The sequence below is a fragment of the Brachionichthys hirsutus genome, chromosome 11 (genome assembly GCF_040956055.1).
Source record: "Brachionichthys hirsutus isolate HB-005 chromosome 11, CSIRO-AGI_Bhir_v1, whole genome shotgun sequence".
Lineage (NCBI taxonomy): Eukaryota > Metazoa > Chordata > Actinopteri > Lophiiformes > Brachionichthyidae > Brachionichthys > Brachionichthys hirsutus.
This window is the reverse complement of record NC_090907.1, coordinates 11,805,333-12,057,889: the sequence shown is the minus strand read 5'-3', so window position 1 is coordinate 12,057,889 and position 252,557 is coordinate 11,805,333. Positions and strand designations below refer to the sequence as shown.

At 45.8% G+C, this 252,557-nt stretch overlaps 15 protein-coding genes across 15 annotated transcripts; 7 read left to right on the top strand and 8 right to left on the bottom strand.

Moving 5' to 3' along the window:
• The first annotated feature begins 13,878 nt into the window (after positions 1-13,878).
• Positions 13,879-19,080, top strand: LOC137901239 (protein NipSnap homolog 2-like). The gene is made up of 10 exons (XM_068745251.1): positions 13,879-14,017; positions 14,686-14,825; positions 14,902-14,947; positions 15,192-15,286; positions 15,965-16,035; positions 16,120-16,260; positions 17,093-17,124; positions 17,836-17,930; positions 18,120-18,203; positions 18,309-19,080. The coding sequence occupies exons 1-10, from the start codon at positions 13,926-13,928 to the stop codon at positions 18,371-18,373; spliced, it is 861 nt and encodes a 286-aa protein (XP_068601352.1). The 5' UTR covers positions 13,879-13,925; the 3' UTR covers positions 18,374-19,080.
• A 42-nt stretch (positions 19,081-19,122) lies between these two features.
• Positions 19,123-22,330, bottom strand: psph (phosphoserine phosphatase). The gene is made up of 5 exons (XM_068745152.1): positions 22,137-22,330; positions 20,217-20,351; positions 19,804-19,949; positions 19,564-19,712; positions 19,123-19,480 (listed from the first exon to the last, which is right to left on the bottom strand). The coding sequence occupies exons 1-5, from the start codon at positions 22,274-22,276 to the stop codon at positions 19,370-19,372; spliced, it is 681 nt and encodes a 226-aa protein (XP_068601253.1). The 5' UTR covers positions 22,277-22,330; the 3' UTR covers positions 19,123-19,369.
• Positions 22,331-26,065: 3,735 nt separating this feature from the next.
• LOC137901364 (TLC domain-containing protein 3A-like) lies at positions 26,066-29,478 on the top strand. Its single transcript, XM_068745387.1, has 5 exons — positions 26,066-26,236; positions 26,652-26,735; positions 26,886-27,105; positions 28,413-28,508; positions 28,717-29,478. The coding sequence occupies exons 1-5, from the start codon at positions 26,112-26,114 to the stop codon at positions 28,984-28,986; spliced, it is 795 nt and encodes a 264-aa protein (XP_068601488.1). The 5' UTR covers positions 26,066-26,111; the 3' UTR covers positions 28,987-29,478.
• A 486-nt stretch (positions 29,479-29,964) lies between these two features.
• gemin4 (gem (nuclear organelle) associated protein 4) lies at positions 29,965-36,895 on the bottom strand. The gene is made up of 6 exons (XM_068745386.1): positions 36,782-36,895; positions 33,925-35,970; positions 32,964-33,120; positions 32,589-32,850; positions 31,393-32,121; positions 29,965-31,063 (listed from the first exon to the last, which is right to left on the bottom strand). The coding sequence occupies exons 1-6, from the start codon at positions 36,801-36,803 to the stop codon at positions 30,842-30,844; spliced, it is 3,438 nt and encodes a 1,145-aa protein (XP_068601487.1). The 5' UTR covers positions 36,804-36,895; the 3' UTR covers positions 29,965-30,841.
• Positions 36,896-37,339: 444 nt separating this feature from the next.
• dhrs13b.2 (dehydrogenase/reductase (SDR family) member 13b.2) lies at positions 37,340-42,335 on the top strand. The gene is made up of 8 exons (XM_068745540.1): positions 37,340-37,385; positions 38,460-38,636; positions 38,714-38,989; positions 39,078-39,407; positions 39,923-40,270; positions 40,351-40,443; positions 41,079-41,098; positions 41,230-42,335. Exons 1-8 carry the CDS (start codon positions 37,340-37,342, stop codon positions 41,242-41,244), a joined length of 1,305 nt encoding a protein of 434 aa, XP_068601641.1. The 3' UTR covers positions 41,245-42,335.
• A 7,697-nt stretch (positions 42,336-50,032) lies between these two features.
• Positions 50,033-53,025, bottom strand: mrps23 (mitochondrial ribosomal protein S23). Its single transcript, XM_068745511.1, has 5 exons — positions 52,901-53,025; positions 52,284-52,463; positions 51,883-51,960; positions 51,628-51,751; positions 50,033-50,908 (listed from the first exon to the last, which is right to left on the bottom strand). The coding sequence occupies exons 1-5, from the start codon at positions 52,942-52,944 to the stop codon at positions 50,780-50,782; spliced, it is 555 nt and encodes a 184-aa protein (XP_068601612.1). The 5' UTR covers positions 52,945-53,025; the 3' UTR covers positions 50,033-50,779.
• Positions 53,026-53,954: 929 nt separating this feature from the next.
• On the bottom strand, positions 53,955-62,123 carry LOC137901402 (CUE domain-containing protein 1-like). Its single transcript, XM_068745428.1, has 10 exons — positions 61,830-62,123; positions 61,587-61,714; positions 60,456-60,582; positions 59,430-59,670; positions 57,603-57,668; positions 57,386-57,466; positions 57,204-57,294; positions 56,845-56,903; positions 55,773-55,842; positions 53,955-55,637 (listed from the first exon to the last, which is right to left on the bottom strand). Exons 1-9 carry the CDS (start codon positions 62,121-62,123, stop codon positions 55,784-55,786), a joined length of 1,146 nt encoding a protein of 381 aa, XP_068601529.1. The 3' UTR covers positions 53,955-55,637; positions 55,773-55,783.
• A 4,433-nt stretch (positions 62,124-66,556) lies between these two features.
• On the bottom strand, positions 66,557-74,741 carry akap1b (A kinase (PRKA) anchor protein 1b). Its single transcript, XM_068745537.1, has 10 exons — positions 73,220-74,741; positions 72,355-72,479; positions 71,110-71,236; positions 70,856-70,983; positions 70,153-70,330; positions 68,532-68,682; positions 67,983-68,050; positions 67,768-67,841; positions 67,617-67,682; positions 66,557-66,898 (listed from the first exon to the last, which is right to left on the bottom strand). Exons 1-10 carry the CDS (start codon positions 74,739-74,741, stop codon positions 66,836-66,838), a joined length of 2,502 nt encoding a protein of 833 aa, XP_068601638.1. The 3' UTR covers positions 66,557-66,835.
• A 7,030-nt stretch (positions 74,742-81,771) lies between these two features.
• On the bottom strand, positions 81,772-130,072 carry nf1a (neurofibromin 1a). Its single transcript, XM_068745307.1, has 57 exons — positions 129,872-130,072; positions 125,810-125,953; positions 125,599-125,682; positions 125,086-125,276; positions 124,829-124,935; positions 123,102-123,169; positions 122,910-122,985; positions 121,981-122,138; positions 121,725-121,898; positions 120,430-120,558; positions 120,264-120,338; positions 120,045-120,176; positions 119,396-119,533; positions 119,163-119,276; positions 118,654-118,733; positions 117,318-117,441; positions 116,875-117,121; positions 116,174-116,247; positions 115,987-116,070; positions 115,116-115,502; positions 114,549-114,688; positions 114,146-114,268; positions 113,294-113,377; positions 113,073-113,189; positions 112,494-112,675; positions 112,185-112,396; positions 111,944-112,105; positions 111,771-111,868; positions 110,677-110,812; positions 109,024-109,086; positions 104,374-104,532; positions 103,156-103,253; positions 102,373-102,519; positions 102,146-102,292; positions 101,947-102,057; positions 95,022-95,454; positions 94,156-94,496; positions 93,831-94,033; positions 92,684-92,877; positions 92,465-92,605; positions 90,826-91,105; positions 89,478-89,692; positions 89,339-89,400; positions 89,119-89,260; positions 88,193-88,294; positions 87,748-87,888; positions 86,726-86,852; positions 86,409-86,540; positions 85,796-85,931; positions 85,553-85,713; positions 85,354-85,476; positions 85,150-85,268; positions 84,976-85,076; positions 84,332-84,474; positions 84,128-84,174; positions 83,092-83,308; positions 81,772-81,986 (listed from the first exon to the last, which is right to left on the bottom strand). Exons 1-57 carry the CDS (start codon positions 129,929-129,931, stop codon positions 81,844-81,846), a joined length of 8,328 nt encoding a protein of 2,775 aa, XP_068601408.1. The 5' UTR covers positions 129,932-130,072; the 3' UTR covers positions 81,772-81,843.
• Positions 130,073-139,310: 9,238 nt separating this feature from the next.
• si:ch211-235m3.5 (BICD family-like cargo adapter 1) lies at positions 139,311-151,461 on the top strand. Its single transcript, XM_068745604.1, is given in 9 exon segments — positions 139,311-139,598; positions 140,644-140,859; positions 145,526-145,645; positions 146,024-146,170; positions 146,636-146,818; positions 147,611-147,775; positions 148,901-149,013; positions 149,318-149,438; positions 150,682-151,461. Coding segments are annotated over 9 exon segments (1,596 nt in total). The 3' UTR covers positions 150,925-151,461.
• A 1,231-nt stretch (positions 151,462-152,692) lies between these two features.
• Positions 152,693-166,602, top strand: ube4a (ubiquitination factor E4A (UFD2 homolog, yeast)). Its single transcript, XM_068745277.1, has 20 exons — positions 152,693-152,727; positions 153,279-153,449; positions 153,948-154,124; positions 155,632-155,744; positions 156,351-156,503; positions 156,720-156,879; positions 157,027-157,229; positions 160,299-160,490; positions 160,603-160,936; positions 161,114-161,240; positions 161,348-161,655; positions 161,759-161,891; positions 161,995-162,185; positions 162,948-163,048; positions 163,167-163,280; positions 163,540-163,714; positions 163,807-163,987; positions 164,133-164,280; positions 164,350-164,507; positions 164,610-166,602. The coding sequence occupies exons 2-20, from the start codon at positions 153,320-153,322 to the stop codon at positions 164,743-164,745; spliced, it is 3,234 nt and encodes a 1,077-aa protein (XP_068601378.1). The 5' UTR covers positions 152,693-152,727; positions 153,279-153,319; the 3' UTR covers positions 164,746-166,602.
• A 520-nt stretch (positions 166,603-167,122) lies between these two features.
• Positions 167,123-202,321, top strand: kmt2a (lysine (K)-specific methyltransferase 2A). Its single transcript, XM_068745150.1, has 34 exons — positions 167,123-167,387; positions 176,615-176,687; positions 176,781-180,076; positions 180,522-180,699; positions 181,953-182,181; positions 182,300-182,979; positions 183,081-183,154; positions 183,254-183,478; positions 183,595-183,741; positions 184,894-184,992; positions 185,204-185,324; positions 185,712-185,825; positions 186,653-186,837; positions 189,403-189,579; positions 189,717-189,827; positions 190,020-190,093; positions 192,276-192,490; positions 192,582-192,676; positions 192,760-192,897; positions 192,978-193,136; positions 193,243-193,354; positions 193,446-193,524; positions 193,643-193,803; positions 193,882-194,028; positions 194,410-197,089; positions 197,182-199,716; positions 199,903-199,971; positions 200,056-200,279; positions 200,506-200,580; positions 200,674-200,848; positions 200,964-201,071; positions 201,171-201,251; positions 201,346-201,475; positions 201,562-202,321. The coding sequence occupies exons 1-34, from the start codon at positions 167,142-167,144 to the stop codon at positions 201,835-201,837; spliced, it is 13,488 nt and encodes a 4,495-aa protein (XP_068601251.1). The 5' UTR covers positions 167,123-167,141; the 3' UTR covers positions 201,838-202,321.
• A 5,937-nt stretch (positions 202,322-208,258) lies between these two features.
• LOC137901150 (cytochrome P450 2J6-like) lies at positions 208,259-217,326 on the top strand. The gene is made up of 9 exons (XM_068745151.1): positions 208,259-208,462; positions 210,067-210,229; positions 211,268-211,417; positions 211,496-211,656; positions 211,855-212,031; positions 212,651-212,792; positions 214,899-215,086; positions 215,173-215,314; positions 217,145-217,326. The coding sequence occupies exons 1-9, from the start codon at positions 208,259-208,261 to the stop codon at positions 217,324-217,326; spliced, it is 1,509 nt and encodes a 502-aa protein (XP_068601252.1).
• Positions 217,327-220,670: 3,344 nt separating this feature from the next.
• On the bottom strand, positions 220,671-224,487 carry nherf4a (NHERF family PDZ scaffold protein 4a). Its single transcript, XM_068745807.1, has 9 exons — positions 224,474-224,487; positions 224,155-224,216; positions 223,828-224,039; positions 223,366-223,437; positions 223,017-223,149; positions 222,764-222,900; positions 222,473-222,680; positions 220,960-221,156; positions 220,671-220,874 (listed from the first exon to the last, which is right to left on the bottom strand). The coding sequence occupies exons 1-9, from the start codon at positions 224,485-224,487 to the stop codon at positions 220,671-220,673; spliced, it is 1,239 nt and encodes a 412-aa protein (XP_068601908.1).
• Positions 224,488-227,653: 3,166 nt separating this feature from the next.
• On the bottom strand, positions 227,654-244,690 carry nlrx1 (NLR family member X1). Its single transcript, XM_068745806.1, has 11 exons — positions 244,534-244,690; positions 244,282-244,413; positions 243,083-243,476; positions 239,887-240,118; positions 238,374-239,538; positions 237,425-237,608; positions 236,767-236,862; positions 234,533-234,619; positions 234,000-234,251; positions 233,543-233,753; positions 227,654-229,388 (listed from the first exon to the last, which is right to left on the bottom strand). The coding sequence occupies exons 1-11, from the start codon at positions 244,688-244,690 to the stop codon at positions 229,233-229,235; spliced, it is 3,066 nt and encodes a 1,021-aa protein (XP_068601907.1). The 3' UTR covers positions 227,654-229,232.
• Positions 244,691-252,557: the final 7,867 nt, after the last annotated feature.

Below are 252,557 nucleotides of genomic sequence, written 5' to 3'. Positions count from 1 at the left end.
TGCAACGCTAAACACGTCCAGCTGCAGAGGCGAGACGCGCTCCAAAAATGATTCCACTTCGGCCACAGGTGCCTGAAGTAAGCTGGTTCCAATTAGGGAATTGGTCGGTGAGGGTTCGGGCCTCCGGCTGCATAAAATCTACTTACATTTGGGTTACAGTCGTTTGGGCGTTTGTCACGCTGATCCCTAATTTAAAATCTGAGAACATGATAGAGGCCACAGATAAAATGAAAAGCCAGGTGGTGGTGGTGGTGGTGTGTGTGTGTGTGTGTGTTGCGTGCCATCCTCACATCGCTGTTGTCCCCGATTCCCATTTTTCGGGAAAGAGGGAAAGGCCAAAACGTGATTTTTGAAAAGAGGAAACGGTCTGAATCATAGTTTCATAATGCAGATGGAACATTCCTTCAAGTGGATGATCGACAAACCAAAATCCAAAGACAGAATGAAAACAAGGTGTCAGAGGAAAGCCCTGTCGATGAGCGCGTATAGAAAGTAGAGAATAGTGACTGTAATCAGCTCTGAGAGCGGCTCAACCATGAAAATGAGCTCATGTGGATTAAATACTTGCAAAAGCATAAATAAAACAAATTACCAAAAATATTTAATGTTTATGATGAACTGAGTAGAGCTCAACGTGTTTGCTGTACAAAACCAGACGTGATTGGAAACTAAATACCGATACCACTAATAATACCCCAACACACACACACACACACACACACACATGCCATGTTTATGAGAAAAGGGAAAACATGGCCATGACAAAACTGGGTTCTGATCAAACATGAAAACTAACAAAAAAAGGATTCACATCTGGGTAGCATCAAAATCCAAAGATTGAATCAATCCTTCTTAATTTCAAGGTCATGTTAGCACAAAGTGTACCAGATGATTGGGTGTTTGGCCTCAGATGTGGAAATTAAATTGCAGACATCACAGCCACGCTGGCAGACTTTGGTGTCCAACGACAGCCGAGCTGCATCCAGCATCGCTGAAGAATGTTAGGCGATGACAAAGCTGACTGTAACACTGATTTCAAGGTTGTAGTTGAGGAATAATGTGTAAAAACAATCAATACTAGATAATAGAATATCTGGGTGCTTTTGGGTTTATGCTGGTGGTGCACTGGTTTTAGCTATACTTTAAAATACTTTATATTTTCCACGGCAGATTGTTCGATATGAACACCACCCATTCCTGCTGCCCTGTGAGAACCTGGAAAAAGACCTGCCTATTTTCCAGTCATTAGACATTTAAGCCACTTTAACACCTGCCGTGTTGATACTTAAGGACTTTTCACTTCAGTTTTTGACTTTGGGGCGGTCTCAAATCGGATCGAACTGAACCATACTCCATTTCCAGAGCACAAGCTCAATGGTTCAATTCAATTCTATTTTATTTCAGCAGTGCTAAATCTCAACAGAAAGTTATCTCAAGGCACTTTACAGGTGTAGCAGGGAAAGACAGAACCCAACGTGACCCACAAGAGCAAGCACTTTGGCAACAGAGGTAAGGAAAAGCTTCCCTTGAACGGGCAGAAACCTTGGACAGAACCTAGGCTCATGGTGGACGGCCATCTGTCTGGACCGGCTGGGTTGAGAAGGGGAGAGAGAGAGAGAGAGACGTGCAACCACAATAAGTGCTTCACACTTGAGTGTTTTTGTTTTAATAACATGAGCATCTACAGAGCGGACAGGTATTTCTGTTGGACCACGGAGAATGCACATTGTGTAAAATAACCGTTACAATCACTTCACTAGACTTTTCTAGGTTTGGCTTTGTTCATTTATGATGCAGGCCAAAAGGTGGAGCGATTTCACACGTGCCTAATCAATAGACTGACATGGATTTATTACTTGAAATGAAGAGTATATGTATAAATGAAACTCTGTAGAAATTAGCTCAGTCAGAATATTATATTATTATTAAAAATACAAATAGGGTGAAATCAGCTACAGCAAAGATACCAAAAATACCAAGTCAATACGTGCATTTCATTTTGGAAAGTAAGATTTTTACTGGCTGCTTAAAATCTGACACCATAATTTGACGCGAATGAGAAGAAGAAAACATGCTTTATTTACTTTTTCGTGCTTTTTACTTTCTGGCAACACAAGCGGATAAATCGCCGTCGCATGGAGGCCGTGTTTGCCCCGTTCAGACAGGACATTGCTCCACGATGCTGACAGCGGCATCGCTTTTCTTTTTCTTCTTCTCTTGTCTGCATTTGGACTCAAGAGTGACAACACACATGATGTCAGTCACTGCTAGAGTTCGATGCAATGTATTCTTATAGTGACCGTCACCTGCTCTCTTGGCAGACTAGCCTATTATATTTTATTAGTTTTATTACCTGCTTACCGCCGTAGAAACATACAACATGGACTAACAAAAAGTGACAAATATACAGTGTTCTGAAAAGAAAGTGCAATGGATTTATTTGTGCTCCTTGTTTCTATCCCTCTCATCCAACCATAACCAAGAATTATCCCAGAACCCCGGGCTCTCAACGGTCTCTAGAGGAAAGTCTGGATCACCAAGTTCTCAGGAGATCTGAGGAAGAAGAGGGAGAGCATAGTGAGAGCCACGACACACCGGAAGAGCTGATGGGACTTGCCCCCCCCCCCCGGCTGAGGATCGACTCCGGTCCTGGATGAAAACAATCACGTCCCCTGTGTGTCCTCTCCGGAGTCTGGAAGCAAAGTGCGAAAGGCTGTGTCCTCCGTGCAGACACTGTAAAAAAAATAAAGCCCATCCATAGTGCATGTTGAGGGGAGGGCTCCTGCAGACACTCCAAACCCATCAAAGGGGGTCGTCGACTTATGACAATAATTGCTTCTGAGGGTTTTGGTCGTAAGGGAGTCGTGATTCTGTAAATGAGGAGCAGAAATAGACTAATTTCTCTCGGTATACTGCACATCGTGGGTGAAACCGCAGAAATCGAGCGCGGTCGTAAAGTCGAACGGTCGCGAGTCGCATGGTCGTAAGTCAGCGACCACCTGTGGTGCTCACCGCTGCGCCGCCACACGGCGCAGCTAGGCAACACTCATCCTGAGCACGATGGTGTCTCTGGGTTCTCCGGGTTCGTCCCACCACCAAAAACAAAAGCAATTCGGTGAACTGGTGAATGTGAATGTAAGTGGGCGACTGAGAAGAGGATTTTACATGTCATTGAATATGATTCTGACATTTCGACAGGCCGCTTGGAATAATTTCAGAGTGAGCACAAATCCCTTTGCATTCCTTTGTGATGAGAAATATAGAATCATGTCTGAACAGATACAAGATTAGATTCGGTTGGATTAGGCCAGGAGACGGATTTAGTGATTGATTTAATTACGGGAAACTGTCTCGTGGTCTGTAATACCAGCAAAAGGTTTGATGAGGACAGCGGGAGAGAAAACATTTAGGCCCATCATCAAACCATCAAATCTCGAAAGCGTGTTCTCGCATACATGCCCAGTGTTGAGTCATGGGAAGACAGTCCTCGCTCTGTTTCACTCATTAAAAAAAATAGAATTACTGGAGGAGCCATGGTGATGGTGATTTATGAGCCAGCCACCGGTTTAATCTGCAAACACCTTCCTGTGAGTCTTTAAGATGTGATGCAAATAAGAAATTGCTTCCAGACAAGCGTCGCATTGGCAAAAGAAGGCCTGGCTTGTGAATGCTGGGTTTTTTTTTACGGTCTTGAGTATACGCCATTCTCCTTTCGCACCGGTGACCTCGTGTTTAGTCCTCACCGTGCGGGAGACGAAGTGCAACGCCGGGGCAGCTGAGTCTGAACGGGCGGGCCGAATCTGACATCATGAAATGCCTTAGTGAGAACACAGATTCCCTTATTTCTCAAACCCCATTCCGTTCATTCCCCGCCGCTGATGGAGGGATTGTCTGAGAGAACGCATCGCTCAAACTCAGCCTTTCATAGTGGTGGTGATGAATATGCAGGTATATTTATTTTACACATGAAACGGCAGCACCGTCAACATTACGAGCTTTTCAGGGTCATTTGGCTCAGAATGGCGGCTTTCAGACAAATAAATAATGTGTCTTTCCCTTTGCTGAAGGGCTTTGTAACCAGGAGAATGCATTTCAATGTTTGAGTCTACACTGTAAAATCATCGAGAGTAAATGAGCGTATTCAATTCATTGCTTACGCACACTCAAAGGTTAAAAACACAAGCACATAATTTCCTGTCATGTAAATGAAAGGAGACACACATAACTTTAAATGGAAGTTTTTGTTGTGACATCCCAGCAGCGACAGAGGACGGTCAGAATCAGGAAAGGTCATTGAGGATCTGGAGGAGGAGCCTATAAACCCATGAGGTTTGTCTCCTGAACATTCTGATTGGAAAGGATCGTTCTTGGCAAGAAACGTTTTCCTTATCTATATTGCGATTTGTAATAAAAACATCGGTATTCCAGGGTATTAATCTGCTTTCATCAGATATTATAAATGCGTCGGCACCACCGTTTGGAGCCATTTCTAGCATTCCCTCGCTTGATGATAGTGCTCTGACGATAAGGAGAGAGGACAATAAATTATATGTGCAAGGAATTTTCTGACCGGTCCGACAGCATTTCTTGGAGAACCTCTGAGATGTCTAAAAGAGAAACTGCAAAGAAGGCCGGTCAGATGATCTCGTTTAGTGGTCTTCATCTTCCAAACACCCCACCCGGAACAGATTCTCTATCGAGGCCAGTGGGTTCAAGAGAGTTAAACAAATACCTGTTGTTTTTTTTTACACGACTTAAGCGGCGATAAATGGCAGCCGTGGTATTAATAGCGACGGTGAAGGATTGAAACATTGACTGTTTTTGCAGCTGTTCTTTGTGTCGTCTATTTTTTTTGAAAGAGAAAATCAAAACCATATCTGAGCACATTATTGAGCGTTTTAAGCGCTTCAGGGAAACCATTAGCAGCGTGGCCAAGCACCATAATTTATATCATGAATTCATTTCAAAGATTTCAAGGTCGCCAGTGAGTGCACTTTAAGATGGGATTGATTTGAACTCAACGTCAAGGTCATCTTTTCAGACATCAGAGGCAAGAAGTCCTCAAGAGGCTGATGGAATTCAAAGGGATCCTCAACATGCCAACAGATCCCTTTTTTTTTTTTTAATGAAAGGATGACAACTGTTCTACTTGGGTTCAGACAAACAACCATCCATGATCAACTTTCACACCTGCTTTTCCTTTTTTTGCACTGTGGGAGAAACTCGGAAACGGGAACGCCATCCACGGTCGCTGCCACACACACCATCAGACGAAGAAGAAAAGGCCATCAAACAAGTGGAGCGCCCTGAGGTAAATAAAAAATAAAAAATAAAAACATTTAGCCGATGCTTCCTCCCTAAAATCAACTGCTTTGATAAGTTTTCCAACACAAAGTGCAAACATCCAGCGATGTCAATCACACTTGTATTCCCAGACATAGCCACATTTCTTTTGTTATTTCATGGAGCAAACACTCCCTTATGAGTCATGTCTTTGAGCTTAAAACAAATACCTTCATTTTTCTGAATTCCACTGGTGGCAAGTATCCTTTTTCATAAATCCAAGCAAGCCTAAGCAATATGGTCTCTGTTAGCCTCCGAGTCCCGGTCAAATAATAGATCAATCTCAGCTGGCACGGAATTCCTCCATGGTTGCACGTCATCACCTTGTCTATCCAGGGAAGGATCCACAGAATCACGGTCTGAGACGATGGTCCCCTACAAAGCCCCCTGTCCTATTATTGTTGTTGGTTTTTGTGGCACATCAAAGGCCTATGACTGGAAAATGCCAATTCTGATGTGACACTAATGTGACTGGAACGTACGCTGACACGGCGCCTGTCCAACCCGACGAAGAGCTTCTTGGGGAGTTGCAATTCAGCAGCACATTAGTTTGCTTTCACACTGGAAAGAGTGTTTATTTGCTGCTGTCATGTTCGTTATATTCTAACGACTAACACATTTCAGAACGCATTTCAACAATCTTTCACTGCTCTTCGCTTCACATGAATGACAATTAGTTCTAAGATGACATCTAAATGCATGCTTACTATGTCACAGTAACAAAATGTGCTTTTTGTATGAATGAAACGACATGGGAAATTACATCAATACGGACAAAGATATTTTTTGGGTCACATTTTGCACGCAGCCATCAGTTTACCTCTTGTTTCGGCAGGTGGAGGAACAAGGAGCCTTTTAAATGAACAACATTCAGAATAGTTTTTTTTATAAAGTGTTCTTTAAAATGGGACATCAAATCTGTGGAGTCTGCATGTTCTCGCCGTGTCTGTCGGTTCCCTCCAGGAACTCCAACGACCCGTCACAGTCCAAAATCTTGCAATACTGTATAGGTTTTTTGAAGTGCCTCTCCATTGCCCACAGCTGGCACGTGTAACGTGTGCCTGTGAAGTGACTCCAGAGTGAATTCAATTCAATTCAATTTTATTTCTGTAGCGCCGGATCATAACAGAAAGTCATCTCAAGGCAATTTACAGGTGTTACAGGGAAAGACAGAACCCAACGTGACCCACAAGAGCAAGCAACAGACCCACCTGGCAACGGAGGCAAGGAAAAACTTCCCTTTAACAGGCAGAAACCTTGAAGAGAACCTAAGGCTCAAAGTGGACGGTCATCTGGGCTGAGAATGAGAGAGAGAGACAGGTGTGAAGACAGACAGTCAATGACAGAGAGATAGAGAGAATGACAGGTACGAGGAGAGTCAAAAACAAGGAGATGGATAAAGAAGTGATAGAGAGACAGAAAGAAGGACAAACAGAGGGAGAGAGAGCACAAGACTATGGGGAAGAGAGAGGGATTACTGACATATATTTACAACAGGAATTATCAAACAGAGAGGGAGGAGCTTGGTGTGTCATAGAAAGTTATGCCACCAGTTCTGGCCTATGACAGCATATTGATTATTGTATTGATGAACTATTAGCTTTATTAAAAGGGGAAGTCTTTAGTCTACTCTTGAACATAGAGATGGTGTCTGTCTCACGAACCGAAACGGAGCTGATTCCAGAATAAAGGAGCCTGATAACTGAAGCCCCGCCCCCCCAGTCTGCTTCTGGAAAATAGTTGGAACCCTGCATCTCACCCAATGTCAGCTGCGATAGGCTCCAAGAGGGATGGATCCAGTCCCACATTTTTCCCAGCTGACTTTGTAGATTCCACCATTCCTCAACAAAGATAGTAATGTTTTCTTTCTCTAGATTCTTGTGTTGGGTACAAATGAAGGCGATGAAATTTGCATCAAGAAGACAACGCTGTTGCATCAATTGCCCTTTAGGGGCAATTGATGCAACGACCATTGCCACACTGTTGGGTCTTCTTCTCGTAGTATAGATATGAAGGAAGTCGTTCACGTCTTTCAGTCACAAGGGCCTCTTGATAATAGTCGTGTTTCTGCCCTCACAAAGAGGAAGTCATTCACAAAGCCGGCGAAGCCTGTCTTTAACAGAAGCTGACTCGTGTGACTCATTCGCTGATCTTTCGGCTGTTGAACAGGTTGTATATGGAAATCTTGAATTAACTCTATCAAATGTCCACATTATCCAGCAATTAAAGTTTGTGTTAAATGTTGATTAGAAATGTGTATGTTTTTCTTTGGGGGGGGACTTGCTTCATGAAATGATCACTGAAGTTGCTAAATGATAGAACAGAATAAATATTGGACTATGTCAAAGAATAAAGTTCAGTAATACCTCGACATGCAAGCGTCTCCGAGATACGAGCCAGCATGCGAGCAATATGCTTGCTTTGAGATGTGAGTACCAATTTGAGACACGAGCGCAACAACATGGAGGTAATATATTACAGTGTGTGAGCTGTATTACTGAGCCCGTCTGTGGGGAAACACCTGAGGAACGTTTCACAGCTATCAGCTGCTTGTGCTTTGTTTGGCTAGAATTCATCAAATCTCACATTTCATCGATTCTTCGGACCAGCGAGCCCCGGGGCTTTCCCAAAGAATTCCTGGATGTCTCTCGACCCCAAACAGGACACCTTTAAATGACATCAACACTGAAAGGTTTTGGACCCTGTACCATTCATGTTTTAATACATTTAACACATATTTTGCTAATAGGGATGTCCCGATCAGATCAGATGGGAAATCGGGTCCGATCACGAGCTTGCAGACTCGATCGGAATCGGACGTTACCTACCGATCAAGACTTGGATATACGTGGATCGTTTTATTTCACTCACTCTGTTCCACCGCGAGCACTCTCTACTCCAACAGAAACGGCAGCCCGTGCGGCATGACATCACTTTCTGTGACGCTATTGGTTGAATGCTGACTAAACAGGGAAGCAGCTTGAAGCGAGTTTGTCTGCGGTGTGGAAGTATTCTGAAGTGGATGAGAAAAACCTGGCGACTGAGCTGCTGTCCATTTGTATTTAAATATTTGTAGTCCAAAGTGAAAGAAGTATTTTATTTATTACTTGAATGTTCAAGCTACGCCACAGAAGTGCTCCGTTAAATGTTAAATGTTGGAATAAGGTGATAAAAAAAAAAAAAAAGACATCCGTATCCGTTTTTCACTCTTCTTCAAAAAATATTTTTTGATGTATTATAGAAGTAACGGATCTGGACTCGGTAGCGGTTCAAGATCAAATGACTCGGGGCCAAAAAAACCTGATAGGGACGTCCCTAATTTCAAACATACAAAATTATTCTTTTACATTTCCTAAACTCTTTTGACATTCACAGTCTGCTTGATTAAAACATATTAAATTAAATAAATTATGTGTGTTTTTGCTTAAAGCAGCAGAGCCTTTATATCATTATAGAAGGAGCTGTGCATTATGGCGCCATCATTCTTTAACAGTTGAACGCTTCGGATCTGACATCCTCGCCAGAAGTCCTTACAACACACCTCCTTCACCAACAACATATCAATAGTTTTATTTGTGACTTCAGTTTTTAATCCATCCATCCATTTTCGTGTGGATAAGACGTTCTCAATCGTCTCGTCGACACCCGCTTATCCACCTTGCAGCCTATCCCAGCTGCTTATGGCTGAGAGGCGGGGTACACCCTGGATCAGATGACAGAACACTTACATTTTATTTTTAAAATTATTCCATCAACAATCAATATATCACAACACGAGACATACATGACATAAACGTGTCTGCTTTACATGCAATTGGTGAGACAAAACAACAACAAGAGGAATGTGATGTGACTTCTTGGTGATGGCAATCGCCATCGGGGAGCAGAATCTGACCTGCCTGTTTAGTCGGCGCAGCAACAAGATCCCTGGTCCCATTCCACCGGGGGCCTGTCAGCGAGGGTTCTTGGCTCTCCCACCTCCAAAAACATGCAGCTCTGGTGAATTGGCCACTCAGAATTGTCTTCCTGACACCACATGTTAAGTATCAGACCCGTCCTGCTGAGTCTCAGTGGTGTCCGGTAGCGCAGCGCTTAAGAATGCTGCGACGCCCTTTCAACACGACAATCCGCTTGTTATCTTCAGGTCAGGGTTCTATGATGTGACTGCAAAGGTCACGCTGCCGTGAAAACCCAACCCAACGGCAGGCGGCGGTGTTTGCAGGGCAACGTTTCAGAAAGCGCCGTCCTGCTTGGTGCCTTGTGTGAAATTTCACTTGAAAAGATGAAAGGTCTCTGGAAGGAAAGCAAACATGTTCATGCTTATGGTCCAGTTTACGCAATGTCATGCTCATTATTGATAATGATCTCTGTATTGTTTACAGAAATCTACAGTGGTCTTAGTAATACAGTACCACTACTGCACTTTCTTCTTGTCCCCGTGAGGGGTCGCCACAGCAAATCAATGTTCTCCACTTCACCCTGTCCTTTGCATCGTCCTCCCCAACACCAGCCACTCTCATGTCCTCCCTCACTACGTCCATGTATCTTCTCCTGGGTCGACCTCTAGTCCTGTTCCCTGGCAGCTCCATCCTCAGCATCCTTCTACCGATATAGTCCCTGTCTCTCCTCTGGACATGTCCAAACCATCAAAGTCTGGTCTCTCTGACCTTGTCTCCAAACGTCTAACCTTCACTGTCCCTCTTATTGTCTCATTTCTAATCCTGTCCAACCTGGTCACTCCCAAGGAGAACCTCAGCATCTTCATCTCCTCCACTTCTAGCTCCGCCTCCTGTCTTTTCCTCAGAGCCACTGTCTCTAAGCCGTCCATCATGGCTGTCCTCACCACTGTCTTGTAGACCTTGGTAATACAGTAGAATTGCTAATAATAAACTATATTTTGGATTGTAGCGGCCCCTGCTGTTCAACTTGTGTAGCCTGTGTTGAAGATTGTAGGTTGTGAATTACACCATGCACATTATTATTATTATTATAAATTAGAATCAAATTTCTTTTTTACTGTTCTTCTAGAAAGGCAAATCACAGATTTGTGATGTTGTTGGGGCATTTAGTCCCTTCAATTTAGTGAGAGAGCGCAAATGATGTATCATAGCAACAGCAAAGTGGAAGAAGACAATGTAACAGTCATTATTAAGACGGTCTGACCCTTCCACTTAATTTGGTGTGCAGGATTCCAGATGTGCAATCTCGATTTTTTTATTTTTATTATAATGTGTATTACATTGATCACATTGCTGTGTGGCGGACCCAAGATGCAGGAAGACAGATGAAAAGGTCATCAGGGGGGACTCTGTCCGGATCAACCCCCCCCCCCTTTTTTTTGTCCACCTACGTTGTACATATTATGTGTCTTTTTAATTTATTGTTATTTTGCATCTGTGGAGTAATTTAGTTTTAGTTTTAGTTTTAGTTTTAGTTTTACATGTCGATGATTTATGTACGAAGGACTTTCAACGGAAACAAGACCGCAAGGGCTTTTTAGAAATGCTCCTCTTAGACAGGATGTTTGACTGTACTTGTACTGTAATACATGCTACTGCTCTAACATTCTATCTAATAAATATCTTCATCATATATATATATATATACATTCATCATTTGATGCTGTGGTGGAATTAAATGCATGTCCTATTTAGGGGGCGGAATTGAATTTCACCATTTTTAAGGACTTTTTTTTCTTAACGTGAAAGTCAAATATTGTAAACATGCCTCCACGGAATCCTTTTTCCATGAATCGCACTCCTGAAGACAAACCCCATCAAACATGGTGTGATTTTTCTATTGTTTTGACATTATAAGTGCATTAATTTTAAGCAGCTGCAGTGTCAGATTAAGAATTTTCATGTGATATTCACATGAGATTGATAGAATAGTAGATTAGTTTATTTAGTATATTGGTTTATTAAAATCACTACTACTGCACGTTGATGAGTATTAATAATCCAGTAATGCTGATGCAAAGGTCTAGAACAATATCTGAGGATAGTTTTCTAAATGTTAGTACATAAAACACTTTCAATTATTAAAATGCAAGACTTTTACTTGTCGTGGAATTTGTTGCGTTGTATTCTTTATTTTAATCAATGACTGAAACATTCCTCTACTGATACTGAAGCATAACTGGACCTTGAGAATATGGGAAAGTACATACAATTTTTGCTGGGTTTAATCACTTGGACACTTGTTGTATTTGAAGCATAGACGTTTTCCCACTGAACATTTTCGATTGGGCAGAATCTGGTCATTCTTGGCTAGAATAAGTTTCTTATCTGTAATCTTATCTATTATCTACAATATAAATCTGCTTACATCAGATATTATAAATGTTTCAGCAACACTGTTTGTAGTAGTTTCTAGCATTCCCTCGCTTGACTTTAAATAACATGGCTAAGGAATTTTCTCACGGGTCCGACAGCATTACTTAGAGAAAGGAGAAGTTAAATCGACGGCCACATTTGATGCTGAAGAGCCACCTGGGATGCATCACGTAGGAGAGGATGGGGATTCAAGAATGTTCAACAAAGACCTTAATTTTACCCAGAGTGCAACAGCAGAGGATTCGTGATGAACATTTTCCCAGAGGTATTGTTAATGCATGCTGAATACAGACATTGTTTCACACCTCTCCACGCTCCACATCCAGGTCCATACGGCTGCTTGTGTTCATTCCTTTAGGCTTGTTTGTCAAAAGAGCCTTTTCCCTAGCAGCGGGAATAAAAGCCCTGGAAAGAATAGTGAATCTTGAGTTGAGATTTTAATTCAGATTTGCTTTTATTTTGCTTTACAAAACAAAGACAAGTCAGGATTGACAGTATAAATTTACAGGAGATGCCACTAATAAAAATGTGTTTAAGGAGTGCTTGATTTTGAATGTCAAAAACATTATTATGTGCCAATTGTTGGTGTTATTCTACGACATTCCTAAGGTTGAGCATGCAAAAATATGAAGAAGAAAAATAACTCTGGAAGTCAGCCCTGAGGCGTCTCATGCAGGCTGTTCCCTAATGAGGCAAGGCACATCACACCATTTTGAATAAGGAGTTGGACTTCATCACTACGGCAACCAAAACACAAAATCTAGCCTTTAAAATATTCAAATTGCCTGCCAGGATTACAAATCAGACATATTGCATTTGAAGTCAAATAAAAAGAGATGTAAAATGTACCAAAAGTCACTCCAAATTGCAGTACAACCAGTACACATGCACTGTGCTATACCAGCATGGCGTTAACGGTGTATGTACAGCTGGAGCAGCGAGACGGGAGTTCTCTGCTCAAAGCTGATCTCATTTCTTCCAATAACAAGCAGCGGCACAAAAGTAATGTGAAACCGGAAGTATCAGGAATGAACCAAATACAACAATGGAAAAGTACAATAGTTGTTACATTTACATTGAAGATAGCTGGTGAGGTCTCATATTTTATTATAGAGCCCCACAGTCAACCACTCGGAATTACTTTCAAAATAAAAGAGCAAAAACCCAGCGACATCAATCCCACCCGGATTTCCCATTTCTTGATGCTAAAGTGTTTTAAATTGCTGAGAAGTATCACAAAGACATAATATCACTCACTCTTACACCTCAATGAGATTTTTAAAAGTACCACTAATTTTATGCACAACTTGAGAAAATGTTTTTTTCTATTTTAAAGTTGGTTTCACGTCAACATGTAGAGCATGTTTGGTCATGTTTGACTGATTTTTAAGTCTGTATCTTAAGTCTAAAATATTCTTTGGTAGAGGCATAGCTAAAGGGCTTTAAACCATCTAATCCATCCTGACCACTTCCTTGGTAAATTAAGACACCCCTATAAAAAGGCACACATTTGGGTCAACATGAAGACAAAATCCATCTGAAATGTACTTTTGTTTTGACATTCTGGAGTGAAAAATAACACTGTCTTTTTTCACACAAGACATATTAAAATGTTACAGCAGGCAAAGTATAGATGTAATACAGTATACACAAAAAACAAAACATTGAAAGTACAGGGCATGCTGACTCACAACCACAGTGGCATTGAGTAATAAATAAATGGATACTTGCATGCCTGTAAAAGCAACACCTGTGTTTTTCCTATTTTCCATAATCTTTCTCCCACTTTTCCCCCACAAATAGCTAACACTTTTTTACAATACAACTTCTATTTCTACACGAATCTCATTTATTCCATCTGGATTTAATTTGGTCTATTGTAAATTTATGCTTTTACTTACAATGTGACTATTTACTATTGCCATTGTTGTTATTATCGTAATTACACCAAATATCTTATCATGTGTAATATGTCATATAATTCTGTTATTATACTCATTCTTCCTTTTTTGTTTGTGTTTATTAGTATTAGTATTATTTTTGATCCTCTTAACTTCTTTTTGTTGCCGTTTTACTCCTTGCAAATCCATCTTCTTAAATTATTCACTCGTAATTGTTCAGAAGGCGCTTTATAAATAAAGTTTCATTGATAGACATGTGATGCTGTAAATTCACATGCGAGTGCTGCCCCCTGGTGGTTGGATGTTGTAACAGCGGCTGCCCTGTTGTGCATGAGCGCAGTCGAAGATGGCGACTGGAGTCCTTCGGAGAGTCGGCGGTGGTCTCGGCCGAGCTACAGGCAGGGCTCAGCCCGCCGCGCAGCTCGTCGTGTGGGGCAGGTGGGGCAGTCGTCCGCGTGGGAGGCCTGTCTGCAGGCCATCCACGGAGCCGCCTTGTTTATTTCACTATGTTTGGCGGTTGTGGTCAACATAAGCTGGGGCTGGCTAGCCGGTTAACTGCTAGCCGGACCTCAGTGGCCTGTAATTTGAATTTATGAACTATGTTCCCTTTAAAATGAGTTAATCTCGGGATGTTTAAGATTCCGGCTGCTGTTGTTTCCTCGTTAAGATGAAAGGATACACGTTTTTGTGATTTTGTTTTTGCTCTTGAGCATCTCAAATGTTCAAGGTCACTTTGGTCCTTGGTCAAATTTGGTGTTTCTGCTTATGTCGCACGAAGATAAATGCATTTCTATTAAGTAACATGTAGCTAGGATCTGCTGTATTTTACCGTACCGCTGCATATTATGCGGAACGGTTGCCATGTCCTCCCCCACTTTGACTCAGTATTGTCCAAATGTGGCAACACATGTGAAATCAGCTGGTATTCTGTGACTGAAGCATGTTGGCTCTCAGGAAGAGAATCCTTTTGAGTGAAAGCAAATATCACTGATCAAGCTGGTGAAGTTGGAAGTCAGTCACGAATGTGGTAGTTGTCATGAGATATTAATAATATACATAATATGAACGCAACTTTCTCATAACATCAGAGTCATCTGTGCTTTCAGGGGATTTTCAGCGTCACCTTACAGAAACCGAGATAACAGCTGGTTTAAGTCTCTGTTTGTGAGAAAGGTGGATCCCAGGAAAGACGCGCACTCCAACCTGCTGACCAAAAACGAGGAAAGTAACCTTTACAAAATTCAGTGTGAGTTAACAGTGAGCAAACCGTCGATGCTAAAGTGAAGATGAATTTGCGTCTGAGTTCAGCTTCTCCTTTTCAGTCCACAACGTCAAGCCGGAGTGCCTCGACGCGTACAACAAACTCTGGTGAGTGTTATTTCTCCTCGTTGTCACAGTTGCTCGCTGTTCTCGCTTGGAACTCGGGTAAAACGCGCAACGGCAGCTGTACTTGTACGAGGCTAAGAAAAGACTAGCGCAGTGTGGAGTCTATTCTAGTCGGGTGTTTGATGTCCTGCCGTGACTTCTGCTTTGCTCGCGCTAAAGACGACCTGAAGCCACAAACTGGACGCTCCCTGAACTGCCTCAGTCTCGCGTTTCTCCTTCCTTACAGCGAGGACGTTTTGCCCTCCATCCATGCTGATAAGTACTACCCCTGTGAGCTGGTGGGCACCTGGAACACCTGGTATGGAGAACAAGACCAGGCTGGTAGGATTACTCGACCTTTTGGGAGCCGTCCCCGCGCTGCGTTACCCTGTCCCACACGCCTACACACACTTTTGTATCTTACGACATTGGGACGACGGTGGCACAGGTGGTTTAGCGGGTCACGTTGATGGATAATTTCATGCTACGTAAGTGATGGGACACTGACGCCAGTACGAGTACATCGATGATGTGTACAATCCTCAAGCAGAAGGATGCTATAAAGAGCACAAAGAGCACAACTATTATGTCTAGGTTTATGCATAATGTTTTATGCGTACAAATACACCCCCTCCCTCGCACGGCACGCCGCTGTTAGAGCTGGTCTGTCTCGAAGGTAAAACTGATAATGAAACCAATACTGTGTATCATTGTTTGCGTCTGTGTGTCTCACGTTTCTTCCATTGTTGTTGGCGTTGATTTGAGTGTTTCTTTGGACGCCGAAGACGCGAACAAAATACGGTACCTTACATGTAGCAATACTGTATAAGTATTTTACTACGTTTGGGTTTGATTGTCTTTCTGCGTCTTATTTTTCTTGGGCTGAAAACTGCTTATTTAATCAATAAAATACTGTAAATGTAAAGATCCAGCATATAACGGAGACTGAATGCGTAAGTTCGGCCAGAATATCCGCTGATACGGCGACGGACGACTCTTAACTCGTTCCCCTTTCTGCAGTTCATCTGTGGCGGTACAGAGGTGGATATCCGGCTCTCACCGAGGTGATGAACAAGCTCAGACAAAATGAGGTAAACCCCCATTGGGTGCCCCCCCCCCCCCCCCCAGCCCTGTAATGGCGTAACGCTCATTGGCTGGTGTCCGTCCTTTGCCAGGAGTTCACAGCATACAGGAAGGAGCGGGGGAAGATGCTGATGTCTCGCAGAAACCAGCTTCTGCTGGAGTTCAGCTTCTGGAACGAGCCTGTGCCCCGAGACGGGCCCAACATCTACGAGCTCCGGTCCTACCAGCTCAGGGTGAGGACGGTGGCACAAATGCTTTATGGTCCGGTTTGAAAGCGTCACACCGGGACATGATGCGTGGAATGTAATCCCTCGTTCTTTTTAAACGAATGTTTTAAAGTAAAAGTGTTTAGAGCCTCACAAAACACGTCACTTTGGACCCTGGAGGTGTGCAGGTGGTTAAAGTGCACACGGCGTGGGGTCGGCACCCGCCCAGGTTCCGTGGCGGTCTCCGTTCCCCACAGAAAAACAACATGTTGTTCCCGAGATCTGCTGCTCCCTCTCTCCGTTCTCTCTCTCTCTCGAGCTTGTTCAACCGCCACAACTGACTCTCAGGTTCTTCGAGCCTGAGAGGAGGCGCCGAAAAGCCTTGATTTATTGAGGTCACGATTAAACACGCGTCTTCACAAGCCACCTCAGCACTTGTAGCAGAAAGGGACATTTCCTTATTTCCTGTTACGCTGGTGATCGCATGCTTTGCTTCGGCGACTTTCCGATCGGGATGATGATGGTGCTCGAACAATCGGCGTTTAAGACAAGACTTAAAGGTCACATTGGCAAGCCAGTGGCCTCAGGACCGGCGCCTCGTGATGAGTGCACGCTATTATCCCTCATTACAGGTTGGAAATAATAAGCGTTTGTTAGCTTACGGATGAGTAGCAACGCTCAGGGCGCTAAAGTCGTTCCTACGACACTGATCGAGGAGATCACGGCGGCTGTAAATTCTGTTGGGTCAGAATTATCAATTATGATAAAGAAATTGAGTAGAATGAGTTTGTTTATTCCAAAGAGGAGAAAAATTGTTAATGTTTTATTGTAACGGAACGTTTGATCTTCTTTCTTGCAGCCCGGGACCATGATCGAGTGGGGCAATTACTGGTAAGACGACCCGAATTCATTTGGTTCCCTGAACGAGCGCTTCCTCATGCTGTCATTAGCGAAAGCTGCTCCAGCCCAGCTGTGTTCAAATCCTCAAAATACAGAGTCGTGCAAAGTCGAGTCCCGCCCCAATGCTGAAAGAAAAGAATATGCCACTGATGAAGTGTATGCATAATAAAATAACTAAGTAAATAAATTAATAATTAAATAACCACTCTGAATGTAGTTTAGTGCCGCTCTAAATCTGCATCAGGGCTCTTATGGCCGAACATTTGGCTCGGGGAGCCCAAACCCGTCTCGATGGTGCGCAGTAAATCTGGGATGTTCTCTGGAGTGATGAAAAAATGTTTATCAATGAGGGAGCTGAACAGAAAGAAAGCTTCTGTTTCTGTCCAAACAGAAAGCTTAGTTACAGACGTCCTGGAACATTGTAGAGCATCATGACCCCCCCCCCCCCCCATTTGAAACTAGAGAAGCACTCGGAGTGCTCATTCCCCTCCTAATTGGATTTACACCATCCACATGGCGAATCTGGATCATCACCAAATGGTTCTAGATTGTTCTTGGTATCTTTATTAAACACTGTTAATGTTTATGCTATTATCATTTGATGAGGTTATTTTTACTTTGCTAATTAATCTTAATGGAAACCACACAATATTACGTCTTATTCCAAAGCCGATGTTTGACTTTGACTGTTCTCGTCCGCAGGGCAAGAGCCATCAGATTTCGCCAACACAACAGCGAAGCCGTGGGAGGGTTCTTCTCACAGATCGGCAACCTCTACATGGTTCATCACCTCTGGGGTACGGCCCTGTGATAAAAGCCGCACGCCGGCCGAGTCGCCGTGCAGGAAGTGATGCTGATGCTGGAACGGTCGCGCGTGTCTTACTTGCTTCCTAAAACATTCGCCGATGAAAAGCGGCTACGTCGAATGAAGGGACTCGGATCAACAAAAGGAGGCGCCAGAATGTTTGTTTGCTTTTTAATTGCAGCTTACAAAGACCTCCAGTCCAGAGAAGACACGAGGAACGGCGCCTGGCAGCAGGAGGGCTGGGACGAGGTGGTGTATTACACAGGTGAGCCGGCGGGCCCGTCGCGGCGCTCGGCTAGCGACGCTAGCAACACGGAGCTCTTAGTGCACACACATGAAACTAAATCCCCGCGCTTCACCTTGTCTCCAGTTCCTCTCATTCAGCACATGGATTCCAGGATCATGATCCCGACGAAGGCTTCCCCTCTGAAGTGAGACGAGGCTGGACGTCCGCCCCGAGCATCAGTCGTGTGTCCCTCTATGTTCTCGGCTTCCTTACGTCACCGTGCGGGAAAGACAATGTCCACCGTTGCATTTAGATCTAGAACCGTCCGCAGGCCCAGCTTCCCCTGGTTCTTAAGCCAGGTGAGTAAATCTGGCTGATTCAGCTCTCCCGCTGGCCCGTCGTCTCTCGCGTCTCACGCCACATTGAAGCTGGTTCCGAGGCTCTATTCGGACCCAAGTTACTTGAGATGCAGAACAGCTGTGTGGCGTGAGGACAGACGGGCGGGACGGTAGTCCCGGAGCGACGCAGCAGTGACGCATTTAATGTCCGTTTGAAGCGACGCCGAGTGACAAGAGAATGATAAACTGGAGAACCGCTCCTTCCAGTCAGGTCCTCTGGACGTTCCACGGTCCCCCCGTTGTGTTGATTCGCTGGCCTGTGTTTTGTGGCTTTGCCTTCTGTTTTTATTGTCGAGACTGCTTGTCTGGTTTCAACAGATCCTACCCATCTCTTAAAGGGTATAATCATCATGGATGATAACCTCCGAAAGGTCGCAGAGTGGGCGGGGGCAGTCGCGCTGCTGCTAATTTGAATCATAAGATCGTGGCGTGACGGGAAGCATGTTTATCTTGTTATTTTGTTCCTTTTGTTAATGGAGGAAGGAGGACGAGACACGGAATAAAGCCGTTCAAACATCTTTGAGAGCTTGTTGTATTTGAATCCGTCTTTCTCTGACCGGTTACAAGCCGTTAAACTCATTTAAATACTTCTACTGTTCGTTGCACACATTCAGATATGCTGGAGTTGTTAGCTTAGCCAACGACTTTCAAAAAGTGCAAAAACAAACATCTAAAATCAGCCCAACTTCCACATCGACCGGCGGCGGCGTGATGTCATGAGCAGCGTCCCGGGGGGGGGGGGGGGGGGGCATGAAGAGGCACACCTTGGGCTCAAAGAGAAAACGTTGCCGTCGGTAACGGTCCGCTTTAAATCTTTTCCAGTTCTTTTAGCAGCTCGCCGAAGCTCGTCACGTACCACAGAGAACGCTCCTTAACCTGCTGCCGGATCACGTTCCCTCCAAACCCGATGAACGCGCTCTGTGGGCGAAACGGACACGGGCGCACATTACCCTCCCATCGATCGCACACTCGATGGTGAAAAGCGAGAGGCGAGCGCTTACGGCAGGAGGACACGCCTCCAGATCAGTGGCGCCGTCTCCGATCATCACCACCGTCTTGAAGCCGTGTCGTTCCTTCAGCCTGCAGATCACCTTTCCTTTCCCGCCGCTGTCGGCTGTGGGCTGGCTCTCGTCAAATCCGGCGTACTCCCCTGGGTGGGGGGGGGAAAGCCCGCGCGGTGCCAAAGCGTGTGAAAACCTCACACTCGAGACGAAGGGGGGAATCGGAACGCCGTTTCTCACCGTTGAAGTAGAACTTGAGCCGGTTGGCGTAGACGCGATCCAGAGGGATGCCTAGCTGGCTGGCCACGTGTTCGACGATGCAGCGGAAGCCGCCGGAGATGAGGAACACCTTGATGCTGCGCTGGTGCAGGTGGTCCACCAGCTCCCTGGGTCAGGACGTCAAGGGTTAAATCAGCGGACGGGTGCCGGCTGTCCGTCAACGTTTAACGGAGACAAAGCACGAGACAAACAGGAAGGGGAACTCGCAGTAGCATCAATGCTATGCTATAAGCAGCTGTGTAAATGCAAAGTGGCTCCGTGTACCATGTCGTGTTCTCAGAACGGCTTCGAGGGACGAACGTTTATTTGTTTGCAGTTAAATGTCTGGATTTTTAGTCTCGTTAATGTTTCACCGCGGCGGCTTTCCCCCCCACCGGATGCCTGGAGTCAGCTGGGGCGGGTGGTCCGTTATCAGCTTGTTCACTTGTTCCCTGGAACACCGAATGATGGACAGGCGCTCGCTGAGGGCCGTTTTAAACGTCATGGAGCCCCCCATAGCTCTGCGAGTCCTGAGGAGGAATAGAGAGAGAGAGAGAGAGCAAATAATGACAATAGAAATAATAATAATAAACTTTATTTATATAGCACTTTTTTAGAAATAAAATTTGCAAAGTGCTTTTACAGATAATAAATCATACAAACAAAAAATACATATTAAACAAACATTAATGTAAAATAGGTGTTTAAAAGCAACGGTGGCGTCAGGGCACAAGTGATGAGACTAGGTACCCAGCAATAATCATAAAATAATAAAACAATGTTAAATAAATATACAAATAAATAAATTAAAATTAAAATAAATGAAAAATAATTAAAACAGAGGACTCCATCAATTAAAAGCCAGTCTATATAAATACGTTTTTAGAAGTGTTTTAAACAAAGTTACCGAATCTGCAAGCCATATATTTTCAGGCAGGTCGTTCCAAAGCCGAGGGGCCCTGATGGTGAATGCTCTGTCACCTTTAGATTTTAACCTCAACTTCGGAACGACCAGAAATCCTCGACCCCAGGATCTCAGGCTGCGGGGGGGGGGGGGGGGGGGCTCATATAAAGACAATAAATCATAACTATAACTTGGGCCCAGGCCCATAAGAGCTTTAAAAATGATCAGTAAAATCTTAAAATCAATTCTAAATTGCACTGGCAGCCAGTGCAGCGAAGCAAGGACTGGGGTGATGTGATGGCGTCTGTTAAAACCAGTAAGAAGCCTCGCCGCTGCGTTCTGCACTAGTTGGAGGCGGGACAGTGATTTGTTGTTTGTGCCAGACAGGAGAGAATTGCAGTAATCGAGTCTTGAGAAGATGAGTGTGTGGATTACTTTCTCCAGGTCTGACTGTTGGAGCGTGTGCTTTACTTTTGTGATTAATCGGAGGTGAAAGAAGCATGATCGAACTGTAGAATTGATGTGTGAGGTGAAGTCCAGATTGTAATCAAATATAACTCCCAGGTTTTTTGCAGTGGGTTTGAGGTTGTGTGACAGTGGACCAAGTACTGAAGGACAGAAGGGGTCAGGGGGGTTAAATAGAATGATTTCTGATTTGGAGTAATTTAATTGAAGGTTATGTGCCATCCAACAGTTAACGTTGTCTGGACAGTTAAAAACAGCAGCTAGGCTTGCTGGGTCACCAGGTCTCAGGGGAAGGTATATCTGTGTGTCGTCTGCATAGCAATGAGAGGAGACGTTATGCCACCGGATGATCGGGCCCAGCGGACGCATGTAGATTGAAAATAAAATTGGGCCTAAAATCGGAAAGGAACGCAAACATAACCAGAACAAACCACAAGAACCGGTTTCATACCAAGTCCATTCTAGACATAATTATATGTGTTTGCATATATACATGTGCGTACACAGATATACACATTTATATATTATTTATACTATAGAACCTGTTTGCACTGTTTTTATATCATGTAGACTCTACACCTGTACAACGATGCTGCTCAACTGTATGTCTTATACGTCCCTTGAATGTGTCCAGTGTGTCTTATTTGTCCCTTGAATGTGTCCAGTATGTCTTATATGTCCCTTGAATGTCTCCAGTATGTCTTATATGTCCCTTGAATGTGTCCATTGTGTCTTATATGTCCCTTGAATGTGTCCAGTATGTCCCATATGTCCCTTGAATGTGTCCAGTGTGTCTTATATGTCCCTTGAATGTGTCCTTAGATTAGAATGTATGTATGACTGCTGCAAATCAAATTGCCCTCCGAGGGACAAGTCAATGAAGTGAAGTGAAGTGTTTTGCGCTTCACGGCCACCGTCACACAAGGACAGACGCGCGTCCACGTACATTTCAGTGACCGCGTCCCCAACGCCGCAGAACTTGGCCAGCTCGTCGATGCCTTCCTCCTTGATGACGGTGCTGTCCACGTCGAAGCAGACGGCCTCTGCCCTGCGGAACAGCTCCTTGGTCTGCGAAAGCGTCGCCATCTCGCTGCGAAGAGGAGGAAAGAGAGAAAGAAACAACGGACGCGGGTTGAGACGCAACCGAGCGGCAGCTTCCAGGACGCGTCGCCGGTTCCGGCGCGGCTTTCAGGATGTCTTCGGTCCGGCGGAGCGTTAAACGCGTCCATTCATTCAAATGCCGACGTGCAAAACAAACGCGTCTGCGTCGGCTGGTCACGTGATTCAAATATATGTCAAAATAAAATCGGTCTTAATCCATGTTCCGGTGCCACTATGGACATGCCGTGCCTGCGTTGCGTCACCGCCGGCGACATCGCCGATATTAAGTCGTCAAGTCATCATTTTTCTCGGATTGTTTTTCCTGTCTGCTGCAAATTGCCTCAAATATGCCGGTTCGGGCGACACGGAAAAAGCAACAGCATTAATTTCTGATCGGATGTTTATTACCTTGCCCCGCTTCAATCGAGCTGTGATGAAAAACTACCGGAAGTACGTCCTTAATGTTCTGGACTGAGTCGCGATCTGCCACTTACTGAAGAAGGGCTTCGATGGAAAGGCAACAAAGACAAGAGCTTCAGCATCTGGCAACCCTTCAATGGGCTTCCCCCCCGATGGGGTCCGGAAGCGGTGAATGCTCGACCAATCAGAGGAAGAAGCCAATAAGGCGCCGCCCCCCCCTCCTTTTGGCTCTGCTCCATGACGACATCAAATGTTAGTTAGTTATTTAGTTATTTCGGGCAATGACAAAAAAAGCAAACAAACGACCCAATATATTTATTAGATACAATGTTAGAGTACAAGTACAGTCAAACAGTAGTATGTATCAAAGTACAAATACAGTCAAACATCCTGTCTAAGAGGAGCATTTCAAAAAAGCCCTTGCGGTCTTGTTTCCATTGAAAGTCCTTAGTACATAAATCATCGACAATTAACAATACAAATAAAAATAAAACCAATATTCAGTTACTCAATTGATGCAAAGTAACATTAGAAAAATAAAACGATTTTACACCACCGATGCAAACTAACAATAAATTTAAACTAAATTACACCAAAATGACAATGAATGACAATGAATTACAAAGACACTTAATATGTGCAACGTTGGTGGACAAAAAAGGGGGGGGTTGATCCGGAGAGAGTCGTGATGACTATCTCCGTTTCTGTCCCCCTGAAAGGTGTATTTTTAGGGCCATTTTGAAGGAGGCCAAAGAGGTGCATGTTTTGAGGGCGGGAGTCAAACCGTTCCACCCTTGGGTGGCAGTATTGTAAAAGGAAGATTTACCCATGTTTGCCTTATAGTAGGGGGTAATCAGGTTGTTGTTTGAGCTCCCTCTAGTGTTGTGGCAGTGGGTGTCACTAAAACACCCACTCATAATATATAAACATAATAAGCTCCACTGTTTCAAACTCCAAATCATATCAAACAACAACTATAGACTTTATGATTTTGAAAAATACAACAAAATATCTGATGAAACTGTAGTTAAATTACAAAATAATAATTATTATATTTTTTCTCATTATGGTGTTACCACAGGTAACAGATGACTGTTTAAACAGTCATGCAAACATCAATAATAAACAAATACCAGCAATGGTAAGGAAACAACAAGCAATGAAACAAATAACAGATACAGACCCGCTGTCTGAATATTGTGAGTAAACCAGAGTTACATGCCAGAGGTTTGACAATGTAATGCAAATATCACAATAAATTATTATTAATTCAATTGTTTTTCATAAAGAGACATTTGTACAGAGTGTTGAGTGACTCGTTTAATGACTGAACAAATATTTGAGATTCTTTTTTTTTTCCAGTTATTTTTGCTTTATGAGCATTAATTTCATCCGGTAGACAGATCAGCTGTAGCCTTTATCTTTGTACAGATTAGCAGAGGTGGGGGGCTCGAGTCATGTGACTCGACTTGGACTTTTACAACAATGACTTCACTTGGACTTGAGCCCTTTGACTTGAAGAGACTTGCTTCTTCCACCAAAACACAAAGATTAAAATGTATGTTAATGTGTGTGTGTGTGTGTGTGTGTGTGCGCGAGCTGGCACAGCATCCAATCAAATTAGGTCCACGCTGTTTTGATCCGACAGCATCCAATCAAATGGCAGAACACCAAGAGAAGTAGACGCGCAAACCAAAGCGCCAGTGTGCTAAAATGATACCGAAGATAAGTGTCGTTTGTGCACAAAAATGATGAGGTGGTCAACAAAAAACGAATTGCATTGTGCAAAACATGCAGGTCGAAGATCACAGACGGAGAAACAACAACTTCCGGCTTCGACCGATGGGTCAGTGCGTCCAGCATTAATGCACGGCAGTGGTAGTCATTATTTCTGCTTTATGAAATCAATAAACAGTCATAAATGTCTGAACACAATAACATGAATGTTAACACACTGTTAAGATTGATATATTAATGTGAGTAATGATGAGTAGTTTAAAAAGTAATTGTAAACAACTGTTTCATTTTTACTGTAATTGAGCTCTTGAATATAACAAATTTCTCAAAATAATGTGTTTTCCATATGTATTTATTATTTATCATCTAAAAGATGCATTCCACCAATCATCAGAGGCAGGAGTGCTTCGTATATCCGTGTGGTGGGGCCGGACCCAGGGTCCCAGAGGAATCATTGTTGGTGGGGTCCCGAGTCCGGAGGGCTGGAGGTCTTTCCTCTTCGGCAAGAGAATAAACGGGACCGGAAGCGATTCTTCCTCCTGGATGTCTTTTTCGGGATCTCCTGGGGCAGGGCGTCGTCCTCTTTGATGGAACGGAGCGCCGCCTTTTTCTGCACCTCCCTGCTTCTGTCAAGGAGCGCCTTCTCCATCCACGCCCGCTGCTCAGCAATCTCTCTTTTGAAGGCCTCCTCCCTCTGGAGGAGCATTTCTGTGAAACGCTCCTCCATCTTAGAGGCCTCCTCCTTCTGATATTGCTCGCTGGCCTCCTCCAGCAGCCGGGTTTTCTCGATACCGCTGAGGTGCTGACCTTGGATTGTTACCAGAGCTAACCCTAACCCTAACCCTGTCATGCAGCTCGTCCAATACCTTCCCGTGATTTTCTGCTCGACGGTTGGCTTTGACGAGCTGCTGCTCCTGGTTCTCAAGGAGGTTGTTCAGCTGCATCACCTCCTCCTTGTGCTCCTGCAGGTTCTTTTTCTCCCTTTCCTTCTGGGAGCGCAGGCTCTGGTGAAGTTCTGCAATCTGCTCCTCTCCGATTCAAGCTCTGCCTGCGTCTTCTGCAGATTGTCCATGGTTGAACGGCCTGGACATATTTCCTCCGGAGGCCACGGAGCTCGCCTTCAACAGAGTTCATATTGTGAGCCTCCTCTGACATCTTCTCATGTGCCATATTCAGGTCCTTGGCTGCATGGAGCCCTTTGATGATTGGTCCATGCTTGTCACATGATACCTTTTTTTTCATCTACTTGTGTACATTTATTTTCGAAAATGACATCATACATGGTGTCAGTCAGTGGATTTTTAGTTTAAATGATTTAATTGATTCAAAAAAAAAAAAAAACTTTTGGAATGCCAGATTAACTTGGGCTCGGCGTTCCAATGGGAAGGATGGCCAGGGAGAGAGAGAGAGAGAGAGAGAGAGAGAGAGAGAGAGAGAGAGAGAGAGAGAGAGAGAGGTTGGTAAAAGGTTGACGTTTACAAATATGACGTCAGGACGTTTTCATGTCTTCCGACCAATCCCTTTCGAGTAAAACATATCCAGGAAGCACTGAAGGTGACTGCTAGCCTCTAGCTAGCGGCGTTAGCTTCAGCGTGGCAGCTATCGGTGGTCATTTGACGAGGTTTTGGCCATTACGAGGCAACGACGTGACCCGTGTGCTAACATGGCGCTGAGCACCCTGGCCTGCGGAGCGGCGGTGTTTCCTGGACTCTTCTTCAGCTTCAGGAAGATACTGAAATGCACATTTACACGATGGAGTGAGGCAGACGTGGTTTCCATCAGCGAGAGGTTAGCGTCACTCAACTTTAAGCCGCAGCAATGCTTGCCTCTTCACAGATGTTTTTAGTGTTTAAAGCTGTTGAGGAAATGCACGTTTCAGCAAAGTTTATCAGAAAACATACTCCCGAGGCGCTAACGTGGGCTCGATATTCACACATTCGCACTTCCGGCATCAATAGCTCCTTAGTGAAACGTCATCGCGATATAAACGATGCTTCTTTCGCATCGTTGTAACGCAGACGATGTGCTACAAGTTCACTTTTATCAAAAGTAGAATAACATTAGTGTCAGTGCCAAGGGACCGTCTGCAAATGTATTGCAATTAAATACACAACACACACACAATTACATGCGGAATTTCGTATTATCTACAGATGTCTCTGTAGCCTTTTTCGTGCACCAACCTGTTCTGCTGACTCTCCAGGCTGGTGTCGGCTGTCCATGCCTGCTTGGCTGCAGCTGCTGGAGTCACAGTTGTCAGATCCTGCAGGAATACCATGACTGACAGGTTTGAATTGAGTTTCTAATCACTAAAGAACATTTTTTGCACATTTCTCAACCCTCTGTGGCAAGAAAACACTCAGAAACAACAAGAAATGCAACATTATTCACATCCTGCTTTTTTCACGTGAACAATGTTAATGGGATTTGTGTGCAGTCACTGGCTGGTCAATGGGTTTGTTTGGTTTGCGGCTCCTTACATGGCCTTCGATATCTATGCCATGTATCTGAGTCACTACTTCGTCCAGCGGGTCAGAGGTCAGGCCCTGTCCTACAGCAGCCACTCTCTTCAGACGGTGAAGGGTTTCCTCATCAAGGACTGGATGCTGGTCGTCCATCATTTGGTGCTGCTGCTCATTTTCATGCCCATCACTCTGGTAAGTATGGAGAGAAACTGCTTTCACGTTCTTACACACGCACGCAAAAAATATATAACTGTAAAGACACATTTTGTTAAATTGTGTTCATACAATTTATTTCTCTCTCATTTTAAGCAGTTTGGTTAAAATCTGTCAGCGAGCGCCATGACAAGATCATTGAAACGATTGACGGATTGGCTATGATAAAAAAAGCCACTTTAAAATGTGTACTTGTACCCAGACGCAACACGATCAGAGTTCGGAGTAAAATTATGATCGGATGCACTGTGTTCACGGACCCTAACAATATTGATCCGATTAGGACTTGCGTGTTCATGCATCACACTATCGATCGGGAAAAAATATTTTGGCATGCGCAATTTATACCAAATAGTACAAGAAGCCGTAGCGACTTCCGTTGTAAACAAAACATGGCTCCGCCCCTTTCTGCTTGAAACGTCAGCATTATTTTCCCCGTTTTCTCTCTTAGTTTCCTCCTTTAATGTCATGTTTGTCTCAGATATTGAGCAGTTCTGTATTTCGCTCGCTCTGCTTCAACTAGCTTCCAGGAATAACAGAAGCGCGTTTAGCTGACGTCACAGACGTGCGCAGTAAGGACGGCTTGTACCAAAACATCGGAATAAGTGTTTTCATGCGCCCTGATCGGATCATCAATCGGTATAAACCACCCCTCTCGATCAGAATATAATCTTGATCGGATTGATCTTGATCGGGTCAGACTAATCCGATTTGGGTGTGTACATGAAGCATTTTTATTCCGATCAGGTTTTTAATCTGATTAAATGTGTCCATGTAAACGAGTGAGTCACTTCTGCTTTCCTTTCTTCTTACCAGTGCGAGTGTCTTAACTTTGCTTGAGTGGTGAAATACTCACCTTCAATGGCACCCGGCGGTCTGGACAGGTTTTCTTTTCACAAATGAGTTGTGTTCAACGCTGTCCACGACTCCACGCTGGCCGAATTCAGCGTTGCGAGGCTCAGAAAGTTTTGCAGCAGCATGCCGATCCACCACCCTACATGGACAAGCGTCTGTCCACAATTTCTGGTGGCCGAACCCTTAGTTCTTTCATGTCCCTTATTCTCACAGGACATTTACATCGTTTGGATACTTTTGAATTCAGCAATTTCACACAGCTCACGATCAATAAACTGATCAATTCCATATGAAGGAAAAGCCACACACAAATACCGACTAGATTGCTGAATAAATTTGCACTTAAAATTTGAGAGAAATGTTTGATGTGCTTTGCAGTACTTTACGTCTTCCTGTTTTACTATGTGACTGACACGCCGCCCGTTTTGTAGTTCTTCAGAAGAGGCCTTGGTGATTTCTTTATCGGCTGCCTGTTCACCACAGAGTGCAGCACTCCTTTTATCTCCATGGGAAAGATTCTTATCCAGGTAAACTGTTTGGCCATTACCGTGGACCGGTATTCCAAATGACACAATGTTGGAGTTTGCAAATTAATTCTGACAACATTTCACATAGATGTTAAAGATTGTGTAGATTTGGTTGCTGGATGGTGATTCTCCAGCCTGCATGTGTTGTAAACAAATGTGTGACTTGTTTCTCTTCTGTTTCACGCTGAATGTGCCTCCTGATGACCAGCTGGGTCTGGACGACACCAGGCTCTACAGAATCAACGGCGTCCTCGCCCTTTTGGCTTTCTTCATGTGTCGGATCGTGATCTTTCCGTTCATGTACTGGAAGTACGGCCAGCAGTTCGGGATTCCCCTCCACAGAGTGGCCTTCCATCTTCCCCTGCAGTGCAACCTGGGTAATCTGGTGATCCTGGCTCCACAGATCTACTGGTTTATGCTGCTGCTGAAAAAAGCCACCAGACTGTACTCCAGACAGAGGAGAGACAAGACGGACTGAAGGTTCCCTGTTTCTAAAATGAACCCGTTTCACGCTAAATCTAAAGAGTATTAGAACCACTGTGAGGTAACAAGTTCTAGAATGAGTGATGCCATAAGACTAAATTTTTTAAAGAGAAAATCGTCTTTTTTTAGAGAAAAAGGAGATGATCTGAGCAAGAAATATTTTACATAAAAATGTGATTTTTTTTTTTCCTGTTCCTGTTTTTCCTGAGGATTTTTATGTGCAGTTTGTCAAAATATAAATTGAGTTTGATCCCTGATAAAAACCTTTTATGCTGTTTATGTTTGCATAATGTTAGTATTGAAACCATTTTGATTTATTAAATGTAAGCTTTTATTGTATGCAACTGAAACCTTCAATGCCTGGATACACTATTTTTGCATATCCCAGATGTGGAGTACGAAAATAAGAAATGATCAATGCACATGAATACCAGAATGTTTTGTGATGCTAGAGTTAGGGTTCAAATAAAGTTTATGCAGATTTGTAGCTGTATCGTGTTTTGCGTATTCTGGAAACTAGATACAAGTATTGTAATGAATCTTATTTTGCTCATCTACTCTACCAGCTGAGACTAGAATTAAGCACATACAGTGGTACCTCAGCTTACGAATTTAATCCGTTCCGGGACTAACCTCGTAACGTGAAAACTTCGTAAGTAGAGACGCATTTTGAATGTAAATGCACTAATCCGTTCCAAGCCCCGCAAAAGTATTGTAACGGTTCATGTTTTAGGAGTGTTCATTATTCCTACGCTGCAGAGAGTCCGCAAAGGCATCCAGGGAGGAGGGGCGGTGTGTGTGTGTGGGTGCCGCGGGGAGGAGGAGGAGAACGGGAGAGCTGCGTAGCTCCCGCAGCTCTCCCGTTCTCCTCCTCCCCGCGGCACCCACACACACAGAGAGTTACCCGTCGTGTGCTTATTCCAGCGTCCGACGGACGCTACATTATGATATTTTTTTTAAATATTAATCTACCTGTTAGCTGTTACTTTTTGTCCTCTTTGTTTACTGGTCCTTTGCGGTGTTTTCTGCCTCGCGTTTCTTGAAAAACTGATCCGATGACGTCTGCTTTTGCCGGCTTTTGACAATCCGTCGGAAATGTGCGAGGCAGACGTCATCATAATGAGCAATAGCCCGACTTGTCAACACTTTTTCCGGGTGACACGAGGGGGACACGAATAGCATGCTGAGATACACGCATACGCAACGGGTTGCCAGGCAGATGGCAGAGCAGCTACAAGTTTGTTTACGTTCGGTGAACTCTGGGAGCGGCGAATAGCGCTATTCGCCGCTCCCAGAGTTCACCTCGTATCCTGAAATGCTTCCGTAACAAGAGGCAATATTTTCCCATTCAGAAACTTCGTAACCTGAAAATTTCGGATGTAGGGACACTCGTAAGTCGAGGTACCACTGTAGTGTGAAACCAAACAGGCCTGTGACAGCCCATCAGCTGATTCATGTTACGAGGAAAACTAGCCTGTGAGCCCTCATTGACGATAGCAATAAACAGATTCTGGTTTACAGTGTAACTCCTGTACTCTGATACAAGTGTCAGTTTATTAATGTACAGCCCTACCTGAATTGCAAATGTAATTCACCACTCCTGATGAACGCCTTAACCATTTAATTCGAAAGTAAAGATATTACTGAGAAAGCACAAAAAAGCTGTTTAATGTGAAACACTGGCTATATATTCATTCCAGTTCCTCACTCATCCCTCTGTAAATGATCTCAGCGCAGCATGTGATAATGACAACAGGAGTTATGGCCATATTTAATCACCTTGATGAGAGAAGAGCGATTTTGGGGAGTTTGGGAAGTCAAATTCTGAAATGGAGAAACAAATATCAGTCTTAAGCTGCTGATGACACAAGCTGGGCGATCTTTTGCTGCAGGACAGCCTTCATCTCCTCGTTCTCCAGGTTGTCCGTAATGGTGGAGAAGAAGTGTCGCGTGTTGTCGCTCTCCAGTGGGCTGCTGCTGTCCGGGAAAGCCGCCATGATGGCCTCACATTGGCTGAGGATCTCCAGACTGGATAGGAATAACGGCTCACACCGGCCTCCTGGAATCATCACCTGCGAAGATGAGAAATAGTCCATATTTGAATAAACAAATGCCGTTTATATTAAAAGTTCATTTGAATAAATTGATAACTTCTTTCAGAATTCAGTTCAAATTGCATTTCAGAGATAAGTTTTATAATTCAATGAACTTTATCTATCTGCCGTTAGTGAAGTGGAGAACATTGATTTGCTCTGCTGACCCCTCACGGGACAAGCCGAAGGTCCAGTAGTAGTATATATGATCATTAGTGGCGCATAGCCTAGTTCTCTGATCATTAACCGAGGGTTTGGCATGTTTAAAATCTCAATAGCTATGAGATGATATATTTCACACGACATACCTGGACATGCTGAACGTGACAGAAGAGCTGGCTGAGTACAAAAAGGACTTCCTGGCTGGGGATGGTCTTGACCTCCTCCATCTGTGACTCATTTGATTTCAGAAGACATCTGTCTTCCTGTTTGTCTTTCTGAGAGTCCGTGGATATATTCGGCGATTTGAGACAAGTGCAGGAAGGACTTTGATCTCCAAATGCTTTTGTTGTAGGACATTTACAACACAAGCAGACAGAAGCACTGGTTGAAATGTGAGGCAGTTTGGTTCTCAGGGAGGTCATCATCGCCCTCACAGCATGGGCGTATAACCGGCCAACGTGTTCCCACCCGGCAGCAGTCAGCCAATGAGAGCAGCTTGACCCACAGAGCAGCTGAAGGACGCGAAGCAGAAGGACAGACATACGGAGTTCACAAGAAAAGCCCTTCAGATCAAGGAGGGGCAAATAGTCCACATACTCCAGCGAGAAGGGTACGTGGAGACGGCCCGAGGTGATTAGCTCCCTCAGGACTCCCAAGAGTTTGGTCCACTGGGAGATGGAGCAGGAGGGTAGGGTCTGGGTCAGAGCCACCAGCACGCCCTTGCTGAACATGGTGACATGATCCGGCCGGCCCCGGTCCACAGACAGATGAAGCAACATGGTGGACTGCAGGGAGTCTGATATAGAGCAGCACTCCATCCAGGCGAGAAGACCTGTACCCTGGCCATACTGGGGCAGGTCCAGCCCCGACCACTCCTATTGAAGAAGAGACAGAAGTGAGCAAGTGACACCCATATTGTTCCTGCTTGACCCGGGCCCCAACAAGTCTGTTGACGGCCCTGACCCTGTATATAGGGGGTCTCCGACTTGCGACAGTTTGACTTTACGGCCGCACTGGTCTCTAGTTTTCTCTTTGCCTGTTTACGGCGTTTTTTACTACTTTCTACTCATTTACAGTATCATGACTCGGCATAATATATTTACGGCAATTTAACATGGGCCGACTTGCAACCAAGTCGGCTTAAAACAAAACCCTCGGAACCAATTATGGTCGCAAGGTGACGACCCCCCCCCCCCCCCCCCGTACTCTGTAAAGCCCTTTGAGGCAAATCTATGAAAAAAAACTCAGAAGAAAGAATATTTGAAATACACACTGGACAGGCTGGTGGATCAATGGCTGATGATACATTCATGTCTTTGTACTGTATGCTTGATTGTCTTACCTGCTCAGGTAGATCGCACACAGTCAGCAGAGATGAGGGAACCTCGTTTTTGAAGTGCTCGCCCCAAACAGGCTTCAGGTGGAAACGAACGGTCCAATCCAGCGTTTCCATCTTGTTGTAGAGCCAGAACAGAGCTCTGGACCAGCTGCTGGGGGCCGCAGCCACTTCTTTACCGATCACTTGCCCCAACGTGGTCAGCAGTGACACCAGCAGTTCCTTGGTTTCCATGTGGAGGGTGCTCACTGGCGGCTGCTCCCAACACCTGGAGGAGAAATAAAGGGCCTGTAAATTAAACAGGTGAACAGCAGACAATAGGAGAATCAGGCAGGGCGTGAGGGTCTGGATCCAATTCCACAAAACACTGATCAAACAAACCTAAGACTCTGGTTGTGCAGCTGGGCCAGGACATAGAGGAGAGGAAACGGAGAGCAGTTTAACACCCAGTGAGGAGAGGTGTCCCCGTCCGGGACGTCCACTGACAAAGCAATGTGAAGAAGTTGCAGACTCAGCTCCAAATCTGAGGCGCTTGAAGCTGGAGGGAACATAAAGGAATGAGCTGGAGCAGACTGGTATCAAAATGATCTTTACATAAACACACAAACATTTTAAGAGTCTTTAAATCGGGGTTCGACATTAACGCCTGCCCGACGCATGTCGATGCTCATTTCGGGCAGTGACTAACGTTATGCAGGCTGCCCGACGGGACAATAACTTTTATCTAATTATTTATCAAATTCGTCATGTATTTTGTCGGGATGCACCGATCAATTGGACGATTTCTGGGCGATTGATCGGTTAACGTCGAACCCTGCTAAAGTTAATCATGTTTGTGTTGCTCCTACGGCGGCACGATTTATTTCATCAGGAAAATCACTGCAACTGTCGCTCATAGTTCACTAAAATCAAAGCTAATGTATAAAAGCAATAAAGTGCTCGAGTCCTGGACCCCATCAGTGTGACATCGTGCAAACAGCAGTTTCTGACTTGAAATTAGATTGTCAGCTGAATTTTATTATCTTTACTTATTGGAATTTATTATTATTTTTCCCCTGAAATTCTGCTCTGTGAAACGTTAAACGGTATTGTTTTGATATATTCTTAACTTATAATCAACAAAAACAAATCTACAACAGCTTCACTTTTTAGATGCCATTTCTCTGTGACTTGCACATCACATTACAACAAAAGTATATTAAATGTTGTACAATACATTCTGCTTTACAACTTATATTTATACAAATACAGGGAGAATTCCTAAACTAATAGTGTAGTCTGGAATATTATTATATTATATTTTAGCATCTTACGAGGCTTTAAAGTATCAGTGGACACAAACCTGCAGGTGAGAGGTTGGGCAGGACGAAAGTATTCACGACCTCCTGAGGCTGCAGAAAGCTTTGCTTTCCATCTTCTCCCTCGACCGTCATGACGGGCGCCAGCAACAGACCCACACACTTCAGGAACTGGTCTTTTTCGCTGGTCGACAATGATTTGGTCTCGATTGCTTCCTGTAAACGCCTACAGAGTACACTGCTACCAGTCAGTATATCCTTTCTTTCCTTTACGCTAAACCTCTCCTTCATTTCCTCTTCAACACACTGAGCTTCAGCTATTTGTTCCTCTTGTACTCTCAGTCCAGGCAGCCTCTGCAGGATCTCAACTATAAAAGCGGAGGAACCTTTTTTGAAAATAGCGGAATGACAACAAGACCTCAACGCAGCCTCTGGGTTCTGGAATGCGACTCTGGCGACTAAAGACACGGCCGTGTCCATATTCCCCTGCGATGCTGCGCCCCCTCCTTGGATGATGCAGTTGAAGGCCATGTTGAGCTCCTGTTGAAATCCATCAGCCACAGCAGAGGGGACAGAGCACCCAAAGAAACCCCTGCTGGACAATCTCAACATGGCAGTCAGCGCTCTGTTCTTGTCTTCCAACGAAAGTGCAGAAAAAATATCAGAAGTGATCTTCATCAGCTTCCTGCATTTACTCGGATCCGAGCTCTTGCTGTGGAGTTTACTCATGAGGGTGGAGGTCAGTTTCATTAGCGTGTCGCACTGCTGGAAGGCCGATTGGCTCTTCTCTAGACAGTCCATCCAGTGCTCGTCGCAAGCAGCCCAACTTTTCTCACCGGCAAATAACGCTGCGAAGCTCTGATAGTCATCCAGGCGCTGAGTGATGATGACCGCAGCCACCTTCGTGTGAACCTCAGGCGTGCACTCGATGGAAGGAAGAGCCACGGATTCCAACACACTCCTCAGGATATTCTTCAGAGTCTCTTCCTCGTGTATTCTAGTCATAGTTTGTGACACGTCTGTTTCTTGTAGCGCTGCAAGGACTCTCTTCACACTTTGTTTTAGTCTGAAAGCAGAGTAACTTGGATGAATACCGTCGTGGAACTCGAGTCCATTGCTTTGCCAAAACTGAGCAAGTTCCGTTATAATCTTCAAGGCTTCGCCGAAGGTCAAACTGCTGGGTTGAAAATGTGACGGCTTGTGACAAGCACACAAGTCTCTGTAGGACTCCTCAACTAGTTCAGGACTCAGCTTCTCATTGTTCATTTCTGCTACGCTGACAACTTCAGACAGGAAGTGCACCGTCTCTTTGGGTGGAAGTACCACTGCTTGGTCTATCAGAAAGGTTGTGTAAAGAGCATCAAGAGAAACGGAAAGGGCTTGAAGGCACACGGCCGTTGTCGATACGTGATCATTAATATATTCCAGTGCGTGAAAGAGAATATGCAGGACGCCAGGGTTCGACGACGGTGCTGGCAGCTCCGATGGGCCTAGTTTTATCCTCTTTGCAGCCTGAGGAGACAGACTGGAAGAAGAGGAGAGACGTGCATACTGTTTGGCAAAACATGTCTGAATGTCATTCTCTCCCATCACCTTCTCCTTCGCTCTGCCTTTCCACAATTCCCGCCATACTTGCAGGACAAGCGTGACATCGTCTTCAGTAGTAGGGCTACTCCTCATGTGCCGTACTAATCTTTGAATCTCAGTAGCCATCTCAGACTGGGGAAGATGCAAAAGAAAACTGGCAAATGTCCTGCCAGCTGCCAAGGACTTCATTATTTCCAGTAAAACAACATCGTTGACCTCTGGTAGGCTGTTCTGAAAAACAAAGAAAGGGTTCTCCTTCCAGGCCACATCGAGATCCTCTCCAGTCTCCCTGCGAAGAAGCTTCAGCCACACAACACAAACCACGTTCTTTATCCATTCAGTTGTCGTAGGAACGGCACCAACATCTTGTCCACATATTTCTCCAATTGCTGACAGGATTGGATGTCCCACCCTACTCCAGTCAGCTTTCTGAATTGAGGATAGGGATGAGTGGAGACACAGCTTCTCAGCCAGAGAGAAAGCGCCCTGTAGAATAGCCCAGTCTGGAAGAGGAAGAGAGCAGACATCATGTCTCAGGAGAGCGCAGCCCTGTCTCCCTATATTGTGACTTACACCAAAAATAATGGTTCCGACATTTATTTTTATCTCTATTTTTAGATCCCTGAACCATGAAAACATACATTTAGCAATCGGGTTCACATTCAAATCATTATTAGTTTAGAAGTTATTTACATTTTTTTCAGTAATGGCGGATTCTTATGGATCTAGAGCCGCAGCTTCTGAAGAAACGACCAATCTGTTTGGCGGCAGTGGCTCACTGGGCTGGGAAGCGGAGACGACCACCGGTTCGAGTCCCAGCCCAGACAAAATGGAGAGGGGGCAGTCTGCCTCCAGAGCACTGCCGAGGTGCCCTTGAGCAATGTCAATAATCAACCAAGAAAATGTAATCATCTATTCCTGGGAACATTCCCGGCATTTATTGAAAATGTCATCCTGATCCGTACAGAACGTTTTTTGAGATATCTTGCTAACGGACGCCGGCGAAAACACAACCTGTGCCTCGGAGGTAAATTACCATCATCATGTTCAAGTCTGAGATAACATCCGATACCTGACACAAGTACTTATAGTATATTCTTTAAATAAAAGTATGAATAATCCAGCAAACATGTATAGTGCTTTCTAAAAATATCTCTTTTTTTTTCACAGAAATGCATCGTCAATATTTGATTTTGGTGTAATTGCTATTCTCCCAATTCTTCCAAAAAACAAAAGCCCTGATGCTCGGGCTTTATCTTAAAATAATATGTTTTAAATTCAACGTATGAAGAACAAATAACAAGAACCCGTTACCTTTGTTCATCATCAATGTCATAGCTGCTGTATGCGATGCGAACGTGCTCAGTCCGCTCTTTAATTCCCACTCGCGTCCGTTCCACGAGGTGCGGGTCGACGTTGTCTTTCCCGTGTAACCGTTTCACAGACACGACACAACAAAACTCGAGGTCGCTGCTTCAACTCAACTGTATCCGGTTCGACTGGGTTCAGCTTCCGCTGTTCCGCCTTCTCGTGTCGAACGAGCCGCTCTATCTCTCGGTTGATTTCACAGCGCCACCATCGGACGGCGTAAGTATTGCTTTCGTGTCCCTGCATGACGTAACACGTCAACACGCGGAACTTTGGGATCAGGACTTTTTTATTTGAAACGAAGACACTCATCGTATTTATTAAAATTACGATTTCAAAATATGTGTGTAAAATATTCGGGATGAGAAGTTCATTTATGATATTTACTTGCCAAACGCCATCACACGTGAGTCAGAGAGCGAGTTTTTCCTCTTAAGTGAAAGTGAAAATAAGCTTTTTATAACTGAGTCACTGCGACTGAGACGTTTCTACCAAGTAATAACCATGTACTTGATCTTAAAGATACTTCTTTACGTGAGCCTGAGAGTGGGTAAGTCAGATTATTCCACTTTTTTTGGTAATTTATGTGTGTATTAATGTGTACTGTACATTGAAATACAAGACCTGAATGAAATAACCACCTTTATACGCTGGTTAAATGCTAGTGTTAGTAATGTGCAGATCGATACTTAAATATCGATATCTCTGAAATACCAAACTTTACACTCTAGAATCCATTCAAAAATCAAAATGTCGATACTTTCGATCAGGAACAGGAAACTAGTGATGGTTAATTTGATTCTTTTTACTGAATCGAGTTTAAATGAGTCACTCACAAAAGTGAATCGAGTCATTTGAGTCAGTTACCCAGAAGGTGCATCGAAATATACTTGTGAATACAAGTATCACCTGCTACCGATTGATGCTGCTAAAACGGCTGCTTGAAACAGGGAAATAATACATTTCATTTAGGGAAAAGAGTGAAAGATCACGAGTTCTCAAATGGAAAACGTGTATTTTTTGTTCTCTAACTGCATAAATTAAATATAAGTACAATAGAGAAATATGAGTTCAAACAGTGCAGCATTAGAAGAAAAATAAATAAATACAATATACTGGTGCAAAAGTCATAAATAAAAAAGTTGTATATCTTTATTTTAATTAATTATGTTTCCGCGAATATTCCAAAAATATATTTTCTACTTTAACTTATATAATAAAAAGGCGGAATTAAATAGTTTCTGTTAAGTTTCACCTTTTCATTACAGTAACTGCGGCAGCAAAATAAGCTTTATATAACTGAGTCACTGAGACTGAGACATTTCTACCAAGTAATAACCATGTACTTGATCTTAAAGATACTTATTTACGGGAGCCTGAGAGTGGGTAAGTTAGTTTCTTCAACTTTTTTTGGTAATTTATGTGTGTATTAATGTGTACTGTACATTTAAATACAAGACCTGAATGAAATAACCACCTTTATACGCTGGTTAAATGCTAGTGCTAGTAATGTGCGGATCGATACTTAAATATTACACTATACTCCACTGTGTTATAATATGCTATAACATATTAAACTACATCTTATTGTGTGATTCATACTATTTCTTCTTGTGTCTTGCAGGTGTGGAATGTGTCAGTCAGATGTCATGGCTGCCCTGTCAGTTCATTGACGAACACGTACCTCTGAATAATGACGGTCACACTGAGACTCAGCTCATCCACAGAGAGGCTATGCTGCTGTTTGGTCACAAAGGAGACCGACCGGTCAACCCAAATGCCATAACTTTCCTACACACTGGTAATACCTGTAGCCTAAAGGAGTAATAATAATAACAATACGAATAATAATTTCCATGTTATTCAAACGTGTTCTAGGTTCTAAACTGGACTTGCATCGATACCTAGACGGAGCTTTTTCAGAGCAGTTAGACTGTCAGATACGTAGGTACACAACACAAGGCATCCATGTCCGCTGGCCAGTCCAGGACCGGGAGGCGTACAACAACTGGTTCATCTGTACTATCAAACACACCAGAGACCATTTCGCCATCGTCAGCTTCCTCAGACATCCAGTTGACCAACCCGCCTCAGAAAAACAGGACTATCTCAGTTGGCCAGCCATTGCAGACAGCGAGTTACTCACCACAACAGGTAACACTTATCGTATAGCTGGCAATATTTTGGGATGTTACACTTTCATATCTAACCTGCATCTGTCTTGATCTGTCCGTCTCCATAGCTGCTATGGTAATTAAAACGACAACTCCTTCGGTGAAAGTGCGCCTCGGTGCCCAGCAAAGCCTCCACTGCCAGTTTGCTCTTGACCACAAACTGCCAAACCTCACTGTGGAGTGGCACTGGCAATATCGAGGAGACAGAGTCAGACTGTTCAGCCATGCCAGCCGCTCTGGGCAAACCCACGGGGCAGGTGTCAAGCTAAAGAGCCTTGCGTACGGAGATGCTTCCTACACACTCCCATTCACCTCAATGACTAGTGAAGGGACCTATGCTTGCTCGGTGTCAGTGAATCCCCTTTTTACCAGCCTGGACATGAGTCTGCACATTGAAGGTGAGGCTGAATCAAAGTGACGATAATCGAATACATTTTTAATTACAAAGGCATTCTAGCTCCCCCCCCCCCCCCCCAAGTGAATCTCCTGACCTGAAAAAATGGAATTTGATTTGCTGTCAGGTTAGAGTCATATATATTGGGTCAGAATACTATTTACAGGTAGTCCTATATTTAGGTGAAAAATCAACTCGGTGGCGTTTGCTTGTCCATCCTTTCATTAGCAAGATAACTCAAAACGTTCTGGACGAATCTTGGTGAAATGTTCAGGAAATTTTGGGAATGTTACAGGAACAGATGATTACATTTTGGTGATGATCCAGAAGAGATCGGTAACATCGCTGTCAATGGAGCTTCAAAATGTGTTCCTCAATACTGGTGACTTCCTAGAGACTATTAGATGTCAGTGTTCCCGGTCACGGAACAGACAGATACAATTCTGACAGTTACTACTATCCAACTCATAATGGAAACCTGTTCCAGATTTTAATTTAGTTATTCTTTCAAATCCTCAGAGTCTCCCCGCGTCTCCCTCAATGTCGGACCTACCCTCTCACTGCAGGACGGCCAGGATCAGAGGGTTGCTTGTGAGGCAGAGGGATACTACCCTCTGGATGTGGAGATTGTTTGGTATGAGGAGGAACCAACATCGTCGGGCCAGAGGGTGGGTGGTCCCCTACCCAAGGTGATCCAGAATGTTCTGCTGTCGAGCCACAGACGCAACCAGGACAAGACCTATACATTGTCAGCTTTCTTCTACGTCCAGGCTTCATTGAGGCTCAATGGGAAACAGTTTACATGCAAGGTTTCCCATCAGTCCCTGAGAGTACCCATCAGAAAGCGCTTCACACTAACTGTTGAAGGTAGTACCATGAGATACCACACTGTGGCAGGATAGGAACATCGCTGGCAGTTACTCATGCTTGTCTTTTTCTCGTCTCAGAGTCAGGCAGCTGGGCATTTGCAATCATTGTTGGCCTCATTTGTGTCACATTATTCGTCATCCTCTCTGTCACGCTGCCTTCTTTCCTTCGAGGTGAGTGCGGGACCCTCAGAGAAGCAGGTTGTTAAAGAGATATGGGAACATGATGATTCTGGTGTGAAAGGGTCGGAGAAATGTATTTAATTCTTTGTCACAATGAGAAATAGTTTGATGAGCAGGTGGTGCCTTGCATGGTGGCTTCTGCCACCACAGCATACATTAGTTTGAATGGCTGAATATCAGTCAGTGCTGTGAGGCACTTTGAGTGGTGGTATATAATTATTGAAATATATTGTATATAAAATATTGCTTATTAATTATTTAGTAATGAGAAGTCCAATAGATTTGAAATCTTAGTTGTATAATGAGGGTGGGATTTAATAATTTATCTTCTTCCCACTCCTTTTCAAGCACTATATAATTAATTATTATCTATTTCATGTGTACATGGCGTTTGGTGTTTTGTTTTGGACATATTTATGATTGTTTTTTTGCCAAAATATAGTTTCTTGTACACGAAAAGGTATTATTTTATTTTATTTTTATTCTGCTTGAAACAAACAATAAACTAAACAAAATCTAAACTGTTGTTATCTGGCGCTATATAAATACAATTTTATTTAATCATTAGCGTTCATCACCTTGATATGTGCCTTGAAATGATTGTCAAATATGTATTTTCCCCACAGGAAGAAAACAAGCAATGCAGGTAAGATGGAATCCATATACCATTAATTGTTGAAACATTTAAAACAGAAACAAGCGAACAAACAAGTTGTTGCATTAGCTAAGCATCAGTGCATAGTAATAATTAATTGTATGCTTTTGTGTTCTGAACAGAAAAAACCATACTGAGCAGCCCCTGAAGCTTCAAGAAACCAAATGAAAAGTAGAGAACGGGACTATCCTCCTCTGTGCTCCTCCCACATTTATTCTGATTACCTACGCCTCGCCTCGGCGGAGGTTATGTAATCGCCAATTTTTGTCTGTGTGTCTGTCTGTCCATTTGCCCGTTCGTTAGCAAGATAACTCAAAACCTTCTTCACGGATCTTGATGACATTTTCAGGACATGTTGGGAATCTTACCAAGAACAGATGATTACATTTTGATTATGATCCTGAAGAGATCCTGGATTCTGTATCACTTTGGCATTTTTGTTAACATTGCATTCAAAAACAATTCCTCAATAGCTCATTTCATTATTGACCAATGTTTATTGAATTTGGCACAGTCCTGTAGAGTGGGGGCCTCTATCCCACCACAGAATTTCTTCCAGATCGGATCCAGAATGACATTAGCAAAAATAATTTTACATTTTAACATTGAAAACCCAATTTACAGATTCAAAAATATGTTAAAAATACACATCAAGTCCGATTCACTTTTAATTTTCATGGTTAGTGTATAAAGATACCAAGAACAATTTATAACCTTTTGGTGATGATCCACATCACCATGTGGACGGTGTAAATCTAATTATGAGGGGAATTGTGTTCTCTGAGTGAATAAAAATCACTCAGCATTAGTTAAATATAAGGGCATAAACATACGGATACAATTGAGTGACCCGTCTGATCTGAGGTCGCCGTCCCGCTGAGGGCTCCACCGCGTGGCCGTTCCGGGCAACGTGGAGAGACCACAGGGTCCGCACCGGGTGCCTCAGGGAAGGCGGCGTCTTGCTCTATGGCACTGAATCTAATGCATGCTCAAAAACTGTGGATTTTAGATGCTGTAGTTGTAAATAATTGTACCAGTTGTTTGTTTCGTACTTTGTTTTCTTTATTAACATAAAGTTTTAATTGAAAGAAGACCCCACAGGTTGGATTTTCAATGGACTCTAACTGCAGTGAACCTAAAATGTAACCTTTGATGATAAAAAAATGACTAACAATAAAGGAAATGTATATTCTAACTCAGTTTAGGGGGGCCGAAGCCCCCCTAAAATAGGCCTAACGACGCCATTGGCGCTTACAGCATTCCCGTTCTGTCTCTCTCTGTCGGCAAGGCGACGCAGACGCCACAGAGAAAACAACGACCAAATCTAGAGTTCTGCTGTCGATTTTCATCTGATGCCTGATGCACCTGGCTCCAGACAACACAGTCCTTAGGGCAGTGGTTCTTAACCTTGTTGGAGGTACCGAACCCCACCAGTTTGATATGCGCATTCACCAAACCCTTCTTTAGTGAAAACAAACATATGGGGGTTTTTTTCAAATTCAAGACATAGGTATATGATTGTTTAATGGTGCACAAAATGAATCGTGCATGAACATCACCTTCTTCAAAGAACAAAACCAACACAGTGCATGAACTCACTAGAAACGACAAACCGGCCAATCAGTGTGATTCTGCTGTTGACTTTGGGAGACCAGTTCAGATGCGTGGCTTCACGAGACACGAGAGCGGACAATTTGTCCTCATTGATAAAGTTGTGTATTCACAAGAAATGTAAATAATTTCAACATTTAGGTTGAACCTTTGCTAAATTACCTCTTTAAATATTAGTATTTCTTTTTTCAATTAAACCATTCTAATAAAGTTGGTGACTGGATATAGTTTTGACAACATAATTTTCATTCTTTAATAATGACATTTCAGACATAAATGACTACAGAGGGCTGAATAGCGGCTACATGAGGTTATAAATGACAAATTGAGACAAATAAAATATTTTCTCTTTATTAGAAAAAGTCCGTTCTGTTAAAAGATAACAAACACTACATGTTTGATCACAACATGCGTGAACATTGGCCTGAATCACTTTCCCACGTCGATGCGTGGATCACTGTGGGAACCAGGGATGAACAAAAAAAAAAACACTATTGTCAAAGGAACTCTGCAGCTTTTCTGACCCGACATGAAAAACAGAAAAATCTCAGCCTCCAAATCGACAACTTCGGCTTGAGTTATCGTCTGATAAAAAAAATACTAAATCAAATAAAGCCCTGCCGATCAGTTCAGCGCATTATATCTGCAGTCCGTGCTCGTTCCGTCCCAGGATGCGCCGGAGCATCTTCTTTAACGCACTTGCACCAGTTTGGGGTTTACGCATAATGCCTCTTGTCAAACTCTCCCCGCGATCGTCTTGGTGGGCGCGTATTTGATGGGATACGCGCCTCTCACCCCCCGAGAGAAGGAGCAGCACAGCAGGGTGCCACCGAGCAGCAGCCGCCCCGATCCCCCTCTTCTTGAACGGGGGCACCTGCGGGCTGTAAAAATCCACGATGATGTTGCATCCTGCCGGTGCTCTGCGCCACGCAGGACATCCACAGACCGTCCCAGAGACTGCGCCACCACGAGGTTTCAGTCGATGAAGGCGGTCACCTTCCACATGGGTAGCCCGCACGCCATCATCACCAGCAGGGAACCTGTGACGCACGGCGCCATCCCGAAAAACTCCAAACGCGCAGCGAGCACGGTGCGGGTCCTCTCAGTCTGAGCTCCGGAGCCGTGCGCTCATCGTTTATATGGGACCTCCAGAAGGTCGGCACTTTGGATCAAATCCAAAACTTTGGGCCAATCAGGGGTAAATGCGTCACGGCGTCGGCCAATGAGGGAGTTTCTACAGTATAGCAGCGTTTACGCACGCCAGGAGCGCGCCAGGCCAGATGTGTTGTTGTCTTCCGGTGATTCAGAGGCTTGATGAGGGGAGTCGTTTGGATCCAGGACTGGAGCTAGTAATAATATAAACACATAAATCTTTATAGATTACAGATTTGAAGATGAAAGCAACAGTTATTCAATTCTGGCTCCCTCCTGCGTCTCCTGATCATTAGTCCAGCCAACAAAACGCAACGGCAGCAACGCGCACAAGATGTGGGACAGAAAGGAAGTTGGCCAAAGACGGATGACAAAGTTTCACCTCATAGTAAAACAATTCAACATGAATTAACAAAATAAAACCAAATATAAAAAGAAAAAAAACCCTAATGCTGTTTAACATTCTTCAAAAATGTGAGCATATTTTCACTTTAGCCTCTGAGTGTGGAAACATTTTGTGTGTGTGTGTTTACTGCAGACAAAATGAGGCATGTTGATTAAAAACGGGACCACGCCTTCTGTCATGAGTCCCCATCTTTACGTCTGAGTCACGAAGTTGCTCCATCTCCCTTATAGGGACTGGGGGGGCTGGATCAGACTGGTATTTGAGCAGTGGATGGTGGTTTAGGAATGGGGCCGGGGGGGTGCATCAGTACATAAACACAAACAGGGTGGAGGAAGAGCTTGGCTACCAAGATAAAGCCTTAAACAACATCAACAGTAAATCTGAGCTCAGCTAGAATCATTCCAGTTTAATGTCTGGAAAGAGCAACTGTGTTTCCTGAGTAGGGATCAATAATAATAAGTAGGAAAGCATGCAAAAAACTCCACCAAGGTACAATAAATAAATAACCCGGTCATGTATTTAAACATTCCTGGATGCTCTGGATCGTCACCAAAAGGTTCTAAATTGTTCTCGGCATCTTTATACACCCAACCACGAAATGTAAAAGTGAATCGGGTGTTGATGTGTATTTTTAACTGATTTTTGAATCAATAAATGGACTTGTAATAAATGTAATATTTTTCCTGACCTCATTCTGGATCAGATCCAGAAGACATTTTTCATGATGGCGCATCTCGGACCCCTTTATGACCGGGATTTTTGCTGAGTGAATTTGAATGCATATCCTCCATTATAAGTAAATGAGAAAATCCAGATTTGAACTATTTAAACAACAAAATTTATTTCAAATGGACTTTAAGAAAAAATTATTTACAACATAACAATAAAGAATATATACAGTTGTGTCGTCAGGCAGATGAATTACATCTGCTTAAAGACCGCAGTCACTGCACTCTCTGCATCTTGCTCGTTACTCCCTGCCTCTCTCTCTTCCTTTTCTTGCCCTGCACAGAAACATGAAGTCCAGTGAGATCTCGACTCAGACGACCCGTGTGTGTGTGCTGATGTTGTCGTCGTGGTGACGCTACTCACGTAGTTATTTTTTCCCGTCCATTCTGGGTGCTGCTGCAGGTGCAGTAATTTCTCTCCTTCGGCTTGAGCGTAGAATTTATTTTGCTCCTCCAGTGACAGCGACTTCCACTGTGGACGGATGACAAACACACACAGTCGGTCATAATGCGGAACACACACTAGCACACGCAATGATGATGCAGCGATGATGCAGCGAACACAGGAAAAGATTCATCTCTGCTCAGCGCTATAAACGCATGGATGCAGACGGAGCCTCTGTCCAAACCGTGGCTTTCATTTCTGCAGCGTATTTCGCTGTTAGACGAAACTGATGAAATGTGAGCGTCCCAAACGTCCTAAACTAAACGTCTTACCTGCCGCCCCAGCGCTGCATTCACGGCGCCACTCCCCAGGCGTCTGATGCTGGGGTCCACAAACAGCCGATGCTCCCTCAGGAACAGCATGAAGGCGTTTGGAGGCTTCTTCACATATGGACCGCCGTCGTCCAAATTGCTGGAGGTACGAATCCTGTCACACATTTAGGGCGCCCAAGTCAACAGAGTGATTCTCAACGTGTGTTGGGAGAAGACATTTTAGTCTGAATTGGAGAATGAAGAAGAGTCCATTCAGGATGAAAGTGCCCAGAGAGAGGGAACTCACCGTTTGGTCTTGGATTTGGAGGCTCCATCTGGAGGAGGAGCGCCGTACTGGGAGACCACGGCCTGTGGCAGAACGTGGCACAGCCCCCCCCCCCTTAAAGATTTACATTGAAGTAGAAGAAGAAAGTGAATTGCGGAGCTGGACTTACCGTTGGTGGAGGAGCAGCAAACTGTGGAGCGTTCCAGGACATCTCCGGTGTCTGGAGGTTCTGTCCACCCATCTGACCCGGCATGTGCTGTGGTGGAGCAGCAGGGGGGTAACAGTGGGCTGCAATAGGGACGTTCCCCGGGGGGCACGCCTCTGGTGGGTCACTGCTGGGTGACACTGTGCCCAGATCCTCCTCCATGTCAAGCACCATGTTCAGTACCTCCTCCAGGGAAGTCCTGTCCTCACTCCGGTTCTGTGGGTCCGGACGGTCCGACTGTTCATTCTCATATCTGAGGTCGGGCGCTTTGCTGCTGCAACCGGCAACACACATCAACGTTAGCTCATCCATGGAACAGCGTTAATGTTTGGGCTGAAACGTTGTCCTGAATAAACTGCAGGACAGGAAGTTTTTTTTATCTAAATAAACTCTTATTGATCCACAATTAATAACATCCAAAACAAAGTTGGGTCATTCCTCGCTATTGGTGACTTTTCAGTGCGCTAACCTTTGTGAAAAAAAGAATGCATTTTCTGTGTTTTTAACATTGTATCAGTGAAATGACATATTGAACCTTCAGGTACTTGTATTGGTCGAGCTCAAGCACTTCAATAAAAATTAGCATTGAGAAATGAACTGTGAAAGTTTATAAACCTAACAGGGTGGAATTGTTATAACTAAATTAGCCATAGCTCCATGAAAGAGCAAACTTATCTATCGGTCTCTCCAGACTTAAACAGGACTTTAGTCTCTGGATCAATGAATGTTTTGGAATTTTTTCATATGTGGTTTACTTTCTTCATAATTCAGACTAACAGGGTGGAAATTTAAGAGTAGGACATACAGATTAACAACATAAAACGGACTCAACAAGACTTTCCACGCTTCCATCTCGCCGTGCACGCGAGTACCGACGCACATCCTCGTGACTGACAGAGATCACTCACCACTCATGTTGTGTGTTTGGCTCCATCTCTCTGTTCTTTCTCTCTCCTGCTGTGCGACTTGACTCTCTGCTTCCCTGGACAACAATGAGAGTCTGCAGGTTCGACAGCTTCATATTCCTCCGCCACCAACTGACGCTTTGAGCTGGACGAACCGCTGCTTGTCAACGACAACGTGTAACACTGCTGCACGCCCATGCTAATGATTTCCACAGGTGTTTCAATACCTGCGTTCTGCGTGTTTCTAAATTGAATGTGGGGGGACCCCCACGATGGTTCCGTCCACCCCGCGATACCCTTAAATAAACCAGACATTTTACAATAAAAACAAAACGAAGAACATTGTCTTGATATGTAATGGTGATATGCTATGTGACCAGTAGGGGGCACTGCAGGATCACGGATGAAGCATGAGGAACGTTTATAGAGACGGCGACATTAAAGTTAGAGCGCGAGCTCATATGTTCATTCATAAGTCTCCTGATGACTTAAGATGAACAACACAAACATGATCTGAATTGATGTAACATTTATTTTCAGGGCTCGTGTGACGTGCGTGTGTTTCCTCCGATCAGCTGATTGACGTGGTGTTTGAGCAGGTTCCGGCTCCAGACGGGCGATCCGCCGGTTCTCGCGGGTTCTGCCATTTTGTACGTGCGCCCAAATAATTGAGAAAAAATAAAATATTTTCTCTTTATTAGAAAAAGTCCGTTCTGTTAAAAGATAACAAACACTGGACATGCGTTCAAAACCCGAATCCCCCTGTTTGACCACAACATGCGTGAACATTGGCCTGAATCACTTTCCCACGTCGACGCGTGTGTAACCGGATGGGATGTAATTAGGCAGGCAGGTGTGGGAGGGAGCACCTGTGGCCCATTTGCCACTGATTGGGGGGGGGCGTATATAGGTGCTTCCCTTCCCCCGCTCCCGTCTTTGTGTTTTCCCCGCCAGAGGCAGGTTGGCCGTAGACTGTCACTGCCTTGTCTCCCCTTTTCTTTTGAGAACGATTAGTAGAAATGTACTAATGCTAAAAAGTTAACATCGGATTGTCTCCGTGGATATATAAGAACACACTGTGTGGAACACTTAGCTAGAATCAAACTAGGGTGAGGTTAAATTGAACAAACCTAAAACTGCAATCGAACATGCATTAAGAGAAAAATCACAACTTCTCTCAAGAGTGTCATCTCCTCAAATACCATTTGCTCCTGCTGGGCTGTCGGACTGCTCATCATCGGAGCTGTCATCACCTGCGGCAGCATCTTGGGCCTGACCAGCAGCGCCGCGGGCTCCGATGTTGTCAACGCCCTGATGACCCGGAGTTCGCGGGTTGCCGTGGCCCTCCATGCTGGCCAACACCAGCGCGACACATGGATGCGCTCTCACCAGACCCATCATGGTCTGAAGCCCCCTACGCTCTTCTGCGGTTCGTGGGCCTGTGTTGTCGTCTTGGATGGTGTGTTCTTGATAGTCCTTGATCATCTGTTTCAGGCGGTCCACTCGCCGGGCATCTGCGATCACGCCGCGGAACTTCGTAAGGGACACATTGCCGAAGGCCGTGAGGAGCTCTCGTCCGATCCAGGTGACCTGCCGGAACTGAGTAGCACGGACCATCCCGAGATCGTTACGGAACCCGTAATAGATCCTGCCGTCTACCTGACGTAGAGCCTCCTTCACTGCATCCCACTGATCCGGATACCAGCGAGCCACAATGTGGCAGTCGAAGTCGGGGTGTTCATGGAATGCCTCGGCGGTGATATCAAGTGAAGTCAACCCGGATCCTGCCGCCTGAGCTAGGAGAGCGCGGAGACGCACCGCCTGCACTGGGGCTTGGTGGAGCCGCCTCTGCATGACAGCATTTGCGTTGTTGTCGTTCACAAATCGCCCGAAGTTCTGCTATGTGAGAGGTACGTCCGAGGTAGTCAGCATTCGGGTGAGAGCCGGCATGATGTCACGAAGCTCCTGCGCCACTCTTTGTTGTTTCTCCTGACTTAATTGCCCTCGGGTGGGAAGAGAGATCAACATCAGGAACACCGGATAGAGGCACCGCTCCCGTTCACTGCATCGCGGGTGTTCGACTATCTCCGTCAGGAATTGCAACATCTGAGCAGTCGTGGTGCCATCCACCCAGCCACCACCTCCGGCGGTTTGCCAGACCCCAAGAACCACCCCGTCCACTGGAGGATGGCGGCCGAACATCTCAATGAACCGCCCTGCTGTGGGAACCAGGGATGAACCAAAAAAAAAAAAACTATTGTCGAAGGAACTCTGCAGCTTTTCTGACCCGACATGAAAAACAGAAAAATCTCGGCCTCCAAATCTACAACTTCGGCTTGAGTTATCGTCTTGTGGCGTCGGGCATATGGGGCTAAACGAAATGTTGCCAACAACGCCACTTTAGGACTTTCAACCTAAAGATCTATTTTGTGTTCCGTCGGGTTCCCAGCTCGTTTTAGCGGGTTTCCCCACCCACAGGTCCGCTTACAGTGAAGACCAGCACGGCAGTTACTGATTCAAAATATTTATTTAAGACTCTAAAAACAAAAGAAAATGAGAGACACTGCAGTGACGGCCTACGGCCAACCTGCCTTCGAGACGGGGAAACCACAAATGGGGACCCTGGAACGAGGGAGGGGAAGCACCTATATACGCCCCCCCCAACCAGTGGTAAATGGGCCACAGGTGCTCCCTCCCACACCTGCCTACCCAATTACATCCAATCATCCGGTTACATTCTGATAAAAAAATACAAAATAAAATAAAGCCCTGCCGATCAGTTCAGCGCTTTATATCTGCAGTCCGTGCTCATTCCGTCCCAGGATGCGCCGGAGCAATGCCTCATTTATCCATTTAAATATGTGGAGGAACGTGCCGCTGCATCGTAGCAATAAACTCGATCGCCTCGGTCTGCAGGAGAAACTAGAAACACTTGGCTGTTTAACCCTTTATTGCCAAACATATTGATACACATGGGCCATGGCCTTTCAGGATTTTCAGACTTCTCCTTCGGAAGGCGCCCCTCCCGTTCAAGCCAACACTTGTATCTGCATTTTCCATGGGGGGAAATAAATCTGGATTTTGCCAAATTTACATAAATTAGAGCACTGTATGTTTTTTTTGACAAATTTGTCAGAAGGTTCCATTAAGACCTTATTTTCCACAAATTACAGTTCTCTGAAGATGACTTGATAGGGCGGGCTTTAAAGGGTTAAACTGAAATCTAAAGCATTGACTCTGAGGCCGCTAACACACTGACGTGATTTGACTCTCCTGTTTGTATGTTGTGAAATTGAGACGAGATCATTTTCGATGACAATAAAAATAAGGTACCGAAAACTTATCCCCTTAAAATCTCATCGGATTTAGACGACCCACAGATTTGATCAATTTGAATGAAAGCTGGCAGAAAAGGCAAAACCTCACATTACTGAGAAACGTTTCATTTCTACATATTTTTATTGTTCCACACCCACACACACACACACCTCTGTAAGAAACCCTGACGAGATGTTGGGCTGGACTTCATATTGGAGATATTTCTTATGTTTTGTCCACCTAATTAACAAACAATCCATCCTCCGCAGCGACGTCAATAAGAAGTGTTTCTGAATCCGGCTGAACAGCAGACAGAAACAGGCAGCTATACGCCATGACGGCGGCACGTGGAGAATCGTCGTCTTCTACGTTGCGGGCGAACGGGTGGGTGCGTCGCGGTCCGCCGTGTCCTCGCCATCGGCTGCGACAGACGGCTGCTCTGCCGAAATGCCTTCTAGTATCACCTGCCGCAGCAGATCCGGGGGCTTTGGCTCCTGCAGGACGAAAAACGAGTTCAGCGATTATCAGCTCAGCACATCGATCATCTGGGCCCAGATGTTCGCCTCGGAGCAGAGGTAGCCTCAGAGCTAAGCCTTTGTTCTTAGCGCTACAACGTCACCATGCTGACTCATGCCGCACACCCAACCCGCTTCAGATAATGGACCCACACCTAAAAGCACCAGGAAGTAACCATCAATTAGCAGCAGTTAGCAGCTAGCGAGAAGAAGAAGAAGAGAACGGTCTTCATATTGAGGCGCCTGCAGGTTTTGGGGGCTCGTCACCCACCAAAATATGTCTGAACGCTAATTCCGTCCATCGCAGCCGTCTACAGGCGAGAGGCGGGGTACACCCCGGATGCGTCGCCAGCGCCTCACGTGGCCCACACAGAGAGACAACCGCTCATGCACACGCTACGGACAAGCTGACGTGATCAATTCGCCCAAATTGCATGTTTTTAGCGGTAGGAAGGAACCCACGCGCTACCCACTACGCCACCCCATATTCAACTTGTATATTAAATAACGCAACATATTGGTTGTGTTGCCTTTAAATTTGTAAGAACTTTAGTAGGACTTCCCCCCCCCCCCATGCAACAGAACAATATTTTCCATATGCAGCAGAAGCCAATCATTTCAGTGACTCGTGATCCCCCCCCTATTAATATTTCGGCGGCCGTCCTCGTCACTACTAATAATGGTGCGAGGAATCTTACACGTTTTGCTGCTCTTCTCCTCAGCCGGATGCCGTCTTTAAACAAAGCCTTTTCAGTCTCCTGGAATAGATCAGCGGCCTCCAGGTCGCTGCCGCGCTCCAGGTCGGTGTACTTGTCTACGAACCTGCAGGATGGAAGCGACAGTGTCGAGTTGATTTTCTAGTACAGCTCTGGACCCCCCCCCCCTGTAACCCCTACGTCATGATCGTCAAATTATTTTTTCAGAAGAAACTGCTAAAAGAAAAAAAAAAATACCTCTGACATGTAGAAATGAATTTTGGATTGGACAGATCCAAACTTTCAGATTCCACCGTAAACCGCTCGTAGAACTTCCTGAAAGGCAGTCAGAGGTTACAGCTCGACACACTTTAACGAGGAGCATCCAGGAATTGTGTTTGTGCATCGAATCAAGTATGGGTCCAGGGACACAGATGTCCCCGTCACTTAAAAACAATCTAATGTGTCCATAACAACATCGCTGCCATTCTGCCGACATCGTCAGTTTTAGTCCGCAGCTTCCTCAGACGCAAGACGGAGAAAAAAAAAAAACGATGTTTAGGTTGCAATTCTTATCAACTGAGAAAATAAATTCGACGTGGTGTAAAGCAACAGTAGCAACAGGACACACCATGAAACAGAAGCACGACGTCACTCACGCTCTAACTGCATCCTCTTCGTAGAAGATCTCGGGCACGGCGTCCCGCCGGTCGAGATGGGCTTTGGAATGTGGTTTCACGTAGAGGGGGTCTTTCACAGGCGGGAAAGCCCCGTAAACGTGGTACCAGATGGGGACGTCCGTCGGCTTCCTGACACCGGCGCGGACCAGATCTCGAACCCTGGCGATCACACAAGCAGCGGATTCATCGTAGCAATGCGATCAGCAATGACAGCAAAACCTGATCGGGAAGAAGCGATCAGCCGAAAGTTTAAAAAAAAATGTCACATCGGTGTCCCGGTCCTGATGCTGAGGCAGCCGGTCTGAGGTCCCAACCCCCCAAAAGCCGGCTCAACATTCTGCTGAGTCATCCTTTGACATTGTGACGTGGTAAACTAAAGGGCAGGCCGTTTTGATGACGTAGCAATCAGGAAACACGAGCCACGTTCTCGTGATTCCTTCATAAGTTTATTTTATAATAATTAATTCTACTTTCCTCAAACATCCGCGCGTTTCTGCAGCACCTCCACCTCCGTCAAGCCCCGCCCCCCAAGGTCAGATAAAGGCAGCACATTGTCTGAAGTGAATGAAATCACCGAAGCCCGTGTGAACACGTACCGTGTGAAAACCGTCCCGAACTTCTCCAGCCTGCTGCCCGCCATCTGGCCTCTGGACGAACCGAACAGATACCGAACCGACGGAAGGGTCTGCTTCCTCCTCCTCTTCCTCTTCCCCTCCTGCGTTAGCGCCACCTGCTGAATTGGAGTGTGAATCGACATTGAGCTAACGGTGCCTTCAAGTGCTCTGGGAAAGATGAACCTTTACTTTACCGGAATCAGTGCATCCTGTTCACGCGCTTCTGTTGTCATACAAAAAATACAATAAAAATAAATAAATCATGGCGGACACGGACTTCATTTCGCTCTGTTGCGTGAGGAAAACTGTTTTAGACCTATTAATTAATCTGCTACAACAAGAAGAGGACGCATCAAAAACCAAACGGTAGGTTTTTGTTTTAATTATCCAGACATTAGCATTAATATTGTTCACAACTCTTCGTACGCTCTCCGTCAATTCCCAGTTCTCCATACAAAATACAACATTAGGGGACGTTCATGTGCACTTTTCGACTCGACAAGTATTTCCCATAATTCCGACACCACGTGAGGGCAGCATTCATCAATCGATGCTCCAATCATGACCCCATTCTAGCGCCTGTTTGACTTCCCCGATTGTCTCCTGAAATATTTTTGATCAGATACTCCATATTCTCCACAAAACTTTATCAACAAATACAAACATTGACTTATATTTCCAAAAAAGTCATGTACCATCCATGGCTGAAAAATAGTAGTGGGTTCGCAATGCTCCCTTGAGGTATTCCATTTTCTGCTGAAATATTTGAACTCTAAATAGTCCGACTGATATCAGTTTTAATCCAGCTGTATTTTTCCTGCTACATCGTTATTCCCCTTTCCCCTCTATATATGAATGTTTTACAGCCACTCCATTCTCTTTATGTTCAAAGCATGACGGTGAATCGGTAGCACTTCCTTTTTGTCTGCAGAGGCATATCACATCTGCCACATCTGTCTGAACGACACCCTGTTGATGATGATGCACTTTGGTGTCTTAATCAATGAGGACAGATAACAGAAAATTCAGAAGCATTTATTGAATACTTTTTTGTAGGATTAAAAAACAGGGAAGAAGTGTGATTTCACAGTTTGAAAGTTAATTTCAAAACGGCGTTGCCCTGGAAACGTCGCACCACACACTTTTCTGTCCGCAGCACTCCCTTTTTGCATCCCTCTTCGTATAACCGGGCTGCATCTCACTTTTACAACAATCTGTACTCCATGCTAGTTTCACATCGACACATAACACATGAAAGTAGAAATGATGACATGAAAACCTCGGTTTGGTTTTGTCACGCTTCAGGCGTTGCGATTCAAATGCTACATTGACACAGAAATCAATGAACATGATACCATCATAGACAGTAAATAACACTGAACGGTCTCCTTCACTCAGAAACTGATATGTGAACGCAGCCGGACCGGTATCTGCCATGTCATCACAAATATCTATTTAAATTTAAAGCTTGAGCTCTGGAGGTTTAACAGAATATTATTACAGTTATAAAATCACAGATTTAATTGAAGCCGCTGTCACAGCTGGACGGACACACACATTTCTACTGCAGACACGCCATTTAACTCCGGAGAGGCCCCCCCCCGTGGCCGAACGGGTGGGAGGTAGATGACATATGTCCCTTTGCTGCAGCTAAAAGAGACATACATGTATTCTATTATAACTGTTCTACTTGAATGTGATGAAGGCGTAATGGGGCGTCAGTCTGGCACCTCTGTGACGCAGTAACAGCGGTGAAATGGGAATAAAGTGCCCCGGTGGTGGAACAGGAAAATAAAAACTAGAAAATCACTCAGAGAGCGCAGACCTCCGCCAAGCTGCCCATTCCCATCCTAACTGGATCTACACCGTCCACATGGTGATCTGGATCAGCACCACGAGGTTCTAAATTGTTTTTGGTATCTTTACACACCAACCAGGAAAAGTAAAAGTGAATCAGAGTTGATTTTTTTACCTGATTTTTAAATCCATAAATGGGTTTTAATGTTAAAATGAAATATTGCTTTACTGAGTCCATTCTGGATCCGATCCAGATGAGATTCGGTGGTGAGATAGAGACCCCCACCCTACATGACTGGGTCGAATTCCATAAGCATCAATCAATAATCAACAAAGATATTAAGGAACAGATTTTGAATCTCCATTGACTTCAATGTAACCAAAGATTTCAAACTGATCCAGAATCTCTTCTGGACCATCACCACAATGTAATAATCTGTTCCTGGTAACATTTCCCAACATCTCCTGAAAGGTTCATCAAGATCTGTCTGTAACTTCCTTGAGTTATCTTGCTAACAGACAATGATGATTACACAACCAAAACAAACAAAAAGTCTACATCGTTTACCGTATAAAAAGGAGCGCACACACTTTGGATCTGAAATTACCAGCATGTACAGGAGTAAAAAAAGTTACAGGTTTGTACAGAGAAGCTCGTCTCGACACTGGACTCTCTCAGTGGACTGAAGGAGCCCATTAAGAAATAGTTGTTACAAAACAGAAAATATATTTCCAGACACTTTTCCCAAAGCTGGGAAAAGTGAAATTCCTCCTGGGACAAAGGGAAGGGCGGGGGAGGGGGCCTCCACCCACGGCTGGGTCTTATATTAGCTGGTTTGGATTAGAAAGGGGTTAAACGGGGATGAAAGGGGTTGTGCTGCCCTCGCCATGGTAACCCTGATATGGTGCAGCATGGGAGCATCTGAAACGCAGAGGAGAGTTTGGGAAAATGAGTCGACAATAACGGAACAGAAGGGCCTGGAAGCTCGTCCCATCCCGATGCGGCCGTCACGCTGAACCGACCACGTCACAACGTTGGAGAGCTCACTGCTCTTACCTTGACATCGGCTAATCGACTTGTTCGTTGACTTCCTGAGTGTTCGGTCTTCTCGGGTGGCCGTCCTCCTCTGAGCAGTCACGAAAACAACAAGAGCAGAAAGTAAGGCACGTTTACGTTTACGTTTTTACACTACAGCAGGAAGTCAGGTCAACAGAAAGCGGTCCGGGGTCAGGCTGCACCTTGAGAGGTGATTCTTATTAACCCCCCCCCCCACACACACACACACACACACACACACACGCACACACACACACTTCAGGCTGATGGTTGGAATACTTGTGTTTATATTAATACACAAAAACAGAAGTCGTGGCACCGTTAAGGGAAACTTTCTCCACGCTTCACAGAAATAAACAGTCACAAAACGGATGCGATAGACGCTTCAGGTCCGATCCCACGGACAGCCCCGATGCAGGTGTGATTTTTATCAGGCTGGACCCGTCCAACACGCAGACAGACAGCAGGACACGGACAATAAAGCAGGCATAATCATTTTGGGAGGGCTTCCAAAATATACACACGAATCACAAAGAAATTCTTTATCGCCGTGTTTAATGCCCAACCTGAAAGACGCATCTTTCCATAGATAGGCAGGTATTTTAAAGATAATACCTGCGACAGGTTCCACCATAGCCTGTAGAGTTTGGTTTAGGTGCGCCATCACTTTATCTCTTCAGAGTTTGGGGACTCGGGCGTGATACATTTCCACATCATTTTATTTCTGATTAACATGTTTTCTGACATGAATCCGTAAAACGGTTTGCTGTATCCTTGTTTTTCTGGGTGTGTGTGAGCACACGCCGGAATCTATGAGCCGATCCCAGAAAGGAAAACCATTCATAAAAAAAAAAGGTCACCTGTGGTGTTCTTAAATGCTTGCTGTACTGGTTTTAGTTTTCAACTGAGGGACAGCACCAAGGTGAACCGTCCTCCCACGAGGAGGTTCGTTCTCTTAAATCCACCGACATGCACAATGCATGGATGAAGCTGCACTTCAGAGGCGTTGATGGTCTCGTGTGGGACCGGACCAGTTATCGGCCCCGCTGCCTGGGAGACATGCAGATCTTACCACAGGGGTTTCCCTCGACGTTGTCCAGAAGATTGGCCGTAGAGTTGGCCGTGCCCAATCTGGAAAGGAGCTCCGTTAAGAAAGACAAAACTCCAGCCTTGGAAGACAGAATCCATCCACGACAGACACCTTCAGATGCATGAGAGCCCAAAACGTTGAAAAATAATGGGAATAGAATCTGGACAAACTTTCTGTCGGGATTCCAGATTAACGAGGAAAGGAAAAAAAAAAAAAAAAATAGAGAAAATTCAATTTTTTGATTGATCGCGTTTTATTTCGTCCGCTACGAGTAAAGACGAGATTTCAACTGGAGACACAAACTCGGCTGCAGGATGTGTTAGCGGTGAAGCCAAGGATACGAGAGGTGCTTCAGGAGAAGCCTCCTTTTTGACTTCCTCCTCGTCTTCTCAGAGAACGTTCTGGCAATTTCAAACAGCTTCTTTCTCGTTGCTGAAGGTGAGAAGACCATCAGAGGCCATAAAACGTGCTGAAGCAGCTATTTATACGACACAGCGACGTCGCTAGCAGTCGGGAAGCTTACATTTCCCCATGTGCTTCAGCTTGTCTCTGAACAGGGCGTCGTCCGATACGGCCTCCGTTGAAGCTGCAGAGTCTTGTTCTCCTGCAAGCAGACACAGGAAGCCACACCTCCTTAATCTGAGCTGGGATTAGGGCGAGGCCTGCCGGACCGAGACTTCACACAGTCAGGCGCAGTTTGCAAAGAAACAGTTCCAATAGGCTGGAGGAGGAATATCTACCTGTGGAATTCTCCGTGCCAGACGAATGATTTGACTTTGATTTCTTTGATTCATACTTCAAGCGATCTGCAGAGAGAGCAGATGTTACGAGAGGAAGGAGGATGTGATGGGCTCCGGTGCAACGGTGCAATGTTTAAACTGCATGAAGCTCCACCGGCGTGCAAGGAAGCCGTTTTAAACTCCGCTTCGTTGTTACCAGGAAAGGCAGCTGTTCATCTTCTACATCACGTTTAGCTCCAATCGGCAATGCCTGAATTGCAACAATCATTATTCCACAAACACGATACAGTATGAAGCCGCCCTTTCCCAAAACAATGTGCCTCGTGTATATTCAACCATATTTATTTGACATTCTTTAGTTGGTTATGATGTTAAAAGATGCAAACAAAAGATCCTTGATTTTAAAACTGTGAAAAGTTTCTCTCTCCGTCACCAAGATAACTCAAAACACTACAGACACAGTTAAGGTGGATCAATTCATCATTAACACAGATTAAAACAAATTTGGGAACAGAATTTGAGGGGAATAAACCTTTTTTGTGCTTGGACAAAGTCCAAGATCTTTTCAGCCAAATGCTGCATTTATATTTTTGCCGAGTCCAAGTTTGCTAAAGGAAAGCAAAAGCAAAGTGTGAAAACAAAACAAAGCGACCCATCAGCATTGACAGCGGCCAACGTTACAGTGCTAAAAGGCGAAAGGCAAGACGTTCTTTCATCTTGAAACGCAACCCGTGTTCTTCCTGGACATTTTGCTAGCCTAAAATGGCTCAGGGTAGAAGACAGGGTTAAACAGCTCAAAATGGGATTGGCATTTAAAATAGTCAATGCAGCTCTGCACTCAGTCCCCTCAATCCCTGCATACCTGACGGAACACCTCCACAGATTTAGTGACACCCACAGCCACAACACTAGAGGGAGCTCAAACAACAACCTGATTACCCCCTCCTATAGGACCAACATGGGTAAATCATCTTTTTACAATACAGCCACCCAAGGGTGGAACGGTTTGACTCCCGCCCTCAAAACATGCACCTCTTTGGCCTCCTTCAAAACGGCCCTAAAGATACACCTTTCAGGGGGACATAAACGGAGATAGTCATCACGACTCTCCGGATTAAACCCCCCCCTCCTTTTTTTTGTCCACCTACGTTGCACATATTAATTGCCTTAGTAATTTATTGTAATTTATGTAAGTTATTTATTGTCATTCATTGTCATTTTGCATCAGTGGTGTAATTTATTTTAGATTAATTGTTAGTTTGCACTGGCGGTGTAAAATCATTTTATTTTTATTTTTCTAATGTTACGTTGCATCAATTGAGTAATTTAATATTGGTTTTATTTTTTTTTGTATTGTTAAATTTGTATTGTTAATTGCGGATGATTTATGTATGAAGGACTTTCAACGGAAACAAGACCGCAAGGGCTTTTTTGAAATGCTCCTCTTAGACAGGATGTTTGACTGTACTTGTACTGTAATACATGCTACTGTGTGACTGTACTTGTACTCTAACATTCTATCTAATAAATATATTCATCATCATCAGGCAGGGGGCGCCATTTCTCGCTACATTTTTTTTTAACAGGACCGGAGTCAAAGACGATAAACTCTCAGGGCGTGAACCAAAACTGGGTCAGGAATAAAAACATGATCGTTGCCGTTTGCGCTAATTAAATCGTTCAGATTAGCATCCAATACGTGTGTATTATTTCTTCTTCCCATTTCCAAAGACAGCGATCCTTTACAACCCGACAGCACTAAAAGCAGTGCCGCTGCCGACTCGGGCCTCGTGCCTTCGCTGTGGAGACCGGCCCATATGCTCATACCTCTCTCCAAAGCGAGGAGAAACTCCCGGTTACGTTGCAGCTCTCTCATAAACTCTTCATTTTGCAGGAAGAGGGCGATGCGCTCGTCTTCCAGGTACTGCTTCAGTTTCCTGTCTTGCTCCGACGCTCCCGCTGGCAAACCCGTACGTGCGGCCGTCCCTGCCGCTCCTGATCCGGATCCGGAGAGGCTCGTTGAAGAAACGGAGGAGGACGATGGCAGCGAAGGCTGGCATGCACTGCTCTGTGAACACCACAGAGGTTATTGGTTCTAGTACGAACTGGCGTCATTTGGCTGTGAAGCACTTGAGAATAATAATAATATGTTTTATTTATATAGCACTTTTCTAGAAATAAAACTCATTTACAGACAATAAAAAATAAACAAGAACCATACAAAACATAAAAATACATAATCAATAAGCAAAACAGATTTTTAAATGCAACATTGATGAGACGAGGTACCCAGTTCAAAAGCAAGAACCATAAAATAAAACAATGTTAAAAAATAAAATTAAAATAAAATAAATGAAAAGTAATTAAAATAGAGGAATCAATTAAAAGCCAATCTATATAAATACGTTTTCAGAAGTGTTTTAAAAGAAGTTACAGAATCTGCAAGCCGTATATTTTCAGGCAGAATAGTCAGAAACTACCAACCCCAACCTGCTTAGCAGCTGTGACCCTTCTTACAGTTTTTAACAATCGCATGCCCATAAAGGTCCGGCCAGGATGCGATCGGCAAAATAAAGGAACTCTTTAACTCTTTGAGTGCCATTCAGCCCAGAGAACACAATGCTCGTTATTCCAGGAAGAATTCAGGATGTGGTTCGCAGAGACCGTCTTTCCGAGAGGAGGCATGAGAAAACGCCACCTCGGCTGTTTGAGGGGGCGTAACCCAGCCCGTTGAAATGCGTCCTCAGTGGACATTTTGTCCACTACAGAGAACATGTCAAAGGGCTGGGTCTCAGGAGGTTAAAGTCAGGTTACCCCAACCAACACGTGCATGCTGCTTTTTGTGCCGTTTACCTTTACGCAGTCGAGCTGCTGCGGCAGGATGCGGAGAAAATCCTCCGGGAGCGTTCCAAGCATCGGAGGGTTCCAGTTCCGGTAGCTTTTAACCAGCTGGTGACCTGGAGGTGGCGCCGTTTCAAACCTGCGACAGATCAGCGAGGAAAAACACACAGCTGTGTGAGCGACGTCGTCCAACTTTTGATTCCAGTGAATGATTTAAAGCGAGAAACACGTCGACACAACCGGTTAGCTTTGATGTCAATACCAAGTTTAGCATCAACACGCAAAACGATACATGAAAATGCATCTTTTTTTTTTTTTTTAAGTGTCCAAAGGATTGATGGATAAAGAAACAAAAACCTTTGTTTTTAACCCTTTGTGGTTTCATTCATTCCTTAGCATTGCGTTATTCAGCAACTCGACTATTCAGGATGAGGGAAACCCTCCAGATATCTGAGCTGCTTGAATTAAACCCCAATAATGAACATGCGAGGTTTGACTGTCTCGTCAATCGTTGGATTCAATAACCAGTTAGTGGTTTACAGCAGGGGTCCCCAACCACCGGGCCTCGGCCCGGTACCGGTCCGTGAGGCATCTGTTACCGGGCCGCACAGAAAGAATAACTAATGTATACAATTTCCGTTATATCGATTATTAGCATCTAAAAGGCGTTTTATTTTGAAAAACGACCGGATTTTCCCCAAGTGACATTCGCCTGTGAAGAGGCGCCGACGACCTCCAAGAAAATAAAACTTCATTTAACAGACAAACCAGGAGTCAGACTTAAAACACGGTTTATCTACAGCCGCCTTGCTTCGTTAACGAGGCAATGAAGGGTTCAAAACTGAGAACCCGGATTAAAAGACAAGAATGTGGAATTTATGACAAGAATCTGGACAGAAGCGATTATTGAGTAGATATTGGTGTAATACTTGTTTAATAGTTATTGCAAGTGCATAATATAAAGTTTATTGGTAAGATTAGATTCCTCTTTTTTTAATTAATTAGCCAGAGGAATGGAATGCATTCTCACTTTGTTTTTTTAATCCATTTACAATCCCTCCACTTTATAAAATCAGAAGCGCACACCGATTTGAGAACGGTAGCTCTTATGATGGGTGCATAAGCCTCGACTACCTTCCTTACCTTGGTGGAGGTATTGGTGGGGATTCTGGGTATTTTCTGTCATAAATGTGCATATCATATGCCGGTGGAGAGTAGACAGGAGGTGGCTCCTCGTCGGAACTGTCGGGCTCCAACGTTCTCTCGAGAATCTAGAGGGGAAACACGTGGTGCAGCTTAAGCTCTGTGCCTCACAGTCACTCGTTCGCTACTTTTCAAGATCCCAGCGGAATCATTCGTCTGTTCCCTTCGAGACTTTCCACCGACCTCAGGTGGGATGCTGTCATCCGAGTCCGAGCTGTCATCTGAGCCGTGTCCGTCGACGCTCATCTGGAGAAGCTGGTCGATGGTGGCATCCACAGCGCCGTTGTTGGAGCGCAGCACACACTCGATCACCTCGTAATCCATAGACGGGAACATGGTCTTGAAGTCCTCCATGGCCTGGTTGAACTCCAGGCGTCGGACCTGCCTGCTGGGCCTGCTGTTGTTGAGTTGTCCATTGCTGTCCCCGCTGCTTCTGGAGCCTCCATTGCTGCTGTTGCGCCTGAACAGACTCGTCATCCTCGGGGGCCTGGCTGCCTCTGGTGCGGCCAACCTCCCGGCAGGACGGCTCCCGTAGTCTGCCGTTGTTGGTTTGTAAATTACGACAACAACAGAAACCTCCAGTTTAACTTTATTTTTCCCCTGCTTAGTTTCTCATTCTAAAACAAACATGGTATTCCAAAGTAAGAGTGCTCTTCTCCCAATACTAATTCTCATTCAGGTGAATCCAGAATGGCTGACTATTATAATGCGTGCAAGGACTGGTCTACTCAGGCGGCGACGCATATCAAAAGTACAACATTCTTTCTTCCATGAAGATCTGTTAATTGTTACAAGTTGTTGACGCGTTTCCTTGTCGGTAGTTTTTCTGATTACTCCTAAACCACACAAATATTTATCAGATGTTGGACTCAGTTTCATCCCGTCCCTTAATTTATCATCACGCAGGTTTGAATTACCGCTTTGAAAATGTGCCATAATGTGAAGTTGCAGCGCAGAACTCGGGGTTTTCCCTCGATGCGTGACACTTGAACGCATCGTCGTCAATAGTACTGCACAGTGGAACCTCGTGTCTCGAACGTCTCGGCAGTGGAACAACTCGTTTTTTTGACCAAAAGATGTGTTCGGAAGTCGAACACATCTTCGGAGTTCAAACACACGAGCGGAGCCGAGGCGATCCGAAGACACGCGAACGAAGGCGGAGTCTAGCCGAGTCGGTTCAGTTTGAGTCGAGCCGCCGGAGGAGGAAGACTCTGTGCTAATGTTTCCCTTTGTTCTCTTTCGCTCTTAGTCATGGATCCAAAGAAAGGCTGCAGTTAAACTACTGGAAGAGAAAAGAGGAAAGTGGTGAGAACTACTGTTGAACTAAAGGAAATAACCGTCAAATATGAAAATGGCGTTCGTGTCTCGGATCTCGCTGCAGGGCGGGATGGAGAAATCGACGATTTAGACTTTTCTTAAGAAAACTGAGCTAAAGAGAAGGAAAACCCCCAGAAGGACAGTTACCCAGTCATTTTATGGAGGAGGAATAACCCCCCTGTCCATCCCCCTGTCTCCCAACACCGCAGACAAAACGGTCTGTAAATGAGACAGAATTGTGTTCATTTAACTTTTACTTTTCGTACTATTTACACTTCTATGTCCCTTCTGTTGTTTAGATACACGTAGTTGCATATTAATATAACTGTAGGCATGTAAATGGGTATTGATCTGGTGCGTAGGAACGGATTCATCGAGCTTACATTTCCTGTGGGAAAATATAGTTTCGGTTTTCGAACAGTATTACGGATCGAATTATGTTCGGGACCCGAGGTTCCCGCCGCGCTTCTGGGCCAACGCTACGAGCCAATTCACAACAAACATTCTGTAGGCGTTAGCTTCGTGCTACAACAGCGAATGCTAGCAGCAAGCGTTAGTTTTAAACGATCATCGTCCGACATGCGAACCGAACGAGGCCTCGAGCAGTCCCCTCCGACTCGGACGAGCCGCTTCACAATGTCGGGAGTCCTGCTAACCCACAATGCAACGCGAGCACAGCAGCGAGTGGATAAACGCTTTCCTATCGCCGCCTTGAAGCATCTACGAGCCCTACATTTCCCCCTCTGTTTCCCGGAACAGCTGTGTTGTCAAACATGTCCTTTGGACCGGGGGGGGGGGGAGCATTGCTAGCTAACGGCGCATTACTAGCTACTCACAGAAGCGCAGAACGTCCGGCGGAACAGACACAGCGCCGGCGTCGAGGGGAGCTCCAGCAGAACCGTCAATATCAGCGTCGAAAAAGAAGAAGAATGCTATTTCTCCACACGAAAACCCAGGAACGCTTCTTATCCCTTCTTCTTCTACTTCTTCTCCTTTTTTTCCCCTTCTTCTTCTTCGACTCCGTGGCAGAATAGACGCAGCGAAGGCGCGACACTGCCCCCAACAGGCCAGTTGTAGATCGCCCGGGATTGAAAATCCAGGGCGTTTTCTGTGGCGAGTATAGATTCTGGTTGAGGCATATCAATCATTAGAATCATGACTGAGTCTCTGCCTCACCACGGAACCATTTACCTTCCAGGCCAGGATCTAACCCAGTGACCCAGCCTGATTCTGGTTCTTACATAATTAAAATTAAATATATTAAAACCAGTTACATTAGTGATTAGAATAGTGTCTATAGTCACAAATGCCCCAGAGCCGAGAGGTTCTATATTTGACAGAAACCCACCAAGAGGAAATAAACCCATGCAAAGGGTACAGAACCAAACCCTTAATAAGAGATTGTCTGAGCAACGTCACACTGTTTGAACTTTTAACCGTTACACAAAGACTGGCTTTGTGAGTTGTGTAGCACAGAGACTGAATTTCCTTTGGGATAAATAATCTATCCAGATTACTGCTTGTTGCCCTTGGCTGATTTTGCACCGTTAATTTGACATGTATAAAGTCACGTTATCGTTTAAACGGTTACCCAGAACATCTGTAAGGCGCCTCATAATGAAGAACGGAACAACACAGCACCGCAAACAGTTTGAATTATTTTATTTTTCCCCACTAATAGATCTGTACAATCAACAAATCAAACTCATGAGCCTAGCAAAAGATCTGTACACGTTAAACGCTTCAGGGTGCGAGCGCTCCACACCCGTTTAAATAATCCAAAGATAACTCAGAACACTTCAGTTAGTCCCGCTGCTCGAGCACCGATTCTAAAAGAGACGAGGCAGGCTGAACCAGAACGGACCAAAGAAACCAAAAAACGTTCCCTTTAGATGTTCACCTCCAGCGCTAAAGAAAAGGACAGTCAAGTCGTATTTACAGAGAAATGAACAAGTCATTTGGAGCAGACCTTTCAGGCGGGACGAGTCGAGAGGGACAAGTTCGATCTGAATCTGGGGAAGACCCGAAGGTTCAGAGGGTCCCTGTCCAACAGAGGACGAGGAGGATCGGAGGTTTCCGTCCAACAGAGGACGGGGAGGATCTGACAGTTCCTGTCCAACAGAGGGCGGGGAGGATCGGTGGTTTCCGTCCAACAGAGGACAGGGAGGATCTGACAGTTCCTGTCCAACAGAGGATAAGGAGGATCTGACAGTGCCCGTCCAACAGAGGACAGGGAGGATCAGTCGGTCCCTGCCTGAGATTCTAAGTAAAATGACCGCCCCCCCAGGGATGTTTATTCATGACCCAAGTGACCTTTCCTGAGAGACGTTACACCCATCTTCTATTGACGGACGATCGTTGTCCCCACTGCGATGCTTTCGTCAACACGTTGCCCCCTGATCTCCTCAAACAGCGATTTCATTTCCATCGAAGCGACTCAATTACTGACAATAAATCCTGAAATGCACCTGAAGATCAGCCCGGGAGGGAATCCGTCCCGCCACTGCGTGGACGGGCGCAGGCGAGCAGAGCGGCGTCTCCCTGGAGAGCCGCTCTACAAGTCCACCAATGAAAACGAATCCATCGAGTTCGAACTCGTGGTCCGACTTCAAGACGCTGACGTGGAGCTAAACCGATTTGATTCACGCTCAGACGTCCCGAGGCAGATCGCAAACGCCAGGGACGTTACAAGCATGGCCGAAATCCACGTCCACTCAGGGACAGATGAACGTTCTCTCGTCTGGTTCTCATCCCGCGGGGCGACTCGTTAATATTCCACCGCGTTCTCCTGAGAACCCCCGATAAAGGGCCCCCGTTGGGTTTCGCACGCTCTCCGTAACAATCGAGACTCTTGCGAGGTGAAACTTGAGCCATCGTTTTTTTTTTTGGGACCCTGCAGTCGAGCCGTTGTTTTCTTCGTCAAAGCTTATTTTAAAAGCTTTTTCTACGCCCATCATCAGATGGAAAAGGAACTTTCAATTTAAGAGCCAATCGTGATTCACCAGTCGATAATCAAACTCATCATCCTCTCAGTACCGCATTTAGTTTTGTATTCTGATAAAACTTAAACAATTGATCTACGGCCTCTGCGGTTTTCCTTATCCTTCCGGATCTTTCCGGATGAGAGTGGGTTGGACCTCGGAACGGGAAGACACGAGCTCAGATTCAGAGACCTTCTGTAGCTCTGGCCGAGTTGGCGTTCCTTGTTCTTCAAATGTCCTAGTTTAAGTTGAGTTCTCCCAATCCAGGATTTCTTACAGCCAGCCCCCCCCCCCACGGCAGCGGAATATTCTGTACGCATCCTTTTTTTTGTTCTTCCTATAAACCCAAACCACACGATCGCAGTTGAGGTCTGAAGCCTCGCCCAATTTGGGAGTTCCGTTTTAAGCAGCATCGACTCTGGAGAGCCAGAGAAGTTCGCATCTCTGAAGGGCCGCCCACCGAGGTGACCTTCTTTGCTCCGCCTCTTTGACCTTCCAGCCCTCCCACTTGTGTAACATCCTGGGAATGTCCATGAAAGCATCTACATCCTGACGTAGGCGTCGCTCCTCCAGAAACAAAAGCTATGGCAGGATGGAAATAAAAATATTGGTTGAACCTTTATTAATCACAATATAGATTTTCTTTTAAAATTTACACGCATCTTTTCCTCTCCTGTAAGTTCTTCTTGTGTACAATAATAAGACGGGACAGGTTGTTGGGTTTTTTGCCAGTGTTAAATGTACATTAAGCCTGAACATAATTCTTTTCTCAAAGCACTCCTCTTTGATTCAGTGGTGTGTCTAATGCCTGTGTGGGCTCAAACCCCAGGAAGTCCTGGGTCCCGCCCTGGAGGGGGGGGGGGGGGGGGGGGGGTAAGAAAGGTAAGTTGTTCAAAATCCATCCACCCACAAAGCCACGCCTCTCTCTGCCAGGCTACGGTTCACCGACATGATCTGCAAGATGAGGAGAACCAGTCAGACGCATCTCACCGAAAGGAAACACAAACAGAATTTGTGTGCAGGACACACACACGCACGCACACACACGGCCAAACCCAGAATGAGCACGACAGGAAAACCGCCAACAACGTACAACTAGCAAACCGATGAAACAAGTCCAGATGCTAACATTTAGCGGCCTCACAAACGTGCAACATTTCTGAAGCACTCCCCGTAATGCGCGTGTGTGTGTGTGTAAAGCGTTCTGCTAGCAAAGGAAGCTCCATGTGTAGCAGCAGCTTCAGGGTCTGGAGCGACTCCCGATGAGTCGAGCGCCGCTTTAGAAAGAAAGGGTTAATGCCACCGAAAATGATTTACCTTCTACAACAGAACGATAATCACATCTCATCCTCTGACTGGATGGAACCAAGTGACGTCGCCCCAATTTGAAGGCATTTTCATTTGATTTCCGTCTTCGAGTCGGCAGCTAAATTTTACTGGCTCCCACATCTTCCTACTTTCCACCACAGGTTAGCGTAGATGTGAGAGTCTGTGCGCCCATGACCGCCACTGCCTCCATGGATACGGAACAAACGCCAGGATCCGAATGGAGCTACTGATGTACGGGTGGACGGGAAAACGCAACCGAAAATCCGACCCGGGTCACTTTAGCTTATTGTAAACGTAGGATGGAGCAGCGTTCACAGACCGACGGCTGCCGTATCAACCGTACCTCATCTCCAACCATGTTCCAGAGGTGGATGAGCGGGAGGCCCGTGCCGTTGTCGTAGCTCGACACCTTTAAACGGAGAGAAGCACAAACGTCTGTGACAGGGAACCGGCCGAGAGCCCGGCGAGCGGTTTGGACCGTGTGGCGGACGGACCTGAGCGAGCAGCGCTACCCCTCTGGTCAGCTCCTCCAGCGCAGACGTGGCCTCCGCCGAGAAACGATCTTCTCCTGACAAACGCACAAAAATGTGAGCGAGCCTCACAGCCCCGTCGCTGAACGCGAGACGCACCGAAATCTCCAGTTAGACTTTAAAGCTGCACGGTTCTCGAGATATTACAAAATAAAAGACGCCGACACAGCATGCTGTACCTGGAAGTGGAGCGACGTTATCAAGCAGAACTTCAGCACCTTGAAACGGTAGCGTTACAAAGTCAGACCTGAGAACGACAAGGGAAACCCCGTTAGGCAGTTTAGAAACATTTACATTTAGTAATCTAACAAAATAAAAGCGTGCCATGAACAGAAAACCAGGTCATCTCCAGACACCGCTCCGTTATGCCTCGTGGTTCTACTGCAGACTCCCCGAGCTGCGTTCTTTCGAGTCCAAGGAGGAACATCTGTTGCGTGATTTTCTGTAAGGCCTTGGACTAAGACTAAAACCCAGAACCATTTCAGACGGCGCCATCTTAGAAGAATGAATATAAACCCATCATTCATGTGTAATCATGAATGGAGTCGGTACTAGAGTGTAATATGTAGCAAGTCCAAAATGGAAAATTATTTCCTATAATAATCTTGCTGAAATGTTGAAGCAGATGTTCCGACGCCGTCTCCGTTTCCTCCTCCTCCTCCTCCTCCCCCCTCCTCCTCCTCCCCCCTCCCCCCCTCCTCCCCCCCTCCTCCCCCGTTGGCGCTCACCTTATTTGCCGCAGTGAATCTATCTTGACTCTGTCGTAGCCTCCATAATCAACGTATCTGATTTCAACTTCACTCGTCTCTTTGTAGAAGCTGATGACTTGAGCCCGCCACCAGGCTCCTTCCACGGCCGGAGCGGCACAGATCACGCCAACTGCACACAGACAAGGTCGGAGAAGATCAAAAGAACGTAGGACGACGCTGCAAAAATATTACATTAAAAAGGCAGAATTCCACACGTGGCTTTAGCGTAAAACATTTTGAAGTTGTAAAGACGGAGCAAATCCCTCCTAACGCACCGTGATGAGACGACTCTTATCTAATGTTGTGGAACAAGAGACCAATGCCGCCCGGTTGTGGGAATTGGCCCTCGGTTTCGGTTTCATAGAATAATAACTCAATAAAATATATTACTTCAACACAAACACAGTTCACTGTTTATGCCCGGAAAGGTAAGTTGTTCACTAAAGAATGGGTCATTAACGTGCTCTAATATTGTTCAGTTACCTCAGATTATACGTTTTAAATGCGTAGCTACAGCCAGGCCTCGACATAATGGTCTGATATTGTGTAGTGAAATGTTACACCGAGGGGCGAGCTCAGTATTTGAGTAGTATTTCTGTAATAAATAATAAAATCGCACTTTTAAACATGTTTTGGGGCAGAAATGCGCAAAAGATTTATGGACCCGATAAACATTAATGGCAACAATGGAATATCAAAATGGAACCGCCTTTGGCAACTCCAGATTTAGTTGGTCTCTTCCTCTGCAACATTTTTATAAGGGTATTAATTGGTGATACTACAGGGTATACTGAACACATATACATATATATATATATATATACACAATTACACACTTTACACACAAAAAAAAACATTTCTTGTCAAGAGCTTTTTCGCAGATGCATCGCTTCAATCTTGTGCGCCGATCCGATGTGGCGCGATAGATTTCTTGTGCTGTGGCGTTTTCTTTTGTCCTGAGCACATTTGTCGTTCTTATGGGGTTTTTTGACGTAAACCCATCCTGGGCGACATAGCTTAACGTTCTTACCCGCCATGACCACGTTGTTACGCTTGACAACGAAAACCAAGAATACGGTTATTTGTGCGCATGCTCGGCTGTGACTTTCGGTTTTTACGAGCGGACGGCTCTACCTTTGATTAAAATGTAAAAACACTCCAAAGAAAAAAAAAAAAAAAAGTTATCCAATAAGTAGTGTTCATTGTATAGTTTTGGCAAATTTGGACAATGGAAGTAAAATAAATGCAACTGTTTCGACCAGACACGTAAATGAGCTCAATTGTGGACGGGAAATATGGGACAAATCAAAGGTAGGTGTCAACTGGATGCATTTCACTGGTTGCATCCTGATCGCTTTTATTTTGCTTGACATCCAAAGCAAACGTGGATACATCAAACAAAATTGGACATTGAATAAAGGTAACCTGAGTGAATGCAAAATGCATGTTTCTGAAATGATTGTGAAGGTCCCGCTCGCTGACGGAACGGTTTCTGACATTAATGGCAGCATTAAATTTGGTCGCCGTTTGACAACGACTCCATCTTGGATTTTTGTGGCTGCGTTCGTTTGCAGCTCCGACTTGAAGCCCCGGGGTTTACCTTCGGCAGGCGAGGGCAAGGTGGGGGTGCCCGGCTGGGAGTAGCAGAGGAACATCTGCTGGTCCAGACTCCTCAGGGCATGGTAAGTAGGATGGGTGTGCTGCTGGACAAAGATGTGTCCAGCCGACACAATATTCACCACGATCACTTCGACGGTCACGCCACTGGGGAGCAGGAGCTGAAACAAGGAACGACAGGAAGAAGCTGTTCAGAAACTTTGTGGCTTCAGCTTCCAGCTTCCGTTGACACCGTTTATTTTTTGAACAATTAAACGTGTCATGACCAACATTGTTTTTGCACCCCCTCCCCCCCTCCAAAAAATAAATTTAATCTGGGTTGCAAGAATAACTTTTTACATTTGAACAATTCAAAAGGTCACATTCATCTTTTTTTATTACAGAATTTGTACATGTCTAAACTATCCATGTGGTCTCTGCTTTGATTTAAGTTACTTTGTTCTGCATGCTGGCCTCCGTTAAGATCCAAGTCTACCAGACAACTCTTATTTATTATTACCTGATAAAGGATTAAAAAACCTTCAGGAAATTTGTAACTAACCATCACCAACTAATAACAAAGAGAAAAAAGAAAAACGCAGCTATATTCTTTTAGTAATGGAATCGCGCCCTCGACTTCGGGATCACACGTGGAAAAAGGAGGCGCGGGAAAAGTCCTACGAAATGAGCAGAACACTCATCCTCACCCAGGAGGTCATGGGAAGTGACGGCAAAGTGAGCGGGGGCGGCGGGGGTGCATAAAGGTTCGTCAAGTCCAGATCTGTAAACTTTTTCCCAATCAAGGACAAGGCTTTGTCGACCTGCTGCTGTGTACCTGGAGAGAGAGAGAGGGGGGGGTGGAGAGAGCGAGAACGTTCAAAAGTCGTCATGGAGCTTGGAAAGATGGCACTTTCATCATGGCGTCGGAACCAAAGGACGCGGCCTTCAAAGGACAACTCACCCTCTATGTGGCAGATCTGGATCTCCTGCGTGTAAGGAAGTGTGGAGATGTAGATCTTTGCACCAGAGCTCTGCTTCAGGAAACTCACGTATCTCCCCTGCCTCCCTATTAACCGCCCTACGTGGTACTGGTCAAGTGAGATGGGCAGAGGAGACAACGATGCATCAGACAGTGTCCAAACGGGGCTACTGTACAAGTTAGGCTCAACTTTACGGTCGTTACACGTGTACAAGTACGAGGTGACGAAATTCAGTTTAGCACCTAACCAGAAGTGCGGAAGAATTCTACCGGTAAAATGCTATGCTATGAACATTCTATCAAGCTAGACTGTTCCTATGGAGACAGACGCAATATAGAGATTGTAGACAAAATATACAGTCAGATGAATGTCCGCGAGGAGAGCATCGCTGAAGCAGTCTAAAACACAGGCTAGGTGATGCATGTAATGAAAGCTAAATAAGCTGGTAACACAGGCTAGGGTGAAAGTTAAGGAGTGGAAAACAGCAGCAGCGCGAGTCACACCAGGAGAAGAAGGTCCGTGTCTGGTGGAGCAGCCCATCCGAAACGTCAGGAAGCGGAATGCAGCAACGCCTCGGCATACGAGCGCTCCGATACGAGCCAGCATGCGAACAATATTGTGCTTTGAGACGCGAGCAACTTCCAGATGCTGCCCTGCCCATAAATGGCCGAGCGCTGTGAGCCGCTTCACTCATTCATGATGGGACGCGCCAGTACGAGCGGAGTACATCGATGTGTACAATCCTCAAACAGAAGGATACCAAGAACACAAAGCCTTCCAGAGGCAGAACTATTATGTCTACGTTTATGTACGGTACAGTTAAGGAATAAAGCGTCTATGTAGCGACCAACTCTCTCCCTACCTTCTGCTACCGTCTGTCTTGAAGGTAAAACTCATGATAAAACCACATTTTATATTACAGTAATACTGTATATCAGTTATTATATCATTGTGTGTATCCATTTAATCCCACGTGGGGAGGAGGTGCCAGCAGCAGGTTGTGGCGCAATTATATCCTGGGAAGAGTGCAAGCCAGGTAAGCCTGTGCAGTTCAACAAACAAACGAGGGAGCAGAGGAAGACCTTGGTCCCGGAGGAGCAGGAGCACGACTTCATCAGGGCCACAACGCAACATGATGATGGGAGGTCCTCGGAGGACATCCCACAAACTCCAAAAGAGAACCTCTGCTTCCTGATATCTGGGAGTTTAAAGCCGTCCTCACTCACCTTTGGCACCTCGACCTCCCAGACGATGAGCTCCGAGTTAGAGGAGGCAGTGTGGTTGCTCTGGCTTTCCCCGGCACCCATAGTACAGCCGCTGTCCACAGAGTCCATGCTGTTCACGTCGGAGCCTGGAGAGACCAAGCCCCCCCCGTCGTCACCATTTTCAAGACCAGCAGCAAAAGAAACGGCTCATTTCCATGCAGATAATATTGTACCGTTTGGCCCAGCTGTGGCCAAGAAATCAATATTAGAGACAACACGCCCACCCGTCTCCCTCACATCCAGTTAAAGGTCAAAAAGGGCCGTTAGTGGCGAGATTCTGTGAATTCTGTTGCGATTCAGTCAAAGCACGGAAGAAGTTTCACTGTATTTACGGGGCAGAACTGCGTGTCAGTTATAACTCAGTGAAAGAGTCAGAAATATGTTCAGACACTCAAATGTGCAAGTTTTTTTTTACGTGTTAACTTAAAGCACTTTATATGGACCTGATGTTTTATTTTATTTTCTAATTATTTGGAGATTGACAACAAAACACAGCAATACTCCCCCTGGTGGTGGAAAATAAGCATTGTACTTAGGACGAGTGAGTCGCAGATACAGCAGAATGTAAACGGATAGGACTGCATCTGTTTAAGTCTGTCAAGAACAATAAATGAACTTATAGAGCTACTTTTTGTCATATCGATCTTTGGATCTGCCGCAATAATGTAATGAATTTAAATGAATGAACATCAAGTTGAGGGCTTTCCTGAGCAATTTTTCCATTGAGATTAATTAGATCAATTACAGATCATAATTAATTAATCGCCCAAATTTTTTCAATTGCTTGACAGCAGTATATAGTGCACTAGAAAGATTGTGGTCTCACCTCCAGACTGGTCCGTCTCCCCCTCACACGTCCCGTGAACGCCGTTCCTCAGGCCCGTTCCGTTGAGCCTCTTCAGCTCACACACGGCTCCCTCGGAGTTTTCTTCCACGTCAACCAAAGCTGTGGCCTCTGGAGAGGTCCCAACCAGTGGCTGAGGCTGCGTGGCTGGTCCCTCTGAGCAGCCCGTAACACGCAGCGCATCCGTTGGGTTGCTGAACATGCTGTTCTGAAGGTCCTCACTGCCGAGGCCGTCCTCGGAGTGGCATGTGCTGCAGGCAGAGTCTTCAGCCAGTGCGGCGGCTTCCTCTTTCGTTATCCCAGTCTGCAATGGCGCACCTTGTGCCGCGGGGTGCGGCGGCGTTGGCCAGTGGGCTCTCTGTGCATTGTTTGTCTGATGAACTCCGTGGCTGAGCGTAGAGCATCCATTAGACATCCCTTGCTCGTCATTCTCCGTCGCCTCTCGAGACTCGCAGCCTATCTGAGCGTGGCTTTTCAGTAGATGGTGGCGTTGCTTTTCTGTAATGACCGGCTCTTGTCTTCCACGACTGCAGCCGTTATCTGTGACCTGGCAGCTGGAGACGGTAAAGACCTCCTGGGTGGCTGCAGAGATTACCTCAGTTATGAGTTCAGAGGCCAGACGTTCCAGATCCCGGTCCTCTCCCTGACCGCTTTGTACCCGGATGTGCTCCGGGCTCATTGTCGTGGTGGTGGAGTCTCGGCGTGTGGTCAAGGGTGTGGAAGCCAGGGCGGACATGCCGAGCGTGCTGGTCAGAATGCGTCGATGGAAATCCTGCGCCAAAGGGGGTGACTCCAGAGAGTCAACCTCTGACCCACCCACCCTTTGACCTGAAATGGCGACACAAATGCTCATCTCCTCTGGTATGTTAACACTACCGGAGTGCTTTGCGACTTCCCCCTCCGGCTCAGGCCTCTCTGCATCAGAAAGACGCGTCTCTGTGAAGGGAGAGCAGGTAACTTCGGTGGGCTGGCAGGGCAACAGCATCTCTTCTACCTCGGCTGGAACTTTAATCAGCTGCATCTCTAGATCTTTTCCCAAGTCAGGTGATGAGTTTTTATCTGGTTCTTTATCACCTTTTAATAAAAGTTGCAGGTTGTCATCTTTGCTGGTTAATTGTAGAGATGGGGACGAGGACATTGCGACTTCTTTGCTTATTCTCTCAAGGGCGGCTTCCTCGGAACTTTGTTCCAGAGAAGCTGCCGCTTCATTGTCCTGGATGACGACCTGGGAAATACTCTCAGGTTCTATTCTCTCACAACTGATCTTTGGAGATAATTGGGTGGAGACTTCCGTTTCATTTCTGAGAGATGCGGCGCTTCTCTCAGGCAAACCATTGCTGTCATCGGTAGGCAACGTTCTAAGGCCCACAGTGGTCGGAGATTGCTCTGGGCCATCACGACGTGCGAGCCGCTCTTTCTTCCGCGAGACATACCACCACCAGCCGATAAGTGCCAGGATTCCAGGCAGTGTGTAGGGCACAACAGAGCGAAACCTCAGTGGCATCTCTTTAGGGCACTAGCAGCTACACCTGAAAGATTCAGAAAGACACAAGTGTGCTTGATTTCAAAATATTTCACACATTTTACTGTACATCTCAATCACAAGTTAAGGAAGGAGCTGAAGCGTCATAGGAATGAATACATCAAGTTTCCTGTATGAGATGCCTATGTGCACAACACAACTACGATCCTAATGCTACAAATCACTGGCTAGAGAGTAAATAGGCAGGTTATTTGTTCAGTATTAAAATAAACATAAACAGAAGTATAAAGTTTTTTCCAGTCAACTTTCAGTAATTTACCCTGAAGAAGAAAGGAAAAAATACGAGAACCACAAAAATAGTGCTCCACGCAGCACAAAGACAATTGTTGGACGTACAGTAAACCACAAAAACATTAATTTCTGCGACACAACATCCAATAATGGTACGGGAACACACCCCGATGCTCGCCAGCTGCCAAGTGTCCAGTGCAGGTTGACAAATGGATGGAGAGACCAAATATCATCTGGCTAGCCACTCGCCAAACGATATTTAAAACATGGACGAGTCCAGACACATTTTCTGAATGTGAAAGAAGAACGACGTAGAAGGGACACGACAAAGACGGCAGGAAAGGAGAAGCAACTGATCACTGATAAGTCAGTTCACGAAAACATGGCCTTAAACATCTCATTACTGCGGGCTATCAATACAATATTAATTAAGATTGGAAACAGTCACTTTTAGCCATAGTTCCTTTATGTTTAAGGGAATATACGGTAAAGTACAATGCAATAAGAATTTCTATTGTGAATCCAGATCTGGTCAAAAGCTCTGAAAATAACTATCCATGTATATCCAAGTCCTGATCGAGTCTGCGAGCTCGTGATCGGATCATCCCGAGTTGTAACCTACAGGTTGGTCAATCTTGGACCGTATGCATAAAGACCCACATGCACGGGAATCCTCCCATATCATGTTCAGGAGAAATTATGAGCATGACAATGACTCCTGTCGTAGCTGACAGGAGTCGTATCACCTTGCATGATAAGAAGACTTTGCATAGTGTTACTGAAATGGTAGCACGCACACACACACACACACACGCGCCACATTCACCTTGGACAAGGTTACAACAGCCATTACAAACACACCAACGTGGAACAGTCCTTCCAGCTCAAATAGGAATTCATTTGTGGCTTTTCATGACCTTCAAGTCCAGATTTGGACCCTTGTGTTCACACAGGGCAGCGGGCGGGCTATATTTACCCATTAGAACCTACAACCGACCCCGACTGGACGCACAGCAGCAGGCAGACTCGCCCGCTGCCATTAACCCGGGTGGACTTTATGGAGCGGCGGTGTCAGCGCCGCCACCGAATCCTCTCACTGCGTTCAAAGCCGTATTTCCAAGGAGAGACTCCACGATGGGGCTTCCCGAGGACCGTTGGGAGGGTCACGCCGCCTACGTCACGGGCAGGACTCGACCAATGTTAGCCTCGTGCTAACCCCAGAGCTCAAACACATCTACGGCTACGTTAGCTGAATTAGCTATATTTAGCTCTAAAGTGTGATTTAAACGAGGGAGAGCTGGAATTCTGGTTGTGCATGTATTATATATATATATATATATAGTATAAAAATGAATTATATATATATGTTTTTACTATTTTCTGTAGATACGTATTGACTGTATGTTAGGGATATGGTTCATTGAGTGGTGGAGCAGGGGTAGGTTTAAATAAGCTAATGCTTCATCCGACTCCTTCTCGGCCATGTTTTGACTTTATTTTGCCTACCATCATTGTTTTCGGTTTGTCTTTCTATTCGACTTTCTGAATAGCATGTTCGGAATAAAGCTTTCATTCATTATTTCCCTAAACGCACGGAAGACTCCGTCTTTGCGTGTCTAAATAAAAACAAGTGAAGTTCTGAACTCAGCGGCGGATCCCTGCACTTTGAAAGCGAAACGTTCAGGCGACACCTCCGAACGCGTCTGACGCGCACAACGTGTTGCACGCACGCACACACACACACACACACAGGCAGGAAGTAGGACTGCATGGGGAAAGTGGAAGCCAGGACGCGACCAGGTGGCGTTTAAAGACCCTTATTAAAAAAGGGCAGCGTGGCTAACAAAGTTAGCACGTCCGTGAATTAAAGCACTGCTGCAACAGCCGCGACCGCCATTCCGTGTCCGACCCCGACCTGCAGTTTCACTGCAACCATGTCGTTATGACAACATAAAACCCGATGAATAACACAAGCTAACGAACAAACGAGCGACCAAGAGAGACTGACGCAGGGTTAGAGGACACCGTCCGGGGAGGAGTCCTCCTGCCTGACACGGGCCGCAGCCCGTTCGACGTTAGCTTGCAGGCTAGCTAGCCTGCTGGCGACCGAGTCGGGCCACATGCAGCTCACAGCTGACGGTACGGCGACATCGGTCGGTGTTCCGAGACGCCCGGTCAGTGTCGGGGAAACAAACGCGAGGCGCCCAATTCACACACCCGGAACGAGGCTAGCTGTGTCCCGTTAAGTTACACAGACGCTGCTAGGCTAGCTGTTCAATGACACGGGATTACTGCACGCCGACGGGGACGCAGGCAACTCCCGGCGGTGCGCTGATGCGCTTTAAAACGTCAATGCGTGTTTTACGTGTTTAAAATGTACGTCTTGTGCACCCCTTTGAACTTATTCACACTGTACGAACGCGACCATCGGCGTGCACCTTCCCCCATTTGGCAGCTAAATGCCCTCGTCAGAGTTTCGGCGCTTACTTACAGTATGTCTGGTCCTCGGTACCGCCACGATGAACGCAATACCGGACTATCAGACGGCTCCCGGTAGAATAAGTATCTTTCCTTCCCACGTGTCGACCGACTCGCACCAGTCTTTAAAAAAAAAAAACACACACACACAGAATATACAGACGGACAAGTCTCGCGATATTCAGACGGGCATCTCGTCTGTAGTCTCGCGGTAATATTCAGACTGGAATCTCGTCTGTAGTCTCGCGATATTATGTTCAGACGGGCATCTCGTCTGTAGTCTCGCGGTAATTGAGACAGACGGGAAGTCACTGCGGCAGCCCAGCGTGGAATCAGTTTTACCAATTAAACCAGTACAATCCTAAAATTGTGAATGAAGGCGCAAACATATTCAGAATGTCTGTGTGTGTTGACATTTGTAAATAAAAATGCAATTTCCAAATCTCCAAAAAAGTAAATATTGGCAGGTATTAATTAAACTGTGTAAATGTGTAATCTTAACATCGGGAATGAATATTGACATGAACGATGAGAAGAATTTAGCTTGATTGTCTTAAACCAAAGGATTTTCCTCTGATTTTTTTGTGGACGATGTCGTTCTGTCGGCCTCATGCAATGGGATGAGAATCAGCACCTCCAAATCCGGGGCCGTGGTTCTCCGTCTGCCCTCTCTGGGTCGATGGCGAGTCTTTGACCCCAAGTGGAGGAGAACAAGTATCTCGGGGTCTTGTTCTCGAGTGCGCGAAGAACGGCACATGCAGGGCGGCTGGAGGGTGAGGAGCTCGGAGGACGGGGAAGACCCAGGACACGCTGGAGAGATAAGCAGAAGAGCTGGAGGAGGAATCTGGGGAGAGGGAAGTCTGGGCCTCCATGGCCCAGCCCTGGATAAGCGGTGGAGGATGGACGGATGGATGGAAGGTGCAGATTCTGAATGACAATTACAAGTCAAACTGACTTAAATCGAAACATGATTAATCTTTGAGTGACAATCATTGGATTTACAGAAACCTCTCGGCTTGGAGTAAACCCTACATTGTGACAGAGCTCGTGAGTGTCCCCTTGGATTATGCAGATTATATGCAATCCCCTGAGAGCCGCGTCGAGCAGCTCATTCACTGTTTATGTCATCATCCACTCCACTAGCTGCCCAAATCAGTCTCGTATCCTCTGCCAGCCAGATCAAGCTTCCACTCTGCAATAGTTTGTTAACAGGATTACACGAAAAGTACGAGATGGATTTTCTTTTTTATGAAACTTGTTTGCGAGGTTTGGGATTGGGAATTGATCAGCTGAGAAATGGACATTGAAATTAGGAGTGGCTCAAGAAAGCAGGCAGATTCAGGAATTCTGAATTGGAAGATTTTTCTTTTCATATTTATTAACATTGCAAGAACACAGCAATGGAAACTGGACGCACGCTCAAGCACAGTTATGTTAATGTTTATAAAGAAACGTGCCCTTAAGTATAAGGGTTACTTAAGTATAATATTAGAGCAGCGTTTTATCAACCAGGCTCAGACATTGCGGAGAGAAACATTTTTATTACTAACACTGGAATAGTTCAATTCAAATATCATACAGAAATCAAATGCTTTACAAAACCAAAAATGATACAATATCACATGTATGTACAGTGTAGTAAATATACCATCTCAAATTGTACACAAAGTATTTACAATTGTCACACATACCGAATCAGAACCGAATCTCAGACTACTCTACAGACATTTCTTTGCATAACATCAAATAAAACATGCCACACGCCAAGTTTTCTTTTTTTTTTACCGTTACAAACCCTCGACTGTCTTTAAATTAGTGCAAGTCAACCGCTTGTTTTCAGAGGATTTGGATACTTCGTCCACGACGTTCCCATTTACACGAGTCAATCCAAAGCCCGGAAACAATCGTGATTGGGTTTTGCACGGTGCTCAAATCAATCCCGCCCTCTTCGTAAGGGTCTCTTTTGCTGGGGGGGGCACAAATGCTGACTCCGCGATTCCGGCTTTGTGGATCATCTTAGAAAGGCGATCAGCAGCCGGGGCTTTGAGAACAGTTCGACTGCGAGAGTGGCCAAACACGGGATTGTACTTGTACGACGCTGGTGAGTTTGAGATTGAAAGGGGAATCACGATGGACACTGAGCACCGAGCCACTCCTGGTTAGGCCGTGACAACTCAAGAAGGACGGACGGATGAACACTCAACTCATCTCCACCACCCGGAAAAATCCCACAGGTTGGTCCTGGTTCCGAGTGATTTCCAAACACCGACAACGAAAAAGGGACGACATATTTTTTACTTTTAATTACTTCTAGTTATTTGAGGCTGCCCAACAAAATGCTGTCCCGGACTCACCGGGTCACACGCATGCAAGCTGGACGGGCGCAAGAGAATCCTGTCGGACAAGCAAGGTCACGTGAAGGGCGACTGCGTCAGAGCAGCAGACGTGTGGAAGTGCTGCTGAGGAAGTCAGGACAAGATACTCCCAACTCTTGTGATGCATAGATGGCCAGGCACCCTAAAACCCAGTAAGTACAGAACACCCCCCCCCCCCAAACTGGGAACTGTCCTGTTCCAGATGTGGAACCTGCCGGAATCCCTCGCTGCCTCTAATGAGGAACAAACCTGGATCAGACGTTGACGTAAACATCTGGAGTTAAAGATTCACTCGGATGGGGTGGGGGCGTTTTCTCCAGTTTGCCCATTTTAGGTCAAATGGAGTCGTAGCGTGGACAGAAGGTCCACCAGCCGAGGACAACGCACGTCTTCTGTCCCTCGGTGACACTACCGAACTACTTTTGGTGCGCCCGACTGTGAAAGGGAACAGAGAGACTGCTCACTAACGGCGAACCCTCAACCCCATTACGCACCGAGTACCCGATGACACTTTGGATCCCGAGGCTGCTGACGTGTGACGGGTGGCGTTTAGCATCAGCTGCAAACGGAAGTGTTTGGACTCCAGCTGGATGCGTCACCGGAGCGGGAATTCTGAAATCCCTCCAGCCTTTAGGGAAAGGCTGCCAAACCAAGCGACCTCTAACGACCTCTGGCCGTGACAGTCGGTGCCGAGCGTTGCTGAGGTCAGTGTATTTAAGGTGTCAATTTATTTCTTGGCATGGATTTAGAGAGACTTTAGAGAAAGTATCATAAGTTAACCCATTTTCTTTTTTGTTTGAGGTTTTAGCCACAAATCGCAGTCTTGATTCAGATATTTCTTGAAGCATTGATCCAAATCAAGGCACGCTTCCATCTCGACGAAGCATCCAGTGGTAACAAACACCATTTAGAGCGGGTTTTTAAGGGGTTCTTAAGGGGTTAACGGGTCACTCTGCCGTTAGCATCGTACAGCAACAAGCTAACACACCGGTAACGATCAAAGTGGCGGTTGAGAGTTGGAGATTATTGCCCATTACAGACAAGTTTCCTTGTCACTATGAAAAACAAATTAAAATACACTTCATAGGAAAGAAAAACAATCAAAGCGCGAGGAACAGAGTCGGACACGGCGCAGAGCCATTTACACGTTGCGTCTCCCCCCCCCCCCCCCCCCCTAGTGTTTTAATGTCTGTCTCTGAGAACAACAAGGTATCGCGCTGTACAGGATAAATACTTCCAGGCAACAGGGTATTATGGATGATTGTGTATTTGACGACCTTTGGAGACCGGTGTCGAGGCGACCTCGTGGTGATGTGGACGGCGTGCCTTCGTAATTAGTACCTGTTCCGTTTCCCCCGCTTTACAAATTGTACACATTGAAAAATCCTGACAAAAGGCACACCATGGAGAGAACTTCAACACCAAAGTTAGCACTAAAGACTACATTATCCGTCTATGTAAAGTATGTACAGAACCGGGACAGGGGACAGCCGAGACGTCCGACAGGTTCCGTTCTCCTCGCTGCCCGGCCGCTGTCTTTGGTCCGTCTGGCCGACGCCACAGCTTGAAGGGAGGGCCGAGGGACGCGCGAGTTCCGCGTCGGGACAGGGTTTCCACTTCCTGCCGACTCACCTGTCTCAGTTCAAAGGTCAACCTCGCCCATCCACCCCGTCCTCCCCGTCAAGCCTCGGAGGGATTTCAACAGTTTCAGGTTGCTCCATATGGAAGTAGCTTTAAGAGCGTCAACGTTCCGAGACAAGGATTCCCCAGATGGCGTCCTCTCTCCGACACTGGAGGACCCCTCCTCAAATGAACTCTGATTTGAGGCTTGCTTATGGCTCTCCTCAACACAGGGACGCACGTCCCCTCCTGCCATGGCAACAACCACAGAGGAGGAAGAAGGAAGTAAGAAGTCGAGTGCAGCATGAGGGCCGGAGCGGAGGAGGAGGAGAAGGAGGACGGCGGGCCAGCCGGTCCCGTCAGACGATCTTCTTGATGCTCGGCCGCTTGAAGCTGCCAGCACTGCGCTGCTTCTGTACCTGACTGGCTGAACCATGGCGAGTGCGGCCCCCACTGGACAGAGCGGAGCTGGGGGACAGCTGGACATTCTCCTTATCCACACCTGGACGACAGAGAACACCCTGCGTTGAGGTGGTTTAGGACATCCACTATGGTAGTGTGGCACAGCATGTAAAGCTTACACGCTGTATAACAAGCACCTTACATTAAACACACACACACATTTATCAGGATGCAACATGAGTGTTGCTTTCTCTCGGAGTGATTGTGACGTTTGCATAGAAATTAAAGCAGTAAAAGTCCCTTCGGAGTAAAAGCAACATCTTTTCTTAAATTGATTCAAAATACTCTCCGATGGTTTCGAGACTTTTCCAGGGATCTAACTTTCCCGACTGCATCCACTCGGTCACGAGAGTCACCGATCGATCGACATTCTTGTCTTTGGGGGGTGGAAGGAAGCCACAGAACCAAGAAAGATCGCAAGCAGACACGGCGAGAACAAGTTCTCCAGCCGATTTGAACCCAGAACCTTCTTGCCGTGAGGCAACAGCACCGCCAGAAACTATTTATTGAAATCTTTTTTTTAATGGTCTTATGTGTGGGGAAAAGATACAAAGGGATTAAAAATAACCTTAATTTTATAGAATATATTACACTTTTTCTTGGTTGTTGAAAGTGTGTGGCGAAGGAGGAAGAGGAGGAGAGGAGGAAGGCTACTCCTTCAAATACATTTAGGACTCTTAGCCTCACTACAAGTAACAAATAACTGTGTTGAGAGCCTAAATGAAACAAATAAAGCACAACAAACAAGGGCGCAACGGTGGCGTAGCGGGTAGCGCTGTGTTGCCTCACAGCAATAAGGTTCCGATCCCCATCTGAGATTCTATGTTCTCCCTGTGTCTGGGGGGGCTTTCTCCGGTTTCCTCCCTCCTACCAAAATATATGAAACTGATCAGTCCCAGTTGTCCGTAGTGTGTGAGTGCGTGCGTGCGTGAGTGGTCGTTGGTTCTAACGGCAAACGCTGCGTACGATGACGCCAGGCGCCGGAGTCGGTCCGCGTGGGTGTTCCGACTGTTCGTACACCGAAGCTCGTTCGCCATCCATTCTCACATCGTGCTCGGAAAGCGATTCGTTCGTGAAACGGGGAGTTGGGGAACCGAGCTTCCACGGTGAAGTCCAGAATAAGTAAAGCGCTTCCCGCGTGCTACCTGGCGAATGCTGCGAGGTGGCCAATGAAGTCATGGAGTTGGACAGGTTGAGGTTGGCAGTGATGCTGAGCTGGCTCTGGCTGGCAGGGGGGTAAGGGGAGGTGGGCGTCCTCAGATGCTCCTCCCCTCGCTCCTCGTCGGCTGTCGGCAGGTAGCTATCGATCAACGCCTCCAGGAACTTGACAATCAGCTCGGCGTAGTCTGGGATCTGGGTTTGCTGCGAAAGAGCAGGCGACATGTCAGACGCTTTCCGAATGACGCAACGTGTTCACGTCAACGTCCTGCAATACCCGAACGCGTCATTTAATCAGCTCCTTTATACGATTATAATGGCCCTGGCTTTTTATTTCCAGCCACTGCGCATACAACCCAAACACTCGTGAGGGCAGAAGCATCCCATAATACTGCATGCAAGCCGAGCGTTTCCAATGAGATGGAACGCTCACCGTTTACATGCTCACACCTGAGTGTTCACGCCGCGTGGTTGTGGACAATTAGCAATAAAGATTAGCTTTAAAAAAAAACCTCCAAGGCAGGCAGGAGCTTGTTTTAGCACAGAGAAGTACGAGTTTCTCTGTTAGCGCAGCTTTCCAGCCTGCGTCGTCTCTGGTGAACATTTATTGGCAGCTTTTGTTTGGGCTTGGCCTGAAAACAAATTCAGAATTGGTCCAGTTGGAATTATTTTCTGGTTGTGCGCTTTTTTAACGGCTCTCTGGTAGAACAGGGTTTCATTTTCCAACATTTATCACGTGATAATCAACGACTACAAATTACAGTACTTTGACATTTCACAGAGGTGTTCGTCACGGTTGCCTGTAGTAACCGCCTGCTTTATGCACCCCCGAGGCTAAACAACCAATGAGCCATCATTACGTCCAGCTTTAATGAATCGACGCCGACGTGCACGTTTAAACTGACACACGCTACCATCACAATTCAAAAGCTGCTTGCGGAGCCGTCATATCATACCTCTTTGTAAGCCGAATACTTCCTGTGTAAATAATGACACATAACGGTAGGACAGATTTACTGGTACCTTTGAAAAGGGTCCGGCAAATCTCCAGAGTCCATTAAAGCCGAAGCCTGTGAAATGAGGGGGGGGGTAGAGTCAAAGGTGCAGAACTCGGAATTCCATTACAGCTTTTGGAAGTTCCCATTTCAGGCAGCAGGCTGTGTCTAAACTTTACAGGAGGTGGAGCGAGCATGGGAGGGAGGGAGAGAGAGAGAAAGCAGGCATTACTCTGTAAATAGGAGGGTTGGTACTGGGGGGGCGACTCCTCGTGGTACACCACACTCTGGACGATGCCGTGGACCGGATTCAGGAGGTTGGTGTCCTGGCACATGGACAGCACAGTGTTGATCTTGGAGTCCAGCAGGTTGTGGCTGAGGAGTGCACACACACACACACACACACACACACACACACACACATACACAAATACAAGTATTATAAACACACACGTGTTCTCACATAGTGACATGGAGCTCTACACACTCACAACGTGCCAGAGAACGATCAGTTAACGCAACAAGTAGCGGTGACTTTAACAAAAAGGCAAGCGCCGGACGTCCCCCTGATAACTGAAGATCCAGATGTTCCTCTCTGGTAAAGACGGGGTTGGCTTTGTTGTTGTTGTTGGTCCTCCACCCCAGCAGGGACGCTGATCCACTCAGCTGGTTGCCATCCCAGCAGCGGCGACGGCGAGCTGGCGGACCCCCGTCCTGCTCCCTGCCGTGTGTGTTTTTTAATCATCCTACGAGATCTTGTCCCGTCGGTCAACAGGAACTCGGAACATCGGAATGACGAGCAACTCTGGAATCATCGCCCGTGACCAGGTCTCGCTGCTCGCATCAATGCGCGGCCCGTCGGCGCCAACTACTTACACAACAGGGAAAACCTTTGGGAAGACGACACTCGCTTCGGCCAAGTACTCGTACAGGATCCGCTGGTCGAAGTCATCGGTGGTGTATTTGACCTGGGTGGCCTGGAGGATCAGAGCACGCCGTCAGCAGCGTTCAACGACAGCGTCGGCCGCATCGACACACACTGGGCCTCACCAACACCGTGAGCAGCAGAGCCTGGATCTTTGGGTCGGTCAGAACCTCCTCGTCCAGCAGGACGTTGGATTCGGACACAGAAACCTTGCGAAGGTGAGAGTTTCCAATCCTTTGCGTTTCTGGAGGTACAACATGGAGGACGTTAGTTACCCCCCCCCCCAAAGCTTCAGCGAGGACGCAGAACGCCGGGGATGGTGCCCTCACCTATCTCGTAGTCATTCTCCGCTACGCGTCTCATCTTGGGCGGGGTGGTCATGCCGGACTCCACCTCCGGTCTCTTTGGCGCTTTGGAGTCGGAGATGAGATGATCGAAGCTCTTCCTGGTACCTGCCGGCGGACGGAGTCACATTATTGGACGCTCCCTCCACCGAGAAGCCTCGACGTGCAACGGACCGAGTCGTACCCAGGAGCTTCTTGGTGTTGGCCTGGGAGGGCTGGCCCATGTCCAAACTCATGGACTTGCGTGTGCGCGGGCTAATCTGGCCCACCGTGGCGTAGTGATGGGCCGAGAGGTAGCGCTCCGAAACCTGAGGCGACGTCCACGGCTGAGTCTCTCGCAGAGTTCTGAGAGGACACACGGCACATCTTTAGTGACCAACATAACATGGGTCCCCCCCCCCCCCCCCCTCTCTGCTGGTCGACTCACCGGCAGCTGGGGTCGGCGATGTGACTGGAATAGGTTTCCATGGGCACCGGGTCCACCGACAGGTCAGAGATGAGCAGAGACTTCCTGTGTTTGAGGCTGCAGCGACTTCGGACCTCCTCAGACACCGTGAGAAGCGCTGCAACCAACCAAAGCAGCGTAACCAACAACGGGCAATCACCCCCCCCTCAATCACGCGACACGGCGCTCCAGACCGGAGGACATGGTATAGGTGGAAATGTTTCTGGGTGGGGCTTGTGCCGCATTCCAAAAAGTTCTCCGAAAGTGAAGCTACAAGAAAACACATTACGACTTCACAATGTAATAATCAAGTTATTTTCTGCTCCTGTTCCAAACATGCATCGGATTACAGCGATGCTGACGGGCTCGTAATGCATCTTTCCACCCAGGAGGGGGCGCCATTCAGTCATATTAACTGTAGCGCATGCAGCGAACTGTCCCGACTTGGTGCTTGATCAATCGAAAGATGGAGTTAAACACATGTGATGTGCATAGAGAGAGATGTTTGACATGATGCAATGTGAGGTGTAGCGCACGCACACACACACACACACACACGCACACACACCCACACACACAGGGGAGTGTTTCGTACCAGCCAGGTAAGCCACGCTGTGGGTGTTGACCTCGAACTTGTCACACTTCAGATGCTTGCTGATGAGAGCCAGCAGCGTGTGCAGGATTCTCACCGTCCTCGCCACCGTGGTGGGTGATGGGTGTCGATAGCCTGGCGATAAACAAAGTGGGCGAATCCGATCAAACGCTAGGAGCAAGAAGGCGGAGTCAGGCTGAGCGGCGTCGCGCTGAAACCGTTGCTCATCATTCAGCCGGGTTTTCTCCTCGAGACAGGGACCCCCGATAATCCTGCGTCTACCCGAGGGACGCTGGAAAGGCTTCCGGAGGACGCTTTACCTTTGAGGAGGTGGCCCACCAGGGCAAAGTTGAAGTTGGTGCTGAAGTTGAGCCCCACAAAGTGATCCATCTGCTTACAGTGCCATTCTAGAGGATGCCTAATCTCCATGAACACTTCTTCTGGACTCTGGAAGGTCACAGTGAGACAGGAGTGGCACCGGGTTACATCATTTTATAAACGCTTCACATATATGAATTTAGACGGTTTCATTTCGGTATGAATGCAACACAATTCACACAACTAGAGTACTGCTGGATTGTAAGTATATTTATTTAGTTTTATTGTTCATCCTACATCCCCTTGCCGATATTTTTGGAGGTAACTGTTGTACTTTTTATTTAATAGAAGGTACTTTGCAGCCTGAATTCTGCATCAGAGCCAATTCCCTCTAATTAATAAACGCTGTTAAAGAGCAGACTTAAAATATTTGGATAATTGGAAAAATGCTGAATTTTAAAGTGATAATCAGACCTCCGGCAAGCATCTCAGTCTCCCTGTATTTTGATTTACACCAAAATTAACAGAAAACAGCCGAATCAAAACGTGTGCATCCACAAAGGAGACCCCCCCCCCCCCATCAACATTAAAATAACTACAATCTATTCCTCTCCCCATGCCTTTCTGCAGCTCATCTTTAACTTCATGTATTTCTTCGTTTGCTTATTGGTGATGGCAGAGAGACACCGTGGCTAATGCTTCACGCTAGCAGTCCGTTTATTTGTTCACCATGGATCAACTTAAACATCGCGTGTATTCCTGAACTGTGTTCTTCAGTTTTATTGCCCTTTGTTCTTCCGTTAGATCTACTCCAGTGTACATACCTGGGAGCAATATATAAAAACCAGAGTCAATATATATATATGAACCGTGGTTCAACTGCATCTCACTGATCTAGACGATGGTTCGAGTTCACGCCTGATGTTTCGGTGCAGGTCAAACAGAAAAAAACGTCCCATCACGTCCTCAACGCACTTGGGCCACGGGGGGGTAGACGTTGCACCTTATATTTGAATAGCGTTACCTTGTCATTGAACACTCGCATTGTGTCGAGTGTGTGGAGGTTCTGCTCCAGCAAGGCGGTTCCTGCAGAGTAAAGGTTGACCTCATCCAGCTGCAGCACCGCTACCGCCACCCAGAACAGCGCTTTGTGCATGGGAGACTCCTACAAGCACACACAGGATGGGTGTGGAGACGAGGAACGAGCTTCATCTCATTTAGAATCTTCAGTAACGGTTCTCACGGCGCGTATCCGACTGAGCACGCTACGCTGAGCCCGTTTTGTGTGAACAGCAGGCAAAGGTACAGTTCAAATTCTACATGTTGAAAAATGATCGATAAATCAGAAAAACAGTGAATTGTCCACCGAGCGTGCTTCTAGACGAGCAGCTGCAGGCCTCTGTCGGAGCAGCGGGTTGGTTAGTGCTCGTTACTGGTTACTGGTTAGTACCCAACAGTGGCTAGTTTACCTTGCTGAGCAGAGGCTGCAGCTTCGTCAGGGCAATGACGGTGGCCTCGATTAATACTTGGCTGTTATAATTGTCTGGTCCCTTCAAACAGCTCTCCAGACCCTGCGAATTAAAGAAAGGACACGCATTCATAAGTTGTGTATTTATATTTTAACAGTATACACACTAGCAGTAGAACGTTTGGACAGAACGGTCCTCTATTTTCATGACGATTTACATTGTAGGTTTTTCCACTGGAGGCATCAAAACAATGAATGAACTCATGAGGAATGACGCAGTTATTGACCAAATGGCGCCGACACACCCTGGACGTGTGTTTGGGGGTCATTGTCCCTTTGAAAAACGAAAGGCAAGCAGAGGTGTCCCTTGGTCTTCTTTTGCTGGGTCCGTCCTCATGCGGCCGAGTTCCGTCGTAGCGCATTGACGGTTCTTGCGACCGCACATTCAAAAGCTTTTTGAAATCTTCCGGACTGACTGACCTTCAGTTCTTAAAGTAATGACGGAGTCGTCTGTCTTTTACTGAGCCGATCGGTTCAGGCGGTCCACCGTGTGACCAACCAGACTTCTACGCAACACAACTCCATTAAGAAGGCAAGACAATCCACAAATGAACCTTGAAAAGGCACGAGAGTGAAGTGAAAACCCTTTCAGGTGGCGAGCGGCCTCACGATTGCTACATAAAGCCATATATTTGGTTTTGTAGTTTTGAGGTCTTTGGTTTGTAGCGACATAGAAAGTAATAAGGAAAGAAATCCCTTGAATGAGAAGGTCTGAACTGTTGACTGGTAGTGTGTGTGTGTGTGTGTTTGAGAGAGGCGCTTATATATGCTATTTCATTTTTTGCAGCCAACATTTGCTGACAGAATCATTTAATGTTAACTTTCATACGGATCAGGGAGTCCGACGAGCCGATGCGCGCCCCTCACCCGGTCGATGCTGAGCAGAGGGCTGGCCTTACTGAGGATCCGGATGATCTGCTTGATCTGGCCGTGGCTCACCCTCTTACTGATGCAGCCGAAGACCACCAGCGCTCGAGGCTGGAGAGACGGGTTGTACTGGAACGCAAACCTGGGACACACCAGCAACGCGTTTAGTCTTACTGTGCACATTCACAGTCTCAACACAACGCGGGAGGAAGGTTCATACTTCTGCGCCAGATCGGTCCATTGGTCGAGCCACTTGCATGCTGGAATGTCCCTCATGCAAGCCTGGAGGAAAGACAAAGCAGACGGCATTAGTGGCGTAAATAAATGGAGAAGGTTCGACTGATTTTTCCACCGCCGACCTCCATGATCTCCAGAAGGGCCTCGGTGACGGTCTCCAGGGAGGACAGTGCAAACGTCTCCCTCTCGTAGGAGCCAGGAGAGAACGAGCGGTCTCGGTAGCTGGAGCGAAAGGCGATGACAGCAGCCGACTTGACTTTGCTGATCCCAAAGAGCAAGTAGAACTTGGGCAGCGAGAACTCAGTCAGGCTCAGCCTCAGAACCTGTTTCGTCTCCTCTGAAATCATTCAACAGCAAATATTTAGATTCACAGACACACACTGGATTCATTGTGTGCATGCAGCATTAAAAAGCAAACACGTTTAGCTCTCAAACCTGTCCTCAAAAGTGTCCCCCCTGCGCCAGACTAGGTTAAAAGTGTCCCCCCCTGCGCCAGACTCGATCAAAAGTGCCCCCCCCCACGCCAGACTAGGTTAAAAGTGTCCCCCCCTGCGCCAGACTCGATTAAAAGTGTCCCCCCTGCGCCAGACTAGGTTAAAAGTGTCCCCCCCTGCGCCAGACTCAATCAAAAGTGCACCCCCCTGCGCCAGACTAGGTTAAAAGTGTCTCCCCCTGCGCCAGACTCGATCAAAAGTGTCCCCCCCTGCGCCAGACTCAATCGAAAGTGTCCCCCCTGCACCAGACTAGGTTAAAAGTGTCCCCCTGCGCCAGACTCGATCAAAAGTGTCCCCCCCTGCGCCAGACTCAATCGAAAGTGTCCCCCCTGCACCAGACTAGGTTAAAAGTGTCCCCCTGCGCCAGACTCGATCAAAAGTGTCCCCCCCGCGCCAGACTCGATCAAAAGTGTCCCCCCCTGCGCCAGACTCGATCAAAAGTGTCCCCCTGCGCCAGACTCAATCAAAAGTGCACCTCCCTGCGCCAGACTAGGTTAAAAGTGTCTCCCCCTGCGCCAGACTCAATCAAAAGTGTCCCCCCCTGCACCAGATTCAATCGAAAGTGTCCCCCTACTCCAGACTAGATTCAAAGTGTCCCCCCTGCACCAGACTAGGTTAAAAGTGTCCCCCTGCGCCAGACTTGATCAAAAGTGTCCCCCCGCGCCAGACTCGATCAAAAGTGTCCCCCCCCGCGCCAGACTCGATCAAAAGTGTCCCCCCCTGCGCCAGATTCGATCAAAAGTGTCCCCCCCTGCGCCAGACTCGATTAAAAGTGTCCGCCCCTGCGCCAGACTCGATTAAAAGTGTCCCCCCCCTGCGCCAGACTCGATTAAGAGTGTCCCCCTGCGCCAGACTCAATCGAAAGTGTCCCCCTACTCCAGACTAAATTCAAAGTGTCCCCCTGCACCAGACAAGATTAGACCAAATCGACGCAGCAGGCTGTTCATCAGCATCAACTCGTGAAGTGAGTCCTCACCGCTGAAGTTGAGCTGCGAGCAGGTGCAGAGGGAGTGGATGATGTTGATAACCAAGCCGTGGGTAGAGGCCCTGAGGGACAGTGGCCCGGTGGCTACCAGCAGAGTCACCACGTGGAACAGGTAAGGCAAATGGGCTGCAACGTCCAAGGAGTTGTTGAAGGACAGCATGAGCATGTAGCGGGCCAAGATGGCGATGTCATCCCACATCAAGTGCTGCTCCAGAGTGGGCGTTGGCGACAGGCACGTCTTGTCTATGATCTTACACATACGGCCAATAACCTGCCACAAAGACGACCGATATTAATCCACCACAGACACAGAGCGAACGAGTCACATGCATATCATGAGCACTCAAGGCTCATTCCAATCAGCCACAGAAAAATGGGCTGGCTGCTTTAAATCAAATGAGGATCTACAAGTATTAAAATGTGGAAAGGTCATCAATAATCAGGCATTAGCTGGGAGACACAAATCAAACAATGCATGGCTGCCCTGCTTTCTTTGAATCCTTGAAGTTTGTAACATCTGGATTTGACTTTCATCTCTGCATGGCGAATGTGTCGCTTAACACATCGTACCGTCACCATAACGAGAAAGAAAATAGCATCGTTCAACTGAATCACAGCCAGCAGCAATGTGAACCCAACAAGACGACCGAGTCAAGCTTCACAATGGCCTCCATTCTTCCAGTGTTGATGTCTGCCACCGTCGGAGCCAGGGCCTGGCCCTTCTTTTGTCTGCCCGTGTGTGTGTGTTGCAGTTGTTTGTCTCTCGGCTGAATTTGGATCCGGAGCACACTGATGCTTGACAGCAAGCGGATACTCCAAGGAGCAGCTTTACTTCTACTGCAAGTAAGTAATTCATATTATTGTAGTATTCCATTAACAGAAACTAAAAACCACTAAAAATAATTACGTACAACTGAATATAGTCCAACCCCTCTGAAGAAGGGACTCTGCACAGATGGTGAAGAGGAAGCTCAGCTGATAGGCGAAGCTCTCCATTTACCGGTCGATCTCCATTCCGACCCTCACCTGCGGTAACGAGCTTTGGGTAGTGACCCAAAGAACGAGGTCGCGGGTACAAGCAGCTGAAATGAGCTTCCTCCGTACGGTGGCTGGGCTCTCCCTTAAAGATCGGGTGAGACGCTCCGTCATCCGGGAGGAGCTCTGGGTAGAGCCGCTGCTCCTCCGCATTTATTTAGGATGCCGGACCCCTCCCTGGTACGGTGTTCAGGGCACGGACCACCAGGACACGCTGGAGAGACGATGTCTCTCGGCTGGCCTGGGAACGCCTCAGGAAGAGCTGGAAGAAGTAGCCGGGGAGAGGGAAGTCTGGGCTTCCCTGCTTAGGCTGCTGCCCCCGCGACCCGGCCCCGGATAAAGCGGTTTGAAGATGGATGGATGGACGGACGGACAGACATACTTATGGAGTTCACTCAAACAAAATGAAAACGTACTATTGAAAATAATTGTCGTAAAACAAAGCAGAAACCTACAGATGGAGAGAAAAGTTACGACTGTTGTGGGCGTTTAGGTTGGTCCCTTCCTCATCCTTCCACATCCGACGCATTCGACTAAACGCTGCTCATTTAGCTGCTCAGACACACATCGCCCGGCGCATCAGGTGAAGTCTCACCTTGCTGGAGACCAGTTTCACATTGCCCGAAGCGAGGGCCACTGCTGTATCGGCCATGACTTCTGCTTTAATGGAACCCAGGCCTCCTGTGGCGCTGGTCTTAATGAAGCTATCCAGCACCACGTCCAACAGATCCGTTATCTGAACAAAGCGACCACAAAGTTAGAGCTCAAGTTCAGAATCCAGTTCAATAACAGGCCGTCGGCATGGGGGACGCACCTGACCCAGACTGCCCCAGATCTTGGCCTGGATCGAGGGATACATCTGCTTTTCATTGATCGTCATGGTGATGAGTTTGTCCAGAATGGCAGTGACACGCTGGCGCTTGGCATCGTCGTTGTGCTTACAGAAGCGCACCAAGTTGAGCAGCCAGGGCGTCATGTACTCCAGACAAAGATGCTTCAGCTCAATACCTGCGGCAGAAACATCGCATTCATCAACACACATTCTGGCGCAATAGTTTAACACGGAATTGCACAATTGCAACTGCATTCATTCAGTTGCCACAATGGAACTGCACCGATCAAAAAAGGGCAGCTGTGTCTGGGTTGAGTTTGCTGCACCTGCACTGTTCAACCTTAGGTGGCAGCAGAGAGCCTGAATCCCAACTCTACTCGTAACAGCAGGTGTCTTGTGTTTGTAATTACTTAAAACTCAAATGTCTTTGGAGAAATATAATTTGGGTATATTGATTTAACCCCCCCCCCAAAAAAAGTGAAAGACTAAATGATACTTGTCCACCCTCTTTCCAGAATGACAGCTCAGTATTATGCTTCAAGTAAGAATTTCCACAAATTTCTCCAAGTTACAAATGAAGCTGAACATTGAAGTTGAATGATGCCATGCCTATTAAAGACTTTTTCTGCTGCTCCTTCCAGTAAAATCTGTATTCAACAGATTAATGAATTAAAATACAATATTCTTGACATTTTTTATATTTTAACATTTTAATGAGAATGAGAGTTTTTCCAATCACTTCTGATCTTAGGAAGGAAAACCAATTCAGCAAAGTTGGTTAGATACGACAATCCTGACTCCATACGGAACTCTGATTTTTGGCATTGCGGTTTTGATGAACCCAGGAAACTACACTGATGGCAGAGAGGGGACACCATTGAAGGCTATGGTGTGGTCACATGATTAGAGGGGCAGACTTGAATTCATGTACGTAGAGGTAGCTACTGTAATAATTTGCGTTGTGTAAGTGCTTTGCTTTATTCCTTCCTGTAAGAATCAGTTTTATTTCTCCAGTCATTTTAATTGAAATCCAATGTCTCGGACTTGAAGGGTGAAACGAGAGGATTTATGACGTTTTGATGAGCGTGCGAAACAGAGCACGCGCTCCGACACTTCGCCGCAGACCTACTAGATTTGCTGAAGCCTGAAATGCACTCCTCCAAAAACTCCAGAGTCAGGTGGGGCTCATTGGCAGCCAAAGTCTTGCTGATGGATACGATGAAAAGCGTGTTGTTCGCTGGGATGCAGAGGCCTGACGTCTCAAGCAGCTGGCCCTCAATCTTCAGGTTGAAGGTGCATGTCAGCGCGCACAGCAGATTGTAGGCCGCAGACCTAGATGTGGGATGGACAGCAAGTCTGACGAGTCGTTTTGAAGCTCAACCTACCAAATATAAACTCGGACCATGGTCAAATAATCCCTGTGAGAGGAACGCGTATTACGGGCAGAGACTGACCTGAGGCTCGGGTCCGAACTGCCCAGGTTAAGCAAGGCAATGTTGAGCAGAGTTCCAGGAACGTCTTTGGGTCGGATTTTGGTGTGCTGTGGTATTGAATCCGGCTGAGACAGTTCCCAGCGGGTACGAATGTGGATGATGGACTGGACGATGGTGTCACACTCCTGGTGCATGAAGGTCAGGGGCGTGCCTTGGTTGGCCATGGTGAGCGTGAACTGGCTCTCATCGACCAGGCAGATCTCTTCGATCTCTGAGGCGTAGTAGACGTCGTTGAGGAAGACGGGTTGGCCGAGCACTCGGGTCCTTTCGGCTGAGGTCACCTGGACTGCTGTCGAGCCCACCTGGCCAGAGGAAACGCACATTGGTTTAGGAATTCCACCGTTTCCTCTGTAACTATATTACTGTTATGCTTTCGGATGGAAGTCTTTCATATTAATGGAATGTCCTGGATCAGGGGTGGGCAAACGCTTTTTAAAATACAAAGGAAAACCCTGGAAAAGGGTTTATCAATGTGTTGAGTGGACATGTGTGTTCTCAAAGTGCCCACTAGGTCTGAGTGTAATGTGTTTGTGAGTTCAACAGGTGAAGAAGCGCCTGATTAAATGACTACGGATATAAGAACTGAAGAAGAAAACTCTAAAAGATAGTTTTGAGTTCAACCAGAGAATGACAGGTCTATTGGTGCAGTGAATTTATGGCTATTTTTTTTTGGACTTTTTGAGCTGAAGCGAATAAAAATATAAATAAAATTCTTCCGTCGTGTGTTTTCATTTCAGAAACGTGCCTCTTGTTGCAGCTGGAAGTGAAACAGTTCAGTTTTATCAAGCGCGTTTGTTCTTTGTGGACTCTTGGAGCGGCACCCTCACCTTTATCGAAACCTTGGTATCCTTGTGGGCCAGCTTGAGGGCATTGTGAAAGACCTTCAGGTCTTCCTCCAGGGTCAGCGTGGCTGCCGGAAGCTTCTGCTGCTCCGGTTCGATGTGCTCTGCCATCTTAGCTGGGGAGTCAACGAACTGAAGCCGTTTGCTGCCCTTCAGTCCAGTCAGCAGTCGCTCATGGTATTTGGTGTACTCCCTCACCCAGGTGTTGCAGTTGTACACATAAACCGCTGCTACATTCTCATAGGCAAAGCCAGGGAAGACCACAAACCACTTGGACAGGAAGTCGGTCTTGAAGCGATTGCTGGGTCCTACATGTGTCAAGTCTACGACTATCTCGTAGGGCTTCGCATAGTAGGGCTTGAGGGTGAGCAGGACGTGGTAGATGAGCAAGTCCCCATTTATCTGGCCTGTTTTGAACCTAAAGAAAGGAGACAGAAAAAAAAATAAAGGACATTTTTGTAGTTCATTACTTTTGTGCAATATTCGGGGTTGGAGTCCATTTTTCGCAACAGCAGTTAATAGCGACACTCAGTTTTTTTTGATTGACTGAATTTCTTTGCCTTGTCTCACTTCAGCTTCCCAAACATCAGTGATATGAGACCAATGCGCTGAAATCACCAGACCAGTCAAAAGACACGGAAAGAGGGAGGACTTCAACTGCAGCCGGTATATCACTGCATCCTGTCACCAAGACCACGCCCAGTAAGTATTTTATTGCGTTTTGATAACAGTCAAGCTTTTTTGGTAAGGTCATTGGCGTGGAGTCAGAAAAAATAAAAAAATATTTGCTCCAAAGTAGAAATTCAAGCAAGTTGAGGAAGAAAGCTGAGTGCAAGAGTGTAGATGCATAAATGTGTCATTTCCTGGTTATGCGTCGTGTACAGTCAGTAACGAAGCTTTCTTCTTCAATGCTCGACTGATGTTTTTGGCCATGTCATGACAGCTGAGTCGCAGGTTGGAAGTAAAGCGGTCTCCATTTCTGAACTGATCACACGCTTCCTTTATCTCAGGGCATAATGGAGGACGCAGTAACGTCTCTCTGGCTGCTTCCCCTGCTCAACCAGCTGCTGCTGGGCTCCACAGCTGCAGATCAAAACCTTTTAACCACACAGCTGCATTCAAACCAAACCCAAGGTTTGGATTCCGCCTCAACCCTCGCAGCGGGCATCAGCCCCGCCAACAGCACACCGTTTCCTGAAACCGGCACCAATGGCTCTCACGGTGATTGCCTGATTGACACAGAGATGGGTCTCATTGCAATGGGCTCAGCAGGGGGGCTGATTGTCTGCCTGCTGGCTGCCACAGTGGTCCTAGCCTGTCTTGTGTGCCATATTCAGCGCCAGGTCTATGTTCCCAGAATGTCCCGGTCCAACATGGACCGTGAGAGCGGTGCAGGTTACTGGGCCATCGACCGGCCAGAGGCCAGGGGAGAGGTGGGGCCGTGCGATGCCAGCGTTATGCTTGAGGAGTTGAGAGAAGACAGCCAGATGGAGGAAGACGAGCAGGCTGAATTACGAGCGGCAAGGGAGACGAGTGGGGCGGGTCCTCGCGAAGGGGCCTTGGCGCTTATCCCCGAAGAGAAGACCCGCCTTCTTCCACGCTCCAGCTCCAGGGACTGCTGTCTGGAAGTTCCCAAGGATCTCGAGGACATGCCCCTTGTGGTGTGAGGAAATTAGATCAACAAACACAAAGTCCTACATGTCCAATCACAGCTGTCAGATCAGCTGTGATTGGGGCCAGTTCTTTACAATTTCAGCTCACAGAATTTAAATTAATCAATCAAAATTAGGGCTGCCATGGTATCGTTTGAAAATCGATCCGATACCTGACCTTAGTGTCGATACCAAACAATGGTATCGTATTCCCTCAAAAGAGCCTCTCACATAAGTAGAAGTACACAGTTTTAATATTTATACACCAAAAAAAAACTCAAAATAAAGAAAGAAAAGTAAATTGCATTTACAATTTTGACAATACAGTCAATGTATGGAATGAATATTTGATCCTACAGACAAAGCAGTATTACAGTTCAATATATCTTTCGCATTGAGCATTTAAATCAGGCATGGGCAAACCCAGGCCCGGGGGCCATATGCGGCCCGTTGGTCTTTTTAATCCGGCCCGCCAAGCTTGTCCAAATTATATCATTAAATAAAATTGTATAATAATTAAACCTCATTCATTTGACCTTTTCTCTGTAATGCTGCCTGTAAAAGGCCAAATCATTTAATGCAATAGCTTTCATGTGTCATTTATATTAGCTCACACAAATACTCCATCCATCTGTTCTTGGTCCGGCCCCTCTGTCAAATTTTAGAACCTATTGTGGCCCGCGAGTCAAAAAGTTTGCCCACCTCTGATTTAAATTGATGCATTTGTTTGTTAGAAATGTTTGTACTACAAATTTTATACTATTTAAAGTGTCATTAATCCATGAAGGACTGATTTGTTTCAAGTTTCTTTTCTTCTAAACTTTCTAATACTAATGTTTTTTATTGTCCTTATGCATTTGAATATGTACCTAACATTCATTAGGTTTTACATAAATTTAATTTACATGTCAAAGTTAACTCATTGGGTGCCAGCCATTTCCACGCAAATATATGCAGTGTCAGATTTTCCAAGCCCCACACAATATTCTTTACCATGACTATTCAAACACCGAACCTAGCAAATGAAAGATTAAAGTCTCCTCTTTCACCAGGAAAGACAAAGTGTGTTCCTACAATCTTCCGTTCCGGGGTTATTGGCCGTTGAAGAGAGGCACATTTCAATATCAGTGAATGTTTGGGTTACGAAAAACGTCTAAATCCAATTCACCACAACTGACTGAAACATTTTACTACAGGTTCCACTTGTCGAGTTTAGTTCGATGGTAGACGGACGTAGAAGAGCATTGTGGCAGTAAAGTGGAAAGTCTCAGGGCTTTGTGTTGCAGCGAGGCTAGGCGGACGGAGACGGAAAGACAATGCAAAGCGATTCGTGTCCAAACAATAACTAGAGACTACAAACTAATTATTCAGAATCAGAACCACCTCATCCCTGGTTTGGTTAAAAAGAAATCAATCTGCGAACTCCGTTAAAAAATAAACCAGGTGAATTGCATATGATAAGGAATTTAAACCAAATTGAACGGATGTTAAATTTAGATGCTGGACTTAGAGGTTTTACAGCTTACTGCACAATAAAAAAGAAAAACGCGCTACAGAACAGTTCAGACATTAAAAGGGAAAACAGAGTGTGTAAAAACATGATTTATCTTATATTTATAGTTATGGAAGTGTTTAAAGAAATAAATAAATTAGAAACTAAATAAGCAATTACATTACCTAATGATAATACAATCACAGCGTTACCAGGGAATTCCAAAGGGAAGGGGGGGACCGCCATGATTTACATCAAAGGAAAAATGGGAGAAAGAATTCAATGATGAAATCTAAAATAAGCAATGGAAGAGCGAGATCTTATTCTCTACACTGGTGTGAATTTGGTTGGAAGAACTTTGTCCATTTCTTTGTTACTCCTAAAATGAAACGAACGACAGCAAAGCACACACGCTGGAGAAATTGTCCCTTTGGGATTAATAAAGTATTCTGAATGAAAGCGCAAACCACCGCTTGATTTTTTGGGGGAGTTGTCCAAAGACACAAATATTCTGGGAATACATGAAAAAGATTATGCAGCTATTCTCAGACAGAAAGTCCTGTAGACATTTAAATTGCTTTTGTCGGCCAATCTACCAGAAGGAATGATGGGAAATGATAGAACGCCTTCTGAAAATATTAATCACGACAGCAAAATGGTAAAAAAAAATATTGTTACTGCATTGTGTTAATATCACCCAATCAAGTCAACTCTCCAAACTCGTTGTGCAACGGGAGTGCTACTGTCCACATGGAACATGCAGTGCACTGCTTACCGACTGACAGAACTAACGGATCGAAACACCTGCTGCCCTCCCCAAAGGACACCTTACCACAAAACCTAATTACCGTATTTTCCGGATTATAAGTCGCGGTTTTTTTCATAGTTTGGTCGGGGGTGCGACTTATAAATCGGAGCAACTTATATATGCTTTTTTTTACAAAATCTGTGAGCGCAGAGACAGTAGCCTACACATTCCTATAACAGGTGTTACAGGGAACTCTGTGACCCGTCAGAATCTGTTGCGGTTTCTGGAGGTTCAGAGTTATCTGTCACACCTGTTATCTAAAAACACAAATTAGAAGGGCTGAATGAAAATGTCGCCGAAAAGAAAGTCATATTCCGCGGCTTACAAGCTTCAGATAGTGAAATATGGAGCCGAAAACGGCAATCGAGCAGCAGAAAGAAAGTTTGGAGTGAGCGAAAAACTTGTAAGGGACTGGCGAAAAGCGGAGGTTACGCTTACTGAAATGAAGAAAACAAAGAAAGCTAATCGCGGGCGACAAGCTAGGTGGCCGCAGTCGGAGGAACGAGTTCACGCATGGGTGCTTGAACAACGTGCTGCTGGGAGAGGTTTGTCAACGGTGCAGTTGCGTCTCCGCGCCCAGGTGGTTGCCAAGGAGGTGAATATAAACGGCTTTGCGGGAGGACCTTCTTGGTGTTACCGCTTCATGCAACGCAAACGCCCCTCTATCAGAGCAAGGACGACACTGTCCCAAAAACTGCCAGCGGACTTCCAAGCCAAGGTTGACAGTTTCCGCGCGTTCATTGAAAAGCATGTAAGTGATCACAACGTGACACCGGATCATATTATTAACATGGACGAGGTCCCCCTCACTTTTGACATCCCCATGGGCCGAAGTGTTGCAGAGAAAGGGCAAAAAAGTGTGAATATCGTTACAACTGGTCATGAGAGATCACACTTCACAGTGGTGCTGGCATGTTGTGGAGACGGATCAAAACTGCCACCGATGGTCATTTTCAAACAAAAAACCATGCCAAAAATCCAATCCTCCTCAGTTGAAGTCGCCGTGAACGAGAAAGGGTGGATTGATCAAGAAATGATGAACTTATGGCTTACAAAGTGCTACAATAAGCGACCGGATGGCTTCTTTAGAGCACGCAAAGCTCTGCTTGTGATGGATAGCATGAGAGCGCACATCACACCACAGTTAAAAAATAAATTAAAAGTTTTCAACTCCATAGCTGCCATCATCCCTGGAGGCTTAACCAAAATACTCCAGGCACTTGATATCTCCGTGAATAGGAGCTTTAAGTCAGTTTTGCGTAACCTGTGGGAGCAGTGGATGACGGATGGAGAGCACAGCTTCACGGCAACCGGGAGAATGCGCCATGCAACTTTCCTGGAAGTCATTGAATGGATCGACAAAGCATGGGCTTCAGTGACAACCGTAACCATCCTGTCTCGATTCAGAAAGGCTGGAATAATTGGAACTACAACTGACGACGAGTCTGATGTAAGCGACGTAGAAGAGGAAGCGGCGTCTTGTCTACCTGCCGAGTTGGGGGAGTTGTTCAAAAGTGACACCGAGGATGAAGATTTCCTTGGATTTCGTGATTCGGAGTAAAACCTGATATTTTGGTAAACTTGTTAGCATGTTCTTTGTGCTATATGTTGTTTGGTGTTGGATTTTATCAAATAAATTTTCCCCAAAAATGCGACTTATCCTCCAGTGCGACCTATATATGTTTTTTTCTTCTTAATTATGCATTTTTTGGCTGGTGCGACCTACAATCCGGAGCGACGTATAATCCAAAAAATACGGTAACTTCCTTTCAAAACGCTTTCAGTTGTCCCGATTATACACACATATAAATAAATGTACACGCCGACACACTCAGAGAAAGCAAAATGTGTTGAAGGCTGCTCTAAGACGAGTCAAACTGAATCACCAGTTTGAACGTACATAGAAATCCAAAGTCCGGGTTCAACATGCCGATAAAGTCCGTTTGATCGGAGTGAGACACAGACGGATCTGGATTATGGCAGGTCCGGCACCAAACCCAGTTTCAATATATTAGGATCTCGTGTAGCGAGAAAAAAATATCCGTATTTGTTTTCTGCAACAGGTTTTGTCCATCTCTGCATGAAAATATCACTGTTTCCTTTTTTCCTCCAATAAAGCCTGTATAACAAGGTGGTCCCAAGAGTACTTTGAAGGTGAATGGAACTGTGGTAAAATACAAGATGAAAGTTTGGTTTAGTGCCCTCTGCTGCACCTGGTGCTGGAGAAAACACTGGTTAACTTGTTGAATATCGTTGTGTCTTGTACAAATCATTTAGGGAGCAGTGCCTCATTTTAAGTCTTCGTGGTAATAACAGTCCAAACTGAAACCTATCTGTGGTCAAACGCTTACTCAGAAACACCTGTTAACCTAATAAAGCTCGGTACACTGGCGTTTAATGAGGGCAGAGCTTTATCATGGACCAATAGGAATAAAATGAAGAACAGTACATTTTCTCTGGGCGAAGTCTCAAACATCTCTTAACTATGGAAATTCTTTGGTTATGTCAATTCGGAGGAAAACCTGCGGCGGGAAGGTCACCCGATATGAAGTTCACACATAGACCAGATGGGCCGAGGCAAAGTGGAAAACCGTCCTGTGGTCGGATGAATTGAAGCTTGAAACGTTTTGGAAATCATGCGTGGTGCATCCTCTGGACTAAGGAGGAGAGGAACCATCTGGTCTACACATTTGTGAAGACACCATCAATACTGGATTACATACTGCCGCAAAAGAAGGGAACACTTAATCATCAGTATAGTCAAGTATTTGGTAAATACTTGTTTTCTATTGCTGTACTATAAAATACTATGTTTTCTATATTGACATGGATTCATATTTTTAACACAAAACCACAAACAAATGTCTTTATTAGCATAAATCCTTCTTCATACAGCCCTCGTTCTCCTCTAAAGAGAACTTGGCCCAGAACGGTCTCGAACGGTTTAGAAAGGCCTACCTGCGAGCCACATAGTAGAACACCGGATTGCCAGATTTGGACGTTCCAGCCTGGTAGAAGATGTTGAGAGTCTTTAAGGCTTTAAACTCCTCCTTCTCATGGACCTGGTGCCTACAGAACAAATGTTAAAGTAGTTTAAAAAACATTTGAGCGCTCATGGAGATCATGGTTCAATGTTGGAGGACAGTAGGAATCTTACCTGGTCATGAACTCCTCAAATTTGGAGCTGGTCAGGTTGAGACTGGACCAGTGAGTGTCAGCCACAGGTTTGTGTTCTGGAGGTCCAAGATATGCCAATAGGGTTGCCATCTTGTCAAACGGCCGCCTGCCTACAGCCTTGTGGTCCCTGTAAATTAGGTCAGTTGAGATTAGCAGGTAGAGCAGAACGCAAGAGCGTTGTGCTTTTGTCAGCTAAACCGGTGAGACCTGTTACTAGAGAGGTACTGGCCGATCCTCTCCTGGTTGTTCCACAGCAGGCGATGGAGGGCCAGCACATTGCCATCACTGATAAACGACAAACTGTGGTTGATGGAATCGCTGGGTGGGGAGTCAGACGCTATGTCCAAGAAAAACCTGCCACAGTGACGAGACAAGATGAAATAATTATAAACATTTGAAAAATAATCTGTTTCGCAAATGTTGCAGACTATCTTGGGCACTCGACTACGTTAATTCATTATGTTCTGTAGGAATCGTAAGTTCTGCAGGACAATCCTGTTTAATGCGATGCCTTTCCTCCTCGAGAGATTTAAGTGATTCGTTGGGGACCCCATTCTCAGCTGCGGACTAGTAGTTCTACGTTGGGTGTACGCCAGAGCGTCCCCAAAAGATATAATCCCTTAACCCTCTACATACAGATGGTGAGGGCGCACCCGACTGTCACTACGCTTGTAGCACCAGCGCCACCTCCTGGTCAAAGTCAGTCTCTTCGACCAGAGCACCAGCGCCGGTTCCCGGTAACGGTGGTGCATTATTACTGGGCACAGACAATAGCGCCGCCGCTACGGCCGTAGATAACGGGTAAGTGAGTCCTGGGTATACCCCCAAGTTCTTCTACCAGTTGGAAATGCCCAGAATACATTCCCAGGGAGGAATCCAGGGGGAGTTCCAACCATCTCTGCCGAGTCCTCTCGATTTTTTGACAAGTAGCTGATATATGTAAATAAAACAGGAAATATCTTCTGAAACTGATGCAGGTCAGTGTTTTACCTCCTTGCTGCATCAAAGTTGCTTTTTACAAAGTCATTAAAAGGCCTCATGTGTTCTTCTTTCGTGAACAGGACATGGTTTGCAATGCTTTGCAGAATCTAAAGAAAGAGAACATAAAACATAGATTACAACAATCTGCTCATGTAAGCTGTCACGTTTTAGGCAGCAGGCATTCCTGATATAATTTAATGCACCTTGTTTACTTTTTAGGGCTGAAAGATATATTGAATTATCTTTTCTCCAATTATATATGTGCAACATTTGTTGCTCCATATCTCGGTTGATTATTGACCAATGTTTATGGAATTTGACACAGTCATGTAAAATGGGGACCCCTATCTCTCCACCAAATCTCATCCGGATGGGATCTGGATTGCAGATACTGTTGCAATACAATCAAATCCGGATATTGCCATTTACTTATAATGGACGCTTTTTCAAAACAATATGCATTCAATTCAGTCATTAAAAATCACAGTCATAAAGGGGCCCAAAATTTCTTCTGGATCTGATCCAGAGTGAGGTCAGGAAAAAATATTACATTTTAACATTCAAACCCATTTATGGATTCAAAAATCAACTCTGATTCATGTTTACTTTTCATGGTTGGTGTATAAAGATAGCAAGAACAATTTATAACCTTTTGATCCAGATTCACCATGTGGACGGTGTAAATCCAATCAGGAGGGGAATGAGCTGCTTAGTGGAGGTCTGTGCTCTCTGAGTGCTTTTCTAGTCGTGTACTGTTTTCCAGTAAATAATGTTAAGATCACACCATGAAAATTGTATAATAATAATGCGTTGGTCTTGTATAGCGCTTTTCTGAACACTCAAAGGCGCTTTACATTGTGCATAATTCATTCACCCCATAATTGGTGGTGGTGGTGAAGCTACGATCGTAGCCACAGCTGCCCTGGGGCAGACTGACATATGAACAGTTGATTGTCTTAAAGACACTTCTTGTTATCAGCAGGCGCTGCCATCACTGGCTGCATGTTGAATTTGTGGCCGTCTTTCAAATTCTACAGAGCCCTTTGTAAAAGTTTCATTGCAAGTGCAGTGGTCACTGTAAAATGGACCTCAACACAGGACAGAAACATTATGTCCCACATCCAGTAGGAAAGGTAACCCACATTTAATTTGATGCTTGATTTCTGAAAAGATAGACTCTTTCTAACAGGAAGTGGTTGATACGCCCACTGCATTTATGCATTTTACCTTGGACATGAGTTTGAGACCTCGTTCTATCCTGGGCATTGGTTTCTTGTCCAAGATGCCAGCCTCGTAGGGAGACACTATAGCTGGGTTGACGAAGCGCAGAAACATGGCACTGCCCACTGCCCCAATGCTGTTCTGTGGGAACCGCTGACTCACCACCTGCGTGAGGAAGATATAAGGGGGTGTAGAAACGATAGAACAGAAGAGTTCTCAATTTCAACACAGGAGAAAATATTGAAAATGGATTTCATCATGTTAAAAGGCAAAAGAGGCGATTTAAGGGAATGACTAAACAGAGATGCATCAATATGTGAAACGGAGCAGAGTACAGAGAGCCATTGCCAAAATAGTGACAGATACCAGCATAAGGAGGAACAATGGAGAAAGATGTACGGTAGGTAGAACGGGAGGCACAATCTCAATTGATTTCGGGCTATAAATGAAAAAGAGACATTACAAAGCAAGACAGGAAACCCAAGCAAGTCCTCTCTGTTGGTGAAAACTGAAAAGTAAAATACGACGTCAGGATGACATGAAGAATGATTTGTGGTGCAAAGCAGTTGATTAAAAGTCATATGGCTTCTCGCTTCGACGCAAAGCAGGGCCGTTTATGACTCACTCTGGAATCAAACAGTCAGCGGCGTTCAGGTTCAAGAATGTCCCTTGTTTTGCTTTTTGAAATGTCACATTTCGGGCGTGCAGAAAAACACAACATTTGCATTAGATCTGTCATCGTGATGGAAGACGTGGAGTTGCTGTGTGATGTGCATAAATGGCACAGATGGCTGAGCTGCAACGATCATGTTGCTACTGGAGTGGACTGTGATTCGACGCATGTGAATCACAGTCTGCAGATGGAGTTGGCAGCGTCACGTCAGGCGATCAGTGTACCCAGCCTGCCCTATTCCTTATCTTGCCTAAGAGCAGCTGCTTCAATACACTGTACACAACACTCAACTGTCCGGTTGTAATTGAATCACTTTGAACTAATGCTAGGTCTGAAAAGAAGATACAGTCTGTAAATTATAGGAGTGGTAAAAAAAATATTTTTTAAAGTGCATCAAATTGAACCACATCATACAATAGGAGTACTGACATTAACCAAAGCGCACGACTGCATTTGCAAGCATGACCACACACACCCATACATTTGTTGCTCAACAAGCCAGTCTTACCTACACAGAGTTCACTTATTCATAACGTCACCAGCACATCTCAGCGTCCAAAACAAGACATCCCCACTTCAAGCACAAACACATTTTAGTTCAGCTTTCTAAACCAAAATGTTATGTAGCTTACTGTCAATGGTAGAGCTGCATACAAAGATGAGGCCATGAAGAAAGAAATTAAATACCGACTCTCTTACTGAAGCTCTCCCTGGTCCCGCGTTGTCTTGAATAACAGCTTCAACCGTAAATCAGTCAGTTGTGAAACTTTTCAAAAATGGGTTATCAGTGCCAAACAGCAAAATGCAGCCATTTTTTCCTAAACAACTGACTGTAGTGTGTAAATGCTAAGATGTACGATTATCCTTCATCACCATTGTTTCTACTAAGTACTGATAGCGGATAGTAGAGCAGCAACTGGGAAGACAAACACAACAGCTATACAGCAAGTTTAGAAAAGCTCGGTGGCAATTCGTAGCTCAATAATTTTCATTTTGTTCAAATCTGTATGCATCCTAAAATGTGCCTGATAATGGACTGAATCCCAATCCACAATTCTTTTTGGATCAAAAACACATCTATCTATCCATCTGCAGCAGATTTATGGAAGGCTCTGTCTGTCTCAGTATCAGTCTATACATTTGGGCTACCAGTCACTCCCCTCGCCATGTCAGATGATGACTATCAACACCTCCTGGGTGTGTCTTCTGAAAGGAAAGGAGATAAGAAGACTTGGGGTGGAACAAGTGCAGAAGTGTATACACTTTGGTGTGCACAGCCCTCTACGGCGCAAAGCAGTAATTAAAACTTAATAAAATATAATGGGCTAGTCCGCCACGAGGGCAGGGGACAGTAAACAAGAGTACAGGGAGACGAGACGCAAGGCAAAAGGTAGAGGTGGCAAAGGTCAAACAGAGGACATACAGCAATAGAATAGACAGCCTTTATTGTCATTGTCAAGCAGGTAACACAATGAGATTTGGAGCGCTGCGCCGCCTGGTGCTTAAATACAACACACAGTAAACAGGATTAAAACAACAAGAGTATTAAATAAATATTATTTACAATAAGAATGTATCCATAATTGTGCAGTGACTTTTTACACATTCGGGTGTAGGCGGAAGTATTGCACATGTTATAATACATTTTTATTTATATAGCGCTTTTCTAAAAACTCTAAGTCGCTTGTTGGTTTGTGTTCAAAGCGCTGCTGGCTCTGGTGGAAAAACTGTTCCTGCGTATGTTTGTTCTGGTCTTGTGCAACCTGTAGCGCCGACCTGAGGGCAACAGGTTGAACCAGTCGTGACCAGGTTGTGAAGAGTCTCCAATAATGTTTGCGGCTCTTCTGAGGGAGCGAGAGGCGGTGCTAGGCCTTCCTGACCACTGCCGTGGTGTTCGCCGACCAGGAAATATCGTTGTTGATGTGGACGCCCAGCGTCTGAATGAGTGGACCTTTTCAACGCAGCCCCCCTTGATGATCAGCCGGGTCTGGGCTGCGGTTACGGAAGTCCAGGATGAGTTCCACGCCACCAGTTTATCAATCTCATCTCTGTAGGCCGACTCATCCCCTCCTCAGATGAGCCCGACCACTGCGGTGTCATCAGCAAATTTGATGATGGCGTTGGAGAGATGGGTTGGCGTGCAGTCATGTGTACAGAGAGTACAGGAGCGGACTCAGTACACATCCTTGTGGGGAGCCGGTGTTGAGTGTGATGGTGGGGGAGATGTGGGATCCAAGTCTGACCCTTTGTGCGCGGTCAGACAGGAAGTCCTTAATCCAGGTGCAGATGGAGGTGGAGAGTTTAACAGTTAAAATGTCCGGGATTATCGCATTGAACGCTGAACTGTAATCCCCAAACGCATCCTCGCGCAGTTCCCCCGGTGTTCCAGGCGACTCAGTGCAGTGTGAAGAGCTGTGACAATGGCATCATCAGTAGAGCGGTTTGCTCTGTAGGCGAATTGGAGGGAGTGTGTTTTTAATGTGGTTAGCGATCAGCCTCTCCGAGCACAGGCCTAAATGCAACAGGCCAGTTAGGCTGTTGATGACTGACTTCTCGGGGACCGGGATTATGGTGTCAGACTTCAGGCAGGTGGGGATGAGGGACTGTGACAGGGGGCGGTTGAAAATAGAAGTGAAAACCCCGGTCAGCTGATCGGCACAGGCTTTGAGTACCTTCCCGTCGTCCGGCCCTGCAGCCTTCCTGGGGTTTACACTCCTCAGCATACGTCTCACTTCATGTCCGTGAGTGGTCGCCACAGCAAACCAACGTTCTCCACTTCACCCTGTCCTTTGCATCGTCCTCCCCAACACCAGCCACTCTCATGTCCTCCCTCACTACGTCCATGTCTCTTCTCCTGGGTCGACCTCTAGCCCTGTTCCCTGGCAGTTCCATCCTCAGCATCCTTCTACCGATATAGTCCCCGTCTCCCCTCTGGACATGTCCAAACCATCAAAGTCTGGTCTCTCTGACCTTGTCTACAAAACGTCCGACCTTAACATAAACCTGACATTTCTAACTCTAAACTGCTGACGTGACTCACAGCGGCATTCTTTACAATAACTATGAAAATAACTAATGTTACCATGTTACTCTCAAAGCCTCTTGCAGGTGGGGAAGGTTTCAAGTCACAAAGACGAATCCCATTTAAAATGAGAGCCAAGAATTAAGCATAAGAGAAAGAAAGATATGCACATCCTTAGCTATATTTGCGTGCCAGTGACGTGGTCCTGGAGGAAAACGTCAAGGCGGAAAACCCCAGCCTTAAATCTAAAGTCATTGCTCCTCATGGTGAGAAAAGAAATGATGCTGATTAGGAAACCAACCCATGACAAAGGGAAGCCAGTTTATCAGAATATTTCATCTCAAGAAGATTTCCATCAACCCCTTCATAACATGTATGAAATGTGTTCTGACAAGCATTTTAGGGGGGGATTCTGAATTGTATCAAATGTATCCAAGTTCAAATATTGTAAAAAATGTAAAGATAATATTCATTGAACAAAGTAAATACGACATACCTTTAGGCGTGGAACTGGAATTAGACCAACAATAATTCAGGTTATGTGTTATTATTCTGTTCTCAGATATGTATAGGCATACGGACAGGTGTGTGCGTGCGTGTGTGTGCATGTGTAGATGCATCATATATGATGGAGAGGCATGACTTGGTTGAAGATGAAATGTTCTGAGAAAATGTCTCCAGAAGTGCAAATAAAGAATGCAGACAGAAAAGCAAGAGAGTGTGGCAGTTTCTTGTGAACTGTTAACTGAAAACAGAAATGGCACCAATGTTAGTAGAATAACGTAGAGAGCGGGTTGAACATGGAGAAAAACGACAAAACAATTTCAGAGAAACACCAAATTCAAACCAAATTTTGAATAATGACGAAATAAACAAAAGTAAAAACAAATGCAAAGAAAAATAAACTTTTTGGCTTCAGGGGAACAAAGTGTCTGAGGTGAAGGAGATTTTCCAAACTTACTGCTTTTTTGTTTTCCTTTTTTTCTTTTACTGTTGCTTTATTCAGTAGAGAGTGGCAAGTAGCCTACAGAACAGAGATGAGCACAATCATGGTCACAGCACCAGCTACACACACTCAGAATAGAGATGAACACATGGTCACAGCGCCCCACACGCACACACACACACACACAAAGCAGAGCCCTACGCCCTCGAGGGCCACACAGTCTTTACAGTAGAACAAAAAATGTAAATTGCTATTGGAAAAGAGGTCGTCTGTGTAAAGGAGCACTGGTGTGGCGTATCATCAGCAGACTATATCATAGGCGTGCATGTGTGTGTGTGTGCGTGCGTATACCTGCAAAAGGACATCAAAGGTGAATAATGAGAAATTAAAAGATGTTAGCACATACCGGTAACATAACATGAAATGTGTGGTCACACCCCAGGCAGCCTTTTATGGGCGTGTCTCACAAATTAAGAATGAGGGCATTCATTCAGCTCATCTGCCTTAGTGTGGGTGGGATAGCGGTAGCGATAGCAGCAGCATCTCACCCAGGAGGAAAGCTTTGCATTCAGAGGAGAAGATGATAAGTATTGAACCCAGACCAGATTTCCTCTATTTTTGTCTGGATCTCATAATAAACTTTGTCCAAGCAGCTAAACTTCATTTTGTTTCTGGGGGGAAATACTTCTTTCACACAAGCCACATTTGCACTAGATGCCTTTCTTATGTATTGTGTCTGAACTCTGGTTTGATTTAATCTACCGTAGTTACATTTAGTTTGAACATCAACATAATTATGAGATACACACACAGAAGAAACCGGGGGGGGGGGGGGGTCCAGTATAGTGTCACAGCAACATAATGTGAAAGTGGTCGACTCGACTCTCCCTTCCAGTCGGGGGGCATTTCCTGCGCTTTGATCACAGCTCATCCTGAATTCGCCCCTGAAACGGAAGGTTTAACGGCAAGTATCCTTCGGCCAGTCTTCACCAGCAGGTTTCAAAGCTTCCAAGCTAATCCGGCTGGACTACTTACACGTTGGAGACGGGGAAAAAGAGCAAGCCATTGGCTTGCACGGCAGCGACCGGTCCCTTCTCAACAAGTGTCTCTAAGCAAATGATGGATGCTGCTCTAATGAGTTTAATTCATGCAACACTAAAAACATCTTGGAATTATTCAGAGAATACGGATAACCTTGCTGCAGTTTGTCTGCCACACAGATTGTCTTCCCATAACTACGCAGATGGATTTCTGATACGTAGCCCGTGCTCTCCAATTATTACATGACACAGACTCAGTCGGATGCTTGTGTGTGTGTTTTTGCTGCTACCCTGTCTGCAGAGTATTCCTGGTGCCAGTTCTTATATTTTATAGGGTTATGGAAAGCAACACTTCCAGCACTGTCGTGATGGCAAAAGCTAGGAAGAACTAATAATCCCATTTAGGAATCCGCCTGATGACCCTGACATGGACTGATACGGTGGTGAACAGTGGTGGTCTTGATGTAATTGTCCAGCAGAACGCATAGAATTAAAAGAGAGCTGTGCGCCGGATGCATGTGATGAAGAGCGCGCATATCAGGATCCGGAAGAAGCTCCAAATGTGCGAGAGACACTGCAAACACACAGGAAACACCCCCAGCGGTAGGGTGAGGGGAAAGACGGCTACCTGGTAAAGACAGTGGCAGACGCTCCGGAGCTGTGGGGGGAACTCGCTGGACGAACCAACAATGGCCTGGAAGAAGCGCTCAGTGATCTGAAGCAGGTTCCTCTGGTTCTCCTCCAGGTTCTCGCCTTGCTCCAGCCTGTTGACACAAACAAGGAGCTCCTTTCACTCAAAGGTTTCGCGTCTGTTCAAACGGGAGGCCTGGGCCAGAGAGATGTTAATAATAACTTCAAAAAAAGGTCTCAGAAAACTTTCTAACTCCAATCATATTTGTATGAAGAGGCTCATAGTCATTTTGTTCGGAGTCTCACCGAGGTGGAGTCATCCCTCGCTATGTTGCGGAACATTTGTGTTCATATATCGCGGCATTTTCGCTATATTGAGTGAACAATTTGTACATTTCCACATTTGAATTGATAAAAATATGCATTTTCTAGCCTAAGAAAAATAATACATGCAAAAGACAGTCTCTTCAGCGTGTTCTAGGTCTTCCCCGAGGCCTCCTCCCAACAGCACATGCCCGGAACACTTCCAGAGGGACGTGTCCAGGAGGCATCCAAGCTTTGAAACCACCTCAGTAACTTTATAGAATTCCCCTCTGGGATGAATAACATATTCTGATTCTGGTTCAGCCCGGGTGATGGACGAGTCCACGTCTGAGACCTCAGTCTCTATTTCCTCCATGGAAGACATGGTAACGCGATTGAGGACGTCCTCCATTTATTTATTTTTTGGCACCGTCGCCCACTTTTTTTTATGTGGCACATATCCATTTCAAAACGAGCAGCAAAAAAATAAGTAAATTTCATCATCAGAAGGTGAAACTTGCCATTAAAAATAAAAAAAATTGTAAATTACCACATTCTGAATTTATGTACAGTTTACACAGCATCCCACTTTTTTTTGCTTGTTATCTGCTGTTAGTGAAAATGCATGAAAATACAAGGCAAACACAAATGTGAGATAAAGCTTTAATGACGAACTGAGAATTGTAGAAGAAACTTGTTTGCGTCGACCGTCTTTGGTTTACGACATCCTGATAATGTTGGACGATTGACTTGTGACAACATTGCTGCTGCGCATCATCAAGTCCTCACCTGGTGGGATCCACCTCGAAGCAGATGTGTTCAGGAGTGGTGATGACTCCTCTTAATAAAGGCTCCAGTAGCTTCTGCAGGTACGCCGCCCCATACACCTGACGTCAAACAGAGGATTGAGTCGCGCACCACAAACGTGCAGCGGGCTCACACGTGGGCTCCTCTGCACTAACCTTGAAACAGAAGGTCATTATCTTGCTGGCGAGGCTGTTTCCTCTGAAGAGGGTCTGCATGGAGTCTGCCAGCTCAACCTCTTTAGAGAACATGTTCCACAACAGCTGGTAGAGCAGGTGCCGGGAATCAAACAATGTCACCAGTACTCTGGCCAGCTCGTCCTGCGGACACAACAAGCGTGCGTCAGCCGGACGCACGTCTGAGACCGTTCTGCAAACGCATAAAGAGCAAGGTACACACCCACTGGGACCCGGGAACGACATTAGCCAATGCCATGGCAATGGGCAACTCCCCCTGGTCTCCCATCATCGTCACCAGCTCCACGAGCCTCTCGAAGCGGTCAGCCAGCACCGTCTCCGCCAGGGTGTCGAACTCCGTCCCCTGCTGCAGAATCTTTGTCAGCACTTCCATGAAAGTCGCTCGAGTCTGCAAGTCCTTGTGGTAGCCAAGGCCTGGGGGGGGGGGAATGAGCAGCAGCAGTCAACAAACGAACCCCCTGGGTAGTAAATACGAGAAAGCAACATTTAAACACCGACAGGCCTGACTCACCGATAGAGTGCATCAATCCACTGTCCACGTTCGCATTAAGCAGGTTGGACATGGCCAGGACAGTGCAGTGACGCAGTGAAGCCAGGCGGCGAGACATGCCTCTCTTTCTTCCTCCCACTGCCTGGCCCTCATCCTCGACCTCGCTGCAGTCGTTCAGGAGGTTCATGAACAGGGTGAAGTATCTGCAGGGCACAATAAACCACGGCTGGGTTGTCTTTTTGGAAAAGGCTCGTCTGTCCAAAGCGTCCATTTTACAAACCTCCATAAAATTGGACGTTGTCTTTGACACATTTAAAACCGCCCGACTGTAAATGCCGGTGTTTCGTTTGTTCAAATGTGTTGAGGATTTATGATTTATCATTGAAAAACGGATAAACAATACTTTGCTGCAAAAAAAAAAAAACCATTAATTTGCTTGGTCTAATGAAAAGCCTTTTTGGATGCCTATCCGCGGACGGATCCACGCCACACTCCATGCCTCATGTTCGTCCCATTGTAACATACTTTGTTTTATAGAGGAGACCGTGTCCTTCATCGTTTTAAAATCAAGGATCAGGTCGAGTGTCGTCGTGCTCTTACTTCAGGAAGAGTTGAGATTTAGCCTCCATGAGTTCGACGCCGTCTCCTTCTTCTGGCTGCAGAGGGAGACCAGCTAACAGAGACACCACCGCCTCCATACTGGCCTGGTCCAGATCTCTGAAAAGTCATACCCATCCAACCAACCCCCACACAAACACGAGTTAGGACGGAGCCCCCCCCACACCCTGGTCATGTCTTCATTGCGCTGGGCGGAGCTGCACCTTGTCAGACATTTGATGTCATCATCAGCAGCCTGGTTGGACGTTCCCATCACCCAGTCCGTCAGGTACTCCACCATCTTGTTCCTACCATCAGAAGTAGACAAGCACAGAATGAAACCGGGTAGGAGAGGTTGGTACGCAGGAGGGGTGTTAACGGTTCTGCACGTTCGGTTCGGTCCACTTGCGTACCGTTTCGGGTTTATGCATTTTTTTTCTCATTAAATTAATTAATCGCGCCGTGCGGAACTAAAGTCCTGGGCGAGTTTCCGCACCGACGCCTCTGAGTGTCGGACACTATTAACTGACGGGGAGGCGCGCTAGTAGCTCGCAGGCATGCACACATAGCAAAGCATGAGCTCTGTTGCTAGTGAGCGGGGTTTGCTGGATATGCTGTCACGGCAACCAGATCTGTGCTTTCTGCAGAAAATGTGGATAAGTTAATCTTTCTAGCCAAAACCTTTAATCTTGAATAGTTACTTCTTTCAGGAGGGGAACGAGCCGCTCGACGGAGGCCTGCGCTCCCCGAGTGCTTTTCTAGCTTTATCTATATTTTTAGATTCCTTAACCATGAAAACAAACCTTTATCAATTGGAATTTGTACTAAGGCAACACCATAGTAGGATTGGTTTCGTATTACAATCACATTTCTCACACAGCCGCTCACGGCAAGAACTTTGACCACAAAAGAAACATCTGTGTAGAAAACAAGTAAGAATAAGACAAGTCTTGACATCACAATTGTAGAATTTGCATCAGACAAGCTCCTCATTCTCCTGCTTGTGGAAGCAAATCCATAGACCCCCCCCCCCCCAGGTCGCGTTTTGGAGTCTTTGATCAACTGATGCCACTGACCTGAACTTCATCTCCTGACAGAAGGACAGGTCATCTCGTCTCTCCATCATAACCTCTACCAGCTGGCACAGCTTGGTTTTGATCTGGATTGCGTGGACCACGTTTCCCAGGATGCGCACGTATCTGAGGGAAGGAGCACCGGATTCGCGATGAGACGCTCCGGCTTCAGTTCAGAACGCAATGGAAGTCGCCTTAGCTTTTCACAGCGGCAGTTTGACCAACAAAGTGTTCACATTTTGTATTTGTCTATAAACTGGTGTGCTTAGTAGCATGTGCTGACGGTATTAGACCACATGTTGAGGTTATGGTTAGTCAACGGTTCCATGCTGGTGAGCCACTACCAATAAATGATCTATCCCGTGATAGATGCTCGGCGCTGAGGCAGAGTGGACAGCCGCCTCACCTGACCAGGTTGAGCATCATGGTCTCGATGCTCGCTTGTCCCAGGTGTTCAGAGCTGCCTTCGGTGTGATTATCTAACAGGTTCTTCATGATGGCGATGGTCTGCTCCACAAACTGGGTGTTCGTGTCATTAATAGGAACCTGGAAGAAGGAGAACCACGTCAGGTAAATGACCACAAAACGTTTGTGTAAAAATGGTGCGACATACTCGAGCAGGGGTCGGCGACCCAAGACGCGTGCGTTTTGTTTAGTGGCACTGATTCAAAGATGTTAAAGCAACCGATGTTTGTGTCTTAGATCTAGACTTAATAGTCGCTGTGAAAATAAAACAAGTCAAATTCCGCGAAGCAGCAAATGAAGGACCGACGGACGAAATGCACAAACATGCTGATCGCTGCAGCAAGTTTCAAGTTCCACAACGTAAACGCCTTTGGGGTCATGTTCCATTTAATCGCGTTTCACGCATGGAACCGGTTTCACCTCAGGTCATTATCAACTTCGGTGTGACTTGTATTTTCGCTTCATGCTCACGTACGTGTGTAATGACACCGCCTTCGAGTCCACTCACCGATCCCTGCGTGTCGAAGAACTTGCCGATGCTGTTCCGAAGCTTGTTAAAGAGCATGGGGTAGAGGGCGGGGCTGAGCTCCAGCCCCAGTAGGTCCTTCACGTTGGTGCGGACGTGCAGGCCCACCCTGTCGTGGCCGCAGACCAGCAGGGACAGCAGCCGGTCCAGGAAGCGGCTGACGGGCGTTTCGCTGGAGGCCAGTGAGGAGCAGGAGGCCGAGGCCGCCGGGTTGGACATGTCACAGAGGCCCATGGAGATCATGGAGTGTTTACGCTCAGACATGGGGCCCATAGGCGGGCTGTAGGTGGCTGGGCCAGGGGTGCTGCGCTGATGGAGGCACACACCGCCGAGAGCACAAAGGAAGCCCGTCATATTGATCCACTCCTGCTGTGGGGAGACATACGGGAGGGGGGGGGGGGTCTGTGAATGTGTACGGCAGCTTTTATTCCCAACCTGGGCTCAACAAAGACTAAATTAAAAGATTGTTAACTTGGAACTGTCTTCTGAAAACCTATTAAACAGCGTTAACCAACCAATCACTAGCCAGACAGAAATGTTATTGAACTACGGATCACCCAATCACTGATCTCCATTGTTTACTGAAGAAACGCTTGGCTGCTTTTTCCTCAGTGCTACCCTGAAACATCATCTCCAGAAACATTAGGAGGCTGTTTAAAATGTAGAGCGGAGAAATGTACTCAAAGTTATCGTCCTGCACCGTCCCGTCACGGTGACGCTTCCTGATGCTCGAAACCCCTTTAATGTTTACGGCCTCCGATCGGTCTCCAAGCTTCATCTGAGGCAGCCCAATGACAAACCGCACCTGATCACTCAGGGAGAATGAGGAGGGAAACCGTCAGGGCAGAATTACCTGCCCGTCGTCCGCCTTGTTTTTGGGAAAGTTGGGAATCTGTTTGGTCGCCTGGTCCCATTTAGCGTGCGTGTCCTCCCAAGCCTGAAAGCAAAGCCAAACAAAATCACCCTTCTTGCGGTTTTCAATTGAAAAAGTGCAACTTTGAAACCACGAGAGCGATTCAGGAAAGTGAAGTGAATGTTACCTCAATGTTTCCTGGTGTCGGATGCTCTATTCTCCTCAGCAAGGCCATGACCCTCTTCTGTAAGGTGGACCGGCCTGCGGGAACAAGAACAAGAGTGTTGGCCAAATGTGGAGAACTTGAGACTCCAGAATCTGGAATTCCAGCAGCAGAGTTATTCCATCTTTGGGCATTCGGAACATCTTTACTGTAATCCTGAATTACTGCAGTGCAGCTTTGTTTACTAGTGAGAAGGGATCTTTTTTTTTTTGAAACATCCTGGTGATCCGCATTGCATTTTCTGTCATCATAATCTATTGACAGCTCTCAGGGCCGAGAGCTGGTTCTGGTTCCCGTAGGCTCTGATCTGGAGCCGCCTCAGAAAAGGGCTTTCTGGGATCTTCACTTAAAACCCAATGCTATTAGCAACTTGTTGTCAGTTTTGATTTATTTTGAGAAGTTCCACCGGGTATTTTAGAACAGCGTCTCCAACCTTTTTCCTGCCACGGACCGGTTTCATGCCGGGCAATTTTTTCGTCTAAAAGGTGCTTTATTTTGAAAAAAAAATGCCTAGCGTCTAAAATTTAGACGCTAATAATCGATACAACGGAAATTGAATAAATTAGTTCAAAATGCCTCACGGACCGGTACCGGGCCGCGGCCCGGTGGTTGGGGACCACTGATTTAAAAGACAACAGACACGTAAGGTGACTGATAAGACCGACCTGATCCCATCATGTTGCTGACAGAGGCCAGTTCGCTGAAGGTGGCGTAGTTGGGAAGGATGGTCTGGACCGGCACCTCGTCGGCTGAGCTGCGGATGTCGGCCTCCTCACAGAGGTGGCGGAAACACGACATGGCCACCAGCACCGCCTCGGCGTCGGGGCTCCACAGGAACATGTACAGACACACCTCCAGCTTGGTCTGCGCTTGTCGGCAGATGGGAATCGCTCCCCCCATAGTGGCCGATTCCTGGAAGCAGGAATGGAAGCGATGGGACCGGACTGGCTGTTCAGAAATGAGCCTCGCTTTCTCCGAACATTCACGCCACTGGCGTTCATTACATGCAGTTAAATGAGGCATACAACAACATACCCCCCGTATTTATTGACAGTAAACACCTACAAGCAGCCTGTGACTACTGTACACACAAACAGGGGGGGGGCACCTTATTCTTGAGCAGAAACTTGTTCCTGCAGATGAGGATCTCCCTCAGCCATTTCAGAACCTCGGTCCCGTTCACCATTTGTTGTCCGGTCAGTTTGCAGCAGATGAGGAAGAGTACCTGTGAGCTGATGATGAGACAAGCAGAGCACAGAAGTCACGATGCGATCACCTTCAGGATCGTGAATCCGAAGCGACTCTACTTCCGGTTTAGTGTGAACACAATTGGGCAGTTCCGACTGCTTGGCGGTGAGATTTCCGTTGGAACTGAAGACGACTTCTTGCATGAGAAACAAAATGCCTTCGCACCAAACCAGCTCTAGTTGCTTCAGAGACGAGCTTGAAGGGTAACCACGACCTGGACGAATGAATCTACACCAGGCATGGGCAAACTCGGCCCGGGGGCCATATACGGCCCTTTGGGCTTTTTAATCCGGCCCGCCGAACTTGTCCAAATTATATAATTAAACCTCATTCATTTCACCTTTTCCCTGTAAAAGGCCAAATCCTTTCATGTAATGGCTTTTACATGTCATTTATATGAGCTGACACAAACACTCCATCCATCTGCTCCTGGCCCGGCCCCTCTGGCTAATTTTAGAAGCCATTGTGACCCGCTAGTCGAAAGGTTTTCCCACCCCTGATCTAAACCAATATCAAGGGTCCTAAACCATCCGGGATTACACAGAATTAAGATGGCGAGTCTTTCTAAAACTGGAAGATCCTGCTCAGATCATCTTTCTGAATGATCCAATGTAAACTGGACAGTCGTCATCAGACTGTATTAGCATGCGTCTGCAGCGACCACTCATGCTAGCCTTGACAGAATTGACTAATTGTGACTTTCAGGATGACTTGTCAGTCTTTCAATGTGGCCCGGAACACGTCAGACTTCTGTCGTGAGGATGCGACCGAGTGATCAGATCTCAAACGCACCTGCGGTGGACTCACACCCGTATTTAAAGATGTCCACTTGTGATTGGATCATGAATGTTGACACTCTATAATAGTGTCCAAACAAGGGCAAAGGGGAATGCCGACCAAAAAGTCTCAAAGCATTGAAAAAATACCGACTGACCAGTTCAAACCAAATCTGTCTGCCGATAAAAGCTTATGACGATATGACACTAAGCGTGTTCGCTTTTGAAGACGATGTAATCTGGTGACACTTGATTATTAGCAACACTAATCAGACCTACCTAAACATGATGCCTGTAGAAGCTAACTCACACATCTCTAAAGTTTAATCCATCCCAGAAAGTTTAATTTAGTTAAAGTTACAGCAGAAGCTCCCGTTTCCACTTGTTTGTCTTTAAGGACACGTGGGACGACTCGAGTACCTGATGTCCCAGAAGGTCTCGATGGGGACATTAGGATTCCACAACTCGATGGCCTCTGGCTGGTGCAGAACCAACAGAGCCTGGAAAAAAGAGGAGAGGAGAACCGGAAGAATAAGAACTATTCATATTTGACATCATAAAAATAACTTTAATGAACGATGGAACCCGGTACTCAATCTTCAAGATTAGGCTTGTCCCAAACAGACTAAATAAATAGGACCAAATTTGAACCTCTGATGGGGAAACAGGTAGAAGACACCATCGGATCATTTTGTCATCATTTAAAAATGCCTTTGCCTTCTCTGCTTAAATGAGGATTACACTTTCACAAGTCTTTTTCTCCTTTTCTCGTCTCTCGTACTCAGACTTGTTCACCGTGCAACAACGCCTCCCTCGATAGCATCTTCTTAATGCGTCGAATAGTGATTAAAAAGCCGATGGGTTTAGAGTTCACAGGGAAACAACCCAACTGAAAGCTAAGACCCGCGAGTCGTGCATTGGCCTCTGACCTCCATGGCTTCCTGCGAGAGCTGGGTAGTGTTGGTGAGAGGCACGAGCTGCACCAGGCCGGTGATCAGCTCTGCTGTGCTGCTCTGCATCTCCGGAGCTTGTTTCACCGGGTTCTAAGACAAACGCAATGGAAAAGGTAGAACCAATAACATTCAAAGAGAATGGGGAAAATGTTCCCACGGAGATATTAGTGAGAATTCAGCGAGGCCCTTTTTAAAGATTGTAAACTCACGTGCAACAAGAGCTTTGGGTCAGCATGGATGAGTTTGACCAGAGCGAGGAGGAGGCACTTGTAACTTCGAGTGTCGAGCTCTGTGGCTTTCTCTTTAAACTTAAGGCTGGTGCTCATCTTCCCTTTGAACGTCAGACTCTGTGGACGGATGGCCAGACGACACAAAACGCGTTTAGTTTCGGACAACAGCATCAAACGTTGTGCTGACCTGCAGTAAACAAACGCTCGTAACCCGACTACATTTAATCTTGTTGCTATATATTGACACATTTTCTGTTTTTTTTTTATCTTTCACCCATCACAAACGTACGGTACTAATGCTTTCTGGCAGCTTTCTGGTAGTTTTGATCTTAAAATGTGGCGTGATCAAGTTCAAGCAACTAAACTCTGAGAATATGAGGCAGTACTTTTGTAAACTGCACATTATTCAGACAGTAAAAATGCCCTTTCAAGGACAGTAAAGATATGCACAATGATCAGCTCCGGCATCAGGAACAACTTCATCCACACAACTACTTCCTGCGATCTTGATTTCCACCTGCGTAGATGTTACAATGCACCTCCATTTGTTTCTCTCACATTATGCCTTTCCTGAAGACTATCCCCTCAGCTAGCAGTGAAATGATCCAGCACGTTGCCGTCTACTAACCGGTGTCATGCGGAGCGGGGCGTGGGTTACGGCACCTTGGATCACCCGGTTGAGCGTGTCTGAGAACATAAAGCGAAGCTCTCCGGAGTAGCAGTAAACCGCATCGATCTTAGGCCACCAGTCCAAATGGGACTGACAGGAGACAACATGGAATAACATGTGAAGCAACAGACAAAATGACTCCACAGCAGTGAACGTGCAGAAGCGCTGCAGACTTACATTAGTTATGATCCTGTGCAACGAGTTGACCAGGACAAAGTGAAAGGTGGAGGGGGAGGAGGAGGCCAAACAGACCTTCAGAGGGGAGAGGAAACAAGCTAAACACCTACAGCGTCGCTTTATTCGAGGGAAACATTTAAAAATACATAACTAGATTTCAGTCCACCTTAAAGTGCTGGTTGTTGTGAGGGTTGATGCGAAAACAGGAGACGAAGCAGTCCATCATGAGCTCCACGTCAGCGTTCTGACTGCCCGTCCCCCTCCAGAAGGGTTTGGCCGGATTGAACAGCAGCGCCTAGTGGGACAGGGAGGGGTCGCGTGTGACTTCAGGGCATTCAGCAACACACTGCCAGATGCAGTCCAGACTCCTTACAGTGGACTCAGAGCGAGCAATGACTCGGGGACATTTTGTCCAATCAGCTCGGGAACCGGGAAAAACTATGGCTGGTGCATAGATAGAAATAATTGGAATTTCAGGGACTATAAAAGCAGACCAGCAATATTATATGTAAATTATTAGCTTGCGAAGATAGGAGTGGTCTTTAACCGTCACTTGTAAACTAGAAAAAGCGATTTGGGTTTATATTTAGATGATAATTCCTATCATTGTGAGCCAAATGACACGAAACTCACCGAGGTTCAAATGTGCGCGTGCAACAGAAGAGCAAACTCACGCGCGGCATACCTCTAGGCATACCTCTAGGAACCCTATAACATGTGTGTGAACCTTCACTGACTTCTGTTCATCATCTTTGAAGAGATGTGGTTAGACCCTATCTCCTTTGCATATGGGATGCACAAGGTTAACCCTGCATGCCCCCCCTGCAAGGGCAGCAACGTAAAGTACTCCTAGTTCAAAGAGCAAAATATCATCGCCAATAGAAAATAAGCTAATAATAATAATACAGTAATACCTCAACATACGAGCGCTTTGACCTCGCACTGCACACCGTTGTTAGCGCTATCATCTGTCTCAAAGGTAAAACTCCTTATAAAACCACATTTTATATTACAGTAATACTGTACATCATTTATTATATCATTGTGTGTATCTATGGAGTAATTAAATAAGATTTTCCCATGTCATTAGCATTGATTTAAGTGTTTTTAGATGCCGGAACGGATGAAATTGTTTTCAGTAATTTCTCATGTGGAAGAAATGATTGTGATTTGAGTTCCGAGCTCAGTCCAGTAACGAATTATAACTAGTATGTCAAGGTATTACTGTATATGTAACTACCACAATGACATAAGGGGGGAAGAGTAAGAGAAAGAGGAGCTGCTCCTGCACGTGAACACAGTTTTATTTTAAGCATCAAAGAATTTGCCAAATTTGAAGAATTTTGCAAACCTGAATTCTCAAGGTTTGGGCCGCATCATCTCTTCACGTACCAAAGAAAGGCGAGCATGATCTGTAATTCGAATGAAACCCCCTTCAGTTAAACCGTGCTATGCAAGTACCTTGAGATCCATGACGATGGACTGGACAAGAAGAAAAATCGTCGAGTGATCCTCCCAGTTGATGTAGGTGGAGGCTTTGCACAGCTTGACGCAGGCGATGGCGGCGCTTTCCATCAGCTGCTTGCCGCCACTCTGGCCTGCTAAAGCTTTCCGCAAACTGTCCACAAAGAGTTTCTGCACAGACGGAACGGGACAGGAAAGGGTGAGCGCTGGAGTCGGTCTCGACGGGGCGTGTGCGCGTGCGTTCTCCCCTCACCTTGTTGGCCTTGCTGTCTTCCACCGTGTCTTTGGAGATGGTGTGCGTAATCTCCGGGCAGAGGATGAGGAGGATGATCTGCAGCGGCCACACTGCTGCCTTCCTTTTAGCGCTCTCTGCAAAGCTGTCTACCAGGTCAAACAGCTTCTCTGCAGCTTCTGAAACGTGCTCGACAGGAACATTAATAGAAGCAGAAGAGACAATGAAATCCTGTTTTACATGAAGAAAGAAAGCTTTTTATTTGATCATTGTGCCACTGCAAGCACACAACAAGATTATGTTCACATCCTAGTAGTATTCAACTAAAATTTAAACGGGTCCAGTGAGAACATTTCTTGAAGCAAAGGTCCAGAAGATCATAATGTCTAACTATTTAGTGCGATATTTAAGCTGCCTCGTTGTATCTGCATGTAATCAATACCTGACTGTCAAATTAAAAGACTTCAGTGCAGTACAAAAACCTTTTGACAAGATTTATCGTCACATATGTACGACTGCAGATATGCATAATGTTCTCTCATTAACTACAAAAAAGTAGGGCTGCATTCCAAAATAAGAGAACATTAATAAAATGTGAAAATTGTGCATGTTCAAATAAAGTGCTTAATTTCAGGGGAAAAAAAAGAAAATGTGAAAATCTTTAATTTCCCTTTTACTATTTCGCATCTTGACTCAATAGTCTCAACCAATTTTATGGATGATAAATCCCTAAACACATCCTAACAGTTGAACCCTTCACTTTCTTCCCCTCTTAGGGTGAAGGAGCCGCCATGATTGGTGCCTTGCTCAACGACCCTCTGCAGTACTCTGATTTGTGCTCATTAATTGTAATCAAGTACACTGGAGTCTGCTGGTAGTAATACGCAGAGTAGTACACAGAGTATTCAGATACAGTGGATGCTAGTCTGGATGGTTGAACTCTTGCATACCTGCCATATCTGCCTGCGGTCGCTGGTAGAGCATGGTGAACTCATCTGGGTAATTCTCCACCCAGTTCCAAAAGGCCTAAATCAACAGAGCAGTAGTCACAGCGTTAGAGCACCCCAAAATGTACCGCTGACAAATACTACCACGCATACATCACAAGTACACACGGCCACACCAGAGTCAAAGTCTAATACCTTCTCTAAACTGTTGATGACTGCCAGCTGGGCCGGCTTCTTGAGCGCTCTAAATTTCAGCGCGGTTTCTGGAAGAGAGTGAACAATATTTAAAATACACAGCAATACAATGAATGCAGAAACGGATCACACACTGGTTTGACCTTTAACCTTTCACCTGCGGTAATGTCGTCCACGACCAGAGCTGGCTAAGGGTGCTTGTTGACCGAAGGACAGAGAACGTTCCCGTGAGAATTGAGGAGGAAATTGCAAGGAAATTATGTGCATGATGTTGCTGATGAAAGAGTGTGTGTGTGTGTGTGTGTGTTTTGTAACAGTCAAAAAGAATTGGACATGTCACCACGGAGTGAGGACTCATGCTTGACAGAACAAGGACAGGAATTACTGTCCACTTTTCCCTTTCTCCACTCCACCGAGGTTCTAAAGGGAGAACACGGCAAACAGACATTCGTGTTCATTCCACAGCGCCAACTTCTCCTCTCTTTCACCGATCAAGAGAACTTAAGAGAACTTCTTACGCCTCTCTGGAGTTCCCTCAAGGCTTATTATCACGTGCTTGATCGCCACTTACCGGGCATTAGCCAGACTTAACTTGACATAATATTAAACCCGTCTGATTTTATTTACCATGAGAAAAAGGCTGCTTTAACCCTTTCCTCTCAGGCAGTACTCTGGGGCTGCTGTTAGGGATGTGGTCAAGTCTGAGGGGGCGTGTTTCCCGCTCTGTTAGTTCCTCTCATGGGCAGTAAATAGTATTGCTTTGACATGCTTGTAAGAGTATATGTTATAATTAAGCAATAATAAAATTGAGGTTGCCTTGCAAAAAATGCATTTATTCAATAAAATTTCTCAAAACAATGGTAAAATAAATGTGAACGTTTCACCATTTGTGACTAATATTAGTGAACATTTTCAGTCACATTCGCTCTAAAACACATTTTGAGTTTAATATACTGTTGCAAAGTTGTGTGAAGGTTCTTAGCATCCTAAAGACACAATATTGTCTTTGTGCTCATTAAGAAAGAAACTTAACTTTAAAACTGCATGTCACTGATTGCAGCTTTAGACCATTCATAAGTTAAAATGAGAAAATGTTTATCTGGTCATTTCCAATTAACCTTACAGGGGCCGGTCAGGGTCAGCCAAGGGGCCATATGCGGCCCAGGGGCCGTACAATGCTCGGGGGCAGGCAGCATGTTGTCCACGAGGAAGGAAACCTGCCCGCGTGTCATTTAATCCAAATTTGCCAATCCAAATCCAAAGGCATTGTTGTATCAATAATACTTCACGGTGCAATTTAAACTCTTAATTGCATGCATCTTTAATGGTTTCATGTGTAACACATTTTCAATCAATCTACAGTTTAAAAATACCTTGAAAAGAGAGAACCTATAAAGAGCTGCGTGTGGCTGCTCTTTATAGGTTCCAAGCAGGTTAGAGTAACTTTAACTAGTCGTTTACATTACAAAGAATTACATTATTATACAGAAAGATGATTAATTTACTCACGCTGCAATTAGGTGGAAGCATTATTAATAATAGTAAATAAAAACACAGTGGAACCTCGGAAGTCGAACAGATTTCGTACGACAGAACGAATTATGTTGGAGAACCGAGGTTCCACTGTATATTAACGCTGAAATGGCAAACTGTGCCTTGTTCCCAGATGAAGTGCAAAGTAAAGACGAAGCGAGAGGTGGAGGCTCAGGCGGAGAAGGGAGGCTAACCTTGCAGCAGCCTCTTCAGCTTGGAGCAGTCCACATTAATGTATTGCATCAGCTCGATATCGTGAACGTCCACATTGTCCTCCGAGCACACCGTCAGCTCCTGCAGCCTGAAGGCGGAGACACGCACAAAAACATCCATAAACTATGATGTCATAAAGGCAGTCAAAGACGTCAGGAAGTCAGAAAACGATTTGGCCATAAGCGTGAACTCTTTTCATCCGGTTAATTCAGGCTTCGGGCACCTTCCTCATAAATACCTGGTGGAGATGCGGCTGAAGACGGCATTGAAGTTGTTGCAGCTGAGGGAAAAGAGGACGGCTGACGCGGACGCCCGGAGCTCAGCGGCGTGCTGGTGGCCCTCGCGGTACGTGTGAATGAAATGGCAAATCTCGGGCAACAACTGTTTGACCAGCATGGTTTCATCCAGACGCAGGCAGTCCTTGGATTGCTGAGGAGAGAAAAACAGTCAGGATGTGCTCGACTGAGTGGAACATCCAAGATGAATCTAAGGACAAGCTGTGGATCCGCATTTCAAAAGTCCAGATGTGCTAATAAATGAGTGTTAATGACCCCCCCCCCCCCTCCTCCCCAGGTTTAGGTAGGAGAAATAGCTCTTTAACTTTTCAAATCCTGCAGTGGAGTTCATAACATGTTCATTAATGACGTGATACGCTCCTCGTGTGACTTTTTATTGATCACTTCTAATCAAATGGGTAGTTGCAGTTGTGCTTGATAGCAACCCCCCCCCCCCCCCCCCCCATCAGACTCACCCCAGCCAGGCACTTCTCCAGGGTGTCCAGGATGATGAGCTGTGAGAGGTAAAGGTTCTTCTCAGAAGCGTCGCCAAATATTCGCTGTGGGGACAATGCAAGTATGCAAATAAAGTCAGGTGTGCAGAAAGCAGGCAGACTTTGGGTTGTCTTCCTCTTCCTCCTCCTCCTCGCAGACAGGAGGAGGAAGAGGAGGAGGAACTCCACTCACCATGTTGTTGACATTTTTCAGGATGGTGGTGAGGCCGCTGATGACCAAGGAGAACTTGTATTTGGAGATGTTGATCAAGCATTCCTTGTTGTGCTCGGTGCTGACTTTGGTGTGAGTGTTCTGGTGTCCAACTTTAATAGGAAGCTGAGGAGAAAGGAAACCGGGCGGCAGAGGAATCAGAACGCCGATCTTCTCGTGGGAATAAAGTGAAGTGACTTCGCTCCCCTGGAAGAGTACCGGTACGTGGCAGAACCGTTCAAACCCATTACTTTGTACACTTTAGTCCATCTTCACGGAGAACAGGCCCTTCACTCGTGGGCCGAGATCAGTTCCATTTAGTTAACAGGTTTCCAAATCACCGGGGGACACTATTGACGAGATATTCCCCCCACAAACATCCAAAGTGGCCCCACATTGCGGATTTGCTTTCTTTCGAAGGGATGGAGAGGAATGATCTGAAGCAGTTGAGAAGAAGTCAGGACGATTTTGCATTCACCTGTATTTAAAAACTGGTAATAAATAAATAGAAAATACATCTACTATTCATGGTGTGATAACCAATAAATTGCTTTGACCTTTTTATAATGCAAAAGCACCGGGGGGCATCCAATAGCAGAGTGAAAGACACGGTTAAACCACAAGAAACAAGACGATCAATATTCAAACAACATATTTTGATGACCCAACTGGGCTTTTTGGGAGAATATTCCGATTTAGGATTGACAAATGAAAGGGAACCGTTTGGGTCCCTTTCGACATGGCGCCACGACCGCCAGCAGCGCTGTTAGCCCACGGGCGGGACGCTGCTGGAAGTTGGATTACCGTACTGTGGGTCAAAGACAGAGACAAGGAAGAGGAGGAAGACGGGCGCATCAGCAGCGAGAGAAGAGACTCGTTTATTTGAAATATCACCCAAATGGGTCGCTTTTATTTATTTATACAAATTCCATTGTTTGCATTTCTTCTCAATGAAAGCATTTTCAGTCATTTTTTGCTGCTTTTTTTGTCCACATCAATGAGCCTGACGCCGTTCATGTTTTGTGACCGGGACGACGAGAGACGGAGCGTTCTGATTGGATAGGATTTGGGGAACGCCGCCGCTGATTGGTTTGGCATGCTTATGAATTTGTTTAACAACACGCTCATGGAGTTTTTTTTAACGAGGTCCTGTGGGTGCATCCCCCCCCCCCCCCCCAAACGGAAGGGGAAATATATTCGGTAAAAAAAAAAGTAAACAAACCAGCTAGGTGTGTAAATGGGCTTAAACTCAGGAGATTGCGTGTTTGCTGTTAAAGCAAAGAACACTCATCATTTTTAAAGGAGTTTTTCTACATGAAAAAGCAAAACTGGCTTTATGTAGGTCCCCCAGCTCTACTTTAAACTACCCAGTCACAATCTCTGCTGAAATCAAGGAATATAATCTCACCAATAAGCTTTATATTATGCACTTGCAATAACTATTAAACAAGTACCGGTATTGCACCAATATCTACTCACCATTAGTTGTGGTCTCAATAATTGCATCCATCCTTAATGTTCACGTTTTTTTGTGTCACAAATTCCACATTGTTATTTAATCCGGGGTTCTTGGGGAACCCTTTTTGAACCCTTCATTGCCTCATTAACGACGCCAGGCGGCTGTAGATAAACCGTGTTTTAAGTTTGACTCCTCGTTTGTCTTTTAAGACAAGTTATTTTCTTCCTCCTCTTCTTCCTCCTCAGTTGGACTTTCCCATTAGCAAAGAAGCTCTCCAAAGACATTTGTTTTTAAATTAAATTTTCACTAGTTCACGTCTGTTTTTAGTAACGTATCACATAAAGCAGGGGTCCCCAACCACCGGTCCGCGGCCCGGTACTGGTCCGTGAGGCATTTGTTACCGGGCCGCACAGAAAGAATAACTAATGTATACAATTTCAATTTCCGTTGTATTGATTATTAGCATCTAAAAGGTGTTTTATTTTGAAAAACGACCGGATTTTCATGATTTTATTCCACTTAGCTCCCCGACACTCGCTTCATTGCTTGATTTGCTTTCGTGTGTTATTCTCACGTGTGCAAAGCGGCCTCGTCTCAAACACAGCGAGACCCTCTGCCGTTTCAGGCGACTAAACACAAACGGCGTCTTTGTCAAACTGTTCTCGTTGCAAAAAGAGAATGAAATCAACAACCACGGTGATCTCTGCAAGTTAAAAGAGACACACCTTCATAACACTGAAAAAAAGCCTTTACGCTAACCGTACCGCAATAATCACATTGTGGTGCTTCCTTCGACCCAGGGGTGCGCCACAGTGCGTTTAGTGACAGTCCTGCAATGACACAACAACAACAACTGTGCTGCTGCGGAGTATTCTGCTCGCCCTTAATCTGAGGTCGTCTGGATCATAATTCCACCAAAGAATTCAAATTAGCAACATTTCCCTCGAGACATTCCGTAATAAATAAATTAAACTGTAAAACATGAAAGCGATGACCAGAGGACAGCCGCAATGACGACCGTCTTTCCTACCGTCACCAGGCATCGGGGACGTTCTGCCAACACGAGAAGAATATTCCACAATCTGAACATTGTATGAAGCAAATAAACCAACATCAAGTGGAAATGTAATCTTGTTGCGTACGCCGCGTGCCCGATGGCGTAAATAAAGATTTATTCTGACACACCGGCAGGTTTGAGGCTCTGGGTAACAATAACGGCTAAGCGGCACCACACTTAAGCCCAAGTGTAATAATCCATGCTGAGCCACTAAACGCCGGCTAAACCTCAGGATTTGTGGCTACTAACGCCAGAGTCAAAGACTTGGAGCGTAAACCGACCAACACGACTTCTAAACGGCAGCACGTGTTCCCCCGGCACGGAGAATTGAACACCACCGACTGTTAATTTTGCATTTTGAAAAAATTGACCGTGACGACTGGCAAAGAACACGACCCCCCCCCCCGTTTCACTGTTGGTTTGAAAATCTGGAACCCCCCCCCCCCCCACACGCACACGCTTAAACGAAGTGATCGGCAAGTCTTCGTGGGTACTGCGTTTCCTGACTGCAATGTTGCTCATCGCAGATGCACAAAACCTTCGCTTGTTACAGATTTAGCAGATGGTTCCGATAAATCACAGTTGACCAGAAAACAAGCATGGGGGGGGGGGGGGGGGTACTCGTAACATTCAATTCAATCTCAATTCAATTCAGTTTTATTTATATAGCGCCAGATCACAACAGGAAGTCATCTCATGCCACTTTACAGGATTATCAGGGAAAGACAGAACCCAACTTGTTCCACAAGAGCAAGCACTTTGGCAACGGAGGCCTTTAACAGGCAGAAACCTTGGACAGGACCGAGGCTCACGGTGGATGGCCGGCTGGGTTGAGAGAGACAGACAGACAGACAGAGAGAATGACAGGTAGGAGGAGAGTCAAAAACAAGGAGATGGATAGGGAAGCGATGGAGCAGACAAAAACAGGATGAATAAAACTAGAAATGCTAATGCTGCTATATAAAGCTAATGCCAGCGGAAGTGCAAGTTCATTCAGGAAAAGCTGCAGCTCCACTATCTGTTCCCACCGGTCCTATCTAGAGGAGAACCCCGACAGAGGTTCTAACACGGCGGGGGGGCTCTCCTCACGTTACGGGCTTCGTCTGCTCGTAGAAACGCGGAGCGTTGACCCAGTCACACCTTAGTTGTTTACATTAGGTAGCGGGGCCTGCTAATGTTAGCTAGCTTAGCAGGCACCAAAGGAAACCGCAAGCAGAGGGAATTCAATTAGCAACATAGACGCCGACCAGCAGCAGCAAACGTCCCCCCCCCCCCGTCCCCCCATCCCGGCAGCTTCTTTTACGGGGGAATAGTCCGAGCCCGGGTCCGAGGCGAACACGGGCTCCCTGCTAATTGGTAAGTGCCGACGAACACCCAGCCGGGACACATTGAGCCGAGGACAGGCTCCTACTGCAGGAAGACACAACTCTCCTGCGTGTCAAAGGAGGCCTAAAGGATGAAAGAAGACCGGCAGGAAGCCCCCCCCCAAAGCTCGCGTACACGCCTCCACCGGATCAGCCCATCTTACCTGCTCATCAAATCTAGTAATCACGGCCTGGACCCATTCCACTGGTTTGTGCGCCGCCATGGCCGGGCGGGGGGGACGCCGCAACGCTCCGCTGGTGAATCCAAGGTGTGCGGATCGAACGGACGGCCTTATTTATGCATGAAAACCTGTCCCGAGTCGATGGGAAAGCACGAGCGGGGCGAGTATTGTTCGCTTTCTGTAGAATTCACCATGCCACCGCCATGACACACCACCGGAAGTCTTTTTCAGAGAAATTTATGAGAGGTGTTTGAGACCAGGGTTAAGTTTCCGGAGTGGAGGAGACCACATCCTGGTCTGGACTTCAAAGTAACCGCTGTTGACGAAATAATGAATATAAAATGCGCAACAGAAATAAGGAAAACATTTAATTTTCAAAAAAAGAAAACTCGACATTAAATATTTATGTCAAGGTTTATGTGGTATTTTTGTATCATACCCCGTGTATACGTTCAGGATTAGTTTTTTTTTTTTACATTGCAGCTTCTAAAAATTACAATAAAAGTTCAAATATTCTGATTCACAGTAAAATCCACACGTAGTACTTTATTAGTTCTTCTTCTCAAGCAACTAGGTTTTTAGTTTTGAGGTTTCTTTTATTGTTTTATTTTGAAATAAGATTTCCTTACTTCCGCAACTAAGTAGGGTATTTGTCAATTTTTGAGAAGCGCATGCGTGAACTACGATCAGGCCTATAAAGACTCTCATCAGCAGACAAGTGAACCATTTATTAAAATTGGTGCCTAATTTCCGCAAATGTGATCAAGTATTCTCAATAATTCAATCTAGAAATGTATTGAAATAATGACTGATGATGATGATGAATATATTTCTTAGTTAGAGTACAAGTACAGTCACACAGTAGCATGTATTACAGTACAAGTACAGTCAAACAGTAGAATGTATTACAGTACAAATACAGTCATACATCCTGTCTAAGAGGAGCATTTTCTAAAAAGCCCTTGCGGTCTTGTTTCCGTTGATGATGATGATGATGAATATATTTATTAGATAGAATGTTAGAGTACAAGTACAGTCACACAGTAACATGTATTACAGTACAAATAACGTCAAACATCCGGTCTAAGAGGAGCATTTTCTAAAAAGCCCTTGCGGTCTTGTTTCCGTTGAAAGTCCTTCGTACATAAATCATCGACATTTAACAATACGAATAAAATTAAAAATAAAACCAATATTAAATTACTCAATTCATGCAATTTATGCAACATAACTGGGATACTCAAATTCAGTAAGTATTTCAAAATAATGACTAAAATGTATGGTAAAAGTGCAGCAGCATGGACACAGTTAACAGTGATAATAGTTATAAAAAAAGGAAACTGCAAATAGTATTCACTACAAAAATATATACGTATAAACAGCTGTTGACTTTAACTGAATTAAAAATACTAGAGACAGGAAATATGGTTAATATTTGCCTTTTACCCATATTTGCTTGCATTTTCAATTTGAGTGGCTATTTGCATTTTGTGATAAAATGTATGTAAATGAGAAGGTCCCCGGGGGGACAGTGAGGTTACAAGGAATAGACGTAAAGAAGGTGGAGGACTTCAGGTACCTCGGGTCAACAGTGCAGAGAGATGGAGAGAATGTGGAAAGGAGGTGAAGAATCGTCTGCAGGCAGGCTGGAACGGGGGGAGGAAAGTATCAGGTGTGCTCTGTGATAGGACGAAGGGACAGGTCTACAAGACAGTGGTGAGGACAGCCGTGATGGACGGCTTAGAGACAGTGGTGAGGACAGCCATGATGGACGGCTTAGAGACAGTGGTGAGGACAGCCATGATGGACGGCTTAGAGACAGTGTCTCTGAGGAAAAGACAGGAGGCGGAGCTAGAAGTGGAGGAAATGAAGATGCTGAGGTTCTCCTTGGGAGTGACCAGGTTGGACAGGATTAAAAATGAGACAATAAGAGGGACAGTGAAGGTCAGACGTTTTGGAGACAAGGTCAGAGAGGACATATTTCGATGGTTTTCACCTACTGCTGCTGTGATGTTGGCTTGAGGAGTCTTGAGGGGTCTGCTGATCAACAGGACGTACTCTGGGCGTAGATCTGGCAGCACTTTGGTTACTAATTTGGTTTTTGGTAACATTTGTGTTGCGTTTTATGTTGTGTTATTTGCCTACCCATTTGTTCTGCTGAAAAACGACATTATGAAATAAAAAGGCCATCGTGGAAAAGGGCGTTATGAAATAAAAATTGACTTTGTAAAACAAAAGTTTTTTATGGTATAAAAGCTTGGAAAATAAATAAAAAGTCATTATTTGAAAAAGTTTAACGTCATTAAAATAATCATTATGAAATATTTAATTATAATAACATAATAATTAGATATTAAAGAAGAGTAAATAGATATTTCATAATAATATTACCTTATTTTACATATTATATAGTTGTCTGTTATTTATCAAAATGGTATTTATTTGTTTAATTATGAATCTTTTGGGCTTCCATACCTCAGGGGATTCTTCCTAGCAGGGCTTTGTAAGCCGAGAGCCAATTATAGTTTAAACTTTATTTGCACTACTGACTATTCTTCACAATATCGTGCAATAGAATGTGTTTTTTGTTGTGCTGTTGACATTGTTATATTTATATTTTTGTTACAATGCACGCTTTCTTTGTTATTTCACACTCGTGACTTTATAATGAAACAATTGTGGTCATTGAATAATTGTTTTATTCTTTTTATACGGTTAATTTTGTCTCTCTTGTTGTAGTTGGTTAATAAAAAAAATGTATTGCCTAAAATATTCGTGCTGTTTTACCTGCATGAAGCCTGGAACGGGTGGAGGAAAGTATCAGGTGTGCTCTGTGATAGGAAAGTGTCATCGAGGATGAAGGGAAAGGTCGACAGCCACGATTAATCATAATCAACTAACTCAAAGCAATAAATATTTATTTATTTCGAGCAGATTTGTGGCCAAAGAAAAACAAATAAAATAGATTATAAAGAAGAAGAAAAGCCGTACAGCCCATAATAGACAAACAATTAGGCCTATATGATGCTCAAAATGGAGTGGGGAGAAGTAAAACTTATTGAACCCCACCCCAATCAAAAATCACTAAATTATTCAAGGATCGGGACGATACTAGCCCTGTATTTACTTGGTATCGGATCGATACCAACATTTCTAGTCCCTCCCAACTACAATGGGAGCCTATCAGTTTGTGAAAAACAAGCCCAAATGCAATGACAGCCAATCAATGTCCACTTCCGGATGTCACTATCTATTCCCACCGCCATGGGGCCGCCATCTTGGTCCGGTCACCCGCTCCACTCAGTGTAATCTGATTGGAAGGCGCAGTGAAGTGTCAGCGCATTTAATCGATCGTGACTGGCTGAATACTAAACTGATATTAAAAGTCATTAACTTTGATGCTTCTGACTGCAGCTGTTGCATCTTCAGGGACTCAACAGCAACACTGCTGGAGAAAATGAGAGATTGTTTGATTGTTTGTGTGGTAAAAAAATAAATATTAACAGGATTTAAGATTCTTCTAAATACAGTAACTCCAAACATCGTCACAGGTAAAACCACTAATCTACGCCGAATATAGAATTTATTGTGGAGCAAATAAAAGCAGAATGAGATTCCTTAACGCGACCGAAGCTCAGTGAGTTTAGATCGTACGCCATAACCTGTTTTACGTCGAGTTACGTGTCTGCTGGTAATGTCATGCAAAGAAATACAGATTTAGGTGCATGAAGCAATAACACCACCAGTCCCAAAGATTTTTAAAAATACAAAAATCATTTATTTAACTGACATACAGTCCGCTAATGAACAAAGGCACCGATGAGTGACTCAAAAGGTCAATAACTTAACGGAAACAAGAAAGCTTTCATATTTGTATATACTTAAGATACTTTAGTATTGCTTCCAGGCGCTCTCACAGGACGGGATGAAACCCAATCCTTCCGGTTTTTCCAGAACACTTTCCCATAGATATCGCTGATGCACGTGGGCGTGCGAACTGTCCAGAGAGCGGCGCACGTCTGATTGCATCGACTAAAGATCAATAGAAAAGCACTGAGTAAATATGCATCAATCAACATCTCACGACTTTGACAATCTGCATCCTTTGGTATGCAAGAGACGACATGACTCCGGGTGAGGGAGGATTAAACGGACGGTCGTCGTTCATCTGAAGGCACGTTTGACTTCCCCTTTCCGTAGCTTAACGAAGACGCACGTTGAAGGTGGCGTCCGTTTGAGACCGATGGCGTCGCATGAAAGGGGATCGTCCTTTGGTTTCGCCATTTGTCGGTCAACATGACCATCTACTCGACGGCGTCGGGCCTGGTGGCCACGTAGACGAAGACGATGATGAGCAGCACCACGGCAGCCAGCGTCGGCAGCACGACGGTGGCCACCTGCTGCCGGGCTTCCTGCATGGCGTGCTTACGCTCCTTCTTGTCCTTGGAAGTTTCCTTTTTGGCTTTCCCTTTGAGCTGCCTCATGATGTCTCCACCACTTTCTGCTCTCCGTCTTCACTCTGCTCACTGGAACCTGGCAGAAACACAAACGAGACCAGAATGTCAGGCTGCGTGATCCTGGAGGAATCGCACGTTTAGCTATTCAGCTAATCCAAGAACCCCAATGCCAGCAAATTAAGTTCTATCAAACAAGATTCCCCTCGTACGTTAGGAAGGGACCATGACAACGGTGATAAAAAAAAAAAAAAAGATATGTTAACATTTGTTTTGTAAAAAAAAAAAACACAAACAGTTGTTGATAGAGGCAACAATCAAAACAATACAGGAAAGCAGGAAGAAGAAGAATAGACCTAGAGGACAGGTGAGAATACGATCTGGGTGTCTCGACATCAGGGGTCCCCAAACGTTTTCCTGTGGGGGCCACATAACTCTTCCCTTCTCTGATGGGGGGCCGGGGTCAGTTTGTACAGGAACAGTGTGACGATGGCAGGGGGGCCTAAACATTTATTGTGTTCCAGACAGACACCAAATAACCCTTTCTTCACAGAAAAAAAGAGTCTGGAAATAAATAACACTATTAATAAAATAAATAATAACTAAATAACCCTTTCCGGGTTCGTCACAGAAGAAAAGTCAATGGAACATTAACTTTCTGGTCGTGTGATCATCATTAAAATTGTCCCAAATGAAAGGAAGAATGCTTTTCTTTAGAATATTAATATATTCTTCACTATCAATATTATTTTCAGGAAACAAAAGATTGATTAATGGCCCCTCTTAAATGCACCGAATACCATTATTGATCCCCCACCAATGTTTAGGGCCCCCCTGCCATCGTCACACTGTTCCTGTACAAACTGACCCCGGCCCTCCATCAGAGAAGAGAAGAGAAGCGTTATGTGGCCCCCACAGGAAAACGTTTGGGGGCCCCTGATGTAAACAGTATGTTCAAGGATTACTCAAGCAGCATTGATCTATGCTCAATAACAATTTTAGAACCCCGATCAAACGTAAGTTGACGTGATCAGAGACTTTCGCTTTTCTTTTTTCCTCTCGGGGACAAAAGTGTTTGTGTTCATTCTGGTTTTATGTTTTGTGAGTTTGGAAGCCAAAACAGCCAAAAACAGAAATCTTCTCTCCCTCCTACCCGATTTGCTGTTCCCGAGGAGCGTCGTGGCCCGGCCGCCGTGCAACGTGTGAAGTTAGCCCCGCGGCGTAGCAGCAGCGCAGACCGCTGACGCGGAACTCCGAGCCCGGTCCCGTATCGGGTGGCTCCGAGAACTGCCCCGGCTTAGCTTCAACGGGAGCGGGGAAACGCAGCGAGACGCGACGCCGACTAAAACGCGGAGGTAGCTTCGGGACGGAGCCGCTGAAGCTCGGCGCGGAAGTCGCTCTGCCCCGCCGGGTTCTTCGCTGCTCCACTCTTGACTCTTCCCCCCCCCGTCACAGACGTCAAGTTTATTCCGGAACAAAGTACAGTTAGTTCAGTCCGCTGTTCGGAAGAAGCCTGACGTGGCGGACGGGGGGGGGGGGGGCACGGTGGATAATGTTCACGAGCTTAGCTTGCTGGCTAACTTCCGGACATGCCCTCCAAAATAAAACGCCATCAAAGACGCGCAGCCTTGATGACGTCATTGTCATGTTTGTAGAATAAATCCATGATATCTGGCAAGAAAACGGAATAATTATTAATCACGCGTCACTAGAATATGTACAGGAATGGTGCATAGTAAAAGTATTTCTTCTTTGCCAATGATATCCACTGCTCCACGTGTGTTTCAGGCTCAAAGACGTCCTGTGTGTTATTTTTGTTACTGGATTATTCTTAGTTGGAGAAATACGAGTTGATGCATGGAAAAGGCTTCATATATCAGTTTACTTGTGTCTGTATGCAGGTTAATGATGAGTATATTCCATATATATAGCAGGGGTGTGTGCAATATTAAGAAAAACTACATCTTTATATATTTTCTGTAATCTTTTTGCATGATGGTCATTTGACTGTCTTTCATCCTTCTGAATGTGTCTATAAAACATTTATATTGTATTACTTCACACTCTATTATAGGACCAGTTCTGAACATGCGCTTTCATTTGCTTGGAGTCACACTTAATACTTATTTGGGCACTAAACAATACGCCCTAAATTAATGTAACTTCTACACATAGAAACATGTTCTATGTGTTGAATAGATTAACAGGATTTATGGTGTCTTTCTGCAGTCTGGACAATGTGCGCCGGTGTTTCCTCCTGTACAGGATTCTTAGTTTGTGTGTAAAATCCCCCCCCCCCCACACACACACACACACACAGAGAGTATTCAGTTGAGTTATTTTAAATGCAGCACTTTTAGGGAATCATAATTTAACCTGCAGGGTCTTCAGCTGCTTTTCACGGGAAATATGAGCCCTGGTAGGGTCTCCCTTTTTTGTCCCCTACATTGTACATGTTATGTGTCTTTAATTTATTGTTATTCTGCATCAATTGAGTAATTTATTAAATGAGAACAGTCTCAACCTTTTGAACACCTTTGTCCTTGCCTCTTTGAATGGTCCACGACAAGCACCTCACAAATACTGATTGTGGCGACCCCTCCCGGGACGAGCCGAAAGCTCCTCAGGTGTCTTAGGTTTCCGACCTCGACCCCTGCATCTCGCATCCAGGTTGGCCTCCTAGTCTTAGAGATGGCTGATCGCTGGGTGACGTCCATCCAACCGGCCCTCTAGTGTTGGTCCTTGGGTCCTGCGGGAGGGATAGTGGAGATTTGCTCCTCGCTTCACCGGCCTCTTAGCTTCGGTGCCTGGAACCGAGCGTACGCCCTGGATGGGGCAAGAGATCAGGACATTTATTTTTCTCTTGGCTGTAAGTCTTCATTTTTCTTCTCTCTCCCGAGTGTTACACGTGAGCGCCTTGCTATTGATCATATCTTATCTTTTCTCTCTTTCTATCTTATAAATGCCATCTTTGATCATTTCAACCCGATTTCCTCTAAAAAAAAGATGATTAGTTCCCTATTAGTTTTGCATGCAATGGAAAGATGAACATAAAGGGACTAATTAAGGTTCAATCAACACGAATATGAGCCAATGTTGTGCAGGACCTTTAACACTCGGTCTACCAGAATTCTGCAACTACTATGACCATAGCAGTCATTTTGACTGCTTGGACATTATTTGTATATAATCTGGATTACTGTTATCACGATCTAAGAAAAAATAGGTGGAATAGGTAAAAAACATCAGGACACTGAATGAAAACTATAATGATCGAGCGTTTTATTTATTTAATTCACACAACATAACGTCTCTGCAATGACGCACGCCAACTCCAACTGCATCAATTGAAATAAATACAAATGCATCCTGCTTTCAGAAGAGGTTTGTGTCGTCATTTGACCTTAACATTGATAATTATTAACTATTATGAACATTTACAACAGGTTTGTGTCATCATTTGACCTTTAACAATGCTAATTATTAACTATTATGAACATTCTAAAATGCTGTGAGGGGGCGGGGCCAGCCAGCTGAAGACACTCTGCTGTTGCGATGCCAATTTGCTTTGCCTATGGATCACAAACACTCACAGTGAACACAGGTAACCTGCCCCCCCCCATGTGCAGCTCACACGCACCACCTTGTGACATTTGACACAAGTGTCCCTTTTCCTTACAGTTTCTTCGCTCTTGGCTCTGACTCCTCTTCTCCAGCTTCTGCTGCTCCAGCCGGGGCTCTCGGGGCTTTTTCTGTCATGTGTCCGGAGCGAAGTTCATTTGCGAGTTGCGTTATGAAGTTCCTTCATGACATCATCTCATTGGTGCATTTCTTGAACGGGATCGAAGCATTTGCGGCAGCCAGGTCAAGACTATTATAAAACGCCGCTAATGGCCGTCTTCGTGGTGCTTTCACTGAGTATTTCCTCGCCATTTGATCAAGCTTGGTTCTGCTGTAGTATAACGGTCTCCGGCTGTGTGGACAGTGCTTAGAATGGGGATATTTGCCTTGGTTTGCGTTGATAGACTGTTAGAGTTTCACATTTCATCTCCTCTGTAGTGCAGAAATGTGCACCAAAAAGCTGAAAATTATGCTGTTTTGTTTTTGTAAATTATTTGGAGGCCCCCTGCAATACCTAAATAAAGGCTAAGAAACTCACAATATCACATGAAACTAGCACAGGCTTACATTACACAAATATAGCCTGATAATAATGATGATAATGAGTCCTCATGTAGTCCTCACCCTGAAAATTGTGGAATTCGATGTTTCCATTTGTCTTTTTTTTGCTCGGGGGCATCTCTAAAATGATTCCTGAATCACTCAGAGCTAATTAAAGCTTCTTCCAAACACCAAGAGACATGACTCTCTGAACCTGCTCCTCCATCAGAGTCTTCCTCACCAAGGCTCTGAAGCGAGGCTAAAGCCTCCATAACAAAGAGTGACATTCTGACACGTCCTGTAAAAAGCATGCAGTCAATCTGACTGCTATGGTCGTTCGAGGTAATGATAAAACAATGTTCTAATAATATATACACACATTTAGGAAAAGTCAGGATCTATTGGTACATAGGTTCTTTTGTTTAAACCAAGTTATGACGTTAAATTTTGAAAGCAGTCAAAATGACTGCCTTCTATTTTTTAAATCATTTCTTTAGCTCCTCTGTCTACCCTTGAAGAGAACAAAGGATGAAACCTCTAACTTTATTTTTGATATTTAGTGAGACGAAGATCAAACGGGCCGTTCCGTGTTTTGCGGCCACTCTGATTTCCAGGTGAGGTTATTGGCGGTGGCGTCATGGTAACAGTCGCTCAGGTGACTGAAGGGAACCCCCCCCCCCACCCCCACCCCCCCTGGAGACGATGAGCTGCTGCTGTCGGAGAGCGCTGCGTCTATTAACGGACAGCTCCGTACGCGCACACACACGCGTAATACTTGTTTCGGGTACTTGAATCGGCTCTCGGTTATGGATCGACTGGACGCCTGGAGCTTCAAGTCCGACGACATGGAGCTGGTGGAGGATTTCTACTTCGGCCACGCAGCAGAGGAAACTGCAGCTGGTGATCGGGACCCCCCCGGCGGACTTCTGGCTGCTCTGAAACAAAAGCAGGAAGAGGTTCTTCTGGCAGCCCAGTTGGGAAATGCGCTGCTCCTGGAGAACCGTCAGCTGATAGATCAGAGCGCGGAGCTCCGCGAACATTACGCAGACAAGCTGGAGGTAAGGCAAAAAGCCGGGCTTTGAACGCAACGCAGCGCCCAAAAGATGCGTTCAAAGACGCATTACCTATTTAATTATTATAAATGATTTATAGAAAATGTAATCAGAGACGAGACGCAGTAAGATTAAAAGGAGAGACAAAGTATGTGTCAAGAGTTTCTCATTCATAAATGTGACGATGCGGCGCTGATGTGTGATTATTGGTTATTGATTCTTCACATAATGAATTAAATTCACGTGAACGCGGTGGGAAAGCAACATGAACAACACGCCCGTCCTTCCCTTCGCTGTGAACCCAGCATGGCAACCTGTTGCTGCAGAATCTGTGCAGTTCACTTCTACGCGGACAACATTTATTTAATCCGATCAGAGTTCGGAGTAAAATTATGATCGGATGCTCTAAAAATTCTAAAAATATTGATCCGACTAGGAGTTGCGTGTTCATGCATCACACTTTCGATCGGAGAAAAATGTTTTGACATGCGCAATTTATACCAAATATACCGGAAATAGTAGAAGAAGAAGTCGTAGCGATTTCCGTTGTAAACAAAACATGGCTCCGCCCCTTTCTGCTTGAAACGTCAGCGTTATTTCGTGCGTTTTCCCCGTTTTCTCTGTTACTTTCCTCCTTTAATATATCTGGCAACATGTTTGTCTCAGATATTGACCAGTTCTGTCTTTCGCTCGCTCTTCTTCAGCTAGTTTCCAGGAATAACAGAAGCGCGTTTAGCTGACGTCACAGACATGCGCAGTAAGGACGGTGTTTTCATGCGCCCTGATACATCAATCGGTATAAACCACCCCCTCTCGATCGGGATAGAATCTTGATCGGATTGATCTTGATCGGGTCAGACTAATCCGATTTGTGTGTGTACATGAAGCATTTTTATTCCGATCAGGCTTTTAATCCGATTAAATGTGTCCATGTAAACGCGCCTGGTTATTTAGTGACGATCCTCATCGATAGTCTCAGGCGTGATGCTTGTCCCTCAAACCAATTATTGTGAAGTCATGCTGCCATTTGGGTCTCGTTAATGCCGGGTCGGGGTTGACCCGAGTCTGTTCGCCCCCCCCTGCGCAGGAGCTGGAGCAGGGCAGGCATGAGCTGCGGCTGAAGCTGGAGGGTTGCCAGTCAAAGTGGGAGAGCCAGGCGGGGGACCTGGAGAGGGACGCGAGGGACCTGAGGGCCCGGGTGGAGCGACTCACCCGGGCCCTCGGCGAGGCAGAGAGGGACAAGCGGCGAACCCAGCTGGAGCACAGCGAGTTTACCCAGAGACTCCGGGAGCAGCTCAGCACGGTGAGTCCCAACGCATGGATGGATGAACGGATGAATGGATGAATGTCTGCATCGCATGTCCTACAGCGCTGCGAGTTGTTGTCTCCAGGCAGACAATCAGAGCTGGCGTGGGACAGACTGTGTGGAACGTTAAAGTCGAGGCCTGATTCTAGATTCAGGACAGAAGGAGGGAAATGTTGCGGAATTCTTTTATGAGTTTCTGTCATTTTTAAAAACCCTTTTTATGACATTTCATAGCCATCAATCTGCTACTACTGGACTTTCTTCTTGTCCCATGACGGGTCGCCACAGCCAATCAACTTTCTCCACTTCACCCTGTCCCTTGCGTTGTCCTCCCCAACACCAGCGCCCGTCTTCCTCCTCTTCTTCATCTCTGTCTTTGACCCACGGCCGGTCCCTTATGTCGCTCTTATTTATGGTGATTTACACGCTCAATTTGGCACATTTTTACGCCGGTTGCCATTCCTGAAGCAGCCAAATCTGCATTTATCCAGCCTTGAGACCGGCTCAAGGGAGAAACTGGCAATGCTACGTTAGCTCCTGCTAACCGCACTACCCAATGCGGCTGCATCGTTTCATAGCTGTCAATCAATTATCATTATATTCATTCATTCATTCATTTTCCAACCGCTTATCGGGTCGCGGGCCAAGCTGGAGCCAATCCCAGCAGTCAATGGGCGAGAGGCGGAGTACACCCTGGACAAGTCGCCAGTTCATTGCAGGGCAACACAGAGACAGACAATCAGCCACACACACACACACACTCACACCTACGGGTAATTTAGCGTCACCAATCAGCCTAGGCTGCAGGTGTTGAGAAGCCGGAGAACCCGGAGAGAACCCACGCAGACACGGGGAGAACATGCAGACTCCTCACAGAAAGGCCACAAGTCGGATTCGAACCCGCGACCTCCTTGCTGTGAGGGCCGCCTACTATCATTATATAAAAAAAGAAGTGCTTGCATGGCATAAGAGCATATAAGTGTTAACAGCTGACTCAAACCCGCTATCAGACTGTTCAGGACGGCGTGTCTCGTAGGAAAGTCAAAGCGGTGACATCATTCTACGGCCTCTTATCAGTTCAGCCGGTTTGATCGGAAATGTTTCACTAAGCACGGCGGCGGTGACACGTTTCGCTACTCACGAGTAACGCTACCTCTGTGTTGGCTCAGAATGGATTCGAAGTTATAAGCGAATCCAGACAATGCCCCCCCCCCGAGTCAAGGTCCAACGTAATAAGGAACTCTGTCTGTGGGCCCGGCTGAAGGGATCGCTGACTCTCTAGGAAGGAGTCCAGGAAAAGGTCCATTTAGATTGTTTGGGCTGGTTCAGGAGAAGGAAGCGGGGGGGGGGGCTTTTCGTTTCTCCTGCCGGACATCAGACCGTGGACGATGTGTGGTTGTAAAAGACTCAGAGAGCAAAACGTGATGGCGAAAGAGTGTGAAGAAGCTCCATGTCTGACGTAGAGAGGGGCAGGATCGCCTCTCTGCCAGCCGCGGTGAGTACGCCTGTAGTACTTGTAGTACGCCTGTAGTACTTGTCGTACGCCTGTAGTACTTGTCGTACGCCGTGTGTTTGTACCGGCACTCCCTCCGTTGTGACTGGAACAGGGAATTGTTCCGTGTCCTGACTGGGCTTCAGTGAGACGGGATTTTTGCGGTGTCACCTAAAGATGACGTCTTTAGGCGTCTTGATTTGTCTGAGCCACAGTAGAAAATCATCATATAATACTTGAAGCCGGGCCCGGAGGCATGCCAGTAGTTCTGAAACCAGTAAACGTACACACGTCTGTGTATCGTCCCTGCTGTGGGAAGCAGAAATGACTTCTTGTCCTTTGAGGATTCTGAGACTTCTTCTAATCATGAGGGGGCGAGATATATGTCTTCCATTGCGAGAGTGCAAGCAGAGCATTACAGGAATCCGGGGGGGGGGGCAACCTGATGAAGAGGAAGATTCCATCGTGATCAACAGCGACGGCAGGACACGCCCCCCCAACCTGAGCGGAAAGGCTGACTGTGATTCTCCGTCCTGGTGCTTTGCAGGAAATGGCTGCGTTTAAAAACAATGTTCACGTGGGCCGGATTATCACGCGGCTCGGCGCTGACGGATCAGCCAGTCGCAGGAGAGCAAGTGATGTCACTCGTCACAGGAAGTGGAGAGTGATGTCATCGTTTGGTTTTCTGTTTACGTTTACAAAGGTGATTATTTCAGCAAATGAGGCACAATACAGAACACTTCCAGTCTAATCCTCTCTATCTGCTTAGTATATATACATATATATATATGTATAGATTAAAGTCTCTTCTTTCAACAGGAAGAGAAAGTGTGTTACTGTCATTTTTCGTTTTGGACTTATTGGCCGTTGAAAGGGAGGCGGATTTCAATGTCAGGGTTGGCGGTGAATGTTTGGGTTCAACCGTCTTTAGACGTGGACGGCGCTCAAAGAGTTAAATCTCTGAAGAGCCTGCAGGGTGTGGGCACTGACATGAAGAAAAAAAGACATTAAGACATTTTTTTGCTCGTTTAGTTTGACTCTTGTGTAAGAAAAGTTTCCACATCAGTTTAGAAATCGGCATAAACACATTTAACGGATGATAAATTCCAGACTGAATGGAGGCTGGTTTAGGATCAGTGTCAAGTTTAATTTCATTGAACCTTTTAGCAGTCCTGACTCTCGTTTACGTCGACGCCGCCGTCGGGCAGCGACGTTGAATTTCTTTCCCCTTACCGAGTAAATTTGCATGTGAGTAAATTGAATGCGGATTTGAAGCCTCCATGAAGTAGTAAATGGGAAAATCCCGATTGTTCTTTTGGTTTTGTTTTGTATCCGGAGGGATATCCTGATCGCTCTCAAAATATGACGGAACCCAAGTTCAACCAAGACCCATTTCTCTCTCTCTCTCTCTCTCCTAACGTTTAAATGTAATTTCCTCATCTGAAAGGAGTCCAGACGTTTGATCCGACGTATTATTTACCTGCTTAAAACTATTTGATGAGGATTTTCCCGTTTTCTGTTTCCCTCCATTTCGCAGAGCATTATTTGAATTTCTGTGACAAATCCCTCGCTGTAGATTTCCGTTATAGTAAAGGAGTGGGGGGGGGGGGGGGGGGGGGTCTGAATTGACCTTTGCACCCTCTAACAGCATCACTAACTCCCATACAGAAAGAGAAAGACAATATCGACAGGGGAGAGATATCAATCTTTCATTTGTTGCCCCTCGTACCCAAACATCCCACCATCCCCCCCCCCGGGGGGGGGGGGGGCATCTTTTCTCTGGGTTCCCTGAGGGCTTTGGCTGTGGCTTGGGTAGCCAGCTGTTAGATACCTCAATGTCTGGACTGGTGGTGGCTTGAGGCTGGGGGGGGGGGGGGGGGTCAGCTTTGTGTCGCCTCCAAATGGGGCGTCCAGCTTCCACTCCTGTTTTTGGGGATTCTCAGTGGGACGCTGCCTCCTTTGTGGAGGGGGCCCATGGTGTCGATTATTTGGCGGTAATGATGCCGCTCAGAGGAAAACACGCCGGACCGATTGTTGTGTGTCTGCATGCTCGGCTTTGTTACTGTCCATCAGAGCCTGCTTTACTCTTGTCTCTCACACACACACACACACACACTTCCCACTCCTTTTCGCCCCCCGCGCCTGCCTCACTTCCGCTGCACACTCCTTTGAACACGCACACACAAGCTGCTCTGCTTCCCCAACACAAAGTTTAGGGTTGACCTTCTGCCTCACTGTTGTCTAACGTGGCACGATGATGTCACAGACCAAGATTCCCCCCCCCTCGCCCATCTGCCACAGAGGCCGGGCTTTCATCTCGTATTATGTGCTCGTGATAGGACCTGACAGGGGCCTGCCGAACTGCTGAGATGGGGGGCAGGATTGAGCCTCAGAATGAGCACAGGAGAGCACAAAAGAGCCACGAGTTTTGAGTTCTTATTTTCAAAATCATTATTTGTTTGAGAGTTAAGCTTTAAAAGGGACATATTAAGAAAAACGTACATTTCCCATGTTTCTACACTATTATGGTGATTTTGGGTCCTTATCAAACCCAAAAGATCTAAATAAACCATCCAGTCAATCCTTCGTAGTTTGGGTCGGTCTGTAATCACCTCCTGAAACACGTCTGGGAGAAATCACACCCCTTCTGATGTCAGGAGGGGCAAATGTGCACATGCGTGCGTGTGCATCCCTCCGGTGCGAGACGCTACCTCAGAGCACGGAGTTAGCTCCGCCCCTCTCAGACTGCTGGAAGAGCGGTTTGAAGATGGACGGATGATTCATGTAACCCAACAAAAGATGCTAGTGCATTGGTGTATGGTGGACTGAGCACTTTATTGTCCTGATGCTTGATCAAATACCTTTTTGGTTCATTGTGTGTTTTTCTGAATGCTATCAAGCTTTCTGCAAACAAACAAACAAACAAAAAAAATATCGACCCACGGGTACAAATAAAGTAATCTTGAAATGTATAAATAAATCTCTGCTCTTTATGGCTCCAAGAGGTCAAAAATTCTACTGGGTACTTTTTTTTAAATGAGGGGTTAAGAGAAAAGGCTGATCACAAATTACACCCGAAGAGTATTTCACAACGCCCTTAGAATAAACTGATGATCTCATTCTGAATCTCGCCTGTGTTCTTTCTGATGTGTATTTTCTGTGTGTGTGTAGGCGATGGAGGTGGGGAAAGCCATGTCCACTGAGCTGCAGGCTCTGAAACAGGAGCCCCAGCAAAAAGGAGGACACAATAAGCAGCAGGTTGAGGAGCTGATCAGTGCCACGAGGGAGCAGGTAACAAGCGTGCAAAAAAAATAAATAGCAACAGCGGGTTAACTTCCTCGCCTGTGTTCAGTTCCAATTCATAAAGAATGTGCAACACGGAATGAGATATTATACTGCAACACTGAAAAACGGGTAACAGAAGAAGCGAAATATATTCGGAGGCCATTGCAAATGCAACGCACATTAACAAAAACAAAAAAATGTTTACGTCTTTTTATGATGACAGAATTTATATTTAGCATCGCAGAACTCCTTGGGATAATTATTAGTCCTCTCAGAGTCGTAAGAGGCAGAATGCTAGTTAATTAATAAAAGCTTCCCAACACAAATACCCAAACAAAGCTGATAATGATGTGAGAGAGAAGAATATTGTTGCTTGTCTTTCAGGTGCTGCATCTTAAACGGACGAAACGGCTGCAGGATGAGCAGCTGGAGAATGTGCGTCGAGAAAACGGGGAGCTTAGGAGCAACGTAGCGGCTTTGAACGCACGCCTTGCTCTGCGTGATGGACTCGGCCAGCAGCACAGCCAGCAGGTGTGTCGAAAAAAAAAACATGTCAAATACCTGGCAACACAGAATGGCTTCCGTAACGAGGGTTTTACTGCTGCCGGCCTGGCGACCTGGGTTCCGGTCGCCTTCCCGCTCATCACCGTCACTCGTAGCCATTCTGGATTCCACTCATGCACCTTTTAGTTTCATGGGGGGGGGACCGGCGGCTGGAATGTGGCACGTCAGGATGCCTCTCATTCTGGATGTTTTCAACTCAAGTGTCTCATCAGAGCCTTTTTTTTTTTTTACAGCACATATACCCCCACATGAAATCCTTTCTGATTGATCTTATTGAATACGAATGGCTGTTTGTGATCCTGTGATGAAAAGGCAGTCTGTCTACTCTAGGGTGGACCTGATAGCAGCAGGGATAGCCTCCAGCTGCCCCCCCCCCCCCAACCCCACAAGAGGATTAATAATGCCTAATAATGCGTCTCCCTGTGTCTCCAGCTCGCCGAGGCGAGGATGGAGGTGGAGGCCGCGAGGAGTCGCTCGCGGGACCTGCAGCACCAGGTGGAAGAGCTGCAGGAAGAGTTGTCTCTGCAGGAAACCCGGAGCTGCGGGGGGGCCTCTTTGCTGTCTGAGCTGGAGGATAGCCTGGAGAAGGCCGAGCTGGGGGCCGGTCAAGAAGAGGTACCGAAACAGCACAACCGACGTGGAGTCCGACGACAGCGTTCTAAAAGCAGCAGTATTGTAACCAGAGTCTAATCACGCCCCCCCCCCCCTTCACAGTCGAATGGCATTTTTCAGACACAGATGCGTTTAGGGGTAATTGTTTTCCGGTGACGACTGGCCAGCGAGGCAAAGACATGCACAGTGAGATAACGCAGGATTGGCACCGGAGAACGATCAGCCAGGCGTTGCGTTTAAAGGAAACACGAGCTAACGGTGCCTTTCTGAGAGGGACACGCCGGCCGGACACGTTGTGCATGTTCTCCTCACCGGCGACCCGATGTGAGGACACGCCGTGGAGGAAGATAGCAACGTGCTGATTGTCATGGAGAAGAAACCGTAAAGAGAATCGTCACGCTCCAGGTTTCTATCGTTATTGTTTCGTTCCGACAGGATGCTCCGGCGTGGAGCTGCTCTCGTGAGTCGCTCCTTGCGTTTCCTGTTCGTCAAGGCCGCACCGCAGGGGCAGCGTCTTTGTTTCCCAGCTTTCAGTATATTTGTACGCCTCTGTCATGTATTATGGAATGAGTTACATTTATGGTATTTGAAGATGAACCCTGAAGATATATTCCAGCCGTCGTGACCTCGCCTTGTGTTATATTTGGAACAGGGAAGTGAAGGGAATGAGATAATAGATGATGATGTAATTCAAAATGTGACTCTGAAGCGTGTCCCCCCCCCCGGAGCTAAACCAATCACGCTGTGAGATGAGCCTAAAAACGAATTTGCCTCCTCTCTACCTGTTTTACGTAGATGAAGCGAGAAGTGGGCTGCATCCTCCAGTTGCTGCTCCCCCTGACCCGGGAGCTGAGCAGCTCAGCGAGGACGGGGGTTGCGGACCAACAGGACGGCCTGCAGGCAATGCTGCATCAGCTGAAGGGTGTAGCCCGAACCCTGGCACAGCCATCCGGCCCTCAGGTGAGCGGCCGTCACCGAAATATGCAGAGGAGGCGGGCGGGAATCTGTGCAGCATTGTCTCCGGCGCGGATGTGTCATCGATAGCCGGCGTGCTTGATGATGCGCAGCTATTTGCGTCAAATGAACCCCTACAATTGCCCAGGTGTGTGTCTCGTGTGTGTGTGTGTGTGTGTGTGTCCTATTGGAGTCAGTGGCAGGCATTTATCACTGTAACTAAATACTCCCGCCCATCCCCAGAGCGCCGGGGCAAATGGGCCAAAGGAACTGTGGAAGCCTCTGTGAAATGCAGACACCTGATCCCTTTGTTCCCGTCTCTGTCCCGGGAGCTCGGGTCGAGGTTTTGTTAACGGGATGGGTGATCGGTGTGGGAATCTGAGTGCAGCACGAGGAGCCGAGAGGTCAGGTAGCGTAGCAACGAGCTAGCGCGCCTGCCAGGGGAAGAGCCGCATCTGGAGAGGCCCGTTGCCCGTCTGAAGCCGGCTGATTCAGAGCGGATGTGCTGCTGTCACTCTCAGCCATCATATGTTATATATTTAGATCATTTATACCGTTTATATTTGTTCTATAAATGATTTTAAATTGGTTTTAAAAATCATTGCAAAATGACTTTAATCAAATAAGTTGGAGAATTGCTTTGATTTCCTCTTAGGCTGCTGCCCCCGCGACCCGACCCCAGATAAGCGGTTTGGAGATGGATGCATGATTCAAAGCATTTTTATTCCGTCCTGAGTTTATTTGCGGATCACCGCGCCGTGTGTGTGTGTGTGTGTGTGTGTAGAGGCACTCTTCCCTTGATCACGCTTTGCACTTCCAGCTCTCCCTCTGTCTCTTGCATGAGTCGAAGAAGAGCAGAGTGGATAAAGTTTACTTTTTGTGGTAATGTTTTCCGGTGAAAATTGGCAAAGAGGTTTTATTGTGTGCTAAAAACGTCCCTCACGGTTACCATGGTAGCGTGCATGCGCGCGTGCTCGCTATGAATGTATGTCCAAATGTCCAAATGAATGTCCAAATATCCTCAAATACTCATTTCAAAATTGACATTTTATTACCATGTTCCAATCACAAACTTAAGGTGGGGGGGTCGAATGGTACTAAGATGTAAATATTTATGTCTTCCACCCACAGAAAGTCAAATTGCAGCAGGAAAATGCCGATTTGAGACGCAAGCTGGAGAGCAGCGAGGAGCGGGATGAAGCCCTCCAGCGAGCAATCAGAGACAGAGATGAAGCCTTCGCCAAGTGAGAAGCTCTTTAAAAAAGAAACACACGACACATCAGAGGTTTTTGCATTTGATTCACAAAACCAGCGATTCTTCACATTGATGTAGAACAACTGTGCAGATTTGTGTTCCAAATATCCTCCAAGTGCTGCTAAATGACTGTTGGATCGATCCGAGTGTTCCACGTTCACACCGACAGAGCCGCGATCCCTCGCCGCCTTGCTTTCAGAACGCCACGCCTCGCCTCTCCAGGAATGACCGTTTTAATGCCTGTGATGTAACTGAAAACATTTTTTTATTTTATTTTTGCTGAACAATGGTAGGAAAAACCTGATGGAGGGTGAGTTGGTGCGAAGCAGAAATGAGATGATGTCCCTGAACAACCAGCTATTGGAAGCCATCCAACGTAAACTGGAGCTGTCGCAGGAGCTGGAAGCCTGGCAGGTGAGGCTCCTTTCTGCAGCGTGATGTTTGAGTATGTTCCTCACGGCGATGTCCTAAATGAGGAAGAGGAACGGATGCATCGTTCAGCCACGGCGGTCTGATGAGACGTAAACGAGTCCTTCTGCTGATTGGCCGTGATGCCGAGCTGAGCCGTCTGCCAGCGTCCTCGTGTGGATTGACTTATGTAATAGATCACATGCATCCGATGGACGTAAAAGCTCACCTGTGGTCACGAGACGGAAAGAACAAGGTCGCGGGTACAAGCGGCCGAAATGAGCTTCCTCCGTAGGGAGACAGTCTGAGACAGCCTCAGAGCGCGGAGTAGCTCCGCTCCTCTTAGGCTGCTGCCCCCGAGGCCCGACCCTGGAAAAGCGGCTTGATGATGGATGGATGATTCAAAGCATTTTTATTCCGTCCAGAGATTATTGCCGTCATCACGCCGTGTGTGTGTGTGTGTGTGTGTGTGTGTGTAGAGACACTCTTCCCTTGATCGCGCACCGCACATCGACGCTCTCCCTCTGTCTCCTGCATGAGTCGATGAAGAAGAGCAGAGTGGATAAAGTTTATTTTTCATGGTAATGTTCCGGTGAAAATTGGCAAAATATTTTTATTGTGTGCTAAAAACGTCCCTCACGGTTACCATGGTAGCGTGTATGCGCGTTGCTCGCTCTGAACGTACTTTTGCTTCCGGGTTTAGAGCGTTTCTGGCGGAGCGGTTTGAGACAGAAATGAGGGACGCTGTCCTGCAGCATCTGTTTGATATTTTGATCAAAGACTGGGACAGTGTTTGGGAACTGCATTAACTTGTGGAGAACGGGTTTAATATGGGACCTTTAAAATCTAACCTCTGATTCATTTCCCATAGAAGTATTGATTTTAGTGAATTACATTTGAAATCAAACTATTTTTTTGGGATTGAGTTATAATCATCTATGATGCTGAAATAAATCAAAGCCGTTCCACTGACACGCCCCTTTGGTTTTCTTATACACATTCACATAGAAGCTGGCATCAACGGCAGCGTCTAAAGCAGCTCCTTGTTTTCATATGAAAATAGGAAACAGTTGGATGAAGGTCACGCTGTGTCCGATCAGACAAATTCGTTTTACCTTTAAGTCATGAATCTGGCTTTGAAAGGCGCTATAGACGCAGCGTTCCTGTTGCTGCATGCGAGACGCCAGGCTGACGACTTGCTCTTCATACTTTTTGCTTGTTTTTCGCTTCCTCGCCGCCGTTTACGCAGGATGACATCCAGATCATCATCAACCAGCAGCTCAGGACCCAGCAGCAGTCTGAACTCCCTCCAAAGAAGTCGACGCCCAACAGGATGGCTTTTCTCCGCCGGCAAAGCAGGACGGCCTCCGCCACCTGGACACAACACCCGTCCTCCTCCTCCACCTGGAGTTCAGAGGCGAATCAGGACAGAAGCCCGTCCCTCTGGAGGGACTGGCTAAGACGTGGGAAAGGGGCGCAGTACGGCAAATAACGGACAGGGAGTGCTGAGAAGAGCGTTTACCTGGAGGATGGAGGAGGTGCAGCTCCCTCAACATCATCCGTGCTGAAACGAAGACACGAAACGAAACGATGGCCAGCAGAGCCACTTCGGACAAGGGCTTTTTATCAAATGGAAACTTAGACATTTCAAATAGAAGCTGAGCCATTCTGAAATCTAAACTGTGACAAACAGAATTACACTGAAATGTTTGCTCGAGACTGTAAATATTGTGCTCGATTTTGTAATGTGTCGGCAAGTTGTGAGACATGGAGGTCTGCATTTCCGAGACTTTCTTTGGCGTACGTTACAAATGTAGAACAGCGGAGACTATTTGGTCAGGTTATTTAAAAGTTCAGATCAAAGAAAGTAAAGTATAGTCGGGAATTAAACATTTAAACAGCTTATCTGTGTTTGTACTGTCAACTTTTCTCCAAAACTAAATGTGTACACATTTTAATTTTGTAAAGAACAATTTAAATGTTTTCACATTCACTTGTTCAATTGTTTTTTTTAATTGTGTTTTGGTTAAAAAACAAATACGCTCACTCGAATAAGAACTTTTGATTTTTTTCCCCCCGCAAATGAGTGTTTGTGTGAGGATTCTGTTCGTAAAATAATCCTGTGCAGGCTGGGACGGGTGGAGGAAAGTATCAGGTGTGCTCTGTGATAGGAGAGAGTCAGCGAGGACGAAGGGAAAGGTCTACAAGACAGTGGTGAGGACAGCCATGATGGACGGCTTCGAGACAGTGGTGAGGACAGCCATGATGGACGGCTTAGAGACAGGAGGCGGAGCTAGAAGTGGAGGAGATGAAGATGCTGAGGTTGTCCTTGGGAGTGACCAGGTTGGACAGGATTAGAAATGAGACAATAAGAGGGACAGTGAAGGTTGGACGTTTTGGAGACAAGGTCAGAGAGACCAGACTTTGATGGTTTGGACATGTCCAGAGGAGAGACAGGGACTATATCGGTAGAAGCTGCCAGGGAACAGGGCTAGAGGACGACCCAGGAGAAGATACATGGACGTAGTGAGGGAGGACATGAGAGTGTCTGGTGTTGGGGAGGACGATGCAAAGGACAGGGTGAAGTGGAGAACGTTGATTTGCAGTGGAGACCCCTCATGGGACAAAAAGAAAGTCAGTCGAAATTGCATATTGTAGCGTAACACGAACCGTTACAATATATTCAGTGATGGAAGGAATACGGAGAACCAGGAGGGAACTCATGCAGGAAAACCCAAAAAACTGAACCACACTAGAACCTCTAAATACGCGCACATATCTAGACTGCAGGTGACGCAGGCGTGACCATGTTTCTAACGAGACCGGTCTGCCGCTGCCCTCTGCTGGCTGTCAGTGAAAATGAGATGAGAACCCAATGTGGTCTAAATGCAATTTATGGAAGGTGTTGTTGTTACTATTATTTTGTTTATTTAACTAACTTGCATTCGATTTAAACCTCAAAATGAAAACATGTCACAAATAATTCTGTTCTACTGCACAAAATAATAATTCATGCAAATATTCATTCTAAAGCTAGATAAATTAAGAAATATTACATTGATTGCAATATTTGATCATTTTGTATAAATCTGTCACTCAGAGAAAAAGTGCAAAAAATAAATATTCTCATGTTTCGCGAAGTCAACGATTAACTCGGCTCATTTCTGATGACGTCACGAAGTCGACGATCAACCAGACCCTCCGTCTCATTTTTGATGACGTCATTGACGCCAGTTTATAAAGGGACTGCTGTTTTCGTAGAAATCCGAAACACACGCTTCTTCCTGTCAAACGGGTACGACAGTTTTCCTTGTTGTTTTTGTATACATTATTTATAACGGAAGTACTTCAAACCCAGCTGCCATCTTAAATAGCGCTTTATAGAGTCTCGGCGACCCTTTATAGCTTTGCGCGCTCGTCAACAAGCTAGCTAACTGGCCCTGGTGGAGGATGTGACACTGCTACTAGCTAAAGCCAGTCAACTCCAGCGTAGACTTGCTACCTAACTAGCTAATTATGGCTAGCTAGCGTCCGGCAAATGAAGCTGACAATGTGGGAAAGTAGGGCCACAAACTCGCACAAGTTCTGACTGCTGCGTGTTGATCTGAACTTCTGGACGCTAGTCCGTACTGACGGAAACATAACTAGCTAGCCTCATTACGTGTTGGCTATTTGGGCAAAGTACAGTATTTATCAGATATTTCTCATGAATAAACGATACAAGAGCAGCTTAAATGGCTCAGTGTAAATGATCGTATGTTTCAGTACATGTGTGTGTGTGGGGGGGGATCTAAACCACGTGATCACTAATCAGTGGAGGGCATTGTCTCTGCATTGGACCTGAAGGTGAGGGTCTTGGATGGGAGTGACCGTTGAGCCCCAGTGAGATGACTGACCAGGGCAACAACAACCAGAACATCTCTTGCAACCCCTTTGCTGCCCTCTTCAGCTCGGTGGCTGATGCCAAACAGTTCGCATCGGGCCGGAGCCCACAGCAGCTCTCTGCCGAGCAACCGTGTGAGTACTGCTACGAGAAGTACGGCATTCGGGAGTCGTCCACTTACAACCTGCGCGACTTGTATGTTGTCAAATTGTATGTGGATCATTCACAGTGATGATTAAACAACGATTCATATGCAAAAAGTCAATGATGCAGGTAGTCTCTGACTTACGACCGGGTCCCTCGAAACCAATTGTAAGTTGGCCCATGTTAAATTATCGTAAGTATGCTATGCTGTGTCACGATTCTGTAAATGAGGAGTAGAAACGGACCATTTGATCTTGGTAGACATCGCGGGTGAAACCGTGGAAACTGTCGTCCACTCGATTCGCTCGCTCACTTTCCCGGAATGTCGTAAGTTCGTAACCACTCATGTCGTAAAGGGACCAGCACGGTCGTAAAGTCAAGCTGTCGTAAGTCACTTAGTTCTCGCGTCGACGGCTACCTGCAAATGGTGTCGGAGGCATCTGGGACTCGTCTCGCATGTATACGTCACACATGATCTCGTGTCACAGTGGAGGACTCGGGAGAAAGCCACTCGGAGTCCGAGAACTCCGTGTCCGACAGCGTTGACGAGAATGACGACTCCGTGGCAGAGATCAGCCGCTCCTTCCGGTCCCGTCAGGAGCTGTGTGAACAGCTCAACGTCAATCACATGATTCAGAGAATCTTTCTCATCACTCTGGACAACAGTGAGTAAAGAACTTGTTTTCATCGTCACGATACCCACAGATCGGGAGTGTGAGTGAGGTAGAGGAAGGGGTGACGAGACTGTTTCTCTCTCACCGGCTGCTCTGTGAAGTCTCTTCCGTCAAGCCGGGTGTTTTATAGCATTGAGTCGTAGTTGAGGCTTGTTGTCAGTGGCCCGGGCTTATCAAAATGATCAAAGCCAACGCGGTACATGATCAATTTGCACTCATCGGGTGCAAGTCAAAGCTTAAAAAGTAGCCAGTGGGCCTAAAAAAGGAGCGACGTCGGTGTAGATGATAGAGGGACATAGAACCAGACGGCACCGCTCCTCGTGCTTCTGCTAAACGTCCGATTGTCTGTAGACACAAGGGGAAGGTTGTGGGGATATCGCGGTTCACGCTATAGTTAATGACCCTTTACAAATAAATGGGGAAAATTCCTAAATGTTTAGCCTAAAGTTTAACAGTTGGTCATCACCATAGCATCCATAGCTGATGCATTTGATGTACAATTTTTAAAACCGTTTCATAGTGGCGTCTGTCTGGCCCAATCACATTTCTTCCTTGGCCCTATCTCCACCATTTTGTTTCTCAATGTCTCATAACAGATATTACATGCAAAGTGTCCAAAATGGGGAGAAAAACCAAAACTCAATTGAGGTGCAGCGATGTACTATAAAAGTTTAGAAATCTACTTTTAAGCGGATTTACTACTAAGTGTGCAAGTATAACAGGTATGTCTGCTAAATCCTCACCAGCAGTACCCAATATTGTCCACTCGAGGCAGGAGTTGGGTCATGGAGAGAAGCAGCCATTGGACAGGGAAGAAGCCAAGAGGGGGGGGGGGGGGGGCAGTGTGAATGTGACAGGGCCGGGGTGCAGACAGTGTGAGGAGGAACAGGAGGAGAGAATAGTTGAAGTGAGAAGGAGAAGATTATACCAGATTTAGAGAGAGGAAGAGTCTGTTAGTCGAGACCTTTCATTATCAAGTGCAGAACAATCAATTCGATTCATTTTTATTTCTATAGCGCCAGATCATAACAGAAAATTACCTCAAGGCATTTTACAGGTGTGGCAGGGAAGACCTGCAAGGAAATACAGACATATTTTTATTCATGGAACTCTTTGGCCTTATTCAAAACGGCCCTAAAAATTCACCTTTCAGGGCGGCAGAAATGGAGATAGTCATCACGACTCTCTCCGGATCAATCCCCCCCCCCCCCTTTTTTTTTGTCCACCTATGTTGTACATACTATGTGTGTTTTTAATTCAGTGTTATATTGAATCTGTGGAGTAATTTATCTTTATTTTATTGGTATTGTTAAATGTCGATGATTTATGTACGAAGGACTTTCAACGGAAACAAGACCGCAAGGGCTTTTTAGAAATGCTCCTCTTAGACAGGATGTTTGACTGTATTTGTACTGTAATACATGCTACTGTCTGACTGTACTTGTACCCTAACATTCTATCTAATAAATATATTCATCATCATCATTCACCACTGTAGGTGACCCCAGTCTGAGAGGAGGAAATGGGATCCCCCATCGCTGTGTTTACTTGGAGGAGATGGCTGCAGATCTGGATGGACAGGACTGGTTGGACATGGACAACATAGAGCAGGTCAGATCTGAAAGTGAAGCCCGACTGTAACTACAAATCGGTCTAAAGCTACACCCATAGACCTCTACCATGTAAATACAATGACAATTATAAATAAATTATAAAGCCCACTTTGTTTACAACATAAATTGATACATGGTGACCGCCATGTTTTCACGTGCGCAATGCATTCTGGGTTGATGACGTCAAATGGTTGCAACTCTAGCTGCGAGCACAGCAAACATAACGAATGCTGCTGCCGTTTGACGTCACACCCAGAATGCATTGCGATGTAAACAACAATGGCGACCTACATGCAAAAATATAACAAATGGAATTTATTTTTGGGATTTGTATCTTACCGTTATGTTGCTGACAGCAAAATAAATCATGTTTTGGCCAAATTTGTGACTAAATGGCAACACTTAACCATTGATGAGGACGCTGTTCATCTGTTTCTATACAATTGATATATACGGTCATTATGTAAGAAACGGATAGAAATGGAAATTTAAGGATGTGTGACACATGAAACTATGATTGTTTTCCGTGTTTAGTGAAAAGGCAGATTCCTAAAATGTTTCTGTGACCCGATTTGTGTCTGTAACGTTTCCCTCGGCCCTCCAGGCTCTGTTCAGCCGTCTGCTGCTGCTTGAGCCGGGACGCCACCTCATCTACATGACGTCGTGCAGCGCTGTTAACCTGTCGGCGGACCGTGACTCTGGAGAGAAAAGGGCCATCCCGTACCTTTTCGCTTGTTACCAGAGGGCAAAAGAAGAGGTCTAAGTCTTTCCATCAGGATCAAATCCTAGCACTCAAACACGGCTTTTTCTTGCTCTGTTTTTATTTTGTTGGTGGTAATTTGAACTTAAAAACTGTCCATGATCTTCCATAACTCACTTCAATTCAATTAAAAATAATATTTATCCCCGAGGGGCAGCAGCAGTTGAAGAATCACAATTTGTAATGAAAGAATGACTTGATTATGTGCAACAGGAAACAAAGGTACCGGAGAAGTTGCTATCTTTTGCTGTTCGCTGCAAGAAGCTTGCGGTTTCCAACGCACGGACGGTCCTGCTCACCCCAGAGATTTACGTCAGCCAGAGTATCTACGAACAGCTTCTGGACCTGCTGCTGGAAGCTTTCAGTGGAACTCGTGAGTTCAGGATTTGCCAGTCGAGGCGTGAATGACTGCTTGTCGTTTGCATCTTTGTCTTTTGTCTTGTCATCTTTGTTGTTATCGTGGCAAAGCTTTGCCTTGAGTTTTCTCCTCTCCGTTTCTCACAAGGTCACTGTGTTTCAGAGCTGGAGGAGGTGGTTGAGTTTGTGGAGGAGGCCATTGCTGGCGTACTGGCTAACCAGGAGGTGCGTACCTTCCAGGAGGTGATGGTGCCAGTATTCGCTATCTTCCAGGGACGCATCAAAGACTTGGACCTGGGCCAGCCTGTTCTCTACGCCTGCCTCGATGTTCTGCTCTATTTCAGCCGCCATAAAGACATTGCCAAGGTCAGGAGACAAAGATGTTTGCCCACGTTTTCAAGCCGTCCTTACTGCGCAAGTCCTAATCGGATCAATATTTTTAGGGTCCATAAACACAGTGCATCCGATCACAATTTTACTCCGAACTCTGATCGGATTAAAGAAATTTTGTCCGTGTAAACGCAGCCACTGAATTCTGGCCAATAACTCCGGAACATTTAATGGTGGGAACACAATTTGTTTTTCCTGATGAAAGAAGATAATTTGGCTCCGTGTCATGGAGAGAGCACGGGTGGAAGAACATCTTGAGATTCTTTAGAACACCAGCACAGACAAAGTACCTCGAAAGTGCTGGAGATTATGTGGAGCTGACAAAGCTGACCATTACCGTGTGTTCTGGGGGCTGTCCCTCCATTAGCGGCTGCTGGCAGGAGCTTAAGAAGTGTATGGATAAAATATTGAAGGTACACCTTCCACATACATTTGAGGTATTATACCTGGGAAAATTGGACATAAATTGCACAAGGTATGGGGATAGACATGTTTATAGAATAATATTGATTGAAGGACGAGGGCACCTAAGGTTGGGGACTGGATTGAGGTAATACACAATATATATACCGTATTTTCCGGATTATAAGTCGCGGTTTTTGTCATAGTTTGGTCGGGGGTGCGACTTATAAATCGGAGCGACTTGTATATGTTTTTTTTTACAAAATCTGTGAGCGCAGAGACAGTAGCCTACACATTTCTACAACAGGTGTTACAGGGAACTCTGTGACCCGTCAGAATCTGTCGCGGTTTCTGGAGGTTCATATTTATCTGTCACACCTGTTATCTAAAAACACCAATTAGAAGGGCTGATTGAAAATGGCGCCGAAAAGAAAGTCATATTCTGCGGCTTACAAGCTTCAGATAGTGAAATATGGAGCCGAAAACGGCAATCGAGCAGCAGAAAGAAAGTTTGGAGTGAGCGAAAAACTTGTAAGGGACTGGCGAAAAGCGGAGGTTATGCTTACTGAAATGAAGAAAACAAAGAAAGCTAATCGCGGGCAACAAGCTAGGTGGCCACAGTTGGAGGAACGAGTTCACGCATGGGTGCTTGAACAACGTGCTGCTGGGAGAGGTTTGTCAACGGTGCAGTTGCGTCTCCGCGCCCAAGTGGTTGCCAGGGAAGTGAATATAAACGGCTTTGCGGGAGGACCTTCTTGGTGTTACCGCTTCATGCAGCACAAACGCCTCTCTATCAGAGCTAGGACGACACTGTCCCAAAAACTGCCAGCGGACTTCCAAGCCAAGGTTGACAGTTTCCGCACGTTCATTGACAAGCATGTAAGTGATCACAACGTGACACCGGATCATATTATTAACATGGACGAGGTCCCCCTCACTTTTGACATCCCCATGGGCCGAAGTGTTGCAGAGAAAGGGCAAAAAAGTGTGAATATCGTTACAACTGGTCATGAGAGATCACACTTCACAGTGGTGCTGGCATGTTGTGGAGACGGATCAAAACTGCCACCGATGGTCATTTTCAAACGAAAAACCATGCCAAAAATCCAATCCTCCTCAGTTGAAATCGCCGTGAACGAGAAAGGGTGGATTGATCAAGAAATGATGAACTTGTGGCTTACAAAGTGTTATAATAAGCGACCGGATGGTTTCTTTAGAGCACGCAAAGCTCTGCTTGTGATGGATAGCATGAGAGCGCACATCACACCACAGTTAAAAAATAAATTAAATTTTTTCAACTCCATACCTGCCATCATCCCTGGAGGCTTAACCAAAATACTCCAGCCACTTGATATCTCCGTGAATAGGAGCTTTAAGTCAGTTTTGCGTAACCTGTGGGAGCAGTGGATGACGGATGGAGAGCACAGCTTCACGGCAACCGGGAGAATGCGCCATGCAACTTTCCTGGAAGTCATTGAATGGATCGACAAAGCATGGGCTTCAGTGACAACCGTAACCATCCTGTCGGGATTCAGAAAGGCTGGAATAATTGGAACTGCAACTGACGACGAGTCTGATGTAAGCGACGTAGAAGAGGAAGCGGCGTCTTGTCTACCTGCCGAGTTGGGGGAGTTGTTCAAAAGTGACACCGAGGATGAAGATTTCCTTGGATTTCGTGATTCGGAATAAAACCTGATATTTTGGTAAACGTGTTAGCATGTTCTTTGTGCTATATGTTGTTTGGTGTTGGATTTTATCAAATAAATTTTCCCCAAAAATGCGACTTATACTCCAGTGCGACCTATATATGGTTTTTTCTTCTTAATTATGCATTTTTTGGCTGGTGCGACCTACAATCCGGAGCGACGTATAATCCAAAAAATACGGTATATGTGATGGAAAAGCTAACTTTCTCTTTGAGACTGGAGGTGGATAGATTTAAAGGAATCTGGGAAAACTGGAAAGAGTACACTTAACCAATTAGATCAGATTGTATTTGACATGCAAAATAAATAAAAAACGAGTTCATAGCTACAGAAGTTGGAATGTCGGGTTTTTTGCGTTGTATTTGTTCATTTATTTATTTATTTTCTAGTTTACTTTATTTTCTCGCTACACTGGTAACATTGTAAAATTAGATTAGTTTAACCGATGAAAGATACGCGAAAGAATGTAAATAATCACTATGTCCTGGGCATACATGTAATTGGGCACATGGAAAGGTACAGTCTTTCTTTATGTTGATCTAAAGCGAAAGACTTGGGAAGTATTTTCCTTTTTCTTTTTTCATGTGTCATGTGTCGTGTATAATTTGGGATATTGGAAAGAGAAAAACGAAACAAAAAATCCAGTCATTGCGTACCAGATGTATGTAGAGTGTATGATATAATGTTTACCGGTAATAAAAAGAAAGTAGTGGCTACTATGGCTGGCACTGAAAGAGTTAAGTTTGGTACAAATGAGTGATCCAGTGATAATATATACTATAATATATATTACGGCTATCTAGAGATAATCAGATGCACACTAATGGCATATAACGTCAGTCCAACCTACACCTTTGATGTTTCTCTTTTTTTAGCGCCTCCGTTTTTATTTAATTTCTATCTTCTGAAACATTTCTTTTTTTTGTGGTTTTCATAGGTACTGGTGGAAAACATACAGCCCAAAGATCCAACTAATGGTTTACAATACCAGAAGAGCCTTTTGGGAGCTGCGTTAAGTATCTCCTGCTTGTTGAAAACCGCAGGTGTAGTGGAAGGGCATGGCTACTTCCTGAACCCCGCCCGCTCCAGTGCCCAGGAGACAAAGGTCCAAGAGGCCAACATCCACCAGGTGAAGAGATATTCTTGAGCTTGATGCTGCTTTTTGTTGATTTATTTATTAAAGATGACGCTGCTTGTTTACCAATCACCGTCTCAAAGCTGGTCTTTCTTTTCTTTTACAGTTCATGGGCCAGTTTCATGAAAAGTTGCACCAGATCTTGAAAAGCTTGCTCCAGCAATCGGGCGAGACTCGCCACCTGCTGCTCTCGTGGTTGGGCAACTGCCTGCAGGCCAACGCTGGCCGTGCCAAGATATGGGCCAATCAAATGCCGGAGATCTTCTTCCAGATGTATGCCTCGGATGCATTCTTCTTGAACCTTGGTGCAGCACTCCTGAAGCTGTGCCAGCCCTTCTGCCGGCCGCACTCGGCCAAACTGCTCACCTTTAACCCCACCTACTGCGCCCTCAAGGAGCTGGGCGAAGAGGAGAGGCGTAATCGCAATGTGCATGCGAGAGGTTGGATATATGCTTAAATGAATTTTAAACAAATACCAATGATAACATAATGTAGCAATATATAATAAAGCCGCGTTTGTATTTGTGGTTTTGCTAGTAGGTTCAAATAGCAATACAATTGCCCGAGAGTCGAGATGGACTTTCACGAGGGAAGTAACGGCCATTTCTTCTATACAGGACTGGACAAGGAAACCTGCCTGGTCCCCGTGCCGCCGCAGCAGCCCGTGGCGTCTGCACAGTCCTACAGCCTCCTGACTGAAAACCTCGTCCTCACGCAGCTCGCCCTGAACCTGGGCTTCCACAGGTACGGGACGTGGGGAGGCACGCGCCAACAAAACGAGATCCATAAAGATACCGCTGACAGTACAGTGTCTGTTCATATGCCAGAATCCACCCCGTGTGCGTTTGCAGACTTCACGAGCAGATGGTGAAGATGAACCAGTCTCTCCACCGACTCCAGGTGACGTGGCAGGAGGCTCAGCGGTCGGGCAACCCGATGTCGGAGCAGCTCCTCGAGCAGTTTGAGCGTCTGATGATTGTTTATCTGTCAACCAAAGCTGCCTCCACGCAGCCTGCCATGCTGCAGTGCTGCGTGAACCTCCAGGCTTCCACCGGAGCGCTGCTGGTTCAGCTCGGGATGGGGAACCAGGGGCCCGACCACGTAGCACTCAGCTTCCCCCTGCCCAACGTGCAAAATACTGTGCTGTGTTACGTACCGGGTAGGCTGCATCCTCACTCTGAAATCTGTCGATGTGGCTCATGTTCATGCTCAAAATCCCTTCTTGCGTTCACTGCGTAACCGTTTGTTGATTTGTCTGTCAGAGTTCTTCGCAGAGAACTTGGGAGATTTTTTCATCTTCCTACGTCGATTTGCGGACGATGTTTTGGAGACTTCGCCGGAAGGTCTGGAGCAGATACTCGATTTCATCACCGTGTTCATGGGCAACGTAGAAAGGTACAGCTGCGGCCCATCGGAGGGGAGATTTGGAAGGCCTCTTAAGGGTTTGGGTGTTTGCAGGTCGCGTTTTCATAGCTGCCTTTTTCCCTTCACGCAACAGGATGAAGAACCCTCATTTACGGGCAAAGCTTGCAGAGGTGTTGGAGGCGGTGATGCCCCACATGGAGCCTGCGGCTCCAGGAGCCGTCCAGCCGACTGTGTTCCAGCGAGAGAGGGTCTTCTGCTCCTATCAATGCGCACCTCAGTTGGCCGAGGCCCTCATCACTGTGTTTGTAGACATTGAATTCACAGGTGAAGCAACTGTGTTCCTTGAAGGTTCTGACTTGGTGAATCTAGTTTCAAACTGCGCCCAACATAATTATGCAGTGTTCCCTCACGACATTACGACTTTATAAAAAACTATAAACAAATCTGATTTCGCAATATTTTGGCTCTAATGCGATATTTTATGGTAAATAAATATTATAACATTTCCAATATTTTCATGAAAAAACAATTTTCTAGCCTAAAAAGGGAAACGGTAAATAAATAAACTAAAAGACATTTTGAAACATGCATACAGGGAAACCTAAGCTCCGGCATATCGTGCGTTCTATTGGCTGACTGCTCTTAGTTCCTCACGCTGATTGGCTCATGCGTTGTAGCGTCTCTCAGCATCTCCCCTCGTCTGTCGGCCACGCTCTCGTTCACTTCGCTCTGCGTAGCGTAATAGTGCGTTACTGTAAAGTGTAAAGTTAAACAGTCTAGAGAGGTTTCATAACGGTGTGGAGGAGGTTCGTAAAGATGTATACGTGAATAATTATATAACTATTTCGCCTCTACGTTGCGATTTTTCCCATCTAGCTGTAGGTCTTGGAACGCAGCTACCACGATAAGAGAGGAATCACTATTTCCACTTGAAAAGTGGAGAAGAAAAAAACCCCACACAGTTTCATATTACATGATTAGAAATGAAAAACAAACGTGTTTGGATCATTTGTGCTCTGATAAGATGAAACCGTCAAGATGTTGGAACTGAAATTGCAACGAGGTGTTTTTCCGTTTTGTCTTCAGGTGATCCTCATCAATTTGAACAGAAGTTTAACTACAGAAGGCCCATGTATCCCATCCTCAAATACATGTGGGCTAAAGAGAAGTACAGAGAAAGCATCAAGGTGACACAAAACCAAATCTCTCTGAGATTTCCTTGAGCCAAGCAAAACGTGTTTTCAAGCCCGAAGCGGCACGATCGCTTTTAACCAATCTAATGATCGGATTGATTATCTGCTTCAGCATTTGGCGCACTATGCATCTGAGAACCTGGAGGCCATGAACCCACCTCTGTTCCTCAAGTTCCTCAACTTACTGATGAACGATGCAATCTTCCTATTGGATGAGGCTATTCAGGTGAGACTGATTTCTCGAACTGAAAACTTTGACAACGATTGTGGGGAAATAAGAGCCTCTTTTGTACGTAAACTATTGTCTTTCAGTTTTCTCTCCTCATATTTAAATAGTGATAATGTTTAACTTTGCATAAAATCAAAGTCCAGGTCATGAGGTGGAAATCTGGCGGCGATAATCACACAGGCTCGTGAAAACTAGCTATTATTTTAAATCCTCATAGCAAATAAAGTCAATGTTTTTTTTTCTTCTTGTCCTGTAGTACTTGAGTAAAATCAAGATTCTGCAGCTGGAGCGGGATCGAGGGGAGTGGGAAAGCCTGGCTCCCGATGCCCGGAGGGAAAAGGATTCAAGCCTGCAGATGTTTGGACAGCTGGGACGTTTCCACAACATCATGTCTAACGAAACCATCGGCACGCTGGCCTTTCTCACCTCAGGTCAGGGCGAACATGTTTGACGCTCCATATTGAATGTCTCATTTCGATTTTTTGTCGTCATCGTGTCGCGTGGCTTTTTTTATCGTAAGCAGAGATCAAGGGGATCTTCGTGCACCCCTTCCTGGCTGAGAGGATCATCTCCATGCTGAACTACTTCCTGCAGCACCTGGCTGGGCCGAAGATGGGTGCTCTTAAAGTTAAGGACTTCAGTGAGTTTGACTTCAAGCCCCAGCAGCTTGTTTCTGACATCTGCACCATCTACCTGAATCTGGGGTATGCTGGGAATATTCCTCTAATAGTCAAACACAAACAAAGTTGAAGAGCCTGTAATGAATGCATTTAGCCATCCATTTTCGCATAAATGCCAGGACGGCTTTGCGGTTTCCCATTTTAACGACAATGTTTCTTTCTTCGGCAGCGACGAGGAGAATTTCTGCGCCACGGTCCCGAAGGACGGCCGCTCGTACTCTCCTACCCTCTTCTCCCAGACGGTTAGGGTACTGAAGAAAATAAACAAGCCCGGGGACATGATTGTGGCCTTCGGACTCCTTGCTGATAAAATCAAGGTATTTTTCCAGAGACGGCATCGAATCGCATTCTTTCACTGCTGCTGCGAGACTTGTCCTCTGTTTTAGTCTCATGCAGAGAGACATCAGCAGGAGGAGGAGACTTATGCAGATGCCCCGGATGAGTTCTTGGATCCCATTATGTCCACTCTGATGCTGGATCCTGTCCTTCTGCCTTCCTCCAACGTCACAGTTGACCGCTCGACTATAGCAAGGCATCTCCTCAGGTTGGCGATTTCCCTGAAAGACACCAGGATGCTGTCCAACACTACATCCAGCAGGCACCGTTGGTATCACGTGACTTCTCCGTTGTTTTCTCCTCCTCGCAGTGACCAGACGGACCCTTTCAACCGTAGTCTTCTAACCATGGACCAGATCAGGCCCAATGAGGAACTCAAGCGGCAGATCTTACAGTGGCTGGAAAGCCATAAGCAGGAGCGGCTGGATGTTGGGCCCAGCGGCTAGCAGCGATCCCTTCCTGCGCTAAGCGGTTGCTCCATCCTGGTCCTCTGCTCCGTTGGCTGATTGTTGCTGGAGCTTCACTCTGGCGCCGCTGGTCTAACATCTTATCATTCAGCAGACTCTTTCTGTCCAGGCTAACCATTAAGCATCAACTGGTGCCACCTTCAAGATCCAGGAATAATCACTGACTCTGATTGGTGTCCTGATTGGCGCCTCTATGAGTACTGTTGCATGACCTGACTGACCAGCTGGCCCCGACTAGGTTTTATAGAGCAACTCATGCTCCTATATTTGAGAACTCGTAAGGACGAACATTGATGGAATCCTTATTTTTTTTTTTTTTTTATTAGACCTTTTATTTTTAAGACATAATGCACAGCCTTTTTAAACATCTTTGGGCATGTTGTGTCTTTAGCACATTTGGTTAAATGTTATGCAGCATTGTAAATAAAACTAACGGAAGTATCAGTTGAACTGAATGTCATTTTATGCGACTTTTATTCGAGTGAAGATATAGAAGATTTAATGGGTGATGTTAAATGTGCTGAGATGTACTGTGAAATTGGTATTTAAACATGTCTGGATAAGGTTTGAGCATTAAATACGGTGGCTCCTTTTGATCTCAGAACTGTATAAGGATTTAATTTTTTTCAATCACCGAATAATGTTTAGAGGTACAGACAAACGCATAAAAATGAAGTTTACATACAGAGGCCAGAAAAATTGGAACACAAATATTTGTGGGATGAAAGAGTGAATTCATTAGAAAATCTGTTTTTTCTTAATATTTGTTTCAATTAAAAATTCTCTCAAATTTGTGAAAGTTCCTTTGAGCCATGCCAAAGACCTGATACGTGGAATTCTCGATATACACTTAATCCCCGTAGAGTTTAAGTTTAAGGTTTTGACAATGGCTATATTTGTGGAGACTAAACCAAAATACAAGACAGGATATAAACGTCATCCTTTACAGTAGTATTCACACTGACTGAGCCTTTTAGCCTCGTAGCACAGCATCGTGATTATATGAATGGCTGCTCAATCCTGCAGGACGTTTCACACCTTGTAAACGAGAGCTGTATACGAGCATTCTGCTCTCATCCCTCTGCCCTCTGGATTGTGGCGATGTTTTAGGGGTGTTTATCTGTACGTCATTGCCAAGTAAGTTTACACTTCTCCCCCCCTTGAACTGCCACCTTATCATGGTGGGGGAGTTTGAGCGCCCAAATGATCCCAGGAGCTACTTTGTCGGGGGGGCTTTTATGCTGCTGGTAGGGTCTCCCATGGCAAACAAGTACTGGGTGACAGGCCCGCCTAAGAGCAGTTAAAAAAAAACGATGAATAGACAAAAAATCAAGGGCTGTGAGGTTGCCCGTTATTGTGCCCCACCCTGGAGCCGAAGGTTGAGAAGTACCGTCTAGATCAGGGGTCTCAAACTCGCGGCCCGGGGGTCATTTCCGGCCCACAGAACAATATGAAAGTTCAACGTTGATGCGCCTTCAAGGTTTATATGATTTTTTATTTTATTTTGTTCAATGAATGAATATCTTAAGAATGTATTTTGAGTTTTCAATTGTTAAAAATGCTGAATGGAGGGTAATATTTATATTTTGTCCACCTATGTTGTACATATTAGTATGTGTCTTTTTAATTTATCAATTGAGTAATTTATTTTTATTGGTATTGTCAAATGTCGATGATTTATGTACGAAGGACTTTCAAAGGAAACAAGACCGCAAGGGCTTTTTAGAAATGCTCCTCTTAGATAGGATGTATGACTGTATTTGTACTTTAATACATACTACTGTTTGACTGTACTTGTACTGCTCTAACATTCTATCTAATAAATATATTAATCATCATCACTCAAATTAGTATTTGGTTATTTTTGCTATATCTGATTTTTGATACTGTTCTTGCCTGCTTTTGTGATTGCAAACAGCTGATAAGGAGATTAAACAATGGGAGTTGGAGTTTTTCTGATTTTGAGAATGGAGCAGCAAACCAATACCATGACCTGTGACCCTGAAACCTTTAAAACCACCACAGTATGTTGACTTTGTGGCGGAAACTTGTCCATTACCACGAGTTCCGGCTGCGGTTTGATGAAACGCATTTGGAAGCAAACTTCTTTCCTTGTGGTTCAAGTGCGACGCTTCTTTTCCCGGGCAAAGCCCCTGAACGTGATTTGGATTCAGCCACGCTGAGCTTTGATTGGACAGTGGAGAAAAGCATTGTCGGGGTTTCTTCAGTTCCGCCCCGCAACATGTATAACGGAGTGTCAACCAGTGAGCGTCGCGCGCTTGTACTCGAGGCTGATTATGTGGAGTGCTGGGTTAGGGTTCCGCCCACCGAGGTATCTCTGATCGCAGGGCAGTCACAGACAGACAGAGTGTAAAATGGCGCACAGCTGTCGGTGGCGGTTCCCCGCTCGGCCCGGAGGGAGCAGCAACTCCGGTACCGGGAGGAGAGCGGGCCGAATCAGGGTTACCGCCTCTCTGCGGAGCGTCTCCGGAGCCCACCTCGGCGCAGCTGGGCTCGGACCCGGGTTTGATGCTGCACTACAGGTCTCTTCTGCTATCGGGAGCAACCTGCAGAAATTTCGGGATGTTTTGGGGGAGTCGAGTGACTCGAGCAGCGGGGAGGTAAGCACAGGACCGGGACCGGAGCGAGCCGATATTTACCCGGGGGGGGGGGGGGTTATTGGTTAGATAGCTGCACGACGCTTGGAGAGCTTTTTCTTCCATTACCAAAAACGGGTTACTCTGCCTAAATGTTGACTTATCTCTGCCTCTTCCCAGCGTTGGGGTGGCTCGTAAGCAAAGTTGTCAATTCCAGGATGCTCAGTAGCTCTCGAGTCTGTTGTGGTGTGGGGGGGGGGGGGCTTTCCCCCGTATATTAACGTGTTATTACGTTAACGTAAGTCAGAATCAACACCGCCACCAAATGGCTAATCTATGGAGGCTCCATTCGTCCTGCTGTGGAGAAAGTTTTCTTCATCTCAGCGGAGTCTGAGGAGAAGGCTACGTCCACACGGCGGCTGCTAAATACTGCTAAATACTCTCTTCACGAGCAGGACGTCGGGAAGAAATGTTGTCGTCAACTTGTTAATTGCAGTACACAAATACAACCAACGCGTAATACGCACACTTTCATCCAGTGGCTAGCATGGAGCGCTAACTGTTGGCTAACTAAGCAGTAACAACTGGTTTATTATTTAGCTACCTGACGTTAGCTTGATGCGAAGCCTTTGACACTGGAGGGAGGGGGGGGGGACGCATGCACGTTACACACTGCCAGAAGTTACCGTCCCCTACACGCATTTTATTCATCTTCTCCAGTGAAGCAGCATTTAAGCGTCGTTTTATGCGTGTAAAAGGGACCCGCTTCGGAGCTCCCAGGTTAGCGTGTGGGTCTGTTTGGAAACAAGCCATGTCAACTTGAAGGTGGCATCGTGAGCGCGTTAGAAGCCGTGAACTTCCACGACTTGTCTGTAACCTCCTTCGGAAAGGTGTTTCACAATTCACCCAAAATGGCTTATACATTCCCGTAATATTACTGTCCGATAATCCGCTCAGCACGCCCCGAGCTAAAGAGGCTCGGCTGCGCGCTGAGAGGTGTCAACCTTCCCAGCGAGGCTCTGCTAACGTAGCTGATTGGTTAGCTCGCAGGCGGCTAGCTGTCTCCATCTCCCCGCTAACGCTAACAGCATTTAAAGTTCGGCTTTGGCTCGGGAGGCTGGGTTTGTTTTACCTCCCGCGGGTACGTTGCGACGCAGAGGGCGGGTTGAAGCATCCTAAAGTCGGCTCAACCCATTCACAGAATCAAATCATCCCCATCGCTACGTAGCGTGAAGCTAGAGCGGCTAGCATGATGCTACGCACTACGCCACGCTAGCCGTCGGGGCTACTGCTGCTGATGCATAGGAAAATGGGAGGTGGACATGTTTCCCCCCCCCCCCCCCCCCCCCCCCTTCCTCTGCACAGCGAGTACGGAGCTAATGCCGAAATATGTCGGTGTTTAAAAAGCTCGTTAAACTTCCGACACCGAGCCTCGCGCTCAATAATCACCATTGTTCAGTGTCGATAAGAGTGTATCGATCGGGGTTTATGTTCGGACTGGCTTAGCTCGTTCGGGCTAGTGACAGTGCGCATGCAGCGCCGGCTACAACAACAGCGAGCCCCCTGCCTGACGGCCCGTGTGATGTGGGGGGTGTGTTCGCCCCAGCGAACTACCATCTTCCTTTCGCATCAGCAGTGGGAGTGGGAGTGGGAGCACGCTGCGTGGGGATGTTTACCACCAGCGCTCCCAGTTTGACAACAGACGGACTGCTGGTTTTTCCTGTTAGATGTTAGTTTTTGCGTGTTGTTGTATTATTATTATTATTATTTCTTCGTGAATGAGGACATTTGATCGTATTTCCATCTTGAATCATAAGTAATGTTGTTGTTTTAGTTTATTGCACCTAGCATCATGGTATAGCAGCCAGCCCTCGTGGTACATTTGAAGTGATTTCACGATGTTTTAGAAATATTGATGTTATTGAAAACATAGCATTTTTGCGAGCGAGGCTTGACCTCTTATTAGCTCTTAAAGAATAAGTATATTCGAAAATTGTATTTTGATAATTGAATTCCTTTATAATGCAAATTATTTTAACTAATTGTTCTGTATCCTTCTTGAGAATCTGATATTGCTTGAAATTGCAGTTTTATATATTATTTTTGTTATTTCCGAGTGCCTTCCGATCCTACTTTGAAAGACTATGATCGGATGAGAGAACGAGAAGCCATGGGACTCAACTTTGGGGATGGGAGTTGATCTGCTTCATTTTAGTTTTAGTTCATAGTCACGAAGCGACGGAGGAATGTTTGCTTTTCTCCAGGCCTGGAATCAACCATCACCTCTGGGATTACCACGTTGAGGAAACGACAGTTGAGACTTGATAAACCACCGTGTTAATTCAAAGACACATTCTTAACCCTTGCTGTACAGTCAGTGCCAACGTTTTCCTCTGTGCACTTTGCATTCAGTGTCACTTTTTTTTTTGCAGGTCACTCTGTCTCACCCACACACCCACACTTTGCCTTAAACTGCTCCTGTTTGCACGGCAGCGGCACACTGCTCTTACCAAATGACAAATCAGCCTGTTGCACCGGTGTCTCTTCAGTGTTGTTTGAACACCTATTGGGCTCAGATGTTTGCTATAAGTAGTGGTTTTCCGTTGGACATTGTGCTTGTAAATAATTGTATTATTTAAACTTGACTCAGATACTCGGGTTAGAGGTATCCACATTCTATCTTGATTGAATGCCTGTTTGGCTAATGCGTAGAATGACTGCTGAACAACCGCGTGAAGTTTATTTGACACACTTTGAACGCTTTGCTAGTGTTGTGGGCTATAATCTATATAACACATGTGGCGTTTTCCCATGTTGAATGTATTTTAAAGCGGTATAATGGCGAGCCAGTGGAACGCTTGGCTCTGATTGTACCCAGCAGTTGAATAACGGCGTCACGAATGGGCGAACTGGTTGCAGAATAATAACACGACTTCCAGCCAGGCCAACGATAAATATAACATTTACTTTCTTTTACTTTATTGGTTAAATCATTTTCTATGTACATTTTTATGACTGTGTTGAGGGGTTTGGGATTTGTACCTTATTTTAATACCCCGCCATAGATATTATAATTACTGCCATGGAGTAACATTACACGACTGGACTGCATGTTCTTATGAACGCTACAGACACAATGTCTTTTACAGGCAATTGTTTTTAACATCACAGCCGTATATTCTTTAGTACCATTCATTTGTATGAAACATTATCTTCTTGTCTTGTCTCATTTGATGTCCATCCAGTCTTCCCCCCCCTTGTCGTTTTTGGGGGTCGAGACAGATCTGAAAGTCATGGCGCTTTCACCGCGTCTGTCTGGCCAGACCTGGACCGGATCGCTGAGACTCTTCAGCCTGCTGAGCGCACAGGGCGAGCGTGAACAGAGTGCCAGCCGGACACTTGGCCTCCCCTCCTTCCTCCTTCTGCCTCTTCCAGGCAGAAAGACCCAAATCCACTTCAGACTCGCGCAGCCCGGCCGGAGGCCGACCAACTCTTCTACTGACAGCTGGCACTTTGGAATGGATTACTAAGCCTATTGGGGTGATTCAAAAGGGTGCTTGTTGGCTGTTGCTGTCCCAATGAACACGTTTGTTAGCTTTTGGCAGGGGGGGGGGGGGGGGGGGGATTCATTTTCATGAACCGTATCACCCTTCCTCATTTTGCTGCTGAGTAGAGACTGTTTTGTTATCTTGAGATGAGTCCAGAGTTTAGTCATTCATACAGAATTAGAAGTGAATGAATGAATCGTCTCCGATGTCTTATTTGCTTTGCTGGATTGAGAGAAATAGTGGGTTTGAGCGGAAGGGGCTTTGAGTCCAGCAGGTGTTTGGCCTATTTAAATTGAAGCCCCCCCCTCGCCACCCAATTACTCTTCCCCAAGACAGCGTGTGGACTGGAGCAGGAAGCTTTGTGTCTGCTCTTATTCTGGCTCCAACAAAGTGCAGGCGGCTGAAAGAGCACATGTAGGAATATCAAAGGGTGCAGGGCGACCCCCCACCCCCCCCTACGGGACAACACTGGGAGGAGAATTAGTCACAGGCCCTCCCGTCCATGGCTTTATTCTAATACAGCAGAACCCTTTTGGAGTTGCCTGACCGGGAGAAAGGCGGCAGTTGTGTCGCCTGTCTTGCTCTTTGTGTGTGTGTGTGTGTGTGCGCACGCACGGCGGTTGGGGCACGGGCGTCCCACAGGCTTTTTGCTCCTCATTGCTCTGGATTGGGTGTGGATTTTTTGTCATTATTTTGATGATAACTTCAAGTCATGCTGGCGGATTGGGTTTGTAGGAGGGTGTGTGTGTGTGTCTGTGTGTGTGTGTCTGTGTCTATGGGTGCCTTTGAACCTGTGTGTTTGTGTGTGTGTGTGTGTGTGTGCGTGAGGAAGACTCTGCTTTTCCTAGCCGTTGTCTTTGTCTCCATATGTGCAAGGTGCAGGAAGAGGAAGATTTCAGCCCCACAGGGTTCTTTTTTTGGGGGGGGGGGGTGCTGTTGAGCAAATGTGAAGCATCTGTGCGAATGTTTGGACACTTGAAAAACAAATGGCCACCTTTTGCTTGAGGTCTCCAAGCAGTACCGGCGTGCCGTTCCCTCTGGTGGGAGAAACAAGACTCTCTAATCAGCGCCTGGAAGCAGATTCTCTGACATGACTCACATGTTGCTCGTATTTGTCAGAGCAATACTTGGAATTTCTCCATGGCCCTTTCTTGAGATGTGTCATCAGAGAGCACATATGAAGTCCTTGTTACAGGAAGGGGATGAGGCGCCGTGTCTTTACAGTAAGGCAAAGAGGAATGCTTCCCGGAATGTGTCAAGAAAGTGACGCTTTCATAGCGAAGGAATCACTTTATGTTTCCTTCATAATAAAACATCTCCTAAACTGAAAACATCTCTTTGACATCCTCCTCCTGACCTGCTCAGTCTGAGTCATCCTCCTGTTCTCTCTTTCCTCCTCATCACATGTGCTAATGTTATCCTTAAGCAGGCAACATCTGTTTTTCAACTCCACTCGGAGGATGTTGCAATAACAATGTCGTCCATGGTAGCCGGTTCGGTAGTCGGACGCAACAAAACTTGAGGCTAGAATTTTCAGATATTTACAGCTAATCAATTGCAAGAACTTAGAGCATCATGGCGTCGCTTCTGGGCTCTGTACGGGGAATTAAAGTCAGAAGGTTTGTACCTGAGATGATTGTGTTTATTTGTCCTACTTGAGAGGAACTTAAACTTTTCAAAAACTCAATGCAGTGACTGAAGGCCCCCCTCAGCAGCTATGGCTAATGCTAGCTTGGTAGCAGCCAGCACGAACGCCTCTCCATACTGTAAGCGAGGCCTCAACGGTTTCACCAACTTTATCAAATGATGTATTCATTTGGATCTGTCCTTGTTGGAAATATTGCTTTTTTCCTGTTGAGGTGATGTTGGATTTTTAAAAAAATGTTTGAATCCTATATATGAAAACCAGAGTACACAAATTTCACACTATTTACCTTGTAAGATTACAAAATTAGACTATCACTCAGAGCAGACCTCCACCAAGCAGCTCATTCCCCTCGTATTTAGGTTTTACACCGTCCACATGGGGATCTGGATCATCATCAAAAGGTTCTAAATTGTTCTTGGTATCTGTTAGTGGCTGGGATAAATTAGGCAGCAAGTGAGCATCTTATCCTGAAAGTTTGAGAAGGTCCAAATTGCAATGTCAAAAGTGGTCCAAGGAAGGAAAGACCCTTTTCATGTAGACGGTATTTATTCCCTGATGGCCTCTATCAGCAGGATCATGGTTTCAAGAACACAACAAGGAGTTTGATGCGTTGACTTTGTCTCAAAGTTCCCCAGAACTCAGTCCAATTGAGCGTCTGTAGGATGTGCTGGACAAACAAGTCCAGGATGAGACAAAGGTTCTGTCACTTGGTCAGCTTTGGCGTCACGCTCACACTAAACAATGACAGTCCTGCTGGTGATTTGTTCCTCTCTAGTTAAGCCTCTTTGGCTCCTCTAGAGTTCCTCAAGGCTTTTGGCCCTTTTGGTGCCTGCAGGCGAGAGCCCTGTGCTCAAATGCTCACAAACAATGACCAACATGGAGGTTTATAATTCATGAGTAAACTCGTCACCGCCTTCTACATAATCACGTTTCAAGGAAGCACTTGTTTCCTAAGAAGTAACTTTTGTCGATTAAAGTCTGTAATAAAGTCTGTCTGTCTGGAAGACTGCAAGTGAAAAAGTCCCTTTAGCTTTTTCTGTGTGCAAAGTGGTTTCAGAATGACAGAGATGCAAGCCTCAAACTTTGCATCTGTCCGATAACACCGAGGGACAGTCCCTTCATCTCTTGATGCTCACACAGCGAATCAGAACGGTTTCCTACTCACTGCTTTAATGTGTCTTCATAAACCGAGTCTCTTTTGTGCTGGTCCATAAGATGTCATTGTCCCTGGGAAATGGACGTAATTACAGTGTACTTAAACAACGCTGTGTATTCATTCGGTAATCGGTGATGAACGGTGGGAAAAGGCCCACTGATTACAGTACACACCTCGTCCCACTGAGAAGACGAATCCCCTTTTTCATTCCAGTTGTAGAGGAAGTGTGCTCTCTCTCTCTCTTCAATGGGGTCTGGATCAGGCTGTGATCCAGACTTGAGTTTTCATTCCATCGCTCTGCTAGCGACTCCCACCTTCATATCTCTCGGAAACCAAACAGCGTCTGTAACCCCCGCCCCTCCCCAACTCCACATGTTCATCGACAGATGATGCTGCAAAACCTCCAGCTGTGCAAAGTGTATGTGATCGCACAACAGGAAGGTCTCTACTGCAAACACAAGGAAACGATGGACGCTATGCAGTAGTCATAAATTCAATGTCACTTTTTTTTTTAATCTAGCAGGATTTTAAAAGGTTCCAAAAAAAAAAATGACAGAAAAGTTTATGGAGCACTTCTTTAGTTCCGGTGTTATAAGTTTGTGTGTAATTTGAGAGTTCACAATGTAAAAAACGAAATAAATAAAAATGTCCAGGAAGTGAAGGAGCGATCTCGGAAAGGGCTCCGTTCCTCTCTCTGCTCCTGAAGAAGGGCTCCGTGTCGGGGATATGTGGGCTCCACGCACGTGCCTCTAGAGAAGCGTGTTGTGATGTCATCGACTGCTACTCACACGATCACGGCGAGTCAGAGACGTCCGCTGGGGCGCCGCCCCCTCGTGGTCGCATCAACGCCAATCGAGCAGCAGCTTGCTCAGAGAGGAGAGGATGCTGCGAGCAGAGGGGAAGGGCAGAGTTGGTAGAGCGGGTTGTCCATTGACCAATGGGTCAGCGGTTCAAATCCCAGCTCTACGCATGTCAAAGTGCCTTTGGGCAAGACGTTGAACCCCCTAATGGCGTCCTTGTATGGCAGTTGCCCACTGGAATGTGAGTGAATGGGTGAATGCGAGGCCTGATTGTAAAGCGCTTTATGAATGCAGCCCATTTACCATTTAAAAGGCAGACGGGTAAGGAGACGATGGGTGGAGGATGCTCTCTGTTACACGACTGATAGCATCGTTGCTTGTTAGCATTGCAAACAGGTGAATGAGTCTGTTTTGTAGCCTGTAGTAAAAAAAAAAACCTCGCCTCGACTTGTGTGTGTGTCGGACACATTTAGATATTCACATTACATTTGTCTAACTGGTAGGTTGTGTAAGCGAGTGGTCATGAACACACACGTTTTGCTCTTGGATAGCAGCTGCGCAACAAACTGGGCCAGCGACATCTCAACTGCATCTCCACACGCGGCTAAAAATAAACCCGATGAGATGACACGCTCACCTCCACTTTAAAACGCACTGATAGGAGGAGGCGCACGGAGGAGACTGAAGATGCTGATCATCCTCTCGCGAGTTCGCGAAGTCTCGCCGAGCACGGGAGGAGGGTTGGTGCACGTGCATAATTATGGTGGCGTGCATAATTTATTGAACCGTTGTTCAAATGTAATTTTAATGTAATGCTTTTATATATTCATTATATAGTCATTATTTAAATTCTGTTTCTGTTCCTTCAGTGTGTTTCTTTTTTAATCATTGTTATTGCATTGATCTAAAATGGTGATGACTATTTGATGAATGAGTTGTATGAAGTGTTCGTGCTAGTCTGTGGAATACTTTCTGTTGTTTTTGGACATTGCAGATGAAAATGTGTGCGGCGGTGCGTTTTATATTGTCCTTCAGATCACACTTGGCATTCGTGCCGTGCTACTGGCGAGGCTGTAAGCTGGTCCGATGGTTCCAGAATCGGCCTCTTATTACATCCCTTTGACTTCGTTGTCTCACAGACCTGCTGTGTGTGAGCAGACAGCCTATAGTTTCCTCAGGAAGGCTTTGTGACGTGTTGGTTCAAATTTTGCTTCTCTTCAATCCAAACTATCCGTTGTCTTTTGAACCTTCTCCAACTGCAGCTATGTCACCCGCAAATAGCAGCGAAACCCGAGCGTAGCTGGGTAAGGGTAGGGTAAGCCATCAGACTGAAGTGAGGCGGAGAATTTTCAAATTCAATTCAATTTTATTTCTATAGCGCAGAGGTCCCCAACCATTTTCCTGCCACGGACCAGTTTCATGCCGGGCAATTTTTTTGCGGACTGGGGTATGATTAAATTAAAAAAGAGGAATATGATCTTACCAATAAACTTTATATTATGCACTTGCAATAACTATTAAACAAGTATTATACCAATACCTACTCACCATTATTTGTGGTCTCAATAATGGCTTCTGTCCTTCATGTTCCCGTTTTTTTCTTTCATAAATTCCACATTCTTGTTTTTTAATCCGGGTTCTTGGTCTCTATGTGCCGAAGCAGTTTAGAACCCTTCATTGCCTCGTTAATGAAGCCAGGCAGTTGTAGATAAACCCGAGTTTTAAGTCTGACTCCTGGTTTGTCTGTTAAAAGCAGTTTTCTTTTCTTGGAGGTCGTCGGCTCCTCTCCTTCCTCCTCAGTTGGACTTTTATGCTATTTTCGGCGTTTTCTTATTAACGTATCACGTGACCAAGAAAATTCACAGGCAAATGTTACGTTGGAGAAAATAAATAAAACACCTTTTAGAAGCTAATAATCGATACACTGGAAATTGTATAAATGAGTTATTCTTTCTGTGCGGCCCGATATCAAATGCCTCACACATTAGCTGTCAAATATGTCTTGCGTCTTCCTTTTATTTAGCTTTAGCATTGTAATGTCATCTACAGTCGTGTCGTTACAACAGATTGCTGATAATTGTCCCTGATTCTTTCTTCAGGAAGACGCATTTCAAGGATTTGGAACGGTTGCTGAGCAGAAGAGTATACAGAGTCCTCCAACAACGTCTACAGGTGACTGTTTACCTGTCTGTCAGGACCTCGATGTATCCTTGAGATGCCTTTCTTTCTTCATATGTTTATTTGCTCTCTGTTTTGTCTTATCAGGGGGCCTACAAGAGAAGAAACCCAGAGGCCGGCCTCCACGGGCACTGACTGCACAGAGACCTGCTGCAAGTCTACCTTCCCCCCCATCCACACAGGAAAAACCTGAGGGTCCTGAAAGGCCAGCTGAAAAGGTGAAAAGGCTCCCTGGGAGGCCACCTGGCACTGGAGAAAAGAGAAGAGGTCGGCCCCCATCTTCAAGTAGCAAGAAGACTTGGAGTACAAATAGCCTCGCGGGAGGGGGTGACTGTCGGCAGGATGGGTCTGAGCCGGGTCTGGACTCAGAGGAGGACAGCGACAGGAAGGGCACCAAGAGGACGTCACTGGCCTCGGCGCAGCTGCGTGACGCCGAGGCCAAGCTCTTTAAAGGGCGGGGCGAGTCCAAAGTTGAAAGTATTAAGAGGCTGAGAGTGACAAAACTCGCCCCCCTTAAGTCACGGCTCAAGTCTTTGCCTGGTGTTCCACGACGCAGACGTGGAAGACCGCCCTCGGCTGAGCGACTCAAGGCTGAGGCAGCGGCTGCTGCTGCTGTTGCACGGCTCTCGACCTCCGTCGAAGCTGCAGAGGGGAAACACAAGGCCTTCAGGGCCAGGGGCCCCGAGCCTCGCGCGGATGGTGCTGAGCACCAGGACTCGTCCGACCCACCCGCCTCCCCGATTCCCTCTGAGCCCGGAAAGACAGCAGTAGGTCTCAGAAAGAGTCCTCGCCATAGAAAGCCTGTAAGAATCGTCCCCTCTTCGAAACGCACCGATGCGACCATCGCGAAACAGCTGCTGCAGCGGGCCAAGAAAGGAGCCCAGAAGCGCCTGGAGAAAGAAGCGGTAGCCATCGGGGGGAGTGGGGCGGGGGCCTTTGAAGCTGGCATCAGGAAGACCCAACTGAAGAACATCCGGCAGTTCATCATGCCCGTGGTCAGCACCGTCTCGCTCCGCATAATCAAAACCCCGAAACGCTTCATTGAAGACGAGGGCAGCTTTGGACCCCCCCCACCCCACATGAAGCTGGCGCGGTTAGAAACGACCTCTTCTTCTGTTTCCACATCTGCCCAGGCAACCTCCAGCACATCCTCCCCCCCCACCCCCCTGCTGGTTTCCTCTACATCGGCCGCTCCCAGCACTGGCGCCGCCGCCACCGTTGATGCCCTGCCCCCTCCGGCTCCCAACCCCAGTGTCCCGGCAACAGCCGCCAGTCTTCTCAACAGCAATACCAACAACGCCGCCAACGGACAATTCAGCAGCAGCGCGGCGTCCTGCGGCTCCAGCGCCGTGTCGCAGCCTTCCTCCCAGATCTCCTCTGCCGAGTCTTCCCGGTCCAGCAGCCCCAGCTTGGACGACTCGTCCTGCGACTCCCAGGCTTCTGAGGCCACGCAGGCTTTGTCGGAGCCAGAGGATCACGCTCTGCCCTCGCAGGGAGAGATGGAGGCACAGCCCGCCGCGCCTCCCTCTGAGCCCGAACCCGTGCACGCGCTATCAGAGGGAGGTCGCCGAAGCCGGAGAGGACGAGGGGCCGGCCGGGGAAGTCGGAGCCAACGGGGCAGCGAGCCTCTAATCGCTGCAGCGAAAAAGCCTCTCATCAGCCCCCCAATGGGAGTTCTCATGTCCTCCGCTGCGCTTGTAAACTCCCAGCCAGCTTCGTCCACTGCTTCCTCCTCATCTTCACCGCCGCCGCCCCCGCTCCTCACCCCTCCGCAGCCGCCGCAGTCATCTTCCAGCAACGCCGCTGCTATCGGTGAGCACCATCCACAGTCGCCCTGGATATCTCACTCTATCCCGCCTTTCCTGTCCGGCTCTTCGGCGCTCTCCGGCTTGTCGGACAAACGAAGCCGCTCGATTCTGAGAGAGCCGACCTTCCGCTGGACGTCCCTGTCCCATCCTCAACGACAGTACTTCTCCTCAGCTAAATACGCCAAGGAGGGCCTCATCCGGAAGCCCATCTTTGACAACTTTCGGCCCCCTCCCCTCACAGCCGAAGATGTGGGTCTGTTGCCCCAGGGTGTTGGGGGAGCAGGAGGAGCTGCCCCGGTTGCGTTCCCCGCACCGGGCAACGGAGCCGGGACAGGGACCCGTCTTTTTGCCCCTCTTCACGCACACGCCCACCACCAGCATCCTTCCTCATCCCGCTTTGACGCCCAACTCCAGAAGCGCAGTCCGTTGCTCCGCGCTCCGCGTTTTACTCCCAGCGAGGCTCATTCCCGGATATTTGAATCGGTCACCCTGCAGTCGTCTTCTGGAAGCAGCCCTGGCTCGCTTTCGCCACACCAATCATCTTCCAACTCGAGCAGAAATTCACGCCGCAGGAGACGAATGGTTTCGGGAACGCCACGCCGGCATCCGCGGTCTCCTTCTCACTCAATGACGAGACGCAGTAGCCAAATGGGAGGCCCGGTATCTGTGGGGAAGGGCTCCTCCGATGCGTCTGTCCTGACGGGCTCTGTTTCCAGTAGTCACCCCAACTCTTTGCCAGGGGCTTCTGCGAGTCCATTAGCCGCTAGTGCCTTACCTCCTGCTCCTTTTAGCACCTTCTCTAACGCATCGTTGGCCCTCGCCTCTCAAGGGACACCAGATAGCAGGAGAGGAGCTGCTGGAAACCCGCCTCCTTTGTCCGCTAAATCAACATCTTCTTCCCCCCTTTTCCCCGTTTTCCCTTCCAGCGCTCAGGATACGGGGCGAGGAGCTGGGAAAGGAAGCAAAGAGAAAAGCTCCTCGGCTCCTCAGGAACCTTCTGCAAAGGAAAAAGAAAGGGAATGTGAGAAAAATCGGGATAAAGAGAAGGAAAATAGGAGGGAAGGGAAGAAGGACTTGGAGAAGAGAAGTAGGATTTCTACACCGGACGGCTCCCCCACGACACCTTCCAGTTTATTTGTGGATGGGAGGGACTCAGAAGAGGCTCTCTTATCTCTTGTTCCAAAAAGGGTCCCAGTGAGAAAAAAGTCTGCATCAGTTGACCCGATTTCTGACGTGGGGTCATCAGAAGTGTGCACCCTCCATTCCACGGCTCCCGCGTCCCTCGCTAAAGGGCGCCTGTCTAAGAAGGGCAGACCCTCCGAGAAAGGAGCAGACGTTGAGGACGGGGAGAACGAGAAGGAGAAACAAAGTGCCGGAAGCCCGCAGACAGCCGGACTTGCAGGGCAGCCGGGCCGGCAGCAGCTCCCAGTCTCTTCTCTCGGGTCGATGCTGGCGCAAGCAGAGAAGCAGCCCGCCACCGACAGGCGGGTCGTCGGGCTGCTGAAGAAGGCCAAAGCCCAGCTCTTTGAGATCAAGAAGAGCAAGCTGAAGCCTGCCGACCAGCCCAAGGTCCAGGTCAGTCCTGGATGTATTGTGTCTTCTTCTGTTTGTCTCATTTCTTTGTATTCCCACAAAGCAAACGATGTTATGAATATGTGCCATAAATAGAAATCTGAGTTTGTGCTCAAAGTGAAACATTGATCATAAGAAAGCCCCACAGAGGGAGGATGCTGCTCTGCTATGCAGAATGAGCTGCGCTCTGAAAAGTATAGTGTAATAATGCGCTCCCACGTTCCTGAGCTTTTATTCAGTAGGTATAAACACAATTCTCATAAGCACAGGACTTTTTAAGGAAAAATTAAAGAAGTCCCCATCCTGAAACGGTACGATCCTGAAATGTCCGTCTGCTTCATGATAAATTTGTGCTGCTGTTTAATTGCGACTCTTCTTGTTATTGTAATGAAGCGTGCTAAAATATTTCTGTCTTATTTTTTTTGTGCTGATGTGTTCTTGTGAGCAGGGCCAAGAAAGCGACTCGTCGGAGACGTCGGTTCGGGGGCCGCGCATCAAGCATGTCTGCCGTCGTGCGGCTGTCGCTCTGGGCCGGAACCGGGCCGTGTTCCCTGACGACATGCCCACACTTAGTGCCTTGCCTTGGGAGGAGAGGGAGAAGATCCTGTCTTCCATGGGTAACGATGGTGAGGGACCGTCGACATGTATTTCTTTGGTCCTGTATGTGGATTACAATCCGGTCGTTACTAGGGACGTCCCGATCCGATCTCGTGATGGGAAATCGGGTCCGATCACGAGCTCGCGGACTCGATCGGAATCGGATGTTACCTCCCGGTCAGGACTCGGGAAGATATGGATCGTTATTGTCATGATCAGATCTGGAGTTACGCTGTGGCACAGAGTGAGACCTCTCTCCTACAGACAGAGATGGCAACACGTGCAGCATGACATCACTTCCTGTGACGCTATTGGTTGAATGCTGCTAAACAGGGAAGCAGCTTGAAGCGAGTTTGTCTGCGGTGAGGAAGTATTCTGAAGAGGATGAGAAAAACCTGCCGATTGAGCTGCTGCTCATTTTAATTTTAAGTCCAAAATTAAAAAAGTATTTTATTAATTACTTGGATGTTCAAGCTACGCCACAGAAGTGCTCTGTTTAAGAGTTACATTTTGGAATAAGATGATTAAAATAAAAAATAAGGGACATCCTGGATCCGCTTTTCACTCGTCTTTATTTTTTTTACGTGTTAAAAAAGTATCGGATCGGGACTCAGTGTCAAAAAAAAAACCTGATCTGGGCGTCCCTAGTTGTTACAATGAATCGGTTTGCGTGCGTGTAGATGTTAATATATTGATAAGGATGAGGTCCAAAGAAAGCGAGTGGGGAGAAAAGACGATGATGATGATGGAGATGAAGCATGAAAGTATCCATCAACGTGACCGTGGTGTCCGGTGTCCAGTACGAGCGGAGTACATCGATGTGTACAATCCTCAAACAGAAGGATGCTATCAAGAACACAAAGCCTTTCAAAGGCAGAACTACTATGTCTAAGTTTATGTAAGAGTACGTGTAAGGTACAAGTACACACACCCTCCCCTCCTTGCACGGCAAGCCGCTGTGAGAGCTGTCGTCTGTCTTGAAGATAAAACTCATAATAAAACCACATCTTATATTACAGTAATACTGTATATCATTTATTATATTATTTTTGTGTATTTGTGTCTATATAGCAATTTAAAACGTTATTTCCATTGTAGCGTTGATTTGAGTGTATTTGACATACGAGCGCGGTCCAGGAACGAATTATACTCGGATGTCAAGGTATTACTTTATTCTTGTGTCTTAAAAAGAAATCTACTTTCCCCTGGACATCTCAAATGGCATATTTTCTGGTTTAAACCCTGGTGTGTCGATAATGATTCCATCCATGTCCGCTTCCAGACAAGTCATCAGTAGCAGGCTCGGAGGAGGCCGAGCCTCAGTCGCCTCCCATGAAGCCGAGGGAGACCCGTCAAAAGGTTGTTCAGGAAGCTCCTCCCAAGAAAGGCCGTCGGTCTCGCCGCTGTGGGCAATGCTCTGGCTGTCAGGTTCCCGAAGATTGTGGCGTCTGCACCAACTGTCTGGACAAGCCGAAATTTGGAGGACGGAACATTAAGAAGCAGTGCTGCAAGTAAGTCTTTGCTAAGGAACTACTTTTCAGAGTAAATGTAAAAAGAAAAAGAGAAGTGGCTCAAAAACCAAATACGACATAAGGTTTTTGATATAATTTTCTACGTCACTATTTACAGGATGAGGAAGTGCCAGAACCTGCAGTGGATGCCTTCGAAGATGTTTCTGGAGAAGCAAGGGAAGGGAAAGAAAGATAAGAAGAAGAACAAGTTGTCGGAGAAGAAGGAGCTTCTCAATCCGGTCAAAGGACCAGCCGCGGAGTCCGGATCAAGACTCGCTCCTGCGCCGCCGAAAGAGGAGCCGCTCCGCAAAAAGAGCGAAACGCCGCCGCTCAAGTTGGGGGAGGAGACGCCCAGGCAGCCGCCAACATCCAAGCAGTCGTCCCCTGCCCCAGTCGAGCCCCTGGGCGCCGTCACAGCGCTAACCCAGTCGCCAGCCCTCACGGCGGAGCCCAAACAGCTCTCAGTCACAAGCAGCGCCACCAGTAAGAAGGGGCACAACTCACAGCAGACGGCACCAACATCCTCCTCCTCCTCCTCCTCTTCATCGTCGTCGTCCTCCTCCTCCACGTCGTCGTCTTCCTCCTCCTCGTCCTCTTCCTCCCCGTGCTCTTCGACCCAGAATTCACCCTCCCAGTCTATACAGTCTCATCAACCCTCGCAGCAGCAGCAGCAGCAGCAGAAACGGCCTCTCAGCAGTCAGGCGCCTTCGAAGAAAGATTCCTCGCCCAAGACGTCTTTGATCGAGCCCAGGAAGAACCCCCGGCAGCAGCAGAGCTCAGCCGCCATCCCGGACGCAGGTGAACCACTGCTCTGTGCCTCTGTCCCTCTGTCCCAACGCTATCAACAGGTAGAACACACGCCGTAACGCCGTTTGTTATTCATCTTCTCTTTTCCCCAGGCGAATTTAAACCGTCTAAGAGACCGCCTTCTCGCTCCGTCCCGCCGTCGTCTAAGCAGAGGCCGAAAGACAAGGTGAGCTCGAGCCACCCGAAACGTGTCACTGTGTCGACCGCGCGTGATTCCAGCTACTCACCCTCACCTTGTCGACTGTCCTCCTTGTTTACACGCGAGCAGCCGCTGACCGCCAAACCCCCCATCAACAATACTTTAAACTGGCTGAGCACTCCCTCGAAGTCCAGAGCTCCCTGCGACGGAGTGCATCGAATCCGAGTTGATTTCAAGAGGGACCAAGATGTAGAGAAGGTGTGGGAGGCTGGCGGCCTCGGCCTGCTCACCTCTGCGCCTGTCACTCCCAGGGTTCTCTGCTTCTTGTGTGCAAGCAGCGGAAATGTCGAGGTAAAGGATTCACCCTTGTCCCTAAACGGGCCACTGTTAAATGGCTTCTTTTAGTCTAACGGGGCGTTTTCTGTCTTCCCCCCCCCCCCCCCCCCTACCTCTCTCTCTGGGTGTAGTTTGTGTTCTGTCAGGTGTGCTGCGAACCTTTCCATCTCTTTTGCCTGGGGGAATCAGAGCGCCCCCCTCAGGAGCAGTTCGAGAACTGGTGCTGCCGACGATGCAAGTTCTGCCAGGCGTGCGGACACCAGCACCAGAAAACAAAAGTGAGCCAATGAGCACTGTTGTTCTTTTCGGTTCGACACAAAACCTTGTGCAGTTTGCATGTAGGTTTTTGAGCCACGGTGCGTCTCTGAGGCAAAGGTGGCAATATCTGAGAGACATGACAAAAACCAGAGGGTTCACGATGGCTGAGCGATAAGCAGAGAGCGAGGTGATTAAAGGGTTAAAGCCGCCACGTCGGATTCGCCGTCACCTGGAGGTTTGAACCTTTGGCTAAAGAAGCAGGACGCGTGTTCTTCATTCCACAAGATGAACTGTGACTAGGAGTGAAATAACTGCTTCAACAACAGCAGGTTTCTGGCGAGCTAACGCTCAGCGCACAAAGCTAAAGTCAGCGTTGCTGCTGGAGGGTCAAACACCGTTAAAGTCCTGCTGGGTCATGAATGTGGAGGATTCCTCCTTTATCGCACACTATTTCTATCAAACAGACATTTCCTTCATCTAATCACAGTCATCTAAACCAGCGGTCCCCAACATTTTTCCTGCCATGGACCGGTTTCATGTCGGGCAATTTTTTTGTGGACCGGGGGGTAATTAAATTAAAAGAGGACTATAATCTTACCAATAAACTTTATATTATGCACTTGCAATAACTATTAAACAAGTATTACACCAATATATAATCACCATTAGTTGTGGTATCAATAATCGCTTCTGTCCTTCATGTTCACGTTTTTTGTGTCATAAATTCCACATTCTTGTCTTTTAATCCGGGTTCTTGGTCACAATGTGCCGGAGCAGTTTTGAACCCTTCATTGCCTCGTTAATGAAGCAAGGCAGCTGTAGCTAAACCGTGTTTTAAGTCTTAGTCCTGGTTTGTCTGTTTTTTTTAGTAACTTATCACGTGACCAAGAAAATTTACAGGCGATTGTTTTACGTTGGAGAAAGTCCGGTCGTTTTTCAAAATAAAACACCTTTTAGACGCTAATAATCGATACAACGGAAATTGCATACATTTGTTCTTCTTTCTGTGCGGCCCGGTAACAAATGCCTCACGGACCGGTACCGGGCCGCGGCCCGGTGGTTGGGGTCCACTGATCTAATTGACTGTGAGCTGAACTGTGTTGTATGTTGAGCATCTAAAACCTGAAAGTTCTCATTTTTTTATTTTAATTTTTTGCCTCTTGTCACTCTAGCAGCAGCTCCTAGAGTGCGATAAGTGCCACAACAGCTATCACCCAGAGTGTCTGGGTCCCAACTACCCCACCAGACCCACCAAGAAGAAGCGAGTCTGGGTACTGATGCTTTAGACTCCTCTCCATCTCCTCATGCAACCCGGCCAAGCTTCGGCATCATTATTACTCACCCTGTTGCTTTCTTTCACGTGAACATTGTGTTTTATTCAAGCTGCGTCAAAAATATTTGACTGACTTTCATACCGTTTCTTCTCTTTCAACAAAAGTTCAATGTAGTCACTTTTTTTAATGATATGTTCCGTCTCTTCAGGTTTGCACCAAGTGTGTGCGCTGCAAGAGTTGTGGAGCCACTAAACCTGGGAAATCTTGGGATGCCCAGTGGTCACATGATTTCTCCATGTGTCACGACTGTACCAAACTATTTGCAAAAGGTCGGTGTCGAGAAGCCCAAAGCAAGGGCTGGCTGTTTAGGTCAACATCTTGATTCAACCATACGCATCCGAATTGCATTCTGGGGCTGCGATTCGGTTTTGTTCATCCTCCACATGGCTTCATACCCAAACCAGAGTGTATCAGAATTTGCCTGATTTTCCAAATTTTAGTGCAATGCTTAAATATTTCATTTGTTCTTATTTCGGGGCTTCTGTAATGATACGTAATGTTCGTTTTTTTTGTGTTCCATTTTGAAAATTGATCTGAAATGTTCAAGTAACGATTAGAACGCCAGGAAGCAACGTTGGATGGAAACAAGGAGTGTAAATTGTGACCAAGAGCACTTGGTCCAAACGTAATATCAATATCACAATCTTTTCTTTCAGGAAACTTCTGCCCACTTTGTGATAAGTGTTATGACGATAATGATTATGACAGCAAGATGATGGAGTGTGGCCGTTGCGACCACTGGGTTCACGCCAAGTGTGAGAATCTGACAGGTGAGTGGGCCTCCAAAAAGGTCATGCAAAATGTCATTTAAAACGTACATTTAATATATCGCCCTCAGCGCTGTCATCCTGTTCAGTACTGCTCTTGGTGTCTTCATACACAAACCATAAAAAGTAAAAGTGAATTGGAGTTGATTTTTAACTGATTTGTGAATCCATAAATGGAAGTTTCAATGTTCATTTTTGTAATTTCTTCCTGACCGCATTCTGGATCAGATCCAGAAGACATTTTGCATGATAGTTCATATCGGACACCTTTTGAAGAGTGAATTGAAAGCATATTTTACAAGATATACTTTTTTTGGGGGGGGGAAAGCCTCCATTAAAAGTCAATGGGAAGATCCAGATTTTTTTTTGTGGTCAGATGGGTATCTGGATCGCTCTCAAAATGTAATGGGCTCTAAATTAGACCAAGACCAAAAAATGAAAAAATCAATATCCATCCAGCAGTTTTTCCATAGTCCTGTTGACAGACAGACAAAAAATGGCGTCAAAAACAGAACCTACTTGCAGGAATTAACAAATCCGTTGACATGCAGATATCGAGGAACAGATTTTGAGGCTCCATTGACTGCAATGTTAATACAAAATTCAAAGTGATCCAGAATGCAGGATCTCTTTTTGGATCATTATCAAACTGTAATCATCCGTTTCTGGTAACATCCCCAACATTTGCTGGAATTTTAATCAAGATCCGTCTGTAACCTTTTGAGTTTATGTTGCTAACAGTCACACAGACAGACAGCAGCAAAAACATAGCCTCCTTGGCGGAGGTACTGATGGGAGCCACGCCTTTTTATATTTTGCCTGCTGTGTAGATGAAATGTACGAGCTGCTGTCAAAGCTGCCGGAGAGCGTTGCCTACACCTGCACCAAATGTACTGAACGCCATCCGGCCGAGTGGAGGACGGCGCTGGAGAGGGAGCTTCAGGGCTGTGTTCGCCATGTCCTTACCGCACTGCTCAATTCCCGCACATCCTCACACCTGCTACGCTACAGACAGGTGAGGCATTCCTCACTCCTGCTACACTACAGACAGGTGAGGCATTCCTCACACCTGCTACATTAGACAGGCTAGGCATTCCTCACACCTGCTACGCTACAGACAGGTGAGGCATTCCTCACACCTGCTACGCTACAGACAGGCGAGGCATTCCTCACACCTGCTACACTACACACAGGTGAGGCATTCCTCACACCTGCTACACTACACACAGGTGAGGCATTCCTCACACCTGCTACGCTACAGACAGGTGAGGCATTCCTCACACCTGCTACATTAGACAGGCGAGGCATTCTTCACACCTGCTACACTACAGACAGGTGAGGCATTCCTCACACCTGCTGCACTACACACAGGCGAGGCATTCCTCACCTGCTGCGCTACAGACAGGCTAGGCATTCCTCACACCTGCTACACTACAGACAGGTGAGGCATTCCTCACACCTGCTACACTACAGACAGGTGAAGCATTCCTCACACCTGCTGCACTACACACAGGCGAGGCATTCCTCACACCTGCTGCGCTACAGACAGGCTAGGCATTCCTCACACCTGCTACGCTACAGACAGGTGAGGCATTCCTCACACCTGCTACACTACAGACAGGTGAGGCATTCCTCACACCTGCTACAGTAGACAGGCGAGGCATTCTTCACATCTGCTACACTACAGACAGGTGAGGCATTCCTCACACCTGCTACGCTACAGACAGGCGAGGCATTCCTCACACCTGCTGCACTACAGACAGGCTAGGCATTCCTCACACCTGCTACATTAGACAGGCGAGGCATTCCTCACACCTGCTACATTAGACAGGCTAGGCATTCCTCACACCTGCTACGCTACAGACAGGTGAGGCATTCCTCACACCTGCTACATTAGACAGGCTAGGCATTCCTCACACCTGCTACGCTACAGACAGGTGAGGCATTCCTCACACTTGCTACACTACAGACAGGTGAGGCATTTCTCACACCTGCTACATTAGACAGGCTAGGCATTCCTCACACCTGCTACAATAGACAGGCTAGGCATTCCTCACACCTGCTACGCTACAGACAGGTGAGGCATTCCTCACACCTGCTACACTACAGACAGGTGAGGCATTCCTCACACCTGCTACATTAGACAGGCTAGGCATTCCTCACACCTGCTACGCTACAGACAGGTGAGGCATTCCTCACACCTGCTACGCTACAGACAGGCGAGGCATTCCTCACACCTGCTACACTACACACAGGTGAGGCATTCCTCACACCTGCTACACTACACACAGGTGAGGCATTCCTCACACCTGCTACGCTACAGACAGGTGAGGCATTCCTCACACCTGCTACATTAGACAGGCGAGGCATTCTTCACACCTGCTACACTACAGACAGGTGAGGCATTCCTCACACCTGCTACACTACAGACAGGTGAGGCATTCCTCACACCTGCTGCACTACACACAGGCGAGGCATTCCTCACACCTGCTGCGCTACAGACAGGCTAGGCATTCCTCACACCTGCTACGCTACAGACAGGTGAGGCATTCCTCACACCTGCTACACTACAGACAGGTGAGGCATTCCTCACACCTGCTACAGTAGACAGGCGAGGCATTCTTCACATCTGCTACACTACAGACAGGTGAGGCATTCCTCACACCTGCTACGCTACAGACAGGCGAGGCATTCCTCACACCTGCTGCACTACAGACAGGCTAGGCATTCCTCACACCTGCTACATTAGACAGGCGAGGCATTCCTCACACCTGCTGCACTACAGACAGGTGAGGCATTCCTCACACCTGCTACACTACACACAGGTGAGGCATTCCTCACACCTGCTACACTACAGACAGGCGAGGCATTCCTCACACCTGCTACACTACACACAGGTGAGGCATTCCTCACACCTGCTACACTACACACAGGTGAGGCATTCCTCACACCTGCTACGCTACAGACAGGTGAGGCATTCCTCACACCTGCTACATTAGACAGGCGAGGCATTCTTCACACCTGCTACACTACAGACAGGCGAGGCATTCCTCACACCTGCTGCGCTACAGACAGGCTAGGCATTCCTCACACCTGCTACGCTACAGACAGGTGAGGCATTCCTCACACCTGCTACACTACAGACAGGTGAGGCATTCCTCACACCTGCTACAGTAGACAGGCGAGGCATTCTTCACATCTGCTACACTACAGACAGGTGAGGCATTCCTCACACCTGCTACGCTACAGACAGGCGAGGCATTCCTCACACCTGCTGCACTACAGACAGGCTAGGCATTCCTCACACCTGCTACATTAGACAGGCGAGGCATTCCTCACACCTGCTGCACTACAGACAGGTGAGGCATTCCTCACACCTGCTACACTACACACAGGTGAGGCATTCCTCACACCTGCTACACTACAGACAGGTGAGGCATTCCTCACACCTGCTTATTCCTTTTTTCTTACTTAATGCAAACATTAACAGTCACTTAAAAATCATATAGAAGTTTGATTTTCATTATTTTATCAACTTTGCCACTTGTGAGTATAAACGGAACGAAACTCTTTGGGGCAGGCCGTGAAGCCTCCCGACCTGAATCCGGAGACAGAGGAGAGTCTTCCGTCCCGCAGTTCCCCAGAGGGCCCAGATCCTCCAGTCTTGACAGAAGTCACCCCCACACCTCCTAGTGACTCCCCTCCGGACTTGGAGTCAGTCGAGAAGAAGATGGATCATGGCCGCTACGATTCAGTGGTGAGTGTGTCTCCGTCGGTGTCCGTGCTTGTTCTGGACCCGGTGCAGTTTGAACCTCTGGCCCGTCGTCAGCGGGGATAGGCTCCAGCAACGCCCGCCACCCGTTCATGCTTGCCTACGTGTTGCATCTCTTTCAGCTGGAGTTCAGTGATGACATTGTGCGAATCATTCAGACGGCCATCAACAGTGATGGAGGCCAGCCTGAGAGCAGAAAAGCAAACAGCATGGTCAAGACTTTCTTCATTCGGGTACGGACCTCTAAACGGTTCTGGATCACGTGGACGATGGCAACAGTTAGCACCACTGGCTGCTTGCTTTCTGCACACGCATTGAACACACGTTTAATACAGCGTGAAGCTAAGATCCCTCTGTTAAGCTGCAGCACCACCAACTCTCCTTTTGCAATTTGTACAAACTTCATTAAATGTTGTCTGTTTCAGCAAATGGATCGAATCTTCCCGTGGTACAAAGTGAAAGAGTCCAGGTTCTGGGAAAAGCAGAAAGTCGCTGCCAAGTGAGTGTCTATCACTTCATAATCAATACAATAGGTTGTACTCCTAAACACAGTGTCTCGCATACAAGTACGAGTAATTCTGATCTAATCTAATTTAATTTAATGGCTGCTTCTAGATTGCTTTTACTGCATCATGATGAAATTATTTGAGAATTCTTTTGGAAAAAAAAAAATCATATGTGTTTTTGCAGCTTTAATTTTGTTTCATTTTATAGTTAGAATGTTCAGCCATGAAATCAGGCAAAAGCAAATGTTTAAATGCAGCCCGATACGCTACAGCGCCGTTTAACAGGCAGCGTTCTCAATCCGATTGTATATGAACAAATGAATAAATGAACGAATGAATGAATATCATCCAATCTTTTCACAAAAGATCTAAATACTTAGCAAAAAGTATCTAAAAACGCATTATACGATTGATTAATCGATTATATAATCTATGTAGCTCTCTAAAGGGGGTGATCAGCAACTATTTATTTTTATAACTTATAGTGCTAAATATATTTGTAATTATAGAGAAGACATTTGCAATTGAATACTCCTGTAATGTAAATCATCCTAAAGAACTTTGAGAACTTTGAGAGTTTTCCAGGAATCCAGGTCTGTAATTATTGGAAGGAGGAGTAAGATGTGGTTTCTCTGGGAGAAGTTCAGCCCTCGTTTGGGGGAACTGAATGTCCCAACAACGTCTGTGTAACATTAATGCAAAAAATAACAGTAAGGGAGAAGATCCATAATTCGTTTTATAGTCACCTTGTCTTTTTAGAGGTCAATCTGAGTGATATTTACTGTTTTGCGGCGGCTTAGGAAATAAGCGACTGAGCGAAGTAGATCAACGACGTGCTCGTTTTTCAGGAAGACTTCTCAGAACAATTCTACGACTAGAGGTCCCAGTTAGGAAATAGGAATCCACAGTTTGTGTGATTTATTGAGCCCACGAGAGAGTTTACTGCTGAATGTATGTGTATGCAAAAATCTGCTTTCCCAGCCCGTTTATGCTGCTGATATTGTGGGAGGCAAGCCGTAACAGTTTCACATTTCACTCGAAGGCTCTTTGATGCATACGTGAGGTCTAATTGTGGGTTTACTTGTCAGTTCGGTCTGTTGTTTTACGCATCATCTCGCCGGGCCAGGAAACCAGTCATCCGTCCAGCGGATCCTGTGGCCACCGTTAGTTTGATGTCTGTTTATTGGGATATTAAGCATAGATCTTAACTCATTCAGTGCCAGCCAGCCAAAAGCCACTTTTTCGAGAAGTATAGTTGAGGTCTGATATTCACCGAATGCCTCCTGGAGCCCAAGGCCCTGTACAGGCTCTTGGTGCATGCGTAGATGAGATTAAGGACTGGATGAGCCACAACTGTCTCCAGTTACGTAAAAACAAAACTGAGGTCATTGCTTTTTGAACAGAACTTCAATCTTAAACGCATCAACCAGGCCAGAAAGCTGGTTGTAGTGATGGACTCAGAGCTAGATTTAGCAAAACACATTAAGGCAATCACAAAATCCGCCTCCTGTCACCTTAAGGCCATCTCAAGGACGAAAGACCTGGTGTCTCAGCAGGACCTGGAAAAGCTAGTCCATGCATTCATCTTCAGTCGGCTTTATTATAGTAACGTAGCGTCTTTGCAGACCGGTAAAGATGCTGCAGCTCATTCAGAACTCTGTCCTCACCAAAACCAAAAAAGTGGACCACATGAGTCCAACTTTGACCGCCTGTTCGTCGGAGGATAGACTTTAAAGTTCTGTTGCTGGTTTAGGACCCAGACACATCACTGACCTCCTGACCCAGCGTGAACCTGCCAGGCCCCTCAGCCCATCTGGATCCAGTCTCTCGTCAGTTCCCAGAGTCTTCCATGCTCCACATGTCTGGAATAAACTTCCAGAAGGCCTCAGATCAGCTGAAGCACTCGTCTTATTTAAATCCAGATTAAAGACCCACCTAGGTAGTCTCTGCTGCATTTGAATAGAGTTCTTATTCAGAACTTTAGATCTGTACCGTTTCTTTTAAGCTTGTTTTATTTGTTTTTACGTTGATACTTCCCCCCCCCCCTTCCTGCTGCAATGCTTTGAATGTTCTATGTAAAGCACTCTGACTTGTCTCGTACTTGAAAGGTGCTCTATAAATAAACTTGCCTTGCCTTTATTTGTGAACACTCAGAAGGTTTTGTCTCTTTTCTAGCGGTGGGCTTCTCCCAAATGCCGTGCTGCCTCCTTCCACGGACCATAACTACGCCCAGTGGCAGGAGCGGCAGGAGCTTTCCCGTGCCGAGCAAACCCACCTCATGAAGAAAATCATCCCGGCTCCCCGGCCCAAGACTCCCGGTGAACCCGATTCTCCAGCTTCCTCTCCTCCTCTCCCTCCTACGCTACCCCCACCACCTCCACTCCTATCTGGTAAGGCAGCCAGCCTACAAATGTATGCACAAATATTTTCATGCATACATACATTGTACATCTTGTCCCTTTCATGGTGTCATCTCCTCAGATTGTGAAGACAGCCCAGAGGTGCCACCGCCACCGGGCGTGAGTGATAACAGGCAATGTGTTCTGTGCTTGAAGTATGGCGATGAGAACACAAACGTGAGTCAGATATCTCCTGTAACAAAAAATAAATACATACATATATATCTCAGTGTCACTCGCAACCCGGCTGTTTGTTTCAGGAGGGGGGTCGGCTGCTGTACATCGGTCAGAATGAATGGACCCACGTGAACTGCGCCTTGTGGTCTGCCGAGGTGTTTGAGGACGACGACGGCTCGCTGAAGAACGTCCACATGGCTGTCCTCAGGGGGAAGCAGCTGGTAAGACTCTTGGCTCCGAGCACCGTCCATCACGAGGTTCAGTTTCAAATGCTCACAGCCTGTCGCACTTTTTCTTTCAGCGCTGTGAGAAGTGTCAAAAGCCGGGGGCCACCGTTGGCTGCTGCCTCACCTCTTGCACCAGTAACTACCACTTCATGTGCGCCCGTCAGTGCCACTGCGTCTTCCTGGAGGACAAGAAAGTCTATTGTCCAAAGCATAAGGATCTCATAAAGGGAGAAGTAAGACAACCTCGTCGTTTACAATATAACCCAATGGCAATGCATGGAATGGAGTCGCCTGTAAGGTCGTAGGGTCAGCTCTTTGACATTCACTTGCTGTCGCTAGGTGGTGTCTGGGTTTGAGGTAACCCGCAGGATTCTGGTGGACCTGGAGGGCATTAGTCTCAGGAGGAAGTGGCTTGCAGGGCTGGAGCCTGAAAACGTCCACATGATGATCGGTAGGTTAATATATATATTTTTAATATTTGTGGATTACTGGCCAATTCCTCGAATGAACTGTGTGCCTCTTGACTATGCCTTTCATTGTAGGGTCCATGACTGTTGACTGTTTGGGAATACTGACTGAACTGTCAGACTGCAAACACAAACTCTTCCCTGTAGGATACCAGTAAGTTTTTATTTGTTTCAAATCTCACATTCTTTTATTTTAGCCCTCAATTAAAGCTCAACTTATTGCTGGAGACAAATGAATTGACTTCAAGCGGGTAAACTCTCTCTCCTCCCAGGTGTTCTCGGGTGTACTGGAGCACACTTGATGCTCGAAAGCGCTGCCTCTATACCTGCAGGATCTTAGTTTGTCACCCTCCAGTGGTGGAGTCCCATCTGAAAAGCGCGATCGCTCCGGAGGAGAATCGCACGATAGCACACAGCCCGCCGCCAGCGGCAGGTAATCTATTTCACTACGCTGTACTATTAAACTAAACGGACTTTTGTAACAGTTTCTTCTTCTCTTCCTTCTATCTAGACTTTCCTGACCCCTTTGAATCGCCACGGCGCTCTGACAACCTTTCCCCCGCCAACACCACCAAGCTAAGGGTTTACACCAGGAACCGACACCCCAGCTACCCCCCATGCCAGCATTTAATAGCTCCCAGACCCATGCCCTCACCAGGTACAAATATGTATTCCAGCATTGTTAAAGAATTACAATCAACTCATTGAGTGGCAGCCATTTTCAGCTCAGCTATATGCCCCGGTTTTTGCACATTTCCCTCGATTCCTTCTGACTACGCACTCACCAAACCTACCAAACAAAATATTAAAGTCTCCTCTTTCATCATGAACAAATGCATGTGTTCCTACCATTTTTTGTTCCGGAGTTATTGGCCGTTGAAGAGGCAGATTTCAATTTCAGGGTTGGCAGTTGGGTTATACAAAACGTCTTTAGACATGAATGGCGCTCTAAGAGTTTATTTTAATATTTATTATTTAATTTTTTTTACAGGTTGTTAAAAATATAGTAACAGCACAACATTTTTTTCCGACTTTGCAGGAGGCGTCTCTCAGACCCAAAGCCATGAGATCGTGACAGTTGGAGACTCTTTGGCGAAACCTGGCATGCGAATTATTGACTCGCGTCGCCACAGCTCCCCGTCGCTCGCTCCTCCTCTCCACCAACTGAACCGACAGAGAGCTTTGACTTCCCCTCCACAAAATGTGTCCCGACCCCTTACCTCACCCCCTCCCCTCATCCCCTCTCCCGCCAGAGACCCGGAAAAGTCGAAACATCCCAGCAAAGACCTGGCAAAGAGTCCGGTTCAGAGAGAAGATGAAAGAGGTAGACTCTTCTTCGCAGACAGAAGCAGACATCAACCGGCCAGAGATCACGGTTTGAGAGATGGCGATAAAGGGAGAGCGTCAAGTCAAGACCACGCTTTGAAGGAGTCTGATAAGAGTAGATCGTCCAGAGAACTCGGGCAAAAAGAGTGTGACAAGGGTGAAATGTCAGCCAAAGAGCAGGAAAAGAAGAGACCGCAGAGTCTGAAAGAATGTGATAGGGGAAGACCTCTCAGTAGAGATCCCTTAAGAGATTCAGAAAAGAGGAGACATTTGAACAGAGACTCTGACAAGGGGAGACAGAGTAGTAGAGAATCGAGCAACAGCGAAATGGATAAGAACAAATCACCCTTTGGAGATCCCAGCTATAAGGATGTGGAAAAAGCTCGGCCACTCTGCAGAGATGTCAGGCTAAGGGACTCGGATACCCTTAGACAGTACAGCAGAGAAATGGAAAATGAATCGGGCCAAGGTAAAGACAGACTGTCTAGCAGAGATGCTAACAAGGCTAGACCTTTGAGAGACTCCACTTATAGAAGCACAGAAAAAAGCAAAGACTCTGGCTCAGGGAACGATAGCAAACCCATCAGTCACTCCAAACAGGCTGGAGACAGCAAGTGTCCTAGACTGGCCCCCGTGGGCTCGGGTCATTCGTCCCCCCTGGCAGGCACCGCTGTTCTCACAGGCCAGTCAAGAGGCGGAAGCACCAGGCAGACGGAGAAGCAAAGGAAGCATGGAGACAAAGAGCAGCATGTTTCTGCAAGCCTCGGTTTGATGCCTCGCCACCGGGCGGCCTCCACTTCTAACAACGCTCAGTCTAAAGACAAAGTCGGCTCAGGGAAGAATAATAGCGGTGGCACCGGAACTGCAGCGCCAGCTTCACTCCACAAGGACTCTGTCGTCGGGAAGTCGTGCTCCACGCAGTCTTTGTTCCAGAAGGCGAACGCACGGAAATCTAACGACTACCTATCAGCTCCAGCCGCAGTCGCTACGAAGCCTCTGTGGCCTTCGAGGACGCCGACAGAGGGCGGCGTTGTCAAGCGAGGCTCCGCGCATCTGGCCGTCCCAGCTGCGACCTCATCTGCCAAAGACAAACACCCCAAAGTTAAGATGGCAAGCGGCAGAGAGGCATCAAAAGACCGTGAACGAGACAAATGTCTCCAAAACAGCAGCAGCAGCAGCAGCAGCATAATTCCCCTTCTCAATAATAATAACAACAACAACAACAACACAAAAGCTGCTGGCAGTTCCAACACGCATTTAACAAACCCCAGCTCTCACAACAGCAGCAATAACAAAGCATCAGAGCTGGGGAACAGCACCAGGGTCCACGGGAAGCCTCAGGGGGACAAGCTGGAGAACCAGGAAGGAGACAGGTCGTCCTCAAAGAGCAGAGACAATTACTCTCGTCCCGAGGGGAATGACGGTTCCAGCTCGGACAACGTGCCGTTGCTGCAGCAGGGCGGTTTATCCCCAGAGAAAGGAGCCAAGGTCTCGTCCCAGTCCCAGTCCAAGCCAACAGCCAACCCGCTGACATTGTCTTCTCGGGAGAGAAGGAGATCCGTTAAACTTCCTCCTCTAACCCCACCAAAGATCAATGTGAAGAGCGACCCTAACGGGACCAGCGCCGCCGCTGACATTTCTTCCTCTTCCCCTGTGACCACTACCTCCACCGTCTCTCCTGCCGGCCAGGGGATCCGCTGCTCTTCCCGCGCCGCCCTCTTCTCCTCGCCCTCTGCCAGCAGCAGCGACAGCTCGGAATCCGACGCCCAGACTCACACGGAAGAAGATGATTCGTGCAAGAAGCACTCGGCACGCGGCGAGCTCAGAGACTGCCGCAGCCTCCTCAGTCCAGTCACCGGGGACGAGGGCGACGGACCCGAAGACGACCACGACAGAGGTCTGGACGACAAGCATCAGGAGGACGACAGCGACGGATCGGGGTCGGCCAAGCGGCGCTATCCCCGCCGCAGCGCGCGCGCACGCTCCAACATGTTCTTCGGCCTCACGCCTTTCTACGGCGTTCGCTCGTACGGTGAGGAGGACCTCCCCTTTTACAGCAGCGGGGACGGCGCTGGGCCTCTGGTGAAGAGGAGGACCGGCGGGCGCAAGAAGTCGGCCGAGGGGCAGGTGGACGGAGCAGACGACATGAGCACCTCTTCGTCGTCGGGGGACAGCGAGGACGATGAAGACAGCGGAATGAGGCAGAGGAGCAACGACCCTTACTACTACAACTTCACCCGGACGATCATCAACCCTGGCGACGTCCTGCCGTCGATAGAAGGCATCGACCAGTGTCTGGGAAAGGGCTCGCAGCTTCAACGCTTCCTCAAAGACGAGGCCCAGCATCAGCAGCGAGCTCAGGGGAAAGCCGACGAGGACCTGCTGAGCGCTTTGTAAGTACGCACAGTCGCGCGTCCGAGATGTGTCTGCGCTTGTCTCCTTGTCGTCTCGAGTCAACCGTCTTCTCTTTGTTTTGGTTTCAAAGCGCTTTAGGCAAGCAGCGAATCGGTCAGCTCGACGGCATCGACGACGGCTCAGAGAGCGACACCAGCGTCTGCACCGCCAGCACCACGACCACGGCAGCCACCTCCTCCTCCGCCCTGCAGAAGAGCACGCCGAAGAGGCGGGGCAGGAAACCGGAGTCCCACGACGCAGGCAAGGAGGCTGACAAAGGGGACGGCGCGGCGACCGGCAACTCGCGCGAGGGCAGAAAGAACCAGAAAGAGAACTGCCTTCCCTTGGGGGGCGGGGTCAAGTCCCAGCCGCAGACCCAGGGCCAGGATCCCCTCGAGGCCCAGCTCTCCCTAAGCACGGACCTCCTGAAGTCCGACTCGGACAACAACAACAGCGACGACTGCGGTAATATTTTGCCTTCAGACATAATGGAGTTCGTCCTCAACACGCCGTCCATGTCGATGCAGGCTCTCGGCCAGCAGTCTGAGCCGTCCTCCTCCGAGCTGCTCCTGGACGAGAGCTACGCGGACGTCAACCGACGCAAAGACATTCTGTTTGATGACTTTCCCCCGCCGCTGCCCAGCGGCGAGAGCGCCGGTGTCGTTGAGAGCAGTGCGAATAACTCCATATCTGTCGAGGAGCCATATCTTCCTCTGGAATTGCCTTCCGACCTCTCGGTGTTGACCACACGCAGCCCCGCTGTTAACGCGAGTCAGAGCCACGCCGCAGGAAGTCTTATCCCCGACACCTCCGAGCACACCGTACTGGGCTTGGCCTCCGACGCGGACGCCATGAGCGGCGATAAGGGAGGGGATAAGAAGAGAGCGGGGCCAGGCGTGCCTCCGTCAGAGGATCGACGCAACGCGGCAACCTTGGGAAGCAGGAACACGCAGGCGACAGAGGGTCACATGACCCCAGAGCCGTTTATTCCAAGTCCTGCCATTGGCCAGTTGGTCGAAGCTTCGGGCAATCAGGATGCTCCCAGGAGTTCTGGTACTCCGGGTTTACCGAGTTCTCCCTCCCTGCCTCAGAAGTATCTCCCAGCATCAGCTGCAGCTGCGGGCAGCCCGAGTCCAGTTCCTGGGCCGGGACCCTCTCAGGTGCAGCTTTCCAGCCCGGCGGTCATCAAGCCGGGTCCTGACAAGCTTATTGTTGTCAATCAGCAGTTCCAGCCGCTCTACGTTCTTCAGACCGTCCCCAATGGTGTCACCCAGAAAATGAGCGCCACCGGGATGATGGACACCAACGCTCAAGCTGTGCTGAGCTCCATGACTCTAACCGCCGGGCTGAACACAGGTTTATCCACAGCCCAGCCCATATTTCCTGCTGGAGGCAAAGTCCTGGGCCCCATGCCTCACCCTTCCCAGATTCACGCATTCACAGGAACCGCCCAGACGGGCTTTCAAACAGGAATGCCCAGCACCACCTCGGGGCTTCTCATCGGACTGCCCTCTCAGCCCCATGACCAGTCCCAGATTTTGGTCTCGGAAGCTGGCCGACCCCACGAGCTGGGTCCCAGCGTGGGCATTGTATCCACTTCTTCCTCCCAAACCATGCTGGCCTCTGCTCATGGCAAGAAGAGGCCCATCTCTCGTCTTCAGCCAAGGAAAAGCAAAAAGCTGGCCCGCTCCCGCAGCCAACCGACCCTCGCCCCGTCTGAAGTGGGCCCACCCAATGTGACCCTCATCAACATCGCTTCACCTCAGATAACCGCAAGCATCCCTGGCCAACCGGGGGGGCTTGTGGAGTTGGGGACCCTCTCCACCTCGCAACGTAAGGTTCCAAATATCATCAAGAGGCCGAAGCCAGCTGGAGTTATGTACCTGGATCCAACGACTCTACTCCAGCAGAGGATCCCCGGCCCCGCCCAGCCTGGTATCCTGGCTCACGATTCGTCTGCTCACCTTCTACCGTGCACAGTCTCCGGTCTCAACCCCAGTCAGTCAGTTCTGAATGTTGTGTCTGTGACCTCGAGTGGTGCTACGGGTCTTCTTGCACCAGGGTCCGTCCTCAGCTCTGCTGAGATCACAGGACCAATTAGCAATCTCCTCTTTAAAGCCGGCCCGCATGGCTTGGGCCTGACGGAGCAGCCGATGGTCCTCCAATCAGCAGGGGGCGCTCCTCTGATGTCCCAGCTCAGCACCTCTGTCCAGACGTCCATAGCTAGCAGCATCTGCGTCCTGCCCTCCCGCCAGACTATCAGCATGGCCGTCAATCAGGCGGGAGAGACCGCCAGTGTCCACTTAAAGCATCCGACGCAGCTTCTGAACAGAACCCAGGCAGTGGACTCCACTCCAAACACCACAGTGACTTTAGCTCCTATCGGCGTGTTCACCCAAACGACCTCACGCTCCCACAGCAGCAGGGCAATCCCCATCTCCAGATCGGCGGAACGGACACGGTCCAACTCCGCAACAGCAGCTCCAGTTTCAGGAGTGGAAAAGGGCAAGCAGAAGACCAAGAGGAGCAGGCAGAGCACAGACGCGAGGAGTGGAAAGAAACTCAAGGCGTCCCCGGCCGAGGGCCATCACAGCAGCCCCGCACGGCGGCCGCAGATAAACCCAAGGTGTGGCCAATGTTTTTCATGTTTGTGTCTTTCACCATTAATAATTCAAGGGATTGTCAGCAAATGTGTTGCATCATTGAAAAAGAGATTAGGAGATCTTGTGGTTGGATTTAAAAAAATATATATATGCAAACTTCTCTGAAATATCTCCCAAAGTGTTCACTTTTTTTTTTTTTGAACCAACAGTTCCAAAGAGCTAATGTCCCCTGAACCCATGGACACAGGCAAGCCCACCGACCAGGCGTCCAACAAGAGGTATGGAATGCGTCCACGTTGGGTGCCCATTTCCATTCTGTCCTTGCACTCTAGTTCCTAATGCCAACTTGAAAACTTTGACAGCGTGCTAATGAGGAAGAAGGCGCCTGACGGCGCTGTGTTACCGGGTAAAGTAGCTGGGGACAGCCAATCAGCCGTAGCCGGAGGAGGAGCTCTTCCGGTGACTTCGCCACCAGACCAGGATGGAAACAGCAAAGACGCCGGCCTGGATAGCAAGCCGAGGAAGGGCATCGTCTTTGAAATCTGCAGCGAGGAAGGCTTCCACATTCGTTGTGAGAGTATTGAAGGTGAGATCATCTTTTCTGATACTAATATTCCTTTTGCTCAAGGTCATGTAGTTTTGTGTGATGAGTGTGTCCTGCAGGACTCCCCCTGTCCGATCTACTCTGTTTTTGTGCCGTGCCGATCATGTGTACTTTTAGCAGTCCTCCTGTGCTACACACTTCACATGCACGATTGTAATTTTTTTTTTTTACGTCGATTACTGAGCTTATCCTGACGCTCCCGTTGCAGAAGCTTGGAAATCGCTGACCGATAAGGTGCAGGAAGCTCGCTCCAACGCGCAACTCAAGGAGCTCTCCTTTGAAGGTGAGCTCCTTCTGGCTGCTGCTGTCAACAGCGTCCCGATCTCTATGGTGGAATTATAAACGCGGAAACGCTTCACCACTCGGTTCTTCCCAGGTGTGAATGCGTTACGGATGCTGGGGATCGTCCACGAGGCGGTGGTTTTCCTGCTGGAGCAACTTGACGGCTCGAGACACTGCCGGAGCTACCGTTTCCGTTTTCACAAACCGGAGGAAACTGGGGAACCTCCCATCAACCCCCACGGATCGGCTCGTGCGGAGACCAACCACAGGTTAGGAAAGGGTTTTTTTTTTTTTGCTATTCATTACACGGCTGGTTCTACCTGCTCTGGATGAAGCGTGCTTTGGGTGTCTGACCACTGTCTCTTCTGTCTGCTTGCTTTCCAGGAGGTCTGTGTTTGACATGTTCAATTTCTTGGCCTCTAAGCATCGTCAGCCTCCCGAGTACAGCCCACAAGAAGACAACGAAGATGAAGGGCAAGTAAGGACTGCCAGGTCAGTTACAGCACACACAGGTGGTAACACCTGTACCCCCCCCCCCCCCTAAACAACAAAGATATCCTGGTTTTAATATACCGCTTGTTTGTCATGCAGGCGTGCCTCCGTGGAGCTGCCGCTGGCTATGAGATTCAGACAGCTCAAAGCCACTTCGAAGGAAACGGTTGGAGTCTACAGGTTAGATCTGTCCCCTTTTATTTATTACCGTCTCAATCCTTGAACGAACGTATCGGAAAAGGGGCCGGTCTTAAAAACGATAATCCTCACGCAGGTCTCCTATTCATGGGCGAGGTCTGTTCTGCAAGAAAACCATTGAGACGGGGGAGATGGTCATTGAGTACTCGGGGAACGTCATTCGCTCCGTGCTCACCGACAAGCGGGAGAAACATTACGACGGCAAGGTGAGGTCTCCTAAATGAAACTGCGTTGTCGATTGTTGTCGACAGCAACTCGATCGGTCACGCAGCTGTTCTCTCTCTCCTCAAAGGGGATTGGCTGTTACATGTTTCGCATCGACGACTACGAGGTGGTGGACGCCACGGTGCACGGCAACGCCGCCCGCTTCATCAACCACTCCTGCGAGCCCAACTGCCACTCTCGAGTTATCACCGTGGATTGCCAGAAACACATCGTCATCTTCGCCTCTCGGCGGCTCTTCTGCGGGGAGGAGCTCACCTACGACTACAAGTTCCCCATCGAGGATGCCAGCAACAAGCTGCCTTGCAACTGCGGCGCAAAAAAGTGTCGCAAGTTCCTCAACTGACTCTTCAAAGGAAGGTTCTGACAAGGAGCAGAGGGAGGCCCTGAGGACGCTTGTGCTTGTGCCATTTCGGCATATTGTGCCTACGTCTGTCTCATTTACTTTTGGCATGGGAAGCTACCGAATAGTTTGAGCTTTTAAAACGTCACAGTTTTGACTTAAATTGACATTTAGATGAGAAGGTTACTCCCTTCATAATTTTTTTTACATTGGCCCATCCTCCTTAATTTTCTAGAAATGCATTATGGTCCACCGATGCTGAGATGTGAACATCAAAGGTAAAAAACAAAACAAAAAAATCAAAGGACTCGGTTCCATTTTTACACCAAAGTGCAATTTGTTGACGGGACTTGGAAGAGTAATTTTACGAGTAAAGAAAAACGATCAATTTCCGTCTTTTCTTATCTCGGTGTCAGCCGTTATTGACGCGTTATCTCCTTATCCGAATGTGCCCCCGATGCCTTCCGTGTGATTTAGTGGAACCTTCTCTCCAACCAGGCGTTTTAGAACTATCAACACTGTAAATGGGGGGGGGGGGGGTGCTTGTAGCCAGCATCGGCCACAGATAGGAAGAGGGAGAAAAGGAAAGAAAAAAGGACATTTTGAGTCATTCGTGTGAAGAGTGTTATCTGAGGTTGCAGTTTGGCCGGCTGGCAGCTAGAGGACTCTGGTGGACTGAAGAACCCTGCTGATGTGCTTTAGTAGACGTATTTAGAATTGACTCCTGGAGCTGCAGTGGCCATGAATCTCGCAGACACATCCAGATGTGTCGGGAGTTCGTGCCGGTACCATTTTTACGGAACCTCGGATTTCAATCGCGTTCCAAACCGCAGCAGCAGAGAACCAAACGTCCACGCCGCCCCTCCAGTTGAAATATTCTCAGCGCGTTTTTTTCTTGGCCTGTTGTGATCATTACAAGTGACAATGTTTGTTTAGTTTCTTTTTGTTTTTTTTACGTCTTGTCAGTTATGTTGTTTTATTACGGACGAGAAAATATGCTTGCTTTTAAACAAACAAAAGAAAAACAAATGTAAATAATGTATATTTTTCTACAAAAAGACTTTAAAAGCACTCACTAGTGAATAGCACTTAATGATGGCATTTCTATTTTTTTAAAAGATCCTATTTATTTTGTTGCCATTTTCTTTTGTAGAAATAGAGGTTTACAAACACTAATGCTCGGACTCTACGTTTTGTATTCCACTGTTTTTTGTTGTCGTTTCTTTCCTTTTCTTTTTTTACGTTGTAGCCTGAATGTCTCCTTTGATTCCAAAGACACTGGTCTGTGGCTCGGGCCCCCGCGTCGTTCAGTCCACCAGCAGTTCTTTTATCTACCCCGAACCCAGCTGGCAGTTTGACAGTTGTGAGAACTTTTATTATGCACTTGAGAGAGTCTATATTGTGGACCCATAGCAGATTCTCTCCTCTCCAGCCTTACCGTCTCCGCACCACGTCTGCTCACCGCCGGCAGCACAGCGAGGCACTTTTTCATGACCCTTGCTGGTCGTGAGGTCACCGCGCTTTCTGGCCAATCGGCACGCGTTTAAAACCCAGTAAGAGTCACGCCAGTTAGAGCTGGACTGTCCTTCCGCAGTCGGGCTTGACGCTGCCATCGTGCCATCGTCAAGCTCATTTGTGTCTTTGTTGAAAATGAGCACGCCTCGTCTCTTTCTGCACCTCCGTCTGTCTGATCAGTCCTTTTAGACCGACGGCTCCCCTCGATGGCACTGTAAGTTTCTGTTGCTTCTTTATCCGCTCTCTGCCGGTCCCTCTGGCGTCGTCGCCACCCAAAGGCAGCTCGCAGTCTGCGCCGTGTTGCAGAAATGACATGGTTTGCACCAAAGCTGTGACGCAGGCTCTGAATATAGGAAGCCTCACCTGTCCCCAGTGCAGGAACAAGCCCAGGTGGTCTCAGAGCGTATTTGTGTCAGCTTGTGCCCCCCCGCTCGCTCAGCTTGAATTGATTTTGTTGCCTCTTGGAAGTCTAGTTTTAGACTAAAGCAAAGCGTACTTGACTCTTTTTCTGCGACTAAGCGAAGGCGCGGACCAGACCGGCAGCCCTTTCCTTCCTGGAGGTGCAGCGTGTAAAAACATCCGCTGGGAGTTTCCATTTTTAGGGCCCAACATCGATTCCTGTGACGCCCCGACTGACAGGCCCGCCTTGCGCTTGTACGGCAGCACCTACTGTACGTTGGGCACGCCGGGTTCTGCTGCTAAGGTCACCAATGAATGTATGTTCCCCCTCCAGGTCACTGCATTTGGGATGATTGTGCTACTTTTTCAGCTCGTTTTTTACGTTATTTTATTTTTGATCTTGTTTCAACATGTAGATCTGAGCTCGAACTGGGCGGCGACAGGGTCAGCACTGGGAATAATAGTGAGACATACTGGGACACGTCGTACTGGCGCATCGATAACACGTTTACTGACGCCAAAGGGCTCCGTCTTCGATTTCCTCGCTTCTCAAGGTCCACTTCTGAATTTTAAGTCCGACGGTCCGGTGAGCAAACATTCGTTTAGTTGGCTGTCCACGAGGACGATGGGGGGGGGGGCGTGTCTCGTTTCTCTGGACTCCGTTTTACCACGCCACCCCAGTGGCATTTCTCTGTCATTGTCTGTAATTATAGTATAAATACATAAACAAATATTAGGCAGAAACATGCATAGCTACTTCTTGTACTTCAGTATCTATACAATATATGGAATGGACAAACTTAGTTACAGTAGCAAAACAGCAGATTTATAACGGTTAATGTTCCAGTGTACTCTATAATGGTTTTGTGTTGCAGTACTATCAGATGAAACTAACATGCATCCTTCTTTCCTGTATCGATATCCAGAACCAACTTCTCCGTGCCTGCGAGCGTTCCTTCGTCAGCACGAGAACATTGCAGCTGTTCTTTCTCTTTTCTTTCTGGAACGATGTGACGAGAACTGTAACTAGTACTGTGGTCGTGAGCTACTTTAGGTCAGCCACTAGGTTTTGTTTGTTTGTTGTTTTCCCCTGATTGTTGTAGTGGATGTTTTTTCTGTTTTGTTTCCTTTGTATGTTTTGAACAGGGACTTTTTTTTTAGGTGGCTTACTTGATGTGGTATAAATTAAAAGCCTTTGGTTCATAGAGACCGATCAGGAGTTTAAATAGCCCTCCAAAACGGATCTCTCTGTTTTTTGGAATTCTCCCACGTCTCCCGGACCTCTCTCCTTTGAAGTTTTGGTTGTTTTTATCCTGTACTGTTATTTCTTTTTTTTATAGAAAGTCATAATGCTGATGTTGAAAACATTTAATTTATTTATTTTGTGTTCTTTGACAAGTCAAGGTTCGGGAGAGGTCAGATGAGTACGTGTCGTGTTTGTAATTTTCTCATTGTTTCTTGTGTATAGACGTTATCAGCTGATGAGGGGATGTGGTGTCACGGAGCGAGTGGACAGTTGGGATGTGCAAAAAAAAAAAAAAGAGGGATCGTGACGAGGCTTATTGCTTATGCCTTGAACTTACTTTGTCTTATCAATACTCCTCCCACTTTCTGTAATAACAATATCCAAGAATTCGAGTCATTTTACTCCTTTTGACAGTGTTTGTTCAATACACATCAACAAAATGAAGGAAAACCACATCAGTGAAAATGAACCACAAACTACTTGGTTGAATGTATAATTAGGAAACAAAGTTGTACATATGTGTAAAAAGAAAAGTTTCTAATCATGTTTATTTTCTATGCACTTTTTTATTTAAGTGATAGTTTAAATAATAAACATGTCTCCTTTATTCCTTTTCTCTCTCTCTTGCCTTGTTCGCTGCTTCTGGACGGATCTTGATTAAATTCTCAGGAAATGTTGGAAATGTTACCAGGAACAGATTATTATGAATCACATTATGAAGAATTGGGTAATGATCCAGAAGAGATCCTTGATTATTGATCACTTTGAAATTTTCTGTAACATTGCAGTCAATGGACCTTCAAAAATATTACATTTTAACATTGAAAACTCAATTTATAGATTCAAAAATCAGTTAAAACTACACAGCAACTCCGATTCACTTTTTCTTCTCATGGTTGGACCATGTTGCATGCCAAGAATTTGGTGAAAATGATTGGAATTCAATATCCTGAGCTCGACAAATATAATTTCATTGGCGTTTAATAAGCCCTCCTTCAGACAATATGAAAAAATTGTTACAGAGTTTAATATTTTTTTAAAGAAAGTCAGAATGCTGAAAAGGCACTGAATTGTAGGAATGACTCAGGGGTGCCTCGTAGACGCTTCCACACCTCCACAGATGTCATCCTGCCCAACTGCCTTCTTATTCATCCTCTTCATTGCCTTTCTAACTTCACTCATTTTGAAAGAAATATTTATTTATTTTATTGAAAGATATTGCAGGTCAAGTCAATACAATATATAATATTAAACATAAACATAAAAACGTTAAGGGAGGGAATTTAAAAGTAAAATAAAACAGCTTCAGCTAAACCAAATTTCAAACGTTTTTTTTTTTTTTTTACAGCTTTACTGTTATTACTGCTATTTCCTTGTGGAAAACATAAAATAAAGGTTCTTTATTTTTCCAAACTTGCACTTATGTATGAAGTATTTTCCCAAGATAATTATTAGGTTAACGATATTGTAAGAGCCAATGTGCGCACGCTGGGTGTGTGCGCATCCACGCCAAGGTGATTGGGGCGTGGCACAGCTGGAGTGGAGGCTTTATTTGTGTGCGCACCTGCGCTGTGTCAGTGTGTGTGGCCTTGTTATGCTGGTGGGGTGAGCGTGGGGAGAAACTTTTTGTTGACCACATGAACATGAACGCAGGATAGACGCGACGGAAACAACGGCAGATTGCACTGGCAAGGAGGTATTTACTGTCAACCATTAGAACGGCCAAAGTAAGTCCTCAAACTGTTCTCTCTGCGAGCTGGAGCGGAATAAATCTGTCAAGGCCTGTGCAACGTACTGCGTGCGCGTCTTCAATGTTTTAACCCCTTCGACTTAGCCCACCGTGGCGTTTGGATTGATTTTATACACGCCACAATAGATATACGTATGTTGTCTGTCTCTTTTTATTATTATTAACTAGGTAAACTATTTTAGTTTAAGAGGTTTACACCTAAATAATTCTGTGTTTTTCCCTAACTCATTAGAAGCCAATGTAATAATTAAAGGTCCTGTAGTAGTCTATAATTTGCATATTTTAAAATTGTCCGAGAGTGAAAAGTAAATATGCATTGAAGAATTGTACACACATAATGACAGTAATATTGTTGTATACAGTATGTGAATAATGACACCTCTAAATGCACCTGAATAAGAACATAAGTGATGCTAAGTGGAGTGAAATGAAAGCACGTGTTTCTTGCTCTGACGTTACCTTTGTCATTATTAGTTATTACTTCTTTTTTGTGAAATGACATCCACCCCGCCGTCCTGGCACAATGACACTGACGATCAGACCAGTCGGTGACCTTGAAATTCTATATTGTTTTTATTGCACTGAAGCAGAGTTATTTGAGCAAATGATTCCGTGACTTTTATTGTGTACCGACATCTAGACAATGGTGACCTCTCTCTTGGGTATGGCCGACCCCCCTGCATCTTTAGCATTTAAAGTAGGCCAAAGGTGATACTAATCTTCTTTGTGTAACTGTTTCCGTTTTATTGAGTGTGTGAAAACAGCGACAACGAAACAACGTAGCACATTAAATGGACTAAGAATCACCACGGACACATGAGCCCCATGAACCTTGGGTAATCGCGAAATGAAACAAGCAGAGTGGGTTAGGATTTTTAATATAGTAAGCTGAATCAATAGATTTCAATATACCATAAAGATTTGTGATCAATCAGTGCAAAAAGTTCATATATTTACATAACTTTTTTTAAGCAAATGTTTCCAGTTCTATAGTCATTTAGAAAAAAACTAGTCAACGACAAGCTGAACCAATTGTGTGTGACTGATTTATAAAAATGTCTTACAGGTCCCAAAGTCCAGCAGAAAGCTCCCCGGTTATAGTGAATGTTAGAATAATTGGTTATCCTATAACCCGTCCCAAAAGAGCCCACTCATGTTGCTTCTGAAACGTTACAGATGGAAAAGAGCCGACTCAAACCTTTATGGAGCTTTTATCATTTTAGGAGAGTGTATGCTCTGATGACGGGGTCTGTCCCATAAACAGATCCATCATACGCTTTATTCCCTACAGGATTAAGAATGTAACAAAGAGGCTGCAGTTAGACTAAATAACTACTTCCTGTCACTGATTGACAGTGGATTTTGATGAGATCAGAGTCCAGTATTTTGATGTTTGATGTCAAGCTTTGCATATCGAGACAGTGAAGTAGACACTGGTCGTCAGCGCCCTCTTTGTTTTCTGCAAGGAGAAAGCTCTAAACCGTAACCTATCTTTGACAGGCTTGAGTTGCAGAATGGATCGGGCCACATCGGTGATTGGATCCTTTGCGGACTGGGATGTTAGAGGTCTGCTTCTCTTTGTGCTCGTTTTCATCCTGGTTGCTGATTATCTGAAGAACCGCCAGCCGGCCAGCTTCCCTCCAGGTCCACGGCCGTTGCCTATTGTGGGCAACATGTTCTCTGTGGACCACAAAAGGACCCATGAGAGTTTGACTCAGGTAGATCTACACATCACAATATACCATTATGACTAAAACAGATCAACGGGATTCTGCCGTTAAATAACAGGCACCAGTAAATTCATGTTAAGCTAAAGGTGTTATGAATTAGATCAAAACGTCCATCACAAATATGTTTAGAGTCTCTTTCAGATAGACTTCATGACATTGCATCGTCCTCCCCAACACCAGCCACTCTCATGTCCTCCCTCACTTCGTCCATGTATCTTCTCCTGGGTCGTCCTCTAGTCCTGTTCCCTGGCAGTTCCATCCTCAGCATCCTTCTACCGATATAGTCCTTGTCTCTCCTCTGGACATGTCCAAACCATCAAAGTCTGTCCCCTCTGACCTTGTCTCCAAAACGTCTAACCTTCACTGTCCCTCTTATTGTCTCATTTCTAATCCTGTCCAACCTGGTCACTCCCAAGGAGAACCTCAGCATCTTCATCTCCTCCACTTCTAGCTCCACCTCCTGTCTTTTCCTCAGAGACACTGTCTCTCAGCCGTCCATCACAAATCCTTCCAAAGGCAGAACTATTGTATCTAACTTTATGTAAGAGTACTTGTAAGGTATAATTACAGAATAAAGTCTGTACGTACTGCCCACTCCCCCTAAAACGTTTTTCCCATTGTTACTAGCGTAGATTTGAGTGTTTTTAGACAGCCGGAAGGGATTAAATTGTTTTCAGTTATTTTATATGGGAAACATATTGAGTCATAAGCTCGGTCCACGAACGGATCATACTTCTATGTCAAGGTATTACTGTATTACTAAAATAACAGGACTTAAATACAGTGGTCCCTCGCTATAATGCGGTTCATCTTTCGTGGCCTCGCTGTTTCGCGGATTTTTGAAATGCAATTTTGCATGTTGTTTTTACAGTGCTTGAACGCGCATTGTGTTATGCGTCCTGATTGGCTAAGGGACTGTACTGTAAACCACTGTCAACCAATCTCCTTGTGTCTCCTGTACAGTACAGAATGCGCTCAGCTAGTGTGGTGAGGGGTTTTACAGCTTTTAAACATATATAATAATTGTAAAAAAATAAAGCTGATTACTTCACGGCTTTCACCTATCGCGGGTTATTTTTAGAACGTAACCCACGCGATAAATGAGGGACCACTGTCTCACTCAAAAAAACCGTGGATTGTATGAAGATGTGACAGAAACAAGGTTTTAAAGGAATAATTACTACATATAATTAAAATGTTCCCACATTTAACGGACGTAAATGTGTCCTCCACAGCTCCTGTTTCTCCTCATTTCCCACAGTTCCAAGAGAATCATTCTTTGATGTGGTTTGCATCATTACAATGTAGACATTACTCAACTATTAGTTACTATATATAGATTTGGGTAAAAAAAAAAGGTTGCATTCCATTAGAAATGAGTACAGAAAGCATATTTGAAAGTTTCTGATTGTTTGGCCCTCAGCAGAGGAAGACGAGTGAGGCAACGTAAACTGAAGAGACATGTTGAGAGCAAAGTTAACTGACAGTAAAGCACCCCCGACTCCTGACGCACCTGGCAGGAGTCGGGGGGCGCGTGGGCTACAGTGATGTGAAGCTTCATGCTGTTCCTCCTCTGTCACACCTACTCACAGCTGTCAGAGACGTATGGAGATGTGTTCAGCCTGCGCATGGGCCAGAATTGGACGGTGGTGTTAAACAGACTCAAAGTCATTAAAGAAGCTCTGGTAACTCAGGGAGACGGCGTCGCTGACCGTCCAGGCCGCGCAATTCGTAAGGATATAGTCCACGGACGAGGTGAGACATGTTTCACTCCTGCGATGCACATACAGGGAAGTATTGCATGTTGCGACAGATTGCCATTTTACCCGTTTGTTTTATTTAAACATACTTCAAAGGTTATAATTTACCCACTTCATGAGCTTGTTGCATATTTAAGACACACGCTATGCCACCTGCGAGTTTATCAAGCGATTCCCTATTGATTTATACATTATACACAACTTATCTGTTATTGATACAGTAGACAACAGGAAAGATGCTTTTGATTACTCATCTGGTCTCATATTATACCCTTTTTCCACAAGTTAACGCAGTTCTCAGGCACTTGTATGAAATATCTGTGCGAGACGCTCCCTCAAAGCGCGGAGTAGCGCCGCTCCTCTTAGCCTGCTGGCCTCGCATGAGTCACTGGGCGCGCCGTGCGCGATAACGCCAATTATTCAGGACGGAATAAAAATGCTTTGAATCATCCATCTTCAAGCCGCTTTTCCAGGGCGGGCCTTGGGGGCAGCAGCCTAAGAGGAGCGGAGCTACTCCGCGCTCTGAGGGAGTCTCACACCGTCACCCGATGGAGGAAACTCATTTCAGCCGCTTGTACCCGCGACCTTGTTCTTTGGGTCACTACCCAAAGCTCGTGACCACAGGTGAGGGTAGGAACGGAGACCCACCGGTAAATGGAGAGCTTTGCCTTTCGACTCAGCTTCCTGGTCACCATGACGGTGAAGAGAGCGCAGACACAGGGATGCATGCACGCATGTGCACGCTCATTGTGCACATTTTCCCCTCCTGATGTCAGAAGGGGCGTGATTTCTTCCAGACGTGTTTCAGGAGGTGATTACAGACCTACACAAACTACGCAGGATTGACGTGATGGTTTATTTTGCTGTTTTGGGTTGATAAGGACCCAAAATCACCATAATAGTGTAGAAACATGGTGAAAGTGAGTTTTTAATAATATGTCCCCTTTAAAAGCAAAATAAGACAATGTAAGTTTAACATCCAGTGTGCTAAATATGATTCCTTATTTTTTCTCATTTGTATCTACTTCATCAGGTTTACTTTCTAGCAGTGGGTTCTTGTGGAAGCAGCAGAGGCGTTTTGCACTTTCAACCCTAAAATATTTTGGATTTGGCAAGAAGTCACTTGAACCCGTCATCTTGGAGGAATTTTTGCATTTTGCAAAAGAGATCAGAGACTTTAAAGGTAGACTCGGATGCGCTGACTTAATTTAGAATGTTCGGTCAGATATACAGAACTGATGTCTTCTGTTCAATTGCGTAGGTAAACCATTCGCCCCACACCTCACCATCAACAAGGTTGTCTCCAACATCATCTGCACCCTGGTGTTCGGCCATCGCTTCGAGTACAGCGATGAGAGGTTTGGGGGACTGCTCAATAGTTTTGACATGGCTCTCCAGCTTGACACCTCAATATGGGTTAAGGTACAGCATTTTAAAGCCATTTCTTAAATCTTGTTGCTACAATAAATCCTTTTGAAGAAACTGTTGAACATCCAGCCGAGTGACCCTGATCTGTAAATCAGGAATCAGTATAGAGATTTTATTGTTAAAAAAAATACTGAAAACAAAACCTTTCTCTGAGAGAGCTTAGTAACTGTTTCTACGCGCTCTACTCTACAGTTTTACAATTCATTCCCTCTGCTGATGAGACATCTGCCAGGTCCACATAGGACAGCAATGAATATCTGGAAGGATATAAAAGCCTTTGTAACAGCAGAGATCAAGGAGCACAAAAAAAACTTGGACCCTGCAAACCCAAGAGATTACATCGACTGCTATCTGAATGAGATCCAGAAGGTGACTGATGTTCGATGTCGTTTTATATTTCTGTGTTACTAGTGAAGATCCTCAGGCTAAATGTCGTACTGGTGTGACGTTTCACTGAAGCTGTATCCTCCTCCTCATCTCTACTTACACACAACCAAGAAAATCCTATTTAAAATGTGAACGTGTATGATTCAACGCAGATTATTTTGACATTCAGATTATCCTATTCTATGTTTATTCTAATAGGACGCTTGTCCCCATATATATTTTTTTAAACCTTTGCTGAAATAACATTAATGTGCACTTGTTTATTAACTCTTTGAGTGCCATTAACGTCTAAAGATGTTTTTTCTAACCCAAACGTTCCCTGCCAAGCCCGACATTGAAATCGGCCTCTCTTCAATGGCCAGTAACTCTGGAAAGAAAAATGATAGACGATGAAAGACGAGACTTTAATCTTTTATTTGGTAGGTTCGGCGTGTGCATAGTAATAGTAAGGAATATTCTGTGGGGCTTTGGAAAATTGGGAATAGTGAGCGAAAACTGGGCCACTCAGAATATAGCTGAGCTGAGAATGGCTGGAACTCAATGAGTTAATATTATACGGCCTGGATTGACAAATATGTTTCTCTGCTATATATATATTTAGACTAAGGAGCAAGCTAACAATACCTTTGATGAGGACAACCTGATCGTCTGTGTCATGGATCTGTTTGTGGCTGGCTCTGAGACCACATCCACCACTCTGCGCTGGGCGTTCCTCTACATGGCAAAGTACCCTGAGATCCAGGGTGAGAGCGCTCACCAAGTTCACGAAGCTCTTTGACCACGTTCAATAATGTGTGAAAATGAGTGGCAGAGGATCAAATGCATTGGTGGTAATGTTGTAGGTGTCCAAGTCAACTACCGGTAATCTTTGGCTCCGCTCATCAGCCTGGATACTGCCAGTAATTAAATGTTCAGATTAGGGCCAGCATGTGAGCCCCGAACTCTGCACCAGCAATTAAGGAATTATTGGAGTTCCAGAAACGATCAGAAATATATCAGAATCAGAATACTTTATTAATCCCAGAGGGAAATTCTATCAGCATCATTTCTCCACTCAACAAAATAAGTCATACAAAATTGACAGTATGCACATAATAAAAGTATGAAAGTGTGTTTTCACGTCTGTAGCAAATCATAATTTAATAACGGCTCATAGTGTAGTAATAATTTAAGTGTTTGTGAATATTAGATTTACTATTTACTATTTTGTTATATTATGAGTCCAGGGTGATGGCTGGCGCTCATAATGTAATAACAGCTCATAATGTAATAACAGCTAAATGTGGTGGAGCATATTGCATATCTATTGCTACAATAAATGCAGGAAACAATAACTTTTGCATTAAAAACACATTTAAGATAGTTACTTTCAAATAAGTAACTTAACACTCTTTCCTTCTATAAAGCCCGATTAAAATGTTGCTGTTTTCATTGTTGGTCTTTAATGCCAGTTTAATAAAGGCTCTTAAACATTTTCTTACTGCTTTACATTGAATATGCGACACAAGCAGGCAGAACGTGTTCCTTCATTCTCCTTTATTTTGGAACTTGTGAAGCTAAATACAGGAATGTGAAATTCTCCTCTCGGCGCTTTAACAATGACATCATACGTCTGTCTCATCATTCATCACTCGATTCCCATGGCCCAGTGTGTACAGCACCAAGATTGTTCTGCACACTCTCATTGTTCCTTTTCTGTAAATGAAACAACATTAATTGATTCAGTAAATGTTGAGGAGAGGTATACAGTACAGGTTTTTTTTTTAAATATTCAAAATCACTAGATCAATGCATGGTTTGGTTTAACAAAGATATTGAGATATTGATTAACTTTACAAGTCGTAATTTAAGCAAATAATATGAAGGCCTGTATTAATAATAGCATTCTTCTAATATTAAATTCAGTTATGAAAGGAAAAAGTAATTACATTATGCGCTCATGATTTTATTACATTATGAGATGATTATTACATTATGAACTTTTATTACATTTAAGTTATTACAATTTGAGCTGTTATTACATTATGAGTTGCTACACGCATTTGTTTTCCATTCTGACCTACATTTCCTTATGAATTTAACTGTTAAAGGTGAAGTTTGACGACGCTTACACGCTACCAGCTGAATAATTGCAGAGACGGCCCTCAAGTCTGTATGGGTAGTTTAAATTGGGTTTGTTCAGGGCAGGGGCAGAGCCCAAATTCTGACCTGCTGTTTTCTAGGTCAAAGGTCACAATGGATATTGTTCCTGCTCTATTAGATGAACCTTTAGAGGGCCAGCCCTCTATAAATTTACACAGGCGATGTGTAGTAGAAACCTGTTTGCCTGCAAGGTTGAGGACAAATCAGTGGATGGCGTTGCCGTGCTAGAAGCTGAACCATGCACATTTATATCTCAAATACATTTTAAATTGAAACCTTTTATGTGACATGAACTAAAATGGCACAATAAAATGGCGAGATGATGGAATCTTTGCCAGTTGCCAAAAATTAATGTGATGTGCGATCAATGTTGTGCAGAGAATAGTCTGAATGCGAGAGATACCTTCGAGGTAATTGATCCATGCCTGGTTCCTTCTCCGGATGCACAGCTTCACCCATTTGGGATTTAGTTCAATAAACGCTTGGAAATATTTCTACCATTTTCTGTCGGCAAGTTTTGAAATTTGGGTACCAGCTGGAAACATATAACAATAAATCAATTGCCAGTTAAGAACGAAATCAACAATGACATGACTGTAGCTGTTGTCTAACGCTAACACGACAGTGTTCATCTCTCCATGAGCTTTTGAAGCTGCAGTGAGTTGATGAAATGATGTTTCCACGTTTGCTTGTTTTTCTGTTCATAGAAAAAGTCCAGGCTGAGTTAGACAGAGTTGTCGGACGCTTCAGACAGCCGGCAATGGAAGATTGTGCAAACCTGCCCTACACTAATGCTGTCATTCATGAGATCCAGAGGATGGGCAACATTGTTCCTCTCAGTCTAGTTCATTTTACCAGCAGGGACATCCAGCTGGGAGGCTACACAATCCCAAAGGTCATTCCTACTGCATGAAACGTTTACTCAGCATACGCTGCTATGACGAGTTCTTTATTCATTTAAATTAATTTTGCAATCATCAGGGAGTTATGGTCATTCCTAATTTGACCTCGGTGCTGTTGGACAAGAATGAGTGGGAGACGCCCTTGACCTTCAACCCGGGACACTTTCTGAACGAAGAGGGGAAGTTTGAGAAGAGAGCTGCCTTCATCCCTTTTTCTGCTGGTGAGGACTGACACAACTTGACATTGCATCCATTTCATTAAAATGTTCTGCCAAAATGCATTGAGGCAGGATCTATCCTTGGATCCTGTGGTTTGTTTTTAAGTCAAGAAACACCCTGCCAACCTTCTAACCCTGTCACCATGCCATCATTTCTGAACGCTTGGCATGCACATGGTTAATGTACAGCAGGTTTGATGAACAGCAAATATCAAGATATTGCAGCGTACAGTGTAAAATAATAAGAGGACTCCAGTAAGTAAACGTGCTGCTATTTTTATTTTATGAAACAATAAGGTGACAGGTCCTACAGCTTTTTAGTTTTCTTAACAATTCTGAATGTGTACATTGTAGATAATAGTATTTATTTCGTATGGCTTTATGCCGAGGAAGAGTACCACAGACACTATGTTTGCGATGAGGCTAGGGTACAGGCTAGGTGATTTTGTAGATCTAGAGAAAGCCGATGACAGGGTGCCCAGAGAGGAACTGTGGGACTGCATGAGGAAGTCTGGAGAGGCAGAGAAGAATGTCAGAGTAGTTCAGGACATGTATGACAGCAGTAAAGTGTGCAGTAGGAGAAACAGGTGAGTTTAGTGTGGAGGTGGGATGCACCAGGGATCAGCTCTGAGCCCCTTTTTGTTTGCAATGGTGATGGATAGACTAACAAATGAGGTGAGACAGGAAGCTCCTTAGAATATGATGTTTGCAGATGACATTGTGGTCTGCAGTGAGAGCAGGTAGATGATAATTTAGAGAAGTGAAGGTCTGCTCTAGAAAAGAGAGGAATGAAGGTGAGCAGGAGTAAAACAGAGTACATGTGTGTGAATGAGAAGGTTCCAGGGGGACAGTGAGGTTACAAGAAATAGACGTAAAGAAGGTGGAGGACTTCAGGTACCTCGGGTCAACAGTGCAGAGTGATGGAGAGAATGTGGAAAGGAGGTGAAGAATCGTCTGCAGGCAGGCTGGAACGGGGGGAGGAAAGTATCAGGTGTGCTCTGTGATAGGACGAAGGGACAGGTCTACAAGACAGTGGTGAGGACAGCCATGATGGACGGCTTAGAGACAGTGTCTCTGAGGAAAAGACAGGAGGCGGAGCTAGAAGTGGAGGAGATGAAGATGCTGAGGTTCTCCTTGGGAGTGACCAGGTTGGACAGGATTAGAAATGAGACAATAAGAGGGACAGTGAAGGTCAGATATTTTGGAGACAAGGTCAGAGAGACCAGACTTTGATGGTTTGGACATGTCCAGAGGAGAGACAGGGACTATATCGGTAGAAGGATGCTGAGGATGGAACTGCCAGGGAACAGGACTAGAGGACGACCCAGGAGAAGATACATGGACGTAGTGAGGGAGGACATGAGAGTGGCTGGTGTTGGGGAGGACGATGCAAAGGACAGGGTGAAGTGGAGAAAGTTGATTTGCTTTGGCGACCCCTCATGAGGAAAGTACAGTAGATTTTGTGTTCTGACTGGATTGCATTCCTGTCATCAGCTTTTGAAAGCGTAAACTGGTCGGAACGTAAAAGTTTGCACATCAGAGTACAGCATTTAAAAAAAACCTGGCTAAAACTCCTGCTTTTTCAGAAGCACTTGTCCCTTTTGGTATTTATTTAAAAATTATGGTATAACCCAAAAAGCATGGAATCGCCCCAACACGCCTGATTAACACCAAAATAATTTTTGCTTACTGACCTGTTGAGACAAACTTTCCATTGTCTTTCAGAAAAACCATCAGTTCTACTCGAATTATGTCTTAAATTACTTTGACTTTAGGTCAAAGAAAAATTCAGTTGAGTTCAGTCTGCTTTGCTCGTCTCTTTTGCGGCCTCAGGTAAGAGGCTGTGTCTCGGGGAGATGCTGGCCAGGATGGAGATTTTCCTCTTCTTCACCTCCTTCATGCAGCACTTTACCTTCTCCATGCCCGCTGGGGTGAAGCCTGTCATGGACTCCCGCTTTGGCGTCACGCTAGCGCCGCAGCCATATGACATCTGTGCCACATCACGCCGAGAGTAGCTCTTTTTGTCCAGTGTTACAACACACTGTAAGTTTTGCTTTAATCGCAAATCACTTTCTGAGCACCACCTAATAATATATTATTCAGCACAAAAACGATGAAAACTTCAATTCTTTGTTTTGTTTTCTCTTCAATTCTCACTTTATTTAGTTCAGTTTTCATGTCCTGTCCTAATGCAGAGTCAAAAACTCTTTTTCCAGTGTTGTTTTTATCGTTATCTAGAAGTAAACAACTGTTGATATGTGATGTGTCACTAAAGGAATAAATATTAGAGTTAAAATCAGCGATCAGATAGAAATGTGTGTCTGCACAAAAAGCTGTTTTCCATGGCACTTTTCTCTTTACTTCATTGATTATTTAATCACATCTGAAATTGTAAGGGTAAAAAAAATTAAATAAAGTTTTAAAAAATGTGTACATGAATGGAATTGTTTCAAAAATAGAAATACAAAAACAATACAATGGATTCACAGTGAAGATTCCAAACTCTTGTGGCCTCTACTTCTTTTTTGTAAAGCAAAAACTCATTTAACAGATGAGACGGATGATTTGCATCCTTAAACTATATCGTTCATGCAGAGTCTGTGGATGTTTTTCCTTGAAAGTCTCTTGGCTTTTTGATTTACGTCTCCTTGAAAGGGAAGATCCATCAGAAGCAGTTGGTCCATCCGTTAGCCCCCCCCCCACCACTATTATATACTTATGTAAATACTAACCAATGATGAAAGATCATTAATGTATCATTTCCACTCTTAGAAGAGTAAAATAGTCACTTTTTAGACTGTCGTCAAGGATACAATAAATTGTTTTTATATACTTAACAGTGCCAGAAATAAGTTCAGTGCATCACATTACATGAATACAGCAGCTCATTCCCTTCGTAATGAGATTTACACCATCCACATGGTGATCTGGATCATCATCAAAAGGTTCTAGATTGTTCTTGGTATCTTTATACACCAACCATGAAAAGTAAAAGTGAATCAGACCTGATATTTATTTTTTAGATGATTTTTGAATCCATAAATGGGGTTTAATGTTAAAATATAATATTTTTCCTAATGCCATTCTGGATCCGATCTGGTTGAAATTCGGTGGTGAGATAGAGGCCCCCACCCTACATGACTGTGTCAAGTTCCATAAACGTTGGTCAATAATCAACCGAGATATTAAGGAACAAATTCTGACTGCATAAAATAAAATCCCCTTTGCCTGCTCTCAGGTTTACGCTGTGTTTTCTGTTGTGATGATCTGTTGCAACCTTTTGGGCCAGCTGGCACGGTTCTGCTGGCGCTGGTCGTCCTCTGGGCTTCAGAGGCAGCCTGGGGTTTGAGTTGCACTTTCTCCATGGCGGCACCATAAGGTAGGGGTTGCTTCCAGAAGCCAAGCTTGTACAGGATGTAGATGAGTAGAGCCCGAAGCAGCAAACCCTGGGTCTTCATACTTCCAATATTTTAAAAAGTTGTGGAAAATGTACTTTTTCCTGCAGCTTGCACTGAACAAAAATAATCTGCGTGAACATTTTCAAGGTGCATTCAGGGCCAATCGTTCCATGGAAACAGTGGAGTGGAGTGTGAAGTGTTTTGCCATGAAAGATGAACTTGTAATGTCCATGGTCTGGAATGAAGACATTCAAATGGCAAAATGCAGTTAAACACTGTGCGCTCCAGGCCCTTCCAAATGAGCCCTGACATTCCGAGGATGACTGGCATAAAATAAAAGGACTCCTTGGAACAGGAAATAAACCTTCTGTGATAAATACGTTGTCTTCGTATCAATCTCGAAGCGAAGCCACAGGGATGAGAGGCGCTCGCTGGACAGTGCCTGCAGCTTTAAGGTGGTTGTGTGGAACATATAGTTAATTTATATGTTGAGGATGCCACCTTCCTCTGATGACCTTAGTATGCTGGCATCATCATAGTAGGAACTGTAAATTCACTTGTTCCAGGTATGCACTCTGTAAGGCAGGGGTCCCCAAACCTTTTCCTGTGGGGGCCACGTAACGTTTCCCTTCTTTGATAGGGGGCCGGGGTCAGTTTGTACAGGAAAAGTGTGACGATGGCAGGGGGGCCTAAACATTTATTGTTTTTCAGAGAGCCACCAAATAACCCTTTCTTCACAGAAAAAAAGAGTCTGGAATTAAATAATAACACTATTAATAAAATAAATAACAACTAAATAACCCTTTCTGGGTTCGTCACAGAAAAAAAGTGGAACGTGAACTTTCTGGTCGTATGTGATCATCATTAAAATTGTCCCAAATATATTCTTCACTATCAATATTATTTTTAGGAAACAAAAGATTGATGAATGACCTCTCTTAAATGCACCGAATACCATTATTAATCCCCAACCGGCTACTCGTGTTGTATGGAAAGGAAAATAAGAAAGGAAGCGAAATATATATATATATATTATTTATGTATATATATTTTTGGTCTCTGGTATTGTTCAGGGGGCCGGGCCACATGTGGAGGCGGGCTGTAGTTTGGGGACCCCTGCTGTAAGGGTTCTCTGGTTGCTGCATTGCCGCCTTGAGGCGGTTAAAAGCAGCTGCAGCTGCTTGTGTGCTTATTTCAGACGGTAACATGATTATATAGGGCAGCACAGAGCTGGCATCACAACAGGCACATGATAGTGACGGTGATCCGTGTCACCTGCTGCGCAGCTCCTTCTTCTTCGTGGGGATTATCGGTGATCTTTTACGAAGGGCATCCGCCACCTTCTGAACCGGATATGGATCAGGCTCCTATTTCCACTAATGTCACTGTTCATATTGAGTTACAACTTATTCTAAATATATTTGTGTTAAAAAAAACAAAAAAAAAACCTTTAATACTAAAATAAATCGAATCCTTGGACCCCCCAATCGCCTCAGTTTGTCCCTCGGTCTTCGTTCTCCCTGCTTTTCCGCAGCACATGTCCTATCGGCTCCTCCCCCTCCCCACATCCCTCACACGTCCCTGTTTGATGCCTTCCTACCAGCTGTCCTATCTCCTGCATCCTGCTGCCCTGCTTGTCTCCTCATCAGCACCGCAGCATTGATACTCTGCTCTCTGCCAGACTGTCGGCGACTGGTTCCTACTCTCCAGAACTCTAATCTGATTCTGATTCACGTGTTTTTGGATTTTCCTCGGCTGGCCTGCTCCTCTGGATTTGCCTGCCTGATTGGTCGGTTTACCTGCTTTGGACTGACCACCTTTTGGGTTTTCCCTGTCTGTGCCCTGACACATATAGACTCGCCCTACATGAACTGGAGTTTAAACACTCGTCTTTAGATCATTTCAATAGAGCCCTTTCTTCAGGTTGTCAGTCATTAATGGACATCAATAGAATTGTAAGATTATACCTGCCTGGTTAAAGTTGCTGATAGGTCTGAAAGGTAATCTGCCTCGTCATCCTGACTATCTAATCTGGGATATGTCAGACGCCCATCTCCATTTATTCCCGGAGTTTCACTCTGGTTCTTGGCGCAGTGTGGGACAGTCTGCCGTCCGTCCTCCGGGATTGTCCGCTGATCGTGGAACAACAGGGGAGAAATTCCGAGCTGTAACAAAAAGCAGTTGAAGACGGTCTTTTAGACCCAACGTGTAAAGGGTCCGATCTGCGAACAGTGAGGTGACGACACATACCCCTCGGTAAAAGTCTCTTCCTGCTAACGGTATGGTGGTGAGCGAGACCCTGTCGCCGCTCTGTCTGACGGCTTTGACGATGTTCTCGTGCTCCATGGACTCGACTTGTTCGCCATTAACAGCCAGCAGCAGGTCTCCGTCCTCCATCCCGGCCTCCTCAGCTGGACTCCCCGCATCCACCTCTCTCAGCACATGAACTGGGATAGGAAACAAGTTCAGACTTACTCGCAGGCGAGCAACCGTGTGTCGGCTGCGAGAGCACTGCATGCTGGGCGCTCGGTTCGGGGTGACGATGCCAGCGACCAGCCAGCTGCATCCTTCTTGCAGCCGCTTAGCTCTCCATGCAGGTCCTCATCAGGCATGTGTGACCACCGCCTGGCCTCAAATACTCTTCTCGGCATTCTGGTGTAGCTACCATGCAGTGATCTTTGTAGCTGACGGGGTCACACATCATCCATGCAGCAGGATAGATTCTGCTGCAGCTGCAAAGAATCAGGTCCATCTTTGAAATCTAAGACTTCCAGATGCTTCTCATCTTATTGAGCTCTTCTCGCTTGCACGACCTTCTCATTGTTAGCTAAACAGGAGCCGACATATTTCAAGTCATCCGCTCGTTCAGTCTTCTCAACCGTAGTATCTTATAACAATGCTTCGTCATCAGCATCTGGATGTTTTAGGCTGTCTTGATGACCTTCTTTGTGTGATGGCAAAGCTCAGCTCATTTCTTCAGTCTCCTGTAGCTCTTAATGCATAATCTGTGTACTGGCATACATAGAAGTAATTTTGTTGGTATTGTTATGCTCTCATATGGTATTCCTGCTGCCCATTTTTGTAGAACATAATTAGATTCAACAGACTCTATTGTGTGTCTTCTCTAGCTCTTGTGCGTTCATCACTATTTTTGCCTCCGCCGAGGCGAGGTGGAGGTCGTTGTCTGTCTCGCTGTCTGTCCGTTAGCAAGATAACTCAAAAGGTTCTTGACAGATCTTAATGTAAGTTTTGGAAAATGTTGGGAACGTTACCAGGAACAGATGATCCAGAAGAGATCCTGGATTCTGGATCACTTTGACATTTTGGTTATCATTGCAGTCAATGGAGCTTCAAAATTTGTTCCTCAATTTCGCGGTTGATTATTGACTGATGTTTACAGACTTTGACACAGTCATGCAGGGTGGGGGCCTCGATCTCACCGCCGATTTTCATCTGGATCAGATTCAGAATGGAGTCAGTAAACAATATCTAAATTTAACATTGAAAACCATTTACAGATTCAAAAATCAGTTCAGAATTAACTCTGATGCACTTTGACTTTTCATGGTGGGTGTGTAACAATACCAAGAACAATCTAGAACCTTTTGGTGCTGATCCAGATCACCACGTGGACGGTGTAGATCCAGTTGGGAGGGGGACGAGCTGCTTGGGGGAGGTCTGCGCTCTCTGAGTGCTTTTCTTGTAGCGTATTAAACGAGGGCCGCTGCTCTGCGAGGCGAGCGTATAACCGTGTCGCTCTCACCTATACGTTGAGTGACTGCCAGCTTCTCTTGTCTCAGCAGAAAGCCATATCCCTCTTCCCCTTTGAGCAGGCGCATGGTCTTGGCGGGGTATGGGAGGCTGCAACATTCCGCCAGCGCAGGGAGGATGGGCATTTTCCTCCTGGCGTAGCAGCGCTCACTCTCACCGTCGATGACGAGCACCGTCACTGAGTCCGTGCTCTTCAACACCTGCGTGGCAACCAAAAGCTCTGTGAGAATGACCCGTCAAAACGGCACGAGATGCTGCGACTGGGGGGGCGTTTAATCCCGACCGTTCTGCTGAGGAAGGAGAGCGTGAGGGCCGACGCCATGACGCCGTTGATCCAGATGAGTCCATCTCCGCTTCGGACCCCGGCTTCCTCTGCGGGGCCATCAGCCACTGTGCTCACAATGTACCGGCCCCTTTGACCTGATCGCATTTTGACACTGTTATATGATCGTTATTATTAGTCTGCCATGTATTGACTTCACAAAATCTGTATATAAGTACAATAGTAAAAAAAAAGACAGCAGTGTGCTGGGTACCTTCCAACGAGAAGATTCTTATTCCCAGGCCATGCTCTGCATTTCTGCTGATGTGGCACAGTCTGGGTCTGGACCAGTAGTCCCCTTTGGAGGCCTTGGCCAGCATCTGGAAGTCCAGGCCAGCAGACGCCGCCTAGAGAAGACGGCCGTCAGCAGGATTCAACTAGCCGAAGATTAACGCCACGCCTGTGTTTTTCTGCTTCGTTACTGGATAACCAAACACGGCTGCGCGGCTCTGAAGCTACGCGGCTCTGTTCTGCAGCTGTGTGCGGTGAAAACGGCCTTTTATTCTGACGGTGGGATTGCAGGAAACGACAGAATGAGAGGGAACGTTGTGCTCATACTGTACCTGCTCATAAGCGTCTCTCCTCAACACCAGGAGAAATATGTGTAAGCCACATAACTGGATCTTCCTTATCACCTGCCAGGTAGTTACAGAGACACAATAGTTAATATTCATCTTCGTCTTCCCTTCAGTACACACTGGAGGTGGGAGGATTTTATCATTCATGGGTCGCCTGACCCTTCCGCGTAGTGTTGGGGAAGCAAGACGGAATAGATCCTCTGAATATGGGAGTGGAACATGTTTCTATCACGGAGAGCAAAAAACAGAAGAAGCAACTGGACTTGTTCAAGTTGGACTGAAGACGTTTCAAGCCAAGAGGCGTCTTCAGTCCTAAATGACTGGTGGAGGGTTGAGATGCTGAAACTGAGGTCGTCTCGTCCACGAGGAAATGCGTGGATGCATATTATGTACGACACAAATGAGCGTTGCTGCGTAGGGAAACACAAAAACCGTTTATCTACAAACCCTCATGAAGTCCATGCTCTCCACATATTCCTCATTTACTTCCAGCAGTGCGTCCCCGTCGCTGAGGCCACCGCGCGCCGCTGGACCGCCTGACTCCACATCCCTGATCTGAAGTCCCGGGATGTTCCGGTCCCTCTGCAGGCGGAAGCCAAAGTTCTGTCCCGGCAGACGCTTCAGATGACACATTCTAGGAACCAGGCTCGGCTCAGGCTCTACACACAATGTTAGTAAAGAAAGAAAATCAATAATGTGTGTTTGGGGGCGGACTATTTTAGGATAGATTTTTACAAACAAACGTGTAAGCGTGTAAGTGTGGGAAAACCTGACCAGGATCATCGGCGATGACCAGCGCCGGATTATCTATCCCTTCCTTTGGGTTAAAGGTAAAACTGATGCAGGGAAACAATGACGAGGAGAGTGTCAGCGCTTGGAACAGCAGGGATGCTGAATGCACGTCCGGAATGTCTCAGTCCTAATGTCCTGTTCCAAGTCCTCGATGGAGGCAGAACTCTCAACGACAAGTATTACAAATTCAAAATGATTTAAAGCAAAATGGATTCATGGTTAGTTTTGACTGCACGGAAGACAGGAAATATGTCTTCGTCTTTTGTTTGAACAGAACACACTTATCCACGCTGGAACTTACCGTGGGAATTCCATGGCATCCTGCCGGCCTGTGGAAGCAACAGAGAACCGTGAGCTCCTTCAGAAACAGACCGAGACACAGTGATTAAAGCTGAAGCAGTGTTTTAACGCCCAGCGCCAACACTCGCCAGACAGAATAACCATTACTATGTCTCGTTCTATTCCTCTTTGAATCACATGTTTTCTACTTCCACTCTGGAATAATGAAATCATGGCTCAAGTGCACAAACCAAAAGGTTTACCCCTACTCCTAATCTACCGGTACACATTCTAGTTTGACGTAAAATAAGTCGCAGCAGATAAATTGGCTGCTAAATGTTAGTCAGCCAACAACTTAAAGCCCTTTTAGGCAGATATGGCTCGGTGGTTGTCTGCATATCAGGTGGTCTTTGGTTCAGGTGCCAGCTCTGCAGCCCCCATCCCTGGGCAAGATAAACCACTAACTGGTGTGCGAGTGAAGATGTATGCACCCAAGTCATCATAAACAGGATGCAATTAAATATATACTGATTGTAAAATGAATCAAATAGCTTTTACTGAGCAAAAAAAAAAAAAAACTTCAGATATCTCTCAAAGTGCATTTCAGGAAGCGCTGAAAGTCTATTTTCATGGTATTTCCTACCATCATCAGAACACAAAGGCAGAAACTGCTATTATCTACTGCTCAGAAACTGCTGACGTAACAAATCCGTTCGAACTCAGATATTATGAATATGGGGAGAAAAAAAGGAAAATATCTCGCTCATCAAATGAGAGGATCTACGGCTACGGCTTTAATCGCGCAGTATCTTGTCCAATGAGACATTAATCAAGAATTTAAACAATTATTTACAACGGAATCAAGACAAATAGAACAATTGTACATGTTTTTTTTTGATCATTTTATGGTCCACCCATTGAAAGACTGTCTGAAAGACAAAGGAACCTACTTCTTCAGCTGAAGCAGCATTAGAGATCAATGTTCACCGAGGAAGTCGCCTTTAGTGAATCATTAGAAACGGCTCGACGTCCACCGACATTTTAACAAGCAGCCATTTCTTTACCTCATTAAAAAAAGTAAACATCCACTGCATCCAATGCCATTGAGGCCAAATGTGAACATTAAAATACTGACTCATATTCGGGCCAACAGATTTGAAAATGTAAGACGATCAAAAAGGTTAAAACAAATAAATAAATCAGAGATTATGGTACATAACATATTTCCTTTCTGAGACACTTATATCTTTAACACAAAAGGTTTAGTCCAGTGCTTTAATCAAGCCAAACACAGGTGACAGCTAAAAAGTCAAGGAGCAGACAAACAAAATCCAAAGTTCAGAGTGCAGGAAGCAAAGTTCGGCATCTTCAAAGCAACAAACCCGAAGCAGTTACAGAAACCAAAGCGAGAGAGAAAATGACAAAAAGGCTTGGACAAATGCAAAGAGAACGCAACTGGACCATGTTACTCATCTCTGTGTGTGTGTGTGTGGATCACAAGCCTCAGGTATCCGTTGCCTTCATAATGATACAGACTGTCTTTGCTTTGCATTTAAATGGTACAATGAAATAGAACCACGATGGAAACACACACATCTGTAGAAATAACAGAGTCTCCCATCTCAGCAGTCCTCGTCTTTCTATGCTTGCTCGCCGTACTCCAGCCCCGGTGGAGGGATATCTCCAACAAATTCAGTTACCGTGCCATCCAACCGCTCCATTCTGGGACAGAACCTTTTCAGGTCCAATTCAAGCTCCGTGTCAGGCTAAATGCGATAGCTACGCATCTGGACCACGCTGATACGGGTTCCCTACAGCCGCTGACTGTACACACACCAACAAAACAAAGTCCTCATGTAAAAAGCCTCTCTTGGGAGTTGTTGAATTCTTATCTTGTCACGACACGAAGCCAACGCGAACAATCTGAACTGAGATTGTGTTAAATGAGCTTCCAGACATTTAATAACTGATCACAGCAGGTAGGACAGAACCCGCCGACGTTAGCACACGACATTCGCACAGTAGAAATTCATTCGATGGCGAGGCGAGGAGCCTTACCTGCAGAAGAGCGACCTCGTGGCATTCCGAGCGTGGATCTGTCGAGACTGTGGATTGACAGTCCAAAGCGCACAGGCAATAATCAATGCCTTCAGAAGGTGAGGTGAGGACTCCTTGTGTTAAACATTTACTCACTGATATGTAAATCTGTGCTGAGCAGACGGAAGAGGCGCATTTTAAATTGCACCTGTGTCAGCAGGTCAAACAACATTTGAAGGTGGAAGAGCTAGAGTGCAATATTTAACCAGGGAGCCCAGAACAAGCATCTAATCATTCTAATGTCTTTCAAAGGTCAACACTTTGTCTCTCAAACTACTTTCCGGTCTTGGTGTGGGAGGCGGCGATCCTCTCAAATGTGCAGAACCTGTTCCTGAACGGCCAAACAGACAATGATTCATGACAATGAGGATGCTTTGCAAATAAAAAAGACTAATTGATCAAACCAATTGCTTTCTGATTTGTAAGAACAAAAGTTTGAATCAATTGAGCAAAACACATTTGGAAAATGCATTATTATTCATGTGCCATGATTTGTTCATACAAAACATGATTCATAAGACAATACTAAATATTTGTACTGCGTGCTCCAGGCACAACTACAAATAAAACTGTGTTATATCTCAAATCCTCCGCCACACATATTGTTCCTGGAGCGGTGTTTGTATTTGTAGTTGTAAATACGCTTGTATTTTTGTAAATATACATGCAGAAGGTGCTAGACAGTGACGATGACGGTGGAAGATGAAGATGGGCAGCCAGCGATCCATAGCCATGAACAAATGAGTTTGTTGTTGCTGATGAAAAGTCAAAGGATGGTCACACCAAATATTAATTCAGAAGTTCCTCCGTTGCATTTTTAACCCTTTAAGGCCAAACGTATCATATTTGATTCAATGGCCTTTCAAGATTTTGAGACTTCTACTTCAGAAGTCAGAATTTAATTTAATTGATTTTATTTTTTACATGAAAAAGCTAATGGATACAACCCAACACATGCATCTACATTTTCCTCTGGGATTAATACAGTTTTCTGATTCAAGTCAAACCATAATTGACTTTATAAATCTATTAATCTTTTGATCTGCCTCAATAATGTAATGAATTTAAACAGAAATGCATCGAGTTGAGGGCTTTTCGCAGCAACTTTTAGGTGAGATTAAAAAATACATGAATTAGATTAATTAATTACAGATCAAAAGTAATTAATCGCTCAAATGTTTTCATTGCATAACAGCACTAAGGTGTATTTCATCAAAGCAACGTGATTTTATTTGACTGTATTTATTTACGTTTATTTCACAAAGAGTTATGAAGGTTTGTCAGATGAACTGGTGAAATACAACGGGATCTCCTTCAGCAGCAAAGGGTCGGGCGTTGTTTCGGACCTTCATAGCGCAGGCTGTACCGCCATGACACTGACCTCTCATGTGATCCAGTCATCAGAATAACATATTCATGTCATGCTTTGACCTTCCAAACTAATGCTGTTCACGGCAGTCGACATGCAAATCTGTTTCTAACAGCAACAAAAAAGGACCAGAACATTTAATGCACCAGAATCGAATGAGACTCCATCAGCAGCATCATTGCACAGATCATTCTCTACTAAGGATGTGACCGATAGGTCAGCGGTACTAATCTCAGCTTGAAGTGTCCTTGGGCAAGACTCTGAACACCAAATTGCTCCCAGTGGGCCTGGCGGCACCTTGCATGGCAGCATTCACCCACTGGAGTGTGAATCGGTGAATGTAAGGCTTAATTGTAAAGCGCCATACAAGTGCAGTCCTTTTACCATTGAATGGTCAGATGCATCTTTTTCTTAAACCATGGTCTGTCGTTTTACAGTTCTGTCTTTCTTTCAGCAGGAGCTCCGTCCTCGCTCAGACATGAACCTCCTAGGTGGATCTTGATGGGAAAAAAATTCTGAAGATGGGTCTTGGTCTAACATAGATCCCGTCACATTTTGAGAACGATCACGATACCAGCCTGAGTCACCAAAAATCACAGTCATAAAGGGGTCCAATACGCACTATCATGAAAAATGTCTTCTGGATCTGATCCAGAATGAAGTCAGGAAATCTTGTTTACATTTTAACATTAAAACCCATGTGTGAATGTTGTGAGCGAGTGAATGTTGGTAGTGTTCAGGAGGGCCGATGGCGCAAATTGGCAGCGTCGCTCCTGTCAGTCTGCCCCAGGGCAGCTGTGGCTAGTAGCTTACCACCACCAAGCATGGAGTGAATGAATAATGCACAATGTGAAGCGTCTTTGGGTGCCTAGAAAAGCGCTACATAAAATCAAGTATTATTATTATTATTATTATTTACGGATTCAAAAATCAGTTACAAACACACATCAACTCTGATTCACTTTTCATGGTTGGTGTATAAAGACACCAAGAACAATCTAGAACCTTTTGATCCAGATCACCATGTGGATGGTGTAAATCCAATTATGAGGGGAACGAGCTGCTCGGCGGAGGCTTGCACTCTGAGTACGATAGCAATATCAGGATTTTTATTTTTCATTAATTGTCGAGCTTCTCAACAGCAAGTTCAAGGATGGCGTCTCACAACCTTTCTCCTTTGTTCTAGAGCATCATGATCGTGACCACCACCAGACTGGTGGTGGTCAGATTGGGTTCAAAAGTTGCAGTTGTCCATTGATGTATCTGAATATTTTATGTTTGTTTCATGCTGCTTCCTCTTCTTTCCTTTTCATTACTAGTTACTTCCTGTAGATCCTGTAGATGAAAGTACAGCATTCTCCTCCAGCATCTTCAGAGTCTGCCGGACCCCCTTCTCCACCCTGCGAAAGTGCAGCCTTTTCCAGAGACTCTGCTGCTGCTTTCGCCCCCCTTCCAGGTCCTGAAGGAACACCTGTACAGAGAAGATGACAAAGACATTAAAGGTGACATATTATACCATTTTTGCACAAGTTAATGCAGTTCCAAAACACTTGAATGACCCGCAGACTGAGACACATAGAAGGACAAAGAGAGCACAACAACACTACAACTACAACACTAGAACAAACATTTCTGAGATGTTTTGGGCAAAGAACCAGTACCTCAGTTTTATTCAGATTTAATAACAGAAAGTTCTTGGTCATCCAGGAGTTAATGTGCTTAAGGCACGTGTGAAGTCTAACCAACTGATCGACTTTGTCTGGCTGAACTGAAAGGTATACGGTAATTGTGTGTCACCGGCATAGCAGTGCAAATGTATGCTGTGTTTCTCAATAATGTTACCTAAGGGAAGCATATATGGCATGAATAAAATAGGTCCAAGCACCGAACCCTGTGGAACTCCATATTTAACTTCTGTGTACGTAGAAGATTTATCATGAACATGTACAAACTGAAATCTATCAGATAAATATGATCTAAACCAGTTCAATGCAGATCCTCTAATGCCAACAGACTGTTCCAGCCTCTGTAACAGAATCTGATGATCTATTGTGTCAAAGGCTGCACTGAGATCTAATAAAATAAGCACGGAGACAAGTCCATTATCAGATGCTATTAAAAGGTCATTGGTCACTTTAACTAATGCTGTCTCTGTGCTATGATGAGCTCTGAAACCTGACTGGAATACCTCAGATAACTTATTGTCTTGTAAGAAGTCACACAGCTGACTGGCAACTCCTTTCTCTAAAATCTTGCACAGAAATGGAAGGTTTGAATTTAGCCAATTGTTAGCTAATATATCAGGATCCATTGTTGGTTTTTTGAGAAGAGGTTTTAATGACTGGGGTACACAGCCTGTATGTATGAAAGATTAATTATATTCAACACATATCATCAAAGTAAGCAGTTAAGCTTCCCAACATGGACAATTGGGACCATCCAATAAGCATGTGAATACACCATTGCATACACAGCATTTATAATCCATTTCGACATTATAATAGCCAGCCCAATGCTGGGCTATTGGAGTGTTGCCGGTCGTTCTCGGTTCGACGCGCTCTGTGGCTACGTCTTGGTTTCCCCGTATCCAACAAAAAGGAGAGTCCAGAAGCGGGCTTAAGAGAATAAAATGTCACTAATTTATTACAAAATACAACAACTTAAAATATTCAATAAACCCGAGCATCTGGGTGCAGCGATCCCGCCAGAGCGGTCAAAACCTATGTGCCCTTCCGGGTCAACACCTATTCACCGGCTGATTGGCCGTGCCTTATATACCCCACATGGCCACAGTGCCACACAGTGCACAAAATAGGAACCGCACCCCATCAGTTGCATTTGGCCCCTACACACCGGCCCCTAATTGGCATGGTACCACACATGGCAATTCTCAACATTTCATAAAATACAACAAATATTTAATCATCACAACAATAACTAGACCTCATACACCAGACACAGTTTGGAAATTGGTCTCTCCTCTGGCTGACATCGTTCCAGTGTCCAGCTCATCATTCCCATCCCTAACAGGAAGCACTGACGGCATGGTGCGACCTCTGCCGGCCCCTGTATGTCCATAAGTCGTATGAAAGACCGAGGTGGGTTCTGGTGATTCCAGTCCATCTTCTAAAACAGTGGTCTGTCGATCTATGTGCAACACAGTCGGATGATATTGATTACAGATCTCACATTGCAATCTTGCTTCACAATTACGGCTGACATGGCCTCGATGAAGGCATCCAAAACACACTCCCCCTTTCCTCAATATGAACACTTTGTCTGCGTGTCTCTTCTCCTTAAACTGCTGACAGTTTTCCAGTGCATGTTCCATAGAACAGCAAACACAGCGTTCGTTCTCCTTGATTGGGCGTGACGGCTTAACTTCGTTGTGAGAGCCCATAGCGGTCACTGTGCTGGCGACCACATGCCCCTTCTCTCTATGGCTGGGTTGTGACTTTGGCTGGTTTAATGTTGTATTAGAGCTGTATTCTTGCAGATCTCCAAAAAAGGGATCTGAACGGATCCTCACATGACGCTCCATGAATCCCACCAGATCATTAAATCTAGCTCTGTGGCCAGTAGACTCCATGATGTCATGAGCCCTGCTCTGCCAGCGTTCTTTCATCCTATACGGGAGCTTTGCAAGGATTGCCCTCATATTCACAGGCATGTCCAGTTCCTGCACATATTCCAGCTCCTCCATGATGTTGCAGCAGCCACGCAGAAATAGTGCATAGCTCTGAAGCGCCCTGGTGTCGTCTGCTCTTATAGTCTGCCATGACAAAGCCTTGCTGATGTATGCAGTAGCTGTTTTGTAAGGATTTCCAAATTGATCTTGCAGTAGAGCCTTGGCCACCACGTAGCCACGATCTGGGTCCATATGTTGACAGCTCCGCACCAGTTCGAGAGGCGGGCCTCTGGTGAATTGCTCCAAATAGTACAAACAGTCTGCTGCGGTTGCTTTACTTTCCACTCCTTGCTCAAATGTTTTTATAAAGGTCCTGTAATGCAAGGGATCGCCGTCAAAGATTGGAATGTCTCTTGGTGGGAGCGTCATTGACCGCTGCTGGTTCATTAAAGCTGCTATAATCTCAGTTTGTCTGCTCATGATTGTTAGAAGGTCTCCAGGTGTCTGCATAGTGGTGAGTGACTGACGCGTTTCATTTTGTGTAAACCGATCATTTGTTTCCATCCTGTTTCTATTGCATTGCAATCGGTGGTGCTGTTGCCTTGTGTTTGATGTGTTCCGTTGCTTTGGTCTCACATCTACTGGTTTGATTTCCAGTTTGTCATCATTTTGAGGTATGAACTCTTGAGCAGAGGGGTGCAACATCTGTTCATAGTTTGTTCCACCTTTGTTGCATATACCCTTCGTATTTGAGCACGCTTGTGACTGACACTTTTCTTCGGCATCATAAATTTCCAACCTTGCTTCAGATGCCGCCAGTTCAGCCTCCAAATCAAGCATCTCCTTTCTTCTTCTCAATTTTGCTTCCTCTTCTTCAATAACATGTCGCTCCTTCAATATTTTAACTCGAGCCAAAACTGCAGCTCTATTTGCTGCTGCCTGTAATCTAGCAGATGAAGCACTAGACGTGTAGCTCCTTTGACTGCTTCTGCTACTTATATTTGACATGCTATCTTCAGGAGAGAGTTCATCATTGGTAAGTTGTTCATTTCCAGTATTTGTGTCCACGTCCAAAGCACACGCCTCCATGGTTCGTATCGCAAAGCCAGATTCAGCTCAGGTGAGCGCAACGGAAAGCAGGTCAATGAGTCACGTGATCCAGCGCAACGCTTCGATGCGTAAAAACGCGCTCAATATTCACCAATGCGTTGGATTTAACGTGCGCACACAATTAGGCCTTTGATGGTGGAGCGCTACACGTACCTCCGTTGGGCGCCTTTACTGTAAATCCGAGCGATGGTCTTCAGCGCTCCGGTCCAGCTCCGCAGTCCAGCTCCGGTCCAGCTCCGTAATCCACAGCGCTCCGCGGAACAGCTGACTGCTGTCCGAGCTATCTTCGCGGGCCACTTCTCCACGCCACAGCTCACACGATCATCCCTGGCTGTCTCCCAAAAACAGGTCTCCTGAGGTTCCAAACTTAGTCCAATCGGGCAGGTTTTGACAGTATAATAGCCAGCCCAATGCTGGGCTATTGGAGTGTTGCCGGTCGTTCTCGGTTCGACGCGCTCTGTGGCTACGTCTTGGTTTCCCCGTATCCAACAAAAAGGAGAGTCCAGAAGCGGGCTTAAGAGAATAAAATGTCACTAATTTATTACAAAATACAACAACTTAAAATATTCAATAAACCCGAGCATCTGGGTGCAGCGATCCCGCCAGAGCGGTCAAAACCTATGTGCCCTTCCGGGTCAACACCTATTCACCGGCTGATTGGCCGTGCCTTATATACCCCACATGGCCACAGTGCCACACAGTGCACAAAATAGGAACCGCACCCCATCAGTTGCATTTGGCCCCTACAGATATATTTGTTTAATGTGTCATAGTATGCACTATATTGCTAATATATCTATATGTTGCAGACATCATGATCTAAAAATATTCAAATGATATGTGTTCTAAAAATCTAAAAGTAGGCCTTTGATGGATTTTTTGAGTACCTGAAGCTGCTGCTTGACGCGTTCATGGTCCCAGGAGGAGGCATTCTCTCGTATTACACTGAGGATGGGATGCCAGTCCACTGAGATGTCTGAGCCCTCTGTGACTGAGGCCAGGACCCTGACCTTCCGATCACTGCTGCTGTGGCTCCTGGGAACACCTCGGATGTACAGAGACTGTTTTCCCACATCGCTGAGCGGGTTGAGATACAAGCTAAACAAACACACGAGAAAGCCAACAGCAATTTACAGTACACAGTAATGCATTTAAAAAATATATGTAAAAAAAAAAAGCAAATACGTATGCTTGTGTAGAGCCACCATGATTTTAAAATGGCACGTAGGTTAAAGCTGCTATGAATGCCAGAGGAGCTGTTGGACAAATTCATGTATCAAATGTAGTGATATAAACCGTGAGGCGGGCGGGCTGAGATGTTTGATGTGGTGTCAAGCTGCTTACTGAACAGTGTGAATGGTTGGGTGTTCCCTGCAAGCGTCCACCAGCGCCAGAGCGGCGGCGTCTCCAATGTTGTTGTAGGCCACGTTCAGCTCCTGCAACAGGTGCTGCTGCTGGAGCCTCAGGGCCAGCTGCAGGGCCCCCTGGTCCCCAAGGCCAGTGTGCATCAGGGACAGATGAGTCAGGGTCTGGTTCTCTGGCAGCGCCTCCAGCAGAATGCAGACTCCGGACTCCAGCAGAGCGTTATCACATAGTCTAGAGAGCGAGGGAAAAAGCATTTCAGGTAGTTGATACGATCATTTTAACTATTATTACCGAGCTCTCGCGCTCAGTATCCTCTTAATATAAAGAGTATATCATGAATGACAATGGACACCAACATTTGAAAATCACATCCAGGAGAAGAGCTGCTGTCATCATTCCATGTCATATTTGTTTAAATATGAATATTCCACACTAAAACCCAGGAAAGCAGTAGAAAGAGGATGCTCTTGGACACACACAGGGTAAATACGGTAATAAAAATGGTGACTTACTGTAGAGACATGATGGAACTTTTGGGATCTAGAAGCAGATCTCTCAGGAGGATGCAGGACTCAGGACCCAGGTTGTTAAACTGCAGGCTGAGGACAGGCAGACGCAACAATCACAAGACGCAGCAATCGCATCAATGAAGGTGCCATTCAAAGCGCATTGCAGTGTTTTGCAGTGGACCTCTATGTCTGGATCATTTCAGCAGAAGGTGGACGCTCGCACTCTGAAATTAACAGATTCATTATGAGTAGACAAATACCTCCCTGTATAAAGCAACACAGCTCAACAGCTCAGCCCAGATTTACATCGACTCCCAACTAAAACAGGATAATACTTGAACATCACAGAGGTCGCGATCAGACATCCTTTTAGCTGAATCAACAGGTACGTTTTTGCAGCGGTGGGCCGTCAGGGCCAGCAAAGCCTTCTCTGCTGGCCTAAAATAACCATAAATCATGATCATATTTATGCTCAAAGTTATTTTAAATGTATTCTCCCTATATACAAATTATTCTTCATATTCATGTCATATTATATCCCAGTGTTGTATTTTTAGGTTCGAGTTTATATCCAATCAGAATTCAGCTAGTTTCTGTTGCCAGGTTGTATGAAATCTGTCCGAGGCCTTCAGAACGAACAATGCTGACGTCTGTGCACTGTGAGTGAACGGGTACATATAGTTGATAGATAGTTGCGATAGCCAATCAGATCACGAGTTGGCGACAGTAACGCCTTCTAGCTGGCCACAGGTTGAACGTGACATGTACGCGTCCTCTGATTGGATACTCACTTGTCGATAGAAAATAATTTGTTAATGGAACTGAAACGCACAAACTGTACAACAAAGTCACCGAAGTCTTCTTGAGGAAAGAAAGGACATGCTCCTTTCTTTTGTGCCGAAATAACCGTTTTGGGGGACATACCGTACGTTTTGGTGAGTGCAAGCATTTTATTTACTTAATTTTTCATGTGTTTTGCATGCGGGCCTATTCTCAAGAACAATGTTGCCGTCTTGTCGCTGTCTTTCTTATATTAAACTGAAATTTCGCGATTTAGTGTACAATCTTATTAAAGCTTGCTTATTCTTGGTGGACGTATAATTTTGTTTTTTTACAAATTATTTAAAATTCCCTTTTATTTGTAAGTTTGACAGTAGCAAGTTTTAATTGCTGATGCAGGTTTATTGATTTTTAAATGCTCCGGAACACCCAGTACTGCGCAAGTGTGTTTCTGTATATTATTTCTCCAGCCATGGTGTCAAAAATGATGGTAATATGAGGGTTATTTATTCAAGTCGGACTAAGTAATCACTGAAGGCCTTGGTGTGAAATGCACAGCCCGCCACTGCGTTTCTGTATTGCCCTGTGATGCGCTGGCGACACGTCCAGGGTGTACCCCGCCGCTCGCCCCTGGTCAGCTGGGACGGGCTCCAGCTCCTGCAAGGTGGATAAAGTGGCTGCAGACGAGACGATTGCGGTCGTCTCATCTACAAGAAAATTGATGGATGGATTTGTTGCGTTTTCAACTTTGCAGAACTATCTCTATCGTTGTGACCTTTTTGGTTCCTTTCTGTTTGTAAATGCGCCGCCTCCGGTTGGGAGGAATTCTTCCACGTCAGTTTGGACTGCTGTGGTTTATACGATACGACACTTCTCTTTGCCACGCTGGTCACTGTCCAAATCCACTGGAGTCGTACGTGACACTGTAACGAGAGAGTGTGTGTGTGTGCGTGTGTGTCTGTGTGTGTCTGTGTGTGTGTGTGTGCGACAGTAACTTGTGCTAAGTAGCTGATGTCAGAACAGAGCAATCCATCCATTCATTTAGAACACGGTTTATTTAAGGAAATTTTGTCTACAGGATTTGTCTGGATGCTTGTTAACTCATTCAGTGCCAGCCATTTGCAGCTCAGCTATATGCTGTGCCCCAGTTTTCACTCATTTTTGCAGATTTTCCAAGCCCCACAGAATAATCTTTACTATGACTATGCAAACAGTGAACCAAAATGGAAGGTTAAAGTCTCCTCTTTCAGCCGGAAAAGACAGTGTGTTCCTACCATGTTTCATTCCAGAGTTATTGGCCACTGAATAGAGACAGATTTCAAAGTCAGGGTTTCAAAATGGCACTGAATAAAAACACAAACTACTGTTCAACCCAGTCAGCGTTGCAAACCAGCACAAAAACAAGGTGCACAAAACCACCGGATATGAACGGACATGGATTCTCATGATTATCTCACTTGAGGTTGTGCGTGTGTCTGAAGGCAGGCATGAGGATCTGAAGCGAGTCACGAGTCAGGAGACAGGAAGACAGGTCCAGCTCTTCAAGGCAATAACTACAGGAAACAGCAGCACATTTATATGAACGTCCTGCCACAGTTTAAGAACTCGGCTTCATTTAGAAACCACCACACACAATCTCATGTTAATGGCTGTATGTAGCAAATGTTGAGTTCTATTTAACAATATTTATATACAGTATATAATGTTATATTAACATTACTTTTCATTTCACATGGCTACGGAGCAGCGCCCCCTCACTGTCTGCTTACCTCACGCTTGAAGGGAATGAGAGATGGTTGAATTCATGTTATACCAAAATACAAATTAATAAATAATCTAATTGTATCCTTAGATTGAACACAAATTAGGTCCTTAAAAAGGAGCTCAATGCAATGAAACAATCAACAGAGTGCCAAGGTGACATTTAAAATATCAAAAGACATTAAAGTCATACCAGATTTGAATAAACATGGCTCATTCAAAAATGTCAAAATGGCAAGCAGTCTTTAAACTGCAAAGGCGGTTCACAAGGACGGCCTTTTTGAACCCATGCTGTAAACAAAAAAAACAAAAAACAAATCCTGCACTTTAAACAGGTGGGAGCAAAAACACAACCTTGGAGGGGCACACGAGAGCACGGAGCTCAGTATGAAGCACTTGAGCGGCGTCATACGAATGTTGTTGAGGCGAATGGATCGAATTGAGGCCAGAACATCTGCAGTCAGTCTGGGGTTCTGAAATTCATACAGCAGGACCAGCAGATCCATCAGCTCCTCTGGTGGCTGCGGTTTGCTGAGCGCTAGGAATAAAATGATTAAAGCCTTCAGTTAAATGGCAAGTAAAAAATACCACCGTAAATGCATTATGGATGCGTGGAAACATTCAAGATAGAAATAGGCCAGAACAACCTGGAACGTCATTCCAGCGGCTTCAATAAATACATAATTAAAAAACTTTGCTGTGAACATGGGGCAATGGGTTGCGTCCCAAAAAATAAATAAATCCACAACCAATTTGTTTTTCATTATGACTCATGACATCAAAATCAAATTGGCTCTCTCATATACATTCTCAGGACAAACACATCCGCACCAGGAATGACTGAGACGGGAAAAGAGCGCAGTTGTGTTCTGTGTTTATTCCCAGAAAGAGAAACGGGTTCCTGTATGCTCAAACATCCAGGAAAATTGACAATACTGTAAAGGAATCTTGAATAATCCTCAAATCAATAATAAAAAAAAACAGCAAGATGTTGAATTGCATATTCAAATTGTATACATTTATACTACTTCACAGGTATACAGATTATCTGTAAAAAAATTTGTGTTTTAAAAATAAAAAAATATGTTTTTTGCAGCCAAGATTCGTGACAAAAAAAGCCAATACACAAAAATGCATTTGAATTGTTTTGCCTGAATAGATTGGAAGGTTTTGCCATGCTGATATTTCAAGAAGACAAACTAAGATGAATCAGGCCGTGCACATGCATCATTTTAAAGGCGATGAAGTTGAACTTCAAACATGAAAACAATGCATTCCGTTTAAGCAAGGAAGATGACGTTACCTCTGACAAGGTACTTCCTCAGGGCTTGTGTGATCTGGGCCACAGTTGTGCTCTGAATGCTGCAGCCAAGTTGTTGCAGGAGGACACGATTCCCATAATGCAACAGCCCACCCATGAAAATAGGGTAGAGCTCAAAAGGCTTGTCTTCACCGTGCCGTGGCTGTGGGCCATGAACTCCCAGGAGGCTTTGCTCGACCTGATCCAGCACATCCTCGTTGTAGCTGTCCTCGGTGCGGAACAACTCGGCCGCCATGGTTCTAGCAATCCCACTTTTGTTTTGACTGTTGATTTTCTCGTAGAATTTTGGAAGAAGCTTTAAGAGGTTAAAAACAGCAAAAATACGGAGAGGGATGAACTTGGAAAGGATGTTGATGAGCACATTAACATCTTCACTTGCCTGACCGATGGCCACAGACACCTGCTTCGTCAGCTTCTCTAAAGCCGATTTGTTCTCTCCCAGAACCACGTAGAGAGCTGCCAGGTACTCCTGCATGGCCGGGACGGCAAACACATACCGCCGCTCCTTAACGTCGCCAGGTTGTCCTGGTGAGTGCTCGCCACGCACGACACATGGGGCCAAGAAGAAGTCGAGCACATCAGTCCGAAACACGGCCAGCTGGCGCAGCTCCTCGTCGGTCTTGGTCTCCCCGCCTATCCACTGTTCCAGTTCCTTTTCTGAAAATGACGTGCGCTTGTACGTCACACCGTCAAATGCGAGCTTGCCGACTGTACGCACTACGTACAACATGAGAGAGCTTTGGTGCTCCTGAACGTGCACGTTGCTACCTGACCCTGTGCCCAGCACCTCACCCCCAAAGTTAAGCCTGAGGAAGCTGGTGTATATGCCAGTCAGGGTGCAAATGGCTGCCTTGGTGTTGGTGAAATGGAGGAAGTGCAAGGTAGCACATGTGAGCCAACAGTAAGACGGGAGAAAGCAGGCTGCGGCCAGCTGGCTTTCCCTCTGGAGGTTGCAGTAGAGCAGTTCTACCACCGCCTGGGCCTCCTGGTGATGTGCCGTGTCCCCACAGTGCTGCAGCAGGCGGCTGGTGAAGTATGCCCGCTGGCGGTCCGGGTCGTTGAAGCCACAGATCTGTGCATAGCAACTCACGTACTTCTGAGGGATCCGTTCCAGGGCAGACAATCTAGTGGTAACCAAGACGTTGGCCTGGGAATGATACGACTCCCATCAGCACCAATAATAAATATTGAGGAAACACTCAGTATATTTAAACGTTTAAATACGCTGAGAGTTTTAACGTATTTGACTGCTTATTTGATAAAGGTCTTGATGCCATTCTTGAAACACTTGACAGACTTCCAGGTTTGTAAAGCATTGCTTAGCTTGGGAGAACAGACTAATTCCATCGGTACAGCTGTCATTACAAATCAGCCACACGAGATTAAACTTGGAGTTTACGCATCTGACATTTGCGACTTCCTGTGTATACCGGTAATATAAATAGCTAAAACGTTCTATTCTCTGCATTACAGAATGCGTGTGAGCGCCCCTTACCTCTGGCAGCAGGTACTTCCTCAGCAAGTTCACCACCACCACACTTGGAGGCAGCGCCTCATTAGGATCACTGCAAAGTTCTGTGGCGCCAATCCTGAAATCCAGGTTCATTTTCTCCATCCCATTTAATACAAAAAGTACATCCTTGGCCTGGTCTCCCTGCCCACTCAGCAGCGGGTGGTTTTTCAGGTGGAGATACTTCCTCGTCACAAGGTTCCTCAAGGAAGCAGTCCTGGGTGGGGAGAACATTATTTTTATAGGGTTACATTTAATTAGACATCCCTGTGTCATTTAAAGGGAGCGAGGTTCCATTTTGTGTTGTGTTCTGGAGGAGATTTAGTGACCATGTCTTTGATTTAAGTTTAGGACTCCGCTATTTGTAGTATCTTAGACTTCCGAAATGGAAGAAATGGCTACTGAAATGATCATTACTGAGGACCATGCAGTACCACAGTTCCTCTCTGGGCACCCTGTCATAGGCTTTCTCTAGATCAGGGGTGTCAAACCCGTCCAGTGGAGGGCCGAGACGCTCCAGGTTTTCCTTCCAGCCGGCTACTAAAGCAGGTGATTTTAATTATCAACACCTCCGATTTGAGAGAAGGAACTCATTCAGGTTGTCGCTATCTGGTTCATCCTCTCTTTCCTCAGATAACACACGGCACATTGTAGGATAGCACGTGCAATTTTCCCCACAAAAGCAAGACACCTCCTGTGTGTTGATGACTCCTGGCTTTGAGGATGTCACCTGATGAATCTTCAGCGTCCCAGGAACAGTTTTTAGATTGGGGGGAATCAATTCACTGCTGGTGTTTATCTCCCCTTCTGACTCTTTAAACAGAGTCACTGATCAATTGTTCTTCAGTTGATCATACAGACATTCAGCATTTGGGATACTGGTCCCATACAACACTATTCTGTCTGCCAGATTCTTTAAAGCCCTATGCTTTAAACCTCTCTTTCGCTGACGCCCTTTTCTTTTCACTTGATGCTTGCCTGCAACAAAATGCCATACTTGAGTATAACATTTCATGAAAAAGATTGACACACAGACAGATAGAAATAGATTGTTGAATAGAATGAGCAAGAGTTATAGCGCATTCCCTCCTTTATTGGTTTGTTTCTCATTACCAAAACATTGTATCTCTCCACCGCAACAGTTCTCAACATCCACCGAAACGCCGTTATCATCCACCGCAACAGGACTGTTGCGGTGGATGATAACGGCGTTGCGGTGGATGATATAACGGCGTTGCGGTGGATGATAAAACGGCATTGCGGTGGATGATAACGGCGTTGCGGTGGATGATATAACGGCGTTGCAGTGGATGATATAACGGCGTTGCGGTGGATGATATAACGGCGTTGCGGTGGATGATATAACGGCGTTGCGGTGGATGATAATGGCGTTGCGGTGGATGATAATGGCGTTGCGGTGGATGATAATGGCGTTGCGGTGGATGATAATGGCGTTGCGGTGGATGATAATGGCGTTGCGGTGGATGATAATGGCGTTGCGGTGGATGATAAAACGGCGTTGCGGTGGATGATAATGGCGTTGCGGTGGATGATAATGGCGTTGCGGTGGATGATAACGGCGTTGTGGTGGATGATAAAATGGCGTTGCGGTGGATGATAACGGCGTTGCGGTGGATGATAAAATGGCGTTGCAATGGATTTGTTTTTTGCACATTAAAATGCAAAAATAAATAGGTAAACAATGTATAAGGCCAAATCAAAAGAAAAATAAAGTTGCCACAATATATATAAAACAACAGTGTAAATAAATAACGTCAAATAAATATGGCATAATATTAATTTTATATTGCCTCGTGGGCCAAATATAATTACACTGCGGGCCAGAGTTTGACACCCCTGCATTAGTGAGATCAGCTGCTGGAGAGATGGTTGGAAAGGAAACCTGGAGTGTCTCGGCCCTCCACTGGACAGGTTTGACACATGTGCTCTAGATCTACAAAGACACAATGCAGCTCCTTCTGATCTTCCCTGTACTTCTCCCTTGCTATCCTCAATACAAATATTGTGTTTGTGGTACTCTTCCTCAGCATAAAGCCATACTGCTGCTCACAAATACTTACTTCTGTCCTGAGTCTAGCCTCAACCACTTCTTCCCAAAACTTCATTGTGTGACTCATTATTTTTATATATATTTTTTAAGACTAAAATCATGGAATTGATTACCGGTAGTTGGTCTCTTGGTGCGATTGATCTCATAATGTAATATTTTCATTGAAGCATGACAACCTGGGGAAGCCGACCTGCTCAGATCCTTTGCAGCAGGTTACACAAGGGTGTGGGAGAATTGGAGAGTTGTCTGTCTCGTGGTCTGATCTGTGGAGGACTTAGAAGATATTTGGCTTGTTGGTGATGGGGTATCTGCGATTTGGGCTGGGAGTTGCCCTGGTCTACCGGAAAGTCTCCACAATGGAGGCTTTCACAGTTATTTATAAATTGACCACAAATCTAAAATTGCTTTTCAGGGCTTTGGGGGACCGAGTGTTGGCACGGATCGAGGGACTGCCCAATCCGTGGAAGAACGGCAGAGACTGGATATCATCTTGCGCCAGCAGGCAGAACTGTATCGACAGAACGCCGGACTGAGGGACTGAAGTCTTTCCTTGGCTCCCAAAATAAGGATTACTGAGGACCAACTGCCAAATTGGATCACCCAAGAGATTGCAGTGGCCCGATGCCCACTCATCGAACGTAATTTCATTGTCGTACCGTACTTGTACTGTGCAATAAAGTGCAATTCTATTCTTCTATTATATTCTATTTAAGAGGGCGCCTTTATGGCTGCCCTGGTGCTGTCGTCGCTGTGTACCATCACTGACAATGGCAATAAACGTATTCTGATTTGTTTAAATATTTTTTTTTGCATTTAAATTTTGATGGAACTTGGTGTCTGATTGGGGTGCTGATCTTCAGACTGATTTCTATTTGGCATATAATTTTTTCATTCAGTATCTCAAAGTTGTGTTTGTTTTATAATTCCTTTATAATTTAATAAGCAAAAGACCAAATTTTCATGTTGTATGAAATAATTAACAGTAAACAGATACAATGAAATGCACTGCATTTAATCAAGTACTTGCTGAGTGTTGATATCTCTGATGCGAGGGGCCGTGGTTTATGAGCTAATTGTTAAAAATGCCAGAGTAAGAGAAAGATGTCTTACTTTGACAGTTGCCCAAGGTCTTCGCAGGAGAAAGGAATCAGCAGCTTGAAGTTGGTCAGGGTGGTCCCAGTGCACCAATCTAGCACAAGTTTTCGAACCACTGTACTTTTACCTGTTCCCACAGCCCCGTACAGTAGCACATTGAGCCCCCGGTCCACACTCCTGGCATCATTGGGCTTGAACAGCTGTTCCACAGTCACAGAGGACCTAAACGGAGTCTGGATTTGTAGAGGGGAACTGAGCAGTCCAGGACCTTCATCAGCCTTTCTTTCCAAAATCAGTGGATCTACATGCATGGTCTCTGGACTGAAATAGCCACCAAACTGTTTCTCTTCCTGAGGAAGATGGCTGAACCACAGGAAGAGCTTCCTCTTGTGAATCTCGAGGGGTTCTCCTAGAACAAAAGAACAAGATGGGCTTTTACTATTACAATGAGTTCCTATGTCTACAGATTTAACAACACTTTGAAAGGGCTTTTGATGGCAAAGTGACAATTTATTTCCCATATATGACTTCTACATTTGATAAATGAAATTGTTATTTTTTTTGCTGTCCAAATCCATCAGATTCTGAAAGAGATGCAGCTTTGAACTGATGTATGGACCTGCTGCTACCATAAAGTGTCTATAAAGGTATACCGCACTTTGTGTGTAAATATATACGGCAAGGGTTACGGTATTTCCAAGAAGTTCATCATTTTCCTGTCACCAGTGACAGGAATTGGTGTTAAAGGGTTGACCGTCTTCCATTCCAAACATGGATATTTCTGTAGAATGGATTTTAAAAATCCCATCTAACTCTGGCTTCTTAAAAGGTCAGCCATGCATCCATCTAGTCACGTTTAGATGATTGTCTTGCACACCCCACAGATGTGGAACTCCTTGCCTGAGGAAGTTATGCTTGCAAAACCCGTGTTTTAAATTGCTCCTTAAACCTACTTTTAGGTACAGCTACAGGAAATGTACTGTCATTTTTGACTTCCCTTGGTTTTATCCATCAACTGTGTTTCACATGGTTTTATTTTACTTTCCTCAGGCTTTTATTTTAAAGTTTTGACTGTATATTATATTTTAAACATTTTATTGTCTATATTTCTCAGCGTCATTCTGTAAATCACACTACTACTACTACTACTACTACTACTACTACAGTACACAGGTATGGTGCCTTGATTTCCATTTGCCGGCTGAAATGTCTACCTGGCTCTGAAGCGGTGGAGCGGAGGGCGCTGCAGTGAAACCCGGCGCCCGGTTGGATAGTAACCGTGGCGATCTTCTTCCAGCTCCATACTCTTAGCACTTTTCTGGAACACACAACAGACAGGGTCAGTTGGATTTATTAATTTTACAGAATACAACATTCAAACAGTACATATATTTAAGATAGATACACACATACATGAACACACACCCGGGACGGGTCGGTGTCTCCTTCATGCTCGGGTCCTCTACCAGAGGGTTCTAGGAGGATCTTAGCTGTCCCTAGGACTGTCCCGAGGACTGTCCTCTTCCGGACGAAGATGTCGGAGGTTGTTGCTGGTATCTGCTGGAGCCATGCACCCAGCTTGGGGGCCACTTCTCCTCGTGCCCCGATCACTACTGGAGCCATGCACCCAGCTTGGGGGCCACTGCTCCTAGTGCCTCGAACACTACTGTTCAACTGTGTGGATGCACTGGATTCCGTATGATTTAAAAAAAAAAATCATACGGAGTCTTCTTTGACCTGCTTGTTCTTTTGTGTTTTCAGAAACCAGAACACTTTCTATACTACAACTATTACATTTTTCAGCTCTTCGAGGAGACAAAGGCCACGACTTTCCATTTGTCTCACTTTTATACTTTTATATAGGCTGCCGCGTTTAAATGATGCTCAATTGGTACCAAGTGGTCCAAGAAGATATCCCCCCACACCGCTGCACCACCAGCAGAACTGTTAATACCGGCGGGATGGCTCCATGACGTCGAATTCTGACCCTACCATCCAAATGTTGCAGTAGAAATTGAGATTCGGCAAGCAGGAAACATTTCCCAGTCTTCTCTGGTCTGTGTGAACGACGGCCTCTATGTCCCGTTCACAGCTGACAGGAAGGAGTAGCATCCGGTGTGGTCTTCTGCTGCCCATCTGCTTCCAGGTTCCTCTTTTTGTCCATGCAGAGACGCCCTTCTGCATACCTCGGCTGGAACCAGTGCTTATTGGAATTATTGTCGCTCTTCTGTGAACCCAAACCGGTCAGCGATTCTCCTCTGACCTCTGCCGTAGTGAGTGGCAGGTCGATGGTTGAACATCGACCTGCCACTCACTGGGGATTTCCTCTTTTACGGACTTTCTCACGTGGTCTCCGGCGCCATTTCGCCACACAACGTTACGCAGTGGCCGTCTGCCGTGATGCCATCTGGCTCGGGTAGGTGTGTGTGTGTGCGTGTGTGTGTGTGTGTGTGGCCCTGCAATGAACTGGCGGCTTGTCCGGGGTGTACCCCGCCTGCAGACGGCTCCAGCACAAGCCAAATAGAATTTCGGATGAGCGGTCAGGAAAGTTCACAAACCTGTAACGTGAGCTCATCCTTGCTGTTCTACTGCCTCGTCACGCCAGAGGGAGCGCTGCGGGACACAAACGGGCACACATGAGACAGGAAAGCTCTGCAGAGGAACGTCTGGCCCTTTGGATCAGTCTCTGGACCAGCTGGGCGGATCCGCCTCAGCCCGCCTGCGGAAAACCAGAAGACGAAAGCTCTCAGTCCGGCCTGTCAGAGAGTTCCTGTTAGACCATCACATCTACATCCACGGGCTGTGGCTCTAAAAATAAACCAATCCTATTTTACAGATAGTTTTGGGATGATTTAAAATCTTTATTTTAAAATTCAATCAGTCAGTTCCAAAGCCGCAGATGTATTTAGTCTTTGATGACGACCGCAAGAAAAAAAGCACGACGTAAAAAGAGGAAATTCAAAATCAGTTCATCAAAACATTTACACTTGCTATAAATGCCGTTGCCATGTCAACAGCAAAACAGTTTTCTTTTGTTCTGACGTCATGGAACTACAAGAACAGAGTGAAGGGCACGTTTTGTCAGGGCAACCTTTAGAGGGCGCTCTATCACACCTTGAAGGTACATTCTGTCCCCTGGGGAAATACACCAGAGAGGGCATCTAAGTCATACTTTGTTTGTGAAATTATTTGATCATTATTGATCACGGCCTCCTACTGGGGCATCCGAGCGGGCAGCAGCGTGCTGCGGAATGTCCGAACATGGAAGCAGAATAACTTTGTCAAGAATTCAACGCCATTCTAAAAAGTGGCGTCCACTTTTAGAAGCACAGATGATCAATAAATACATTTGTACCCTCAGAAGGTGAGAGAGAGAGAAAACCCGGATCAAACATGTGGAATATGAATGTCGGCTCTGAAGGCGACGTCCTAAATATATAATCCATGTCTTCTTATTAATCAGCTGATCGTTCCGTTAAAACGTTTCGTCAGCGCCGCAATAAGAAGCTGCAGCAGCGCAGGTGACGCGAAACATCCATTCCGACTGACGAGGAAATTAAATCTGGAATGGAAAACTTATTCCTGGTTCCATGTCGCTGCCGGAGCCTGCAGTCTCACCGGAGTGTCTCCGGTCCGATCTCCGGGCTGGTCTCCAGTCTCCGGTCCGGTCCGGTCTCCGGTCCGGTCTCCGGTCCGGTCTCGGGCTCGGTCTCGAATCTGTTTCCGGTCCGCAGCCTCCGCTCATTCATCTTCATACATTCCCGACGGTTCTTCTGTGCCGCGTGTTTCTGCTAATCTAATTATCGGACACTTGAAGGATCGCTTCTCGCTGACTGACAGATTATTCTTTTATTTTTTTCCCTACGCGTCTTCTTCTACTTCTTTTTGTGGGCTCATTAGCGCCACCTGTTGAAGAGGCGGCGGCTCGGGAATAATCAGCACTTTATTTATCGATCCTTTATTTAAGCAACCAAACTAATTGAGAATTAATTATCGTTCAGCTTTGACCTCTGAATCCCTAACCCATCCAAGTGTAGTATTTAATTTCAATTGTATAACAGCTCCAACTAATCCTCATTATACTGCTACATATTCATTATTTGTATTACTGTTATTGTGTAAACATATACTGTGTATTTATACTGCATACGTTCCCCGTTTCCTTTTATTTTTCGGCCCCGTCCTCCAGGCAGGTCTAGTCTGCCGCTGCTCTGAGTAGAGTAGGTGTTAAATGTAAAACTTTTCCTTGAATGTGGTCTTGTGTGAAGCATCCTCATTTTTTGGGTTCCGAGAGACAAGTTTTTATTTGTCCTATTTAATGTTCTCACCATCACCGTAAACACGGAACCTTTCATGTTGACCTCGTACTACCCAAAAGGAAGTGAAGGGCTCAGAATCTGATTGTCAACTGGGTATCTAGTGGTTAAATTAGATTTGCCATGCTTGGATGCCGCGTTCGACAGATAATGCGTCTGTGTATACAGCATAAGTTTTATTCAAACTACAATGCATCTGATTGAAACATCAAATATGGAAACAATTCCTAGACAGCAAATAGTAATTCACATAGTTCAGTAGTTGTTGAGTAATTGTTAGTTATTACGTTACAATTTTCCAAAATGAGCCACAGTTGGTTCAAGCACTTTCATTCCAACACAAACCAACACATAGGAGACGATTATTCTGCTCGAGGCGTTCTTTGCAAGTGAAGGGGAGGGAGAGTGACAGCTGGCACCGCTGCTGGTTGTTCATTCCTGAGAATAATCCTTCATTCAGTGCTCAATAGAATTCATTCATCATAGTGTTCGATGACCGGGGGGGGGGGGGGGGGGTGACAATGCAATAAATGATGCGCTGCACCACAGGGCAGAATTGTTTTGTGACAAGTTGGACTAGATTATTTTATTTTAAAACACAGTCACATTACGATTTCAATGAAAAGTCGGAACATTGAAATGTAATTCATTCATTTTTTTTTTTGAAGGGATATGCTCTGAATTTGATTCCTGCTGGCTGGTTCTGCACAATATTCCTATGAAGGCACGCCGTTGTAAAATGTGCAGATTGCAACTTCGCCGTCTTGCTGGTGTCAGCAGGGATGTCCCTGAAAACAGCGGCAAATGCTGGCTTTGAACCTTCTGCTGGCAACAATGGGAATGTTCCATTTTAGACTGGAAGACACGATATCCATTAATAAAAAATAAATAAAAAACACATCTCAAATCTGGACTCATCCCAAACAGCAGACTTTTAGTCCATCTCAGAGAAGTCACTGAGGTTTCTGGATGTCGTTAACAAATTGTGTTACGTCTGAACACTCTGGCATTTCTAGTTAAGGCCTGTTAGTGTTTCTGAGTCTGAGCTTTATCCCGTCGGCTTTCAATCCACTGCTGCCTCAGAGACTGAAGCTGCAGGCATTAAGTGCTGGTTTTCAGCCAGGCAGGTCCTTTTGAGCTTTGTCCTTAAACGTTCCCAGTCTTTTGCTGTCCCTGTGCTGACATGTTGGAAATATATTGACATCAAATTCAGAATAAGCATATCCTTAAAAATAAATATTGATTTGATGGGGTCAGACATGAAATGCTGTACGCATGCACCAGCCTGAATATTTATCAAAAGGGTTTGCCAATAATCATATGCAAACAAAGATCACCAGTTTTAGTTTGGTTTTCCCATCATCCACCTTTCTGATTCATAGAAACAACGAGGCTTTTGAAATTCTTAAAAAAAAAAACCTTTTAAAATTGTATCAAAAAAGAAGCTCAAAACTGAATAAATATTTCAAATATTTAGTAAGCAAATAAAATTCTGAAAAGTTCAAGAAGGGATTTGGATTCTATAGGTCGATTGTGATTTCATTACATCCCAGCCATTAAAGGTGTAGTCAAACATGGAAGAAGTTGTGTTTTATGTGAAATTTTAAATCAATAATTATTAACAGTTATGAGCTTTGAACACAGCCGCTGTGGCCTCAGCCGTGACTCTCCCTCTCCTGTCAGAGTGGAAATAGACGAACAGTCAGGAAACCCATGGCTATTGGTGGACAAACGTCTGACGATTTCAGGTGAAGCAAAGTCTGCCGGTTGTTTCCAATTAATCCCCACAAGAAATCAGAAGTGCATGGGAAAAAAAGGCGGGACATTGAGCTCCAGAGGTAGAGAACAACACGGCGAATCCTTTACATACATATTCACACAGTGCTGCTTTGAAGAAATCATTAACGACAATAACAAGGATGGCTTCTCCCGAACTATCTACAACTTTGCTGTACACACAAAATACAGTAATAGGACTATGAATTATTACAGGAATTGTTGTCTTCAATCTACAGATCCTAGTCGTATGGTAAAATCAAGAAAATATATACATTTATATGCAAATTGTAAAAATAAAACGAACTTCACTGCCATAGAAATGTGCAGGCCAATACAATCTTCTGTACAGTGATGTCGTTTTGTAAGTTGGTGAGTAGATTTTCATCTCTATAGGACATATATACATAACCATACATTAAGATGTGAGGAAGAGTGTATGCAATCGGACACAATTCGAAAAAATATATTAAATGGTTTACTTCAAAGCTCTTTTCTGAAGACACAGTACAGAGGAGCAGCAGGACGCACTTTTCAACTGGATTACGATTTAAGAACAGCCGCTCCTGAAACCACGCCGTCCTTCAACACATCATTCGTATGCTACTTAGGTCCGTCTCAAGGGGCGCTGCTTGATGAGATCAATGATTATTGGTCAATAGCATGCAGTAGCAATATTCAAGTAGACAGCAGACGTGCAAGGATGGCAGTGCTGAGAACTGCCTCTTTAACGTGCGTCCTCATAGTCCACAGAAAGGTCAGGCGGACGGGGCTGCATGCACTAAGCAACACAGAAACAGGTTTTAGTTTAAGGACTTCCTCCATGCTGATTTTTGAAGTGTTGGCCGTCATCCCAGTCACGTACAGGAAGAGCATTACAAACATTAAAACACGTCTCTGACCATGGTCAGGAGTTAAATACTAAATAATTTGGATCAAACTAAGATGGAGGGAGGAAAGTTTTAGAATTTTCTTTATTTGCTTGATAATTTACAGGCGTGTTTTGGTGTTAAAATTAATTAAAGCAATCCTCACCCATTGTTTTGAAAGGCAGATTCACCGGCACCAGTTAATTAAAGCCGTGTCACTCATCGTCAGTGAAGGGCAGGCATGTGTTCGTTGGGTAATAGACCCTCCGTCCCCTTCCGACGTAATATAAAACTCTACTTTTATAAGGTCTCCCCTGTCATATTCATTATAATGTGCCACTCATTTTCAATGAGTGGCATTCTCTTAACGGGAACAAGCAGGATTAGGGTTAGAAATATGCTGTTACAAGACTTTCTTGCCCCTTGCAGCATTCAAGTCAATTTCAGATTTTGCCCCTTACATGAAGAAGTGTCTACAGATTGTCTTAATAGTTTGGTTTTATTCTGTATATGCTGCATTCATCAAAATCCTTGCCATTGCACATTGAGAAGCTTCTGACTATTTGGCTACAAAGATTTTCACATAGTAGTGAACCTCTCTATTTGGTCATAGACTTTAGAGGCTGCTTATTTTTTTTATTCAGAACCGATGCATAGTGTAAAAAAAATAAAAAAAGTTTTCTAAATCAGATATATTTACTTTGAAGTATACGTCAAAACGTATAGGAAAGGATCACTTTCTACTTTAATTCTATTTTTAGTGTTCCCTTACACACGACTAAGAACACCTGCTTCTGAAAGTGACATTGTGTGGATAATGGAATCGACCTTTGTGTCAGCAGATGAGCACTTCTGCATTTTAAGTTCCCAAAAACAGTCATGTCAGGGGTAATTATTAAGGGTTATTATGGTAAATGAAAGTATCGTAGCACAAAGAATGAATGTTTGGTGTTATCCAGTGAACTCCGTGATGTAACAGAGGCGGAACACTTTTGCAAGCTATTGCTGTCACTTTTTCTTTCAGGACTGAGCGTAACCCATAATCGATCACTCGTTCTCCCTCTCTCTCTCTTTGTGTCTGAGTAAATTACTTAATAATACTTGACACTTAATAATAAGTAAGTGTCTCCAAGTCATCTGCCTCAAGTCAGGAACACCAAGTCAATGTCAGGTGGTGTCCTCAAATTTACAATCGACTGGAATAAAGAGTCAAGCCATGTCACTAGAGTCCTCCACTCAGGTTTGGGAGACACGCCACAAACTTTGCACATAATACATAATACTTTAGTGAGCTATTAATTTTAATATTACCTTATTTATTTGTGTTAAGAACCTCATGCCCACTTGTCCCAGTGACAGGCGTGCTTCGCCCGTGGGGTAGACATAACTCTGATCTCGGGTGTGTGTACTTGTGTTACGCAACGGCAGCTGTTGGTGTGGCATTTATGTTAGCAGCGTAGTGTTTCTAGTGTATTTATGTCACACTTTGAGGCGGGCCAGTGCCCTTTCCGCACTAACTTCCCCTGTCTTCTCAGATCCACCTCCTGTCAACACCTGCAACACATCTCCCATCAGCCCTGTCCCTACATGTACTCAGCTCAGACACCACACCCTTGCCAGATTGTTAGCGATGATCCCTACTTTCCAGCGTTCCAGATCGACCTCCCGTGCATTGACCCTGCCTGATTCTCGGAGTCTGTCTACTCGCCTGCTCCTTGGGATTTGCCTGCCTGATGGTACCGACTGCCCGGTGTATGACCCTTGTCTGATCCCCGGAACTGTCTCTGCCCCTGCCCCTGCCCTGTTTTGTCTGCTGATCTGGACTGACTCCCTGGTACTTAGAAATAAAGCTCTGTTTTTGGATTCCCACTCTACTGTCGTGCATTTGGGTTCTTACCGGCCTTGGCCCGTGACAATTTATATGTTGTATATACGTGACATGTTGAATGTATGTATATATGTTAGAGAGCATCAGGCTCTACAGAATTTCCTTCGGAATGAATATAGTATATACCTTCCTACCTACCAGTGGAGGTGCATAATAATGAGCTGAGTCGACAGCTGGGCTGAAAGTGGTCAATTCGTGGTCGATCACTCAGGACAGATTCTACAAAGATCCTTTTTAGGCTTTTAGTTTGATCTCTTAGCCCATTCATAAATAATTCTACATGCAAAAATGCGAACGTGACCATTTTAAAACTTCACCTTCAGAAATGAATGATCTCAAAAAGTCTGCAGTTCGAATTTCAAAACAACAGAATACTAATATAGTCAGTGCCGTCCCGAACCGCTCAGCACTCCCAGCATGACGTGACCTCGGGCAGTTTCATGGGTCACCCATCAGCTGGGCCGAGTTGCATGATGGGACATGTTCAGCTTACAAATACTGCGGAGCCTCATGTATAAGTGTTTCCAGAGAGTTATTACTAAAATCATTCACAAAATATCGAAACATACATTTGCAAACTTGTGCAGTGTATGCAAAACTTCAAGTATCTAAATGCGCCGTTAATATTTACATTTCTATGC

Coding starts and splice junctions, on each gene's coding strand:
- nherf4a (XM_068745807.1), bottom strand. Junction 224,040..224,154: donor GGTCATCGCCGATGATCCTG/GTCAGGTTTTCC, acceptor CATTGTGTGTAG/AGCCTGAGCCGAGCCTGGTT. Junction 223,150..223,365: donor GGAGAGACGCTTATGAGCAG/GTACAGTATGAG, acceptor CGTCTTCTCTAG/GCGGCGTCTGCTGGCCTGGA.
- LOC137901364 (XM_068745387.1), top strand. CDS start 26,112: ATGGCGCTGAGCACCCTGGCCTGCGGAGCGGCGGTGTTTCCTGGACTC. Junction 26,237..26,651: donor GTGGTTTCCATCAGCGAGAG/GTTAGCGTCACT, acceptor CTGACTCTCCAG/GCTGGTGTCGGCTGTCCATG. Junction 27,106..28,412: donor TTTTCATGCCCATCACTCTG/GTAAGTATGGAG, acceptor CCCGTTTTGTAG/TTCTTCAGAAGAGGCCTTGG.
- mrps23 (XM_068745511.1), bottom strand. CDS start 52,944: ATGGCGGGCAGCAGGCTGGAGAAGTTCGGGACGGTTTTCACACG. Junction 51,752..51,882: donor TTCATTTCTACATGTCAGAG/GTATTTTTTTTT, acceptor TCCATCCTGCAG/GTTCGTAGACAAGTACACCG. Junction 50,909..51,627: donor GGAGAAGAGCAGCAAAACGT/GTAAGATTCCTC, acceptor TTCGTCCTGCAG/GAGCCAAAGCCCCCGGATCT.
- LOC137901150 (XM_068745151.1), top strand. CDS start 208,259: ATGGATCGGGCCACATCGGTGATTGGATCCTTTGCGGACTGGGATGTT. Junction 211,418..211,495: donor AGAGATCAGAGACTTTAAAG/GTAGACTCGGAT, acceptor TCAATTGCGTAG/GTAAACCATTCGCCCCACAC. Junction 212,032..212,650: donor ATCTGAATGAGATCCAGAAG/GTGACTGATGTT, acceptor ATATATATTTAG/ACTAAGGAGCAAGCTAACAA.
- LOC137901402 (XM_068745428.1), bottom strand. CDS start 62,123: ATGACGAGTCTGTTCAGGCGCAACAGCAGCAATGGAGGCTCCAGAAGC. Junction 57,669..59,429: donor TCTCCTCGCTTTGGAGAGAG/GTATGAGCATAT, acceptor CTCTCTCTGCAG/ATCGCTTGAAGTATGAATCA. Junction 57,467..57,602: donor TGGCACGGAGAATTCCACAG/GTAGATATTCCT, acceptor GTCTGCTTGCAG/GAGAACAAGACTCTGCAGCT.
- dhrs13b.2 (XM_068745540.1), top strand. CDS start 37,340: ATGTACTTGATCTTAAAGATACTTCTTTACGTGAGCCTGAGAGTGG. Junction 38,990..39,077: donor CGAGTTACTCACCACAACAG/GTAACACTTATC, acceptor CCGTCTCCATAG/CTGCTATGGTAATTAAAACG. Junction 40,271..40,350: donor CTTCACACTAACTGTTGAAG/GTAGTACCATGA, acceptor TTCTCGTCTCAG/AGTCAGGCAGCTGGGCATTT.
- LOC137901239 (XM_068745251.1), top strand. CDS start 13,926: ATGGCGACTGGAGTCCTTCGGAGAGTCGGCGGTGGTCTCGGCCGAGCT. Junction 14,018..14,685: donor CAGCTCGTCGTGTGGGGCAG/GTGGGGCAGTCG, acceptor CTGTGCTTTCAG/GGGATTTTCAGCGTCACCTT. Junction 14,948..15,191: donor GACGCGTACAACAAACTCTG/GTGAGTGTTATT, acceptor CCTTCCTTACAG/CGAGGACGTTTTGCCCTCCA.
- nf1a (XM_068745307.1), bottom strand. CDS start 129,931: ATGGCGGCGCACAAACCAGTGGAATGGGTCCAGGCCGTGATTACTAGA. Junction 112,397..112,493: donor TGGATTGATGCACTCTATCG/GTGAGTCAGGCC, acceptor CCCCCCCCCCAG/GCCTTGGCTACCACAAGGAC. Junction 89,401..89,477: donor CCCTTCTGGAGATCATGGAG/GTCGGCGGTGGA, acceptor TCTTTCCTCCAG/GCTTGCATGAGGGACATTCC.
- kmt2a (XM_068745150.1), top strand. CDS start 167,142: ATGGCGCACAGCTGTCGGTGGCGGTTCCCCGCTCGGCCCGGAGGGAGC. Junction 167,388..176,614: donor GTGACTCGAGCAGCGGGGAG/GTAAGCACAGGA, acceptor TTCTTTCTTCAG/GAAGACGCATTTCAAGGATT. Junction 183,742..184,893: donor ACCAGCACCAGAAAACAAAA/GTGAGCCAATGA, acceptor TTGTCACTCTAG/CAGCAGCTCCTAGAGTGCGA.
- gemin4 (XM_068745386.1), bottom strand. CDS start 36,803: ATGACATTGATGATGAACAAAG. Junction 33,121..33,924: donor GCCCAACCTCTCACCTGCAG/GTTTGTGTCCAC, acceptor TGTTCCCTCCAG/CTTCAAGCGCCTCAGATTTG. Junction 32,122..32,588: donor TGTGCGATCTACCTGAGCAG/GTAAGACAATCA, acceptor CTTCTTCAATAG/GAGTGGTCGGGGCTGGACCT.
- nlrx1 (XM_068745806.1), bottom strand. CDS start 244,690: ATGGCTCCAGTAGTGATCGGGGCACGAGGAGAAGTGGCCCCCAAGCTG. Junction 237,609..238,373: donor GAGGAAGTACCTTGTCAGAG/GTAACGTCATCT, acceptor TTTTATTCCTAG/CGCTCAGCAAACCGCAGCCA. Junction 229,389..233,542: donor GCGTCAAGCAGCAGCTTCAG/GTACTCAAAAAA, acceptor TTCTCTGTACAG/GTGTTCCTTCAGGACCTGGA.
- ube4a (XM_068745277.1), top strand. CDS start 153,320: ATGACTGACCAGGGCAACAACAACCAGAACATCTCTTGCAACCCCTTT. Junction 157,230..160,298: donor GCCATAAAGACATTGCCAAG/GTCAGGAGACAA, acceptor TGGTTTTCATAG/GTACTGGTGGAAAACATACA. Junction 161,892..161,994: donor TTCATGGGCAACGTAGAAAG/GTACAGCTGCGG, acceptor TTCACGCAACAG/GATGAAGAACCCTCATTTAC.
- psph (XM_068745152.1), bottom strand. CDS start 22,276: ATGGCGACGCTTTCGCAGACCAAGGAGCTGTTCCGCAGGGCAGAGGCC. Junction 20,352..22,136: donor GGGGACGCGGTCACTGAAAT/GTACGTGGACGC, acceptor ATTCCTCCTCAG/GACTCGCAGAGCTATGGGGG. Junction 19,950..20,216: donor CAGCTGACTCCAGGCATCCG/GTGGGGGGGAAA, acceptor GTCCTGACCCAG/GGAGCTGGTGGACCACCTGC.
- akap1b (XM_068745537.1), bottom strand. CDS start 74,741: ATGCCACTGAGGTTTCGCTCTGTTGTGCCCTACACACTGCCTGGAATC. Junction 71,237..72,354: donor GGGAGGTCGAGGTGCCAAAG/GTGAGTGAGGAC, acceptor TCACTTGACCAG/TACCACGTAGGGCGGTTAAT. Junction 68,683..70,152: donor CTTGCCCTCGCCTGCCGAAG/GTAAACCCCGGG, acceptor GTCTGTGTGCAG/TTGGCGTGATCTGTGCCGCT.